The following is a 243,793-nucleotide window of genomic DNA, read 5'->3' as shown; positions in this document are numbered from 1 at the left end:
AAAAAACAAACAAACGAACAACAACAGCAAAAACTCCCTCTGAAGAAAACTTTTAGTTTTCCTGCTTTTTTTAGTTTATTACATTGTAATCAGAGAATGTTAGCTAAACTAGTTCTACTTTTTGGAATTTACGAATGTTAAACAAACAGTCTAGACACAACTATTTTTTTAGTTATACTATAAAGGTTATTTACATTCTCATTCATATTCTTGCCCTTTTACCCTGTCATGAAATGGTAGGTATGAATTAAAAACTCCTACTACTAGTCTATTCTTTCCTATATTTCCTACTACTTTCCTACTACTACTAGTCTATCCTTTCCTATATTTCCTTATAATGCTTGTAATTTTTGCTACGTGGAGGTGGTTGCTATGCTATGCACTTACATACATACTCATAACTGCCATATATTTATTAATTTTTCATTTCACTCTGTAACATTTGGATTGGTTCAGTACCCAACACTGATTTCAGTCTTAGCTGTCAGTTAAAATTTTTCAAAACTGTTTATCATTCCTTTTGCTCTAATTTACCCATTCTTTGGTTGGTTGCCTTTTGGCCTTCAGGAAAATATTCTTTGAATTCTTGCAGATTCAGAACTGTTTGTCTATAGTCTGTATTTGAAAGATAGTTTTGCTGGATAGAATCCTCAACTCATATTTCTTTCCTTGATACACATTAAAGGTTGTATCCTTGATACACAGTAAGAATCTTGTTTGGATGTTGAATGCCTTCTGATGTCTTCTGCTGTTAAATGTTGCTGTGAAGAAATATGAATATGACCTATGACTTTTTCCTCATAAATAATATTTATCTTGCCTGGCTAGGAAGAAAATTAATCTTTATTTTAAAGCCCAGTAGTTTTACTAGGAAATGTCTTTATGTTAACCATTCTTGGTCAATTTCTTTCTACCCAATGTGTTTGTCAAATATGAAAATTTAAGTCTTTCATTTTAACAAAAGCACTGTTGAATTATACCTTAAAATTTGTTCTGTTCACTTTTTTTGTTCTTCAGCGACTTCTCCCAACATGTATATGTGGATCTCCAATGTATATCTTTTATTTATATTTATCTCCCTATCTCCCTAGTCTGTCCCTCTCTCTCCCTCTCTTCTTCCCTCCCCTCCCCTCCTCTCCCCTCCCCTCCCCTCCTCTCCCCTCCCCTCCCCTCCCCTCCCCTCCCCTTCCTTTCCATTCCTTTCTTCCCTCCTCTGTTTATTTTCATTTCAATGTGGTCAGTTTCTCATTTTCTCCATATTCCTTATTGTGTTTTTCATATTGCCTATTTTCCCTTGTGCAAGTTTCAATTTATTTTGTTAGGATAATTTTCCCTCTCTACTTCTTTTCTGAGTTCTTCCAGATCATATTTTATTTCTTTCTATTGTCCTTCTATATCTTCCCAGAGTTCCTATGTTTCTATTTTGAGGTCTTACTTCAAAAGTAGTCCCTTCATTAATTTTTAAAAAAATCCATGACAAAATGTTTGGTGACGACTTTTGTTTGCTCCATGGCAACCTGTTTGCAGTGTTCTTTCATCTGTAGGTAAGTTTTGATGTTCCTTCCCATGTTTGTTTCTTATAACACATTTTTATTTATTAAATGCAATCCTTAAAAAATAAAACATCCTTCTTTCAGCCAGAACTGCCATCTTCCAGTAATTCACCAAAATGACAAACACAAAGGGAAAGAGGAGAGGCATCTGATACACGTTTTCTAGGCCTTTTAGAAAACATGGAGTTGTTCCTTTGGCCACATATATGCGGATCTATAAGAAAGGTGATATTGTCGACATCAAGGGAATAGATACTGTTCAAAAAAGAGTGCCCCACAAGGGTTACCATGGCAAACTGGAAGAGTCTACAATGTCACCCAACATGCTGTTGGCATTGTTGTAAACAAGTCAAGGGCAAGATTCTTGCCAAGAGAATGAATGTGCGTATTGAACACATTAAGCACTCTAAGAGTTGAGATAGCTTCCCGAAATGCGTGAAGGAAAATGATCAGAAAAAGAAGGAAGCCAAGGAGAAAGGTACCTGGGTTCAACTGAAGTGCCAGCCTGCTCCATTCAGAGAAGCACGCTTTGTGAGAACCAATGGAAAGGAACCTGAGCTGTTGGGACCTATTCCCTTGATTAATGGTTCCTTACGAATTATTCATATTTCCTATGAATTCATGGCATAATAGTTGTTAAAAAAAATACCTCCGGACTGTAAAAATGTTTCTCTCCATTGAGTAGAAGTGTGGTGTCCTCCTCCCGCAAAGAAACATTTAAAGTAAATTTTAATTGTGTCCTAATTCATTATGTAATGTCTTTACTATTCAAATTTAAAGTACTTCTTGCTGAAAGATGTGAGGTAGCTTATTGTGCAACACATTACTCAATTGGTTAGAAAACGGTCAGATATTATTTATGAAACATTTGTACCGGTTTGAAGATAGTCCCTCTAAATCATCATGGAACAAATAAAACAATTTATAAAATAAAATAGAACATCCTTGAATTAGCTGGTTTTTCTTGGACTAGCTATTTATTGAGGCTGAGAGGTGTAGACTAGCCTTCTAGCCTCTGTAGTTCTCTGCTGTTACAGAGACAGATTGTTTCTTCCAGCTCTGGCTCCTCTTTGTTATTATTTGCATAGCTCACTTCCTCTGCTTTTCTGGTCAAAATTTGCTCCAAGAGGACTTCTGCTGGCAGCATGCTCATGTGCTCAATCTCTGATATTCCACAGATGGAATATAGCTTTCACAAAACAAGGTTAACACTCACCTTCAGCAAACACATTTTTTTTTTCTGGTGTAACTTGACATCTGCCTCTGCTAAGCCTCCTTGCTTCTCTCTGGATAGTTTACTTCTCCATATGGCTTCTACCTCATTTGTTTATGGTAGCCGTTATGTGATCTGGGAGTTATCCCTCTTCTTTAAAAAAACAAAATTTCCAGGAAGTGAGAGTGAACTATTCTGGTATATATAGTAATATTCATCTTTTAAATTAATTTCTTTATATTTCATCTATATGAAGCATTACCGTCTTAAAAAATAGTGCACATGCACGTGAAGCAACTGTGGAACAATAGGGAAAGAATCACCCAGAAGCATTAGAGGTAACAGTGCCTCTGGCTATTACAAAGCCAGGAACAGTCTGTTTTTGCTAACTACATTGGGAAGCCTTTTGATTCATGGGCATTGGATAGAGTACACAGAGGGTCTTGCCTTAGTAGTAGAAGATAATTCGCCCTAGACTGAGCCCTGCTTTACTCTTGCTTAACAAATCTTAAAAGCAAGAAAAGAGACGACTTGTTCCCAAGCAACTTAACTTCATTCAGAATAAAGTTCAAGAATAATTATAAGAATTCAAAAATATCCAGTACCCCAAAATGTAAAATTAACAGTGTATGACATGCAATAAAAAAAATCATCAGGCATTCAAGAAGCAGGAAAATATGACAAATATTAAGGGAAAAATCATTTCACCTAAATTCACTGAGCACTGACCCTTATGTTAGAATCGACATCAAATGAATTATAACTGCATTTCATATGTTCAAAAAGTTAAGTAAGATACAAAATAAGATTCAAGTTAAAGTTCTAGAGATAGAAATGACAATATGTGAAATGAAAGGTACATTGAATAGGATTAATGGCAGAATAGACAAGGCAGAAGAAAAGATTAGTAAACTTGAAGACATGGCAATAAAATTATCAAAAATGAAACACAAAAAGAAAGATAATTTAAAAAAGGAAACAGAGCTTCAGAGAGTTGTGGGACTTCATGCAAGCTGATATATGTTTAACTGGAGTCCTTGAAAGAAAACAGAGAGAGGAAACAGAAAAAGTTTTGACCCTAAAGATTCTTCCAGAAAGCTCCTAGAATTGATAAAAGAATTCAGCGAAGTTTTTAGATACAAAATTAATGTACACGAATTAGTACCTCTTCTATACACCAACAGTGATCAAGCTGGGAACCAAATCAAGAACACAACCCCATTTACAATAGCTGCAAAAAAAATACTTAAATACAAAACTACAAAACACTGCTGGAAGAAATCATAGATGACACAAACAAATAGAAACACATCCCATACTCATGGATGGGTAGAAGCAATATTGTGAAAATGACCATACTGCTAAAAGTAATCTACAAATTCAACACAATTCCCATCAAAATACCACCATCATTCTTCACAGAATTAGAAAAAAAATTCTAAAATTCATATGGAACCAAAAACGAGCCTGCATAGCCAAAGTGAGACTAAGCAAAAAGAACAAATCTGGAGGCATCACATTACCTGATTTCAAACTAAATTATAAGGCCATAGTCACCAAAACAGCATGGTACTAGTATAAAAATAGGCACATAGACCAATGGAACAGAATAGATAATTCAGAAATAAACCCAAATACTTACAGCCAACTGATATTCAACAAAGCAAACAAAAATAAAGTTGGGGAAAGGACACCATTTTCAACAAATGGTGCTGGGATAATTGGCTAGCCACATGTTGGAGAATGAAACTGGATCTTCATCTCTCACCTTATACAAAAATCAACTCAAGCTGGATTAAGGACTTAAATCTAAGACCTGCAACTATAAAAATTCTAGAAAATAACATTGGAAAAACCCTTCTAGACATTGGCTTAGGCAAGGATATCATGACCAAGAACCCCAAAGCAAATGCAATAAAAACAAAAATAAATAGCTGGGACTGAATTAAACTAAAGAGCTTTTGCATGGCAAAAGGAACAGTCAGCAGAGTAAATAGACAACCCACAGAGTGGGAGAAAATCTTCACAGTCTATACATTTGACAAAGGACTAATATCCAGGATCTACAATGAACTTGAACAAATCAGCAATAAACAACAAACAATCCCACCAAAAAGTGAGTGAAGGACATGAATAGACAATTCTCAAAAGAAGATATACAAATGGCCAATAAACATATAAAAAATGCTCAATATCACTAACAATCAGGGAAATGCAAATGAAAACCACAATGTGATACCACCTTATTCCTGCAAGAATGGCCATAATCAAAAAATTAAAAAATGATAGATGTTGGCATGGATGTGGTAAACAGGGAACACTTCTACACTGCTGGTGGGAATGTGAACTAGTACAACCACTATGGAAAACAGTGTGGAGATTCCTTAAAGATCTAAAGGTAGAACTACCATTTGATCCAGCAATTCCACTATTGTGTATCTACCCAGAGGAAAAGAAGTCATTACACGAAAAAGATACTTGCACACATATGTGTATAGCAGCACAATTCATAATTGCAAAAATGTGAAACCAACCTAAAAGCCCATCAATCAATGAGTGGATAAAGAAACTGTAATATATATATATATATATATATATATATATATATATATATATATATATATATATATAAAATGAATACTACTCAGCCATAAAAGATGAATTAATGGCATTTACAGCAACCTGGATGAAATTGGAGACTGTTATACTAAGTGAAGTAACTCAGGAATGGAAAACCAAACATCGTATGTTCTCACTCATAAGTGGGAGCTAAGCTATGAAGATGCAAAGGCATAAGAATGAGAAAATGGACAATGGACTTTGGGGACTCAGGGGGAAAGAGGGGGAAATGGTTGAGAGATAAAAGACTACAATAGGGTGCAGTGTATACTGCTTGGGTGATGGATGCACCAAAATCTCACAAATCACCACTAAAGAACTTATTCATGTAGCAAAACACCACCTGTTCCACAATGAACTATGGAAATAAAAAAAATCAAAATAATAATAGTTGTACCATAGTTATATATGTAATATGTGAACATTAGAGAACACAGGATTAAAGGTATGCAGAAATTCTCTTAAAAAAGAAAAAGTTTTGAAAAAATAATAACTTCAAATTATGCAAATTTGATGAAAATAAATTTGGGAACCCACAGTTCCCAAAACACTCAATGAACTCCAAGCACAAGAAACATTAAGAAAATCACGTCAAGTCTTATTATAATCAATTTGCACAAAACTAGTGACAGAAAAATCTTAAAAGTGTTCACAATAAAAAGATACCCTATTGCAGAAGATGAGTATAATAGATTTTTCATTCGTGACATTTTTTTGTTAGAAAAAAATCTAGAAAGAAGCAAGAAGACAATTAATCAATGTCTTCAAACTACTAAAAGAAAATCTACAGCTTTCAGCATAGAATTCCATACTCAGAAAAAATAGGCTTAAAAAATAAAGATGAAATCAATACTTTTTAAGACATACAAAAGTTGAGAGAATTCATTATCAGCATACTTACACTGTAAGAAAGGCTAAAGGAAGCTTTTCAGGGAAAAGAAAATTGATGTTAGATGAAAGCAACTGTTTAAATAAAATTGCAACAATGCAATATGGGATTTATAACATATGAAAAAGTAAAAAGTAAAAAGATTGGAAGAAAGAAATTGCATTGGCATACTATTACTTGAAGATAGAGATAAGCTAAATATGTATACTATAAATCCTGAAATAACCACCTATATAACAAAACAAGGAATGGAGTAGTAAAGGAGATTAAATAGAATAAAAAACATATTAATTTAACCCAAAAGAAGACAGATGATGAAGAAAAAAGGAATGAATAATGATAGGATAGATAGAAAACAAATAGCAAGATGATAGACTTGAATGTAACTATATAAATTATTACATTAAATGTAAATGGTATAAATATCCCAACTAAAAGACAGAGATGGTAAGATTGGCTGATAGTATGCCCAATTATCCCTAGGTTATATACATTTTAGTATTTGTATTTATTCATTTAATGAATATTTAATGTATTTCTATTTCATAGGGGGAACAGAACTTGGTTCTGGTGATATAATTTAGTATTAAATGCAGGTAAGTAAATATACAATTAATACAGAGTGTAATAAGTGGCTGGGTAGGAGTTTGATTTTTCTCTGCATTCCTGGAAACAATGACAATGTTTTAAAATTATTAACAAAATGACCACAGGTTGCACTGCTTTAATTACACTGCTGGATAATTTTCATACCAATTAGAATATATGAAGAGTTTCTACTAAGCAGTCAGCTATTTATAATTACAAATGAAGCAGTATCTGTGGAGTCTTCTACAAAATCCACTTTGCACTTATTATTTATCTGTTTTCTTCCTGTACTAGAGCAGAGGTTTTCAACTGGGGCCAATTTTGCCCTCGAGGGAGATTTGGCAATATCTGGAAATATTTTTGGTTGTACAACAGGGGTGGGGTACTACTGGCATCGAGTGGGTGGAGGCCAGGGATACTGCTAAACATAGTACAAAGCACAGCATAGCCTCCAATAACAAATAATTATCCAACCCCAAAATCAATAGTGCCTTGGTTGAGAAACCTTGAATTTCAGTGGCAAACTAATCCTAGTTTTCAAAAGACTTCCCAGGTTTCAGCAATGAAAATCTTGCACCTTAGGAAATTCCCCAGTCTCAGGTAAATCATGAAGTTGACCTTCCTAATTCCTACCTATTAATATTAGAAAAGCAGTATATATTCAAAGAGTTGTTCCTTTTAGTATGAACATTCAGTATTCCATAATCAGCATAAATATGCATTGAGAACATAGTTTGTTCAGTATTATGTCAAGAATGTTACCTGTATTGTCTCTTTTAATCATCTTAACAATTGCACGAGATTACTATTATTAACTTTATTTTACAACTGAGAAAAAGTAGGCTTACATTAGGCAAATTGTTCAACGTTATACAGCTGCTTACAGTAGAACTAGGATTATAAAACAAGGTCTATTAACCCCTAAGTATAGTGAGAATATTTCTCCTTTGCAGGATTGAATATATTTTCTCCACACTGTGCCAAAAACTGATCACATGGCTTGTGTTTATAATGATTAATGTCTCAATTACAAATCAAACAATATTTTATTAATTATTATGTTATATTATTATTATTTTTTTTAGAGACGGGATCTCACTCTGTTGCCCAGACTGGAGTGGTAGTGTGATCATAGCTCACTGTAACCTTGAGCTCCTGGGCTCAGGAATGATCCTTCTGCCTCAGTCTCCCCAGTAGCTAGTTCAACAGGCAAGTGCCGCTATGCCTAATTTTTTTTTTTTTTTTTTTTTTTTTAGAAACGGAGGTCTCACTGTGTTGCCCAAGCTGGTCTCAAACTCCTGGCCTACATGATTTTCCTACCTCTGCCTCTCAGAGCACTAGGATCAGGTACCACTTATGAAATTCCTCTGACATACCATTTAACTTACCTATTACCTCCATGAAGCTCAGAGAGATTATATAATTCATTCTGGATTAGCATCAAGTTAGACCCAAATCTCTTTGGTTTCAAATTTCATACATTTCAAAGAATTCCATAAGTGATAGCTCTAATTATCCATGTGAGGAAATAGTTTGAATTAAATGGCATAGATTAGCTTATTCATGACATTTTCATTAGCAGAGTAGGAAGAAAGAAGAGAGATAATGTGAATATCAATAACATTTATAGCTCAGTATAATGAAAAAGCATTTGGAGTCAGAAAGGATTAGTAGAAATCCAGCTTAGATACTGTATGACAATGTAGCATCTATCTTCTATGAAATGAGGAAAACAATACATTTTACTGAACATTGTAAAGATAATAATGATATAGTATACACACCCCACATACCTTGTCATTTATTTGAAAAATGATGCCGGGCACTGTGGCTCTAGTCTGTAATCCCAGCACTTTTGGGAGGCTTAGGAGGGTGGATCATCTGCGGTCAGGAGTTCGAGACCACCCTGACCAACATGGTGAAACCTTGTCTCTACTAAAAATACAAAAATTAGCCAGGCGTGGTGGTGAGTGCCTGTAGTCCCAGCTACTCGGGAGGCTGAGACAGGAAAATTGCTTAAACCCAGGAGGTGGAGGTTGCAGTGAGCCGAAATCGTGCCACTGCCCTCCACCCTGGGTGACAGAGCGAGACTCCATCTCAAAAAAAAAAAAAAAAAAAAAAGAAAAGGTAAAAGGAAAAAGAAAAAAAAATCCCTCGCCCCATTCTTAGAGCAAGCTGAAAATCAAATGCTTGATTGTAAATACTGCCCTGAGTTACAAACATTCAGTGATGGAAATGAAATATCAAATTTTCCCTGTAGTCAGCAATGAGATCGCCAATTAAACAGGTGCAGTTCTATTTTCCGGTATTTGTAGGAGAGAAGGTATGGCTCCTAATGTGAAGACACATTCAGAGCTGCAATGTAATTAAAATGACTCAATTATAATGTACTGAAGGTAACCACTAAATAGACAGGTGTGAGTAAAGTCCATTTTTGTTTTGTTGAGAATAATACTATGTTTAGCTTAGGAAAAAAATCCTAATACTATGTTTAGCTTAGGAAAAAAATCCCACCAGAAGTCTATAATTCTTTGGTGAATGAAATGTCACCATTTCATTCATTGTGAGAAAAGAGTACAAAAGAATGGGAATGATTATGGAAGAATTACTATCACCAAGCTGGGTGATTTCCTGGGAGATGTAAGATTAAACCCTCTTTCATTGAACAAGATTGTTCCACATTTGTGGTGAACAACAGATGACCAAGTGTATGATATAAAAGTGAAGAGGCATGCCATCAGAGGTCAATTCAAAGAGTGCAGCATTTCCATTGTTGAGAGCTCAGAGGAGGTAGAGCAGTCAGGAACTAAATTAAAAGTGTTTTCCATTGTGTGTGTGAAGATTTACTCATATACTCCTTTCCTTTTTTTCTTATATTCTTTCTCTCCCCTGGTTGGATTTCAAGACAATCTGACTACTCCCACCCCCTTTGCTTTCATACTGGATATAGAGAAAAGTAATTATGTAACCTGCAAATCAAACAGGTGGATTTGAGAAATGAGAAATCGTACTAAAATAATTGCTTTCGGCTACCACTGTGGTGTATTCAATTTAACAGACACCTGGAGACAACTGGATTCAGAGCCACAGTAATTGTAGAGGAGGATAATTGTGAATATACGGGATTATTTGTATATTATAAACAAAGTGTATATGAATACTGTGGAACTAACGGCAAAAACTCTCGCAGGCAGGGCAGATCCAAGTTTTGTGGCTCTTGACGTTTATATAATTTTGGAGGGCTCTTGATACAAAATTAAGTACAAATATGAATATTAAAAGAAGAAAAATAAACCACAGTAAGTTACTAAAACTTTGGAGACTCAGATCCTTTTCTGAATTTATTTCGGCAATTGTCAGAAGTGCTCGTGTGCAAACTCGGCTTCCTCGCCCCACCTATGGCACTCAACTCCCGGCAACTCCCAGCACACACAGGGGCCCATGCAAGTGAGGCCCGGTCACTGAGCTTCATTGGTAGCATCCTCTGCCTACAAGAACTTCCGTTGTAGCTTATTTTATTTTGTTTGAGAAGCCTAAAAGTACCGTAAAACATAAAAAACAGAAACGTTCTATCTGATGCTTGTCATTTCATCTAAGAGCTCAAAACCCTAGGCACCTTTCACGTACGCGGGTGCTTGCATCTCGCTCGGTTTCATAGGTCCGGAATTGGTGCCCAGCCGGGCCTTGGGGCTACTCAGCAAGTCGCGCGCCCACTGGGGCAGCAGAAGGGTACCGCAGTCCCCTTGCGGCTGAGTGGAGAAGGGAGGGGGCTGCGCGGGGAAAAGCGAGCAGGGGCCGCGCCTCCCGCTGATTGGCCGGGAACAGCCCATAGGGGCGGGCTCTCCGCGGCGCTCGCCGGTCCGGGGTGGCTATATTGGCACCATTCCTGCTAGGTCGAGTTGCTTCCCCGCGCCGAGCTGAACCTGAGCAGAGAGTTTCTGAGGGCAGCGCGGGCGCAGGAAGGGGGGTGAGGCTGCAGTGCGATGAAGCAGCGGCTCAGCGAGCGGAGACAGGCGGTGTGGCTGGACCAGCCGGCCCAGGGCCCGCGCTGCTGTTCCCTAGGCTGCTGAGGCGCGGAGAGCGGCGGGCGAGAGGGAGGAGAGGGATCGGAGCGCGAGGGAAGCCGGCTTGGCTGCCGGCGGCTCTGGTGGGCCTCCCCGATCGGGGTCCCCAGGGTGGAACCATGTGGGTGGCCAAGTGGCTGACTGGGCTGCTCTACCATCTCTCGCTCTTCATCACCAGGTCTTGGGAAGTTGACTTCCACCCCAGGCAAGGTAAAGTCACCGCGAGACGCCTTCAGCGGCTAAGTGGGGGCGCGGGGCCCGAGTGGGACATGCAGGTCGCGGGGACGAGCGGCTCAGCCCGTTGGGGAACGCTGGCCCTGCTGGAGCTCCCGGGACTCCCGGACCAGTCAGCCGGAGAGGTCGCGACTGCGCCGGGTTTCGAGGAATCGCGCGCGCCTAAGACGCATCGCACTCCCAGGACCACACGGCGGGGGCGCAAGGGGCAGGGGGTCGCTTGCACCCGGAGGGAACGAGTTGGGGGCTGCGGGGAGGTTAGGAGGTACTGGGGAAGGAAGTGGGTTGCTTAGGGCCATTAGTGGTAGGGTCTTTGCTTGGGGAGGGTAGGGCAAGTTGGGGGTGTGGGAAAGCAGAGCACTAACCGTCCCAGTGCACGTGTGTGTGTGTGCGTGCGCATCAGCATGTGTGCATTTGTCTTGCCCCTGGCTGTACTGGGACCTGGGACCTTTAGCGGGGACGTTTGGTGGAAGAAGTTTAGAGTTGGACAATGAGGAACGCGTGGGAGCTCACTGGTCCTGTCGCTGTTGTTGCAGAAGCCCTGGTGAGGACACTGACCTCCTACGAAGTAGTGATCCCCGAGCGGGTCAATGAGTTTGGAGAAGTGTTCCCTCAGAGCCACCACTTCAGCCGGCAGAAACGCAGCTCCGAGGCGCTGGAACCCATGCCGTTCCGAACCCACTATCGCTTCACTGCCTACGGGCAGCTCTTCCAGCTGAACCTGACCGCCGATGCATCCTTTCTGGCCGCCGGCTACACCGAGGTGCACTTGGGAACCCCGGAGCGCGGGGCCTGGGAGAGCGACGCAGGGCCCTCGGACCTGCGCCACTGCTTCTACCGCGGCCAGGTCAACTCACAGGAGGATTACAAGGCCGTCGTCAGCTTATGCGGAGGCCTGGTGAGTGTCCTCGGGTCCCTTGGCATTTTCTTGGGATCCAGGCAAGGGCTACATTCAGCGAACGGGGCCTTGGGTTTTCGAGTTGGTGGCTGATGACCCTGGAGTTCAGGTTGGGCTACAAGAAGGATTAACACCAAGCCAGAGGCAACTCCTTCGGAAGGCTCTGGTGGCAGGATGAGCAGGTCTCTGCCTGCTGGGCAAAACCGACCCTCTGTGCAACGCTGATGAAAGATGCTCTTTCATCATCCCTGGAGTGGTGATCAGGGAGTGGCCTGTGGGACCACTGTTACAATGGAGTGTGTTTTCCGAATGGAGGGCAGGCTGTTTGACTCAGATGTACCCTTTCGTGGTCCTATTGAGGCAGAATCCCCCGGATTTACTTAGATAAGTTTGTTTCTGGAATTTGATAGAAGGAAAGGAGAATGAATATACATAAAATGAAATGGCTCCCACTGGCAAGGTCAGAATAGGAAAAGTTCATTTTGTTGATGGTATGGGGATGGCCTGTGAAGTAGAGTAGGGAAGAGGTTGAATCTGTTTAAAATGCATCATACTTGAAAACAGTCTACCTACAGAGATCTATTGGTTATGTCTGTTATATTTTTGTGGTGGTAATCAGTTGACACATAGCTACACCAACCATAATGTGATATAAAAGTATCATTTTATTGGTGATAAAGCCACAGTGTCTGTGGTTTCACCTACCTTCATACTTGAAGGAAATGCTCAGTATCAGAGGTTAGTGAAAATAAAGATGTACCTTTTTTCCATCCAAGTTCATGGAACCCCAGGGTAAGGACAGTTGTTTTAAAACATATATAGGCTCACTCCATCAGTAACTCCTCTGACAAATACATATTCAAGAAAAAACAAGAACTAGGAATTTGGTTACAGGATTCTACAGTTCCTAAGTATCTAGCTTTTGTTTAGCAGATACATACTTTTACAAAAGATACTTCTGGAAGGTGTTCAAAGATATTTTTAGAACATCAACACTGTTTATTCTTTGATTAAATAAAAAATTGATAACATTTCTCTGCAGTTCAAATGTAATACTCCTTTAGCTTAACTGATTTAAGATGTCTTCCTGGATGTGAGCTCTTTTTCAAGTGATTATCTTGAGTTGTTTTTTACATGAAATGGCTAGAACCATTTCCTTTCTTTCTTCCATGTAAAATATTTGCAACATCACAATGGCAGAATCACACTCTAATATTTACATAGCCACCTATACTTCAAAGGATAAAAAATTCTCCTTCTAAAACCTTTCTAAAATAATGTTTAGTTTGTCTGGAAAATCCTAGACTTGCTACCACAAATTTGTCATGGTCATTATGTTTTCTCATGGAAAAGCATTCCAGATGGGAAGGCATTATAGGGAATGCTGTTTCTGCTCATTTTGATTCATAATGTTGATGTAGTTAAATTATTATTCAGTATCCTTTTTTAAAATTTTTAATTTTTGTGGGTACATAGTAGGTATATATATTTATGATCAATATCCTCTTTTTGAATTCAGAAAGCAGTTAAAGATTTTTGAGTCATAACTCTCTAGTCACTGTGTCATTTTGGATACAGTTGCCCAAGTCATCATCATACTTTTTTTGTTTTATAACCTAGTTCATTTTATTAACATATCTAAAAATTAATATTAATATTTTTATAATGTTACGTGTGAAGATTTATTATTTCCTCATTTATGTGGATAATGTATTATACAATATATTATGTGTAAGTTAATCAGCAATGTTTATCTTCTTTAGCAATGTACTCATTAATAAAAAATGAAATCAATCATTTATGTTATATAAATTTTATAATAAAACATTCAGAACAAAATTATTTAATTTAATTGAGGGATTACTAGAAATTACAAACAAATAAAATGATTTGTTCTGAATGTTCTTTTACTAAATTTTTGAAGAGGAAAAATCACCTATAGGAGTCATACTTTGAATGGCAAGTAAATAATCCCATTTATGTACTTTGCTTTTGATAATTTATTGATATTATCAGAAGTAGTTGATAAAACATTTAAACGTTTCTTTTCATACCTCCATAACTTAGCTTTATTTTACATAATTTCTCTGTATTTGCATAAGGCTTAGTTGCATACTTCAATCATTGTAGAGACAGAAATTTTCCAGTAACATTGGAAATAACTAGAGGTATCAAGATCTACATTTTTTTCAGTAGTGTGATCATAATCAATTGTAAGTCTAAATTACTGATGAGATTAGTGACTTTTTAAAAATTTTGCTTTTTTTATATTAGCACTAAAACGGATATTAGCTACCTATTTATGATTATATATATTTATTTCTACACTGACTCTACGATTAAATTTCTTTGGATTAATAGTTTCATCAAATAATAGAACCTGGTAGATTTTAGAATCCATTTGTAATTATACCAGATTCCCCTTTTTAGTCTCAGATCAGCCTTTAGTCTTTGTATCTAGGTAAACTGTAGTATCCGAAACCTGGACCAGATGAATTGTTTGCAGATCAATGTTGATACAAAGCTTGGGAATTCAATAATGCTAACCTGATGGCCCTGCTCCTACTTGCTTCCTAGTTTATCTTTGTCACCTTGTGTACTTGATATCTGACTTTGGCCTCTCAGTCCATTAAACATTAAGGTTGCAGTTTGCTGAAGGATTCTCAGAGCTAGTCTTATTAATTTAGAGATGTTCTCTTCTTTTTCTAGTCGCTTTTTGCTTTACTTTAGTTTTGCTTTTAATCATGAATGGATGTTGTAGTTTATTAAATGTTTTTCCTGAGTATATTGAAATGAGCATCCAATTTCATTTCTTTTTCTGCTAATGAGTGTTGTTTCATATATTGGTGGATTCAAGAATTCATTGACCATTGATAGAAACTGACTATATACAGGGTTATAACGTGTTATGAGGTCTTTGTATTGTTTGGGAGAGGGGTGAGGAAATTGTACCGTCCTTCAGTTCCTCAAGTTTCTGGTGATGTTCTTTGTGCCATAGTTTCATTGTACTTTTCTGTTAACAGCAGCTGATTTCTGGGCCTGAGAACTTATGGCCTTTTTTCTCCTAGTTCAATGAGAGCTCACTGGTCTTGACTCATCCTCCTCTGGGCTCTCACTAGTGCTGTATATCCCTCTGAATTCTGGCTATAATATCCATTTGATTTCTTGTCTCAGTGATTCATTGTGCAGCCTTCAAATACAAAGTCCTGCTGCATCACCTTCTCCAGGTAAACTGGTTTGGTGATGCTATTGCTCTTCTTGCAGACCCCTCTAAAGGCCTCAAGCCCTCTATGGCATTTGAGAGTCAAGAGGGATTCAGTTCCTCTCTTTGTCGAACTCTTCTACACCTCTAAATTTGATGTGTGTAGGGAACCCTTTCAGAGGGTTCCTTCCTTGAGTCCCACATAGTCAGCACCCTGGAACACCTCTTTGGGCAGTCCCTTTGAACAATGCAATATGCCTTCTGTTTCTGGGATTTTAACCCCCCAGTGGAGAAGTTAATGTACATACATCTTAGCATCTGTTTTCTTTGCCTCCATTGCCTTTCCCCCTCCCCCTCCAGTATCTACTGAGTTCCATTTTCACATCTCATTTAATTGACCTTTTGCCTTTCCATCTTCCCAACTGAGGTAGACTCTCTCATTCCCTTCGCTGGTGGCAGCGAATGTGGCTTTTAGAGAAAAAGAATGAAAAACAAATCAAATTAATATTTTCAAAATATCTCTGTATAACCATTTGTTAAAGTTGACACCCCAATGTATTTATTGATTCCGTTTAGTTGTTAGTTTTGAATTAACCCCAAACATGTGAACTAATACTTTCTTTTAATTTCTATATGGTTAAATTTCCCCCACTTTTAGAAGTTTTGGTATTTATGTTTTTCTCTGAACCATAACTAGTATTGTTTAGTTTTTTTCCTAAGTATTTTGAGCCCAAGAACCAGAAGAGTCTAAGAGTCTGGCAGAAATTTTCTTTGTTTAACATGTATATAATTCTTGCTTTTCTAATCTTTTCTTCTCTATAATTTTTATTTTCCATAAGTGTAAGTATTTATTCATCCCATAATTCAAACATTTCTGAATAGAGATTTATTTATACATTTCCAAGATCTATAAAAAGTATAAAAATGGAACTGAATCATAAAATTATCTATAAGTAATGTAATGGCTAATCAAACTCTATGTTTTTAATCCATTGATAGGCTATCTCATAACATGTATAGTTACCAGGACTTAATATCCCTATATCCAACTCTAAACTTCTTTTTTATGGTCATATTATTTATCATCTCATAATGTTGTTAAATACTCTTGCCAACGTATTTAGAGATCAGTATTTAATAAGTTGGCATATACTTGTCAGGATGGAATTGACAAACTTTACACAGGCTGTTTCTGACAATTCCTCATGCTTCTGGTAGCCCTTTTCTCATATTACCTAGGGTGTTCAAGTCTTCCCAAGGTCCTCGGGGATTAACTCAACTGCCTAGACAGTTAACTTCTCTATTTCTTGGTGGGATTTGAGGCAATGCAGTCTTTCTGGTTGAAGGAAACAGTTTCCAGATGTCATGAAACCAGACATTGCATCTGACTTATACATGGAGTAGAGCTTGTCATGGCTGTGTGTACTTTTGAAGTTTCTCACATGAACCATTCTGCAACATGTCAAGCATTACCTCTCTGATGACTGATTATTGAGTTGCTCTAGTAACTTCTTGTTCAGACAGGAAATAAGAATATAGAAACTATCAATAGTGTTTTTACTGTTTTTTGTGTATTCTGGCAAAATTTTAGTTTTATTATTTTCCAAACTTTCTATTTTCCCAGGACTAATATAGCCTTGGATTATTACACATGCCATTCTGTATTCATATTTTTTCTTATTGAGAAAACTAATAAGAACCTCTTTTGGCTATTCATGTACTTGCTGCAATACTAGTCAAACAGCAGTATGGAAAATTTCTTATGCTGTTCTTTTAACATTCTAGTGTGTGTTAGTCCAGGTCTTTCAAGAGACAGATGCAAAGATAAGATTTTAGTTAGGGGAAGTGTCTGTGTTAGAGAAACTAAGGAGAGAGCTTGGAGAGCTGTGTAAGAGCTTATGTAAGAAAAAAAGGCTTACATAGGAAAAAAAAAGGATGAGAATGTTGGGTAGTAGCATCCTAGGCTGCTGGGCAGTCCAAGCAAGGTTGAGCAAAGCTGTCCTTGAGCCAGACTTGGCCAGAACAAGAGTCTATGGCTCTCGAGAACAGGTCTGCCATGATATCCCTACCATACTCAGTTACTGACAAGGAGAAGTCCTTGGGAGCTATGGCCAGGGTGCAAACACTGTGATGGATTTCAAAGTGCCCTTGCTAAAGTAGACAACATAAAAAGTGCTGTGTAAACTTTGAGGAATGACATAATTAAGGAAGGAGTGATTAAGAGAGTTGTGAGACCTCTGCTGGGCAAGACTTCTCAACTGGACTTTGAGGAATGAATAAAAATGGATATGAAAATTCAAGGACTTCTCGTGGACTGTGCAGCTGAAAAACAGGGTAGATTTGGTAGTGAGAGTTTAAGACCAAGGAATCAGATTGTTAAGGTCCTGAAATGCATTGTAAAGGAGTGAGAATTTGAACAGTATGTGGTAGGTTTGTTCAATGTATTAGGAGGCACATCTCCTCTTATGCACCATTGTGCAGGGTACAGGGGAGGCAGTGAGTCACTGAGAAGACCAGTGTTGTAGTCTATTACCCTACTGCGGGTAAGGAAGAGAGGCTATTTAAAGTAATGTTGCAGTGGGGAAGGAGAAGAGTGGGTACCTATGGACCGTATGCTACTGCAGATCAGTGCTTCCTTACTGGGAGCAGTTTTGTCCCCCAGAAGACATTTGGCAATGTCTGGAGACAATTTTTGTTGTTGCAACTGTAGGTGCATTGAGGCGAGCATGCTACTGGCAGAGCATGGGTACAGGCCAGCAATATCCCACAATGCACAGCACAGCCCCCTACACAAAGAATTATCAAGCTGTCCGTAGTGCTGAAGTGGAGCAGCCTTGCAGGAGACCCCTTAGAATTCTGGAGCATTGGTGAAGGAGACCAAAAAGTTTTAATGACTCTGGTTTAAATGACTGAATGATCTTGTGGCTGTTAACCAAAAAAGGCAATGACAGAAGTGGCAAGAAAGGTAATTATTCTGGAGACACTTGTTTGATTCTATCACAGATTTACTCTAATCTTCATAATTGCTTGAATTTATATTTGCTCTTCTCTCTGTATAGAATGTCCTTTCCCTCAACCTCCTAACTATCCTTCCTGATCCATTTTGAGCTGCCTTCCTTTTCCCCTGATCTTCTCTTGGCAAAATTGACCAGGGCGTCCTTGTTGTACCAGTTGACGTTTTATGCACGTGTACTCTCATTACATATTAAATTAAAGCTAGGTGTCTGCATTTCTATTTCATTTATAGAATTAGAAGGTAGAAATGATAGTCATATTTCTTTTAGCACCTAATATATAGAATTGCTCAACACATGTTGAGCAACACATTATGAGTAAGATAAGCAGCTAACTTTTATTTATATATGCCAAATATTTAGCTAGCTCATCTTTACCTCAGTCATTCGATGCAGGAAAATTACTTTACCAATTTTAGTTAAAGTGCTTGGGCACATTTAAGAAATTCTGTATTTACTAAATCTCTTCCGATGATACCTAAGTTAATTGTGTTCTATTTATTAGTTCATTCATTTGAGCTTACATCACATCCTTGTTTTTTGTGGCTTTATTTCTGTTGCAATTATTGTAATTACTGTTTTCTATGAAATATATTTAAGCTGTCCAACTCTTACTAATATGCAAAGGAAGAAACACATTGTTCATTTTTTTTCAGCAAATATTTATCAGTCATTTATTACCTAACAGCCACTATTAGGTTTTGGTGGTACAGTTATGTGTTTTCTATTGGAAAAATATTGTTTATTAATTACAAATATGTTTATGAGCTATATAATTTATAACTATAGTAAGAGCATGGAGAAGGTATACTGGATCTTGACTTTCTCAGCCCAAAGGTGACGCAAACCAATTTTATGTATATTCTATTGAGGAGAACTAGTTGCCTGGTTCTACCTAGATGTAAAAAAGACTGGAAAATGAGGGGCGTTGATTTTTCCTAGGAAAAAGAAAGAACACCCATATTGGTGATCACCAATAGTCTTTATTACAGGCTGCTCTTCTGTTCACCAAACAGATCACGCATCAAACATACTCATCTTGTCTATAAGGAGAAAACTCAAAGTTCCCACAGGGGCACTGACTCTGGCTCAATGTCCAGGATCTCTGGATAACGCAGTCTTCTCCATAAAGTCAAGATGTGGCTCTTTGTAGCTTGGAAAAATATGAATTAAAAAGATAAATTATCTTCAGCTACCAGCCAAGTATACAGCATGACCAGCATGACTGCAACCCTAACCCCAACTTGCTACAGAAAGAAGAATAGGAGACACCTAGTAGTCACTGATATTTAGCAGTTTTTGGCTCCTGAAGAGGAATTGTGGAGACTCACTACTGTGGAAGGAGGGGAGCTCCTTGATTACTTTTCTTTCTTTTTTTTCTTTGAGACAAGACCTTGCTCTGTTGCCCAGGATGGAGTGCAATGGCATGATAATAATTCACTGTAGCCTTGAACTCTTGGGCTCAAATACTTCTGATTCAGCCTTCCAAGTGGCTGGGAACTACAGGCACACCCCCCCACACCTGACCAGTTTTTTTTTCTTTTTTAAAATTTTCAGTAGAGATGGTGTTCCCCTATGTTGACCAGACTGGTCTTGAACTCCTGGCCTCAAGCAGCATTCCTGCCTCAGCCTCCCAAAGTGTTGGGATTACGGGCATGAGCCAAGTGCCCAGCCCTTGGTTTTGGCTGGGATCCTTGGACTTCAATTGCCCAGATCCTTGGTTCTACCTTCTGGAACTTTCTTGTCCATCTTCCTCCATGGCCACATCTAAAATGGGGTCTCAGGAGGATGTTGTCTTGGGGGAGCTTCAAGAATGCTGGGGTAATTCTGAAAGCCTGTAGGTTATTTTACAATGAACTCCATCAAAGGCTTTTTCAGTCCAGGCTAGTGTTTTCTTTGACAGTATAATCCCTCTAAAACTTAGTTGGCTTCTGACAACAGATCAAGTTTTGATAATTGCTTCAAGTTAGTTTTCTGTGACAGTTGCCAAAGCCTAAAAGGCATTTATTTTAAATCTTTTAATGCCAAGAACTTATTATAGGGAAAAACTAAATTTTGAATTCTCACTTTACTGGTAAACCAAATAAAATTCCAACTGTACTAAAGTAAAAGAAAATGACAGTATATTGTAATTTTTAGATAGGGAAAAATACAAGAAATAACACATGAAAAAAAAACAATAGATTGGCCCAAATGATAATTGAAGAGTTCCATGTCAAAATAATTGTAAAAAATTTTAAAAATAAACTAGGAAAATATATGCTACAAATATTACAGGTGGTCTGGCATATGTATGGCATATGTCCCTCTAGATATTATATGTATTTTTGTGTTTGTTTTAAAGTAATATTGCTTCAGAATATTTTGACAATATATCATGAGTATGTTTCCATTATAGACCTACAAAATAGTTTTTAATGATTTCTTATTATTTTAAATTTCTCATTGTTATGATTTTTGATTTCATATTTTCACGGATATTTTGGAGACAGTTTGGGAGAGGCCATCTGAGGACCACTACGCAGACCCCACAAGAACGTGGCCATTTCTTTGACAATTCTTTCCTCTTTTTAATTAGTTCATATGACTTTATAACACCTCAGTGCCCACAAGAATGAGAAATATTACAGAATTTGCTCCATGTTATGAAGGCTGCTGGGGCACACTATTTGAACTTGTGTCTTTTGGATACATAATCTTGGGTAGATGAGTCCAGTCTTTGTTTTATTTTCTTGATTTGAATAGGCCAGGACTTGGCAGGAGAGCAGTCCCTTTTAAAAAGGTAAGGTACCAGCAACGTATTTATTTCCCTTTTATTGTTTCATTTTTATACTAGAGATCTGGAATTGTCTCAGAATGGGGAAGGTAAATAATGCTGCTAGAGAAGAGAAGAGAAGAACAACTAACCTTAAAAAACAAAACAAAACAAAACCCTTACTATGAATTTTCTGTTTTATGCATCTGGAGTTAATTCTTGTGTTTTCTTTATATCATTGATTCATTCATTTATTCAATGTGTGTTTCTGTATAATACACTATTTCCTAGGCATGATTAATGGTGTTATAAGGAGAAACTGTCAGAGAGAGAAAACTTTTTACATTTTTACTTATCCCCAAATAAAAATTAATCTCAGAGTTCATATTTGTGGTCTTCGATTATATAACATTTATACTCTGCCAGTGGTAAAAAGAGTGGCTGTCACATTTGTGTTGTTAGTGGAGAATTTTTCATCTTGCTTCAAAATACATTCAATTTCAAAACAATTATTGAAGCTCCTATTATTAATATCACTTAAACACACATTAACCTTCCTAGGAAATTGGGTAGATACAATTATTTCAATTTTGTTTTACAGACAATGGAACTGAAGGTCAAAGATATAAAGTAATTTACATAAGAGTCTATGAGTACAAACCCAGAACTCATACCTAGGCTTTCTTCTTATATATCATCATACTGATTCTTATGATATGATTTATGATTGAAGATGGAAAAACTAAGTATTTTAGTCAACACTTCAGCAGTACCTTATTTCCGAATGTTCTCCAGTTGACAGTGTTTAATGTGATAACTATAAATGATTTGGGAAAAGAGTTCAAAGGGTTTGTATTTTGTACTTGTTATCACCCTTTAATGAAATCTGAGAGTACCTTATTGGTTGTAGCAAAAGTACATGTATTTGCTATGTATTTTGAAAAAAATATATGGATGAATGCCATGATACTGAAATAAGAACATTTTGGAAAAACAATTTTATAGAATCTTCTAAACATATAAAAATTTTGGCCTATGATAATAAATTGGAGCCAGTTTTATAGTCACTTAACTGCCTTTCAAAACAGCTTGGCAAATAGAAGATCATCAAGTAATCAAGAAACTCCTACCCAAGTGAAAACTAGTTTTGCTGTTTTTAATAGTCATTGAAAGAAAGTGTTAGGAATTTGATTGGCATTTATCATGAATCAAATTGCAGGGCCCATCTGCAGATAGTCATGTTGCTAAAAATATGGCATGATCTAAGTACAATTCTATGAACCACCTGTTTTTTTTTTAAGTCTGCTAATTCCTTGCTGGGTTCTTTCCAAGTTAAAAAAAAATTTAAAGTGCTTCCTTAGGAGCCTTTAGGCAAAGCTCTAATATTTTAATTATTTGAACAAAAAGTCCACTGCAATGGGATAGGTTATAGAAAAATCAGTGGGGGCAAAATACTTCTAAGTCTTCCATTAATAAATAAAAAGGACAAGTATTTATCCTCAGTTTGAGGACAAATATTTGCCATTATTTTTTAACTTAGTGTTTCCAAACATACAAGCTTTCATTTAAGTTATAAAGACAACATTTTTTAAAGGCTGGAGTGTTCTAGCACAACTTAAAAGGAGGTACCGATGGTTTCTGGATAGAACTGTATTTTCTTCTTACATGGGAACACAGATTGGACCCATGTGCAGTTTTATTGGCATATTAAAATAGTACCTCCTAGTCAGAGTTTGAGCCAAAAGGAGCTTAAAAGAATTCTGTGGTTGGCCGGGCATGGTGGCTAACGCCTGTAATCCCAGCACTTTGGGAGGCTGAGGCGGATCAGGAGATCGAGACTAGCCTGGCCAACATGGTGAAACCCCGTCTCTACTAAAAATACAAAAAATTAGCTGGGCATGGTGGCAAGCGCCTGTAGTCCCAGCTACTTGGGAGGCTAAGGCAGGAGAATCACTTGAACCCGGGAGGTGGAGGTTGCAGTGAGCTGAGATCGTGCCACTGCACTCCAGCCTGGCGATAGAGTGAGACTCTGTCTCAAAAAAAAAAAAAAATCTATGGTTAATATAAGTACTTTTAATTTTGCTTGAAGATAGTGTGATGCTATTTAAAGTAGCTTTGTAGGTACAGTTAGTTGAGTAAACAAGCTGCCTTATGTCTATTAGTATATTTTGTCAAGATAGTATCACATTTCCCCTCTTCAGCATGCTTTTTAAAAAAGGCAGAAAAGGATTTTCCATGGATCCATGTACTCAGGTTGCAAAACAATGTCTTTTTTACTTCTTATAAGTATGGGTAAAATTAGTTTTCTAGGAAGGCAGAGAATGCTAGAGTATTGGTGTTTGTTGAAAGTAAGTGATTTGTAGTTATCTTTAGAAAATAGACACTGGTAGAATTAGTGAAATATGGTAGGGTATCAGCCCTAGAAAAGTATCCAAGAAATAGATAAGAATTCTTATATTTATAGCTTTGCCTTTTATTTTATAGACTATAATTTCAGTGCTTTATAGTCAGTAGTCTGATGGAATTTCATTAATTTTTGAACTATTTAAAAACGTGTAATCCTAACACATTAGCACACTATATAAGGGTGTCTAAACATTTTACTTTTCAGCATTGAAAGAAAACCGTCATATAACTATATCCTAGACATGTCTCAAGAGTACCATAACTTAAGAATGTTCATTAAAGCCTGGGCGTGGTGGCTCACACCTGTAATCCCAGCACTTTGGGAGGCCAAGGCGGGTGGATCACGAGGTCAGGAGTTCAAGACCAGCCTGGCCAAGATGGTGAAACCCCATCTCTACTAAAAATACAAAAATTACCTGGGCGCGGTGGCAGGTGCCTGTAATCCCAGCTACTTGGGAGGCTGAGGCAGGAGAATTGCTTGAACCCGGGTGGTGGAGGTTGCAGTGAGCTAAGATCACGCCACTGCACTCCAGTCTGTGTGATAGAGTGAGACTCCATCTCAAAAAAAAAAAAAAAAAGAATGTTCATAAAAAAATTAAAGAATTATTTACCCAAGGATATAGGATGAGAAAAAACCAGGTACTTCACCAGGTTTGTTACAAAAATGTTCATTTCTGCAGCTGTCTACAGAGTGCCTGCTGTGTTTCAGGCAATGTTTTAGATGTTGGAACTCTGAAAATAGTAAATATGTTCTTACCTTTAAGGAGATTTCAATGTAATAATAAATATCAGTGGAAAGAGAACTTTATGGCTACAATTGCCATGATCATTTAAATGGCTTTAAATGTTCGGTTAAAATAGTGATTTAAAATATATGTTACTTCAAACTATTAAACTACTACAAGAAAACACTAGGGAAAATGTTCAGGACATTGGGCTGGGCAAAAATTTTTTGAGCAATACCCCACAAGCACAGGCAACCAAAGCAAAAATGGACAAATGAGATCACATCAAGTTAAAAAGCTTCTGCACAGCAAAGGATACAATCAACAAAGTGAAGAGACAACCCACAGAGTGGGAGAAAATATTTGCAACTACCCATTTGGGAAAGGATTAATAACCAGAATATATAAGGAGTTCAAACAACTTTATAGGAAAAACATTGAATAATTTGATCAAAAAATGGGCAAAAGATTTGAATAGACTTTCTTAAAAGAAGACACACAAATGGCAAACAGGCATGTGAAAAGATGCTCAACATCATTGATCATCAGAGAAATGCAAGTCAAAACTACAGTGAGATATCATCTCACCCCAGTGAAAATGGCTTATATCCAAAAAACAGGCAATAACAAATGCTGGTCAGAATGTGTCAAAAAGGGAACACTTGTACATTGTGGTGGGAATGTAAATTAGTGCAACCATTATGGAGAAGAGTTTGGAGGGTCCTCAGAAAACTAAAAGTAGAGCTACCATATGATCCAGCAATCCCACTGCTGGGTATACACCCAAATGAAAGGAAATCAGGATATTGAAGAGATATCTGTACTCCCACTGTTTGTTGCAGCAGTGTTCACAATAGCCAAGATTTGGAAGCAACCTAAGTGTCCATCAACAGATGAATAGATAAAGAGAATGTGGTACATATACTCAATGGAGTACTATTCAGCCATAAAAAAGAATGAGATCTAGTCATTTCTAACAATGGGGATGGAATTAGAGATCATTATGTTAAATGAAATAAGCCAGGCACATAAAGATGTACACTGCATGTTATTTGTAGGATCTAAAACCCAAAACAGTTGAACTCATGGACATAGAGAGTAGAAGGGATGGTTCAGAGGCTGGGAAGGATAGAGAGAGGGTGTGTGGGGTGGGGAGAGGTGGGGATGGTTAATGAGTATAAAAAATTAGAATGAGTAAGACCTATTTGCTAGTACAACAGGTGACTATAGTCAATAATAATTTAATTGTATATTTTAAAATAACTTAAAGAATGTAATTGGATTTTTTGTAACTCAAAAAGCATTTATCAAAAGATAAATGCTTCAGGAGGTGGATATCCCATTCCCCATGATGTGCTTATTTCACATTGTATGCCTGTATCACCATATCTCATGTACTCCATAAATATATACACCTACTATGTACCCACAAACATTAAAAATAAAAGTAAGGGCCGGGTGTGGTGGCTCATGCCTGTAATCCCAGCACTTTGGGAGGCTGAGGTGGGTGGACCACTTGAACTCAGGAGTTCGGGACCAGCCTGGGCAACATAGTGAAACCCCATCTCTACCAAAAATACAAAAAAAAAACCTTCAAAATTCCGCCAGTTATGGGAGGCTGAGGTGGGGGGATTGCTTGAGCCTGGGAGGTGGAGGTTGCAGTGAGCTGAGATCATGCCACTGCACTCCGGCCTTGGTAACAATAAATAAATACATACATAAATAATAAATAAATGAATGAAAAATAAAATAAAATATGCTTTTTATTTGCAGTGGAATTTAAAACAATGATTTCAAAGTATCTCTATATTAAGATATTTGTGATTAAGAAATGGAAATGAAGTCTCATTCACTAAAACTATGTTTATCATACTACCTGCAATTCAGTAATTTGTTTCTGAATTGGGTCTTCACAGAAACATGCCTTTCCATGTGGAAAAGTGCAAAGTTTTAAATGTAGGTAAATATATTTGTGTGATTCTGAGGTGTGAGGAGTGCTTTTTTCTGTGAAGCGTAATTAGTGCAACCAGGCTTCTGCCTGTCTGATGTCATCTGCTACTCTGTATCTCCTAGCTGGCACAGCTGCAGCCTCACTGTTCTCTCTGTCACTTTACCTGCCAAGACTTTTTCATCTCTAGGCCTTTCAGTCACCGTTTGGAATATTCCCTTCTATGTGGAATGTCCTCCCAGAATTTTCCACGGCTACCTCCTGATTACTCTAGCCTCAGCTTTGCTGTCCCCTCCAGAGTGCCTCCCCACTCTCACCCTCTTTTATTCTCTCTCTCCTTATTTTATTTTTTATTGCACTTATTGCATATTCTATTATATTTTTATTTATTGGTTGCCTTTTTCCATAGGAGTATAAATTCTTTGAAGGCAGGGATTTTGTCACATTTATCTCTGTATCGTTAGCCCCTAGAACGGTTCTTGGCACATAGTAGGTGCCCATTAAATATTTATTGACTAGTTCATAGAGTTTATCAAAATTGGTATGTGATAATGAACACAGTGTAATGAATTAAGGCATGAATTGTGAAGCCAAAGTATTTGGGTTCATATCTTGATACCGCCACTTACTAGGTATGAGCCTTGGACAAGTGACTTAACCTCTCTTTTCCTCATTTGTCTCACCTGTAAAGTGGGGATAATGATATAATTTACTTTAAATAATTATTATTAGGTGGAAAAGAATTATATATTTATATAAAATATGTATAGGAATGAATATATATAAATGAATAATGTCTGATCTCTATATTGGTATTAGCTATTAATATTATAAATGCCTCCCTTGGATGACTTAGCCTCACCTGACTCGAGAGAGGGATCTATCTACATAAATTGACCATTTAAGGGCTTCTTTCCAACAGAGTGCAAGTCCTTGTTGTTTCATACCTTGATGGCTAAACATTTCCCTTCACTAGTCTTTCTTTAGTTGTACAATTGTTCAGTCTTTCAAAGTTATTGCTTTGACTCTGCTCTCCACTCCCACTTTTATTTGAATTCTTTAATGATTAAATGAACCCTTCTTAGAATCTCAATGCACCTAAAATATTAATAAAAATACAAAATAAAGCATTTATATTGAAATATAGTTATCAAGATATTAAAAAAAGTTATGTATCTTTTATTAGCACCTTAAATAATATGATCTAATGGCAGACTAATAGCTACCTTAATTTTGAAGTGTTGATAAGCATAAACAATATTTTTAGATATTTCAAACATCATCATGTGATGAACATATCTGTGCTTTCTGTTGACAACCTTACTGGAATTTGTAGCCTACTTTCAAATTTAGCATTTCTTTCATGAAGGAGTTTATAGGTTAATTATAATTAGGTTAATGATAATAAGGATGTAATTTTTTTTCTCACCCAAGTTTATGGACTCCTCTGACAAAAATCCCTGCAAGCAAGAGTCTTTATATTCTAGGTCTAGCCTAAGTTTTCAAATTTATGCCCTACTTTTGCTTAACATAAACTGAGCTTGCAAAGGTAGGAAATAATAGCTTTCACGGTTTAACAAATACCTACTGCTTACCACATGTGCCTAGATCTCAGATAGTCTCTTCAGCAGTAGAAATTCAGGGATAGGTCACTGCTTATTTGAAGACTTCTGTCTAGTGGGGAAGAATAGTTTTAAATAGCAAACAAACATATAAATGCAACATATGATAAATGTGCTAAAGAAATCAAGCAGATGTAATGTGTTTTTAGGAGTAGGGATGGGTATGTAGTTACCTAGAAAACTGGTCAAGGAAAAACTTTCTGGGTGGTTGTTATTTGAGCTGAGACTTGAAGGATGAGATGAAGCCAGCCAGACTGAGTGTGATGATGCAGAGGTAGAGGTGAAGGGTGGGAAGCAGGGAAACATTTTAGGTAGAGGGACAGCATGTTGGAAGCACGATGCCATACCTAGTCCATCCTACATGCACCCAGTTTCACCCACTTCTATCGGCACTGTTCCTAATAATCCTTCTAGAGTTTTTTCAGTAGTAACCAGGCAAATAGAAATATTTAGTTTTAGGGTTTCTTCCTTTATTATGCAATAGTAGTGAAGTATACATTCTGTTTAGTAGTTTTTTTTGTTTTGGTGTAATGATATGCATTGGAGTTCTTTCTATATCACTACACAGAATGTTTTCTCTTTTTGTTTGTTTGTTTATAACCTCAAGGGATGCCATCACATAGTTGTGCTAAAGTTTATGTAAACAGACTCTATCAATGGACTTTTGAAGTAGTTCCAATATTTTGCTATTAAAAACAATGTTATGGTTAATAACCTTGTAAGTATATTATTTCACACATGCAAATGTATGGTATATATAGGATAAATTCTCAGAAGGGGAATTGCTGTGTTAAAGGGCAAATACATTGTTAATGTGTTAAATATTGCCAAATTGCTTTGCATACTGATTGTACTGACATATTTTCAACACTAATGTATTAAAGTATCTATTTTCTTTTGAGAAGTGTCTGCTCATGTCCTTCGCCCACTTTTTGATGGGGTTGTTTGTTTTTTTCTTGTAAATTTGTTTGAGTTCATTGTAGATTCTGGATATTAGCCCTTTGTCAGATGAGTAGGTTGCGAAAATTTTCTCCCATGTTGTAGGTTGCCTGTTCACTCTGATGGTAGTTTCTTTTGCTGTGCAGAAGCTCTTTAGTTTAATTAGATCCCATTTGTCAATTTTGGCTTTTGTTGCCATTGCTTTTGGTGTTTTGGACATGAAGTCCTTGCCCACGCCTATGTCCTGAATGGTAATGCCTAGGTTTTCTTCTAGGGTTTCTATGGTTTTAGGTCTAACGTTTAAACCTTTAACCCATCTTGAGTTGATTTTTGTATAAGGTGTAAGGAAGGGATCCAGTTTCAGCTTTCTACATATGGCTAGCCAGTTTTCCCAGCACCATTTATTAAATAGGGAATCCTTTCCCCATTGCTTGTTTTTCTCAGGTTTGTCAAAGATCAGATAGTTGTAGATATGCGGCATTATTTCTGAGGGCTCTGTTCTGTTCCATTGATCTATATCTCTGTTTTGGTACCAGTACCATGCTGTTTTGGTTACTGTAGCCTTGTAGTATAGTTTGAAGTCAGGTAGTGTGATGCCTCCAGCTTTGTTCTTTTGGCTTAGGATTGACTTGGCGATGCGGGCTCTTTTTTGGTTCCATATGAACTTTAAAGTAGTTTTTTCCAATTCTGTGAAGAAAGTCATTGGTAGCTTGATGGGGATGGCATTGAATCTGTAAATTACCTTGGGCAGTATGGCCATTTTCACGATATTGATTCTTCCTACCCATGAGCATGGAATGTTCTTCCATTTGTTTGTGTCCTCTTTTATTTCCTTGAGCAGTGGTTTGTAGTTCTCCTTGAAGAGGTCCTTCACATCCCTTGTAAGTTGGATTCCTAGGTATTTTATTCTCTTTGAAGCAATTGTGAATGGGAGTTCACTCATGATTTGGCTCTCTGTTTGTAAAAAACACATGAAGAAATGCTCATCATCACTGGCCATCAGAGAAATGCAAATCAAAACCACTATGAGATATCATCTCACACCAGTTAGAATGGCAATCATTAAAAAGTCAGGAAACAACAGGTGCTGGAGAGGATGTGGAGAAATAGGAACACTTTTACACTGTTGGTGGGACTGTAAACTAGTTCAACCATTGTGGAAGTCAGTGTGGCGATTCCTCAGGGATCTAGAACTAGAAATACCATTTGACCCAGCCATCCCATTACTGGGTATATACCCAAAGGACTATAAATCATGCTGCTATAAAGACACATGCACACGTATGTTTATTGCGGCACTATTCACAATAGCAAAGACTTGGAGCCAACCCAAATGTCCAACAATGATAGACTGGATTAAGAAAATGTGGCACATATACACCATGGAATACTATGCAGCCATAAAAAATGATGAGTTCATGTCCTTTGTAGGGACATGGATGAAATTGGAAACCATCATTCTCAGTAAACTATCGCAAGAACAAAAAACCAAACACCGCATATTCTCACTCATAGGTGGGAATTGAACAATGAGATCACATGGACACAGGAAGGGGAATATCACACTCTGGGGACTGTGGTGGGGTCGGGGGAGGGGGGAGGGATAGCATTGGGAGATATACCTAATGCTAGATGACACGTTAGTGGGTGCAGCGCACCAGCATGGCACATGTATACATATGTAACTAACCTGCACAATGTGCACATGTACCCTAAAACTTAGAGTATAATAAAAAAAAAAACATTAAAAAAAAAAAGTATCTATTTTCCCACAGATCAAAAGCACAGGCTTTATTATTTATAGACTATTCTAAACACTTTTTCCATTTTGATGCTTTTATCTATGCTGTTCTTTGCACCTGGAATGCCCGTCACTTAGCTTGGCCTGTTGGAACACTATCCAGTCTTCATGACTTTATGTATAGGAGTGGAGAGAGAAAAGTGACCCAGGGAAGGGAAACTTTTTATGCTCAGTTGATGGCTCTTAGTGAACAGACTCCTTGCTGTTTTGCTTCTGTCTGCTCATTTAACCTGTGGTACTATGTGTTTTTTCTTCTTGGCGACTGTTAGGAAAAATTCATTTTTGTTTCCTTTATTTTCAGACGGGAACATTTAAAGGACAGAACGGTGAATATTTCTTAGAACCTATAATGAAGGCAGATGGGAATGAATATGAAGATGGTCACAACAAGCCACATCTTATATACAGACAAGACTTAAATAACTCTTTTCTGCAGACTCTGAAGTATTGCAGTGTGTCAGGTAAACTGTGAAATAGAACTCTTTTCAGCTAAATAGTGATACTATTTAAATCTTTTTTTATAGGTTATAATTTATATATTTCCCTTCAATATTTTATTTATTTTTAATTAATTTTTTAAATTCAGAAATAAAAATTGTGTATGTTTAGCATGTATGACATGTTGCTTTGAAGTATGCATACATTGTGGAATGGCTTAATCAAACTAATTAACAAATGCATTAGCTCATGTACTTATTTTTCTTTTTTTTGTGGTGAGAACACTTAAAATCTACTCTTAGCAGTTTTCAAGAATACACTGCATTGTTATTAACTATAGTCACCATGTACAGTACAGTAGCCTATTCCTTGTATGTAACTGAAATTTTATGCCCTTTGAACAACATCTTTCCTTCCCGCCTGCAACTGTAGCCTCTGGTAACCACCATTCCACTCTTTACATCTATGAGTTCAACTCTTTTAGATTCCACATATAAATAAGGTCATATGATATTTCTTAAATATTGAAGGACATGATCTTTTAAACAATCTTTTCACCTGTATGGATGCATGAGAGATTTTTCTGTCTGTAGATAACTTTTTTTGTAATAAGCTAAATTTGAATCCCAAAAGTTTTTCAGTATATGAGATTGGTAGCAAATAATCATAGAAAAATTTTACTTTAATCTGTTAGTCACATTAGTATTATTTAATTTTTTTCAGCAGGATTTTAGATGAAAAAAAAATTCCTGAACCTAAGTAACAGTAAAAACACATTGCTCAATTTTGCATGGTTTTAACTTTATATAAATTGGAAACATATTTTATATAGTTTTCTGTGATTTATCTTTTTTGCTTAGTATTGTTTCTGGGGTTCATCTATTTTGGTGCATGTAGGAACAGTTCATTTATTTTCATTGTTGTACAACATTTCATTGTTTGAGGGTAACACAGTTCATATATCAATTTTCCTGTTGATCTTTTGGGCTGTTTGCAGTTTTTTGGTGTTAGAGGCAATGCTGCTGTAAATATTCTTGTCCCCATCTCCTGTTTTTGAGAGTTTCTCCAGGATATATACCTAGATACTAGATAATTCCACATTGTTTTACAAAGTGATTTTTAAATCAATATTATAGTTTCACCAATCTATGAGAGAGGTATATTTTCATCATTTTTTTCTATAAAATTTAGACTACTGAAGATTTATAATAGATTAGAATCTAAGAAGCATAGATTTCTACAAAGAGTATATCTGTGGCTGGTAAAATACTTACATATTGTATAAAAGTTGTATTTATTAAGAGTTGTGTCCATATAAGGTACATGTATCTTCATGATTCATAGAATGACATGCAACGATATGATGGAGAAAAGGCACCTGCAGTTACCATCAAAGTACAAAATCTAGACAAAAGGGTGGGATTAGCAAGGATTTATTTGAGATCGTAGGTGTCCGTAAACTATAGTTCCAAACACTGTGATGCCATCTGTTTTGAGATATAATGATATGTAGGCCTTTGATGGTTTTCCTTGGGAATGAACTTCTTAACCTTTAGAGTGGTTCTCACTGTGTCTAAGGCCGTGTTTTAAATCTATTGACATAATAGATGCCTTTCTTATGCTTTTAATATGAGCATAAGGGTTTCATTTTTATGGCTTCAAAGAAAACACAAATGGGTACAGTTCCACAATAGAATTCTACAGAAGGCAGCTTATGCTTGTTCTGATCTACTATTCAAGAGCAGCTTGTTTAATGAATTGTTTAGCTTCTTAAGAAGAAAACCACAAAGTAATATTCTGAATACATAAATGTTTCAAATAATTTGGAAGGTTTTGCATTCACAAGCAAGAATATAATTCAAGGAAAGCTAGGCTTTTTTTTTGTTAAACAGTTTTATACTAAAGATTTACTAGAAAGCTACAAATAAAAAGCAAATAGAAAGCTACGTAATTTCATTTTCTTTTAATCATAAAATACATTTTTTCTACAATATTTATCTAACAAAATGTAAAAGGTAGTATCCTTTTCAAGTCTTAAATTGCCTCCAATTTTAGGTACAATCAGCATACACATTTTTAATCACTAATAAAGGCAATTAATTAATGACCTAAAAATTAGCTAACAAATACTCATATTTTAGTAAAAGTGGAGCATTGCAAATGCAATTAAAATTATCTAAGGTATTTTTTTCCTCCCTCAGTTCACATGTTGTTTAGAAATACTTGAAGGTTTTATATATTCTTCTTAAAAGTTTTAATAGCTTTTGGAGTACTAGTGGTTTTTGGTTACATAGATGAATTATATAGTGGTGAATTCTGATATTTTAGTGCACTTGTCACCCAAGTAGTGTACCTTGCACCTCATATGTAGATTTTTATTCCGCACCCCCCTCCTACCCTCCCGCTTCTGAGTCTCCAAAGTCCATTATATCACTCGGTATGCCTTTGCATACTCATAGCGTAGCTCCCACTTATAAGTGAGAACGTATGGTATTTGGTTTTTCATTCCTGAAATTACTTCCCTTAGAATGATGGCCCCCAGCTCCATCCAACTTGCTGCAAAGGACATTATTTCATGCCTTTTTGTGGCTGAGTAGTATTCCATGGTGTATATGTACCACATTTTCTTTATCCACTTGTTGGTTAGCAGGCACGTAGGTTGGTTTCATATCTTTGCAACTGTGAATTTGACTGCAATAAACATATGTGTGCATGTGTCTCTTTCATATAATGATTTCTTTTCCATTGGGTAGATGCCCAGTCATCATATTAGCTGGATCAATCGGTGGATCTACTTTTAGTTCTTTAAGGAATCTCCATACAGGTTTCCATGGAGGTTGTACTAATTTATATTCCCATCAGAAGTGTATCAGCATTCCCCTTTCACTACATCCATGCCAATATCTATTGTTTTTTGACTTTTTAATAATGGCCATTCTTACAGGAGCAAGGTAGTATCCCAATGTGGTTTTAATTTGCATTTTCCTGATGATTAGTGATGTTGAGCACTTTTTCATATGTTTGGCCATTTGTATATCTTCTTTTGAGAACTGTCTATTCATGGACTTTGCCCACTTTTTAATGGAATTATTTGCTTTTTTTCTTGCTGATTTATTTTAGTTTCTTGTAGATTTTGGATACCAGTCTTTTGTCAGATGCATAGTTTGCAAATATATTCTCCAATTCTCTGGGCTGTCTGTTTACTCTGATGATTATTTCTTTTGCTGTGCAGAAGCTTTTGGATTATTCAAGTTCCATTTATTTTTGTTTTTGTCGTGTTTGCTTTTTGGGTCTTAGTCATAAATTCTTTGCCTAGGCCAATGTCCAGAAGAGTTTTCCCTAGGGTTTCTTCTAGGATTTTTATGGTTTCAGGTCTTAGATTTAAGACTTTAATCCATCTTGAGTTGATTTTTGTACAAGGGGAGAGATAGGGATCCATTTTCATTCTTCTACAGGTGACTATCTAACTCTCCCACTATTTATTAAACAGGGCACCCGTTTTCCAATTTATGTAGTATGCTTTGTCAAAGATCAGTTAGTTGTAAGTATTTGGCTTTATTTGTAGGTTCTCTATTCTGTTCCATTGGTCTATGTGCCTACTTTTATGCCAGTACCATACTGTTTTGGTTACTATAGCCTTGTAGTATAATTGGAAGTTGGGTATATATTGCTTCCGGATTTGTGTTTTTTTTTTTTTTTTTTTTTTTTTTGCTTAGGATTGCCTTGGCTGTTGGTCTCCTTTTTAGTTCCATATGAATTTTAGGATTTTTTTCCTAATTCTTTGAAAATGAATTTTTGGCAATGTGGTCATTTTTCAGGATATTTTCCAATCCATGAGCATGGGATGTATTTCTGTTTGTTTGTTATTCATTTATGCTTTCTTTCAGCAGTGTTTTGTAGTTCTTGTTGAGATCTTTCACCTCCTTGGTTAAGTGTATTTCTAAGTATTTTATTTTATTTTTTGCAGCTATTGTAAAAGGGATTGAGTTCTTGATTTGGCTCTCAGCTTGATTGTTTTTGGTGTATAGCAGTGCTACTGGTTTGTTTATGTTGATTTTATAACCTGAGACTTTACTGAATTTGTTTATTAAATCTAGGAGTCTTTTGGAGTACTGTTTAGTCTTTTCTAGGTATACAATCATATCATTGGTAAACAGAGATAGTTGGACTTCCTCTTTTCCAATTTGGATGCCCTTTATTTCTTTCTCTTGCCTGATTGTTCTGCCTAGGATTTCCAGTATTATATTGAGTAGAAGTGGTAAAAGTGGGCCTCCTTGCCTTGTTCCAGTTCTCAGGGGGAATGCTTTCAACTTTTCCCCATTCAGTGTGATGTTTGCTGTAAGTGTGTTAAATATGGCTTTTATTATTTTGAGGTATGTTCCTTCTATGCCTAGTTTGTTGAGGGATTTTAGCATAAAGAGATGCTGGATTTTTTTCAAGTGCTTTTTCTACATCTGTTGAGATCATATGGTTTTTGTTTCTAATTCTGTTTATGTGATATATTACCTTTATTGACTTGTGTATGTTAAACCATCCCTGGATCCTTGGATGAAACACTCTTGATTATGGTGTATTATCTTTTTGATGTCTTTTTGGATTTGGTTAGCCAGTACTTTGTTGAGGATTTTTGTTTCATTTTTATCAGGGATATTGGTCTGTGTTTTCTTTTTTTGTTATGTCATTTCCTGGTTTTGGTATCAGAGTGATGCTGACTTCATAGGATATTTATGGAGGATTCCCTGTTTCTCAATTTTTGAAATTGTTTTATTAGGATTGGTACCAATTCTTCTGTGAATAGACGTGTGGTAGAATTCAACTGTGAATCTATCTGGCCCTGGGCTTGTCGTTGTTTGCAATTGTTAAAATTACTGATTCAGTTTTACTGCATGTTATTGGTCTGTGTAGGGTTTCTATTTCTTCCTGATTTACTCTACGATGGTTGTATGGTTCCAGGAATTTATCTGTTTTCTCTGGGCTTTCTAGTTTGTGTGCATACAGGTATTCATAGTAATATTGAATGATCTTTGTATTTCTGTGGCATCAGTTGTAATGTCCTTAGTTTCATTTCTAATTGAGCTTATTTGATTCTTCTCTCTTCTTTTCTTGGATAATCTCACTAATGGTCTATTAATTTTGTTTATCTTTTCAAAGAACCAGGTTTTTGTTTCATTGATTTTTTTTTGTATTGTTTTTGTGGTTTCAATTTCATTCGGTTTTGCTCTGAACTTTGTTATTTATTTTCTTCTACTAGCTTTGGATTTAGTTTGTTCTTATTTCTCTAGTTCCTTGAGGTGTATATTAGATTGTTAACTTGTGATCTCTCAGACTTTTTGATGTACAAATTTAGTGCAATAAACATTCCTCTTAGCACTACTTTTGCCCTGTCCCAAAGATTTTGATAACTTGTGTCACTATTATCATTCATTTTAAATAGTTTATGAATTTCCATCTTGATTTCATTGTTAACCTAAAAATCATTCAGGAGCAGATTGTTTAATTTCCATGTATTTGTGTAGTTTAGGGGTTCCTTTTGGAGTTGATTTCTTGTTTTACTTCACTGTGGTCTGAGAAGATATTTGATATGATTCCTATTTTTTTTTTGAGACGGAGTATTGCTCTGTCACTCAGGCTGGAGTGCAGTGGCACGATCTCGGCTCACCACAAGCTCCGCCTTCCGGGTTCACACCATTCTCCTGCCTCAGCCTCCCGAGTAGCTGGGATTACAGGTGCCCGCCACCACGCCTGGCTAATTTCTTTTTGTATTTTTAGTACAGACGGGGTTTCACTGTGTTAGCCAGGATGGTCTCCATCTCCTGACCTCGTGATCCACCCACCTCGGCCTCCCGTAGTGCTGGATTACAGGCGTGAGCCACTGCGCGCCTGGCCGATATCATTCCTATTTTTAAAAATGTATTGAGATTTGTTTTGTGGCCTACCATATGGTCTATCTTAGAAAATGTTCCATGTGCTGATGAGAAGAATGTGTATTCTGCAGTTTTGGGGTAGAATATTCTGTACATATATCTTACGTTCCTTTGTTCTAGAGTGTACGTTAAGCCTAGTGTTTCTATGTTGCCTTGCTGTCTTGATGATTTGTCTAGTGCTGTCAGTGGAGTATTGAATTCCCCCATTATTATTACGTTGCTGTCTATCTCATTTCTCAGGTCTAGTAGTAATTGTTTTATGAGTCTGGGAGCTCCAGTGTTAGGTGCATTTAATTTACGGTTGTAATTTCTTCTTGTTAGATTGATCCTTTTATCATTATATAATTACCTTCTTTGACTTTTTTTCTTTTTATACTGTTGCTGCTTTAAAGTCTGTTTTATCTGATATAAGACTGACTACTGCTCACTTTTGGTTTCCATTTGCATTCAATGTATTTTTCCACCTCTTTACCTTGAGTTTATATGAATCCTTGTGTTAGGTGAGTCTCTTGAAGACAGTAGATATTTGGTTTGTGATTTTTAAAAATCCATTCTGCCCATCTGTATCTTTTAAGTGGAGAATGTAGGCCATTTACTTTCAGTCATAATATTGAGATGTGAGATACTGTTCCATTCATCATGTTAATTGTTACCTAGATACTTTTTTCGTTGTGTAATTGTTTCATAGGCCCTGTATTATGCTTTCAAGAGATTCTATTTTGGTGCATATTAAGCTTTTGTTTCAAGATTTAGAACTCCTTTCAGCATTTCTTATAGGGATGGTCTGGTAGTAACAAATTCCTTCAGCATTTGTTTGTCTGAAAATGATTTTATTTCCTCTTCATTTATGAAATTTATTGTTGGATACAAAATTGTTAACTGACAGTTGTCCTGTCTAAGGAGGCTAAAGCTAAAACCCAAAATCCCTTCTTGCTTGCAAGGTTTCTGCTGAGAAGTCTACTGTTAGTCTGATAGGATTTCCTTTATAGGTTCCCAGATGCTTTTGTCTCATAGCTCTTAGAATTCTTTCTTTTATGTTTACTTTAGACAGCCTGATGACTATATGCACTGATGATGACCTTTTTGCAATAAGTCTCCCAGGAGTGCTTTGAGCTTCTTGTATTTTGACATCTAAATCTCTAGTAAGGCCTGGGAAGTTTTCCTCAATTATTTTCTTAAACAAAATTTCAAAAGTTTTTGCTTTCTCTTCCCACTCATAAACACCATTTATTCTTAGGTTTGGCTATTTTACCTAATCCCAGACTTGGATTGTTTTACATAATCTTAGAAGCTGTGTTCATTTCTCTTAATTATTTTTTGCTTCATTTTTGTCTGATTAGATTAATTTGAAAGCCTTGTCTCTGAGCTCTGAAATGCTTCATTGTAATTGTTCTAGTCTGCTGTTGAAAGTTTCCACTGCATTTTGTATTTCCCTAAGTATATCTTTCATTTCTAGAAGTTCTGATTGATTTTTCTTTGATATCTATCTCTTTAAAATTTTTTCCATTCATGCTCTGAATTGTTTTTTAAATTTCTTTATGTTAGTTTTTACTTTTCACCTTTCTTCTTCTTGAGTAACTAAATAGTTAACATTTTGAATTCTTTATCTGGCATTTCAAAGATTTCATCTTGATCTGGATCCATTGCTGGACCGTTAGTGTGTTCTTTTGCATGTTTTATAGAGCCTTGTTTTGTCATATTACCAGAATTATTTTTCTGGTTCCTTCTCATTTGGGTAGAATATTTCTTCTAATTATTCTTGAATTTATTTTTGATTTGTGTTTTTTAATTTCTTTTTTTCCATCTTAAGGGTGTGACTTTAATGTTTACAGTTTACTGTAGTGTAATTAGGCTCTCGTTGCTTTCAGGGGTGAAGACTGTATGAGTTCCTTGATTATAGAGAGCGATAGCTTTCTCAGATGCTGGTTGTAGCAATGTGCTCAGTGTTTGAACAAGTTTGGACAGGCTCAGGACCTCCTGATTAGCCAAGGTAATGCAGAATATTGTGATTGCTGCAGTCATGTGTAAGTTAACTCCTTCCTGGGCACAATGTTTACTTGGAGATGCCGTAATGGACTGTGTCAATTGGCCTCTAGCCAGGAGGTGGTGCTTGAAGAAGAGCACCAGCTACAGTAGCAGTGGTGGGATTTGTGCTTGCCTTATGTTACCCAGGGGAGGTACTCTGGTTTCTTGGGTGATGTATGGGGCCATAAAGCTCCCCCAAAGTGTCTGTCCTTTGTGTTAAGCTACCAGGGTGGTTGGGGGAGGGGGGTGCTGGGGCATGGACAAAGCCAGCTGGGGGCTGGGTCAGGCAAGTCCTTGCTCTGACTCTCTGAGTGTGCGGCAAGGAACAACCCCTCTGGGGGTCAAGGGGTAGGTCTCTGGTCACTGGGGAGATGGTCTCATGTTCTAGAGGAGAGCATAGCTTCCTCTACTGCACAGAAGTATTCACCCAGGGAGTAGGGAGTAACAGGCAGCAGTAAGCCCCACCCAGCTCCTGTGCACTTGGCAAGGTAGATCTCAAAGTCACAATTTTTCTGCTAGCAGCAGCAAGCTAAATTTTAGGCCATCTAAGCTCAGAACCCAACAGCAGCTTTCAAGCCACATCCCTCCCAGGTTGCCTGCACAGCTGGGGTACCCAACTCCTGCACTCTTTCCACTTGCCCCCCACCCCCACCTGGTTCTGGCCAAGGGAGTTCTTCCCCACTTGAGGTTATATCACAAAATTCATTTGGGAGCTTTTTTCAACTTATGACCACTACCTGAGTTAATTGGCAGAACTTCCATGAGGTCCCCTGTGAGACAAAATAAGGAATGGCTTCCGCCGTTCTGCACGGAGACTGGGAATGCATGCAAGACTCTTACCACTCCCTCTCCTACTTTTATATTCCTTTCCTTAAATCAGTTCCAGCTCTGGATATGGTTAAGGCCTTGCCCTGTGACCTGGATTCCCAGGTTTCCTGGTGGGGGTGTATTTCCTGGAGGCAGTCTCTCCCCCTTGCACATTTTGGGGACCAAAGGTCTTATATATTCTAATGGATGAACCTTCAGGAGGTTCCCCAGAGAATCCTTTAAATAGGTGGGCCTACAGATTTAGCACATAAGATGAAGTGATTAAATGGAAAAGGAAAAGTGATATCTTTTTCTGATACAGTATTTCTGTTGATAGTTTTAATTCATTATGACCCTAAAATATTACAATTCATGGTGGTTTCAGCCTTGAATTAAATTGTTTCCAAGGTCAAAGTTCACTGTGTGCCTCAAGGTCATCCAACTTACGTTTGGTAAACCTAGCCACTGTGGATGTCAGGCTCTCAAATAGATATCAGATATATTCTAAATAAAATCCTGTGGAAATGGTAAAGCAAGCAATTAAAAACCCATGAGATGAACAAACACCAACAAAAACCCCCACAAACACCACCATCAAACAAAACTATACAAAATAAAGAAACCCAAGTGAGGAAGGACCCTAAAAAGATTCACAGGAATGAAACAAAGCCTCTGAATTCTGTGAAGTGTAGTTCTGCTATGGCTTGTCTCTAAGGGCAGATCACAACCAGTCTGTGTTCCTCAGGAGACCTCATTAGTTTCGCTCCACTTCCTCTGTCACCCACTCTGTCCCTCTCATCTCAGTGTCATGGGTTAGGATGCAAAGGATTTGTAGAGCAATAAACAGATGACTGGATGGAAGTGAAAATGAAATGTCTTTAGATGGTGACATGCTTTGGCTCTGTGTCCCCACCCAAATCTCACCTTGGACTGTAATCCCCATAATCCCTATGTGTCAAGGGTGGGACCAGGTGGGGGTAATTGGATCATGGAAGTGGCTTCCCTTATGCTGTTCTCATGATAATGAGTGGGTCTCATGAGAACTGATGGTTTTCTAAGTGTCTGGCATTTCCTGTTTGCACTTCTCCTTCCTGCCGCCTTGTGATTAACGTGCCTTGCTTCCTCACTTCACCTTCTGCCATGATTGTAAGTTTCCTGAGGCCTCCCCAGCCATGGTGCACTGAGTCAATTAAACCTCTTTCCTTTATAAATTACCCAGCCTCAGGTATTTCTTCATAGCAGCGTGAGAACGAACTAATACAGCTGGGTATTAAGATGATGTCAGCCAGCTTTAAATTTCTCTGTTTTTCCTAGAAATTTTCTAAATTTATTTATTCTTATAGTCTTTGAGTACCTAATGTTACAGAACGTATAAAGATTGGTTAGAACAGGGCTCTCCAGCCAAGAGGGAATGTGACATTTGTATCTTCTAAGTCCTGATGTGTGTGGAAAAGAGTAACCCATTTACTATATCAGGAGAGTAAGGTGCGGGTGTGTGTGTAGTCTGGGGAGGCAGGCAAGGCGCACAGAGACCAGTTATGAAAGAACTTTAAGGATTTTGTTGCTTACCCCATAGGCATTGGGGAAACAAAAAAAAATTTAAAGCAGAGATATTATCAAAAATGTTTTAAAACAGATATTATATAATTTGCTTTAAAAAATATTTGTATTAGTTGCTGTGGCAGCTTCTAAAAAAATATGTAATTTTGGCTTTGAATGATAAGAGGCCGAAGGTGGGGAGACTGAATTAAAGAAAAAAGCCATCTTATCAACAAAGGATTTAAGTGTCAAACAAGGAAAAGTGCACATAAAGAAGTAAATTGAAGAGAATTTCCTGAAAACATTTTTCTCAACTTTGAAGAGACGTTTATATTTTTTTTGTGAGTAATCTATTTGGAAAATATTTTTGCGAATACATGAGAACTGCCTTTTAAATAAAATTATGTACAGATTATTTCCCATTCCTTTAAATGTAATAATTTAATCAGCATTGGTCTGGAGGAAGTCCAGGGTTTTTAGTTTCAGCAGAGGCCAGAGTTTGCTCAGTAAGCGAGTTCTGGCTGCGCTGCTAACTGGCTTTGAGACCTAAACTTCTCTAGGTCTTACCAAAAGTAGATAATGAATAGCTAATGAATTTAATCAGTTTCCTATTCAACTAATTGGCAAGCTTACGAGTTTTTAACTTATTAACTTTTTAACCTTACAGCTAAAGGGATCAGGCATTTACCAGAAAGGAGTAAGGTGAGGTATCATGAAGGAACTGAGCTGTCCATTGGCCACTGGAATATACATGCTTCTTGCAAAAGATGCTTTGGGAATGTGAGACCAGTATTACCAGATCTTTTGTACTTTACGAAGAAGATGAAAATCTAGATTCTTTTTTTAAAGTGGAAAAAAACAAAAAGAAACATGAGAGCTGAATTTCATTTGCAATCTCTTACTTGATTTCTGAAGCCCCTACTATTTATAACATTTTATAAATGTGTGAGCAGAGAAGAAGGTGCCATTAATTAATGTAGGGACAGAGGATTATAAATATGGCCACGACCATGCCCATTATTGTGTACTATAACTTGTTAATGGTGTTTTAAAGAGTCAGCTTAAGCTTCTAAATCTATGTAGAGATGACTATAGAGATATTCTCCTTTCCAACATGTTTACTGGAACTACTCTTTCAAAGATCACTTATGACCTTCTACTTGCTAAAAGCATTAATCTTTCTTGGTCTTACTGTTACAGTTTTGAGGAACATGTCACACTATCCATCAGCTTATCCTAACTGAATTTTCTTATGTCTTTGGCTTAACTGGCACACTTTGCTTTTAACTTTGCTTCTTTTCTTTCTTTCTTTCCTCCCACTTCCCTTCTTGGTTGTTACTGGTTTCCCATCTCCTAAGTTAAGCATTTTTTAAAGTGCTCTTCCTGGACCACCATTTTAGACTATGTTTTAATTTAGATTATGTATTTTTTTCTACTTTCTTAATTTTAACTACAAATTTAAATGATACATGATGTTAAAACTTTAACTTAAGCGCTTGTTTTTAGATTAAAACTCAGGTCTATAAACTGCCTGATGTGCATGTTTTCTTGGATGTACCAGTGATATCTTAGATTCAGTACAGTTAAGCCTGAAGCCATTCTCTCTCTTTTACCTCTCTCTTCACCTACATCCTCCAAAAGAAGCCTTTTTTGTGCCTAATTTATTTTTTCACATTTAAAAAAATTTTAACTGAGGTATTAGCAAATATAATACAGGCTGTGGTAAAAGAACAAGAACTAGAAATAGTGCAAAACTGCCCAGTTTTTTGTTAAATCATTTCTTTTTTGCCATGGCATTTAATAATTTTGTGTATATTCTAGCAAATTGGGATTATTTGATGACCACTCTTCAGATTTTTTATTTGGGAGGTGGAGAGGCTGCAGGTAGAAAGACCAAGGTGATATTAAGGTTGTAACTTTCAAAATCTGATTGTACAACAGCAAATAAGATAAATTTCTGAATTCGTTATCTCTCTCTTTTGTATATTGAGTACTAACTCTGAAGGAATCAATGTGTAGCATTCAGCTGAAAAGAGAAAATATAGCATAGAGTGAATAAATGAAAAGTTTCTTACCATGGGGTAGGTGTGCCGGGAGAAGAAATGAGAAGGAAAGCCAGAAGAGTGCAGTGGTAAGATGCATACAAGTTTTTCATGCTCCACGTTAGAATATGAGAGTGGAGTTGGACATTGAATAAGTGAAGAAAAAAGTTGATTGCTAAGAGGAGACTCCTGTTCTTGTTCCACATAAGAACTCTGCAAGATGAGGTGTCAACCTTGCCCCAGCATGGGTTTTTTTTTATTTGTTCATTTATTCATAAAATATTTACTGAATACCTTCCTCACTGTTGCAGGACTATCCTGTACAAGTGCAGTGAGGGAGGAAAGAGGGTTGTAGGAAATCAGCAAGAAATTAGTAGAAATAATGGTAGTGGGAGGCCAGATCATGTAGTTATGGGTGGCTCCAGGTTGTGGAATCCTGAAGATTAAACAGTTGCAGTGCTCTTTAATAGAAAATTATGAATACATAATTTTTAGAGACCAAAAGTTTAAGCTTTTTTTAGGTTCATGGTGAATCCACCTCTACATTTAGGACATTTTAAGTCACAGTACTGAATCTGGCTAAACTCTAACAGTGGAAGCTACTGTCAGATATGGAGCATAGTAATGACATAATCAGTCCACATTTTAAAGAGATCACTCAGATTATGTGGGAAAAAAACTAGGGGAACAAGCAAAAGCAAGAAAATCAATTAGGAGGTACTGCAGTATACTGCAATAATTGTGTTAAGAAGTGGTGAGGTGCTGAATCAGGGTGGTAACTATGAAGAAAGCGAGAGGTGTCCAGGTATTGCGTTTATTTTGATGGTCAAGCTGACAGGTAAGTTGTAGGTGAGGGCTGAGAGTAAGAGAGTTGTCAGATTATTCTTTTTTTTTTTTTTTTTTTCCTGAGCCAGTGGAAGGATGGAGTTCTCGTTTACTAAGATGAGGAAGTCTGTGGGAAATACAAGTTCAGGAGGGAATATTAACAACTAGGTTTTAGGCATTTTGAGTTTGAGGTGCCTGTTAGAAATCCAAAGGGAGAGAAGTAGGCAATAGAGTAAGTGAACTGGAACATCAGTAGAGGGGTTTAGGCTTGAGATAAGAATTTAGGAATCAGAATACCAATGATTTTTAAAGATATAAGGCTGAATGAGATTGTCTGGGGAATAGACTAGATAGAGAGACAGAAAAAATAAAAATCCAAAGACTGAACTATGGGGCATGCCAATACTTGGCAGTTGGGGAGATGAGGAGAAATCAACTAGGAAGATTGAAAGGTAGAGGTCAAGGACATTCTAAGAAGACTGAGGAATGTTTGCCCAAAAACCACTTGAGGAAAGATTTACAAGAAGGTAGGACTGATTAGTTGGCTAAATGGTATCAAGAATTCAAAGCACTTGAAGATTTAGAATTGATTACTGGATTTTGCAAAGTAGGTGATTGGTGACCTTAACAAGCTAATTGGAATGTGCTTGAGAATATTTGCATAAGTAAAACTTATAAAACTTAGGTATCATAAAGGAGAGTTAAGAGTTAGATGAATTGTCTTTAGTTCTTCCTTGTTGGAGACTAATCCTATTGTGGTGAAAATCTTCATTAAGAAAAAAGGTGATATATTGAACTTTGGGATATAGCATTAAGTAAAACGAAATTAAATGCCTTTTTGAAAATAAGAACTTGATTTATCAATAATTTGAAACTTTGACTTATTCCTTTATGAAAACCCAAAAACAGTGAAAAATAAAATTATCAATAGCAATGTTAGTAAAACCTTATCTTGTAAAAGATAATTGAGATATTTCAAAGGAATTTTAAAAACTTAGCATATATAACATTTATTCAAGAAGTATCTATATTGTAGATCTGTTTTGGACATTGATTTCTCTTCCATTGGTCTATTTGTGCCAATGTCATACTGTTTTAGAGATATTATAGCTCTGTTATAAGTCTTGATATGTTGGAGGAAGCCTTTGACTTCATTCTTCTTCAAGATTTTCTTAGCCATTCTTGACCCTTTAAATTTTACATACAGAGTTTAGAATCATCTTGTTTCCCAAAAGAAAAAAAGAGATATCTATTGTACTTCATTGAGTCAACAGATCAGTGTGGTGGTGAAATCACATCTTTATAATATTGTGTTTTCTAACCCATGAATACGTTATATCGTCAATTTATTCTTTAATTTACCAAATAATATTTAATAGATTTCTTTGTGGAGGTCTTCACATCTTTCGTTAGTTTTCTTCTTGGGCATTTGGTGGGTTTTCTTTTGACAGTATTGTAAATGATATCATTTAAAAATTTTATTTTCTAACTGTTTTGTTTATTCTATATAAAAATGCAAGCATTTTAAAATATTGGCCCTATATTCAGCAACCTTGCTAAATTTATGTCCTCTAGTGGTTTATTTGTTGATTCTTTTGGATTCGGTACCTTGGTAATCATGTAGACAGTTTATTTCTTCCTTTCCAATCTTTCAATATTTTATTTATTTTTCTTGTTTTGTTACGTTGGCTAGTTTTTCTAGAACTGTCCTTAGAAATAGCAATAACAAAAATCCTTGCCTCATTTCAAGTTTTAGAATGAAAGCTTTCAACCTTTTCTAATACATATAATGTTTGTTGTCGGTTTTTCTTAGGTACCCTTTATCTGATTAAGGAAATTCTCCTAAATTTCTAGTTTACTAAGAATCTTTATTATGAATGGATGTTGAATTTTATCCAGCTTTTTCCCTGCATGTACCAAGATGATTATATAGATATATAAATATACATATTTCCTTTTATTAAGTTAATGTGATGAATGTGATTGATTCTCAAATGTCATGTCTACCTTATATTTTTGCCAGTCTTGGTTTGATAATGTTATCTTTAGAATTTTTGCATCTATGTTCAAGAGTAAAAAATTTAGTTTGTAATTTTCTTTTTTTTAATTATACTTTAAATTTTAGGGTACATGTGCACAACGTGCATAGTTTGTAATTTTCTTGTGTTGGATAGAAGAAGAGCAAGGATGATGAGGGCCTATTGAAGGGAATGATTAAAATAATGGACCATACGATATAAGCTCTGTAAGGACATCATTTTTGTTTTATACAGTTGATACTCATTTAGATTTACTCACCAGGTAAAGAAGATAAGTGAAAACAAATAGATTTGTAGAGAGCAAGATATACAACTTTTTCTATCTAAAATAGTAGATCACTAATCAGCCCTGTAGCTCCTTTTATAGTTTTCCTTTGGTCTACCAACCACTTAATTGTAAATGCTTAGTGAAGTCAATTTGAATCTTTGGCTCTAGTAGAGAGCTGCTTAGCCACATGATGCTTTGCTTATGAAAAGGAAGCAGTAATTCTAATTATTTGCAATTAGAATCTGATTCAGAATTGCACCATTCAGAAGCAGCCCTATTTTTAAAGACATTGACACGTCTGACTGGGCTGCATTCACAGAGTACAAATGCAAGGGAAAACTGCAAAAGGAGGATGGTTCATGGTTTTGGCTGGCCCTAGCATGTGTTCAGTAATTTGTAAAGGTCATATGTTGGAGTGAGTTGGAGCCATCACCAGGACAGGAAACAAATATAGTGTTTCATGTGGCGAGCATCTCAGACTACTGGACCTCAGGACTAATGTTTTCTCCCTTGAATGAGAGCCAGAAAACTGAAGGCGGTGGGGCGGTGGGGTGGGGGAGATGCTCCCTACCCACTCTGACCTGTCAGTCTGCAATTTCTTTTGCATGTATTCAGTTGTATCCAGATACTAGATTTTTCTTGGTGTTAAATAAGATCGACTAAACATTCATTTGAAAAATGGTGAATTATTAAATTCTGGGATGTAGCATAAAATAAAATACCTGTTTGAAAATAAGTGTTCTATCTATAAACAATTTTAAAGTTTGATTTTTTCCTACTTTTGTCAACATCTAAAAATAGTGAACTTAGTAACAGCTGACAAAAGCCATGTGAATAAAACTGATTCCATAATCAACATATTAAGTACTATTAATATATCACATAGAATTTTTGTTTCTAACATTTAATATTCATTTAGTGACAATCTTTTAATTACATCTCTAAGTTTTTTAACACTAGATTTACTTTGGAAAATATCTTAAATATTTCTTATTTTACAAAATCTTTTAAGGAAATATAAAAGGTTAGATGAACATTTCATATGAGAATGCTGTTGTTTTCAGTCAAAAGCTCTTTCAGAAATTACAGAGCCAGGAGGAGTAAATGTAGATTAATAAAAAAATTGGCAATAGTAGCATTAGAATTGAGTTAAAGTGTAAACTTAGCTTACATCTTAGATATCTGAATTATGACTTTTTAAACAAATATTCATCATAAATTACAGAGTTAATAACAAAAGGAAAAGCTCATACTAATATTTCATCAAATTATTTGAAAATGGTGTTGAAAATAGTATTATATCAATACTTGAATTGATGGAGTAAATAGAGAAGTTAAAAATTATAAATGGTTACTTTGAATTACCTTTGTATTTTGGAAAGTATTTTAGAATTCTTAGTACTTAAAATTATCTCAATGGTATTTCTAGAATGATTTTATGCACATGGAGCAGATAGTTAGAGATTGTGGTTGATCTAGCTCAGAAACAACCTGTATAAAAGTTTGAAAAACAAAAGGGAGTTATTTGTTGTCTGCTGTTAAATCATAGTCAGTGGACATGGCTTGGAAATGGAGTGCCATGAAGGCTCATCTGAAAATAGGAAGATAAGATTAATGTAGTAGAATCATGTATTACTGTGAATTTTAATAGCGTTATGCCATGTTCTAATTTCAGCAGCCTCACACATTTGCAAGAGTCACTCAGTAGATATCGATATTCAGCATGAATTCTGAACACATGGTTTTTCTTTAAAGAACAAAATGATACATTTCATTTACATGTTCAAATGCTAGAGTATATATTTAATTCACTGATATAAGATTTTCAAAAGCACATCTTTTCAAGAAATAATAGAGGAAGAGTTTGGAATATCACAATGCTATACATATAATAATCCATCTAAATCTGACATTAGGATCCATTGGTTCATCTTAGTCCGACTTCTTCACTTAGAATTTCTGGCAAATTGCATTTGAAGATGTGGAATGCTTTTTTTTTTTTTTTTTTTTTTTTTTTTTTTTTTTTTTTGAGATAGAGTCTCACTCTGTCACCGGCCTAGAGTGCAGTAGCGAGATCTTGGCTCACTGCAACCTCTGCCTCCCTGGTTCAAGCTGTTCTCCTGCCTCAGCCTCCCGAGTAACTGGGATTACAGGCACGCGCCACTACACCCAACTGATTTTTGAAATTTTAGTATAGATGGGGTTTCCCATGTTGGCCAGGATGGTCTCGATCTTCTGACCTCATGATCTGCCTGCCTCGGCCTCCCAAAGTGCTGGGATTACAGGCGTGAGCCATCCTGCCTGGCCGGAAAAGCATTTCTTAAAATGCAAAAGGTGAGGCCAGGCATGGGGGCTCATGCCTTTAATCCCAGAGCTTTGGGAGGCAGAGGTGGGAAGATTGCTTGAGCCCAGGATTTCAAGACCAGCCTGGTCAATATAGTGAAAGAAAATGCAGAGGGCTACACAAATGATCCCTCACTTTTTTTTTTTTTTTTTTTTTTTTAGAGTTTATTCTCTCTTTTTTTTAAAATTATACTTTAAGTTTTAGGGTACCTGTGCACAACCTGCAGGTTAGTTACATATGTATACATGTGCCATGTTGGTGTGCTGCACCCATTAACTCGTCATTTAACATTAGGTATATCTCCTAATGCTATCCCTCCCCCCTCCCCTCACCCGCAACAGGCCTGGGGGTGTGATGTTCCCCTTCCTGTGTCTATGTGTTCTCATTGTTCAATTCCTACCTATGAGTGAGAACATGCGGTGTTTGTTTTTTTGTCCTTGCAATAGTTTGCTGAGAATGATGGTTTCCAGCTTCATTCATGTTCCTACAAAGGACACGAACTCATCATTTTTTATGGCTGCATAGTATTCCATGGTGTATATGTGCCATATTTTCTTAATCCAGTCTATCATTGTTGGACATTTGGGTTGGTTCCAAGTCTTTGCTACTGTGAATAGTGCCGCAATAAACATACGTGTACATGTGTTTTTATAGCAGCATGTTTTATAATCCTTTGGGTATATACCCAGTAATAGAATGGCTGGGTCAAAATGGTATTTCTAGTTCTAGATCCCTTTGTTTTAATGCTCTTCAAGTGTAGACGTTAAGATGCCAAAAGCTGTAAAGAGACAGCAGGTGTGCATGTTCCTTTCCATTAAAAAAATCTTAAAAGGCTTTGAGTTCGTGAATGAACATGTGCCTGTTTTCAGTTCCCAATGTATGCAGGAATCTTCCATGCAGCTTTTAAGGGAAGTGTGTCTTATACTTTAGAACAAGTCCTATGGGTTGGTTTCTTGAGAATGTGGAAGAATAAAAAATATTTACTCTGTGACGCTTGACCAGTGTGCTCCATTGTCTTGTTAGTACACATAGTGGGAGGAGGTAGAATGTTTTGATATCTGTAGGATTAATGGGGGTAATTTGGGGGTTTCTAGTGCCTTCTTTTTTCCTTCAAGTTCACTAGATGAAAGGACAGTATCAGATTTGTCTCAGGTTTTTATTCTAAGTAGAGCCAAAAGCCTTTATATCCAAATCTTGTCTCAGTTCTATGCTTCTACAATGCAAGGAGGACCTCTGTAATGCATATTTTTGTGAACATGAGTAGCTAGTCTTTTAGTCTTCTAGGAATCAACATTTACCAACATGACCCTGGTTACTACATTCTCAACAGTCTTCATATATTACCACATTCAACCTTTAGAAGAGTCATGTGATGTGGAGTTCAGCTGTAATAATTGATACTGAGAAATCTGAATTCATATATTTGCTATGCCATTTATTCAGTTGGTGGCTGTTGAAATTTCACCTAATCTGTGTCACATGTCTCTATGTTTTAAAATGTACACAATAATAGTAAGTGATTCAGGGGATGCAAGGAAGACTGATGGTGTAATGATTTGTTTCAAGTTTCAGCTGGCCACTGGCAAGTTCATAACCTTCTGCAAATTTATTATTAGTAGTTGGGGCCCCAATTATTAACTCGTGAAACTCTTTGAAAAAAGTACTATAAAATATTTGATAAGCTGCAAGCCATAATTCTAAAGTACTGGTTGAAATTTCTAATAATATTGAGAAATCACAGAGGACTGTAGATTTTCATACACTTTTATGTTATGAAACACTACTAATTTTTAAAATAAATATATTTCAGGTTTATATTTTATTAGTTATATTACAATAGGCAGTTTAACCTTCCTGTTCCTCACTTTTCTTAGATATAATAATAATAATATCCTCATATATAAATATAAAATTATTATCCTCATATATAAAATGAGGGTATTTTATTTTATTAGTTATATTACAATAGGCAGTTTAACCTTCTTGTTCCTCACTTTCCTTATATATAATAAAATATTATCTTATATAAAATTATGATTATTATTATCATCATATAAAAATTATCCTCATATATAAAATGACGATAATAATAGTACTTACCTCATAGGGTTTTTGTTAATGCTAAATGAGATAACATATGTGAAGTGTACGAGTACCTGATATGTAATAAGCACTCAGTATTATATCTTTATTGTTATTGATAATAGTATTAATAAGAAAACTCAATAGTGTGGCAACATAGGGCATATAATAGATCCAGAAAACAATTTAAATCATAAGAAAATGTGAGATTTCACAATACATCTGATATGGTCACACTTTATCTCAAGGGTCACCCAGGTATTTGATCTGTTGCACATTCAGCAAGTTGTTTGAGATGTTAAGTCTAGAACAAGTATTATTTCACTTTTATGTCCTCATTTAAAAAATGGATTGTTGCATGTTAGTGAAGAAGTGTAAAATGTGTTTCCTTATCTGGTCAAATATAGAGCATTATATCAATTCTAGCCTGTGTACAGACATCAGAATTAACATTGTACTTAATTTTAGGCAAATCAAAGAGCACATATCTGTCTTTGAATTGTTCCTATTGTACATCACAATTATTGTTCCTACCCTGAAGATCTGGCCTGATAAACTCTTTTGTCTTGCTCTTCAATATATTCTTTTCTTTCATTTCCCTCTCTCACTACCTTTCTTCTTTCTATCTCTCTCCTCCATTATCCTGCCTTTCTTCAACCTAATCCTTTTTCTTTCTTTCCACGAACATTTACTGAGCACTTATAAAAGGCAGAACATATTGCCCAACAGTGTTCTCAGTCTTTAGGGAATTTATAGCTTGGTGGTGGTGACTGTGTTTAGGGGTGGGCTAGTAGGGAGAGGCTTAGATTTTATCTTATGGGCAGTGAGGATCCATTATATCTCATCCTAAATAGGGATGAGATAAAAGGAATGTTTCTAAAAATGAATCTTTTTGGACATAAATGAAGGATGAATGGGAGGGACAAGAGATTGAAGACAGCGGGAACATTTGGGAGACTCCGTGTCTAATTTTGTATTCATTATTCTAATAATGTTCTGAGGTGAGAAGGACCTGAATGAGTTTGGAGGCAAGGACTCTGCAGGAGAAGCAATACAAGGAGCATTTTGAAGGAGAAATGGCCAAACTTGGTGACTAGATACAAAGGGTGAAGGAGGGATAGGAGGAGCCCAATGGTAATGTTCAGTTTTGAATATCAGTTATAGGTATCGGGAGACTATTTCTCACATTAATAGAAAGATAAACTTTGTATGGGAGAAGAAAATGATGAATTCAGCTTTGCATGTTTAAATATGAGGTGCCAGTAGGACATCCAAGTAGAATTATGGGATTCTAATTATATTATTATTTAACAGTAATTTTCTAGTAGTTTATATTCTTATTATTATTTTAACATCCTCCTTGCATTCTAGAATACACCATGCTGTTATAAGAGATATTCAATGTTTGTAATTTTCAAGTGTTTTATGCTCTAGTGGGCAGATTATCATTGTTGCATGGTGTGCGTGATTTTGTATTTTGGTTTGGTCTAAATTAGTTTTGGGTCTTAATACGCTTGTTATTAATAAAAGACAACACAGTATTTTAACATTTGACTCAATGGGACCTAAATAGAAAGGGATGTATTACATAGAAATGATGTAATTGAACTGGCCAATGTGCTTTGAATAGTGGCCATTTATGTAGGGTATTTGGAAAGGTAAGGAATTGTATCAACATTTGTAACACCACTTAGGTATAAATACAAAAAAAAAAAGTAATGAGATTAGATATTTAGCCAAGAAAATAGTAATATATGCTGTTTTTAAAAATAATAATTTAAATTTAAAATTACAGTAATAAAATAAGCTCATTGTAATAATTTAAAGGGCACCGAGATGTTAAAGAAAGCATGTAATAGTTTTACTGTCTCTGTCTTCTGTCTCACTTACTGTTAAATGTTTGGGGTGTATACCTTTTAGGCTCATTATACAAATTTTATGAGTACTTGTATATTTGGAAGAGTTTGTTTTTACAAAACTGGGATTAAACTACACACACCATTTATATTTTTACTTAAAAATGCATTCTGGACATCCTTCCATATCAAAATTTATAGACCTAATTCATTCATTTAACAACTGCCTAACATTACATTATTCAACTACTTCTCTATTGAGGATTATTGTCTTAATTGGTTTCTTATTTAGTCTCCTGGGATTTTCAGTTATGCAAGGCTTTCATCTACAAAATAAAATCAGAACAATGAAAAAATTTTCTTCCTAATATTCATACTGTTTATTTCATTTTATTTTCTTATTGCTTTAGCTAGTATTACCAAAACAATTTTATATGATAGTGATGAGAGCCAGCATATTGCTTTTATAGCAGTCAGTTTGGTATATTACTATTTACTAAGAACTTATTAATAATATAACACATATTGATGAATATATGACCCAATACAATATATAAGACCTGGATAACAACCCAAATGCAACCACATAATTTCACTTCCGTCACCCATTTTGTTCACTTGCCTCCCCTTACCTGAAGCAACCAGCATTCTTAATTCCATGTTTGTCATCTCCTTGCTTTCTTCTTCTTACGTGATGTTATTATACCCATATATGACATATATTTTTATTTTAGTTTTTAACTATATTTTAAAAACTATGTTGGATTTAATTTTCTCACTTTCCTTACTTACAGTGACAACATTTATTAACACTGTTGTGTGTTCAAGTAAGAAATTATAGATCTCTTCTAAATTGTTCAATTACTTTGCCAAAGAGTTGTATAGAATGTTCTCTTATGGTTGATTCCATTGCTGATGAAATTAAACCCCTGAGATCTGTATTGATAACATTATCAATATTTATATTGATAACAATATCAATAACAACAACCAAAATTTGTTGTTAAATTTTGGTTCTCTTTCCTTTTGTTTTTAAACGTCATTGTCAAGCAGAGTCCCTGTGTCATTCTATTATAAAGATAAATGCACACATATATTCATCGCGGCACTATTTCCAATAGCAAAGACATGGAATCAACAAATGCCAATCAATGATAGACTGGAAAGAGAAAATATGGTACATATACACCATGGACTACTATGCAGCCATAAAAAGGAACGAGATCATGTCCTTTGCAGGAACATAGGTACAGTTGGAAGCCATTATCCTCAGCAAACTAACTCAGGAAGAGAAAACCAAACAACTTATGTTCTCAATATTTATAAGTGGGAGTTGAACAATGAGAACACATGGACACAGGGAGGGGAAAAACACACACTGGGGCCTGTCAGGGTTGGGGGAGGGAGAACTTCAGGAAAACTAGCTAATGCATGCTGGGCTTAATACCTAGTTAGATAGAATGAATAAAGTCTAGTACAACAAGGTGACTACAGTCAGCAATAATTTATTGTACATTTCAAAATAACTAAAAGAGTATAATTGGATTATTTGCAACACAAGGAAAGGAGAAATGCTTGAGATGATTTATACCCCATTTACCCTGATGTTATTATGTACTATATGCCTCTATCAAAATATCTCATGTACCCCATAAATATATATACCTGCTATGTACCTACAAAATATTTTTTAATAATAAAAAAATTTTAATTAAGAAAACACTCTGAACCAGGTCCCCAGGATTTGAATCCCAGCCATGCTACTGATTAGTTAACATATGGCTAGATTTTGTTCATTAACTCATTTCTATAAAGTTTCTGTTTTTTGGTGGACAAATTCAACCCATTCAGTTTTATCATGGTAAATGATCTGTTTAGTTTTGTTCCTTTTATTTGTTTTTATTTCTACCTCCATTACTTAGCAACTGTGTGAGTTTCTTAAGCTCTGTATGTTGTAGATTCCTCATCTGTAAAATGAGATTAACAATAGCACCTATCTTATTTGGTGTTATTAAATGTTTCAATGATAATGATAATAATATTCTTTAAAAATTTATGCTTTTTTATTGCAGACTTTTTTTCTGTGATCTAATTATCATCTCCTTCAGTGTTCTCATTTCAGACAGAAACTGTTTCTTTCATCATTTTATTTTATTTTTTAGCTTTTATTTTAGGTTTGGGGTACATGTGCCAGTTTGTTATGTAGGTAAACCTGTGTCACAGGGGTTTGTCGAACAGATTATTTCATCACCCAGGTACTAAGCCCAGTACCCAATAATTATTTTTTTTCTGCTCCTCTCCCTCCTCTCACCCTCCACTCTCAAGTAGGCCCTAGTGTCTGTTGTTCCACTCTTTGTGAACTTGAGTTCTCATCATTTAGCTTCCACTTGTAAGTGAGAACATGCAGTATTTGGTTTTCCATTCCTGCATTAGATTGTTAAGGATAATGGCCTCCAGCTTCATCCATGTCCTCCAAAAGATACCTCGTTCCTTTTTATGGCTGCATAGAATTCCATGGTGTATATATACCACGTTTTCTTTATCCATTCTGTCATCGATGGGCATTTAGGATTATGAATAATGTGGCAGTCTTTCATTATTTTAGTTTGCACAGAAACCATCTATTCTAGTTTAGTCTCTGTCAGCCTGATTTCTTCAAACCATAGTGCTTTCTTAATTGAATTGTGTTGTTTTTTACTTATTATTGTTAGCCATTGAGATATATAATTTCTTAGCACTTAGGCCAGACAGACTTTGGGAGATTCTGCAGGCAGTGCGATATTAACAGGCAGTAGAAGATAAGATGGGATTTGTTCTTCTGCTAGAGACAAGTGGTAAATTACTTGACAAGAGGGATGCTTTCTTTTGAGGAGTGTGGAGAAGGCTTTTCTCTTCTTAGATGAGGGCCGCTTGTAGTCCCACATTGCAAATCATATCCAGTGCTGCTACATCAGCTAGCATAGTCAGCCTTTCCCAGAATAGGATGCCACGTATGGACAAGGAAAGCATCTCTTGCTGAAGCTTTGTTCATTATCACTTCCCCCACCCCAGCTTTATTGATGTATAATTCATTGATAAAAACTGTATATATTCAAGGTATACATCATGATGATTGATATATGTATACATGCAAAATGATTACCACAATCAAATTAACACATCATCACCTCACAGAGTTACCAATTTGTATGTGTGTGGTGAAAACACATAAAAGCTATTCTCTTAGCAAATTTCCATTAAATAAGACAGTATTATTAATTATAGTCACTATGCTGTACATTCAATTCCCAGACATTATTCATCTTATAACTAGAAGTTTGTATGTCTGACCAGCCTCTCCTCGTTTCCCTCACTCCCCAGCTCCTGACAACCACTGTTCTACCCTTTGTGAAACTTAGTTCTTGTCCTTTCTAGTTTTCTCCTGTGGACAGACATTTGGGTTGTTTTTAGGTTTTACTATTATGAATAAAAGTGCTATAAACATTCTTTGAAACATTTTTTAATTGTGGTAAAAAAAAAAAAAAAAAGGTGGCCAGGCACGGTGGCTCACGCCTGTAATCCCAACACTTTGGGAGGCTGAGGCGGGCAGATCACAAGGTCACGATATCGAGACCAGCCTGACCAACATGGTGAAATCCTATCTCTACTAAAAATACAAAAATTAGCTGGGCATGGTGGCGCACGCCTGTTATCCCAGCTACTCAGGAGGCCGAGGCAGGAGAATTGCTTGAAGCCGAGAAGCGGAGGTTGCAGTGAGCCGAGATCGCGCCACTGCACTCCATCCAGCCTGAGGCGAGACTCTGCCTCAAAAAGAAAAAAAAAAAAAGGTAACATGAGGTTTGCCATCTTAACCCTTTTTACGTGTGCACTTCAGTAGTGTTAAGTATATTCACATTGTTATGCAACAGATCTCCAGGACTTTTTCATCTTGCAAACTGAGACTATATACATTCACAACTCCCCATTTTCCCTTTCTCTATCCCCTGGTAACCACCAGTATACTTTTTGTTTCAGTGAATTTTACTATTTTAAGTATCTCATTTAAGTAATATCATACAGGATTTAAAAAAAAAAACTGGCTTATTTGACTTAGCATGATAACTTCAAGGTTCATTCATGTTGTCATATGTCACAGCATGTCCTTCCTTTGTTGTTGTTGTTGTTGTTGTTTTTGTTTGTTTGTTTTAGAGGTGGAATCTCATTCTTACCCAAGCTGGAGTGCAGTGGTATATCATAGCTCACTGTAGCTTCAAACTTGGAGGCTCAAGTGATCCTCCCACCTCAGCCTCCAGAGTGGCTGGAACTACAGGTGCATGCCACCACACATGCCTTCTTTCCTTTTATATACTGAATAATATTTCATTGTATGTGTATACTACATTTTGTTTATTCATTCCTTTGTCAATGGACATTTGGGTTGCTTCTACTTCTTAGCTATTGTAAATAATACTGCAATGAACCTGGGTGTACAAATAGCTCTTCAAGACCCTGCTTTCATTGTTTTTGGATATTTACCCCAGTAGGATTGCTGGATCATATGGTAGTTCTATTTTTATTTCTTAAGGAACATCCATATTGTTTTCCGTAGTGGTTATACCATTTTACAACACTACCAACAGTGCATAAGGTTTCCAATTTCTCCACATACTTGTCAACATTTGTTATTCTCTCTTTCTCTCTGTTTTGTGTGTGTTTAATAGTAGCCATTCTTATGGGTGTGAAGTGATATTGTGGTTTTGATTTGCATTTCTTTAATGATTAATTGTGCTGAGCATCTTTTCATATGTGTGTTGATAATTTGTATAATGTATTTGGGAAAGTGTTTATGCAAGTCTTTACTCATTTTTAATCAGGTTGTTTGTTTTCCTGTTGTTGAGTTGCAGGAATTTTTTTATATTCTAGATATTAATTCCTTATCAGATATATAGTTTGTAAATATTTTCTCCTAATCCATAGGCTGCTTTTTTGCTTTGTTGATTGTGTCCTTTGAACAATAATTTTTTAAGTTTGATGTAGTCCCATTTGTCTATTTTTGCTTTTGTTGCCTGTGCTTTTGATGCCATATCCAATAAATCACTGCCAAATCCAATGTTATGAAACACTTTCTCTATGTTTTCTTCTAGGAGTTTTAATATCTTGGGTCTTTTAGATTTGTAACTCATTTTGAGTTAGTCTTTCTATATTGAGTGGTCTTGGCACTCTTGTCAAAAATCATTTGATCATATACACAAGGGTTTATATCTGGGGTCTCTATTGCAGTTCATCAGTCTATATATTTGTTTTGCTATGAACTTATACCAGTTTTCTTGTGAATGTATATTTTCCTTCTCTTAGATAAATACCTAGGGGTGGAACTGCAATGTCATAGGGTAGATGCATGTCTAATTTAAAATTTGCCAGATTGGTTTTCAAAGTGATTGTACCAGTAGGTATTATTGCTCTTTGTAATTTTAGTCATTCTGGTAGGTAGAATCATATTTTTTTTTGTCTCTTGGTTGAATTGGTATTGAAGCACCTAAAGATACCTGAAATTTTATCTTTACTATGTTGTTAATTTATTTTTTGCCTCTTTCAACTAGAGTGTAAGCTTTATGAGGTGCTATTTGCTCCTCAATACCTAAATGTTTCCTGATATGGATTAGACATGCAATATTTCCTTTAAATTAACAAATAAATCAAAGCATAAATATTTATCTTTTCCTTGATTGAGATTTCTATATATCAGGTATATCTGGGATCTCCTCTAGGGTCCAGTAATTGGTCATGGATATTTTAGTGACCAAGTCACTTCAGGAGAAAATGGCAAGAAAAAGTTTTAGGACTGCACAATTTGTCAAATTTCCAGAATTTTCCACTGAGATAAATTTTAAAACCTAGGAACATAACAATATTAAAAGCTAGATGTTTTTAGGAATTAGAAAAAGAAGTTCATAGACACTTTTCAAAAGAAGACATACAGGTAGCCAACAAACATATGAAGAAATGCCCAACATCACTAATCGTTAGAGAAATGCACATCAGAACCATGATGAGATACCATCTCACATCAGTCAGAATGGCTATTGCTAAAAAATAAAAAAAATAATAGATGCTGATGAGGTTGTGGAGAAAGGGGAATGTTTACACACTGCTGGTGGGAGTGTAAATTAGCTCAGCCACTGTGGAAAGCAGTGTGGCAATTCCTCAAAGAACTAAAAACAGAATTGGCATTCATCCCAGCAACCCCATTATTGGGCATATACCCAAAGGAATATAAATTGTTCTATAAAGACACATGCATGTGTATGTTCACTGCAGCACTATTTAAAGTAACAAAGACATGGAACCAACCTAAATGCCCATCGGTGACAGACTAGATAAAGAAAATGGTGGTACATATATACTATGGAATATTATGTAGTCATAAAAAGAATAAGATCATGTTCTTTCAACAACATGAATGGAGCTAGAGGCCATTATCCTTAGCAAACTAATGCAGGAACAGAAAACCAAATACTGCATGTTCTCACTTGTATGTGGGAGCTAGATAACAAGAATACATAGACACACCAAGTAAAAGACACCTGGGCCTACTTGAGGGTGGATGGTGGGAGGAGGGAGAGGATCAGAAAAAAACAAATATGGGGTAACATACTTAGTACCTGGGTAACGAAATAATCTGTGCACCAAACTCCCATGACACGAGTTTACCTGCAGAACAAACCTGCACATGTACGCCTGAACCTAAAATAAAAATTAAATAGAAAAAAAAGAATAAGACGAATAAAATTTTTTATATTAATTAAAAAAAATTCATCTGTGGAAACTTAATGTCTAAAGTGTTCTGTTTCTTTCTTACAGCCATAGGATTACATTCGTACTTAAAATGAATTATTTTAATAATAATGAAATATGTTTTTATATTTATATCTAATTCTTATAATACAGCCATGTCTTGGTTATTGATTATTTTGGTATTGATTACTTGGTTTCTAAACTATCCAGGACCTTTATTTCTTCTCACTTGACTCCTTTGGTCCGCTTTTCTATTGAAAATACCACCACCAAACAATTGTCAGAAAAATTAGCCAAGAAAAAAGGAAGAAGTAAAGAGGAAAGGAGAGGAACAAAATGAAGGGGAGAGAAATAGGACAAGCACCTGTGCAGCCTATGAATTTTTTTTTCCATTAGGGCAATTAATTAAGATTTAAACGCACAGGCATAAATGTGTAAGTTTCTGTAAGTGCGTAGGACTTAAATGCATATTACTTCACTGTAATAATCTTTAATGTTCAATTATTTTTCATGCAGTATTTATATATAAGCAAACATAATAAATCAGGTATTTTATATAATCAAGTACTAAAAAATTTATAGGAACATTTGCCTTTCTGGATTCAATAGATTCACCCACATATTGTTATTTTGCTTAATTTTCTGTTGTTCTTGGTGCTTTTCGCATGTAGTATAAAGAAAGTTTGTTTTTTTCTATATTTTATGAAGTTTCACCCTACAAAATGGTACTACTCTGTAATGAGATTAAATGTCATTGTTGACTTGAAAACCTAATTTACATGCTGAGAAAAACATAAGAAGTCCTGGATATTTTTATTTTCTACTTGGTAGTTAATAAATGCTTTTGAATCGTCATACCTTCCTTTTCAAATATGACTTAGATAAAATTTCTTGTTGGTAAAATCTAAGAAAATGTGAACTTTTGCAAACTTTTTATTACTATAAAAAGCAATCTTCATGATAATGCTGTACAATACTATTTTAAATAACAATTTCTCTTTGTTCTTTTATTTTCATGTTGGGAACAGATATGTAAGTATTAAATATTTTTGGCTGTTCTATTTTTTGCGATATTTTTCGTCACATCCAATTTAATGGCTCTGCATTATATTCTTTTTTTCTCCCTAGAAAGTCAAATAAAGGAAACCAGTTTACCCTTTCATACCTACAGCAACATGAATGAAGATCTTAATGTAATGAAAGAAAGAGTTTTAGGACACACATCAAAAAATGTACCATTGAAAGATGAAAGAAGACATTCCAGGAAAAAACGTCTTATATCATATCCAAGATACATTGAAATTATGGTTACAGCTGATGCTAAAGTGGTTTCTGCTCATGGATCGAATTTGCAAAACTATATACTGACTCTAATGTCAATTGTAAGTAAACTTAATATGACTTTTATATTTCCTAAAATGTTTAGCTTAATGAAATTTTTTCATGTCGAATTAAATTTTTTTTCCAAACTCTTTAGATGTAATTTTGTATCTAGGTTTAAGCCAAAAATAAGATTTCATTGAAGTTTAGTTTAGATAGAGTTATAGCAAGTATCCTATTCTGTTACTTGGACACCTTTCTAAAACATTTAAAAATCCCCAAAACCTCTTATAGAAAATGCTTGAATTATTCTTTACTTTCTCACATGAATGGCTTCTGCCCTCTAGTGACAGGACTATCCTAGTTGCATTGATCTTTTTGCTCTTTGAAACTGAATTTTAAAACCTTACCCTATTTCTGCACAGAGGGGAGAAGATACTATTTTTATTATGGCTATATTCTCCAAATCAGAAATTTGGACGCTTAATATTTTAAGTTATACATGTATTTATGGCGTTAAAGGGATAGATTATTACTAATGCAACAGTCCTAACAAATTTGGAATATAAGGTCACGATAACTCTAAGGGTCCTTGATCTGATGTTACTATCTTTGTCAAGCAGTGGTAGTGCTAGTACCCACAGAACTGAATTCTAGAGCTAGTGAAGGGTGTCAATCCTGTGTAAGTGGCATCACGCTTCATCCTTACATGTGTGTGTGTGTGTGTGTGTGCGCGCGCGCGCGCGCGCGCGTATCCCCCTCCACCACCCTGGGACATTCCTGAATTAGGCCTGTTATTTTAGAGTAATCACTAAGGGTAGCCCTTTTCATGCTAGTTTAGTTGATGAATTACTGGCCAGGTGTGGTAGCTCACACTTGTAATCCCAGCACTTTGGGAGGCTGAGGCGGGAGGATCACCTGAGGTCGGAAGTTCAAGACCAGCCTAGCCAACATAGTGAAACATCATCTCTACTAAAAATACAAAAAATTAGCCAGGCGTGGTGGTGAATGCCTATAATCCCAGCTACTCGGGAGGCTGTGGCAGGAGAATCGCTTGAACCCGGGAGGCAGAGGTTGCAGTGAGCCGAGATCGTGCCATTGCACTCCAGCCTGCGCAACAAGAGTGAAACTATGACTCAAAAAAAAAAAAAAAAAAAAGAATTACATAGCCACCTATTTATAGATTCAGTGTATTTGGAACATATCTCATTGCTGGAAGTACTTCTATTCACATATAGGGAATTCAGGCCCACTTGGTTGAAAAGACTTAGCAAGGGCATATCTATAGGATATTGTAAATTTCCCTTAGCTAGATCCCAGTTCATTGTGACATGAAGATCATAAGAGACAATCATTTTTCTAAAATATGACATTTTACCTTAAATTCTTATTGTTATACCATAGTCTACGTTGCCTAAACACAGTATATGATACAGTGTGGGTACTCAATAAATAGTTACTGAAAGAATGAATGGAGACATGGTTAAAGTATTAATAAAAGTAATATTTTTTCAGAATTCAGTGCATTGTGATAAATAAAAACAAATATATAAAATGATTTTTTGAAATTGTGTAAAATTTACCCTTATTTTGTTTACTTCAATTGAATTTTTTAAAATGACAACAGAAGTATAGATAGAAATTTATCCTAATTACTTTTTTTAAATTCTGAATTTGAAGTAAAATTACCTACATATATTACCTAGATGAATAATTATCTAAATGTTGGTATGGCAAACTCTAAATTATGAAGGGATTCTAATGAAAACTATGGTGTGGAGGATGTCAGTTGATATGTACAAGATTGTATCAATTATATGGAACAATGGGATATACTTTGCAATAGAAAATGGTTAAAGGAGATGACATTCATTAAGAAAGTTGGGGCTCGGCGTAGTGGCTCACGCCTGTAATCGCACCACTTTGAGAGGCCGAGGCATGCAGATTACCTGAGGTCAGGAGTTCGAGACCAGTCTGGCCAACATAGTGAAACCATGTCTCTACTAAAAATACAAAAATTAGCCAGGCGTGGTGGCACATGCCTGTAATCCCAGCTACTTGGGAGGCTGAGGCTGGAGAATCGCTTGAGCCCAGGAGATGGAGGTTGCAGTGAGCCGCGATCATGCCACTGCACTCCAGTCTGGCCGACAGACTGAGACTCTCTCTCAAAAAAAAAAAAGCAATAAGGAAAGAAAGTTGGGTGGGAGAGATACTGAAGGAAAATACTAGATTTGATAGATTTTAAAACATGGTAAATGACAGATAACTATTGTCAGTGCTTTGGGCATACTGACTAGAAGGAATAAAGGAATAAACACAGGACCAATTTTGGAATAGTTTCATGCATTCTTGGTGACATCACCACCCTCAGAAAGGTTTTGTTATCTATATTTTACATAAAAATCAGTATTGGCCAGGCGCCATGGCTCACGCCTGTAATCCCAGCACTTTGGGAGGCCAAGGTGGGTGGATCATGAGGTCAAGAGATAGAGACCATCCTGGCCAACATGGTGAAACCCTGTCTCTACTGAAAACACAAAAATTAGCTGGGCATGGTGGCGTGTGCCTATAATCCCAGCTACTCGGGAGGCTGAGGCAGGAGAATTGCTTGAACCTGGGAATCAGAGGTTGCCACTGGGAATCTCGGTTCCCAGCCGAGATCGTGCCACTGCACTGCAGCCTGGTGACAGAGCAAGACTCCATCTAAAAAAAAAAAAAAAAAAAAAATCAGTATCATCACTGTTAGAAGATATTGTGACATACTTTGAGATAACTAAAGTTCTCCATGGAAGGTTTAAAGCCAGAGTTAATTGAAGGGAATGGAGACAGACCTTTTGACTTCATGGAAAGCAAATCTGCATCTGAGATTGCTTGAAACAACAGACCAATGCATGTGCTTATCATTTTCTGGATTTTTAGGCCTAGTAGAAAGAGAGCAGGTTTCTGTTGAAGACAGAATTTTTATAGACGCAGTCATCTGGTTTGTGTTAAGCTTTTGTTCTTAGGGAGATAGATGCAGCAAAGTTGAGGAAAAGGTGTGCATTCCAAATATAAGTGGGGTAGGAGGAAAAATTAAGGAGGGTAAGTCTCCCTTTTGAGATACTTTGAGTTTTTGTATATGCTTTCTTTCTTCCTAAGAAGCCCAATTTCAGATGACTTCTAAGCTACCTGGGTTTAGTGCTTTTCTTCTCTCTCACTGAAAGAATGTTCAAGTGAGGACATAGGAAAATTAGTAGACCCTATGGTTCTGTACATAAATTGTTGTTTTATTGGTTAAAAAACAGTGATCACAACTATATTTATGGTTGCAAAAATATTAAAGGTGAAAGGGAACTTAAGAGAAAGGGTGACAAACTCTCCCTGTTTTACCTGGAACTTGATCAGTTTTGGTATTGAGTCTCATGTCCTTGGAAACCCTTCAGTCCTGAGCAAACTGGGACTGTTGATCACACTGTGTAGCGATCAAATCCAGTCCAACTTGTTTTATTGTTACTTGTTAAGACCATTTCAAAAACCGCTTTAAAGGGGTAAGAGAAATGCTATTTGCACATAAGTGTCCACAGATATTTCTAGTTTAGGAAGGAGCTGTTCAGGTTTTGCATACTTTTTCCAGTTTTTAGAAGGCACTAACTGCATTTATTCAAACATACACATGGATTATTGGTGATATTCTGTCACGGTAATTTAGGAAAAGGTCAAGACAATGTGACATAGGCTTGGTATATGATAAAGACAAGTTCAAAGTGATGAAAAAATAATTTTTGTCTGTTGAGCTCCAAATATAAAGGGGGAAATAGGGGAATGCTTTCAGGATTGAGCAAATGGATTATATACACAACTTGGATTATCTATCCTTACTCATCCTGCACGAAGTAAACAATTGTGCTGTCTTCTTAAACTTTTTCTTTGCTTTCAACAATTTAACGAAATACCTGAGTGCAGTGATATTGAAATAAAGAATGTGACTTGATTCACTTTTTAGTTGCACTTAATGTTGTTAGAATAGGCTAGAGACCCTTCTTACTTAAAGGTTTCTGGAATTAACATTAAAATTAGTGGAGAAGAACACACTAATATATCTAGTGAAATAGTGTTTGTGTTAAATGAGCAGAGATACTCAGCTGTTATTCTAAAACCTTTATTCATAGGGAATTTGGGTGACAACACCAGGTTAAAATGGCATATATATATGCATTATTAAGCTACTAAAAATGTATGTAAACTAGAGCAGTTTTTTCTTCAGTATATTTATTTTGATACTCAATTTGTTATTTAATAGACCTTAAATATTTACTAAGTATTAAAGACTTCCACACTTCATTGTGTTTGTAAGGGTTTGACTCTATAATATTCATCCTGTTGCAGATTTAATAATGTAAGTTTAAGGAGCATCATGTAATCCTCAAGAATTAACCCTTTCATTAAATTATGGTTACTATTATTAGAGGCATATATCAACTAAAAACCCTCATTTGCATTACATTGATTTTATACCATTACTTTCAATCTTGTTAGTTGCTTTTACTGACGTTATTAGGATGGGGAAGATTTTTAACTATATTAAAATAAAAACTAATGATATGCTTTCATACTTCAGGTATAACCATTTATATTACTTTTCCCTTCAATTTAGTGCTCTGCATATTCTTAATTATTTGCACATATTCGCTTTGTATGTATGTAGAATTTCATCATTTTCAATTTAAAAATGAAAAGATCTTTCCAAAGAAGTAAAGAGTAATGATCTTTGTAAACAAAATTTGTTTGTCAAAATCAGTTTTTTATAGATGACTTTGTACTTCTTAATGAAGGTGGCCTATGAACATACCATATGTGAATGTTTGCTAAAGCTCTATCTAGAAATTATTTTCAAAATGGTTGGTAAGTTAATGGTGATAGCAATTTGTTTCATGCTTTGTATGAAGTATATTTTGCCTAGAATTTTCTTAAAGATTTCAACAATACAATTCATACCATTTCTTCTTCACCTTTCATTAAATATCCATGAAAGAATAATATTTACTATTTTATGAAACCTATAAACAAGTCAGAACTACTTAAGTGAAGGAAACTAACATTTAAGGAATGAAAGATTAAATACATTTTAAGTAGATCAATAAAAATTCGAATACATAGCACTCTAAAATGTAGTGATTAAGGTAATATATTGAAAATATTACAAGGCTTTTAGAATAGGATGATACGTTAGAAATCTGGTCTGGTGTTTCCTAAAGTGTAGTCTATGGAATGGAATATTAGTCCTATGATACGCTCCATGGTCGGGGGGCTAAGGACTACGGTCATATAGTTGCATGAAATGCTGTATATAATATCTCTGTCTCATAGATTTAATATGTGTATGTGTGTGTGTGTATGTGTGTTAGCCTATTCAAGATTCCATGAAGATATCTAATTATTTTAGCTCATTTCTCAAACTGTGGAATGATTTTGTTCTTTAAAACAAATGTCTTTCACAACTCTTCCCAACAGCACCTGGTTAATATTAATCCAATATGCAAGGACATTGTGACCCAAGGGTACCCAGTGCCTCAACATGGATATTAAAGACATTAAGACAAAAAAAATCAACTCATTTTCCAGGGTTGAACAACTAGCTTGTAGCTACTTGTTTAGAGCTGGAACTAAAGACCAGGTCTGCTGACTGCCTAGGGCTTCTCTGAGGCCACGGGCAAGTGACTATAACAGGACAATACCAGTGGCCGGGGGATGTGTTGCAGCAGGGTTTTGAAATGTCTTCAAATGTTTTGTACCAAGAACTAATTGGTTCAGAATGCTGAATAAAGATCAGATAAAGTAGTCAGTGCTCTAAAGCCAGACTGTACAGAATGAAAATTGGGTTCTGTTTGCTACCAGCTGCCTAACTTTCAGTGTCTTAGTTAACTTCTCTGTATCTTACTGTTCTTATCTGTAAAATGGACACTATAATAGTTCCTATCTCATAAGATTTGTTGTGATAATTAAATGAATTAATACATTTAAACTTGAACACATCTGGCACACAATAAACATTGAATAAATATTTTATGTATCATTTAATATTTACTCATTTATTATTTATAGCAAACGTAGTATCCTATCATCAAGGCAATCTAATTTGGGGTGGTAGTTTTAGGAAGGAGAGAAGTGCATTGTACATACTGCTTCAAAAATTCTCTGAGTACCAAATGGGCCTTGTGGCTATTCATTGCTTGAATCACAATTTAGCTTTATTGAATAGAGTTGTTCAATAACATCACCTTTAAACATCTAAATATAGTTAAAGGTATACGTATATCCTATATGAGCACTTAAATTATAAAGGTCAGTAAAACAATAAGAGATACAATTAGAAAAAATGAGCATGATGACATCCTTAATTATTTAATGAAATATACTATTTTAGTGTAAAAGCAAAATATCACTTTCTTTGGGGGAAGTAAAAATTATTTAAATCAAACCATCTGTTTTTGTATCTTTTACCCCCAGAGGACTGTGAGTTAAGGGCAGAGATTATGCCTTGTTTGGCTCTGTATATTTAGTAAGCAACACAGGGTTTGATGGGCAATAGATATTCAGTAAGTACTAAAAGAGATAATAAAGCAATCATGCTTTTGGATACTTTGCTTCCAATTTAGACATACTGTGATAATTAACTTGAAACACATGTACTAGAACTAGCATTATGTATATCTATATCTGTATTATGCCTTTTCTTCTGAAAAAGCTTTATAAGTAGCAATAAGAACAATAGCCACTGTGATTGATCCCTATGATCCTGGCTCTAATCTAAATACTATTTGCAGACCATCTCATTTAATCCTTATAGTAGCCTAGAAGTAGGTTTTATCAAATGGCTCTTAGAATTGGAACCTGTGTCTGTTTCCCTTAAATAACTATGTTTTATAGCCACTATCCACCTTGCATAACAATTGTTTGCATTATCTTTTCCTTAGTGTTACATTCAAGGATATTTTGCTGTAGTAATATATTTTAATTATACTATCAGAATATTGGGAATTTTTTTCCAAATTCTAGCTTGCAGATTTGTCACTTTTAAATAAAGGTGCAGCATCTGTTTCCTTCCGAAACTGGAAATATTTTTGTGATTATATATTTTATAGCTGATATTATAACATCCAGATTTTCATTCATAGTCAAAATACTTGGGACAATGGATATAGTAGTTAGCCATGTAGACACCTCATAGTGCATATGCTCTTTTTTCTGTGGACCACTGGATATGCATATTATTCTGAGACACAGAAGTCTTCACAGCTGTTTTTCATTTATAGGGGAAAAAGAGCTTTTATAAATACCTTTGAGGTTTGTCTTTTACCTTGTAATTTGACTTAGAAAAGCATCCACTTTTAAACTCACAGGATCAAAGTAACTCCAAAATCATAATTACAGGTGTGCTTTTTTTTTCTCCATGGTAGATGTATTTTAAAACATTGCCTGTAAAATGAATATATAAATTCAACTGTAAATTCACAGCTCCTATTTTAAAGTGAGAAATACTGCATTGCTAACAGACCTGCTTGAAATCACCAATCAGCTGACCATCCCAGTCTTAACTTACTGTCAACCCCACTGGGGCTACCTCCACTCTTGCCAAAACATGCTACCACCAGAGCCAAAGTCATCACTATAGGTACAGATGACAAACCTGTAAATATTTGAGGCTGCACAGCTATAACAGTAGTAAAGATGCTGGATTATGTATTTATGCTCATGCTGACCCTACAGTGTCAGCAGCTCTAAAGATGCTTTTGGCTCTAGTTCTGGTAGTAGTCCTTTTGGCACAAGAGACATTGGTAGCAGTCATGTTATATGTTGTGGTGAAGCAGCTTTGATAGAGTGAGGGCTCCGGTAGTGATACTTCTAACAAACTGTAAGCTTCATAAGGTCAGGGCCTTTGTCCTCTTATCTATATCTGCTTCTCTAGCCAACAAAGCAATGAGTAGATACTGAACATTTCTTTATTAAACAACTGAGGGAAGTAGCACACCCTGGAGCAATTGCTGCCTTGACTTAGGCAGTGGCCAACAAGAAGGTGATCTAGGGTTTAGAAGCAGATTTCATTGCACAGGTAGCCCAGATCCAGAGTGGGATATGCCTCTAATTAAGTACCAGGCAGAGGCATTGGCCATGGAAGACACCCCTACTGCAGTGGCAACCTCTATAATGGCTACAAGAAGAGAATATGAATTAGCGAATGGGATGGCACTTTGATCATGAATCATAAATGAGCCCATGCAGAGCCCATTCAGAGTGCCTAACATTCTCCAATCCTGGAAAATTGAGGACCAGGTTGTGACTCATGACCTCTTCTAGGGCTGTTTATATGATTCTAGATGGATCTGCCTCTATGGATTCTGGTGATGCTAAACTTTAAAAATAATAACCATATTTGGAGTTGGAAATATGCAACTGTGGCCGAAAGATTAGGTGAACTATCAGAAAAGAATAGGTAAAACTTACATATTTTTATGGAATATTGTAGTCATGTAAATTGTGGATTATGCCACAGAATGAAGTGAATTTCTTGCTGAATCATCCATAACAGCAGTTCCAAACTCTAACATGTGTTCAGATCACTTGACATCTTGTTAAAGTGCAGACTCTGAATCATTAATCCAGGGTGGGGCCTGAGATTCTGTGTTTCATATCAGCTCTAGGTTATGTGGATGCTGCTGATCCATGGATCAGTCTCAGTAGCAAGGTTTAAGATACTCAAATTTTGAGAATCTTTAAGATGCCTGAGTCTCAATCCTGCAGATTCTGATTTATTTGGTAAGGGATGTGGTCTGAACATGAGGATTTGTTAAAGCACTCTAAGAGATTCCAAGATTCCTACGTGCAGTGCAATTAGAGAATTGATACTCTGTGACTATTTCAACTTACTTTTGAGAAGAAATATTCATTTTAAACAACTAATCCTACATTTTTTTTACATGCAGGTTGCAACAATCTACAAAGATCCAAGTATTGGAAATTTGATACACATAGTAGTGGTAAAATTAGTTATGATTCACCGTGAGGAGGTAAGAAACAGGTCTAAAATTAGTAACCTTAGTTGTAGTAAGTTTTTAGTGACAATACGTAGAGATTATGGAACTCTTATTAGAAATGAGATATTTTTAAAATTTTAAAAGACTTGATTTGAGAAGGAATGAGATTACCCTTATTTGTTGTGATGGAAATAAAATAGAATGACAACAGTGTTTAACTGAGTAAAGGAAGTAACAAAAGTGAATAAACAATTCAAAAATAAAATATTGAAAACCTTAGTATTCATTTTTATAATCCTAATGTCAGAGGATTTAGAATATAGTCGTTTTTAAAAGTTTTTTTCCTAAATATTGGATGGTTGTATTAAGAAGATCTAATTAGATTCAGTTTTGATCATAATGTTTTAGATATTGCTAAAATACGTTATAGTTAATATATGAAGAAGAGATGCTGTCACTCCTTCATTCACCTGTGAGAATGCTATTTGATAAATTGTGCAGATGCTGATAAACTTGGAAGGAAAAGAGGACGTTAATATTTTGACATAGTATTGCATTGCTTATTTTGCATAGGAAGGACCAGTCATTAATTTTGATGGTGCTACCACATTAAAGAACTTTTGTTCATGGCAACAAACTCAGAATGACCTTGATGATGTTCACCCTTCCCACCATGACACTGCTGTTCTTATCACTAGGTATGATTATAGAAATAACCCTTCCCATACAATCCTTTACTCTTCCCTCCTGCATGACTGATACTTCTTCTTAATTCTTTTTTTTGTTTTGTTTTTGTTTTTCTTTTTCTTTTTCTTTTTTTTTTGAGACAGAGTCTCGCTCTGTCGCCCAGGGTGGAGTGCAGTGGCGCGATCTCGGCTCACTGCAAGCTCCGCCTCCTGGGTTCACGCCATTCTCCTGCCTCAGCCTCCCAAGTAGCTGGGACTACAGGCGCCCGCCACCACGCCCGGCTAATTTTTTGTATTTTTAGTAGAGACGGGGTTTCACCGTGTTAGCCAGGATGGTCTCGATCTCCTGACCTCGTGATCCACCCACCTCGGCCTCCCAAAGTGTTGGGATTACAGGCGTGAGCCACCGCGCCCGGCCACTTCTTCTTAATTCTTTGTTAATAATACACAGAAGTGTTCTATAAGAATTTGTATTACAAAAGAAACTATCGAATAAAAGCATTCTTCTATTCTTTCAAACCAGAATACTAGTTAGTTCTCTAGGAAATTAGCAATGTCAGGTTGCTGAGTAATGGTTTGATCTAAACAAGACAATTTCCTTACGATATTAGTGACAGAATGAGAGAATTAAGAAATTAACATAGTTATGGAACTGAGAGCAGGTTTTGTTCATTCCCTTCTTGGTATTTCAGTTGCTTGGAAAGAAGAGCAACTTTGTTCTTCTTTCGTTTGTCCACTTTTTGGACTCCCTTTCCTTTTAAAAATCTGTTTATCTGTTCCTCGTTTTGATGCTTAATGCCTGCCTTAATTACCAGGCTACCTTTGCTAGGGTTGTTCTCAAACCTACTTATTTATATGAAAAACAGCTTCTGCTGTTATAAAATTATTATTCATTTTACAAGCAATGCTATACATTGTTAATTTACACCTTTCTTTCAGCAACAGTGATACTACCAGAATATATAAATCCTAGGTTTGATATTTGGTTGACTAACCAAAGAAATCCTTTATTTAGGCATCAAACTCAAAAGAAATCTCAGCTTTCTAGAATCCTGAAATGAAAAACTTCAGCCAATGTAATATAGCTAACATGTAGTTCATGTACAATTATGTGTTGCTTAATGACGGGGACACATTCCAAGAAATGCATCATTAGGCGATTTAGTCTTTATGCAAACATAATAGAGTGTACTTATGCAAACCTGGATGGTGTAGTCTACTACACACCAAGGCAATATGGTATAGCCTACTGGCCCTAGGCTACAAACCTGTACAGTATGTTACTGTACTGAATGCTACAGACATTTGTAACACAATGGTAAACATTTGTGTATCTAAACCTATCTAAACATAGAAAAGGTGTAGTATAAATATGGTATTATAATCTTATAGGACCGATGTCATATATGCAGTCCATTGTTGACTGAAACATGTTATGCAGTGCATGACTGTACTTTAATCTCTTTTCAAAACTAAAGTAGAATTGATTTAATTTTATACATAGTATTATGTTATATATAGTCCATGGTTCTTCCTTGGATTGTAGTTAAAAGCCAAGCAGGAGAGATTGGAGATAGCAGATTAAATATGGGAGGAAGAAAGGGCTATGAGAAAGAGGTGATAAGAAAGGAGACACGAGAACTGTCAAATTGAATGGCCATGGACTAAGTAATGCAGAAGCAAAAAAAATTTATCAACTTCGTAACATCTGAGAACACCATTATTTTGCATGAGAGAATGATAACTGAAGCTGATGATGACATTGAATCATCATGAGGGTAAACTATATTACATATACTGTGTAAGTAAAAGCAGAGACATTTAAAATAGAAAGTTTTTCATTGAACTTGGTTAATGATTCAACTATTTACAACACTGATTTTATAGTACGTATTGCTTATTGATGTGGACAAATGGTGCATTACTCTAGGTTTAGACTTTTTGAGAGGTTAATGTGAACTAGATTTTAGAAGTTAGTTTGTGGTAGTAGTCATGTCATAGTTAAAGCTTCTTTATTTTTATTTTGGCTTGTTGCAAAAATATTTTCCAAAAATGCTTCAAAATAAATCTTTTATTTTAAGGGAAGACATTTGTTCATCTAAAGAGAAATGTAACATGTTAGGTAAGTTATTTTGTCAATTAAGTTTAGCTTATGTAATTGTTTATTGAATTATTTACAATAATGTTTAGGCTATTTTCCATTTATTTTACATTTTAGTAATTTTGATTAATTATCTTGATAAATTATTACACTTGTCACTTATTTCATTCTGCTGCTGTAAATTTTACAAAATGATAAGAACTAACATTTATTTGCAAATTACTCAATATCAAATGCTGTGCATGAGAAATAATACGTAATCACCTATATGCCAATTTAAAGGGAAATAATAAAATGAATAGCCATGAATTCACCATTAGATTTAGGTTAGAACTTTGCCACTACTATTGCTTGGTCTATGCTCAGTCATTTTCCATCACTCTACTTTTCCCCATGAGGTAGCCAATAGCATGAATTTTGTATTTACCAATTCCTTCTGTCTCTTGAAAAATAGTTTTATTACATATGTATGTTCCTAAACAAAAACTATTTGCTTTTATTACATATATATGTGTTCCTAAACAAAAATCACTTTTGCTTATTTTTGAATTCTGTAGTCAAAGTTCATGCATTTTCACTGTTATATATTTCATCTACAGTTTATATATCTATATCATATTAGTGTGTATTTGGGCTGATTCTACTTTTTTGTGTCATGAACTTCACTGGAAGAGCTAGGGTATATCCCTAGGATTAAGATGCCTGTGCCATTAAGTGAGCTAATATTCACATTTATAAGATATAACAAATTATTTTCTAAAGGGGTTATACCAATTTTTACATTTATCAATAAACATTCCTTTTGATTATATCTTTATAAATACTGGGTATCTTCAGATTTCTTTTTTTTAGTCTAAATGTAATATATTTTATTACCATTAGAATTTTCTTTTCACTGATTGCTAATGAATTCAAGCATCTTTTCATATATTTGTATTTCTTTTTCTGTAAGGAATGAAATCAATGAAAGAAACATTGCCCATATTTGTGGTGTGGTATTTGTTGCTTTCTTACTGCTTTTCAGGTATTCTTGATAACTTCCTGACACCAAATCCTTTGTGGTTTATACATATTACAAACATCTTTTAGCAGTTTGTTGGTTTGTTTTCATTCTTTTATGTGTGAAAATATAAAATGTAGCTGAATTTATAAACCTATTCTTTTAGAGTTAGCTTTTTTGTTTCTTCTTTAAGAAACCATTGTGTAACTCAAGGTCTAAACATATTATCCTGTTTTCTTGTAAATATTTTAAAATTTGTCCTTTAACATTTAAATCTCTAATCCATTGGGGTAATTTTTTTTGACATCATATTAGGTAGACATTTAGTTTTATTCCTTTAAAAAATTCAAATAAATATCCTTTATTAAAGAAAAAAAGGAATATTATTAAGCACCAAAACTGTAAGCTGTTACATTGCACGTACAATAACTGAAAGGTAATTGCAGTACTTGGTGTACTGGTACTTAACTCTGAAGTTATGTATAACAAATAGGAAACACAAAGCAACACAATATAGTAATTACAATGTAGAAAAGTTGCACTAAAGAGCCAAAGGCAACAGTCAAAACAATTATTGGAGATTTCATAGTATTGCTATAAATGTCTGTTTAGTTTTTTCTTTATACTTTTAATACATTAGAATGTTAAGTATATTTAAGTATTGTAAATTTGCAAGAGTAGGCACTTACAATACACTATGCACATTGTTTATTTAACGTAATGGTGCTAAAGCAATCCTTATAAGCCAAGCACAATGTGCTGCTGTTTTGCTTCTACCTTTATAATATTGTACAAAGCTAGTAAATGGTGAATGCCAATAAAATTTTCATTTACCCGGAAATGCTACAAAACATGTCAGTCTCCTTAGCTCGAATGGGTATTATTCATGCAAAATGATGTGTAGTTTTGAAGTTTTCATAAACTCATTATTTCACACTTGGCAAGACATGCGATACAGTGAGAAATTCAACAAGGCAGTGGAAATTCTATCAAAGAAGTTCGAAGTCACTGTGTGGGTTGCATCATCTACTCCCACAGATGAAGGGAAAATGCCACCTGTGATTATGGAGACTTCTTAAAACCAATATAATTAATATTTGGAAAAGCTGGAATAACTTGTCATACCCCTCGATGGTTAACCATATAACACATAAGTTTAAAAAAAGCCAAAAATTTTCCCTGTTAAACCTGAACTCTATAACCACATCCATACCTTTTGTTTTCATCTAAACATTACTTTTTAACATCTTTTCTTCCCTCGCTCAACTCCCCAAATTGAACCACTCTAAAAAATCAGTTGTACCTGATTTAAAAACAACAACACAAAAACAAAAAAACTCTTCTTCTAACCCTCAAAATAAACAACTGCTTTGAAGTTCACTGTGAAATTACATTCATAATCCTTTTTTATTTGAATAATCAATTCCCCAAACTATACATTGAATAATTCCTCTCTTTTTCTTAGAATCTGAAATGTCATATATAAAATTTCGGTATGCACTTGAGTCTGCAACATCATGCCACCATTTTATGGGACCATATTTGCTATTTATCCATGCATCAGTTCCATAATATTTTCATTTTTATAGTTCTATAATAAATATTAATCAGTGGGGTATATACCACCAGCTTCTTTTCTTCAAGAATATTTTGGCTATTTTTGGACTTTTGTTCATCTGTGGAAGTTTTAGAATCAGCATGTCAAGTTCTCAAAACATTTATCTGTCTGTTTAGGTAAGACTTTTAAAATGTCATTCAATAATAAATTATTTTCTTTCAATGTGTCATGTACAACTGTTGCTAGACTTTAATTTTTTAATTTATTAATTTTTTTATTTCAATAGTTTCATGGATACAAGTGGTTTTTGGTTACATGGATTAATTATATAGTGGTGAAGTCTTAAGATTTTCGTGCACCCATCACTTGAGTAGTGTACATTGTACCTAATAGGTAGTTTTTCACTCCTCACCCCCCTCCCACCCTCCCACTCTTCCCTCTTCCGAGCTTCCAGTGTCCATTGTGCCACTCTGTATGCCTTTGCATACCCATAGCTTAGTTTTCACTTATAAGTGAGAACATGCAGTATTTGGTTTTTGATTCTTGAGTAACTTCACTTAGAGTAATGCCTCCAGTTCCATCCAAATTGCTACAAAGGACATTATTTCATTGTTTTTGTGTGTGTGTCTGAGTAGTAATCCATGGTGTATACATACCACATTTTCTTTGCCCACTCATCAGTTGATGGATAGTTAGGTATTTTTGCAGTTGTGAATTGTGCTGAGATAGCATATGTGTGCAGGTGTCTTTTTGATATAGTGACTTCTGTTCCTTTGGGTAAATACCCAGTAGTGGGATTACTGGATCAAATGGTAGATCTATTTTTAGTTCTTTGAGAAATCTTCATACTATTTTCCACAGAGGTTATACTAACTTACATTGTTATCAGCAGTGTACTTGCATTTCTTTTTTACCACATCTATGCCAATATCTGTTGTTGTTTGACTTTATAATAATGGCCTTTCTGGTTGTGGTAAGATGGTATCTCATTGTAGTTTTAATTTGCATTTTCCTGATGATTAGTAATGATGAGCATTTTTTCATATGTTTGTTGGCCAATTGTACATCTCCTTTGAGAAATGTCTGTTCATGTCCTTTGCTCACTTTTTAATGGGATTATTTGTTTTCTTGCCGATTTGTTTGAGTATCTTGTAGATTCTGGATATTAGTCCTTTGTCACATGCATCGTTTGCAAATATTTTCTCCCACTCTGCATTGTCTTTTTACTCTGATGATTATTTCTTTTGCTGTGCAGAAGCTTTTGAATTTAATCAGATTCCATTTATTTATTTTTGTTTTTGTTGCATTTGCTTTTGGGGTCTTAGTCATAAATTCTTTGCCTAGGCCAATGTCCAGAAGAGTTTTTCCTAGGTTTTCTTCTAGAATTTTTATGGTTTCAAGTCTTAGATTTAAGTATTTAATCCATCTTGAGTTGATTTTTGTATAAGGTGAAATATAGGGATACAGTTTCATTCTTCTACATGTGGCTATCCAACTTTCCCACCACCATTTATTAAATAGGGTATTCTTTCCCCAATTTATATTTTTGTATGCTTTGTCAAAAATCAGTTAGTTGTAAGTATTTGGCTTTATTTGTGGGTCTTCTATTCTGTTCCATTGATCTATGTGTCTGCTTTTATACCAGTACCATACCGTTTTGGTTACTATAGCCTTGTAGTATAGTTTGAAGTTGGGTATGTGTTGCTTCCAGGTTTATTCTTTTTGCTTAGGATTGCCTTAGCTACTGGGTTCCTGTTTGGTTCTATATGAATTTTATAATTGTTGTTTTATAATTCTTTGAAAAATGATATTGATATTTTGATAGAAATGCATTGAATGTGTAGATTTTTTGGCAATATGGTCATTTTCAATGATATTGATTTTTCCAGTCCACAAGCATGGGATGTATTTCTGTTTGTTTCATTTATTATTCATCTATGTTTTCTTTCAGCAGTGTTTTATAGTTCTCCTTGTTGCGATTTTCCACCTCCTTGGTTAAGTGTATTCCTAGGTATTTTATTTTATTTTTTGCAGCTGTTGTAAAAGGGATTGAGTTCTTGATTTGATTCTCTGCTTGATTGTTTTTGGTGTATAGCAGTGATACTGATTTGTGTATGTTGATTTGGGAACCTAAGACTTTACTGAATTCATTTATCAGATCTAGGAGTCTTTTGGAGGAGTCTGTAAGATGGTCTAGGTATACAATCATATAATCAGTGAACAGAGATAGTTTGACTTCCACTTTTCCAATTTGGATGCCCTTTATTTCTTTCTCTTGCCTGATTGCTCTGGCTAAGACTTCTAGTAATATGTTGAATAGAAGTAGTGAAAGTGGGCATCTTTGTCTTGTTCCACTTCTCAGGGAGAATGCTTTCAGCTTTTCCCTGTTCAATATGATAGTGGCTGTGGGTTTGTCATATATGGCTTTTATTATTTTGAGATATGTTCTTTCTATGCCTAGTTTGAGGATTTTTATCATAAAGGGATGTTGGATTTTATCAAGTTCTTTTTCTGAATCTATTGATATGATCATATAGTTCTTGTTTTTAATTGTTTATGTGATGAATCACATTTATTGACTTGTTTATGTTGAACCATCCCTGCATTCTTAGAATTAAACTTCTTTGATCATGGTGAATTATGTTTTCGATGCACTCTTCAGTTTGCTAGTATTTTGTTGAGGATTTTTCTACCTATATTCATCAGGGATATTGTTCAGTAGTGGTTTTGTTGTTGTTGTTGTTGCTTTTTTTTTTTTTTTTTGGCTACGTCCTTTCTTGACTGGTATCAGGGAAATACTGGCTTTATAAAATTAGTTAAGGAGGATTCCCTCCTCCATCTTTTGGAACAGTTTTAGTAGAATTGATACTAATTCTTGTTTGAATGTCTGATCGAATTCAGTAGTGAATCCGTCTGGCCCTGAGGTTCTTTCCTACATGTTGACTTTAGATAGCCTGATGACTGTAAGCCTTGGTGATATCCTTTTTGCAATGATTTTCTCAGGAGTTCTTTGAGCTTCTGAATGTCTGAATGTATCTGAATGTCTAAATCTCTAGCAAGGCCAGAGAAGTTTTCCTCAGTTATTCCCTCAAATAGATTTTACAAACTTTTTGATTTTTCTTCTCTCTTAGGAACACCTATAATTCCTAGGTTTGGCCATTTTACATAATCTCATATTTCTTGGAGACTTTGTTCATTTCTTTTCATTCTTTTTTAAAAAAATTGTCTGATTGGGTTAATTTGAAAGTCTTGTCTTTGAGCTCTGAAATTATCTCTTCTAGTCTGTTGTTAGACTCCTTCTAGTCTATTGTTAAAATTTGCACTGCATTTTCTAGTTTCGTAAATGTGTCTTTCATTTCCAGAAGTTCTGATTGTTTTTTTATTTAAAATATCTCTTTAGAACATTTTTAATTTATATCCTGAATTCTTTAAAAATCCTATTTGTTTTTCACCTCTCTATTGTATCTCCTTGAGTTACTTAATAATCAACCTTTTGGATTCTTTATCTGGTATTTCAAAGATTTCATTTTGGCTTACACCCACTTCTGGAGAGTTAGTATAATCTTTTGGGGATGTCACAGAACCCTGTTTTTAATATTGCCAGAATTATTTTTCTGGTTCCTTCTCATTTGGGTAGACTATGTCTTCTAATTATTTTTGTATTTATTTTTGATTCAACTGGGTTTTTTTAAGAATTTCATTTTTCCCCCTTGAGGATGTGCTTTTAATGTTTATAGTTTATTGTCACCTAGCTTTGGTTCTGGCTGCTTTCAGTGGTGGACTCAGTATGAGTTCCTTGATTATAGAAAATCTTCATGCAATGGGTTTCTCAGATGCTGGTAGTCGTAGTGATGTGGTGGGTCTATGGGTTCACTGTCTCCTGTGTGGCTGGAATGGAAGAGGTCTCATGACACTTATCTTGTTGCCCCATGGTGTGCACTTTAAAAAGTGTTTTATCCCAATTACTTTATTCACTGGATTGAATAGTTCATGCTTCAGGCCAGTAAGCGGTACCCATGGGTAAAAACTGGCTGCGGCTAAAGCAGGTGAGTAAATGCAATACCCCAGTGTTGGGCAGACATCTCAGCCTTGACAGAGCAGGCTGGGGAAGCTGCACTGAGGACTTTTCAAGGGGAAGAGAAGGAGCCACCGTGACTCTCCTTCCAAGCCAGCAGGAAAGCGATCCACCACCCAGTCACATTCCCAACCCAATGTTCTGGTTATTCAGATCAGACAAACACCTCATTTCATTTTTAGGAATGCTGATGTTCCATTTAGAGAGGGGTTGTGACTCTACCTCTTGTGCAAGCCTGGACCTGGAGGGTGTTCCTCCTGTGGGGATGTTGTCACCCTGAAGTACTCCAGTAAGGCTGTCCACAGATGGTGAGGGGGAGAAGTACCCTTCTCTAAGACCCTTCATGAGCACCAGGGCTGCCTGACTCTTGAGCTCAGTACTGTACCTATGCCTCTGCTGAAACTCCCCACAGGTGGAAAATTCAGGGGCTCATGGCCTCCAGTCTGGTTTCTTTTGTCCCACAGGGTGCTTCCTTAATATGGAACACTCCCCTTCCCCCTAGAATTAGCAGTCCCTGAGAGCCAGGCTACCGTGAATCTTGCTGCTTCTTTGGGTCTAGCTGCCCAGTGAGGCTGCCACACCCCAGGTTGGTGCTGGGGAATGTCTGCAAGGAATCCAGAGATGTGACCTGTCCTCTAGTTTCCCAGTAGCAGGTACCAGTACCAGCTCTGATGGAGGTGGAAGAGGAGTGACGTAGACTCTGAGATTTCTTTCATTATAAGTAGCCTTAGTGTGTTGGCTTTCTCAAATGTCAGCTGTAGTAGTGATATACTGGCTCATGGACAGACTCAAGATCTCCTGGTTAGCCAGGCTGATGCAGGCAGTGGTGACAGCTGAGGTTGTGCAAAGGTTTTCTCCTTCCTGAGCCAGGAAGAAGATACAATCTGTTATCTGACCTACAGATGTTGTAACTGGCTGTTCAGTTGCACACCAGCCAGGAGATGGTGCTTTCAAAAGTACAGCAGTTATGGTGGTAGCAGTGGAATTTGTGCTTGCCTTATGTTACCCAGGGGAGGTACTCTGATGTCTCAGGCAATGGGTGGAGCCATGGAACTCCCAAGTGTCCTTGTCTTTTGTGTTATGCTACCAGGGCAGGTGGAGGGGTAAAGCTAGGTTGGGGATGGGTCAGGCAAGTCTGTGCTCTGGCTCTCCACATGTAGGCACAAGCAGCAGCCCCAGTGGGAAGCAGAAGGCAGCTCCCTGGCTGCTGGAGTAATGTTCCGGGGAGGAGCACAGCTGCCTCTGCTACACAAAAGAATCTACACTGGGAGGTGGCAGTAAGCCCCACTCAGCTCCCACACTCTTGCAAGGCAAGTCTTACACCCACAGTGATCTGCTAACAGCAGCTAACTGGGTTTCAGGCAGCTTGTTTCAGAACTCGAAACTTCCCCAGACTATAAGCCTTCCCTATGGAGATGGAGTGACTTTCACGCCACACCCTTTCCTGTCTGCCCATGAAGCAAAGGTGTCCAGCTCCTGCCCCCGTGGTGACAACACACTTCAGGCTCGCTCCTCTGGTCTGGCCAACGAGGTTCGTTCCCACTTGAGATTATATTGCAAACCTCATTTGGGAGCTTCTCTCAACCTGTGACCACTGCCTGAATTAGCTGGCCAACTTTTGCGAGGTTCGTTGTGAGAATGGATCAGAAATGGCTTTCTTCCATCCCTGCTGGAGACTGGGAGTACACACTGATGCCGTTCCTTCTCATATATTCCCCGCTGCTCACTAAATCAGCTGCAGCACTGGGTAGGGTTAACGCCTTCTCCCCATGGCCTGGATTTCCTGGCTTCCCAGTGGGAGTGTGTGTCACGGTGGCAGGCTCTCCCCAATTCACCCTTGGGAGGCTCCATTTTCCGTCTGGTTCATGATGTAGGCTGTTGCCCATTGCTTCCTTCAAAGGGTCTGTGGTTTCTTTCCATTTTTCGGTTAAGTTCCTGTGTTGCTTCTTGGAAAAAAGTTCACAGTGTGAGTTCCACACGCTATTTTGTCTTTCCGGGTGGGAGAGGCATGCCAAAAATACCTCCAGTTAGCCATCTTGGAGAAAAAAAATAAAACAAAAAAATGACTTTTATTTTCTATTGTTAAAGTAAATGTTTTATGATGCCGGTCCATAGAAATGCAACAGATTATTTGGCTTGTTGATTTTTAAATGCAGCCACCTGATTCATCACTTTAATTAATTCTCATAGTTTCACTTGTAGATTCTTTTTGATTGTTATGTGAATAATTATATTTGTGAATTATGGCAATATATTTCCTCTTCTTTAATCCTTATAACTCTTTTCTTGTCTTACTGCAAGATAAAAATCTCTTATAGAATGATGAAGAGACGTTTCTGGATTTTAAAAGGAATACTTTAAGGTTGCACCATTAAGAAAAATATTTGCTGTAGGTTCTTAGCAGATAAATTTATTATCCTTGTTTTCTGAGTCTTTTAAAAAATGATACATGTTTTATTTTCTTAAGTGTTTTTTCTGCAGATAGTGAAATGATCATATGATTATTTCATCTTAACCCATTTAGGCCTAGTGTTCCATTATTGGAACGCTAAGCTTGTGGAAGTTATTTATATCCTACTGCTCAAGGTCATCACCAAGGTCTGATTTTTCACACACAAAAAATGTGCAACCTCCTGTATAAATGGGTTAATCTGGTGAATTCCATAGAATTTTAAAATTAATATTATTTTTAGTTGACAAATCATAATTATATACATTTTTGGGGGTAAAATGTAGTGTTTTGATATACGTAGGCAATGTGGAATGATTAAATCAAGCTAATTAACAAACCTATTATCTTATTCTTTTTTTTGGTGAGACATCTGAAACATACTTTCTTAGTTATTATAATACATTATTATAACTATAGTCACCCTCCTGTGCAATAGATCTCAAAAACGTATTTCTCCTGTCTAACTGAAACTATGTACCCTTTGACTAAGAACTTCCCCATTCCCTACCTCTAATATCTGCCCACACTCCCTCAGCATGTGGAAACCACCATTCTTCTCTCTACTTATCAGAGTTCGACTTTTTTAGATTCCATGTAAATGAGATCATGTGATATTTGTCTTTCTATGCCTGGCTTATTTCACTGAGCGTAATGTCCTACAGATTCATCCATGCTGTTGCAAATGACAGAATGTTCTTCTTCTTTAAAGGCTGAATTGTGTTCCATTATGTATATATACCACATTTTCTTTATCTACTTATGCATTGATGTATACTTATGTTGTATACTGTAAAGTAAATTACTACAGCCATTATGGAAAATAGTATGAAGATTTCTCAAAAAGCTGAAAATAGAACTACCATATGATATAGCAATCCCACTCCTGGGTATATATCGAAAGGAACTGAAATCAGTATGATGAAGAAACAGTTGCACTTCCATGTTTATTGCAGCATAGATTTTTCTAACAGTAAACCAGCCTTGAACAAGACTCTTCCTTCTTTACCCCCCACACACTGCTAGATTCTACTTGCTAATTTCATGCATATATTTTCAGGAGTGAAGATGGCCTGTAATTTTCCTCTCTTTTAGTGTAGTTTTCTAATTTTGATTATAAGGTTTCATTCACCTTATAAAATGAGTTAAGGTGTATTATTTTTTCCCCAAGTCTAGAAGATTTACTTTGCGGAAGGTTAACCATTTATGGAGTTTCTCCAGTGGAAATCAGATTTTATTTATGTCTTCTTAAATATATTTGAAAAGTTATTCTTTCTAGATATTTGACTATTTCTTTTACTAGTAACATTTATTAGCTTAAATGATTTTCATAGCATTTTCTTATTGTTTTAAGCTTTCTCACTCTAGTTGTGTCTCAATTTATTTCTGATATTGTTTGTGCCTCTCTTTTTTAATAGGTCAATTCACTGAAATATTGTTTATTTGTCTTTTTAATGAACCAACTATTTGCTTTTTGTGTCTTATTTTTATTTCATGAATGTCTGCTCTTTGTTGTCTTTCTTGTAGCTTTGTTTTTCAATTTACTCCTGCTGTTCTATTTGTAAGTTGATTGCTTAACTGATTAATGTCCAGGATTTCTTCTTTTCTAATTTTATTATTTGAGACTATCAATTTACTTTAAGGTATCACTTTTTTGTGTCCCATAAGTTTTTATTGGTATTTTCCATGTCATTAAAAATTCTAAATGTATGTAAATCATATTTAAATTCCATCATGATTTATTTGCTGCTTCATGAATTACATAAAAATGCATTTAAATATTTATGAATGTGTGGAGACTTGTTATTTTTATTTATTGACTTACAACTTAATTTTATTGCAGTTAGAGAATGTGATCTATTGATATTCTTTGCAATCTTGATATTTCCTTTATGATCTATTATGTAGCCAATTTAAGAAAATACTCCATGTATACTTTAAAAGAATGTATATTCTTTGAGTTCTGTATTTGTCTATTAAATCAAATTTGCTAATTGTGTAGTTCAAATCAACTATTTATTTACTAATTACATTACTAATTGAAACATGAAGTATATCTCTATCACTTTCTTCATATAATTTTACAATTAGTTACCTCGTCTAGCTTAAGGCTAACTTATTAGATACATAGTTTAGTGAATAGAACCTTTTACAACTGTGTAGTGACTCTCTTTATCTCTGATAATGCTTTTTAAAGAAAAAATAGAGTTGGTGTGTCTGAGCTGTTGTCACTCATAATAAATGTATGGGTTCTTTCCACATCAACAACCAGTTCTTCAACTCTCCAGACACTAAATACTCTACAATTCAGTTCATTTCTGATACTTAACTACCCTGAGTTTGTGCCAGACTCCGCAGGTTTAAGCGCTCAGTCCTATAAAACCGTCCTTACTTCAGGCACCAGTTGCAAGTATGAGGTGCCCAGGGTACCTACACATCTGTCTGAGTTAGCTGCAAAGTCAGGGATTCTCACAACCCACTCTTTCTAATTCAGTAATTTACTAAAATAACTCATAGGTTTCAGTTTTTTCCTGATTTAACAGGCAAATACTCTTATTTTCAAAATATATTTTTCTAGTTACCAATTCTAGGTTGACAGTTATTTTCTCTCAATATCTTGAATATATGATTGTGTTGTGCCTGCCTTTTGCTATTGAGAAATCTGTAGTGGGTTTAGTTGTAGATTTTTTGGTGATCTGTCTTTTATAAGATCCTCTCTTTGTCTTGAATATAAAGCAGTTTCATTAAAACTTCATCCTAATATAGGTATGTTTCTTTTTATTTATCCTGCTTGGGCTATGTCATGAGTCCTATATCTACTGTTTATCTTCCAGCAATTTTGGAAAATTTTCATTTTTTTCTTTCAAATTTTATCCTATTATTTTATCTGTTTTCACCGTGGGATTCTACTACATCTGTATTAGATCTTCTCATTCTGCTGTCTGTGCTTTCATTTTTTTTCTCTTCGTGCTTCATTCAAGCAGCTCTAATTTCCATTTTACTAATATAAATTAGTATATTTGGCTCTCTCTTTAGCTATGTCTAATCTGGTATTTCACCCATCCTTCACATTTTACATTTTAAAATATATATATTTTTCAATGTAAAAGATACTACTTAGTTCTTATTAAAAATCTACCTGTTCGTTTTGTTTACATTTAAAAAATATTTGTGCATGTTTTTAATTGAATTTCATTTTCTTAAACATCTTATGTGGAATAATTTTATATTACGTATCTGAAAATTCACATATCTGAAATACATGATAGCCATACATCTTATTTCTTCTTTTACGTATGTTCTCTTATTTATTTGTTTGTTTGATGGTCTTTGATTTTGAGCTTATATTTATTTAATATTAAGCCATGGGGTTGAAAAATTGCTAGCTCAAAAAGTGTGTGCTTTCTTCTAGAGATTTTTATTTCTTGTTGGAGTCCAAAGGGTGTTCATAACTTGAGTCCCTGGCTTAATGAAGAAAACTCAACATCCACATGCACCTTGAAGCTTCCTCTAGCAAGCTCTTACTCTTTGGACCATATTACTTTTATCAGTATTTGCCCTCAGAATAGCATCTATCCTTATTATTCATTGCTTACCGCCTAGAATTTGAAAAGTATGAATGTGTGTATATGTGTGTACATATGCCTGCATGCTTGTGTATTGAGAGAGAGAGAGAGAAAGAAAGAGACAAAGAAGAGAGAGAGAGTGCATATGTGTGCTAAATCACTGAGGTTTGGACTTGATAGTCCTCACTAGTCATGTGAGCTAGGCTTTCATTAAAACCTAGTTTTTATTAAATATCTAGTTTCTTTATGTTAAGGGGTTCTTTGGAAATGCCAGTCTTCCACACTTGTAGAAATAGGCACTTGTTGCTCTAATTTTTACAACAGACTGAATTTCTTCCTCCCTACAAACTATTCTCTGGGTTTGTTAAGAGTATTTTATGAGATCACTTAATAAGAATCTACTGAATATATTTCTTGCATTATCTATACCCTGTTGTCCCATCTTTAAACTTAAGTAGTATGAACTTTTACTGAGTATCTGTCATTTCTTACTATTTTTTTAGTGCTTGAATGCTAGACATTCTGGACTATTCCTATAGAAATTGTTGGTCTTCTAGTCCCCAATTATGGTTTTATAGCTTTCTGCCACTCCTGTGTACATAAATTATAATGACATTTAGAAACGTATAATGTGATGATGAAAGCATTATTATCCCTTAAGTCAAGAGTAATGATTATAATGATAGTTAAGGTAATTGTTTTTTTTTTTTTTTTATTTAGAGGTCTTTTATTTAAATCATCTTGTATCATGTCTGACACTTTTTTTTTTTTTTTTATACTTTAAGTTTTAGGGTACATGTGCACATTGTGCAGGTTAGTTACATATGTATACATGTGCCATGCTGGTGTGCTGCACCCACTAACTCGTCATCTAGCCTTAGGTATATCTCCCAATGCTATCCCTCCCCCCTCCACCCACCCCACCACAGTCCCCAGAGTGTGGTATTCCCCTTCATGTGTCCAGCTGATCTCATTGTTCAATTCCCACCTATGAGTGAGAATATACGGTGTTTGGTTTTTTGTTCTTGTGATAGTTTACTGAGAATGATGATTTCCAATTTCATCCATGTCCCTACAAAGGATATGAACTCATCATTTTTTATGGCTGCATAGTATTCCATGGTGTATATGTGCCACATTTTCTTAATCCAGTCTATCATTGTTGGACATTTGGGTTGGTTCCAAGTCTTTGCTATTGTGAATAATGCCGCAATAAACATACGTGTGCATGTGTCTTTATAGCAGCATGATTTATAGTCCTTTGGGTATGTACCCAGTAATGGGATGGCTGGGTCAAATGGTATTTCTAGTTCTAGATCCCTGAGGAATCGCCACACTGACTTCCACAATGGTTGAACTAGTTTACAGTCCCACCAACAGTGTAAAAGTGTTCCTATTTCTCCACATCCTCTCCAGCACCTGTTGTTTCCTGACTTTTTAATGATTGCCATTCTAACTGGTGTGAGATGATATCTCATAGTGGTTTTGATTTGCATTTCTCTGATGACCAGTGATGATGAGCATTTTTTCATGTGTTTTTTGGCTGCATAAATGTCTTCTTTTGAGAAGTGTCTGTTCATTTCCTTTGCCCACTTTTTGATGGGGTTGTTTGTTTTTTTCTTGTAAATTTGTTTGAGTTCATTGTAGATTCTGGATATTAGCCCTTTGTCAGATGAGTAGGTTGTGAAAATTTTCTCCCATGTTGTAGGTTGCCTGTTCACTCTGATGGTAGTTTCTTTTGCTGTGCAGAAGCTCTTTAGTTTATTTAGATCCCATTTGTCAATTTTGGCTTTTGTTGCCATTGCTTTTGGTGTTTTGGACATGAAGTCCTTGCCCATGCCTATGTCCTGAATGGTAATGCCTAGGTTTTCTTCTAGGGTTTTTATGGTTTTAGGTCTAACGTTTAAATCTTTAATCCATCTTAAATTGATTTTTGTATAAGGTGTAAGGAAGGGATCCAGTTTTAGCTTTCTACATATGGCTAGCAAGTTTTCCCAGCACCATTTATTAAATAGGGAATCCTTTCCCCATTGCTTGTTTTTCTCAGGTTTGTCAAAGATCAGATAGTTGTAGGTATGCGGCGTTATTTCTGAGGGCTCTGTTCTGTTCCATTGATCTATATCTCTGTTTTGGTACCAGTACCATGCGGTTTTGGTTACTGTAGCCTTGTAGTATGGTTTGAAGTCAGGTAGTGTGATGATGCCTCCAGCTTTGTTCTTTTGGCTTAGGATTGACTTGGCGATGCGGGCTCTTTTTTGGTTCCATATGAACTTTAAAGTAGTTTTTTCCAATTCTGTGAAGAAAGGCATTGGTAGCTTGATGGGGATGGCATTGAATCTGTAAATTACCTTGGGCAGTATGGCCATTTTCACGATATTGACTCTTCCTACCCATGAGCATGGAATGTTCTTCCATTTGTTTGTATCCTCTTTTATTTCCTTGAGCAGTGGTTTGTAGTTCTCCTTGAAGAGGTCCTTCACATCCCTTGTAAGTTGGATTCCTAGGTATTTTATTCTCTTTGAAGCAATTGTGAATGGGAGTTCACTCATGATTTGGCTCTCTGTTTGTCTGTTGTTGGTGTATAAGAATGCTTGTGATTTTTGTACATTGATTTTGTATCCTGAGACTTTGCTGAAGTTGCTTATCAGCTTAAGGAGATTTTGGGCTGAGACGATGGGGTTTTCTAGATAAACAATCATGTTGTCTGCACACAGGGACAATTTGACTTCCTCTTTTCCTAATTGAATACCCTTTATTTCCTTCTCCTGCCTGATTGCCCTGGCCAGAACTTCCAACACTATGTTGAATAGGAGTGGTGAGAGAGGGCATCCCTGTCTTGTGCCAGTTTCCAAAGGGAATGCTTCCAGTTTTTGCCCATTCAGTATGATATTGGCTGTGGGTTTGTCATAGATAGCTCTTATTATTTTGAAATACGTCCCATCAATACCTAATTTATTGAGAGTTTTTAGCATGAAGGGTTGTTGAATTTTGTCAAAGGCTTTTTCTGCATCTATTGAGATAATCATGTGGTTTTTGTCTTTGGCTCTGTTTATATGCTGGATTACATTTATTGATTTGCGTATATTGAACCAGCCTTGCATCCCAGGGATGAAGCCTACTTGATCATGGTGGATAAGCTTTTTGATGTGCTGCTGGATTCGGTTTGCCAGTATTTTATTGAGGATTTTTGCATCAATGTTCATCAAGGATATTGGTCTAAAATTCTCTTTTTTGGTTGTGTCTCTGCCCAGCTTTGGTATCAGAATGATGCTGGCCTCATAAAATGAGTTAGGGAGGATTCCCTCTTTTTCTATTGATTGGAATAGTTTCACAAGGAATGGTACCAGTTCCTCCTTGTACCTTTGGTAGAATTCGGCTGTGAATCCATCTGGTCCTGGACTCTTTTTGGTTGGTAAACTATTGATTATTGCCACAATTTCAGCTCCTGTTATTGGTCTATTCAGAGATTCAACTTCTTCCTGGTTTAGTCTTGGGAGAGTGTATGTGTCGAGGAATGTATCCATTTCTTCTAGATTTTCTAGTTTATTTGCGTAGAGGTGTTTGTAGTATTCTCTGATGGTAGTTTGTATTTCTGTGGGATCAGTGGTGATATCCCCTTTATCATTTTTTATTGTGTCTATTTGATTCTGCTCTCTTTTTTTCTTTATTAGTCTTGCTAGCGGTCTATCAATTTTGTTGATCCTTTCAAAAAACCAGCTTCCTGGATTCATTGATTTTTTGAAGGGTTTTTTGTGTCTCTATTTCCTTCAGTTCTGCTCTGATTTTAGTTATTTCTTGCCTTCTGCTAGCTTTTGAATGTGTTTGCTCTTGCTTTTCTAGTTCTTTTAATTGTGATGTTAGGGTGTCAATTTTGGATCTTTCCTGCTTTCTCTTGTGGGCATTTAGTGCTATAAATTTCCCTCTACACACTGCTTTGAATGCGTCCCAGAGATTCTGGTATGTTGTGTCTTTGTTCTCGTTGGTTTCAAAGAACATCTTTATTTCTGCCTTCATTTCGTTATGTACCCAGTAGTCATTCAGGAGCAGGTTGTTCAGTTTCCATGTAGTTGAGCGGCTTTGAGTGAGATTCTTAATCCTGAGTTCTAGTTTGATTGCACTGTGGTCTGAGAGATAGTTTGTTATAATTTCTGTTCTTTTACATTTGCTGAGGAGAGCTTTACTTCCAAGTATGTGGTCAATTTTGGAATAGGTGTGGTGTGGTGCTGAAAAAAATGTATATTCTGTTGATTTGGGGTGGAGAGTTCTGTAGATGTCTATTAGGTCTGCTTGGTGCAGAGCTGAGTTCAATTCCTGGGTATCCTTGTTGACTTTCTGTCTCGTTGATTTGTCTAATGTTGACAGTGGGGTGTTAAAGTCTCCCATTATTAATGTTTGGGAGTCTAAGTCTCTTTGTAGGTCACTCAGGACTTGCTTTATGAATCTGGGTGCTCCTGTATTGGGTGCATATATATTTAGGATAGTTAGCTCCTCTTGTTGAATTGATCCCTTTACCATTATGTAATGGCCTTCTTTGTCTCTTTTGATCTTTGTTGGTTGAAAGTCTGTTTTATCAGAGACTAGGATTGCAACCCCTGCCTTTTTTTGTTTTCCATTTGCTTGGTAGATCTTCCTCCATCCTTTTATTTTGAGCCTATGTGTGTCTCTGCACGTGAGATGGGTTTCCTGAATACAGCACACTGATGGGTCTTGACTCTTTATCCAACTTGCCAGTCTGTGTCTTTTAATTGGAGAATTTAGTCCATTTACATTTAAAGTTAATATTGTTATGTGTGAATTTGATCCTGTCATTATGATGTTAGCTGGTGATTTTGCTCATTAGTTGATGCAGTTTCTTCCTAGTCTCGATGGTCTTTACATTTTGGCATGATTTTGCAGTGGCTGGTACCGGTTGTTCCTTTCCATGTTTAGCGCTTCCTTCAGGAGCTCTTTTAGGGCAGGCTTGGTGGTGACAAAATCTCTCAGCATTTGCTTGTTTGTAAAGTATTTTATTTCTCCTTCACTTATGAAGCTTAGTTTGGCTGGATATGAAATTCTGGCTTGAAAATTCTTTTCTTTAAGAATGTTGAATATTGGCCCCCACTCTCTTCTGGCTTGTAGGGTTTCTGCCGAGAGATCCGCTGTTAGTCTGATGGGCTTCCCTTTGAGGGTAACCCGACTTTTCTCTCTGGCTGCCCTTCACATTTTTTCCTTCATTTCAACTTTGGTGAATCTGACAATTATGTGTCTTGGAGTTGCTCTTCTCGAGGAGTATCTTTGTGGCGTTCTCTGTATTTCCTGAATCTGAACGTTGGCCTGCCTTGCTAGATTGGGGAAGTTCTCCTGGATAATATCCTGCAGAGTGTTTTCCAACTTGGTTCCATTCTCCGCATCACTTTCAGGTACACCAATCAGACGTAGATTTGGTCTTTTCACATAGTCCCATATTTCTTGGAGGCTTTGCTCATTTCTTTTCATTCTTTTTTCTGTAAACTTCCCTTCTCACTTCATTTCATTCATTTCATCTTCCATCACTGATACCCTTTCTTCCAGTTGATCGCATCGGCTCCTGAGGCTTCTGCATTCTTCACGTAGTTCTCGAGCCTTGGTTTTCAGCTCCATCAGCTCCTTTAAGCACTTCTCTGTATTGGTTATTCTAGTTATACATTCTTCTAAATTTTTTTCAAAGTTTTCAACTTCTCTGCCTTTGGTTTGAATGTCCTCCCGTAGCTCAGAGTAATTTGATTTTCTGAAGCCTTCTTCTCTCAGCTCGTCAAAGTCATTCTCCATCCAGCTTTGTTCCGTTGCTGGTGAGGAACTGCGTTCCTTTGGAGGAGGAGAGGCGCTCTGCGTTTTAGAGTTTCCAGTTTTTCTGTTCTGTTTTTTCCCCATCTTTGTGGTTTTATCTACTTTTGGTCTTTGATGATGGTGATGTACAGATGGGTTTTCGGTGTGGATGTCCTTTCTGTTTGTTAGTTTTCCTTCTAACAGACAGGACCCTCAGCTGCAGGTCTGTTGGAATACCCTGCCATGTGAGGTGTCAGTGTGCCCCTGCTGGGGGGTGCCTCCCAGTTAGGCTGCTCGGGGGTCAGGGGTCAGGGACCCACTTGAGGAGGCAGTCTGCCTGTTCTCAGATCTCCAGCTGCGTGCTGGGAGAACCACTGCTCTCTTCAAAGCTGTCAGACAGGGACATTTAAGTCTGCAGAGGTTACTGCTGTCTTTTTGTTTGTCTGTGCCCTGCCCCCAGAGGTGGAGCCTACAGAGGCAGGCAGGCCTCCTTGAGCTGTGGTGGGCTCCACCCAGTTCGAGCTTCCTGGCTCCTTTGTTTACCTAAGCAAGCCTGGGCAATGGCGGGCGCCCCTCCCCCAGCCTCGCTGCCGCCTTGCAGTTTGATCTCAGACTGCTGTGCTAGCAAACAGCGAGACTCCGTGGGCGTAGGACCCTCCGAGCCAGGTGTGGGATATAGTCCCGTGGTGCGCCGTGTTTTAAGCCGGTCTGAAAAGCGCAATATTCGGGTGGGAGCGACCCGATTTTCCAGGTGCGTCCGTCACCCCTTTCTTTGACTCGGAAAGGGAACTCCCTGACCCCTTGCGCTTCCCAGGTGAGGCAATGCCTCGCCCTGCTTCGGCTCTCGCACGGTGCGTGCACCCACTGGCCTGCGCCCACTGTCTGGCACTCCCTAGTGAGATGAACCCGGTACCTCAGATGGAAATGCAGAAATCACCCGTCTTCTGCGTCGCTCACGCTGGGAGCTGTAGACCGGAGCTGTTCCTATTCGGCCATCTTGGCTCCTCCCCGATAGTTAAGGTATTTGAATGCTTCCTATGAGATACTATATCTGAACAACTCTTATTCTAATTTTATAGATGAGGATGAATAATTTGCAGAAGACCACACAGCTTATATTAATGCAAATGTTAGTATTTTATTTTCTCATCTGAAATATGTGAAAATAACAAACTAAGGAGAGTTCTTAATAATAAACACAAAATGTTGGTAGTAATTACTAGATTTTCTGTTATATCTCCATTTACGTTTATTGTTGCCTCAGTCCCTGACCATGTTTTGCAAAATATGTTGCAGAATGATTTTCATTCTTCAGGATGGCTAGATTGGGTGGCTGTATGCAGCTTCTTGTATTTCCAAACACAGGGAACCTGTATCAAGCTTGGGCCCATGCTGCCTTATTCTATCTTTAAACTTTTAGAGAACCCAGAATTAGCTTGAATGAGTCTAGACACAAACCATCAACCAGCGGCATGTTTCCATAATATTAACCATTTACTTTGAGTTTTGTAGGTGTTGCCTGCTTACGGGAATATTTGAGCTTGGTCTCTAATCATATTTGATACATATTTTTACAAATCTCTTATGTGACTAAAATGTTCAGTTTAAAATGTATATACCTTTAAGCATGAAACATAAAGTTTGGTTGGTAATGGACTCAATAATGTGTTCCAAATATCTGCATAGTGCTAAAAATGAAAATATTGGAATTGTGTAATTTGGCAAATTGAAAATACTAATAAATCCTACTGTAGGATGTCCATGAAAGAAATGCGTTTCCCTTAAACTTATCCTGACAAAAGAGAAACATATAATAAGATGATGATCCACTAAACAACTGAACATGCAAGCATGAATTGTAGAATCTTAAGGAAACCAGTAATTCCCTCACACTCTACAGAGGAAATAATTTCTCTACAGAGAAATAATTTTTTTGTTCTTTTTAATTTTTTTCCTTGCTTGATTTTAGTCTTCCTTGTAAGGAAAAAGCTCGTTTTCTGGAGGGACCTTGCCGAAGCAAGACCTTTTGATGGTGTGGTCAGAAAGAGAGCAAATCTTTCCTTTTTATTAAAAAGTATTGGCTAATGAACTTCTTCATCTTTTGGCTTTTCCCCAGCTTATTTGGATTCCTCAGTTTAACTTCCATTTCTCTTAAAGCACAACAAAAACATTCTAGTTGTTAGGACATCTACCTTAAATGCTAGGAAGATGTTCAAGTTTTTAACTCCTAAGAATAAAAGATGACATAGCAGGGAAGAGCTAAACTAGGAGCTAATGAAGTCTGTTTATTCTATATTAAGACATTTCTAAATGCAAAAGCTTTACAGTAAGAAACTGATTATCTATGAAAAAATCTTTTTTTTGTGAAAGGAAGAGTTCTAGGAAAGCAGATAAATTTACAACCAAATTGAAGGGTAATAATAGCAAAATCATGGGATTATGTTAAGCTAAAAAATAAGTAAATGAAAAACTAACATGATTGGTGGTGAAGTATGGATTGTTGTAATGAATATTTATTTTGAGTTTCTTATCCTATATTATTTTTAGAGGACTGCATATATGATAATTATTGCTGTCTTTGGTGTCCAGCCAGTTCATACCTTCATCTTTCAACAGCACATTTGAGTTGCATGTTATTCTTTACATAGAACTAAATATATCCTGATTTGCAATACATTTCCTATTGCGGAAATGTTACAAAATTATTCAGTGACGGCAGTAATTCTTATATTATAAACTCGTTTTATTTTATTTAACATATATTAAATGCCAGACATTATTCTGACCACTTATTTTTTACTCATGTCATGTGATAATTGAATATTTGTATACTGCTTTAAACCTTAAAAAAGTAAAGAAACTTCATAGATTTGTAGAGTTCTGTGCCATTTTTTTCTCTTATTAGCTTTTCTATTACCAATCAACACATTTAATCTCTTTCCTGCTACCCACGCTAATGTGTTAAAACACTTCATACTTCCTGCAAATATTCTTTTCTTTTTAAAAATTTTTTAAAAATATTTAAAAAGTTGTTTGCTCACTCTACATTTTGGATTATTTACTTCAGTAGATTCCCAAAATTTGCAAAGATGATTTCAACTGCAAATAAATCATTCCATTCTCTTTTTCACCTTTTAAAACGTTTATTCAATATTAACAGCCAATTCTGCATTCTTTTCTAAGTAATAACATCAATGGTTAAATGCTTCAAAATTAAGTTCTTTATGATTTTGGTAGTGTTTTCCATTTTGATGAAATACAAATGTGAAATTTTTCAGGTTTATCATATTTAGGTACCATATGTGATCCTTTACAAAGCTGCTTTATTAATGAAGAAAAAGGACTCATTTCTGCTTTTACTATAGCCCATGAGCTTGGGCACACGTAAGTACCTTCTGTCACCTCCTTAATGTGCATTCTATTTATCTTTGCACAGAATGCCTGAAATTCTATCTTCAGTTGAGTAATTAGTACCTTTGTTTCTTCATAAAATGTTATTAGTGTAATTTTCTTCCCTGAAATGCTAACTCTGGCTCTTTTGTGATCTATGTTAGGTCAGACAGGCTGCACAGATCAACAGACTAAGCAAAGAACTAGAACTTGGGAGTTCTTTTATTTCCTTTACTGTATTGGATACATGACAAGCACTTCTGGCCTCTGTCTCTTGTTATCCTATATATGACCAGGTACTGTCCTCTACCATTTTATGGGAGGGCCTGCATGGGCTCCTGGTTCTGGGGGACTCCCCCAAATATTTGTAATACCAACTCATTTCTTGCTCTCAGTAATGTGCCCCAACAGAGGATATTGCCCATGGGAATTTCTTAGTTACTAAAAGATTTTTTTTAAAGTATTCACTTTTTCCATAGTTGCTCATAAAAATTTGGGATTCTCTTACCTTTTCCTGTATTACTGAAAAATATGCTGGGGTTCTGTGTTGTAAGAATAGAGGCCGTGATTTCTCATGATACCCTTGGAGCTCCCATGGAAAATCAGAAACCCCTACAAATGTATCCTCTGAAAAAAGATTCTAAATGTACCCCTCAGAACTCCTGGTGTTTCTTTGTTATCTGCTAATAAGGACCTGAGTCTAGAGTTGCCTCTGTTAGTTTGACCACATTTAATTTCCTAGTCATGCCTTGAGAAATCATTAGAACATTCAAGGGGAATAATAATTTCAAATGGAGATAATTTTTAGTAAACGATCATCTCTTCAGTTCCCTTTTTGCATGGTTATATCTCATAATCATCAACAAGCTACACACTTTATTTTGTAAGTTGTTTATGAAGTCGGGGGATAGGATGAACAGAATATCTGAGGACAGTAGAAGTATTGCGGCAACATCTGGGTGGCACTATGTGCTGGTTTTCAAGGCTACTAACCAGTAGAAGACGATTTTTGCAGAGAGTACTATCTTAGATATTTGTTTTCTTCCTGAGAAACTCTTTAGGTGTCTCTAGTATATGGGTAAGTTGTTTAATTTAAAAGATTGTTTAAATACAAATTTTAGCAGGCAAGGATCTGAATTAAGTGGTTTCAGTGTTCCTTCTAAACTTGAGCTTATACTTGAGTTCCCCCCAAATTGTATAGGATCTGCTGCCAACCTGCTAATTACTTAATAATTAAGTCATGAAGATGTGACTGCCCTTTAGGAATGTTTTTATTATTCTAGTTCTGTTGGGCATCACTTAGGAAGTATGGACCTAAAATAGTATTTAGGGTCTTTCATATAAAATAGATGGATACTGTAGAATGGTGAGAATTGGGGATTCACGAAGTTCTTGTGATATTGTAGCCATAGTCAATGGTCTAGAATTTAGTGTGGTATTACCTTTACCTAATCTCTATCCACACACTTCTCTATCCACAACATGGGATATCCATGTTGAACCTGCAGGCACTTTTATGTCAATGCTGTGGTCCATATTGTGATGAGGTGCAACAGAGTCCAAATATTTTGATTGTGTAGATTCAGATGCCAGATCACCAGCCTATAATATTTCTCAGTCATCAGGTACTTCTAAACATGAACACTGTTAAGGCCTTATGGATAGATGGAGTTCAAATTATGATATAACCAGATTTATCTATATTTTATATTGTATTATAATGTGACTATAAAGGATCTATTACTAATATCGTAAGCATCTTTTGATATTCCTTTTAAGTGTTTATTTTTATTTTTAGACTTGGTGTTCAACATGATGATAATCCTAGATGTAAAGAAATGAAAGTTACAAAGTATCATGTAATGGCCCCTGCTTTAAGTTTTCACATGAGTCCTTGGAGCTGGTCAAACTGTAGTCGGAAATATGTTACTGAATTCCTAGAGTAAGTAAATTTATGTTAAATAATTGAACATGTATTCGATTATAAGATTTGAAATTGATATTTTTAAAGGTGGTTCAATTTCTGTTTAGCTTTTTCTTGTTTAAATTTATGTTTACTTTCACTGTACAAATGGATGTTTAAGAACAAGAAGAGTTGTGTTCATGTGTACATATATATATATATACATGTATATAATTTCACTCTTTAAAATAAATATTTTTATTGTAGTTTAGACCTAGCTATTATTTTTTTATTCTGGATTCTTTCTTGTGATGAAAACTATGTTTGATGGGAGACTTAATGGGAATTCCAGTTTCCTTATGTGTTTTTGAATTTTTTCGAAGTGACTAGGTAATATTTTGAGAGAAATTTGAGTGGCTCAAGTTTGAGGTGCCCCTGAAGGACAGAGAATAGCTAAAGTCAAACTACGAATTATTCTGTTAGTTCTCTAAAGCCACAGAGATGCCAAGTCTCTAACTTTACATATTCTTTCAGGAGCTCTTTCTAGCTCTGCAGAGAGGTAGTAGATCCAGGTTTTTCTTGCCTCATTTCTCCACCTTCCTTCAGGTTTCTCTGCTTCCCAATTTCTTTTATCCAAATGGTGTTTCTTTCTCAGTCACTGAAACTTTTCCAAAAGGCAAGCCTGAGCTCCTTCCCAATAATCTTTTTGTATAAATGTAACACTACTTCACTTCTTCTATGGATGTATTCTAAATCATCAATTATCATCAGTTATTTTCTAATTCCCTCTTTATGAAACCTATGGGGAAAAATAAAATCATGCTTTGGAACATATATTTATAAATATATCCTCAAATTATAACCAACAGTGATAGTACATACTTCTATAGGAGCTTGACTTAAAAGCACAACTTAATACTTGCTGATCTGTACAGAATTGTATATAGCTTTGTTCAATGGTTAAAAATACTGATGTGACATGTAAAAATACCAATGGTGCACTTTTCTTTTTAGAAGGGAGTAATATTTTGATTTTCTTCAAAGGAAATTTTTAAGCTTACATGTTCATTTAATTGGAAAATTTATATTTTTCCTTTTAGCCAGTAAAATTTTTCAAAAAAGATTTATTTTAATTATTGCAGTGGGACAAATTGTTGCTCTTAGCCCAATTGGAATAGCTGTATATTTCCACAGAGCTTTCTGCATACCGGACATTGCATGGTAAATTAGGAGTAATATGTATATTTCTCATGTTTTTCCTAAGTCATTCAAACATATCATGTATTCTGATAGCATGTTAAAAGATATTACCACTCTCAATTTACAGATGAGGAGACTGTGGTTCAGGGAGAGAGGGAGATTAAAAAATTTTTCCATGGCCATGCATCTTAGGAATTGATGGGAACCAAAATGTAAGCTCCCAAAGCCAGTGATCTTGACTCTGCTATACTCCCACCTTGAAAGACCTCTTGAGGTGGAGACAGCATAAAACTTTTTGAAGCTTCTTTGTTGTTGTTGTTGTTGTTTAGGACTAGAAATATACTTTCTCAAGTGATTTTAAAACTTATTTTTCCAACATTTTAACAGTTAGTCATTACACTTGAGGCATTACTATTGGATAGCAAAGTAGACCAAAAGTGTGATATGGATGTATGTTTCATAAATAATGTTCTGATGAATTTGTGTTTATTGCTTATCATTTTTTAAAATTGCCACCTTCAAGATGGTTGTGGGGATTAAGTGCAAACATGCATATTAAAGATCCTTTGTAAACTGTGAGGTCATCCTTATGTGTACGAACATTGCTATACTGATATTGATGTGAGTTGGTTTTTAAAGTTATGAATAAATACTGATATTCTCTTTGAAAGTAAAGAACTACAAAAAATGTGATAAAGAATCATACTGGAATGCATCCATGTGTATTCACAATATTTTATTTTCTGTCACTGTTACAGTACTGGTTACGGGGAATGTCTTCTTGACAAACCAGATGAAGAAATATATAATCTGCCTTCAGAACTTCCTGGATCACGATATGATGGAAACAAGCAGTGTGAGCTTGCGTTTGGTCCTGGGTCACAAATGTGTCCCCATATAGTAAGAAAAGAAAATTCCTTTATTTTGTTCGAAAACTGCCATAAAGTTATCTTAGAATATATTTCAAAATGTGTTTATTCTCTTGAACTAAATATAGCTTTTAAGTCTGATAATTTAGTATTTATCAAAAAGAGGTTAAGAAAAGGAAAATTAAAACTTATTGACTACTTATTATGTGTCAGGTACTGTTTTGGGTACTTAAAAATTATCTTTGTTAACTCTCAAATTCCTATGAAGTATTCTCATTTAGAAAATAGGGAAGTTATATAATTTGAAAATAAAATCATTGAAATATTTATTTTCAAATGATATTATTTTGAGGTTAAGGAGAAAATATAGGTGTGTTGAATCTGAATTGTTTTAAAGGCACCAGGAATCTAACTAATAGAGTACATTTTCCTTTACATATATTTGAATTCAAAAGAATTAAATTTGGGGCATATTGTTTAGTTTTTCATTGAGCTATTATTTTATAATATTTTGAGGATTTTTCATAGATGAGATACCTTTGTCATTGAAATAGTTGATCCTAACACTTTTATTAGATCTATAATTATGATTTTCTTTTATATGGGGGTAAATTTAGGATTTAGTTTAGAATAAATGTCACTGCTTTGGTGAATCCATGCTTTACTTTTCCATGTAGAGTACTCATTCAGTTTTCCTTATTCCCTATATATTTTTGCCTAATTGCTTCCCTCCCTACTAGGTTGTGAGGATCATTGGACCAATTCCGGAATGTAGACTTATTCAGTCATTAAAATAAATATCTATATCTATTCCTAGGGTCCAGTTTAGGATTTGTTGCACAGTATATGCCACAAAATAAATGCTTATTGAATGTTGAAAGAATTAATTAATTAGAGAATGTAGGACAGGCAAAACTTATTTCATATAGCGACTATTCTTCCTAAAACCTTAAATTTCAATAAGCCTTTAAACATTTACTGTGAAATGGGGAAGATTTACCTTAAAATATCATTGTAAAAGATACATTTCTTTCCAATCTGATTTAGACACTAAATAAACTTTGAATTTAAATTCAGAAAAAGAAAGGAATTATATTGGGTATAGCTCGTATGACTCTCTGTGGACTTTTGTTTCTTTCGAAACCTTCAGAGCCCTTTGTTCAAAAGTTGAAAGTATGCATTATATTCACAAAATAGGAAACTTCAGTATACATTATACATTATTTCAATGCAGATTATTCATACATTCCACTATTGTATCAAAAGCGGCTTTTGGCAAATTCTTATGAATAATATTTAACAATAAAAAGTTCTTTAGAAAGATATCTTGTAAAGAGAGAAAACTATCTCAAATAATTTTGAAAATTTCCACTCCAATTCATAACTCCTATTCAATGTATGAATAAAATTTTTTTAAAAAGTTTTAAAGAAAATGTCACAATTTTATGTATTTAGAAGAAAATTAATGACTAGAACTTAGTAAAAAAATTTGCTGATTAGTTTCAGCTTATACCATGGAACTAGGTAACAGATCAATTTATAAATCAATGTGTAATACTGAATTGAACCAGTGTTGTGGTGTTATCTTTACACTGGCTTGCCTGCCTTTTGTTACTCAGGAGAATATATGCATGCATCTGTGGTGCACAAGCACAGAAAAGCTTCACAAAGGCTGTTTCACTCAACACGTGCCACCAGCAGATGGAACAGACTGCGGTCCTGGAATGGTAGGTTTTCTTGAAGGGTGAGTCTTGTATGAAGATATTATCCAAGGATGTGATTGCTCTGCATTTTAGCACTCTGTTTGTTATTTGCTGTCAACTTTTCTTCAGCTAGTCGAATTAATGTTATTGCCATGTTTGTTTGATATAGTACATTGTCAATGAATTAAATCTTTAATTTTACCCTATTTCTAAGCTATGGCAGATGAATATTAAAGTTTTGTATAGTTAGCATATAAATAATTACATGGATATATAGTTATCTATGTATATTATAACATTATTATTAAAATTGAGGACAGATATAACAGTCCTAATATTTTGGCAAATTCTCCAAATTCAGGGATGTTTTCATTTCATACGTTTTCTCCCTTAAAATTCCGTTAATACAATTGAAAGTTTTAAGTGGCTTCTTTAGACCTTTATTGTTTCTAAGTGTATCAAGATACATTATACCGCTAAAATCAACCACCTACCATGCTAGGTCTTTATTATTCCAACAGTCATGAACTTATCTAAAGCTGTCAACATGATGTTGAATAACGCTCACCATGATAATGAAAAGTGTCTTGTGAGAGGATGAAGTCAGAGTGTACTTTGTGCTCCAGGATGGCCTCAGTGGCCAGTGTTGACTACATTAAGTGTTTAGTCTGTCAGCATCTCTGAGCTCCCTCAGTGTAAAAGGAACACTTCCTTGGCAATGGATTGGCTAATTGTGCCTCTTTGTTACCTTCACATTAGCCAAAAAAGATAAACTGCTTAAAAATAAGGTCAGTTCAGTAGCTGAACTTTGCCTTTACCACTTCTTGCTTCCTTGAAATATTTATAATAGCTATTGCTTTTCTCTTGAATCACTTGCATCAAAAGGTGTGTGTTTCCTGTGAATATTGCTCACATCACAAATTAATTGGTTACTAATATATTATTTGGAACTTCAAGTTTTGTAGCAGCTGAAGTACTCATTGAAATCATCTAACACACTAATAACCTTTTTGTAATTTTAGGACGAAAGTTCTAGTGGGCTTTTTCAGTTCAGCTGGCTTTGAATTTTAAAATTCAATCTTTATATAATGTTTCTGTTTGGTGGATAAGAGTTATTTAAAGGACTTTATTTTTTTCTCGGTTCCTGTGACTAGTATTAGTAAATAGCTTTTTGAGTAAGAGGTGGTATTTGTGAGAGTGACTACCTGAGGCTCAGCAGAGGAAAAAAAATCTTTTTGAAGTATGAATGCTGGGCTGCTGATATGGGCACATTTGAAGATGTGCTCCAAGATGTTCACCTGATTAAAATCCAGGACTGGCACCTTCCTCTGTTCCTTAGCAACTTTTCAAGTTACTGTATGCCATGAACCTTCAGGATTGATTGCTCGTGGCAAAAGTGTGATTGATATATTTACAAATATTAAGAGATATACTATTTATAGCTAATTTATTAATATTCTAAATCCAGTTAGGGCATAAACATGATTTTTTGAAATTAAGGTATATATGAGTATAATGCATAGATCTTAGGTATACAATTTGATGGATTTTAACAAATGTGGATGCACATACAGCCAACATCCCAATAAAAATGAGAACATTTCTATCACTTTAAAAAGTTCAGTTGTGGCTGGGCACGGTGACTCATGCCTGTAATCCCAGCACTTTGGGAGACCGAGGCAGGCGGATCACCTGAGATCAAGAGTTCAAGACCAGCCGGGCCAACAAGGCAAAACCCCATCTCTACTAAAAATACAAAAATTAGCCAGGCGTGGTGACAGGCGCCTGTAATCCCAGCTACTCAGGAGACTGATTCAGTATAATCGCTTGAACCTGGGAGGCGGAGGTTGCAGTGAGCCGAGATCACGCCTTTGCACTACTAGGGGACAAGAGTGAGACTTCGTCTCAAAAAAAAAAAAAAAAAAAAAAATATATATATATATATATATATATAATTTAGTTGTGCCTCTTATCTAGGCAACTCTCCTTCCTTCCAGAGAAAACTCCTATTCTGATTTTTATTTCCAGAGATTCGTTTTTTTCTTGTTCTTGTAAGTAGAACTATACAGCGTCATCTTTTTTGAAGGAGTGGAATGGGACAGGCGTCTTTTGTTCAACATAATATTTTTAAGCTTCATCCATATTATTGTGTGCATTAGCAGTTCATTCCTTTATACCACAGTATAATTCAGCTATACAGATGTACTATAATTTATCAATTCTCCTGTCAATAGATATTTGAATCATTTCTTGTGTTTGGTTATTATGAATAAAGCTGCCATGAACATCCCTGTACAAGTCTTCTTGTAGACATACGTTTGTGTTTCTCTTGGTGTAGAATTGCTGGATTATAGGGTGAGTGTATGTTTAACATCATAAGACAGTGCCAAACAGTTTTCTGAAGTATGTGCACCATTTTAGACTCCCCCCAGCAATGGAGTAAAGTTCCAATTACTCTGTATTTCTTGCCGACTTTTGATACTGTTAGTCTTTAAAAAAAATTTGGCCATTCTACTAGGTATAAAATGGAATCTCATTGTGGTTTTAACTTGTATTTCCATGATTATTATCAATCTTATGCATTTTTTCATATGCTTATTAGCCATTTGAATATTTTCCCAATGAGATGGTAGGATAGGCATGGATTTATTGAGATTCAAGGTAAATGTGATGAGATGCTAAGATTTACTTTAGAGCCAATGCAGATTGAAAGCAAAGGTGGTATTTGGGGTAGCATCATGTGGATTATAATAGGTATAAATTATCTTTTTTAAATTAATAAAACACAGTGAACCCCTATATATTTAGCTGTATTCAGTATTAAATAAACCTTTTATTGAAGGGACATTTGAAACAAATATTCTATAATTTTGCCTTAACATTCTTCTTTATTCTGTTTATCTTGTGACTATCTAATGAGTGTGTGTGCTGAACACTTTTGGTAGTAAATCAATTTGTGTGAAGCCATGGTGAACCCTTCTGATAATGAGTTAATTTTACTACATGGTGAATAGTATAACGTTATAACTTTTTCATGCTCTAGTCTATCAAATTATTTTTTAAAAAGAGTAAGGATTACTTAAATTTTTTGTGCAAGATGCTAACAAAATGCACACGCACATAGTACATTATGATTTTTTTTTCACTTCTAATATGGCTTTCTTATATTGAATGACTTTTTCTAATGGAGAGCACAAAGCATTTTTACTGCTATAAGCTTGGCTGTAGGTTTCATTCAATCAGCAAAGATTTAACAAGGGCCTATTATGTCAGGCACTATTTTAGGTACACTATTTCTCATTTTCTTCTGTTGCTGTAGGATACATGAGTTAACAAAACAGACAATATTACCAGGGGGTCCTTGCTCCCAGAGCTCCCAAGATGGTGGCAGGCCACTTCCAAAATGGTGGCAGGCCACTTCCAAGATGGCGGCAAGCCTCGTTTTCTCTGACCTGGGGTTCTTGGCCTCACAGATTCCGAGGAATGGAATCTTGGGCCATGCTGTGAGTGTTATAGCTCTGTTAGAAGCCATGGGTCATGGAAGAGAACCATGGAACCCGGTGACTAGTGTTCAGCCTGATTAGGATGAACCCAGGCACTTAGCCATGCAGGAACAATGGCAAGCCTTTAGCCCTGTGGGGAGCGGCAATGGGCATCTCGCTGGATCAGGAGCACAGCAGACACCCTGTTGGATCCGGAGGGATGGAAGTCAGCAGCAGGTCCGCGATGGCAGCAAACAGCAGTGGTAGGCGGCAAGTGAAAGCTCAGCTCCAGCTGTAACAAACATGGACCAGAAGAGTGCAGCTGCAAGATTTAATAGAGTGAAAACAGAGCTCCCATACAAAGGGAGGGGACCCAAAGAGGGTAGCCATTGCAGGCTCGAATGTCTGGGTTTATATCCGGATCATTGTCCCTCCTGCTGTGCTCTCAGGTGATAGATGATTGGCTATTTCTTTACCTCCTGTTTTTGCCTAATTAGCATTTTAGTGAGCTCTCTTTACTACCTGATTGGTTGGGTGTGAGCTAAGTTGCAAGCCCTGTATTTAAAGGTGGATGCAGTTACCTTCCCAGCTAGGCTTAGGGATTCTTAGTCAGCCTAGGTAATCCAGCTAGTCCTGTCTCTCAACAAGATCTCTGCCCTTATGTAGCTCAAGTTCTAGAGGGAGACTAGAATATTACAAATAATTAATATAATAGTACCATCAAACTGATTGGTGCCACACACCAGAAAAATAGAGCAGGAAGCTGATTAGAAGTTTTATAGTAGGAGAGGGCAGATTGCAATTTAAAATATGATGGTCAGGACAGACATTATATGAAGTTACCAAATTAGCTGTCTTAAAGGAGATGAGAGGGTTAGCTATGAGGATATCTGGGGTAAATGAGTTTCCAACAAAGGGAACAGCTGAGCTCCTAAGTCTGGAGTATGCCTGGAGTATTCAAAGAAGAGCAAGGAGGACATTTTAGCTGGAGTGAAGTGAAGAGAGAAAGAGACTTATAAGAAGTAACTGAAGGAAGATTTCGTAGGGCATTGCAGGTGTGAAAGAAAAATATCTTGGGACCCTTCAACTTGGGAACGTCTCAGGACAAACCTGCTTCCTAGTCTATTCAAGTCATCACTTTGCTCACAGAGATAGATGGATATTCTGATTGCCTCCTTTGGAAATACTTATCAGAAACTCAAAAGAATGCAACCATCTGTCTGTCACCTACCTGTGACCTAGAAGTCCCCATTGGGGGGTGGGGAGGGGCTTGCTTTGAGCTGTCTCCACCTTTCTGGAGAGAACTAATGTACTTCTTATGTATTGACTGATGTCTCATGTCTCCCTAAAATGTATAAAAACAAGCTGTGCCCCCACCACCTTTGGCACATGTCATCAGGACTTCCTGAGGCTATGTCATGGGCATGCCCTCAACCTTGGCAAAATAAACTTTCTAAATTAACTGAGACCTGTCATAAATTTTTGGGGTTCACACAGGCCATTGTGAGAACTGCATATTTACTCAAAGTAAAATAATGAAAGATTTGAATGGATTCATACCTGATTTGACTTAGTTTAAAAAGAGATCATCCTGGCAACTGTGTTAAGGCTAAACTGTCGGGGACAAGAGTGGAAACAGACATCTACTTAGCTATTTCAGTGATAGAAGTAAGGGATGCTAGTGCTCAAACCAGAGTAGTAGTAGTGAGATAATGAAAGGTCAATTTTTGATATATTTTAAAAGGAACTAGAACATTTATTCTAGCTAATGTATCAGATGTGGAGTGTTCAAAGAGGAAGAAGAGAAATGATGACTAGGCTTTTGGCTGAACAACTTAGATCAACTTGGTAAAAGTAGGTTTTGAGTTGGGAAGGCAGGAATTCAGTTTTGGATATGCTATGCTTGAAATGTTTATTAGACATTCTAGTAAATAGTCATAAGTAAGCAGGCATATATATGAGTCTGGAGTTTAGGAGAGAGATCTGGACTAGAAGTAACTCTTAATAGTAAAGAATTAAAAAACCAAGATATGAGCCTGGAGAGACATTCCAACATTAAGTTGTCACAGAGAAGAAGATAATTTAAGAGAGAGATCTGGACTAGAAGTGACTGTTAACAGAAAAGAATAAAAAAACTAGATGTGAGCCTGGAGAAACATTCCAACACTAAGTTGTCACAAAGAAAAAGAAAAAACAACAGAAGAAAATGAGAACAATTAGTTTTGAAGAAAGGAAGAAAACCAAGTGTGTAGAGCCCTGGAAATGAAGAGAAAAAAATTATGTCAAAGAAGAAGCATGATTAATTGTGCACACATTGCTGATAAGTCAAGGAAGACAGAGAATAAGAACTGGCTATTGGTGTCCTACACATTGTTAAATATAGTGAACCCCAGGTTTCTCTTCAAAGAATCAGTATGTCAGTATGTTCAGCTCTCTTATTCTTTGATTCTCCATTTTAAAGTTTAACTTCCTGGTTCTTTTTGCCTCCTTGTCTCTAGTTTCAGTAAACAACTTTCCTGCCATTCCTAATCAGTAATTCATATCTGTTCCCCTGGTTACCTGCTCTGACCTAAGTCATCTTTAGTTACCTGTTCCTACCCATCCTTCCCACCAAACTACTCACCCCGCCACTCTGGCTTGTACTCCTGCTCTTTTTAAAAGAGCCAATCGGAATTAGCTTAGACTATGCAGTCCAACCCTAGCCAGTAGGGAATGACACAGCAGTAGGGTCTATCTGTGTCAGGAGTAAGAACTCCTGCCCCTGCCCTGTCCAGGTGTGCTCTTGCCATTGTTCCATCTGTGAGGAGCACCCTTTTTGCAGAAAGGAAAAATTGCCTTGCTGAGAAACTTAAATTTATGTTCGAGTGCTATTTCTTTGCAGCACCGAGGAACAAGCATTTTGCATTTCTAACAATTTGAGCAGATTCATGGAGGAATAGGATATATTCCTCATGGGGCGGGGTTATGAGAGAATAGACAGGGAGTTAAAGAATGTACATGGCCGACTCTTTCAAGGAGAAGCAGAGCAGTAGCTGGTAAGGGCAGTGAGATCTAAGAAAGGTTTTGTTGTTGCTATTGTTTTCTTAAAGTGAGAGAAATAACAGCTGTGTTTGTATGTTAATGAGAATAATCTAGGCAACTACTTTGTGAATTATCTGTAGTGATAATCTAGGAAACCACTTTGCAAATTATCTGTAGTAAAATATTGTCTTTGTTCTTTTTTAAAATTTCTGATTATTTATAAACTGATACTTTTGTACAAAGTAATAAAAATTATTGACTAGGAAAATGAAATGCAAAAAAGACATCCAAAATATAAGCCATATTTTTCTATGGGAAACAGTGTGGCCATTCCTCACAAAATTATTAATCGAATTATCATATTCTCCAGCTATTCTACTTCTGGATATATACCCAAAGAATTGAAAGCAAGATTTCAAAGATATATTTGTACACTCATACTCATAGCAGCATTTTTCACAATATCTAAAGGTGAAAGCAGGAGTTTGAGACCATCCTGGCCAACATGGTGAAACCCTGTCTCTACTAAAAATACAAAAATTAGCGGGTTGTGGTGGCGTGCGCCTGTAGTCCCAGCTACTCAGGAGGCTGAGGTAGGATAATCACATGAATGTGGGAGGCGGAGGTTGCGGTAAGCTGTGATCACGCCACTGCACTCTAGCCTGGGTGACGGAGCGAGACTCCATCTCAAAAAAAAAAAAAAAGATGAAAGCAACCCAGTGTCCATTGATGGATGAAAGGATAAATAAAGTGTGGTAAATGCGTATGTTATGGTTTGAATGTTTGCCCCCTCCCAAACTCATATTGAAATTTAATTGCCAGTGTAACAGTATTGGGAGATGGGGCCTGTTTGATAAGACTAGGGCATAATGGCTCTTCCCTCACCGGTGGGTTTAATGCCTTATAAAAGGGCCTTCAGGATTGAGCTGTCTCGGTCCTTCTGCATTGTGCTCTGTGAGGATCCAGCATTCTCTCCCTACAGAGGATGCAGTGTGCAAGGTGCTATCTTGGAAGAAGAGAAAGGCCTCATCAGACACCAAACCTGCCGGTACCTTGACCTTAGATTTCCCAGATCTCAGACCTGTGGGAAATGAATTTCTGTTATTTATAAATTATCCAATCTTGGGTATTCTTATATAGCAGCACAAAATGGACTAAGACAACATACAATGGAATATTATTCATTTTTAATAAGAAAATTCTGACACATGGATGAAGCTTGGGCATATTATGCTAAGTGAAATAAGCCAGTCACATGAAGACTAGTACTATATGATTCCAATTGTATGAACTATCTGGAGTAGTCAAATTCATAGAAACAGAAAGTAGAATGGTGGTTACCAGGAGGTAGCAGGGAGGACAAAATGGGAGTTGTCATTTAATGGGTATAGGGCTTCAGTTTTGCAAGATGGAAAAGTTCTGGAGATTGGTTGCACAACAATGAGTATACCTAACACTATTGAACTATATGCTTAAATATGGCTAAGATGGTAAATTTTATGTTATGCATGTTTTGCCACAATTAAAAATAAACATAAGCCAATTTTTAAATTATTTACTTAGACATAAAATTTCTCTGTAAAAATCTTACAAAAATTTCTTAATGCTTACTCTCAAGTTGTGTTATTGTCTCTCAGTCTGGAAACTAATTCATAGACTGGCATGAGTGCATGGTCATACTTTGATTAGCTATCACTGAAATGATGATATAGAAGAGATGAGAGAATTGCTGGAGTGATGTTTGGTGTAGTGAGAAGGGATGGATTAAGTACACAAGCAGGGGGATTGACTTTGTCTGGGATAGTGAATTTTCCATGTGTGCTAACAGGTAGCAAGGCTGAATGTGAGTGCAGATGCTGTTGAATGGGTAGAACAGGTGGTGAGAGACTGTGGGTAGATTCTTCTGTAAGTTTCCATTTTCCTGATGAAAGTAAAGGAACAAGGTTGTCATTTGAGACTTCGGATAGAATAAAGTAGAAAGCTTTTTATAAGAGTGGAAGAGTGTATAGATACTTTGAGTAAAAAAATGGAAGGATGGAAATATACCATATTAACCTGGTATTTGGTTTCTTCTATTCAAAAAATACCCGCCATATTCCATTTTACTATTTAATTTTTCCTTCCTCCCCAATGACACTCTAAATCTTAAAGCCAGAAGAAATATTACACTCCTTTTCTATTCCACAGATCTTAGTAGGTAGGAAATATTCATAAAATCATTTCAAATGTAATCTGAATTAATAACAGCTAGCTTCAAATTGTTTAGTTTGTTCTTCTGTTGATCTTTATGCTGCTATTATAATTTTTGTGATGTTCTAATTAGAGACACACATCATTTCTTTTTGTGCTTATTATTTTTATAGCATTGCCGTCATGGGCTATGTGTAAACAAAGAAACGGAAACACGTCCTGTAAATGGTGAATGGGGACCATGGGAACCTTACAGTTCTTGTTCAAGAACATGTGGAGGCGGAATCGAAAGTGCAACCAGGCGCTGTAATCGTCCTGAGTATGTCTTTTTTATGTCACTATAAATTAAGATTATCTCAAGGCACCAGAAAGTAAACATCAGTTTCACTCACTTCTAAAACTGGAGGTCAGTCCGTAAGTTTCTGAGATTCAGAAAATTTCTGGAGCACTTTAAGTCACATTGATTTATATTTTGGTAGATTCAGACATTTAAAAAAAAAAACATAAATAGATTAAATTTTATAATCTGAACTGAGATCCATTTTCTTCATTTTTTTGTTTTTTAATTTAGTATAAATTTTGAGATATAAATATGAATCACAGTTATATAATGTCATTTTCACATTTACTGTATGCCTAATGAAACATCCTGGCTACTTTCACTTATGTTTCGGATCTTCTGGATAACATATATAGTTTGGTTACCAATTTTTTACCGTTTTGTGCATTGTGACATGTGATACTTTATTTTCTCTGCTTCTTGTGTTATAGACGCATCATTGTCTTTAGCTGAATAAGTACTAAAGCATATCTCCCCCTCATCAAACTATTTAAAAGGGCTTAGATATTGCATTAAGATTTTAAATTAATGTTTTTGTTGTATATATGATATATAAGTTGGTAAGCAATATGATACTCTTTACTTAAAGTATTATTAATAAGCATTTTTAATGCAGAAATGTGACTTACTCTGAATAAAATCTTGGCTCATTTAAATTTTAGGATAAATTATACTAGAAGTCTTTATATTCCAAAAATTCTGCAAAAAATTTTATTTTCCAGCATAAGTCAAAATAACATGGATATAGATTGATACCATAAAACTCCTTGAATTGAGTGATAAATAAGATATACATGACAGATGTGTATACATTTCCTTTTTATTTAACATGGCACCTGCCTTTGTTATTGTCTTTGGCTCACCACATGTCTTTTCTTCTTTCCAGAAAGTGAGCAAACCCTTTTTTGGAAGTTTAAGAAAAAACTTCCATTGTTGGTTTCTTGCTAGTTAACCTAGTCAAGAATAAGGTATCGTTTCTGCCCTCTAGGCTCACTGTCCACGTTAAGGTGGATATTTTTGTGGTTCATTATGCATAGAATTGCGTAAAACTCATGTTACATACTTCTGTTAAAAAGTGTTAGTGGGACTTCACTGGTTTTCTAGATCCTGGAAAAGAATGGAACTTTTAGAAGTAAGTGGCACAAATAATGTTGTACTGATGTGCTTTAAAATGTAATGAATTTGACTAGGCCAAGAAACGGAGGAAATTACTGTGTGGGCCGCAGGATGAAATTTCGATCATGTAATACTGATTCATGTCCAAAAGGCACACAAGACTTTCGAGAGAAGCAGTGCTCTGATTTTAATGGTAAACATTTGGACATCAGTGGCATTCCCTCTAATGTGAGGTGGCTTCCAAGATACAGTGGCAGTAAGTAAATTATGCTGGTTCTTTGATGTAAATTTTTCTGAGACGTAAGAACACATAGCTTTATTATTATACATTAAAAATTTGACCTTTTTCTTTTTTACAGTTGGCACAAAGGATCGTTGTAAACTCTATTGTCAGGTTGCTGGAACCAATTATTTCTACCTATTGAAGGATATGGTTGAAGATGGTACTCCTTGTGGAACTGAAACTCATGACATCTGTGTTCAAGGCCAGTGTATGGTAAGTAAACTATAAGTTTCTATTAGATTTAAAGTGACTTTAAGAATAATGTTTTTTTTCGATTTATATAACCAAATATTACTTTTACTATTTCAGCATATGTTCTTATGCATTCCAACAAAGCAACCTTTGTTATCATGCTATCTATAGAAGTATGGTTAGCCTGGTTACTGGGAATTCTCTGTCATCAAGAATGCCTCAACAAAGCATTAAGATAAATTTGATGACTTTCTGTGGTCTATTGTACTCATAATCAAAATAGGAATGAGGTCAGCTTCCTAAAAAGATAGAAAATAATAAGATAAAAGGATTGTAAGGAGATTTTGCTACTTTAAGTGTAAGCTTCTACAGTAATGTTTTCCTTGTCCGTTGAAACCATTGATATTCTCCCTTCCTCTTTCCAGCTCTCTGTCACTTATTTTTTATGTACATTCAACAAACATTGATTGAGTAGCTACTAGATGTCAGATACTGTTCAAGTCACCAGGATAAAAGACTGGAGCAGAGAACCCCACTTCCAAGATGGTCACAGATTTGTGGGGGAAATAGGCATGTAAACAATTAGAATGCACTGCTATGGGTCATCTGCAAGGTAGCATGGAGATATTGAAAGGAGTTTCTTATTTTATGGGGAGGTGGGTAAAGGATTCAGAGAACCTTTTATGGAGCGCATAAGACTTGTGCTAAGTATTGAAATGAGTAGGTTTTAGGAAGATGAGGAAGTATGGGAGCAGAGTTGGAGTTAGGGACTAGCAGATGGTTGTCAAATGCACTTTTTTTTTTTCTTAACTCCTTGGAAACACATAGAAGCATTTGAAGTCAAGGGAGAGATGTGATTCGATTTGCATATTGGAATCTTCAAAATACTGGGTTTAGAAGATTGGAGGCAGGTGGTCCATTTAACAGGGTTGTAGGTCAGAGCAGATGAGATGCTGAGTTAAAGCACAAACATTGCAATGGCAGTCTTGAGAATGGATGGCGAGTTTGAGAACTAAGATAGTGAATGTGGTCTAAAGAATATAGTAAGTGTACTTCTATGAGATCAACTTTTTTAGATTCCACATATGAATGGGATCATATAGTATTTGATTTTTGGTGTCTGGCTTATTTCATTTAACCCAGTGTCCTCCAGGTTCATCCATGTTGTCACAAATGGCAAGGTTTCCTCTTCTTTATGGCTGAATAATATACCATTTTGTATATAAACCAGATTGTTTAAATCCATGCATCCACTGATGGACACTTAGTTTGATTTCATATTTTGGCTATTGTGAATAGAGCTGTGATAAACATGGGAGTGTAGATATCTCTTTGATATACTAAATTCATTTCCTTTGGAAGTAGTGAGGTTGCTGGATCATATGGTAGTTCTATTTTTAGTGGATGTTATGTGCTGTCACCACAAAAATGATAACTATGTGAGGTTATGCATTTGTTAATTAGCTAGATTTAACCATTCCTTAATGTATTGATATTCTTCAAAACATTATGTTGTACATGATAAAAACATACAATGTTATCTGTCAGTTTGAAAATAAAAGATAAAAAATAATTAAAAATATAAGTATAAGTTATGAACTTATTCCTTCAGTTAAAGTGGAGCTCTATAGGGCCAACTTCATCTCCCCATGAACAAATACCTTTTACCTTATCTCAGTGATAAAGGCTGTTCACCCAAAGAGCTAATGAGATGTTCAAAGAGAATTAAAATAATTTAAGTCGGAAACAGTTTAAATACTGAAAAGGTTATTCAGTGGCCTGAAAAAAGTTGTGCTTTAAATTAGCAGCATAAAGTCATATGACAATGCAAAAGTTATGATGAAGATTATCTGAACATATAGAGGCATGCTACTTTCAGAAAATATATGCTTAACATTTTGATTTTGAAAATATCTGCCTTGTGTATAAAAAAATTCACTAGGCTTAAGAAATTTTCTTTGCTGATCACTAAATTTAGAAGGCCATTCCAAACAATGGAAAGAGTTATTGCAATGTATGCAGAGGACAGCTTCTTCATGGAGAGGAGCTGCATTTGTTTTTTTGAAATTTCTGGAACAAGCCATCTACTTGTATATTCATTCATTTATTCATTCATTTTTAAAAATAAGCACTGTTATGCTGGGTATTAGTTTTAGAGAAAACTTTACTTTTAAATACTTATTTGAAGCTAAGACTATTTGCAGAGTTCTAAGGTCATGAGTTAAAATAATAACCATGGAAGTCATCTTTTTGGAGTATTCTAATGTGTTACTTACATACTCATACTTTAGTCTCTTTGAATTACATTTCTTTTAAGAGTGGTTTTCAAATGACAGTGGGTATTGGAATCAATGTCAGTGTTACAATGCAGATTCCTAGGTTTTATTTCCAAGTATTATAATTCAGAAGATCTGGGATACTGTCTTTTTAAATACCACCCCATGTGATGTTGATGCAGGAGGTCTGTGGATGACCCTTTAATAAACTTGGCTTTTTAAATGAATATGTGAAAATGTTACATACAACTAGATGAGTATATATTTTGAAACAATTCTGTTGTACTGAATCTCCTGTTAATTGAAAGGATATTTGTGAAAAGAACTTTGTAAACTTTAAAGCACCATGCTTATAGTTGGTCATTCTTTTTTTTTAACTTTTATTTTAGGTTCAGGGGTATATATGCAAGTTTTTTATACAGGTAAACTCGTGTAACAGGGTTTTGTTGTACAGATTATTTCATCATCCAGATACTAAGCCTAGTATCCAATAGTTACTTTTTCTGATCCTCTCGCGCCTCCTACCCTCCACCCTCAGCAGGCCCCAGTGTGTGTTGTTCCCCTCTTTGTGCCCATATGTTCTCATCATTTAGCTCACACTTACAAGTGAGAACGTGTAATATTTGGCTTTCTGTTCCTGTGTTGGTTTGCTAAGGATGATGACCTCCAGCTCCATCCATGTTCCTGTAAAAGACGTCATTTTATTCTTTTCTATGGCTGCATAGTATTCCTTTGTGTATATGTATCACATTTTCTTTATCCAGTCTACCATTAATGGACACTTAGGTTCATTTCATGTCTTTGCTATTGTAAATAGTGCTGCAATGAACATACACCTGCATGTGTCTTTATGGTAGAACAACTTATATTCCTTTGGGTATATATCCAGTAATGGGATTGCTGAGTTGAATGGTAGTTCAGTTTTTAGCTCTTTAGGGAATCGCCACACTGCTTTCCACAGTGGTTGAACCAATTTACACTCCCACCAACGGTGTATAACCGTTCTCTTTTCTGCAATCTTTCCAGCATCTTTTATTTTTTGACTTTTTAATAATAGTCATTCTGACTGGTGTGAGATGCTATCTTATTTTGGTTTTGATTTGCATTTCTCTAATGATCAGTGATATTGCGCTTTTTTTGTAGGCTTGTTGGCTGCATGTATGTCTTCTCTTAAAAGGTGTTTGTTCATGTTCTTTGCTCACTTTTTAATGGGATTGTTTTTTTTTCTTGTAAATTTATTTAAGTTCCTTATAGATGCTGGATAATAGACCTTTGTCAGATGTATAGTTTGCAGATATTTTCCCCCATTCTGTAGATTGTCTATTTACTCTGTTGATAATTTCTTTTGCTGTTCAGAAGCTCTTAAATTTAGCTAGATCTCATTTTCCAGTTTTTGCTGTTGCAATTGCTTTCGGTGTCTTCATCATGAAATCTTTGCCAGTTCTTGTGTCCAGAATGGTATGGCCTAGGTTGTCTTCCAGGGTTTTTATAGTTTGGGGTTTTACATTGAAGTCTTTAATCCATCATGAGTTGATTTTTTTATAAGATGTAAGGAAGGGTTCCGGTTTCAGTCTTCTGCATATGGTTAGCCATTTATCCCAGCACCATTTATTGAATAGGGAGTCCTTTTTCCATTGCTTGTTTTGATCAGCTTTGTTTAAGATCAGATGGTTGTAGCTGTATGGACTTATTTCTGGTCTTTCTATTCTGTTCCATTGGTCTGTGTGTCTGTTTTTGTACCAGTTCCATGCTGTTTTGGTTACTGTAGCCCTGTAGTATAGTTTGAAGTTGGGTAGCATGACACCTTCAGCTTTGTTCTTTTTGGTTAGGATTTCTTTGGCTATTCAGGCTCTTTTTTTGGTTCCATGTGAATTTTAAAATAGTTTTCTCTAGTTCTATAAAGAATATTAATGGTAGTTTTATAGAAATGGCATTGGATGTGTACATTGCTTTGGGAAATATGGCCATTTTAATGATATTGATTCTTCCTATCCATAAGCATAGAGTATTTTTCATTTGTTTGTGTCATCTCTATTGCTTTGAGCAGTGTTTTATAATTCTCATTGTAGAGATCTTTCACCTCCCTGGTTGGCTGTATTCCTAGGTATCTTATTCGTTTGGTGGCCATTGTGAAGGGGATTGTGTTCCTTATTTGGGTCTCAAGTTTGTTAATATTGGTGTGTAGGAATGGTAGTAAGTTTTGTACATTGATTTTGTATCTTGCAAATTTGCTGAAGTTGTTTGTCAGGTTAAGGAGCTTTTGGGCCGAGACTATGGAGTTTTCTAGATATATAATCATGTCATCAGCCAGCAGGGATTGTTTGACTTCCTCTTTTTCTATTTGGATGCCCTTTCTTTTTTTCTTTTTCCTGATTGTTCTGGCCAGGACTTTCAGTACTATGTTAAATAGGAGTGGTGAGAGGGCATCCTTGTCTTCTGCCAGTTTTCAAGGGAAATTCTTCCTGCTTTTCCCCATTCAGTATAATAGCTGTTGTGGGTTTGTCATAGATCGCTCTGATTATTTTGAGGTATGTTCCTTCAATGCCTAGTTTATGAAGAGCTCTTAACATGAAGGAGTGTTGAATTTTATTGAAAGCATTTTCTGCATCTATTGAGATAATCATGTGATTTTTGTATTTTGTTCTGTTTATGTGATGAATTGCATTTGTTGATTTGCATATGTTGAACCAAATTTGCACCCCGGGGATGAAGTCTACTTGATTGCGGTGGATAAGCTTTTTGATTTGCTGCTGGATTTGGTTTGCAAGTATTTTGTTGAGGATTTTTGTATCAGTATTCATCAAGGATATTGGCCTAAAATTTTCTTTTTTTTTTGTCGTGTCTCTGCCAGGTTTTGGTATCAGGATGATGCTGACCTCATAGAAGGAGTTAGGGAGGAGTCCCTCCTCCTCAATTTTTTAAATAGTTTCAGTAGGAATGGTACCAGCTCTTATTTGTACATCTAGTAGAATTCAGCTGGGAATCGTGTGATCCTGGGCTTTTTTTGGATGGTAGCCTACTTATTACTGATTCCATTTCAGAGCTCATTATTGGTCTGTCCAGGGATTCTCTTTCTTCCACCTTCAGTCTTGGGAGGGTGTTTGTGTCCAGGAGTTTATCCATTTCTTCTAGGTTTTCTAGTTCATGTGCATAGAGGTGTTCATAGTAGCCTCTGAGAGTTATCTATATTTCTGTGGGGTCAGTGGTAAATCCCCTTTGTCATATCTGATTGTATGTATTTGGATCTTCTCTCTTTTCTTCATAATTAGTCATTCTTATAATATTGATTGTAATTGTGTCTTGAAGGCAGCTGGTTGTGATCACGTGTTAAACTCCAGTGCCAAGATAGACAAATGTGGAGTGTGTGGTGGGGACAACTCTTCATGCAAGACAATAACAGGTGTCTTCAACAGTTCTCATTATGGTAAGTTGTGTATTTGTTTCTAGATTTCGCTTTTATTTAGTATAATAATGGAGTCTGTAAAGAAGGTGTAACAGTAATTCTTTGTTACTGTTTTGTCTACTCTATACCCTTAGTCCAAAATGATTGTTAAGGAAAAATTTCCTAAATATAAAAAAATTAAATACTGTATTAGACCAGATGTATCCTTGATTAATGAATTCACCTGCCCCAGGCAAATCTGATTCTTAAAAATGTATTAGGTGCATTTCTTAGAGTAAATTCAGTGCTATTTGACTGTGATGTGTGATATGTGAATAATCCTCCCATTAATGAAATGGTTTTTTCCCTATAACCTAAAATGTATATATTTGTGATTTTTCCCAGGAAACTTGCTTTCAAATATTTTCATTACTTGAATCACTTTCTTTTTTTGGTATGACTTGACCTATCTGTTACATTTCTTATTAATAGTACATAGAAAATGTTGATTGAAGGTGAAGGGTGAAACCATTATCTTATATATTTTCTGAATTAAATGTTTCAGAATTATTGTCACATTTGATTTTCCAGGCAGTATCTGGATCACATATTGGCCATAATTTAATTTTTCTCCAAAATATCATGAGACTATGTAAAGTATTTTCCATTGTAATGTTTTCTGGGCAATTTTTTTTTGTTTTTATGATAATTAAAGCAGATCTTTAAAACTTTCTTTGCAAATTAAATTTATTTCTTACAACCTTATTTATTCATTTATTTATTTAGAGACAGGGTGCTACTCTGTTGCCCAGGCTGTAGTACAGTGGCACAATCATAGCTCATTGCAGCTGTGAACTCTTGAGCTCCAGCAATCTTTCCACCTCCTCATCCCCAGTACCTAGAACTACAGGTGTTCACCACCATGCCCATCTAATTTGTGTGTGTGTGTGTGTGTGTGTAGAGATGGGTCTCAATGTATTGCTAGGTTGGTCTCAAACTCCTAGCCTCAAGGGATCCTTCCATCTCGGCCTCCCAAAGTCCTGAAATTACAAGCATGAACCACCACACCTAGCCTATTTTTTACAGTCTGACTGTTCAGCTTTAAATTGTGTTCATGTGTGTTCAAATTGTTACTTACTTCCATTAAAACAGTATAATTTAAAACTTAATATTTATGTTTTTATGTATGTGAAAAACATAGTACATTTTATACTCTGATATTTACAAATCTCGGTTACTAGATGATTTGATATATGATTTTTCTAGTTATTTCTTGGGAGCTACACACATTTGATTCCCTTCTATAATGCATGGCACATACTTATTACAGTCTGTATTTACTGAAAAATATTTTTTCCAGGATAAAGCCACATGAACCAAATTAAGATCAAATATGTAATCTTGTGAAAATTGTACTGTGCATTAATCAGTTTGCAAATAGAACAATGCGTTAAACTCATTTGCAAGGTCTGATTAGCATTTGTCACATTTCTGCCCCCTGGTGGTAGCCTTCATCTTGTCACCTTTGCAATGCCTTAGGCTTGCTTTCTTGAAAAAAATATAATAAATAGTAAAGATATAAATAGTAAAAGTAGTGGGTAAGAATATTTTATAGTGAAAAGGAGGTTAATTAAAATTATTCTTGTAGGTCAATAACCTACAACCAGTAGGCATATAGTGTATACCGAATCATGAAACTATTTCTTATCGTCTTACACTAAAAATGTGATGCCTTAGATATAAATAAGTCTGCTCTAAAACACATGCAAGATAGTCTGACATTAGGGTTGTAAATTTAAGCTCTTTTTGAACTGTCTTCTTAAGTTAATTCCATATTTATCAAAGGTAGTGTATGAGAAAAATTACTTTTTACTCATGGTGCAGTTAACTAGGAGGAAATCCTAATAAATAAGGAAAAGGAAAAACTTAGAATAATATCCTTAGAGTATAACTAATTGTATATTTAAAAACCTGCGTATTTGGACAACTATGTAATGTGAGTGTTTTTAGTTTTCATGAAAATGTTTTTTCTTAATATATGTTAGATAAAATGTTTCCTCTTTTGAGCAGTGCCAATGTCGCTGAATTTGGCTTCATAAAATGGAAATATTACATTCATTTCACTTGAGTAAACTTTTTACTTTTCTCATAACAAGTTTATTAGTATTCTTGTAAAAATAATGTAAAATTTGGGGAATAGATGAAGAGATTCCTGCTTATACTACAAACTAAAACTTGAGCTTTAAACTTTTTCTTTTTTTATGATTTTTCAATAATGAAATTGAAAAATTTCATTATTTTGCTGTTTACTGAGTCTGTGTGAATATATCATAGCAATGACCAATTATTTTAATATCTCCTGGACTTGTGAATTGTATTTGAAATCTTCTATTTTTTTCCCAGTATAAAATATAAAAGCATTAACAAAGCTTAAAAATGGGTATGTGTACTAAGGGTCTCAGGAGCTAAAATACTAGCTTCATTCCATTCTATATTAAGAATATTAGAAGTAGGAAAAGATTAGGAAAAGTTAAGAATCTTAAACTCTGTTTCTTGACAACAACCACTTTTTCTCAATCCTCAGTAATTTGTGTAAGGTACTGACTCAAAAAGAATAACCACTGTGTAATTTTGTAAAGACACAACAAAATTAAGTCTGACTATGCTATTCGAATTTTTCATCCATTCAGCAGTAATAACCTCTGGGCCATCTGCTTTTTGTGAAATTTAACATATGTAAAATTATATTGCAGGTTATAATGTTGTTGTAAAGATTCCCGCAGGAGCAACAAACGTTGACATTCGTCAGTACAGCTATTCTGGACAACCAGATGACAGTTACCTTGGTAAACATTTCTCGTAAACAACAGCCAGTATGTGGCTTATGTGCAATTTCATGGAAGTCTGTAGTTGATGTGAATTCTTGGAAAACAGGAGTCCCTTTAGCAAGCATGCAATTTCATTTCATACTGAGCTTAGCGCTCCCTATACATATGTTCTTAAGCACTCAAAAATGTATTACTTAAAAAAAAAAAACTTAATGAAATTCTGAACAATAATTTGTTTTCAGTTTTTTTCTCGTGTATTTTAGATAACCAGAAATTATATTCAATTAGTTGCATGTGTATTTAGAATAAAATTCTCTTCTATCATTTTGTCTAATATTAATTGTAGAATTCTTTGGGGTTAAATGTTTTAAATAATTTTCTTAATTTTTTTTTACTATGTAGCTAAAGTATTTAAATACAGTTTTGTAAAAGCTCTTGTATTTAAAAAAGTCAGAAAAAGAACTGTGGTTTCACATTTTTATATGTTAATGAATGTAGTCACAGTATATTGTCTGTTAGCTATTTCTAAAGTATAAACTTAATTTATGTTATTTATTTTTAGAAATTAGCTTTCAGGCTTAAAGAATTTCACTTTAGACACAAACATGAAAATGATGCTTTAAAAACCTTTTCCTTCTGCCTGTGAAATATCTTAATAGCGAGTTATCTATAATTCACCAAGCTGGAGTAGGTAGGTAATGGTGCAGAGCTGATATTGAGAAAGCATCTGCTGTACATTAATAAGATGTGAAATATTGACTCAAATAATTAACTTATGTAACTGGCAATCTGAATCTATAATGAACAGCCTATCTCAGGAATTGCATTTGGAACTATAAAGCCAAATGTAAGGGGAACAACTGCTTAATGAGTACAAGGTTTCCTTCTGGGGTGAACAGGTTTTGGAACTAGATAGAGGTGATGGTTGTACGTCATCGTGAATATACTAAATGCCATTGAACTGTTCGTTTAATGATGGTTAATTTTATGTTATATCAGTTTCACCTCAATACAAGATGCAAAATATTTATTAAAATCAAACATAAATAGTTTGATTTATTAGCCTTTTACATTTAGTTGAAATTCTTTTCCTTGTGCTAAAAATATTGCTTCAGTACATTTACATAGATATATGCTACCATATTGGAGATAAATAATTTAATAGGTATCTCTTAGATTCCAAATGTAGACAAATATATCTTTCTGGGACTGGATCACAGGTTATTCTCAACTTTAAAAATTAGAAATGTTGGCTGTGCATGGTGGCTCATGCCTGTAATCCCAGCACTTTGGGAGGCCGAGGCAGGTGGATCATCTGAGGTCAGGAGTTCGAGACCAGCCTGACCAACATGGCAAAACCCCGTGTCTACTAAAAATACAAAAATTAGCCGGACATGGTGGCGCATGCCTGTAATCCCAGCTACTCGGGAGGCTGAGGCAGGAGAATCGCTGGAATCTGGGGGGCGGAGGTTGCAGTGAGCTGAAATTGTGTCACTGCACTCCAGCCTGGGCAACAAGAGCAAAACTCTGTCTCAAAAAAAAAAAAAAAGAAATGTTCACCAATAAAGTATCAATATACTTTGTGAGAAAATTATAAACGGAAATATCAAAGTCTAAATTGAAGTGAGTAAAATAGACATGTGATGTCAATAGAAGGAATTTTTAAAACATTTATGTTTATGACGTTTGGTAACTAAAAGTAGTGAAATTTGTAGACTTTTTTTCTAAGCCAGTAAAGTTTTGTTTATTTCCCTTAAATTTAACATAACCAATAATCCCTTAAATAGACCTAGCCACATTTGATAAAGCGCAGATTCTTAAATAGAGGAATGTCTATGTCATAGACTAAATATAGATCTTTGTTTGTTCCTCACTGAATTCAGCGTAATACATAAAGACAGTTATACTAGTCCACATATACACAGAAACACCAAATTTATTTTACAATAATCCCTTCAATATTGCTTTTTCAGAGGGGTATTGTATTTATATTAGGAAGTTAGCCATAGATAATTGTGCGCTTTCGGTGAGGTTTCCTGGAATGCCAAACAAATGTTTTCTGGAAAGGTTATTATTCCATTGAAAAGTATAACTTAAGCAAGCAAAAAAGTATTTGATTAATATGGGGGTTTTCTTAGTGTAAAATTTTAGGTATTACACATCCTCTTGAAAATTAAAAATAAATAGCACAGTACTTTACAATTCACACACTTACAAACATTTTTCAAACTTGATCCTGATTAAAAGACTGAAATAGAAATGTTTATTATTTCTATTATGCAGTTTAGGAAACTGAGCATGAGGTTTGTCCAAGATTACATAGACATTAATCACAACAACTTAAACTTAAATCCATTGTTTTTATCCCACATTGATTTCTTTTTACTACGCATGATTTTGGGTGACATGTAATTTTATATTTAAAAAGTAATGTTACTAATACATACTATATAATTGTCTTCTCTATTTGTATATATATAGTATATAAATAAATATACACACATATACATATTCTATAGGTATATATTAATGTCTGTCACTGGGAAAAAGAGAGAACAAGAAGGGGACATGAACAGAGAAGGAAATAGGAGTATTATTCTGAAAAGCAGATACCCACGTATGTGTTAACAGGGATAGAGGGCTTTTCTATAGAAGATCTAGACGTTTGTATAGAGAATGGCATAGTCATTGCATGGCCTTCTAGAATGTTGACCCTAGAGTTTTTTTTTTGTTTTTTTTTTTTGGAGACGGAGTCTCCCTCAATCTCCCATGCTGGAGTGCAGTGGCGCTATCTCAGCTCACTGCAAGCTCCGCCTCCCGGGTTCACGCCATTCTCCTGCCTCAGCCTCCGGAGTAGCTGGGACTACAGGCGCCCGCCAGTACGCCCGGCTAATTTTTTTGTATTTTTACTAGAGACGGGGTTTCACTGTGTTAGCCAGGATGATCTCGATCTCCTGACCTCGTGATCCGCCCGTCTCGGCCTCCCGACCCTAGAGTTTTAAAGCTTTGTACCTTTTTTCTAAGATAAGCATAAATGGAATGATGCAGCAGTCTGGCTGCTCCTTCTTTCCCTACCATTGATGACCAGGATGATTGAACTAATCTGTCTGCTGGGGTCATGACTTCTTTCTGCTTTCCCACTGCTTGTTCTGAAGCTACATACATCATGAAAGAAGATGACCATCTGAGATAGAAAAGTATAGAGTGAATTTATTTTAATATCTTTGGCTGATGTGCTGAAGTTACCTAACTTATTGTTAAAATCCCACATTACAGTAAAATAAAGTTTATTTCCTCAACATAAATTTACTTTTGCATTCTTTAATTTCAAAAAAGGATTTGAACTTTAAAAGTTAAACAAGGCCAGGTGCGGTTGCTCACGCCTGTAATCCTAGCACTTGAGAGGCCGAAGCGGGCAGATTGCCTGAGGTCAGGAGTTCGAGACCAGCCTGGCCAACATGGCAAAACCCCGTCTCTACTAAAAATACAAAAATTAGCCAGGCGTGGTGGCGCATGCCTGTAATCTCAGCTACTCGGGAGGCTGAGGCAGGAGAATTGTTTGAATCCAAGAGGCGAGGCGAAGGTTACAGTGAGCCAATATTGTGCCACTGTACTCCAGCCTGGGAGATACAGCAAGACTCCGTCTCAAAAAAAAAAAAAAAAAAAAAAGTTAAACAAGTGTTTTCTGTATTGTTGATTGGTGTTACTATTTCATGAGTTATGCTTTATTCTTTTACAGCATTATCTGACGCTGAAGGGAATTTTCTTTTCAATGGAAATTTTCTTCTAAGTACGTCAAAAAAAGAAATCAATGTGCAAGGAACAAGAACTGTTATTGAATACAGTGGATCAAATAACGCAGTTGAAAGAATTAATAGTACTAATCGACAAGAGAAAGAACTTATTTTGCAGGTAAATTCTCAGTCATCAGTAATAACACTTGGATTTAATTATATTAGTAAACTACTGGTTAAGTGCTTAACATTATCAAATATAAAATGATGTCAAGAATATATTTTTATGTATTAATTGTATGTTCTTTTATATTCTTATTGAGGTGTTGTGTGTGGGTAATTTATACAACCCTGATGTACATTATTCCTTCAATATCCCTTTGGAAGAGAGGAGTGACATGTTCACATGGGACCCCTATGGACCATGGGAAGGCTGTACCAAAATGTGTCAAGGTACGCTGGCATTCAATAAGGGAGAAAAGACTGACTGTGCATTCTGGCATCATTTTGGGTACTTTTGAGTCTTGGCTGCCTATGGAATCCTCCCCACTGTCCATACACATATCCCACAGACATACAAAAGTTTTCAATCTTTTTTTCCTTTCTACTTTTTTCACTAATTCTTTCTGTTTCTTATACTTAACAGCACTATTTAATGCTACTCTTTTCACCCTTCTCTATCTATTACTGTTCTTTTACTTTCCCGTTCTCATTCTCTTTTTCACAGCCACAGAAAGTTTCTCTAACTTATATATATCCTGCTTCCTGGTGAAATATCTGCCTTTTCTTCCACTCATCTCCACACAGTCTTTCTCAACAACCTGGCTTCCTCTTTTATTGTTGAGATATCAAACATTCTTTTGTCTTTTATTTTCCTTCCCTGACCATGAGAAAGTATAATTGTATAGATGGCATGAAAAATGGAAAGAAATAGAGTGGGAAAAGGAGCAGAGTGGGAACAGCAGGACAATTTATAGTAGGGAAAAAAGTGGAAAGACTAGAGTCTGCAGTCTGTAATTATGAATATTTAATTGTGTAATATTATGTTCAATGCAGTACATATTTATTGAGGGAATATGCTCAGATTATTAATAAGATCCCAATTCTGAATTCATGTTTTATTTTAGTGCTTGAAACAGATGCATGAATATATATGTTAATGTATTAATAAAATGGTAAATACAGTACTATAGATACGCACAGTGTGGACCTCAGAAAAGGTGGAGGGAGCAGTTTTTGAGGAGACTGAAGCTGAAGATAGAGAATTTTGTATAGAATGGAAGAAAAGTTTTCATGAAGAATAGAGAAATAGCTTGGGAATTAGGGCAGGAGTGGGTCAGGGCAAAGGAAGCTCCGAACCATGTGGAGATGAGCTTATCATAGAAAGTGGGCAGCAAGAGGCGGTGACCAAAGGTGGTGAGAATGTGAAGAACAGTCTACCATCTGACCTGACGAGGTGCCAAAGGAACTGTGGTGCCCTATTCAGGAAAAGGCACAGTCTTGGTCCTGTGGCATCTGGACAGTGCTTCCCAGAATGATTTCATGGGAACAAATGTTCCTATTTTAGCAGTGTCTCAGTGGAGGGATACAAGGAAATGATGCAAGATAGACGGGGATAATAGAGGTAGAAAACACAGAGCTTTGGTTAACATAGAAGAAGGAAAAATTTATTTTGACAGAAAGGTCCTGAATATCCTTTTAGAAGATAATTGGAATCTGGGGAGCTGGGATCAGCATTCCAACTTGAGTGGGTAAGCTCATCTGTGACCGTGGATATAAGGAGCTAGAAGGAGAAATTTCAGAAACAGGAGAATGAAGGAACATTTTAAAATGCAGTGAACACACAGAGAATAACAAGATTCAAAATGGAAGTTTGGAAAAACATGGTGGGAGACGATTTGGGAGTCCAAAGCAGGAGAGTTCTCTTAAACAATCGCGTGCAGGGGAAAAGCAACTATTATTTCTTTTACCATATAGTGAACTCTGATTATATTCCCTTTTTTTGTGTATTTTTTTTAGTTTCTCTAAAGTTAAAGTTAAATTCCCTCTTTTGTTTGTTTCTGTGTACTGAAAGTTATCAGTCCTCAAGCTTTTTATCAGAACTCTACATTTTGTCTTAATATTGTCAAGCATATTATAGAATTTATCAATTTGATTTTTCTTTCACTTTTTCTTTACCTTTGGCTACTGTGGCCCTCTTTTCTCTAATTTGTTCATGTTGTTTTTTAGGCTTGTTTAATGACTGTCATTTTGAGATTTTCCTTCATTATTGTCCTGGGAATTCTCTTCAGTATTCTGTGTTAGATTCCCTGTTTTCTAAATCCTCTCAGTCCCTCTTTTTGATTTACTTCTTTCATTGGGTGGAACATATCCCTCAGTATTTTCTTGAGAAGAGAATATTTTTGAGACCTTTCATATCTGAAAATGACATAACTATATTCTCATGCTCGATCAATAGTTTAGCTGGTATAAATAGAGAATGTTTTTCTTTAGAATTTTGAAGTTCTTGTTTTCTGGCTTGTTTTCCAATTTCATGCTTGTCATGCTTGTACATGACATGTTGTATTCTGGAAGTTTTGTGGATCCTCTCTTTAATTCTAGTGGTATGAAATTTCAGGACAATATGCCTTGATTTGGTTGTTTTTTCATCTATTTTTCTGGTAATTAAGATGCCATTCCAATTTGGAAACATAAATCTTTGTCTTGAGAAATTTATCATGTTCTTAGATGACTTCCTCACATTAACTTTTCTCTTTTATCTTTGGGAAACTAGTTCACATTCCTAAACTGATATTTCTTTTCTAATTTATTCTCTCAAATTCATTGTTTTCTTAATGTTTCTTCTCATAACATCTTGCTTTTGTTTTATGAATATAATACCTTCTATCATATCTCTGAGTGTATTAATCATAGTCTTTAAGTTTTCTTCTGCTCCCTCACTTATATGTGTTTCCTCCTAGGTCTATTTTGTTTTTGTTTATTTTACCTTTTTTGTGTGTGTTAGAGGCTTTCCTAGAATGTCTACTGACCTTGCGCTGTTTGTTCATATTTTAAAAGTACTAAAAGTCTGATTGAAAGCCCTCTGTGGGTCAGACAAGTTAACTAGAAGTTTCATTATAGAGTAATTTGGTCATTAAGTAGCCCTCTCATATGTCATTGGAGAGAAGTCTCAAATGTTATTGTCAGTTGATCTTTTTTCTTGAGTTAAACGGTCCTGCAAGAGAGGAATTCTCTCATCTTCTGATTGTCATGAGGGTGCTGCGGGATAACAGAAGTTGGCATGGTGCCAGCAGGAGATTGAGCGCTGAATGGGCTGGGATCACATCATTCAGTGTGGGGAATTTTATTTAGCCACCTTGTTTCAGTAGAGTGTGTTCCCAGCTTTTCTCAGCTGTGTCTTATGCTCTCAAGTTCACTTTTTCTAGAGCTATGCTGTGCAATATGGTAGCCGCTAGCCATGTGTGGCTAATCTATTGAAATGTGCTGTAAGTGTTAAATGCATGCTAAATCTGGAAGACTTAGAATGAAAAAAGAACGTAAAATATATTATTAATAATTTTATATTGATATGTTCAAATCATATTTTAAATATTTGGGGCTAAACATAAAGGTTATTAAAATTAATTTAACTTTTTTTTTTAACGTGACTACTAGAAAATATAAAGTTCCAGATGTGGTTCACATTCTGTTTTCATTGGATAGTGCTGTTCTCAACTAGGAAGCTAGTGGTCTAACCATTCTTTTAAAATACTTTTCAATTAATTCTTTATTATTTCAGGCCTACCCCTCACACATTCGCCCTGTCAGAGGAACCTGGTGTTTTCCATTCCTGGGCCTCTCTTGGGTTCTATGTCATGAATGATTTGTTGCTTATTTACTTTCCCACTTTGCAGGCTTAGGTTCCAATTCCTTGGCTCTGTTAAATAGTTATTTCCATCTACTTTTCATATTCAAAATTTCATTTCCTTGCTGTTTTTTTTCTTTTCCTTTTTTTCTTCTTTTACGTTTATGCGTTTTCAGAATTTCTCATAGTCATTTCAAAAGATATTGAGAAAGGAGCAGAGATAACGTATATAATCATGTTTAGTTAACTGGAAGCACAAAGTTGAACTTTGATAAAACAGAAATTTGTTCATGTCACTGACTGCTTAAACTCTTTACTGTCTCCTCATTGCAGAAAGCATAAAGTTCAAATGACTCTGGTCAGTTATGACCACTTCTCTTAGTTTGCTTTTGCTGTAGTTATCCTGCATGCAAACCACCAAATCTTAATGGCTTGGAACAATAAAGGTTTATTTATTGCTCATGTCATGTTTTGGCTGCTAATTGGCTATGGGTCTACTCCAACTTGGTATCTGTATCCATGTTTTTTTTTTTTATAGACTTTTTTTATTTTATTTTTATTTTTATTTTTTTGTTTTTTTTTTTTTTTTAGAAATGGAGTCTCACTCTGTTGCCCAGGCTGGAGTGCAGTGGTGCGATCTCGGCTCACTGCAAGCTCTGCCTCCTGGGTTCACCCACCATTCTCCTGTCTCAGCCTCCCGAGTAGCTGGGACTACAGGCACCCACCACCACGCCTGGCTGATTTCTGTATTTTTAATAGAGACGGGGTTTCACCTTGTTAGCCAGGATGGTCTTGATCTCCTGACCTCGTGATCCGCCCGCCTCAGCTTCCCAAAGTGCTGAGATTACAGGTGTGAGCCAACACGCCCGGCCTAGACTTTATTTTTTAGAGAAGTTTTAGGTTTACTGAAAAATTGAGTAGAAAGTACAGAAAGTTTGCATATTCATCTTTCTTCCCTCTGCCATTCTCCTCCACACTCCTCTATTATTAACATCTTGCATTAATGTGGCACATTTGTGCAATTGATGAGCCAATTTTGATGCATTATTATTAATTAAAGTCCATAGTTTACATTAGAGTTTACTATTTGTGTTGTAAATTCTATGGTTTGACAAACGTATAGTGACATGTATTCACCAATATAATATCATACATAGTAGTTTCACTGCCCTACAAATCTCTTTGCTTCATCTATTTATTCTTCCTTCCTTCCCCCACAACTGGTGACAGACACTGATCTTTTTATTGCCTGTCTATGCCTTTTTTTTCCATGATTCCAGGCTGAAAGATCAGCTGTATCTGGGAAATGATGTTCTGGAGGCAGAGGGAAAAAGGAAAGAGAGCTGGGTGGGACTGGAATAGGTCACGTTCCTTTTCAGTCGGTTGATAAAAAGCCTGATGCCAATCAACAGGAAAGAGTTCTTCCCCTACAGGAAGTTACTATAACATTGCAGCAATAGAGATGTGCAATCCTCTTATGGGAAAATGGGAGGTAGCTGAGGTAGCTGATGGATGACAGTAATATAGTGTACTGTATAGCAACAGTGCTGTCCTTAGCTACTCAATTATTCACCAACAACCACTCTATCCCACTATAGTGAATTTCATTTTACTCCAATGCCTGTCCCATCTTCTGTACATCTCTTCATTAAGCAAACTTTCAGTCATTCAGGATTCAGCTTACTTATTATAAAAGTCATTCCTCATTAGATTAATATACTAGTATATCCTGTATGTTGCATTGGAAATTTTTACTTGCTTAGCTGGCTCCTTTAAGCTATTAGCAGAATTACATAATTATGGAACATCTAACTGTGAATTTTTCTTTCATTTTTTATTTTCATTTGACTTTGGCCAAGGTCTTCAGCGAAGAAACATAACTTGCATACATAAGAGTGATCATAGTGTTGTGTCTGATAAAGAATGTGACCACTTGCCACTTCCATCATTTGTTACTCAAAGTTGCAATACAGACTGTGAACTAAGGTAAAAGAGAAATAATATGTAATATAACCAGATTAATAAGTGAGCTAAGATTAAAATGTCTAACACAGTGACTGACACAGCATGGACATGCAATTATTACTCATCATCTGCCATGCCATGAAAAAATTTCAGGCTCACTATTTTATGGTAAAACTCAGTACATAATTGATTTGAATTTTCATTCATAGTATTTTCTGAATACCAGTATATAGGCCTCAATATTTTATGTAGAAAAAGATTGTAATTTTGTCTGTAAAATAAATACAAGTAAACTGTTATCTGAAAATGGATGGTTTAAAGATCTGAAACAATAAATTTTTTAGCATGATTCTTTACTTTCCACGGAATTAATGAACCAGTAAACTTCTGAAGTTTGGAGAAATCAAATTGATTGATTTCCTTGACATTCTATCAGTATTTTGTCCATTAAACTTTAGGGAAATTGATCCTAGATCATGACAGCAAGTTTATACTTCTAATTTAAATTTCTTGTTATTTGGTTTGTGTGTGTGTGTGTGTGTGTGTGTGTGTGTGTGTGTGTTTGTGTGTGCATGTGTGTGTGTGCGTGATTGGTCTTGTAGTGACATGGTATACAATGAGTCCATCTATCATATTTATACATTTATTTTTAGCATTGTAGCAGGTGCCATTTAACATTCAGGTATGGCCAGAACCTCTTTCACTTGATGAGAATTTCTATATATTTATGATGTTGGTTGAAGGCATAGCAGAAGCACAGTAGTAGAACTGCCTATATAAGTTGCATCCACTACATAGTAGTAAAAGGAAGCACAGTGAAATTCTTGAGATGCTATTAGGGACGGAAATGAATTCTGTGAATTCTGTGTTTTGTTATACTGGTGCCCTCACATTGATGAATGCTAGACTACAATTGGGATAATTTGGCTATAACTAACATTTTTACTTGTGGAAGACATGTTTTACCTGGAAACATGTCTAAATATAGATTACAGGAATGAATGAGAAAGTGTAGTGTACTTTGCAAAAACTAGTTAACTTTTTAAATGCTTTATTTTTATTGATGTAGTCAAATTCCTAGACGTTCCCTGGTCATAAAATCGAAATACTTATAGAGGATTGCATAGGGATAAACTATCTGATTGGCAGTCAGATATGTTCAGTTATTATCTTAAATCTGCCACTAAGTAATTGGGTAATCATAATCTAAACCAGTTGTTTTCAGAGGTTTTTGAGGAAGCTTGGGGTTCCTTGGACGCACCTCCAAAGCTACCACCAAGTGCTGGCATGAGGTCAGTAGTATAATGCTGGCTTCCTGGCTGCAGACTGGTTTTGTTTTTTGGTGGTTTGTCTATCAACTTTTAGGATTTTAAAAACTGAATGCATGAGTGTCTCTGAATCTGTTTTTAAATTATGTAATATACCTCCTAAGTATAGTAACATCTTTTTTCAAGGTGGCATGTTATTGGCAAAAGTGAATGTTCATCCCAATGTGGTCAAGGATATAGAACCTTGGACATCCATTGCATGAAGTATTCCATTCATGAAGGACAGACTGTTCAAGTTGATGACCACTACTGTGGTGACCAGCTTAAACCTCCTACCCAAGAACTATGCCATGGTAACTGTGTCTTCACAAGATGGCATTATTCAGAATGGTCTCAGGTACAATAAAAATGATTGCTTAAAAAAAGTTGCCCCTTTCTTTCTAATTACGTATTTATGTTACTCTGAAGTATAATTTTGTTGAAAATCTGATTTTTTTCCATTAGTTACCACTTTTTTTTTTTTAATCAGTGTTCCAGGAGTTGTGGAGGAGGGGAAAGGTCTCGAGAATCTTATTGTATGAATAACTTTGGCCATCGTCTTGCTGACAATGAATGCCAAGAACTGTCCCGAGTGACGAGAGAGAATTGCAATGAATTTTCCTGTCCCAGTTGGGCTGCTAGTGAATGGAGCGAGGTACATTAAACACATGATGCTTGGAACTATTAAAATATTGTGTTAGTAAAGCTTTGTAATCTAAGACTTTACAAAATTTAAAAGTGCTTAAATTTATTTCATCATTTTGTAAATAACTATTATCAAAGCTGTCAGAAATTTATAAGACAGGCCAGGCACACAGTGTCTCATGCCTGTAATACCAGCACTCTGGGAAACTGAGGTGGGTGGATTGCTTGAGCTCAGATGTTCAAGACCAGCCTGAGCAACATAGTGAAATTTAGCTGGATGTGGTGACACACACCTGTGGTCCCAGCTACTCGGGAGGCTGAGGTGGGAGGATTGCTTGAGTCTGGGACGTGGAGTATCAATGAGCAGAGATTGCGGTAAGCTGAGATTGGCCACTGCACTCCAGCATGGGTGACAGAGTGAGAATCTGTCTCAAAAAAAAAAAAAGAAATATACAAGATAGTTTGTCTTTATACTATTTACAGTATCTGACTAGTAATAACACTAACTGATATTTAATCTATAACCCTTTGCATAAGAAAGTGCCAGGGTCCACAGCAGCCTGGGATGAATACTTATTCTAAGGTTAGTTTTGCACCTTTGTTTCTAGGATAAATGGATGTTTCAGTGGGACTTGGGCAGCAGAAGTTAGGGGCAGGCTGATTTTACCCAGTGAATATCTCTGGTGGAGTGAGGGAAAATGCATTTGGGAATGGTTTTTCAACTGTATTTCTATATGCAAATTGATCATTGCATCAGTTTAAGGCATTTGTGTTGACTAATGCTGCAAATAAATAATGATCAGTTTTATTCTTACAGTGCCTTGTTACATGTGGTAAAGGAACAAAGCAGCGGCAGGTATGGTGTCAGCTGAATGTAGATCACTTGAGTGATGGCTTCTGTAATTCAAGTACCAAACCTGAATCTCTGAGTCCATGTGAACTTCATACATGTGCTTCCTGGCAAGTAGGACCATGGGGTCCTGTGAGTATATGATATGGGTTTTTCTAATTTGATCTATCTTTACAGAATAGCACAAAAGTTGTGTTATATTTACTCCTCCCTTAGTGGATGCAATGGAATTTGGCTTGGTTTATTAAAAAACAACAGCAACCCTGAAATGTGAATCTTTATGTGTAACATGTTGATAGTACTGCTAATTTTTCTGTAATAAATATTTCAGCTTTGCTTTTAAATTCCCTTTTGTTAACCAAAATGCTACAGACTTTATGCTTTTATCAGCTTTATTTAGATTATAAATATTTTCATCTCTGTGTCTGCATTGATATCTTTATTGTTTTTAGGATAGGCATCGTTTAGACGTTTTGCTGAACAGGCAGCTAGGAGTCTGCAGGATGAGCAATGATCAGGCTGGATGAGGATGGAGTAGCTTATTATTCTGTAGAGGTTGCCACAGTTGACAGGAAGCCTTCTCTCATTTTCCCTTTAACTTTATATGCTGTTCCTTCTTTGTCTCTTTAAAATTTACTTAGTATATTAAATGACATGCATACACTAGGTGGTGTTTGAAAAATATTTAGTTTCCTTAAATCATATTGACTGCTTTCTAAAATATCAGGCCTCTATTTATATTTTTATATGACAACTTTTCAGAATACATTAATTGTTGTACAGTTTGGTTAACTTCAATATTTGGTATTTACTTAATTTGAATAAATATGCATATTTATTGAATTTGCTCTTTTTAAGTCTTAAATCTAGTATAAAGGATTGATAAAAAGATTATTAAAAGTATATTATTAACAGGGTATTCATTAAGAAAATAGAAGTTTGTGTAACTTTTGGGAAACAATGTTTTTTTAATATCTATATTCTTCTTTCAGTGCACAACCACATGTGGACATGGGTATCAGATGCGAGATGTTAAATGTGTCAATGAGCTAGCTAGTGCAGTGTTAGAGGACACAGAATGCCATGAAGCTAGTCGCCCCAGTGACAGACAGGTAAAAAGAATCATGGTTTACAAACAAAAAGATTTATGAGACAGAAAGATTATTGATGTGTTAAAATTATTTCTTTACTTATTTTTTTCCACTTAAACTTGTATGCCTTAAACACGTGTATGTGTGAGAGAGAGGCAAAAAAATAGAATTTGTTGTTCTTGGTTTTGCCAGCTTTGTAGCTTTATCAATGAATTTTTTTTTTTTTTTTACTCTTTATCTGCTAAGGGCTCACTCATTTAACTTGTGAATTTCCATTCTTTGAACTGAAGAAGAAGGTTATATCTATTATTATAAATATCATGAACTCCTAAAGTGTATTGTGTTTTTTAAGGTAGAGTTTTGTGTCCGTTCAGAATGTTTTAGCTGAGCAGTATTTTTAAAGGACTGAAGCTCTTTTCCTTTTCAGCAATCAAACAGAATGGTCCAAACTTTAGGATTCAGTCATTATCCACTATTGACACTTGACGATACTGTAGTTAGTGCTTTTGAAAATGAAAACATTCATATTACCAATTTCTAATTTAGTATGGAACGGTTCTTGAGACATACAGAAGAAGTGAAGTATTAGATTTTGTATAAATCAGTCATTAATTAATGTTTTACGAGAACCATTTTTCTTCTGAACAGAGCTGTGTACTTACACCTTGCTCATTTATTTCTAAACTTGAGACCGCTTTATTACCAACTGTTCTCATAAAAAAGATGGCACAATGGCGACATGGTTCTTGGACCCCAGTAAGTGAATTTCTTTAATAGATACAGTGTTTCTATTATGGTAGCTTTTAGACATCAACAAAATGGTTGCTAGAGATTTCACAATGTATACATTTATTCTCAGGTATTTTGATGGCATCAAAGAAGTATAGGGTTTAGAATTAGGAATTAATGGCTAAGTCCTTTGCCTTTCAAGAGCTCTGTGTCTCTGGACAAGAAATTGAAGTTTTCTGAGTATATTTTCTAATCTTCAAAATGGGAATACTAATAATACTTACGTCACAGGTTGTTATGAGAATCAGATTTAGTATTAGGCTGTATCGGCTTTTATTTGAACTACAAACATTTTCATGTTGTTTTTCTACACTGAAAGCTTTAACGTATGTGGAGTATACGTTGCTAAAATCTTGTAGAATATGTATTTTTAAGCTTCATATATTCTCTGAATATTTTAATTATGGAATTATATCTATCTGTTACTTAGTAGTAGATATTATATATCAAAATTATTTTTATTGATATCATAAGATTCTCTTACCTAAAATATTTTAAGTATCTTTAATTTTAGCAAATAACTAAGCATTATTTTAAATCATTATATTTATGTATTATTGAAATTACTATACATTATTTGTGAAATTTATGATCTAAACTGATTGGAATATTCACTACCCCATCTTTATTTGACTCAGAAGTGATGTCAGGTAATATTATCTATAATAATTTAAAATTTCTCAAGAAACTGGATGTTTTAGAAATGTGAGTAACAGCTATGTAAAAGGGACATGGGTGAGGTACTACTGTATAATGCCCGGATACAATTTGATTTCTTAAAAAGTGCTCCGTATCTTGTGGAAGAGGTACTCAAGCCCGCTATGTAAGCTGTCGTGATGCTCTTGATAGAATAGCAGATGAATCATATTGTGCCCACTTACCCCGACCTGCTGAAATATGGGACTGTTTTACCCCTTGTGGAGAGTGGCAAGCAGGGGATTGGTCACCCGTAAGTATTCTTATGAGAAAAAAAGAAAATGAAAAATTTAAATATATTTGATATTAAATATAAATTAATGTTGTATATTACCATTGGCTAAATTTTTGATCAGTGTTCAGCTTCCTGTGGCCATGGAAAAACAACTCGACAAGTTTTATGCATGAACTACCATCAGCCAATTGATGAGAATTACTGTGATCCTGAAGTTCGCCCTTTGATGGAACAGGAATGTAGCCTGGCAGCCTGCCCTCCTGCACACAGCCACTTTCCTAGTTCCCCTGTGCAGCCAAGCTATTATCTAAGCACGAATTTGCCATTAACTCAAAAACTTGAAGATAATGAAAATCAGGTGGTCCATCCATCAGTCAGAGGAAACCAGTGGAGAACCGGACCATGGGGATCAGTAAGCCATCTTTATTGAGTTATATTAATTCTGTAATTTTGTTATATTACATCCTTTTAACAGGTATGTATATGATGCCATCAGTACTTTAAATGCTAAATTTATTTCAAGATCAATAGTTTAAATATTAAAAAGATTAAGCGTCTTTGATGCTCATTACAAATGCTAGAGTTCTTATTGAATTATGCACTAATGTGTTATTATGATTACAGAGGAATGTACTGTAAAACAATCTGATTAGAATTCATTGTAATAAAAACAAAAGAAAATGCTTTAAGGGGTAAGACTATAAATGTTTATGAATAAACCTAAATCCCAAAATTATTATGATAGCAATACAATAAGCTGGTATAAAATCATGACAAACTACAAATGGTATAGTTTTAGTTCATATTTTACATAACATTCATAATACAAAATAAAGAAAAACACCAGTGTAAAGTTAAGTAATTTAATACTGTCTTTTATTCCTTTCTAGTGAGATCTCAAAAACTTTAATTTCTTTTTACTTAACACTTATGATAGAAATGAAAATTGTTTCCTAATGCAAACTTGAAAGTCCCACCTTTTCATCAACAAATTCTAATGAAGCTCCCAGTATAACTCAAGTGTTTTGATAGATTTTCTCAATTCAAATTGTGATTCCAATGAAGGAGATTCTAATGTAGGGTTTGATTTTGATTGAGTCAATGCTGATTTTTTTTTTTTACCATGTAAATTCATTATGTGGAATCCGCAGTTTGTGCATATTTTGTGTTTTATTCTTGTCAGTGCTCCAGCAGTTGTTCTGGAGGTCTTCAGCATAGGGCTGTGGTCTGCCAGGATGAAAATGGACAAAGTGCTAGTTACTGCGATGCAGCCTCCAAGCCTCCAGAGTTACAGCAATGTGGTCCAGGGCCTTGTCCACAGTGGAACTACGGAAATTGGGGAGAAGTAAGTCATAATATTTTCTAAACTTGTGAGATTATTACATCTCTGAAGACTGAAAGTAAAAAGCATCTTATACTGTTCAATAATCTGATTTCACTATACTATGTAGAAAAAGAATTTTTGTTTTTTTTGTTTTTGGAGACAGGGTCTCACTCTGTTGCCCAGGCTGGAATGCAGTGTCGTGATCTCGACTCACTGCAACCTCCACCTCCTGGGCTCAAGCGATCTTCCCACCTCAGCCTCCCGAGTAGCTGAGACTACAGGTGTGTGCCACCATGCCTGGCTATTTTTTTCATTTTTAATAAAGATGGGAATTTCACCATGTTGACCAGGCTGGTCTCAAACTCCTGGCCTCAAGTGATTCTCCCGACTAATTTATTTTAATTGAGTGATTAAACCAAGTTCTTTTAATAGATGTTCTGTCATGGTTTAGGTCACTCATTCATGATTTAAAAAATGCATATTCTAGATTTTTCAGCAGACTCTAATATGCTAGGCAATATGTCTTTGAATTACTAGTATCTTTCTAAAATTGGTTTATTCTCTTAATTTCTTAGAAAATTAGGTTGATATAAAAATAGAAAACTAGAATAAAATATAAAACATGTTTAATCCTATTACTAAGTTATGCATTTGGCAAATCTTTTTCTTTAAGCCAGATAGTTGTCAGTTATTGAGCACTTGCTTCATGCACTGGCACTCTCTAGGAACTGGAAATAAAAAGATAATTTTTTAAAGTCACTTTTAATACTAACCTCCTTCGTAATGTGGAATGGTAATAAATAAGAAGCAAAGATTTCTATTAGCTTTGGATAAATAAAATGAATGACTTAGTCAAATGTTTTTGCTTAATGATTTTTAGCACATAATTTCTGTTCATTGGGAGTTTGAAACCATGTTTTTAAAGTACACCCAGACCAGGTGTTAATACATATCAAGCACATTTTTAAGATACAGTTTTACTGTTTTCCAAAACGAAAGTACTTCTATTTCTGAGTTTACATGCACTTATTTTGAAAATTCAAATTATATGTCCAAATAGAGATACAAACTTTTAGCAAGATTTGGTATATTTCCTGCCAGGCTTTTGTTCTGCATGAGTTTTAGAAATTGGTTCACATTATACAGCTGTTTTGTTATTTGCTGTTTTTATATTATATATACTGAACATTTCATGTTTATAAAATTAGACGTACCTTATTATTAATAGCTTTCATGGTTACTTAGTAACCTGTTGATTGGATATTGTACATTATGTAATTAATGCTCATGACTTAGATAAATAAATTTTGATTCTGGCTTAACCTGCCAACATTATCTTATAGGTCCTGGATATCTTACTGAAATATATTATGATACTAATCCTCAAAATCTGGTCAATTTTTAAAGTCGTGGAATTGAAACTTTGATTTATTTTTTTGTCTAGGGGGAAATGTTGATAATTATGAAGTAATTATAAACTTAAACGCTACCATTACTAGAGTAACATTACTAGAGTAAACTAATTATGTTAAAATTACTAGAATAAACATAATTACTAATTATGTTTAAACATTGAATGAAGCAATACATTATTCTCTTTAAAACCACAGTTTTGAATTTTCCTATTCTTGTTTTTAGTGTTCACAAACATGTGGAGGAGGAATAAAATCAAGACTTGTAATATGTCAATTTCCCAATGGCCAAATATTAGAAGATCACAACTGTGAAATTGTAAACAAGCCACCTAGCGTAATACAGTGTCATATGCATGCTTGCCCTGCTGATGTGTCATGGCATCAGGAACCATGGACATCGGTATGATAGCACTCTTGTCTGTTAACATGTCATACTTTAAAGTTTGAGTCTGAGTGAGGGAGAGTTCATTGTTTTTCTTTTCTTCGACTTTTATTTTACATTCAGGGGTACATGTGCAAGATGTGCAGGTTTGCTGCATAGGTAAATGTGTGCCATGGTGGTTCGCTGCACAGATGATCCCATCACCTAGCTATTAAGCACGGCATCCATTAGCTAGCTATTCTTTCTGATGCTCTCCCTGCCCCCCACACTCCTCCCCCAACAGGCCCCAGTGTGTTGTTCCCCACCATGTGGCCATGTGTTCTCATCATTCAGCTTCCACTTATAAGTGAGAACATGGAGTGTTTGGCTTTCTGTTCCTGTATTAGTTTGCTGAGGATAATGGTATCCAATTCTATCCATGTCCCCGCAAAGGACGTGATATCATTCCTTATTACGGCTGCATAGTATTCTGTGCTATGTATGGTATGATAATATTCTTATTCTTTTTTGTTTTGTTTTGTTTTGTCTCTTTTGCTTTAATTTATTCTCTTTATAAATTGTGGGATGCATACACTTTGTCTTCTCCAGTTTCTTTTTAAAGTATATCATTGGCCCTCTTGGTTTGTGTTTTGAAATTTGATAGTTTGGAAGAGGAATCTATTTAATTTCAAGTAGTGTAACATATATAATAGTTTTTTTATATATTTATTTTTTAATATGTGAACTTTGAACCATACTACTGTTCTAATGGAAATATTTTTCTCCGTTTTATGTTTGGCTTGCTGTCAATTAATCAGGACTATTATATTATTTATGTTTATATATAATGTTGACGTTGTGCTTGTAAAAATGGCAAATTAAGGCTGTGTCTTGTTTAGGCATATAATTATGTGTGGCTTTCATCTGTTAATATCCATAACTGCTCCAAAAACCAAATAGTATTCTTTAAAACTTGTTTTTTGTCATTATCCAACTTATTATTTTGTTTGGAAATGTGAAAATATTATGTTTATAAAAGTAGAGAAATTTACTTCCATAACAGAACTTGTTTACAGTTTTTTACATATGTCATGCAAAAGTTTAATTTATGTAATAATCTATAGATTATGCATTTCTCCCACTTTGTGGAGTTAGTGGTTTGGGAATATTTTAATTTTCTGGGTTTTTATTGGAGCCATAGACAAAACTCATAAACTTTGTTCATGATTATTTAGTAGCCTTCAAATATCTTTTTTTTGAGGAGTAATTAATATATAACTATATTGAAATAGGCATTTTGATTACCATTGATATTTTAAATCAAGAATGACCAAGTACATTGCCATTAAGTGAACTGATTTGAGTTTATAATCTATTTGTAATTAAATTTATAAAGCTATGTGGTTCTTTATTTGAAAATTAGTTATAACTCCAGTTTTATAACCAACCCTTGATGCCTGCTCTTGTTTTGTTTTGCCCTACCCAAACATCTTTATAATAAGATATAAACCCAAGTTTCAAGTCATGTTATTTGAAGAGTAGGTCAAGCTCTGGTTCAGGCTGAAATTCATCTTTATAGTCAAAGTGTGACTGATGATATTAAACAACAGAACATTTTAACTTTATAGGAGGATCTTAAAGTGAAATTGCTGCCTCAAAGGACCATCATCTTGTGGGAACTAATGAAAAACATATTTTGCCATGGAAAGCACTCACATATGTATTTAATAAATGTCGTTACTGACCATCTACTATATCCTAGGCACTGTGATCCAGAGACAATTGAAACATATTTCTTATCCCTATGGAGTTTACAGTTTACTTGGGGAGATTTGAAATACTATAAGAACTCACTATAAAAAGATATTTTTATTAGCTATCTTAGATTGGAAATCCACTTTCTGCTTACTGTGTCTCTGTTCCATCTTCTTTCATTTTATTGGTTTTAGTTTGCAAGCCTAGTTCTTAAGAAGACTGTGGATTACTTTCTTGGAATTTTTTCCCAATTAGGAGAGCAGAATCCTAACTGCTAATGAGATTGAATTGTAATGGCATTTGTTTCTGAGCATAGACGTTTTATTTTCCCTACCCATTCATGACTTCAATTCACCAAGCATTAAACATTTACTTAGGTCTCATGCTTTATATTAGATATTGAAGCAATTAAAATTAAGTGTTTGTGAGTCAGATTCTCTGTTTTAGAGGTCAGCAAACTATGGTCCAGGTACCAAATCTGGCCTGTTGCCTATTTTTAAAATAAGTTCTATTGGAACACAGTCATGCTCATTTGTTTACGTGTTATCTATGGCTGGTTTTGCACTACAGCAGTAGCATTGATTAGTTGCAATAGAAACTCTGTAACTCACAAAGCCTGAAATATTTACTATCTAACTTTTTCTGGGAAAAGTTTGCTGACCCCTGTTCTATTTAATAAACATTATAATGCTTTTAAGTTTAACATAAAAAGGTACTTAGATTTATAGAATATTAAAATTACAAATAATTCATTCCAGGTCAGTTTTAGATGTTTTTGATCCTTTGATATTTTACATTTTAAGGTTTATCAACCTTCTCTACATATCCACTGTGATATTCATGCAATGTTTATGTAAATGTATCTATACTATATTCCAATATATTTTTGTTATGCTATTTTTTGTATGTAAATTATATCACAAGTGAAAAATCTGAATGCTCATTAAAGTCCTCTGTATAGATGACTTTTCAACCTCACAAAAACAAATGACCAAGAAAACAATAATCACAGATTGCCAAATAGTAAGACAGATGTGCAGAATTATTTAGTGTTATTACATGTATATCCCAAAAGGAATTCATTGAATAATTCACTCTTTGCACTATGAAGAAATGTAGTATTTTTATTTTTTTGATAAGTTGAATGTATTGAAGTTTTAAAAATCACAATAAAGGTTTGTATAGAATTTTTACAATCATATTTACTTTTTTATATGTATGAAGTACTTACATATTATTAGAGTGACTGGATTTCTTTTATTATATGAAGCATATTTATTTGTTAAATTAGACTTTTATATTAAATGGGTTTAGGGGATCTGAAGTTCTGTTGTCAATACCAAATATAACATTTTACCTCTTTCAGTGTTGGTGCATATTAGACAAACTTCAGAATAGCTTATTAGCATATTAGATTAATATTCTTTCATGGATAACTTTAACTTCAACAGATCCTGTTGACTAAGTAGAAAATTAAGAGTGTGTATGCATGCATGTGTGTGTGTATGAGTGAGTGACATGAAATCTCAGAAACATTTTTCATTTTAAAGCAAATGAAATGTGAAATGTAAAATTATTTAAAATATTATTAGAAAGCTTTAAGATACATTTAAATTTTCTTCATGTTGTAGAAAGTCTTGTGCTGTAATAAAAAAAGGAATAAATAAATCTTAGCCTATGTTAATTTAATGGCTACATTTTTGGTGATTAGTCAGCGTGAAATGATTGTATTTTAACCCGTTTATTAGTGGGTATTGTGGCTTTGTGCTTTATGTCATTCATATGTATGTTGTATTTTTACTCCTTGCACTTAAAATGTTCCGAGTCACTGAACAGATCTTATATTATTAATATAAGGAATGCCTCCTTTCTTTCGGTGGTGTTTTTCTTAAATAACAAACTGTTAATTTCTCTTATTAAACATTTAATTGTTGAATAGTATATGTTTTCATAATTGTATTTAGTTTATGTATAAGCTACTGTATTTTTTACATAATATTCTTGTTAGAAACTAACACTGGGATTTAAAAGTATAAGACTTATTTGTTAGCAGTCAATTTTTAAATACTGTGAAATTTTTATAATTTTCTCTTTATATATTATAAACAATGAATACAAATTAATGATGTAAGCAAATTTATTTAATAAGTTAAAAATAGATATGCTTATGACCAAGGTAGTCTTTAAAAGGTGAGTAAAAGTTTTACTTTTCTCATTCATATATAGTAAGGGACATTACGTGTAACACAATTCAACTAGCAAATGCTCTTTAAGTAAATTCATATTACTTAAATTTTCTCACTAAGTTTCATTTTAGAAGTAATTTATTTTCTTGGAATGTTTTTATTCCTCACATAGAATGAAATCATATTTGGTAAACAAATAGTGTGTATTCAGTGTGCTTTGGGAATGATGACTATCCAACAGTAGGGAAGAGAATATATATTTTTTTCCTTTTTGCCTTAAAGATTGTTTTTCCTCACACAAAAAAAGAGAAAGTTTTTTTTTTTTTTTTGTAAATGAAAGCTTGCTACTTGAACCCTAAATTCTGGCGCATTCACTTTGTGTTTCTTCTTAAAAAAAATGTCCTTCTGAAACATTGTGCAGAAAAAAATATATACTGTACTAAATCTATTATATGATATAATGGAATGCAACAAATAGAAGCACTGTCAGAAATGATCATGTAAGCCGGGCATAGTGGCTCATGCCTGTAATCCCAGCACTTTGGGAGGCTGAGGCGGCTGGATCACTTGAGGCCAGGAGTTCGAGACCAGCCTGGCCAACATGGTGAAACCCCCGTCTCTACTAAAAATACAAAAATTACCTGGGCGTGGTGGCATGCGCCTGTAATCCCAGCTACTCTGGAGGCTGAGGCAGAAGAATCGCTTGAACCTGGGAGGTGGAAGTTGCAATGAGCCGAGATGGTGCCACTGCATTCCAGCCTGCGTGACAGACCGAGACCCCATCTCAAAAAAAAAAAAAAAAAAAAAAAAAGAAGGAGGAGGAGGAGAAGAAGAAGAAGAGGAAGAAGAAGAAATGAGCATGTAGTAGCAGCAAACACCGGTAAATCTGACATTTGTCCATTTGAAAAGAGCACTAAGGGTCTGAGCAAAGGGTGTTGGGCTCTGCCTCCCCCTGTAGCTCCCATTTAAGAGAAATGCACTCAGGAAGAAACTGCCTCTGTTGCTCCTAAGGCCAGCAGGAGCCAGGCAATGTGTAGGCAAATAGTTTCAAGAAACTGCCACTTCTTTATGTTGACTTTGTAAAGTGGAGTGTTCAGTGAAAACATAGTAATTGTTTTCTTAAATTTGAAAAAGACACATAAGTATAGTAAACAGGTTAGAAATATATTTTAAAAATAAATTTTATAATACACTTCTCATAACAATTAAGTATTTAACTAGTATTTTTCCATTTATTATGTTTTCTACTGTATCTTTCTAAAGTACATTCATTGATTCTCCCCAAAAGTATGAGTATCTACTACATATTAGACATCGTAATGGTCACTAAAAATAAACCAGGCACTGTGGACAAGGTGTTTGCAGTTTAGCAATGAATGTAATTAATAAACAGGTGGCCAGAATGCCGGGTGAGATTCCTAACACATTTCAGTAACAACCATGTGATTTATCATACTGAAGACCCATAATATTTGGGGCTTACTAGGTTGAGATAATCCAAGAATTAGTAATGAAGATTGTATTTAACAGTAAAATAATTCGGCAATTGTTCCTTCTACAAAGCCTAAACTAGTAGGCTATTCTGTCATAACCTGGCAAGAGATAAGCAGTGTCCTAATTCCCTACCATAAAAGAATAATATTTTGCATAATTGCAGCATCTACCTTTTCTGCACATGTGGATTTCATATGTCACCAAAGAAGAGAATGTAGATGGATGTATAGTTTGTCCTAGATATGATGTTCAGAAAATAATTTTGAAGACAAAATTGGGCCCTGCAGATTTGAAATGTATGACCTGGGAAAAATTTAAGTGGATACTCTAATTATTGGTGAGATCATAAAAGAGGAGACTGTGTGTGTGTGTGTGTGTTTGTGTGTGTGTGTTATAATGTTGAGTGAAGTTGGAATGTACAGTATAAAATAACCCTAAAAACTCTCAATATGAAATGGTTATAGGCCATGTTTTTTTCTATATGTTTCCATGTTAAAGAAAGTGAAAGTGTCCATGTTTCCATGGCAGTTCTCCTATTTTTCAGGCATAATGCTTTAGGAATGTTTAAGCATCTCAAGAAATTGTTGTCAGTGTTCTACAATATCTATGTGCTGTATATTGAGGCTGTTTATAGAAGATATATAAGCATTCTTAATATTAGTACATTTAGATATCCCAAATTTTTGTTATAGAAACTTTGTGTGTTACCTTCCAATAGTTTGAGAAAATCATACTTTAATTTCTACATTATCACATCACTCAGACATTAACGTTTTTATGTTTATTCCTTGTTAGGAATAAACATTTTTAAGTCATTTGATTTTTAATTTTTTGATCATACGTATCATTCTCAGTAGAACATTTTGAGAATGTGCCCATATATATGTATTATATAGTCATACATTGCACACATAAACTAACATATGATTATGTGATTTATAGAAGATATACAAGTGTAAATTTAAAAGGGTAAGTTGAATAATTAATGTTAAATATAATTTTTATTTTGTGAATGGTAACTTTTCTCTCACAACTGTTCTAACCATTTAATTTTTTTAAAAGTAGTAGACTCGTTAGTTTTGAACATTTTGTTTCAACATTGTGCTATAGCAGTTTTAAAATATGGTTTATTTCAATATGTGGTTTCAATAACTTCTTTAGCTGAAAAATATACCTCACAAAATACCTCCAAATAACAAGGTTTGTCACTGAATGCTCCTGATATATACCAGTAATTGACTTCAAATCCAGTATAAATAATTATTGGAAAAAGATTGAAATTTGCTTCACAAATTTCTATTTTCCAGGTTATTCAGTTCTTGAAGTACTACTAAAAGAAGCTGTAGTTCAATATTTTAACAAGAAGCTTTAAAACTCAGTGAAACTTTGAAATATTCGGAAGCCATTTAAACAGATTAGAAATTTTTGTTTCAACATTTTAGAAATATACAATTGGCATATCGTTTCTGAAATGTTTGCTTCAAAGTTTTAAAAATATGCCCTTGGCGAGCCTGGGTGCAGTGGCTCATGCCTGTAATCCCAGCACTTTGGGAGGCCGGGGCAGGCAGATCACGAGGTCAGTAAGATTGAGACCATCCTGGCCAACATGGTGAAACCCTGCCTCTACTAAAAATACAAAAATTAGCTGGGCGTGGTGGCGCGTGCCTGTAATCCCAGCTACTCAGGAGGCTGAGGCAGGAGAATCGCTTGAACCTGGGAGGCGGAGGTTGCAGTGAGCCAAGATAGCGCCATTGCACTCCAGCCTGGCGACATAATGAGGCTCCGTCTCAAAAAAACAAATGCCCTGGGCAAAATCACCTAGCAGGAGAAACGTTTCCAAACATTTCAAAATGTTCTCTCCTGAGTAGGAGTTTCTAAAAGTAGTTGCTTTCTCAACTACTGCTAAATGTTTTCTTCACCTTAAAGACTAGATATTAGGTATCACATTTTTCTCATAGAAAAAAATTCAGCAAATTTGGAACAAGCCTCTTTTTGGTAATATAAAAATTGGTAATTCATCTTTATGAGCCCATTCATCATTATGATTTTAAACTTAACCAGCAAAAGTCTGTGTGCTTAAAACTAAAACATAAACCAACCACCAGCAGCAGCAGCAGCAGTTGTAGTTGCAGTTCCTCCTGGCACTCCTCATCTCACTACAGATGATTTTGAGTTATACGTATGATAGAGTTCATATATCTTCCTCAGTGTGCATGTATGAGCTGCAGTGAGTACACTGAAAGTGGATGACAGAGTGATGGTCTCCTTCTTCTGTCAGGAAATCTAATGAGTTATAAATGTTGTATGTCAGACTGACATATAGCCCCATGTAGTAAATCTTGCTTATTTTCCTGGAGTGTTAGATAAAACAAATATGAGTATATGTCCTAAAAAATAATGTTTTGGGCACTCCAGTGAATCACCCTTGCCACCTCTGAGCAATATATCCTTTTGAAAGACTGTGACTTAGAAACTCTGATACTTATGAGGAATATATGTTCAATAAGATCTCTCAAACCTTATAAATTGGAGTCAGTATTGGAATTACGTAATTTGTTTTTATAGCCACCATTGACCGCTTCCTGGTTGTAATCCTCACCCCCTAGATTGTACTTAAGCTCATACACTAATTTACCCAATTCCTAACCAGTGGTAGGACATATCCAGGAAGGTACTTTGTTATCACATTATGTTGTAACATGGCCTTTTATGTATTAAAACTCTTATACATTATTATATGTTATACATCTACTTGTAAGAATTAAATGAAATATTGCAAAGTTTTTGATAGTTCAGTTATTAGGTCACATAGTAAATCCTTCTGTGTCAGTTAACTGAACTGAAAAGTGATCCTATTAGACAGCTTTTGATATTTTGCAGCTGTGACTCAGGGAAACCCAGAGGTCTTAGAAGTAGTTATGAAGGGAATCATGGCCACTGCACTGCCAGAATTGCATGTTACCATTCCACTCAAGATTATTGAGATCCCATATCTACCAGGCACTGGGTTAAGAATTGTGGGAAACAAGATAAATAAGAATGGCATACTCTCCTCAAAGGACTCACAGTCTAGGAAAAATTAAATATACATGCAAATAACTATAACAAGCCAGAAAAGGATGTCATAGGAAGTCAGAAAATATGCATCTAATTGGAGAAACATGAAAGGATTTATGGGGGAGAAGGTATATGTCTAAGGATTGATGGGTAGATAGGATTTTGATTGGGAAAAGAGGTACCAGGTAGGAGACCACCTATAGCAAAACCATAGAGACCAGAAAAAAGTAGTTCAGTTTGGCCGGGCGCGGTGGCTCACGCCTGTAATCCCAGCACTTTGGGAGGCCGAGGCGGTCGGATCACGAGGTCAGGAGATCGAGACCATCCTGGCTAACACGGTGAAACCCCGTCTCTACTAAAAATACCAAAAAAATTAGCCGGGCGTGGTGGCGGGCGCCTGTAGTCCCAGCTACTCGGGAGGCTGAGGGAGAATGGTGTGAACCTGGGAGGCGGAGCTTGCAGTGAGCCGAGGTTGCTCCACTGCACTCCAGCCTGGGCGACAGAGTGAGACTCCGTCTCAAAAAAAAAAAAAAAAAGGTCAGTTTGACTTGTTTGTAATGACAAGCCAGTTTGTGAAACTAGTTTGTGAGAACAAGGGGTGGGCATAAAGTTAGAAATATGAATTAAGGCCATGTCAAGAAGACCAATGAGGATCATGCCTAAGAAATTTTAAAAATTCTATAGGTATAGAAAAACTTGATTTTTTTTTTTGGACTGGGTGTCAAAACTGTGTCTTGAGAAGATTAGTGGACAATTCTCATCATAAAATATCAGTAAACTGAAAAGTGACAGACTAGAGACGAAAAGTCAAGGAGGGAATGTTCCAAAAGCCGAGGATGATTTAGGGGCCATTCGTGCAGCTAGTCATCAGATGTTTGTGGATTACTCACCCAGAGCACTCAAGTGTCTGTAGGTAGAGTAGAATAAGCCAGTGGAGGAGTGATTGATGGGGCTGTTTTTGACCCAAGGGTGGGGTGGCATCTGAAGGTGGGAGTAAAAGAGGTATAAGACAACATCTGAACAGAATAAAGTTGAGAAAAGCTGTGATGGGTAATTTTGAGATCAGGGAAGTTTGGACTTGAGGAGAGTAAAAGTTTGGGCAGTGAGTGAAAAAGTCAATCTGAGAGCACTAGGATTACACATTGCAGTGTGAAGGGCCCATCTGATGATGCATAACAAGATTTTGTATTAGATAGTCTCATGTAAGAGAATATAATCTTGACTTTACCAAAAGAAATGTGAACTTTCATTTACCAAGAGTTTGAAGACATATTATTCCTAAGCCTTGAAATATTAAATATTAAGTCTATCCTAGATCTTGTAGGTAAGAATAAGAGCTGTGGTATTAGAATGCCTCAGTTTGACTCCTGTTTTATTCAGTGACCTTTGCCAAGTTACTTAGCATTTCTAACATTTCATTTTCTTAGAATGAAAATAGTAGCTCACTAAGGAGGGTATTTTTTAAGGATAAAATGGAATAGGAAAAGTGGTTGAAATAGGGCCTGTGACATAAAGGCTCAATATATTTTGCTTATTGTTATCACTTATCCAGTAAGTATATATTATTTTTCCTCGAGTTAGAAATCCAAATATAGTAGAAAAGGCTAATAATATTTCAAACAATCTGAAACAAGTCTACTTGAGAAAGTTGTACTCTAGTATAAGAGAGACATCAATTTGGACTGGAGTTGCTTTTTTTTTAAGCAAACTTTTATGGAAATAAGACATCCAGCAAAACTTCAAATCATAATGGTCCAGTTCAATGAATTTTCCAAAGTGAACACGCCTATGTAGACAATGCTCAAACCAATAACATCAGCACCACAGAAATTCCCCCACATCCCGCCTTGCAGTTACTATCTTCCCAAAAGGTAACCCTTTTCTGACATCAAACATAATAGATTCATTTGCCTGCCTTTGAACTTTTTTGAATGGAACTTAGAAAATTTGTGACAGTTAGGATACTGTACTTGAGACTCATTTACGTTGCGTGTAATTGTAGTTTCCCATTGCAATCCTAGTACTGTATTGTATAAACATATAACTTCTATGACTTGTATATAACTTGTATGACTTCTATGAATAGATGAATTAATATGATTTGTATTAATATTTATCCTTCAGTTGACAAACATTTGGGATTGTTTTTAATGTGGGACCTACAAACAATGCTGTGATGAGCATTTCTCAGACATGTCTTTCGGTGAACATGTATATCCATATCTGTTGGTTAGGTAGCCAGGAGTTGAATTGCAGGATCTTAGTGTATCTAGTATAAACTAGTGTAAACTAGTTTAGTTTTAGTACATACTATATGACAGTTTTCTAAAGTGGCTGTATGAGAATTCCAGTTGCCCCAAATCCTTGTCAACACTTGATATTATCAGACTCTTAAATTTTAGCAATTCTAGTGAGTGTGTCGTGGTATTTCTTTGTGGTTGTAGTTTGCATTTCTCTGATGGCTAAATTGTTTATTCCCAGGGGATATCATATTTTTCTGAAGCACCTATGGAAGTCTTTTGTCCACTTTTCTACTGGATTTTCTGCATTATCTTACTGATATATGGGAGCTATTTTTTTGTTCTGGATATAAGTACCCTGTTAAATATATGTATTGAAGGATGTATCACCTTTTCATTTCAGTCTTTTATGGTCATCCAATCCCAGGAATAGCTACTGAGAAGTAGCAACAGTAAACGAGTTTCTATTTCTTTGCATTAAGTAGATAGATGGGAGATTCTGAGAGGATTAAAGTGAACAAATATGGAGAGAACAGCAAACTGTTCTGTTTAGAGAATGGATGGCTTGTGTGTGTAGCAAAGATTTATTTTAAAATTATTTGAAAGGCAAACTTTTTAGGAGAGAAAACTTGCTACTTTACTCTGCTGGTTTACTTAAGAGAAGAAAGATTAGTCTCCCTGCACTATTTCTCCTTTTAAAAAATGTTAAATCCCTAATTTATAATCTTTATGAATTTCTATTAAGTTTATTTATTCAGTAGATATTTACCTAGAAGTTACTGTGTGTTAGACACCAATAGATATGGAGGATAAAAATACAATTAGATCAGGACATAAGAGAGTTTTTATTACAGGAGGTTAAAAAATGTTAAAACGAAAGAATATACATGTGGTTAGTTCTGCACACACAATCTTATGAGTGCAGAGGAAAGTGTTTAGGAGTGTGGTGGGATATGGGATGGGAAAGATTCCTGAAGGACTGAAAAGGGAAGAAATGAATTTTCTTCTCAATCAATCAAGTTTCATTATTGTTAGCTTATTCAGGTGTTTTAAATATCAGTTTGATGTTTGGTAAAGAATTCTACCTCTGGAAGTTAGAATCCATTCAAAATCAGTAGAAACTTGCAATGAAATTAAATTTGCAGGAAAAAATAGTTTTATAAAATCAATTTGATATGTTTAATCATTAAGTATAGATTATTGAAATACTTAAACATGATTGTCACATTATTTTGAGACAAATATTTCTTTTAAGGTGATACTTATTAATAGTAAGAATTACTCTAAATTAAAATATCTCTGAAATATGAGTAACAACATACCTAAAATACCAAAGCAAGATCTACTTTCTTATAATCATTAAAATTGTCAGAAAAAGACTTGCTCACAGTAGAACCATTTCTATTTCTTTCCTGTAACTTTTTTCAAGGTGTAAACATTGAAAAATTTAGGAAAGTTCATGTCTTCTATTATAGTAGATTTTGCCCATCATACACAAACCCTATAATAGTTGATAGAAAAAATCAGAAGACATTTTGTATCATTAATGATTAATCATTCTGTTTGGGATGTCATTAAATATAGTGTGATAATTAAAATGTGTGAATGATCATGTGTAAATGATAATGTGTAAATGATGTGACTGTTCTTTTTAGGAGAAGGTAAGAATAAAAGAAAATTTATACTGATACACTAATAAAAAAATTATTACCGGCCAGGCACGGTGGCTCATGCCTGTAATCCCGGCACTTTGGGAGGCCAAGGCGGGCAGATCACGAGGTCAGAAGATCGAGACCTTCTTGGCCAACATGGTGAAACCCCATCTCTACTAAAATACAAAAAGTTAGCTGGGGGTAGTGGTGCGTGCCTGTAGTCCCAGCTGTTTGGGAGGCTGCGGCAGGAGAATGGCTTGAACCTGGGAGGTGGAGCTTGCAGTGAGTGAGGTGGCACCACTGAACTCCAGCCTGGGCGACAGAGCCAGACTCTGTCTCAAAAAAAAAAAAAAAAAAAAAAAAAAATTATTTCCTATTCTGCTAACTAGAGAATCTATCTAAGGGCAACCTCTTTATTGTTTATTCGTGGGCCTTAGGAGAATTTTCACATCTAGAAATAGGGAAGATAATCAGACATGATGCCTCCCTCACTCATGGACATTTCTTCTGTGACAGGGAGCTGGCTCACGGATAGTGGCTCAAATGGGATCCTGTCTCCTTGTCAGCATTTCTCGTCTAAAATTGGCAAGGTGTCAATCTTAGGTGAAATCAGGAGAACTTTCTTGTCTCTGCTGATCTACAGGATACCCGTTAGAGTCAGAACAAAACAACAGAAATCTTGAAAAAGAGATCTATTACATGTAGCTTTCCTTTCAAGGTTATTTTTGTGGGACTAAAGATCATTCAACTCTGCGCCATTCAGATAAAGTAGATTGCATATTTAAAAGGTCTTTGTTGTGCATATACATTGCAACTTTGTAAAACTTCACCCTTTAAATAAAAATGCTCAAGCAACTGAATTTTCTCTCTACTGAAGAGTAAGTGTAGGATAGTATATCAGATCTTACATTTCTGGAGCAAAAATGTTAGACAATTTGAAGCTTTGTAATGTAAAAAAAGTATAAAAATAATTTGAGAAGAAATACAGAAAGCATATGTAAGCCTGATTAACTCTGTATATACAAGTTTGCTCCTGTGGTTTTTTCCTACATAGCATCGGTTCATTTCTTTATTCAGTAAACATTTATGGAACTGGTTTCTGCCGTTATTGAGTTTAGCATTCTCATTTATAATTTCATCATTTTATTCAAATTTCTAGTGTGTTAATAAGGTATTCCATTTTTTCATATATGGTAAAGTAGGTGATTTAATATTATGGTATACATTGAGGAGGTACCTTAAGAGATTTCTTTGTATTTTATTAAATGTTCTCTCTAAAGTTTTCTGTGTCACTCTGAGGCTCTGAAAATTTTACATAGTTATTTTTAAAGTCAAAATGTGGAGAAAACTATGATGGATAAAACTCAGTTTCTTACAGATTGAGGAAATGTTTCTTTATATTTTTATTTATTTTTGATGCTTAGAAAAATTCTAGAAAAGTTTTTAAAAGAGACATTACTTGGAAAGATGTTTAGCTTATGGTATTAAAAAGCAGATGCTGAGCCAGGCGTGGTGACTCATGCCTGTAATCCCAGCACTTTGGGAGGCTGAGGTGGGTGGATCACCTGAGGTCAGAAGTTCAAGACCAGCCTGGTCAACATAGTGAAACCCTATCTCTACTAAATATACAAAAATTATCTGGGCGTGGTGGTGGGCGCCTGTAATCCCAGCTACTTGGGAGGCTGAGGCAGGAGAATCGCTTGAACTCGGGAGGCACACGTTGCAGTGAGCCGAGATCGTGCCATTGAACTCCAGCCTGGGCAACAAGAGCGAAACTTTGTCTGAAAAAACAAACAAACAAACAAACAAACAAACAACAGATGCTTTTTGAAAACCAATTTTATCAAAAGGTAAAATTTAAAAGTCTGGGGAAAACTTAAAGGTTTCATTTAGACACCTGATGTCATAGTAAAAGAGGCAATATAAAACTTTGACACTTATTTGATAATTTTGAAGACTAAAGGATAGCAGAATCCCTTTCTGTCAAAGGATGCCCCATAATTCAGGTAGAATTTGCATTTTTCTCATCTGAGTAAACAACAATAATGCAATATGTTTTCATTAGTTCATAAATACTGTATATATCTAAAGAGTTAAATTATTGTGATTCTTGAAATATTTTTAAGATATGTTTTTCCCTCTCTTTTTATCATATCTTTAAAATTGCAGTTTTCTCTTTCTTATCCCTTCTTATCTACACAAAACATAAATTCTTTGAAGACAATTTTCAATTGAAGTGCATAAAGCTTCAATTGTGTCCTAGTGAAACTTCCTAAAGTTGGAGGCCATACATAATACAATATAGCCCATTTCTTTTTAGGAAAACTAAGTAAACATTTGCTTCCAATTCTCATTCTGCACTCTGAAGTAAGAATCAATCAAATTCCTCCTCTATAGGGCAAATATTTGAAGACAGTTGTTTCTCTCTGCCTTCTGCTTTCCAGAAATCCAAGTCTTTCCTCCCCTAGAAGTAATCTCTAATCCTTTCATCTATATCTTTTGATATTTACCCTCCATATTGCCAAATAATAGGCTTATTCAGCTGTTTCTGGATATATCCAAACAAATTTACCTATTGACTCCCTTTTATAGAGGTTGAGAATTCCAAATTAATTCCAAATCAATTTTGATTAAGTCAGCAGTGCTGTAATGTCAGTGTGGAACCAAGTAGTGTACTGTACTTTGAAATGTTGCTCCTTTCTTACACAACTCTTCATTTTTCCTAGGGAGGATTGCCTTGTTTTAAAATTTGCTTAGTTTCGTTATGTTTTAATCACTGTTTTTTTCCTTAAGGGCTTGAACAGCTATGTAAAATCTCCATGAATGGTTTTTCTAAATGCTCAGATATTTCCTCTGTTTTGGACTCCTTCCAGAGACCCCTCCAACCCCAGTCTGCCTCCTCTGATCTGGCACAGATGACCTTAACCCTGCTGTACCAGTCTCTCATCCTGTGTTTTGGTTTTGATAACTTTTTCTTACATCACATATGTTTCTCTTTTTTTGGTTTACCCTCTCATACTAAAACACTTCTTCCTGCCTGTACCTTCCTTAAAAATGAAAAAAAACGAGAGGTGCAATTTTCCTTCTGTGCAAACCTGGAACTGACTTTAGTCAATCCTTATATTGGAATAATTGACTAGCTATAAAATTCTAGCTTGAAGATAATTTCCCTCAAAATTTTTAAGGCATTGCCTATTTTACTTTAGCATTCTGAGCTATTATTGAGAAGTCCAAATGCATTCTGATTCCTTCCCTATTGAATGTGCCCTTGTTTCCATGCCTGTTCCACTGAAGCTTTTGGTATTTTCTTTCTGTTTATTCCTGTCATTCTTACAGTTTCTGGTGAAGTGACTTAGTGTTAACGAATGTGCTTAAAATTTACTTTGCTATACATTCTTTCTGTAGGCTCTTTCATTAAAAAGATTTGTGTTGGGAAAATTTGTTGTATTACACTTTGATAATTGCTATGCAACCATTTTTTAAAAAACTCTTTCTGGTTAAATATTGGGATTCTTGGATTGGTCTTCTAATTTTCTTGTTTTTTTTTTTTTTTTTTTTTTTTTTTTTGAGACGGAGTCTCGCTCTGTCGCCCAGGCTGGAGTGCAGTGGCGGGATCTCGGCTCACTGCAAGCTCCGCCTCCCGGGTTCACGCCATTCTCCTGCCTCAGCCTCCCAAGTAGCTGGGACTACAGGCGCCCGCCACTACGCCCGGCTAATTTTTTGTATTTTTAGTAGAGACGAGGTTTCACCGTTTTAGCCGGGATGGTCTCGATCTCCTGACCTCGTGATCCGCCCGTCTCGGCCTCCCAAAGTGCTGTGATTACAGGCGTGAGCCACCGCGCCTGGCCTAATTTTCTTGTTTTTATCTTCCTATTTCTACTTCTGTCTTTTGATTTTACTTGATGGGAAACTTTATCAATATTTAAACTATATATTGAATTCTTTATTTTAGTTATATTTTTTAATTATCAAAAGGTTTGTCTTGCATTCTTATTGTTTTAGTGTCATAGTATTCTATTTTTGTTTTGTCCATATAGGATCTACATTTCTCTCATAACTACAGTATTTTTATTTTCAGGGGATAGTTTCTCTTTATTTTCTCTTGATAAAAACACACTCAGGATTTGAGAAAGGAAGTAAAAAAAAGGAATACAGGTTAGTATGCTTTTAGGTTATTGTGTCAAGCACTATTTCAGGTTTCTTCATACATTATCTAATTTAATCTCACAACCACCTTGAGATGTAAGTGTTATTATTATCATAGCTTCTGACAGCTGAGATTCAATTGTAGGCCTCTGACACCAAATCCCATGTACTGCTAGATTAGTATTCCATCTACTACTCTCCACTAGTGAAAATGATGAAACCCCAACTTAAATATTGATACAAATAGTTAATTTTGTGTAATTAAAGGCAAAATCTTAGAAATTAACTTAAATTCATTGAAATATGAAATTAATCTCTAAAACATTCTCCCCTCAGCTTTTTTTACATATGGAAAACAGACATTAATATGTGCAGTGGGTATGGTCTTTTAATCTCAACTCTGACATTTCTCTTTTCAAAGCATCCTTAGAACTCATTTATTTCTCATCTCAGAGTACTCTGTGCATATTCCTTTTTAGGCCTTTATAACCCTACTTAAAAGCATAGTTCTTGGCTTTATGGCTGTTAACTCCCACAGCTAGCACATAAAACATTTGTGGGAACTTGAAATGGTAAATCCTGCTATTTTGTTGGCACTTGATTTTAAGAATTTTGTAAATGTTACCATAGTAATGCCTTAAAAGACAATATTTTTGTAAAAAGGTATGCTTTAGATATTTTTCTAATCTCTTTAGCTTTTTATGGTCTACTCACACTGAATAGTTTTCTGCATTTGTCAGTCCAGGAAGGCAGACGGTCATGCTTCTGGGTGTAGGCTCTCAGGGGTAAGATGGGAGTGGAGTTTTTATAATGGAATGTGGCACACATTCTTTCAAAAGCAGTGTTTCATTTGATTTGTGTAAAAACATTAAGAAAAAGTAAATTCACAATAATGGCCCCAAAGAAATTGTTAAAAATAGACAAGATTTGCATTGTTCTCATATTAACCATACCATTTTTCTCCATGTCACCCTATACTTGTAAAGGTTCATGTTACTGGATGAGTCAATAAAAACTCCAAACAGGAACTCTTTAGATGAGTTTCACTTGCTAAACAGATTTTATAGAGGAGTCTGAAATGTTCATTTCCCCTTTGTAGTACATACAAAGAATATTATTAGAAAGTTAAAAATATAAATTACAAGCTTTAAATGAATGGCAGTTTTTCTTGAGTATTTTTTGCTACAAATAGTGCTCACATCTTGAGTTAGACTTACATTTACTATTGCTTCTACCAAAATAAACTCAAGTTCAATAACTAATGTTTGCAGGTTTGAAATGATTCTTTATCAAAACTTATTATTGAAGAAAATTAATCCAATAATTGAGTCCTTTAATTCTCACTCACTAGGATGATTTCTTGTTCCGATTTTCTAATAGTTATTTGTGGAAAATAATATTATAAAATGAGATAAGTGAATATTTCTGTACAAGATACTTGCATAAGTTACTGCAGCTTTCCCTCAGGTTTTATATTTGAAAGTGAAAATAATCACAAAACTTTTCCAAAGTTATAATATAGAAAATATTAATAATTATAGTAAATTATCTTTAAATATTACTTCCAATTGAGTTAGATGAATTACATGTAAGTTCTCTCATATTGCATGAATTAGCCAAGAACTGTAAATCCATTATGAGTGTACATACATGTACATATATGCTCAAAATAATATAAAATTATATATTATTATTACAATGATATTAATTTAATCGAAGTCTGCTGGATATATTTGTTGTTAATCATTTGGTTTTTTCCTTTAAGTTGAGAGTCAAATATATTTGCAAATTAATCTGATTTTTAAATTTTTAAATGTCTGGAGCTACAAATTTTAAATATGATTAGATGCAATGCAATTGAATGAAATATTTCAGTGGTAAATATTTTTAAAACCAAATGCTTTCTTGGCTTATTAGAGCTGAATAGTCAAAGAATGCCTGTAACAAGTTAAAAAGGACATTTTCAAACTCCATTAAACTTTAAAACTGTAAGTATTATCTTTCAGGAAGCACTATGAATGGGGTCCCTGTTGATGGATTTAGTGTCTTACTCCTTAGAGCACATGTGTATTGAATTAAAGGAACAGTAGCAGTACTATTTTAGAGTTGACACTCTAGTCTTAATATGCATATTTTGTCATTTTTTTTGTTTTAAGCAGAAATATATCCTACTACTCTATTATAGCTACTTTAATGTTTTACTTTGCTAATAATTGAGACGCTCAGTTTAAAAAAGGTTTCTTCATTCTAGGTAATTCCCTCAATTACAAAGTAGTTGTATAAACTCATATCTAAGATTTTACTGTAGTGGGCTTTTCTCTTAGATCTCCAAGTATCATTGGCTTCTGGAAGATTTCAGAACTATTGGGGTTTAGATATAGCCTCTTTGTTTTATTTAGAGAATGTTATTATAGGCTTCTAAAAAAATGAAAGACATATACAGGGATGCATACACATGATAGTGTTTTGTTTCTCAGAATATCTAATTTCTGGTCTGTTTTGACTTGAAATTCTGTCATTTCCTGATTTAATATGTTGTTTCATACACTAATCTTTTATTTCATAATAGTGTTCTAAAGACATTTAATATAATCACTCAAACATCATTTAAAGAATTATTTAGCAAAATAGCTATAATATGTTTTTTATTAAAAATTTTTAATTTAACTTTGCTGCAGATGCATAAAATAGTTTAATTTTGAAAAGAGATAAAAACAGGATAAATAATACATACTCTAATGTTGAAAAGTTCACTGATACATTTGGAATTGCCAAAGACTAAAGAAAACACAACTAATCCTCTCAAATTGTTCCAAGAGAGACACTCCAACATCTGATTATCTTTAGCTATTATAATATGTGGATGTTTAAAGAAAAACCACTCTATTTTATGTATTGCATGATACATCTTATGAAGTTGCACTTATCTTGATGGAAATGATTTCTGGTTTGTAATGAGAAGCTGGATTTGAATTTGTAATGTATAATATGTGTGTTTCCTTAAGTTTACCTTTACTTAAACGAAAAGGTTGCATGAACCCTCAGCATGTTTTCTTTGGTTGTCTGCAGAAATTAGCTAATACCTGGCATACAATGAGCAATAGGATAGACATAATACCCAGCCATATGGTTATAAGTGCTTACATTTTCAACGATGACTTATGCACCTTGCTGTCAGAAAGCAGACAAAGAGAAGTGACATATCTAGTAATAAAGTAAAAATTTGTTTTTGTCTGATCATTTGATGACTTCTAAATTATTATGTTTTGAAAAACAATCAGAAAACTTCAAAAGCCAAAGTGAAATTGAATAATATCACCTCATTTATTTTTACTCAGTTTTGTATTTTCTTGTCGTCATTTTTTGTTTAATAACAACAATAGAGGACTAAAATAAAATGGTTGAGGGAGAAAAATGATAATTATGAAGTTTATGTCTAGTTAGGTTATTTATGGTAGCTGAAAAATTAAGTTTCATAATTTTTAACCATTCCCAAAATGGTTTTTGAAAAAGCATATGAAATGTTTACAATTATATTATCAAATTTTGAAATATTTAATTTATTATTATTATTATTATTATTATTATTATTATTATTATTATTAGAGAAGACGTCTTCTTCTGTTGCCCAGGCTGCAGTGCAGTGGGGTGATCATGGCTCACTGCAACCTCCGTCCCCTGGGCTCCAAGAGTCATCACACCTCAGTCTCCCAAGTAGCTGGGACCACAGATGTGCATCACCATCACCATGCCTGGCTAATTTTTTTTTTTTTTTTTTTTTTTTTTTTTTTTTGTAGAGATGAGGTCTCATTTTGTTACCAGGCTGATCTCAAACTCCTGGGTTCAAGCAATCCTCTGGCCTCAGCCTCCCAAAGTGCTGGGGCTACAGGCATGAGCCACCCCACCTGGCCTCTATTTAATTTTAAATATTTTCCTTATCTGCAAATGTGGAGGCATGTTTAAGGAGTAGTAGTTTAACTGTTGTAAGATACTTCTAGTTCTTACTGATTGACCTGGAATAACTAAACAATCTGTGCTTCAGCAAAAGAGTCATTGCCAAATTCACTCATTGAAAGTTTGTTCAGCTGGCAATAATTTAGGCTATGTATGGATTTAGAAAATTTTAAATTATAACACAATAATTTATATGAAGGAAACATGTATGAAGGTAAACTAGGTTTTCTTTAAACTCCCTCTCAATAATCAACTTTATCTTAGTAGTCACTAAAAATATTTAACATAAAACTTACAGTTGATATCAAAGCCTTTTTCTAATATTGTGTTTCAAAGACTAATTTTTAGTGTATTAAATATTAGTTTTGATACTCTTAGAGAAGTTTAACTAAAGTTTAGATGATTAACATAAAAACAAATATATATATCTTCATCCATAGATGAAATGATGTAGTAGCAAATGAAATGGATATTTACTACTTTTGTAGCCAAGCTTAATTAAAAGATCCAGTGGATAAATAATGCTTACTCTTAATTTTAATTTCATTTGATTTTTTATACACCAAACTTCAGATATTTTTTTCAAATAGCCAGCTGAGGGATTTTTATAGCTAAAATTGAGGATGATCATTACTATGTAAAATATCTATTACGTTGGAAATGTACCATCTAAATCAGTTCATGTGGTGCCAGCAGAATATCTACCACTTCAGACAAACATTGGTCAGTAAGTTGATGCAAGATCCTGTGGTTCATGGTGCGTTGGTATTATTTCCTCCTTGTAAAAGAAAGGTAGAATGAGTCATGACACACTAAATTAAAAATGAGTGATTCTGGGTGCTTTCTATTTGTGTGTGTGTGTGTGTGTGTGTGTGTGTGTGTGTGTGTGTCCCCACAATATGTCTGTTCTCAGCAGATTTTATAGTCTGGAAAAGAAAAGAGACATAGAACAGACACTTTCAGGTGTACTGAGTATAGCAAAGGATGCTAAAAAAATTCTGTAAGAACCCTACCTAATCTGGTCTAAATTGGACATCAGACATCCTCCATCAGAGAAGGGAGTTTCGAGAAGGAAATGAGATTTAAACTCAGCACTGAAAAATACGTGGGGATGAAATGGGTGAACGTGTTGGGGTGGGAGGAAATGATATGATGACATGTGCAATGATATGATGACTTGAGCTGGGAATGAACAGAATATTTTCCGGGAAACAACATTCATACGTCGACTCTCCATCTCTTCTCTATCTGTCTCATCTTCACTATTCCATTTGCTTTATGGGAGACATTTTCAGTCTTGTCCTGAATCTAATCAATGTGATATTCTGCAGTACTCTTTTTAGTTCTTTATTGATTTTATTTTACTTTGCATTTTGCTATAGCATTACAGATGTCTTTAGAGTTTTCTTAGTTTGGCTATTTCTCTCTTTAAAAAAAAATGCCTTTCATCTTACCTTTACCCAGAGATGTATATGAAATAGGTATTTTATAGTTACCCAGCTTGTAAAATCTATAAAGGGCACAGTTTATGCATGACTAGTGTAATAGTTACTTTTCAGGGATATACAATTACTAGTTTGGGTACATATTAATTCTAACCAGTACCTGTATGTTTCCCCCTACTGTCAGAAAGGATACAGTGCCAGATCAATATAATAGTTTAGGGAAGCCTAAAAAAAAACAAGGCTTCCATTTCCTACAACTGAAACTAAATGAATTTTATTTCCTTATTTTATTTTGTTTAATAATTTAAGTTTCCAGAATTAATCAAGAAGACTCCCACAAATTAAGTCAATACATTCATTCTTCTGCAGTATCCTTACATATAAACAAAAAAATCCGCACCTCAAATATGAGAAGTAATCTTATTCTATAATTATGTACAGCTTTTCTCTAAAAATAAAAATATACTTATTCCAAAGTTATCATGTTAGAGGGGACTAATTAACTTCAGCTCTCCATTCTGGAAGGCAAAGTACCAGCCAACTAGAACAACTCTAAAGATCTACTACATTTTCAGGCCTTGCAAATTTTGCATTTGTTTCAAATGCCCTGTTTTATCTTAGACATTTGTCTGCACATAATTTATAAGAATTATCAGTTCAGGGCACTTGTATGTTTATTTAGTATCACTACTTCTGAAATGGGTTGTGTGCTGTATCTACTGCTCCATAGTAGTCATGGAAAAAAAAAATCTCAGTAACAGTTTAAGACTATGTCAATTAAGGGAACTAGGGCTGATTTTTGAGAAAAAGTCTTTTGATGAGAATGCTAGAAATGAATTATACAGCACTAAATAAAACTTCAAGACTATGATGGTGTCAGAGTTATAAAATGGAGGGGAAAAAAACAGCAGATTGCTGGGATACCAGAAGAAAAAACTGCATGTTTGAATATTCCTACCAAATGGGCTATTTTGTGGAATCCTTACAACTTAGAATGTATTATGGTTTGAAAGGAAGGTATCATTTCACTAGTTGTTTACTCTATGGATGCCTCATTCCAACTAAAACATAACTGTTTGCATAACATGTCCTGTTTTACTTTAAAGAAATTCCCAGATGGAATTCCATCAGATATGATAAAATACTGGATGTATTCCTTTTTAAATCTTGAGGATAGAATCTGTACTTACCCTCTTCAGATCTTGGAGAAAAAGAACTTTACTTTAAAAGTATAAAGCATAATTTATTTTATAATTCTTTGATTTTGTATTTTTTTCTAACATTCCTAGAGGACTTTTGGTTTTTTAACCAATAAATATATTTCATGGAATTTAAAATTTTTAAGTAAATTATTTTAGAGTTTAATAAAAGCAAATTAAAAATTGCTTATACCATTAATAAACATCCATCAGCTGATAGTTATTACACATGCCACTTTGTAGGTGATATGGGTGATCTAAAAGGACTTGACCTTCAGGAAGCTGGGTAGATGAAGCATGTGACAAAAGTTGAAAATGCAGAAAATGATGAAGTGCTAAAAACAGGGTAGGACTCAGAAGAGTTCAGGGAAGTGAAAGATTGATGTGTATTTACCCTAGACATGGGATTGAATTAGGGCTTTAAGGATAATTATTAGAGGAAGTGATTAGTCTAGGTAAAGAAAATAATGAGTTAGGCCCTGTTTTTGAGCGAATGTGTCACATTAAGGAGAAAGCAATTATACTTAAAGAGAGCAAAGGTTTGCATGGTGAAAAGCAGCAAAATATGAAGTTGGAAAGGCATGTTGACTAAAATTTGGTGGATCAAGAAAGCAAGGAGTATAAGTTTGGTTTGCTATTAAGACAATAAGAGAGCCATTGTTAGCACTTGAGCAAAAAAAAAAGCATAAAAATATACTTATAAATTATAAAATATAAAGATTGATAAAAATAGATTTATGTTTAAATTATGTTCAATGACAATAACAGTCTGGATTAGACTAGTAATAAGTTATATTAGTTTAATAGATTAAAGTAACAAAGAAGAGAGAGAAGCAAAGATGACCTAAAGTTATAGAGTAGAAGACTATTCAGTTTCTTGAAAAATAATTATTAACTTTGGCAGTGTACTACATGTGTGAGTTTATATTCCACTCATAGATAATGCTTATAGAGGAAATGTATTGCTGAATTCTTAATTAGAATTTGGAATTTAACCTGTCTCCTCTTATGTTACATAGCTTTGTAAATGAATTGGCCATTCTTATCAGAAATGCCAACAACTTACTGTATATTTACTGGCTGATTCTTGGATTCTTGGCATTGTTAAACGAACTCTGGGAATTTTACAAAACAGACACAGCTGGACAATGTCTAGATAAGTCATATCAAACATACACATAAGACCATTCATCTTTGTCCATCAACAAACCTACCTCTCCTTCAAGAATGAATTTAAATATTATCTTCTCTTTGAACACTTACAAATATCCTAGAAAGAAATGGCTACATTTCATGAATTTTTAAATTCTATCATACTTTTTATTGTATCCTTTTAATGGTATTTGGTATCGTGTAGTGTTTTTGTTTTTCTGATCTTCATTGAGTGCAATATTAAGACCTACACTGGTATAATTCACTTCATAGATGATGTGTATCATTTAGATTATAAGCACTTGGAGGATACATCAAGGGCAAAAGCAAGAGATGCTGTTTAATGAATCTTTGCATGACTATTCACAGTAATTATTACCTTTTAATAAAGTGGCTAGCAGAGGGAGTAATAAATGCTTCCTTTGTTCAAAAAGTAACAATTTAAAAGTATTATTTAGGGGAAAATTATTCTTCCATGTGTGAACATGTACATACTCAAAGTAGTCAGCACACTCCATGGTATATACTTGATACTCAATAATATTTGAATTTTTTTTTTTAGTATAGAATAGGTTATACTCTGAAAAATAAACAATGAAGAAAAGAAAGAGGCAGGGTAAGTGCCCAAGATAACATGGTCAGGAACGGTAAAGCATATAGGTAGGTCTAGATCAATAGAAGGAAAGAATGTATCTTAATACAACATATGAAGATCCATTAGAGATTTTCACAGAACCAAGTGTGCTCTAAGCAGCATGGAATGGCTGTATTAATGAGGTGGAGGAGAGGTCGAGAACATCTAAGATATGATAATAGTTCTTAATAATCAATGCATTATTGCAACATATTGCTAGTAATATAAAAAGGTAAATTTTCTCCAGACTGTTCATTTTTTAAAAGTTTAAAGTATTTGAGTATCAAATAGGCCATATAGTCTAATATTCTATGAGTTCACAATATGCATAAAATGCATAATGTGTTTCTAAATGAAACCATATGCCAACAACTGTCTCAGAGGAATGAGAAAGGTTGTCTGAACTCCATGACTTCTTTGCTTAGCTTTCCCCTGGTACATATATCATGCTGAAATTGTCAATATCCTCTCTGAGACTATATGAAGGAAAATGGTAGAAGAGCAAGCTAATGTTTACTGAGGATCTACCAAGTGTAGTAGGACTGGGTTAGACATTTCATATTCTTTATCTTATGTTAATCTTCATAACAAGTTTGTAAGATTGATGCTACTACTCATGTTTTATAAATGAAAAAAAATCAAGACTTGGACAGGTTATGAAATGTGCCTAAAGTCACCCAGCTATAAGTGGCAGAAGTGATACTCAATGCCAGAGCCCAAGTGCTTTCTACCATATTGCACTGTCCTCACTCATAAAATGAAAACTGGCTGACAAATGAAGTCAAATCGTTATTTTACCTATATTTTTAAAAAGACTTCAGTTATTTTTTGTTTACTAAATAAATCAGAAGGCCGATGGTAGAGAAAGACATCTTCCAGACTGATGCCAAAAACAACCTGAACTGAAATGCTGTTAAAAAAATAAACTTTCTGCTTTCTCAATCAGTTTTCTGCACTGAGAGATTACTAAAATTTTTTAACATAGAAAACATACTTTACAGTATAGAAAAGCATGTGGAGATAAAAATAGAATGGGTATTGATGCTACAAGATTGAATACAAGTTTTATTGGATGATAAAAGGAGTTAGTTGAGGATAGTCTAACCTTAAAAGATTTGAAGCATTGTTGTGTCAGAAGAGTACCTGGTATATTGTAGACAATCAATACATTTTTGTAGAATAAATTATAAAAATGTAATCATATTACCTTATGATATTCACATTAATTGATGGTCCAGAGCAGATTGGTAACTTTTAACTTTTCACTAATTAGAAATACTAGAGCATATCTTCATAAAAATATCAAAGGAATTATGTGTGGATTGTTACATTTTGTACTTCTTTAAGATAAGCTTAAATTAATCAAGAAGAAAATGAATCAAGTGCATTCATATTTCTTTTCTAGTGCTCAGCTTCTTGTGGTAAAGGTAGAAAGTACCGTGAAGTGTTTTGCATTGACCAATTCCAAAGGAAATTAGAAGACACAAATTGCAGTCAAGTACAGAAACCTCCAACTCACAAAGCCTGTAGATCTGTCAGATGCCCTTCATGGAAAGCCAATAGCTGGAATGAGGTATATGATGTATATTTTATAATTATATATGTATTTTTTTGTATTTAAAAAGAAAATTCATTCTTATTTTTCATAACCTTGAATGTTTTGCTTCTCTAAAATTTATTGTTATATACTTTTTTGCACTATGCTGTAAGTTAGTATTAATACTAAACAGTGTTAACACATTTCCTAAGTTTATAGTTAAATAATAAATTAGTCATTTGATTTTTTAAAAAATTAAGACCAGTTCTTGCTATGTTGCCCAAGCTGTTCTTAAACTCCTGGGCTCAAGCAATCCTCCCATCTTATCCTCCCAAAGTGCTGGGATTACAGACGTGAGCCACTGTGCCCAGCCTAGTCATTTGATTTTTGTGACTATAAACTTAACAAGAAATTTTGTTACTGAATACTAGCAGAGGCTACTGATAATCATAATAGTATTCTATGCAGGCTAACAGAAAAATATATATGATGATACATTTAGTAACTGCCTTGTTTCTACCCCCAAATCTTGGATTTTAGCTAAGATTGAATCCTGGAGAAGGGACTGGTAAATTCCAGATGGGATTGTAATCCGAGATTGAGAGTTAGGAAGTTGTCAGAGATAGATAGCCTAGGCTGCGCTAGAATGAAAAGACTCACCAAAAATGAAAAGACTCAGCAAAAATGAAGCTGATAAATAAATGAGACCCTGGCTGACAATTTAGCCTGTAAAAGAAGGGTAATTGATACCACTTGGCATACTCAGAGGAAAGAGATCAAAATTTAAATTCGGGTAGGCATGCATTTGAAAATGACTGTCAAACACCACCAGCTTGGGAAATATTGACAGGACAAAAGCCATGAATGAAGTCAGAAAAGATAACTGGAATAATTTCCTGAGGACTAATTTCAATGGGTCTAGACTTTCAATGTAGCCATCTGGCTGCTCTCAGTAGTACCTCAGAGAGCTTATCTATTTCTTAAAGGGCCTAGTCCTGCAAAAGGAAAAAGACACCCATCTTCTGATGTTGGAACTTCCTTATCTCTGTCAGATGTTTGAGTTATGTCTATTGGGGAGCTAGAAGGAAATGGAGTTTCCCCTGGGGTCAAAAGTCATCATCATTCTCTCTTTGCGCTCAGCATGTCAATGCAGGGCACACAGCTTTGGAGTGGAATTATGTCAGTGCCTCACTGATACTGAATAAAAGCCTTCCAAATTGAGTAAAAATCTCAAATTTCTTTGTAGAAGAGGCAGCCTCTGTCAAGTGTTAATGTGCTGGGGCTTGTGGTCAATGTTTAATTGAAAACTAGATGCTAATGCATCTCTGTTTTTTATCCCACAAAAAAAGATGTATTATTGGGCATTTGCTTCTATATTGAATGTTCATCAAATAAATCAATTATTTTTCATGCTTTACCAGAGGTCATGATTTAAAAGATTTCTCTATTAACTTGTTTTATTTTGTAAATGTCACTACTCTCTACTAAGTTGTTCAAGAAAGAAATACTGGATCCATCCTTATCCTTTTTCCTTGCCTCCATAGTTAGTCACTCAACAGGTTCTCTCATCTCTTTCAAGTAGCTCTTGAATCTCCATTGCACACACCCCGGTCTAGTTTAATAGTTCATCATCATCTGTTCCTGAGTCTGTAATGGCCTCTCTACATATATTTTGGCCATTATTTACATTCACATAGTGTGAGCTCAGAAGAACTCAGATATGCTTGTGTCACTTAATATCATCTTGTGTCACTTAATATCATCTGTGACTAAGCATTATCCTTAGGGAGTAAGACTAAAACCTAACCCATGCTCACTTGTTCAGAATTATCTCAGACCAGTATCTCTTTTCCTCTTGGCGACAATGGACATTTTGTTTCCACACCTAGCTTTGTATCTAAGCTAAATACTTCTTACTTTGAATACTGTGATCTAATTGCAAAAATACTCACCATCTCTTAAATTATTATGTTTCCAATATTGTGGTTTTGCTTAAAGTGGAGGTTTGCCTTACTTGATCTGGATAGAGGTGTGTCAGGATAATGGCAAAGTAGCTTTCCCCTAAGCGTGTGAAACATTGTAAAGGCACTGAATATGAACGGCCACAGATCTGTCCAGCAGTTAACTCCCAGTTCCTACATCAGGCAGGAGCCACGGGGGCATGGGAGTGGAAGTGGGAGAGACTTTTTGTGTCTTGGCCACCAATATTCCTGTTGGTCCCAAAGATTCTTTTGCTGCGGTGCAGCTGCTGCAGCTGCTGTGGTTGGTATTCATGAGAGACACTTTCTGTCTCTGAACCTCCAGCTCCACAATAGTGAATCCATCATCCGTGGTAACAAATTGGCCTTGGCTTACCACCAAATATGAAATTATATAAAATCTGCTAAAGGAACATATTTCTGGGGCTTCAAAAATACAGATATGAATATTTAAGGACTATAAAAAATAGATGCTTTTTTATATAATTTGCTTGCTTCTCCTTGAATTAGTTTTCCTTGTCATAGAAATTAGTTGCATTCACCCACACAGTCCCCAAATCTCTGCCAGAAACAAATGACCACTTGTGAAGTCATTGCCTTTTGATTTATTCTATAAAAAGCACCCACACGAAGTTAACAATTGCAAGCTGTCATTGCACTACATATAATAATGTATTAAACAGAAGCGTAATTTCAGAGGTAGTTACAAGATAATCACTGGTTGTTGCTTTATTCCGATTGTATAAATTGTAACATTACCTTAATATAATCACTCACTCTTAAAATAATTTCATTTTATTACTATTTTACATGATGCCTCAAATGGAAAGACTCATTTGGTAAATTTTGACCACAGAGGTGCTTAAATGAGTTTTGAAGGAACACTCTTCATTTGATATTTGTATCTTTTTTTTTAACGAAAGGATTTAGTAACGCATTTTAATGACTGTTGCTAAACAGGAACAAACATTGCTATACAGGGCCGTTTGTCCTCTATGTTCAAATGTATATCCTTAGATGCAAATTAAATAATTGAATCATTTAAAAGAAAAAATAATCCCACCCCACCCCCACTTCCTGGAAGCGAGGGGATTTTTTTTTTCGTTTAATTTTATCTATTTGGGAATAGCAGCTTCACTTGTAAATTCAAGTTTTTAAAGCTAGTATGGTTCTAGATTCTTCATTGTCTCAGGTCCCATCTACTTACTTTAGTGCCATCCAAATGCACAATCTCTAGGAAAAAAATATTCTGAATTCTCACCTCCCCTTAATCATGGCAAACCTGCTGGACAGCCTGTGTCCCCTCACCAGTGCATTCTTAATTACCTTGGTGAATGAAGTGTTTTCTTTGGACCTTCCTAAGAAGTATGGTCAGATAGTGTGTTCTCCAGTCTCATATAGTAAATCCATTCTAAAACTCTCAAAAAAAAAAAAAAAAAAAAAAAGAATCTCACACAACAGTATTCAATGTAGAACCAGGTCAAATCAGCCTCTTGGCTGCTTACACCTTCTTTGAGACCCATCATTTTCTTACTTGCATTTTAAGACCAGAGCTGGGACCAAAGGTGATATAAATTCCAAAATCCCACAAATCTGCTGCCCAGTGCTCCCCACCCAAAGCCCCTAATTTGGAAAAAAAAGAAAAGAAAGAAACTGTATGCTAAATGCTAGATGTTTAAGATATTTTGTATTTCTGTAATTCCATATTGTCTATATTTCAAAAATACATAAGTATAAATCTTTATTTCTATATTTTCAGAATTTCTGACATATACATATATGTTTTATAATTTGAAAAATAGTAAATGTTAATTTTTTAAGTCCCTAAAGCTCCTAAGAATCTGTGATCCCTTCATTTGAAATGTCAGGGTATTCAGTGACATTTCTACTGGTGAAGGTAGACTAGGGTTCAGGGACAGGGAGGATGCCCTCCTGCTTCCAGCGCTGGTTAAACTTTGCTTCCTAATTTTTTCTAGATAGTGAAATTCTATTTTTCATTTCAGTGCTATCTGTTAATGCTCCTCCTTTATCATCTTTCTTGATATTTAAAATGGCCTTTCTTGGGGTAGGCTGAGGTGACTAGCACTCTAACTTAGGGCATTTATCAAACTTTTCAAGGCATAAATGGTTGAATCTCCATAAGAAAAGTAAAAAAATGAGAAGAAGGGAGCAGCAAGGGACAGTCACTTCCTGATACTATATTAAGAGTTTTTATTCCCCACAAATGCAGGTTTTATTACGTTCATTAGACAGATGAAGAAACAGCAGCTTATAGAAAGGTTAAGAAGCTTGTGTAGGTCATAGTGCAGGAAATGTTGGGGGCAGGGATTTGAACAGAGGTCTAGTTGAGCTTTCTCCATTATACTAGTTATCGTTATCCCATTAATATCATTATACATTAGCTCATCCTTATATTTCCTTAGCAAATTATTGCCCCTTTGGCCAAGAAGGACACATGAAGTTCACAATTTCAGGCCGTCACTGCACTGCATGTAATAGTGTAGTCAATAGAAATGTAATTTCTAAGTTGTGCTGAATTCATGGCAAGTTTTTAATGTAAAAATGTCTGTTGCATAAATGTGAAATATTATATATATAGATTTTACAGGTTAAAGGGTAAATAACTGAGGATATAGTTGATCACATATTAAATATGATGGAGTTGCTTAAATCACTAACATACTAGGTTACATTAACAGAAGGATGATGTTCAAAGTGTTGGGCACTAATATATCCTGATCAGATATTTGAAGTGGTGCCTATTCTGGAATACAGATTATAAGTAAAATCTTGACAATTTTCCATATCCCTAGAGAAAAACAATTAAATGGTAGCAACTATGCTGTCAGTTGTCTAGTGTTCTGCTGCCAGTAGCAAGAGCCCTGATTTTATTAGTGATTTAAACTACAAAGACTTTTATTTTTCGTATAACAAAATCAGAGTGTTTCTGATTTTAATTTTAATTCAGCAGCTCTACAACATTAGGGTGCTGGATTGGCATTTCTGTGATTCTGTTGTTCAACTTGTAATGGTCATAAAATGGCTGCCACAGTTCCAGTCCTCACATCTTCATACTTTCTCACATGAAATTAGGTATGTATTTGTTCTACATTTAAAAGACAGACAGATTCTGGACAATGCATTAAAGTTTAAAAAATATTCTAGTTCAATATAAGAGAATATTTGCTAATATTGCAGATTAAAAAATGCCATGGCTGCTTTCACAATACGGTGAACATAGCCACAATGAAGTTAAGTATGGGTAGGTTTTATGGTCACTCATTCATTATTGTTATAGAAAGATTTCATAATGAAAGAGAAATTAGGATTACTTATTCCTAGAGTCTCTTTAACCTCAAAATACTATACTACTGCTAATGGTACTACTATATTATTGATTCCCTTGAAATAAACCATAGTTGCAAATAAGTGACTATAATGAAATCAAAACCTTATCCATAATAAAAAAATTATAAACAAGGCTTCAAAAGAGAAGACTTCCCTATTTTCATTTTAAATAATTATTTATTAAATAGCAGAGTGAGTCAGCCTTGATGAACCCATTTTTGCAATGCAGAATCTAATATTTCCTTATCTCTGCTCCGCAATAGCTATAATGGTTACAGTACCTGTGGATTCGCTAAAATTTACCTAATCCATTTCCACTCTCAAGTCTTTAAAGCACTAATGTATGCAGTGTTATATTTTTTCATAAATAGGATATTTATGAACTGTCTGGATTGAGTTATGTAATATAGATGAAGAAGTAGTGCATCCCAGTCAATTAGGTGGTGTTATAATTGCACTTACAGCTTCACAATGCCTTTACATTCATTACCTGGATTTTTTAAAAAAACGAAATTTGACATGCTTATATTAGTTCTATAACACTGTTAAAATAATGGATACATATTAAGGAGTTATAATGTACCTTGAGAAGCCATTCTAGTAAGCCACTTAAGAGTGGATGATAGTGTTTTCCCTGTATCTACAACCTTAGAAGAAAATGGCTTTGGGAAAAGGGAAAGAGTTCTGCTATGGAAATGTTACATTTTAGGTGCCTTTGACATATCTAAGTAGAAAACACATAAAAATCTTGTAAATACATGAAACGGTTCTTATAAATACATGAAAATGTAAATGCAGAACTCAGAACTGTGACCAAAGCTGGAGATAACATTTAGAAATTACTCATGTATAGAAGAAATTGCTCAGAAAGAGCTTTTTAAGAGAAGCCAGTTATAAATGGAGCCCTGGGATATGCTGACATTTAAAGAATATGCAGAGAAAATAGTAAAAGACCCTGAGAAGGAGCAATTCAAGAGGTAAGAGGAGACCCCCTAGAACTAAAGGAGTTTCAATCACAGAACCAGAATGATTCAACAGAAAGTGATCAGTGGTGCCAAATGTGTTCGGGAGATTAACTAAGAAAAGATTTGAAAACTTTCTATTGGACTTGGCAGTTGGGGTTATTGATGACAGCAGGCTAAGGAATATTCAATTTAAGCAATGAATTCGTCTATGTTAAAATCTAAAACCATACTGATTTATGCTTTTGTACTTTTATTCCTAAAAACTGAAAAACAAGTTACTTTTTTTCTTCCAAGTAGTAGTCCCTTCTTTTTCTTTTTAGAGAAGAGGTTCATATCGAAAATATAGTAGCTAGCTGCTCTCTTAGTGGATTTTTAAAAACTCATGCTAGGATCAAAGGACCAATAATTAAGTGTGGTTTATTGAATTGTAGGAAATTATATTTATCTAATAGAACTTCTTGCTAAACTGTGTTTTATAAACTATTTTTTTCCAGGAATTCTTTTTCAGGCTTAGAGGCAGGATGTTTTCCAAATATAGTTTATATTTCTGAAATTAGCTGTGAAAAATGTTTTCAGGAGCTTTATTTTATAGGCTAGACATTTTCATAAGAGATTCATTTACGTTAAACTACATCCAGACATTTTAGTCTATTTAATATTGTGCCATACACAAAGTGCACATGAAATTATTATTCTCTACACAAAAAACTGTATATTTTTTTCTGAAAATATTTAATGAGTTGGCAAAATTCAACTGCTTAAGCATAACATGAAGGTCAGTGTAAGTTATGTAGATGTGCATAAGATTTTATACATTTAAATATGCCTTATATTTTACTTCATAAGTAAAACAACAAAAATTCTCTTTGAAGTTGGTGGTTGCTGCTTATACTCACAAGAGAGAAAACTAAATTTTAAAGTGCTTTTCCAGTAAAAATGTTGACACAGTTTATGAGAGGAATTTTAGTCTACTGGGTAAACGAAATTCTTAGCTTTTGTGGGCTTTAAATTTTTTTCTTTCAGGGTAAAACTGTATTTTGCAGATATATATTTACTGTTGTGAAAAGGAAATTAGTTACTCTGGAATCCTGCAGAAATAATGAACTTGGTGAATAACCTGATTTTTCCCCCTTATAATATTACAGTTGGGAATACTAATGGATCCCCAAACAATATTACTCATTATGACCTCCAATTCCTACTGGAATGACAAGGAATATAAACAATGAAACTCACAAATTAAATATCTTTAGACATACTCTACACTTTTTTAACGTTGGCATCACAGCTCTTGTAGTTAAGCTCTGTTATTATATGGCTTTACTACTTAATTTTGGAAGATGTGACATCCTAGAGTTGAAAGATTGCCAAGTCCTCCTTCATCCCCAGGAGGCAACACAGTAAGAGCTCAGTCTGGAGTAAAAAAGAACAGAACTTCAACTATTTTTCACTGCTGCTATGATCTGAATATTTGCCAACCCTACACCTGAAAAAAAATATGCATGTGTTGAAATCCTAATCCTTGAGGTGATGGTATTAGGAGGTAGGGACTTTAGGAGCTGACTAAATCATGAGGGTAGAGCACTCATTGTTGGAATTAGTTCTCTTATAAAAGACACTCCAGAGATCTAGCTTGTTCCTTCACCCATGTGACGACACAGTGAGAAGGCACCCTTCTACAGATCAGAAAGTAGGCCCTCACCAGACACTGACACCGCCAGCACCTTGATCTTGAAATTCCCAGCCTCCAGAACTGTGAGAAATAAATTTCTGTTGTTTATAAGCCATGAGTTTATGGTATTTTGTTATAGCAGCCCTAATAGACTAAGATAAAAAAAAATTGGTACTGATAATGAGGTGCTGCTATAACAAATATCTAAAATACAGAAGTGGTTTTGGAACTGGGTAATGACTAGCAGCTGGAAGAGCTTTGAAATGCATGCTAGAAAAAGCCTATAGTGCCACGAATGGATCATTAAGGGCTATTCTTGTAAAAGCCCATAAAGAGAAGAGGAGAGCTTTAGAGAGAGCCTCAATCTTTGAGAATACCTAAGTAGTTGCAAACAGAATGTTCTTAGAAATATGGACAGTAAAGGCCATGAAGTCTCAGATAGAAATTGTTATTGGACAGTGTAGGAAAGTCCATGCTTGCTCGAAAGTGGCAAAAAACAAACAAAAAAACAAAACCTGACAGAACTGTACTCATGTTCCAGTGTTTTGTGGAAGATAGAACTGATAAGTGATGAAATTGGCTGTTAGGCTGAGGATATTTCTAAGCAAAGTATTGAAGGTGCAACTTGGCTTCTCTTGACTGCTAATAGAAAAATTTAAAAAGAGAAATGATACAAAGATGGAGTTGTTAATAAAAAAGAAAGCAGAACTTAACATTTTGGAAAATTCTCAGCCTATTTATATTTGAAAAAATGAGAAAGTTCAGGAGAGAATACAAAAGGTGTGGCTGAATTTGATAAGGAGATTAGTTTGATTAGTTTGAATCAGCAATTTCAATCTAAGCTATGAGCTGTTTATCAGTACAACAGGGAGATTAGACAGCTATCTAAACAGATGCCATAATATATTGTCTAAGACAATGGAAGGATGGCCTCCCAACAGCATTCTGAAGCTCCTCAGGGATTGCATAGGCCCAGAGTGCAATGGCCTAAGGACAGAACAGGGCTGCAATGGTTTGGTGCCACCCCACATTATTGGCTCTGCTTCCCACATTCTGGCACAGCAGTCCTCAACTACCCCAGATGTGTCTCCAGTGGTCCCAAGTACAGCAATGGCTATGATGGCCATCCCTCCAGAGTTCACAGGTGATAAACTTTAGCAGTGTCCAAGTGGGACTATCTCCACTGACACACAGAGTAAATGAGTCATGCTTGTGTGGCAACTTCCGCCTAAATTTCAAAGGATAGAGCTGCCTACGGACTTGGGCACATGAGCAAGGAAGAGGGCCATTGCAAGGGCAGAGATATGTTCATGGAAATATGGACAGTAAAGGCCATGAGGTCTCAGATGGAAATCATAACATGTTATCATGTTATTGGACAGTGGAGGAAAGTCCATCCTTGTTCTAAAGTGGCAAAAAAACAAAAACAAAAACAAAAACAAAAAAAACCTGGCTGAATTGTCCCCACTAAGCTGATGCCATGGCATCAGAGCTGCCCCCATGACCCCAGACCACTATAGCCACTGGCATGCAACTTCAGTCTGGAAGGGCCATAGGCACCAAACTACAATCCATGAGAACTGTGGCATGGGCTGAATCCAACAAAGCCATGGGGCAATGCCACCTAGAGCCCTGAGGACCCAATCCCTGCCCCAGTGTGTCCAGAAGGTGGAACATTGCATCAAAGATTATTCTCAAGACTTAAGATTTACTGTTGTTGGCTCTGCTGGGTTTTTTACTTACTCAAGTCCTATTACCCTTTTCTTCTTTTCTACTTTTCTTTTTTGGAATGAGAATGTCTACCCTATGGCTTGCCTGTACCACCATTGTGTTGTGTAAGCACATAACTTTCTTGATTTCACAGGTTCACAGCTGAAGAGATATTTGCCTCAGGATGAATCAATTATACCTTGAATCTCACTCATATCTGATTGAGATGATACTGAGATGAGAGTCTGGACTTTATAGACTTTTGAATTGATGCTAGAATGAGCTAAGACTTTGGTATTATTGAGATGGAATGAATATATTTTTCATGTGAGAAGGACACGAATTTGAGGAGTGGGGCAGGGAAAGAATGGGATGATCTGAATGGTTGTGTTCTTTCAAAATTTATATGATGAAGTTCTATCCCCCAAGGTGATGGTATTAGGAGGTGGGGCCTTTTCTAGTCCCTTATAAAGGACACCCCAGAAAGCTAGCTCATCCCTTCCTCCATATGAGAACACAGTGAGAGGGTGCCCTGTAGGAACCAGAAAGTGGACTCTCACTGGATGTAGAATCTGCCAGCACCTTGATCTTGAAATTCCAGCCTCCAAAATTGTGGGAAGTAAATTTCTGGTGTGTGAGACATTCTGTTTATGGTATTTTGTTATAGCAGCCTGAACAGACTAAGACAATCACTAACTATAGGCAGCACCTCAGGCAAGGGACTTTAACCTCTCTGAGTCCCAGTGTCCTCAGCCATAGTACCGCTTTTATAGAGCTGTTGACAGGAATAAATGTATGGAAAGTGTTCTGTGACATTTCACAAGTAACACAAAATTGTACACATAAGAAAAACAAGACTTGGACAAAGTTGTCTAAGTTTACAGTTTACACAGCCAGTTTTCCAAAACTCCTATCCATTGAAATATAATCATGAATCAACAAATCAGCCAAGATGGCCAAATAGGAACAGTTCCTGTCTGCAGCTTCTAGTGAGACCAATGCAGAAGGCAGGTGATTTCTGCATTTCCAACTGAGGTACCCAGTTCATCTCACTGGTTAGACAGTGGGTACAGCCCACGGAGGGTGAACAGAAGCAGGCAGGACGGGATGTTGCCTCACCTGGGAAGCACAAGGGGTCAGGAAACTCCTTCCACTGGCCAAGGGAAGCCGTGAGGGACTGTGCCTTGAGGGACGGTCCTATCTGGCCCGGATACTATGCTTTTCCCCTGGTCTTTGCAACCCACCGACCAGGAGACTCCTTCAGGTGCCTACACCACCAGGGCCCTGGGTTTCAAGCGCAAAACTGGGTGGCTGTTTGGGTAGACACCAAGCTAGCTGCGGGAGGTTTTTTTTTTGTACGTGGCACCCGGAATGCCAGCAAGACAGAATTGTTCACTCCCATGGAAAGGGGGCTGAAGCCAGACAGCCACATGGTCTAGCTCAGCAGATCCCACCCCATGGAGTCCGGCAAGCTAAGATCCACTGGCTTGAAATTCTTGCTGCCAGCACGGCAGTCTGATGTCAACCTGGGATGCTGGAGCTTGGTGGGGGGAGGGGCATCAGCCATTACTGAGACTTGACAGACAGTTTTCCTCTCACAGTGTAAACAAAGCCACAGGGAAGTTCAAATAGGATGGAGCCCACCACAATTCATTTTTTCAAATTGGGTGGAGCCCTCCACAACTCTAGCTTGCAGCTTTGCCGCTCTAGCCAAGCTGCCTCTCTAGATTCCTCTGCTCTGGGTAGGGTATCTCTGAAAGAAAGATAGCAGCCCCATTCAGGAGCTTATAGATAAAACTCCCATCTCCCTGAGACAGAGCAATTGGGAAGGGGCAACTGTGGGCGCAGCTTCAGCAGACTTAAATGTTCCTGCCTGCTGGCTCTGAAGAGAGCAGTGGATCTCCCAGCACAGCATTTGAGCTCTGCTAAGGGACAGAATGCCTCCTCATGTGGATCCCTGAGCTCTGTGCCTCCTGACTGGGAGACACCTCCCAGCAGGGGTCAACAGACACCTCATACAGGGGAGCTCCAGCTGGCATCTGATGGGTGCCCCTCTGGGACAAAACTTCCAGAGGATGGAAAAGGCAGCAATCTTTGCTGTTCTGCAGCCTCTGCTGGTGATACCCAGGCAAGCAGGCTCTGGCATGGACCTCCAGCAAACTCCAGCAGACCTGCAACAGAGGGGCCTGACTGTTGGAAGGAAAATTAACAAACAGAAAGCAATGGCATGAACATCAACAAAAGGACGTCCATGCCAAAACCCCATCCAATGGTCACCAACATCAAAGGCCAAAGGTAGATAAATCCACAAAGATAAGGAAAAACTAGCACAAAAAGCCTGAAAATTCCAAAAACCAGAATGCCTCTTCTCCTGCAGAGGATCACAACTCCTCGCCAGCAAAGGAACAAAACTGGACAGAGAATGAGTTTGGCGATTTGACAGAAGTAGGCTTCAGAAGGTGGGTAATAACAAACTCCTCCGAGCTAAAGGAGCATGTTCTAACACAGTGCAAGGAAGCCAAGAACCTTGAGAAAAGGTTAGGGGAATTGCTAACAAGAATAACCAGTGTAGAGAAGAACATAAATGACCTGATGGAGCTGAAAAACACAGCACGAGAACTTCGTGAAGCATACACAAGTATCAATAGCTGAATCAATGAAGCAGAAGAAAGGATATCAGAAATTGAAGATCAACTTAATGAAATAAAGTGTGAAGACAAGATTAGAGATAAAAGAATGAAAAGGAGTGAACAAAGCCTCCAAGAATTGTGGGACAACGTGAAAAGACCAAACCTATGTTTGATTGGTGTACCTGAAAGTGACAGGGAGAATGGAACCAAGTTGGAAAGCACTCTTTAGTATATTATTCAGGAGAACGTCCCCAACCTAGTAAGACAGGCCAACATTCAAATTCAGGAAATATAGAGAACACTACAAAGGTAGTCCTGGAGAAAAGCAACCCCAAGACACATAATTGACAGATTCACCAAGGTTGAAATGAAGGAAAAAATGTTAAGGACAGCCAGAGAGAATGGTCTGGTTACCCACAAAGGGAAGCCCATTAGACTAACAGCGGATCTCTCTGCAGAAACCCTACAAGCCAGAAGAGAGTGGGGGCCGATATTCAACATTTTTAAAGAAAAGAATTTTCAACCCAGAATTTCATATCCAGCCAAACTAAGCTTCGTAAGCAAAGGAGAACTAGAGAAGCAAGAGCAAACAAATACAAAAGCTAGCAGAAGACAAGAAATAACTAAGATCAGAGCAGAACCAAAGGAGATAGAGACCTGAAAAACCCTTCAAAAAATCAATGAATCCAGGACCTGTTTTTTTGAAAAGATTAACAAAATAGGTAGACCGCTAGCCAGACTAATAGAGAAGAAAAGAGAGAAGAATCAAATAGACACAATAAAAATGATAAAGGAGATATCACCACTGATCCCACAGAAATACAAACTACCATCAAAGAATACTATAAACACCTCTATGCAAATAAATTAGAAAATCTCGAAGAAATGAATAAATTCCAGGACGCATAAACCCTCCCAAGACTAAACCAGGAAGAAGTCAAATCCCTGAATAGACCCATAACAAATTCCGAAATTGAGGTAGTAATTAATAGCCAATGAAACAGAACAGAGGCCTCAGAAATAACACCACAAAACTACAACCATCTGATCTTTGACCAAATCTTTAACAAAAACAAGCAATGGGGAAAGGATTCTATATTTAATAAATGGTGTTGGGAAAACTGGCTAGCCATATGCAGAAAACTGAAACTGGACCCCCTCCTTACACCTTATACAAAAATTAACTCAAGATGGATTAAAGACTTAAACATAAGATCTAAAACCATAACATCTCTAAAAGAAAACCTAGGAAATACCATTCAGGACATAGGCATGGGCAAAGACTTCATGACTAAAACACCAAAAGCAATGGCAACAAAAGCCAAAATTGACAAATTGGATCTAATTAAGCTAAAGAGCTTCTGGACAGCAAAATAAACTATCATCAGCGTGAATAGTCAATTTACAGAATGGGAGAAAATTTTTGCAATCTATCCATGTGACAAAGCGCTAATATCCAGAATCTACAAAGAACTTAAATTTACAAGAAAAAAGCAACCCCATTAAAAAGTGGTGAAGGATATGAACAGACCCTTTTCAAAAGAAGACATTTATGGGGCCAACAAACATATGAAAAAAAGCTCATCATCACTGGTCATTAGAGAAATGCAAATCAAAACCACAATGAGATACCATCTCATGCCAGTTAGAATGGTGATCATTAAAAAGTCAGGAAACAACAGATGCTGGAGAGGATGTGGAGAAATAGGAATGCTTTTACACTGTTGGTGGGAGAGTAAATTAGTTCAATCATTGTGGAAGACAGTATGGCGATTCCTCAAGGATGTAGAACCAGAAATAGCATTTGACCCAGCAATCCCATTTTTGGTATATGTGCATAGGATTATAAAACATTCTACTATAAAAAACGCATGCACACATATGTTTATAGCAGCACTGTTCACAATAACAAATAATTTGAACCAACCCAAATGCCCATCAAGAATAGACTGGATAAAGAAAATGCAGCACGTATATAACATGGAATACTATGCAGCTATAAAAAAAGGATGAGTTCATGTCCTTTGCAGGGACACGGATGAAGCTGGAAACCATCATTCTCAGCAAACTAACACAGGAACAGAAAACCAAACACCGCATGTTCTCACTCATAAGTGGGAGTTGAACAATGAGAACACATGGACACATGGAGGGGAATATCACACACTGGGGCCTGTCGAGGGGGTTTGGGGACAAGGTGAGGCATTGCATTAGGAGAAATACCTAATGCAGATGACGGGTTGATGGTTGCAGCAAACCACCATGGCACATGTATACCTACGTAACAAAGCGGCATGTTCTGCACATGTATCCCAGAACTTAAAGTATTAAAAAAAATTAGCAAGTATTTAGATTCCATAACAGGTACAAACTATAGTAGGTACTGTAGATAAAAAGATGAATATAACACAATCTTGGAAATTATTGTTTCTTTGAGGGAGATAATGAGTATAGTCTAAGAATTTAATTGACATTTAAAAGCAATGTTGTGGAATAATTCATGATTAATTGTGTGGTAATTTTTATAGACATTATACTCATTTAAGTAGAAGACAGAGTCATTGATTGAGATGCTGTCTACTATAACTTGATTCGCTTGTCAGAGTTTCTGTAAAGCTTGAAGTGCCTTATGCCAAACAGGGAAAATATACATTTACAGAGATAATGGTAAAAATACTTATTGTATGTATTTTTTATCTAATTCATGTTTTAATACCAGGCTGTATTTAAAATAAATAATATGTAATGGCTCCATTGGCTACTTTTATATAATTTGGTATTTATTAGCTAATTGTTCAAATCAACTGGACTCCTTTGTAGTGCTCTGTGACCTGTGGCTCTGGAGTTCAGCAGAGGGATGTATACTGCAGACTGAAAGGTGTTGGTCAGGTGGTTGAAGAAATGTGTGATCAGTCCACCCGACCTTGTTCTCAGAGGCGATGTTGGAGTCAGGACTGTGTGCAGCACAAGGGGATGGAAAGAGGGAGGCTGAATGTGAGTATCGACATGTAAATTTTCAAAGACACTGCATATAAGAATGTGTTATTCATTTGGTTATTGCATTTCTAGTGTTCAACATCATGTGAGAGAAAAGATTCACATCAACGAATGGAGTGCACAGATAACCAAATCAGACAAGTGAATGAAATAGTCTATAATTCTTCAACCATATCTCTTACATCCAAGAATTGCAGGAACCCTCCTTGCAATTACATTGTGGTAACAGCAGACTCATCACAGGTAAGGTAAAGAAAGGAAGTTGAGAATTTTTGCTCCTTGATAAAACAGCTGGATCTACAATTTGACACAGCTGAAACTGGGTATAAAATTTGAATATGAGGGCAGATGATGGTATGCATATCAATCTAAGGAATGAGACCACTGACAGTTGGATGGTGCAAATAGAGTAATAGTGACATATGTGTTAAACTCTAGTGCAAGTCTCAAGTGTCAGTAGGTGCCAACTGTGAAACCAACCACCAGGAACAATTTGGCAAACTGGCACCGTACAGTTGTCCACTTTTTAGAAATGGCTTTATCGAGGTGTAATTGATGAACCATAAACTAAATATATTCAAAATATATAGCTTAATAAGTTTTAACACATGTACACAGCCATAAAACCAGTACCATTTTGATTTCCATCACTCCCAAAAGTTTCCTTGTGCTGCTTTATAATCTCTTTCCCCCCTCTCTTTTCCCTCCTCACCCAATAAGTGACCTTACCTGTTTTCTATATTAGTGATCTATCACTATACTTGTTTGCATTTTCTAGAGTTTTATATAAGTGGATCATACAGTACATACTTTTTTTGTCTGCTGTAATGTAAGTATTTTGAGATTTGATCAGGTTGTAGTATGTATCAATAGTTTTTTCTTTTATTGTTGAATAATATTCCATTATATAGATGTCTTTACATTTGCTTTTCTTTTCTTTCTGATGTCTGATCCCCATCCAGTCTGTTTTTTTATCTAAGCCATTATCATCTTCATCTTTAGAGGTTTAATTTCAGCTTTTTTATATCTTCCATATCTCTACTTAACATTTTGAACATATGAAACATAGTTACTTTTATTTTTGTAGGTAAAATTTTCCAATTTTTATTTTATTTTTTTCTTGAATTTTTTTAAAAATTATCTTTTTAACATCTTCTTCTGGACATCTAATTCTAACATCTATGCACATGTTTATAATTTAGCGAATTTTAGTATAATCACCTGTATGTGCAAGCATCACCATGATCTAATCCCAGGCCTTTTTATCACTCCCAAAAAAATATCTGCACCCATAAGTAGTAATTCCTTATTCTCACATTTTCTCCTAGTCTCAGACAACCACTAATCTGCTTTCTGTATCTGTGGATTTGCCTGTTCTGCACATTTGGTATAAATGGAATCATACCATATGTGGTCTTTTGTGTCTAGCTTCTTTCACTTAGCATGATATTTTAAAACTTTATACAAGTTTTATCATACATCAATGCTTCATTCCTTTTTATGATAAATAATATTCCATTGTAGGAATATACTATATTTTGTCTATTTATTTGTCAGTTGATGGACATTTGGATTGATTCCAATTTTGACGTTTCAATAATGCTGTTAGGAACATTTGCATACAAGTTTTTGTGTGGATGTATGTTTTCAATTTTCTTGGGCATATACCTAGGGATAGAATAGCTGGGTATCATAACTCTATTTAATATTTTGAGGAACTGCCAAACTGTTTTCCACAGTGGCCACACCATTTTTCTTTCCTATCAGCAATGTATAAAGGTTCCTATTTCTCTCTCCATATCATCATCAGTCATCAACAGCACTTGTTATAATCCATCTTTTTTTTAACATAACCATCCTAGTATGTATGAAATGGTATCTATTTTATGTTTAAGTTGCATTTCTCTAATGACTAATGATGTTGAGTATCTTTTTGTGTGTGTTTTAGGTATTTGTATATCTTTAGATAAATGTCTATTCAAATCTTCTGCCCATCTTTTTTTTTTTTTTTTTTTTTTTTGAGATGCAGTCTTGTTCTGTTGCCCAAGCTGGAGTGCGGTGGTATAATTACAGCTCACTGAAGTCTTGACCTCCTAGGCTCAAGCAATCCTCCCACCTAAACTTGCTGAGTAGCTGCGACTACAGCCATGTGCCACCATCTCTAGCTTTTTTTTTTTTTTTTGTAGAGATGGGGTCTCCCTGTGTTGCCCAAGCTGGTTTCTTACTCCTGGGCTCAAGGGATCATCCCTCCTGGACCTCCAAAAGTGCTGGGACTATAGCATAAGCTACCATGCCTGGCTGCTCATTTTTTCACTGGGTGAGTTGTAAATTATTTATATATTCTGGGTACCAACTTTTATCAGTTAGATGATTTGCAAATATTTTCTCCAATTCTGTGGGTTATCTTTTCTCTTAATAGTATGCTTTGATGAAGTGAAATTTATTTTGTTTTTTGTTTTAGTTCTTTGGCTTTAAGTATCATATCTAAGAAACTATTGCCTACTTCATGCTCACAAAGATATATATCTATGTTTTCTTTGTAGGCTTTTATAATTGTAGCTCAGACAATTAGGAGTTTGATACATTTTGAGTTAATTTTTGTATGTGATGTGAGGTAGGGGTCTAATTTCATCCTTCTGCATGAAAAGATTATTCTTTCCCCCATTGAATTAGCTTGGCATCCTTGTCAAAAATCAATTGACAATTGACCATAAATGTATTGGTTTATTTCTGAACTCTCAATTCTATTTTCTTGATCTATATGCCTATCAATATATTATTACCATGTAGTCTTGATGACTGTAATTTTATAGTAAGTTTTGAAGTCAGGAAGTATGAGTGAACCAACTTTTTTCCTTCCTCTTTAAGATTACTGGGCTATTCTGAGTCTCTTACATTTCCATGTGAATTTTAGGACCAGTTTGTCAAGTTCTATGTAAGAGCCAGCTGAGATTTTGTTAGAGGTTGCAATGACTCTTGTTCAACTTGGTAGATATTATTATCTTAATAATACTGTCTTCTTATCTACGAATGTGGAATGAATTTCCATTAATTTAGGTTTTAACTTATTTCAAGTGTGTCTTATAGTGTGCAAATCTTGCACTTCTTTTAATTTATTCCTGAGTATTTTTTATATTCTGTAAATGGAATTGTTCTATTAGTTTCATTTTTCTTATTATTCGTTGCTTGTGTATAGAAATAGAATTGTTTTTTGTGTATTGAAAATTTTTTGGGGGATTTAATTATTTAGTGTGTGGATTAAATGGGATTTTCTACTTACAATATCATCTCATCTACAAATAGAGATAGTTTTACTTCTTTCTTTAAAGATGGATGCCTTTTGTACCTTTCCTTGTCCAATTTCCCTGTCTAGAAATTCCAGAATAATGTTAAATAGAAGTGGTAAAAACAGACATTTCAGTCTTGTTCCTGCTCTCTGTAGGAAAACTTTTAGTTTTCCTAATTCAGTATGCTAACTATGGATTTTCTGTAGATTCCCTTTATCAGATTGAAGAAGTACCCTTCTAGTCCTAGTTTGCTTCATGTTTATATTATGAAAGTGTGTTAGATTTTGTCAAATGTTTAGTCTACATCTACTGAAATTATCATATTTTTTGTCCATTCTTCTATTAGTATGGTGTATTACATAGATTGACTTTCATATGTTACAATAATCTTGCATTCCTGGGATAAATCTTACTTCGTCATGGTGTATAATCCTTTTTATGTGTTGCTGGAATTGTTTTGCTAGTGTTTTGTTGTAGAACTTTACATCTATATTCTTAAGAACTACTGGTCTATAGTTTTTTTTTTTGTGATGTCTGTCTGGATTTGGGAAAAACTGGCTTCATAGGATGAGTTAGGCAGTGCTCCTTTTTATTCTATCTGTGGAATACTTTTGGCAGACTTGGTGCTAATTCTTCTTTAAGCATTTGGTCCTGGGCTTTTCTTGTGTGAAGTGTTTTGGTTACAAATTTAATCTCTTTACTTGTGATAAGTCTATTCAGATTCTTCCTCCTCCCCAGGGTTTGTTGTTGCTACTGTTTGTTGTTGTTTGTTTTTTAGTGACTTTTCTGAACTAACTGTTAAGTCTATATTGTTTGTCATACATGGCCATTGAAGTCTCTGCTCACTTAGTTTAGTTGTCAGCTATGACTAGACAGTAATTTCCTTAATATCTGGAACCAATAATTTTGGTTCCCTAGCCTTTGCCAAGGTACTGTGTGTTGGGGGGTTGGGAGTAGGGTGTGGCCTTCAACACTCATCAGGTTGTTGACAACTGTTCCTTAATCTTAACTTTCTGCTTGTGTAGAGCCTTGAGGTCAGCTGGAAGAGAGGCTGCAGGCCCTCCTCAGATGCTTCCTGAGCTTGCAGACAGACCTGGACATGTGTACAATCTGATGCATGTTCACGGCCATCTAGATCCCATTAATACACTGGAGCTTTTCAAAGCTCTGATGGACATCTTATTCCCTAGCTTTTCCTTTTAAGCCTTTTTAGCTAGCCTGTTGTTGCTCCAACTGTTATTCAGCATCCTGGAAACTGCAAAGTTAAACAATGGTTTTTAATTGAGCGCAACAAATGTCCCTAGATTTTTAGCACTGAGCAGGTCAGGTCAAATAAAGACATTCTTGCAAGTGGGGTCTTCCAGAAAACCACTAAACAGTTCAAATAATGACAATTCTCTGGGAATGAGGCTTTGAATGATATCCAAGCCTGTTCTGCTCCCCTCCAGTGGCTGCCGGAATTCTGGTTTCACCATAATCACAGGGCTGTTGATTTTGAAGGTTACCATGGAGCTAGAAAGAAGAGAATGGAAATAGGAGAAGTTAAACCATCACAAAACTTGCTCTTCTTACCAAAAGTTAGCCATGTTTATTGAATAAATGCCTTCTGGATTGCTGCAAGTCTTTGGTCAGTTTCTAGAGTTCTGAAAAAACTGATCGGGCAAATTTTGCCCATTTTGTCACTGCTATTATAGAAGAGAGAATTTTTAGATGTCCTTACTCTTCCATTTTCACAGATGTCACCCCTCTAGGGATGTTTTGATGGACAGGTTTTTTCTTCATTATGAGTCTTATTTTCCAGGTTCTTTGCATTCCAATTAATTTTCTGTTGCATGTCAGCCATGAATTTTACCTTTTTGCTGACTAGATATTTTTTATTCCTATACATGTATTTTGAGTTTTGTTATGGGTTGCATTAATTTTGTTGGAGAACAGTTTGACTCTCTCTTGCCTTGCACTTAAGATTTTGTAGGCAGATCAGTATATTGTTTAATCTAGGGTTAACTGTTCCTCTCTACTGTGGCAAGACCCTTTTGAGTACTTTACCTATTTCCTCATGTATTTAAATTTTCCAGTCTAGCTGGAGGGAATAGGCACTATATTTGGTTCTGTGTGATCATTAGAGAAAGTAACTTCTAAGCCTTTTGTTTGGTTAATTGCCTTACTTTGGTTGGTGTCCTCACAGGTATGTACACACTGCTGGTCAGAGCTCTGCTGCCTTCCTTTCGTTGTGCCAAGACCTGGAAAGTTTTTCAAAGCAGTAGGCTGGAATGATTTTATAGTGTCACTTTGTTTCTCATCTGTCATGGATTACTATTCTTTACTGTCCAATGTTGAGTGTCTTAAAAGCCATTGCTTTATATATTTTGTTCAGATGTTTTAGTTGTTTAAAGTTAGAAGGTAAATCTATTCCTTGTTACTCCTCTTTTGCTAAAAGCAGAAATCTATTTGCCCATTTTTGGATTGGGGCTTTAATTTACACCTAAATCACTTACCTATTTTAGTCAAGTGTTATTAGACTTTACAGTATATCTATGAAGATACATGTGTGCTAACTTATACATAGTTACCAGTGATCTAAGGCTAATAGATGCCCTTTATTTCCAGTAAGGACCCTCAAAATGTTTTATTCCTCCAATGCTGTGCCTATTGGGAGATATAGTTTCATACAATTAAGATGGTAATGTAATGAAAACACACACACACACACACGCACACACAGGCACTACAGCTAGAAAATCTAGCCTGGATCTGAGTTTCTTTCCTTTATTGGTACAACTCTGGGAAACTTGTCTAATGTCTGAACCTATGTTTGCTCATCTGTAAATGAAGCTAATTAAATAGGATTGTTGTGGAAATGACACAGCATAATATATATTAAGCATCTGACAAATATTAGGCCCTGGCTAAAGTTAATGACATTTTCTTTCTTGTAATTATGTATTTTTCAGTGTGCAAACAACTGTGGATTTAGTTACAGACAAAGGATTACATATTGCACCGAGATCCCATCTACTAAGAAACATAAGCTCCATCGACTTCGGCCTATAGTTTATCAAGAATGCCCTGTGGTGCCTTCCTCTCAGGTTTACCAATGCATTAACAGCTGTTTGCATTTGGCCACTTGGAAAGTTGGAAAATGGAGCAAGGTCGGTGTACAATTATGAATTTTAAAACTTCTGAATAAGACTTTCTAGGTGTGGGAAATCTGGTAATCTGTTTGTATGTCTAACTAGATCCTCAGAGTTGCCTCAGACCACTATTTTCTAAAATCCACATTACCAGTTATTTATATAAATATTTTATCTCTTGTTCGATGCTTGCTATAACTCGCTTAAAGCAGAGACCATAACTCATACTTATTTCTGTTCCTTAGATAACTTAGCACAGTGGCTTGCACTTTGAGTAAGTGCTTAAGAAATATTTATTGGTTAAGTGAAGAAGTAAATAAATCTAATATATGAGTAATAAAAGTTATTTATATCATATTCTATTTCCAATTTAATTGATAGAAAGCAAGTAAATATCACTTTGCAAACTTAGCATATAACTTAATGAGATAGTTTTAATTACCATCACTGACTAATGTTTATTAAGTATTTACAATGTATTGTTGCTAACTGCACAAAATGAATTAAAAGAAGCCAGTAACTGAGAAATAATAGATTCAGGCTCATGCCTAAGGATTTTTCCCACCGGCGACTATCCAGCCCCCAGCATAGTTTTGTGTCTTCTGTGTATCTAGCCACTACTGACCCTCAGTGTGCTCCAGAAATACCTGGTCTAAGAAAAGGAGACTTGGATTTTATGGCCTTAAGATTCATAATATAGTTTGCCTTCAAATTTTACTCTTTTCACAGTGCTCAGTGACTTGTGGAATTGGGATAATGAAGAGACAAGTGAAATGCATTACCAAACATGGTTTGTCCAGTGACTTATGTTTAAACCATTTAAAACCAGGTGCTCAAAAGAAATGTTATGCCAATGACTGTAAGTAGTAGACTTCAAAAATCTAATACCTAAGGGTTTCTAATAAGTTTCAGTTAAAATAAATATCTGTAGTAGTTTCACACTCCACAAAACAAAGTGTCAGATATTCAGAGTGTAGCAATATTTCTATGATTAAGTTCTTGCTGTGTTTGTAATTTGCTCTGTGTTAAGTTGTGTTAATTTGTCTTTGAAGGTAAATCATTTACCACCTGCAAAGAAATTCAAGTGAAAAACCACATTAGAAAGGATGGTGACTATTACCTTAACATTAAGGGAAGAATAATAAAGGTATTATGAAAACAGTTCCTTTTTTATTTTAACATTGATCATTGACTTTGGAAAAAGTTTTTCTAGATGTTTACATTTTTTCTTTAGATTTATTGTGCAGACATGTACTTGGAGAACCCTAAGGAATATTTAACACTGGTCCAAGGTGAAGAAAACTTTTCTGAAGTGTATGGCTTTAGGTACGAGATGTGTTTTGGTCTATCTGAGCATTTTCATGGTCCTCCAAGAGAATTGGAACTTCTAGCCCTCAGAGTGATACTTGAATAGCTTACATGTGAGACAAATAATGTAGGAGCAGGTAGACATGTTAGGACCTAAACTAGATGTTGTTAATGCCTGTTCAGAAATAAAGCCTTGAATACTAACATGTATTGTTAATATTGACTATTAACAGAGAGATTGACTAAGAATACTGTGGGTGAGAAGTCGGACATAGAGAAGGGAAGAATTTAAGAACTATGTGCATTTTCATAAAGTCAAACTAATTCCAGTAATCAAAGCTAGAAGAATGCAGTTGAATTATTTTTCTACAAGCTCTTCTTAGATGTTTCATTGAAAATGTTGTATGTTCACCTTAAGTGATTTTTGCTTCTTTCTTGTTTAACTTGTTGACACTATAATATTAAAGAGCAGGAGTGTGTTTTATTTTTCTACTCCCAAAGTTTGTCTACATTATGGCCTCGTAACTGCATCTAATACTAAAATATCCCAATGTTGTTACAGACTAAAAAATCCATATCAATGTCCTTTTAATGGGAGTAGAAGGGAAGACTGTGAATGTGACAATGGACACTTAGCTGCTGGATACACTGTTTTCAGCAAAATAAGAATTGATCTCACTTCCATGCAAATTAAAAGTAAGTGCTCAATCTATATTTTAAAATCAAAAAGCCTCCATTTGCTTATGAACGTCAAACAATATGTTGGTATATGTTGTAGCCAGGGTACAGAGAAGGACCTGACATTGTGCAAAAATTACTTACTTTTTTTAAAAACAGTTAGCTACATACTTCCTCTGCAATGACATGCACCATGGGGCTTTTTTTTTTTTTTTTTTTTTTTTGAGACGCAGTTGCACTCTTACTGCCCAGGCTGGAGTGCAATGGCATGATCTTGGCTTACTGCAACCTCCACTTCCTGGGTTCAAGCGATTCTCCTGCCTCAGCCTCCCCAGTAGCTGGGATTACAGGCACACGCCACCATGCCCAGCTAACTTTTTGTATTTTTAGTAGAGATGGGGTTTCACCATATTGGTCAGGCTGGTCTTGAACTCCTGATCTCAGGTGATCCACCTGCCTTGGCCTCCCAAAGTGCTGGGATTACAGGCGTGAGCCACCACTCCCAGCTGGGGACTCTTAATAAAAATGTAATGACAGTAACAAGTAAGATACTGCCCTTCCAAGATAAAACCCTCTACCTTAAAATCCTCAGGTACATTAAGGATAAGAAAGTTAATATCCTCGGTCTACTTGTGGAAGCTTTTTGCAGAGTTTAAAGTAATCATTTACATTAGTTTCTAATGATAATTTATCAGGTATTTTCCCATACATTATCTCATTTGACCTTTTTAACACTCTTGTATTAGTTAAGGCAGATACTATATCACAATGTTGTAAGTAATATGGAAGTTAAGCAATTTGTTCCATTCATACAGTTAGTACTGGCATTAGGGAAAAAAAGTCCTACTCATAGACCTTAGATTATAGATCATACTGCTTATCTAGAAAGTAATTTATAATACAATCAAGTCAAAACGTATTTATAGAACTTCATATGCACCTGGCAAATGCAGGCTGCTGTCCAGAAAGTTACATATCTACATGAAGAGGCAAAAAAGTGCATTTCACTAGCAGAGACTCCATCTCAATTGCCATTGAATCATCAGTGCCTAGCATGGTGCATAAGTCATAGAAAGCAATAAAAAAAATTAAGACAGTATATGCATGAATATATAATATATAAATTATAGTCATAAAATTATGAACCATTATTATTAATAATGATGGCTATCATTTACTGAACATCCACCATCTACTACAGTGTGGAAGCATTATATTACTATGGTTACAATAATAAACTCTAGACTGTCTGGGTGTAATTCTTTATTTATCAGCTCTGTGACTTTGGGCATATGTCTTTAAGCCTCGGTTCCCTCATGTGTAAAATGAGAAACTATTACTAAGGTTTTTTTCTTCATTTCCTTTTTCTTTCCTTCTTTTTTTATTCTTGTTTGGTGAGGATTAAGAGATGATATTTCGGCCGGGCGCGGTGACTCACGCCTGTAATCCCAGCACTTTGGGAGGCCGAGGCGGGCGGATCACGAGGTCAGGAGATCGAGACCATCCCGGCTAAAACGGTGAAACCCCGTCTCTACTAAAAATACAAAAAATTAGCCGGGCGTAGTGGCGGGCGCCTGTAGTCCCAGCTACTTGGGAGGCTGAGGCAGGAGAATGGCGTGAACCCAGGAGGCGGAGCTTGCAGTGAGCCGAGATCGCGCCACTGCACTCCAGCCTGGGCGACAGAGCGAGACTCCGTCTCAAAAAAAAAAAAAAAAAAAAAAAAAAAGAGATGATATTTCTAACATATCTAGTCATTGTTTTACATATAATACAAGCTTGTCAAACCCACAGCCTGCAGCCCTCATGTGGCCCAGGGCAGCTTTGAATGTGGCCCAACACAAATTTGTAAACTTTCTTAAAACATTTTGAGATTTTTTTTGTGACTTTTTTAGCTCATAAGCTATTCTTAGTGTTAGTGTATTTTATGTGTGGCCCAAGACAATTCTTCTTCCAGTGTGGCCCAGGGAAGCCAAAAGATTAGACATCCCTGATAGAGTACATGCTCTATAAATATTGGTTATTATTTAATGATGTATATGGTTATAAGTATGTTATTAGCGCTCTAAGTTTCTAATAGACACTCAATAGCTTATTTGCTGTTAACTAGACTGCTTTTTAACAAAGCTGCCATTTTGCCAGGCATTGGTCTGGGCCCAGAGCATGCAAGCATGCAATGTCAAATATATACAGTTTCTCCTCTCTTTTTCTTCCTTAAACTTGCATGGTAAAAATCCAGCCTTGATTAAATTAAATCTCCACCCATTCTGTGCTTGCAGCATAAAACTGAATGTGGCAAATAATACACAGCCCTTCTGACTGATACCATTTTAAACACATGAGTACTAAGCTTACACGGATCCATGGCACTGCCAAATAATCCTACTGCACTTCCCTAGTCCATTCTCTCTCCTACTTTTCTAAATGTCTAACTTATACCTTCTCCTGTAGCTTCAAATTTCAAAATTTTTAATACCTCCACTCTACTAACTCACTGCTGGTGATCTTGCTCGCTATTTCACTGAGAAAATAAGAATCAGAAGGGAATTGCTCAAGTTCCCACTGCCACATCTACCAGCCTACCTGAATCTTTACCTATCTCCTTGCTTTCTCCTGTTTACTCTGGATGAACTCTTCATGCTCCCATCCAAGGCAAATCCTGCTCCTTGTCCTCTAGGCTCAGTGCCTTGTACCTACTCAAGAACGTTATTTCAGCATATTTCCTAATCTCTCTCACATCCTCAATTCTGCTGCTGAATCATTTAAATTCTTCATAGAGAAACATTTTATTTCTTTCGTCATAATCACAAGCAAATCATCTTGACCTCTACCTTTCCAGCCAGCCACTGACCAGTTTCTTTGTGTTCATTTATAGTAAAATTTCTTAAATGAGTTATAATCTGCACTCTCCAATTCTCTTTCCCCATGCTATACTCTAATCAATCTCTTATTCATGTCACTTCCAGGAAACAGTCCTTATCAAAGTCATCAATAACCTGTTTCCTTAAATTCAATGATAAAGTCTTGTTTTCCATCTTACATGATGCATCAGCAGCATTTGGATCCCAGGACACCATCCTCTAATGGTTTTGTGTCTTTCTTGACCACTCTTTCTCCTGTCTTTCTCACTGTTTCTCGACTTGGCAAGTTATTCTTCATCTTCTACAACTCTGAATGTTGAGGAGCTATAGGATTCAGTTGTTATTTGGGAATCTCATTAAATTTATAGATTTCAAGTACCATCTATTAAATGACAGTCCCAAATGCACATTTCCAGCTTGGATTGCTACCCTAACCTCCAAAATCCAACTGTCTACTCAGCATATTCATATGAATGTCTAATAGGCATGTCAAACTCAATGTATCCAAAACTGAACTTCTAACATTTCCTGCCAAACCTGCTGTCAAACCCAAATGTTTACCACTGCAGTAAATGCCACCAATAATATTCTACTTAGTCTAGCTAAAACCTAGCAACATCTTCAACTTCTACCTTTCTTCCACACCCACATGTAATTCATCATCAACTTCTGTCAGGTGAATTTTCAATGTGCATGCTGTTATGGACAAAATTGTGCATTTCACTGGTCAACAAGAGTCACCATGACCTTTCCACCTCTATTCCCTCTCAGTTTTCTGCTGCCCTGAGCCCCATGATCACTCCTACTACAGACACAGTGGCCTGTTTGCTGTTCCTTGAACACACCAGGCATGCCCCCATCTTAAGGCCTTCGCACTTACTGTTCCATCTGCCGGGAACATTCATCTGTAGCTGTCTGTGTGGTTTACCCCTTCATTTCTTTTGGGTCTCTGCTGAAATTTATCTTCTAAATAAGACCATCCAGAACCACTCTCCACCACTAAATTCTCTTCCTCCCCATTCTATTATCTGCTTTATTTTCTTTCCATAGCAAGTATCACCCCTAACATACTGTAATATTTGTTTTATAACTTGTCTCTTCCTGGTAAGACTCAGGTTCCATTGGCCTCTGTTTCACCCACTGTTGTGTTCGCAATATCTATAATACTGCCCAATGCAAAATATATTGTAAATAAGTATCTGTTGAATTAAAAGTCCTCGCTTTTCTCAAGAGGTTTATAGGAACAGATAGTTTGAACAATCTCAAGACAACTTTGAGTTAACAAAAGAGGCAAAAAAATGAGTTTTAGGAGGAGGGAGAAGCATGAACAAAAGCATGGAAGGGAGAAGCATTTTGGCGATATCAGAGAATAAAAAGCAGTCTAGTTTTGTCTAACATAAATCAAATGTAGGTTGGGGGATGGTAGCTTATTAGAAAAGTTCGCAGGGAGCAGATCATGAAGAACAGTGCATACTAAACTATACAATTGAATTTTATCTTGCAAGTTATAGGAACCATTGGAATAAAGGCATAAAGGCATAAGCAGGGGAAGGAATAGAGTTGGTTGGAGGCAGAACAGATTGTATCCATGAAAAATGATTAGGAAGCGAATGTAACAATTCAGATAAAAAGTGATGAGTACTGGGAACATGGGTTAGGATACCTATTTGAGAAATATTAAAGAGGTAGACACTACAGGATTTTCTGATAGAAGGGGTGTGAGAATTAGTGACATGGAATATTTAGAAAGGTTTCTAAAATAACAAGACAGATGGTAGTACAGTTTAGTGAAATGGGAAATAGAGCAGGGCAAATAAATTTGGAGAAAAAGATAATGCATTTAGCTTTGAACATGTTAAATTACAGATATCTGTAGGTCATCCAAGTAATGATGCCCAATAGGAATTTGATATATGTTCTGTAACTCATCAGAGTCAGGTGGACTGGAATATATACTTATGAGTCATCATTGTGTAATTGGCTGATGAAACTGGCTGTTGACTGACATGCTTTTGGAGTTAGTAACAATAGATGCTTTGAAAGTTGTGTCTCTGCTCTGCCCCAGCATAATCCACAAATGCCACAAATAAATAGTGGTGTGCAGATGAATGACGACCAGTTATCCAGGGAAGAAAAAGTCTGATTTGTGGTGTCAGGCACTAATATATACATGGTGTATGTATTCCCACCCTGACCAATCATGAGCTACCAACATGACCTCATTGTACCTGGGCTTGGGAAGAAATGCACAGAGTTGGCTCTCACTATTTGGTACAAGCTGGCTCTGGTAAACCATGGAGAGCTTCCTGGTTTTTGAAACTGCCCTTTGGAGATATGACAAATATTTCCAGAAATGCTACCTTTGGGAATTGCCTCTGAAGGACTGATGTCATCCTGGGACATGCAGTGATTTTGCAGTCTTGAAAGTGAAGAGATTTGGAATACATAGTGGAGGTGACAGCCACTGGCTAGATGATTTGGTTGGGATAATATTTGATTCAAACATGAATAGGTGATTGAAGCAGCTGACTTTTAGTGTTCCTTCCAGCCTGTTTTAATCCAATGGCTCTATTTTTGATACTTTATGTAGACTCTTCAGCATTATTACCAGTCAGGAAATTTTGCTAACACTGTTAGCAAAAGTAAGTTTGAAAAAAATAAAAAGAATAACATAATGCAATAAGACACGAAAAAAAGAAAATGGCATACTTTTTTGTGGAGAGATTTTGAATTACCTAAATGAATTTTTGTATGTGCTGTTTATAAGCATTCAATTTTATTGTTTTGTCATTTATGTTTACATAACCCTTTTTTCTCCAGTGATTTTGCTCCTGACCCCACTTTACCTATTTCAGATATTCTATGACTTCAAATGTAATAATGCATTTATTTCGTTTTAACTCTTCTGTTTAATTACAAATGTGCTTGCCCTTTGTTAGGGCAATTTATGATATGAACATTTTTATATTAAACAAAATTTGTTCAATGAGAGCTTATTCTATGATATATACCAGAATTGTGGCATTTGTGCTTAAAATTTTAAAATTAATATATAAATATGTATATTTACTAAGTAAGTAATAAGAAAACTCTGTGTTTGACAACAACGATTGCATTATTGTCTCCATGCTAAAGAGTTTTATTTATTATTTTCTAGCTACGGACCTTCTTTTTTCCAAAACAATATTTGGAAATGCAGTTCCATTTGCCACAGCTGGAGATTGCTACAGTGCTTTCAGATGCCCACAGGTATTTCATATTTGTTTGATTAATTTTCTTTCTTTGTGAAAAAAATTATAGCTTCTCTTCATTCATTTTTTTAACCAGAATATTGCAAGAAACATAAGTAAATAGAAATGCAAAACTTCACATATGCGCTTTGTTTCAAAGGTTATAGATAACCTTTGGAGGAAAAGCATCTTTGCCAATTTTGGGTTTGTTTAAAAGGCATAACAATAATTTTAAACAGATTCTATTTCTTCTTCCATAATGTGTTATCAGTTTCTTCATCTTTCCGTTTAGTCCATGGAAATGAATAGATATTTGTCAAAAGGCAAAGGAACGGATCACAAGCATGTGACTTTCATACACTTCTGCTGACATCAGTTCTATTAGCTTCCTGGGTCTGTAACGTCCTCCAAATGACAGTCTGTTATCAATAAAATGTATATTGAATACATTTTCATATTTTTATTCTCGCTTTTATCCTTTATTTCTAGAGTTCTCTTCACATGCTCTTATGTCATTTCCATGATTTCCAATACAGAGCATGTTTTCCTAGAAGAAAATATTCTCTCACATTATTAACTAGAGATTTTACATAGATAATGAAAAGAACATTTTTATGATAGATGAAGAATTGTAAGCTAGATGAATATAGCACTTTTAGGTGACTCATTGCTAATTGAATATATGAATCAAATCTACTACCTAAGACAAGTGGTAATTACTATATTGATATCATTTTGAAGAGAAGTAGTTAATAGTTTGTCATAGTCTCTTCTTAGACTATTCCATTTATAATTTTCATTATATGACATCTAAGTTACGCTTATATTAGGAAGAGAGGACATTTTCTGTTAGAGAACTTAAAGGAGATCAAGAGACACTAGAACTACAGGCTAAAATGAGTAAGAACCTGAATAAATCTATACATCTTAACTTAGGTCCAGAAACTCAAACGGAAAGTGGTGATGTTACATGAAAAAGACATAGGTGTTTCTTCGCCCAGCATGAGTTCAGTATGACTCCTTTAGGTCAGGGAGTGATTTATAAACAACCTAATATAATCGTAAGGTTCCAAAACAAAATAGCAAGACTGAAGGATTTATTTTTATTTGACACTGGAACATTACAGTTATTTTAAAATTTCTGTCTGTAAAACATCATTTTCAATCTATTTAGGAGTAGGAGGAGATCACAGGAAAGAAAGAAGGGTTTGAATCATGTCAACTAAGGAAAATGGAGAAGGTAGCCAGGAAAAGAGTGAGAGACAATGGTAACGATCTTTACATATTTAAAGAACTACCATGAAAGAGGAGTGAGGTTGCTTGTGTTCCTCCAGAGGCATTAATAGGGCAGTAGGTTCCAGCTCAACATTAAGAAGGCTTTGACAGGTAGAGTGGTTGGTAAGGAGAACCCAAATCTGGGGCCCAAATAAATAATCAATTTTTGCCTATATTTGTATGGATTGATCTTGAATTCTGCAACTTTGCTGAACTCATTTATTAGTTGTAACAGTAGATTACTTAGGATTTTCTTTATACACAGTGATGTCATCTGTGAATAAAGATAATTTTACTTCCTCCTCAATCTAGATATCTTTAATTTCTTTATCTTGTTTTATTGTGCGGACTACATCTTCTATTACAATACTGAATAAAAGTGGCAAGAGTGAACATCCTTGTTTTCCAATATTAGGCAAAAGGCATTCAGTCCTTCAGCAGTAAGTATGTTAGTTTCATGTGTATGTTAAGTATGTCAGCTAGGAGTATTTTCTAGATGTCCTTGATCAGGTTGAGGACACAGCCTTTTGTTTCTAGCTTAAGTGTTATTATGAAAGGATGCTGGATTTTCTGTGGAGAAGATCCTGTGGTTTTTGTCCATTACTGGATTGATAGAGTGTTACCACACTGATTTATTTTTATATGTTGAAACACAACCTTGCGTTCCTGTGATAAATCCCACTTAGTCATGGGATGTAATTATTTTCATATATTGCTAAATTTGGTTTGCTACTATTTTTTGAGAATATTTCATTCATATTTGTAGTAGAAATTGTTGTATCATTTTTTTTCTTGTGATATCTGTCTCATTTTGGTATCACAGAAATAGTGGCCTTATAGAATGTAGCGGGACGTGTTTTTTCCTCTTGTACTGTTTGGGAAGAGTTTGCAAAAAAATTATTCTTTATATGTTTGGTAGAATTTACCAGCAAAGCCATCTGAGCCTGGGCTTTTCTTCGTGAAAGTTGTTTTAATTACCAATTTACTCTCTTTATTTATTATAGATGTATTCAAATTTTTGTTGTTCTTGAATTTGTTTTGGTAGTTATGTCTCCCTAGGAATTTGTTTGTTTTATCTAAGTTGACTAATTGGTTGTCACACATTGTTCATAGTATTCCCTTACAATCCTCTGCTCTTCTTTTTCCAGTGTTTTAAGGTAGAAGGGTAGATTATTGATTTGAGATTATTTTTCCTTTTTAATATAGGCATTTGTAGTCATAAATTTTCCTTTAATCGATTCTTTTGTTGCATCCCAAAATATTTGGTATGTTGTGTTTCCTTTCATTTATTTTATTTTCTATTATCTATAGTTAGGTCTTTGGTATATTGGTTATTTAAGAGTGTGGAGTTTAATTTCCGCATATTTGTAAATTTCCCAAATTTTCTTTTTTTGGATTTCAACCTTTATTGTGACTGGAAAACACGCTCTGTGTTATTTTATCCACTAAATTTATTGAGGCTTATTTTATGTCATAACATATAGTTTGTCCTGGAAAACATTCAATACATTCTTGGGAAGAATGTGCATTCTGTTGTTGTTGGGTGAAGTGTTCTATAGACTACAGACCTTATTGGTTTATATTGTTGTTCAACTCTTTCTTTCTTGTTGATCTTCTGCTTAGTTCTATCTGCTGAAACTCTGCAACTATTATTTTTAAATTGTCTGTTTCTCAATTCAATCTTTTATGTATTTTGTTTTGTTTCATTTATTTTGAGATTTTGTTGTACACGAATATATAACTGTCATAACTTCCTAACATATTGACCTTTTTATTATTATAAAATATTCTTCTTTATCTACAGTAATGTTTTTGTTTTAAAGGCTAATTTATCTGATACTAGTGTGGCCACTCCAGCTCTGTTAGAATTGCTATATATATTTTCATCCCTTTACTTTCAACTTATTTATATCTTTGGCTCTTAAGAATGTCTCTTATAGAGTATTTTGTTGGATTACTGCCTTTGATTGGATTTTTTTAACATCACTATCGCTATGTCTGGATTTACATCTGCCATTTTACTTTTTGTTTTCTATATGTTTCATGTTGTCTTTGTTCAACTGTTCCTCCTTACTGCTTTCTTTTTATTCAGTGAATGTTTTCTGGTGTAACATTTTAATTTCCTCAGTTTTTTCATTATTTTTGAATTGCTTTGTTAGTGGTTATTCAAAGGCTTACAATATATATCTTATCAGAATGTACTTTACATTTTACTATTGAACATTCCTCTCTTTCCAGTGAAATATAAAGACAGTACTACTATAAATGACCTATTTCTTCTCTTTTTCTGCTATGTTTGTTATACATATACCATTTATAAAGGCAACAAACTTGCAACATATTGGTATTATATTAACTTAAATAATTTTATGTCTTTTAGATAATATGAGAGAAGATAGAGCAATTGTATATTCATAGAGTTTGTTACGTAAACCTTCTCATTTAGTATTTCTGGTTCTCTTTATTTCTTCCTGTGGATTTGACTTATCGTCTTGTGTCATTTCCTAACTCTAAAACAGCTTTGCTTCCATCTGTCTTATTTGTGCCATTATTGTCAAATATATTACATGTCTATATATTACAGGTCAATAATATACTTATATACACCTTGGTTTATACGATTGCTTTTAAATCAGTTAAAATAAGAAAAGTGAAGAGATATGCAATTATAGCGTATTTTATAATTATCTACATAATTAACTTTATCAGCACTCTTGATTTTTTAAGTTGATTTGTATTAATGTCTGATGTTACTTGATTTCAGCCTGAAGAACTTCCTTTAGTATGTCTTGTAAAGTAGATGTGCTAGCAAGAAGTCCTCTCAGTTTTGTTTATCTAGGAGTGTCTTTATTTTGCCTTCCTTTCTGAATGATAGGTTTGCTTATTAAAAATTATTGATGTACAGTTTTTTATTTTCAGCACTTTGAATATGTCATCACACTGCTGTCTGACTTCTAAGTAGGTAATAGATGTCAGCTGTTTATCTTATTGGGTTCCATGGATGTGGTCCTTTTTCTCTTGGTGTTTTTGGGGATTTTCTCTTTGCATTTGTCTTTCAATGTCTTTACTGTGTCATATTTGATGTGCATCTCTTTGTGTCTACTTGGCTTGGAGTCCACTAAGCTTCTTGGATGGGTAAATTAATAAGTTTCACTGATTTTGGAAAGTTTTCAGTCATTATTTTAATATATACCACTGATTTTGGAAAATTTTCAGTCATTATTTCTTCAAATATATTCTCTGCTCTTTTTAATTCTTCTGTCCTTTTGATGCTTCTTTTATGCATATGTTGGTGCACCTAATGGTGTGCGTTCATTCCTCTGAGGCCCTATTCATTTTTCTTCTTCTTTTTTCCTCTCTGTTCTTCAGATTGCATCATTAACATCCCTTTAAGTTTGCGAATTCTACTAGCTCCAGTAGACAATTTCAGCCCCTTTGTGAATTTTTTAATCTTGATTATTGTACTTTTCATCTTCAGAGTTTTCCTTTGACTCTTTGTAAAATATGATATCTTCATCTTTATTGTTATTCTCTATTTGATGAGACACAGTTATCATACCTCCTTTTACTTTTTTAAACATGGTTTCTTTAGTCCTTTGAACATATTTATATTAGCTGCTTTGAAGTTTTTGTCAGCTTAGTCTGACATCTGATATCTCTCAAAGGAAGTTTTTCTTGACTTTTTTCCTGTGTATGCATCATGCTTTGTATGCCTCATAAATTTTGTTGAAAACTGGACATTTCAGGTACTGTATTTTAGCAACTGTGATTACTGATTTCACCCTCCCTTTTGAGGCTTCTTGTTATGGTTATCGTTTACTTCTTTGTTTGTGTATTTTTTTTAATTACCTGGCTGAACTGTTTCAGTGAATTCTATTTCCCTTGTAGTGTGCAGCCTTTGATGTTACTCCTCAGTGGGCACAGTCTTGGGCATGCACAGTGACCGTGATGCTCCTCTCCTTCAGGGATAACAATAGTCTTAGGTGGGCTTTCTTCAGTTCTCTTTCCCTGAAATTGTGTTGAGTTTATGCGTGGTCTGTCTCTACTGATATCATGCTTAGCTCTTAGTCTCCACTAATTGCTAGATGATTTCCCTATTCTTTCAACAATATTTTGGGGGCATAAATAACTCCATAATCTGATCCAATTAAATAGAGGCCCCATGGCCTCAATTAGTCTTATAGTCTGTTTTTGAGATCAGGAAAGTCCCCAAGAAGAGCCTTTCTTAGCTGCCTCATTCCCTGATTCTCTCTGTTAAACTTCAATCTTATCTACCATTTGCCTTCATTGAGCTACTACCCTCCTCTTAACAACACACCACTAAAATCTTCTTTTCCAGAAAGTACCTAAACTTGAACTTCTCCAGGTTTTATTCCAAATAAGCTAGTCACAATAGGAAAAGCTAGTGAATTTCCTATTTTTACAACTTGATTCTCTCCCTGGGAAGAAGCTCTGCAATACTGTGGATCTGGGGACAGGGACAGTGGCCCATTCCTCAGAGTAACACCCCTGCTCAATAAATAGAGTGCTGAGTCATGGCAGTAATCCCTGGTCTTCTTGGCTTTTGACCTTGTCAGCATGGAGTGTCTGCCTTACCAGTGATTTTTTGTGGGGACATTTCAGGCCTAGTGTGCTTGATCTACCATGCCTGGGATAGATTGACTGCTCTGTGAGTAGGGACTGGGTGGAAGAAGGGAGCTTCAGACTCTCAGCTACTCTTGCCTATAATACAACTTCTGCAGTACAGACTTGGGTGGGATGAGAAATGCTGGTGGCCTGCCTGTCTCAAAGAGAAACCATAGCCTTAACAGGGAGCTAGGGGGAAATGGAGTCCTGTATCCTTAACTGCATTCACCATGATTAGAATGATCATCTTGCTGAGGTGGGAGGAAAAGAGGGCGAGTCATGGGAGGTGGGAGGAAAAGAGGGTGAGTCATGGTTCAGATGCCACAGGTTCTCACTGTTCTTACCTAGATTTAATAGATATTCTTTTTTTTTTCTTGGTAGCACAAATTTATTATTTAACAGTTATGGAAGTCAGAAATCCGAAATGGGTCATACTGGGCTAAAATCAAGCAGTCAGCAGGGCTGCATTCCTTTCTGGAGGCTTTAGGAGATAATCTGTTTTCTTGCCTTTTCCAGCTTCTAGAAGTTGCCTGCATTCCCTGGCTCTTGGCCCCTTTTCACCTTTTTTTTTTTTTTTCTAATTATACTTTAAGCTTTAAGGTACATGTGCACAATGTGCAGGTTTGTTACATATGTATGCATGTGCCATGTTGGTGTGGTGAAATCAAGAAGAAAATCTTCTTGATTTTCTTCTTGAATAAATGTCTTCTTGAAGAAGATTTTCTTGAATAAATGTTTCTCCCTTTTCCGTATAACCATAGAACAAATTTCAGAGACTTTAAGTGGTGGTTATAGTTATCATTTTCACCAGTCATGTTTGTTTCACTGGAGAGAGTGTCCATGGGCTCCTCACATCACCATTCTAGAAGTGTTTCCTCACATGATTGTATTTTTAAAGGCAGGCAACTTTGCAGAGGAATCCTATGTTCTCATTCAATCTTTGAGGCTGGTTAGCCCTATTTATTTCCATTCTTCTTCCCAATTCCCTATTTCACCCATATTGGTGATGAGTACCTACCTCCAACATGGTGACTCTGACCTACTACTTTCCATTCAGTTGCCTTCCCAGGACTGTCCTTTCTCTGCTGAGTCCCTCCTCTCCTGAAGTTCTGCACTGTCTCTTTTTATACGTGTTCTTAAGTCAAGGATGTGTAATCTAAAACTTTTAACATTCTGAACAGTTTTTTCCTTGATATGTGGATGTCTTTTGTTGGTGACACATCCATTTCAACTCTCTTAAATGGAGATTATACATTCTACAATGGTTAACCTATCTCAAGACTGGTCAACTTTGTCCAACAACCCATCCTCCTTTTAAGCTGTGCCTTCTGGTCATATATTTGATGTAATTAGAGATAAGTAAATTGACAATGCAACCTAGTCTGCTAATACAAGGCCTAACAAATGTTGTTACTTTGGAAAGGTCACCCAGTTCTGGAAATCTGGTCCTTGTCATTACATGTTGTATTGGGAAAGGTCTGGTCAATGAGACATCAAGAAAATCACAGGAGACGCATATACAAGTAAATCATATAACTGTCAAATGGAATTAAAATTTTATTTTATTTTATTAATGAATTTTCTTATAGGAAATACCTTAACATAAGTCCAATTATTACAAATAAAATATTTCTTCATGTACATGGAATTTGAATGAGATATTTGCACAATCAGGTTTTTAAATCATAAGATAGCTATTTCCATTTCTTTCTAACTCCCTTTCTCCAATGTCTCTGTAATCCTCTTTTTTCCCTATAAGATCTTGAAAAAGTTATATAGCTATAAACTGCGATTGCCCAGTTTATAGCTGAAGAAACAGACATTCTGTGTTAACAGTCTGTCCAAGATCCTGAAGAAAGTCATAGGCAGAACTGGCAATAAAATGCTCTTCCTGCCCACTGGGGCGAGATGTCTCTCTTGCATGGTTTTCTAGGCATTTCTGAAACGCAAAGCTCCATTTCCAAAATTGGTTGTTATTGGGCATAGACACATGCTGTCAAAAGGAGCTGTGCCCATCTATATTCAGCCTGTATTTGTCTCCTTGAGGCTACTGTTACCAAAAATACAAACTGCCCAATATTTTTGGAGATGTTCTGTAATATATAAACCAGATTCTGTGTTATGTTACACAGCATTTGCATGAATACTCTCCAGATGCTTGACGTCACAGAAAGAACTTATTCTGTTGTTTGGGATTCATCAAACCCAAATCCTCTGTGTTTGCATGTGACAGGATAGTCTGGGATAGGAATGCTAAAAAAGAGTATGGACACATATGGCACTCTTTAGGGAAAATAAACTTCGCCACATTGCAATATGAGATGAAGTTAAGGAGTGTGGTGTGACTTTAGAATGCATATGTCGAAAGTAAAGTAAAGTAAATGTTTTGCACTTTTTGCAAAGCCACAAAAACTTTTAAAAAACAAAAGTAATGTGGATCTATTTAACTGGTTGGTAATTACATAAAAGTAAGAGAAATAATCATATTCGGCTAATGTCAGTGGGTCTTGGCCAGCATCCAGTTTGAATGTTAAGAGTCAGTTGTTAGATATTTGGAATGTGTATTCATTATTATCAGGGTGTAGAGTTTAATATATATCCATAAGATCTACCCTTTCGATTACATTGTTTAGATCATGTCCTTACTTTTGTTCATGTGATCTCTCTTGTTACTGCAAGTGGTATGTTGATTTTTCCTATTATTAGGTTGTGTCTGTGTCTCCATGCATATCTCATAGTTTTTGCTTCATAAAAGTTGTTCTCTATGATTTGATACATAATATTTATTATGTGTTATGTCTTCTTTATGGATTATTACTTTTAGCACTTCCTTGTCATGGTTTAATGATTGGGGACTCAAATTCTCCTTTATCTTTTATCAACATTGCTACCCCTACTCTCTTTTTATGTCCTTTGTCTTTTTATGCTTATTTTAAAATTTATTTTTATTTATTTTTTTGAGACAGAGTCGTGCTCTGTCGCCCAGGCTGGTATGCAGTAGCACAATCTCAGCTCACTGCAACCTCTGCCTCCCAGGTTCAAGAAATTCTCCTGCCTCAGCCTCCTGAGTGGCTAGGATTACAGGCGACTGCCACCACGCCCGGCTAATTTTTGTATTTTTAGTGGAGACAGGGTTTCACCCTGTTGGCCAGGCTGGTCTTGAACTCCTGACCTCAGGTGATACATCCACCTCAGCCTCCCAAAGTGCAGGGATTACAGGCGTGAGCCACCGTGCCCGGCCGGTGATATGTGTTTTCAAGTCTTACTCATTTTAAAAATTGAGTTGTTTGTTTCCTTACGGTTGAGTTTTGAGTTTTTTTATATGTTCTGGTCTTCTGTTGGATACGGCATTTTAGTCCGAACCTTGTCTTTTCTTTCTTTTAAATATCTCTCACAAAGCAGTTTTCAATTTTAATAAAGTCAAATTTTTCTTTTATGGACTGTACATTTAGAGTCATTTCTGAGAAATCATTAAACTCAAATTACTGAGATTTTTCTCCTTTTGGAAATTTTCTTCAAAAACTTTTTATAGTTTTATGCTTTATACCTAGACCTACAATTTATTTTGAATTAAATTTTGTATTAAGTCTGAGGGATTTATAGACTTGATTTTTTGTCTGAGTCAAAAACATATAGACAGACAGCTGTTCTAACACCATGTGTTGAAAAGACAATGTTTTCTCCACTTATTTGCCTTTCTACCTTTGTCAAAAGTATTGGCCATATTTATGTGGGTCTTTTTTTTCCTTTGATCTACATGTCTCTGTCTTCACCAACACCATACGTCTTGATTAGGATAGCTTTACGATAAGTGTTAAAGTAGCATGGGTCCTCCAGCTTCATTCTTCTTTTGTAAGCTTATTACGACTATTTAAATCCATAGCCTTTCTATATAAATTTTAGAATCAACTCTCCGTATGTACAAAGATTCTGGGTGGAAAATTTGTATTGGTATTATATTAGATCTATAGATTACATACATAATAAAATGTGTACAGTACATTTAAAAACTGTAAAACATAATTATTTAATGAGCACACATGAACCAACCAGTCAATCCAAGAAGTGAAACGTTAAAACTTGCATCTATCTATATGCTTCTCCTCTATCTTATACCCATACTTACCTTTTTCTTTGATGCAGCCAGTTACTCAAGAATAAACATTCCAATTTATTGAATTCCTAGGTCTTTTGAATCATTTTACCTTCCATTTGTGATTTGGCTACTGGAATTTTACTTTGTTTAGTGGCTGCTTCTTCAAAATGTCAGGAGAGTAGAAGAAGAGGTAAGTTTCATACTACGTATCTACTCTCCTGACATTTCATACTACATATGCATGTATGGAGAGAGAGACAGTGAGAGAGAGAGAGGACCTCGTATGTTGAACTAATTTTTAAGTTAAAGATTAGGTTTGAGGTTTAAATTTTAATCTTAAATGAAGTATTGGAATTAACACACTTATTCACACTCACTTATTTATTACTTCTAAAATCCTATAGGAATGTATAAGTACCTTTTTATGGCACTTATAGTTCTCTTGTTGAATTACTTTTTTTTTTTTTTTTTTTTTGAGACGGAGTTTCGCTCTGTCGCCCAGGCTGGAGTGCAGTGGCGCGATCTCGACTCACTGCAAGCTCCGCCTCCCGGGTTCACGCCATTCTCCTGCCTCAGCCTCCCGTGTAGCTGGGACTACAGGCGCGCGCCACCATGCCTGGCTAATTTTTGTATTTTTAGTAGAGACGGGGTTTCACCGTGTTAGCCAGGATGGTCTCGATCTCCTGACCTCGTGATCCGCCCGTCTCGGCCTCCCAAAGTGCTGGGATTACAGGCGTGAGCCACCGCGCCCGTCCGAATTACTTTTTTTAGGTACATATGCTATTTCACTTAACAGATTTAGAGTGAGATCTGTCTGAACTTTCATGGTACTTGACACCATGTCTGCCAGTCAGTTAATTTTGAACAAATGAGTGAGATGTATTTTTACCTCCGTCAACATCATACCAAATTTTAGATAATTGTTTTACCATTTTTTTTGAGATCATATTTAGCTTTCTAAGTGAGGACTAAGAACAGAAGTAAAGCTCATGAAAATTAGTACAGAGAAATGGAACAATCGATAGTTCTAGACTCAACTAATTGTGTTAATGACCACCTAAGGCTCTCAGTAGTCAGTCAGATTTATTCCTTTTACTTCCAATGTGTATACATTTGAATATTTTTAAGGCACATTGATCAGGGAGGTAGAGAGCAAATGGAAGAATGGAACAACAGTATTAGGTTGCATGGCCCAATTGAGCACTCAAGGAGCATCTGGTTACAAGAAATTTACATGGTAGAATATATTTTCATTTTTTAATAACTTTATTTGGTGAAAAACCTATCTGAGAAGGAATGTGAGATTGGAGGTATACAGTGCAAAACCTGTATCAGGTTGATTAAGTATCAAATAGAATAATATATCCTAAGAATCAATTCTTTTTATTCAAATATTTGTGAACATAAAATACGACTTTGTCTGGTTTTAGTGTCATTCATTATCAGAGTCTGAAGAGTTTTATATATGTATTTGTGTATTTACTTTTATAATACTACTATTTAATGTTTTTAATGCTGCACTTAATTCATCCATTCAAAAACACTTATTGAGAACTTAGGCCCTGTTCTGGGCTCTGGGAATATAGCAATGAAACTGACATAGAGTTCATATTCTAAATTTCATAACCAAGTGATGTTGTATGTGATACATTTTCTTTGAAATTTATCTAAAACTAATTATTTCTGCAATGGAAAATTCTCCATTTATTGTCATTGTTTTATGCGAATATTTGATCTTCATTTGTTTTTAAATGAGAAATATACAATATAAGATTGCTAAGAAATCCAAGTTAATGACTAAATTGATATCTATTTGTTTTAGCAATATTAATAATTCACATTATATATACAGAGTTTATTTAGCTTTTGCTTTTATGACAAGATAATATTTTCATTCATATAATATAAAATCCAGTGTTTCATCACAATCTTGCTCAAGATTCATGAGTCTTAAGCCATTGAGATATTGTGAGGTAATTAAAGAATGTCGTAATATTGTTCTGAATCTATATGCCTACTGAACATTGTCAGTAGACTGAACTTGTTTGCAGTTCTACTTTTCAATGTTTAAATCTGTACTGTAAAATTATATAAATATGACACAAATGTTACCTATTTTAATAACACATTTTCTCAGTTAATATTTACAATTTAACTGTTAACAAAGATAGTCTGAAGTATTTTGACATAAAAATGGTCCTGCACTTGGAAAGAATTAGATCATGAAGCTCATAGGGGACCCACACACCATAATGTGTGTAAATCATGTGGCATCACACATCTGCACGCTGTTTCTGGTGTTTAAAATGGATGTAATTGCCAGGAAAATAATATTATATTAGATAGTTTTGTGTGGTGAGTTAAGAAGTAATATTCTTACCACAAAAGGAATGGGGCAATAACAGAGATTCTGGAAAATATGTCAAATAGGTGAAACAGCATAGAAGTTAGCAATGAAGGGTCAAAAATGGAACGTGTAGAAATGTTAAAGTGCAGCAAATGTTGGTCCCCGTGAACACTATTTCTGTCAGAACTTGCTAATTTCTACAGGACCATTAGTTCTAATTGTCGAATCATAGAGTCCTAGAGTTGGGCAGAGTTACTTCTCCACAAATAACATTATATAGTATTAATTCAGTTGCCCCTTGCAATTGAGAAGACTTATTTGTAATCAAATATTTTGTAAATTCCATCTATTTTTCTTTGTTTTATTTACAATCCAGGGACAGTTTAGCATTAATTTGTCAGGAACTGGGATGAAGATATCCAGCACAGCAAAGTGGCTCACTCAGGGGAGTTATACCTCTGTCAGCATACGAAGATCAGAGGTAAGTCCTGCGGGACCAAAAAGCCTGTTTGAAATACTTCTGAGCTATGAACTAGCATTAAAGGTTCTCTACCTAAAATGTAAACTTATATGAAATTGATGACTAAAGAGATATTGCATATAATGGGTATATTACATATAATGGAGCACAACATTAATTTATGAAATGAAACAGGATTCATTTGTATTAATGTGCATGTGGAGGTTTTGTATATTTATGAATCCATATATAGGCTATAGATATTTGAACATAAATTGCCAAATGCCAGGACATATAGATTTTGTCTATCTCAAGTTTGGAGCTAATGACTTGAAATACAGATGTTCAAGAAAGGTATGCTTTTTACTATACTTTAATTACTGAAGGTTTACAGGTTTTAATATTTCAAAATGAGGGTTAAATTTTTTGTTTTCTTCCCTCACTGTTTTAGTGATGGGGGTGGTGTTGGAGACACTTGTCATTTAACAAATATTCTTCACAGTTTTTTCAAGAATTAGGATTATGTATTTATGTTGTACTCATGTTTTCCTATCTTTATCTAGATAACATTGTTATTTTATCTATGAAAATGTAGACTGTTATGTAGTATTTATATATATAGTTATAACTATTTTTATAGTTTATTCTTATAATTATTGTAACTATAGCACATGTTGTATTATCCAAAGTAGAATCCACTTAATTTTCTGCAGGTATGGTGTTCTAACATGTACACTTCATGAAATGCTTTCTATTACTTATGGTTATTGTGTCTTAGATAACATAGCCCTGCTCATAGTAAATCTGGATCTAGGTTATAGGTGTTCTCACCTATATCACACATAAATTAGCACCAGCAACAGCCCCGGTATACTCTAATGTTTTATGACTTTTATTTATTATGATAAAAGTAAATTTAGTTATACTCCTATTTATATAAATATTTCTCATAAATGAAATTTAGTATTCTGATAGTCATAGCCTTTAAAACATTCTATTTCTGAAGATGATAAAATTGTGCTTAATGAAGGATTTGTGTTTTTATTAACTTCTCAAGATTAATTCATTATTCATTTCGTTGAGAAGTTCTATCTCAATCAAAAATGTTGCACATAACTAGTTCTTGAAATCTGATGCCTGGTGTGAAACTGACTGGTAAAATCCAGATATACTTACAGAAATGCAAACATATTTTCCTTTGCCAATAAGTTTAATGAAGATAGAGTTTTTACTTCAACAGAGGGAATAGGGAATTATACAACTCTGAGATTTTACTGCCATTCCCTTCTCTGTGTACTCAGATTCTCCAGAGTTAAATTGCTTTAGAAAGAGAAGGTAACTTCAAAAGCTTCCGGTCTCAAAACATTCTTCCATCTCAAAATGTCCCAAGAACCTACAGTTTTCTTCTCTATCTTTACTCCCTTAGATTTAAAAAAATTACCTTTTCCAGATATGATAGGAGTTCAACCTATTTTTGTCTCATGTTCTGGAAATGTCTTCAGTCTTGACTTTTAGACCTAAAGACGTGAGGCGTCTATCACGTCCTGACCAACCCACTTCAGCCTACCTCTGCCACCTGTTCCTCAGTGAACTGCTCTGCTTATGGAACAATCTCCCATTTTAGTTCTTTTCTAATTCTAATGATTGCTTTCAGCCCAGTTTTTATTTATTTATTTTCTCCATTTTACCACCTTCTATACTTTTCTCCAGAGTGTGTTTCTAACGCCTCCACGAGATGCTTGAAATAAATGGGATAGAAAATGAATTATATGCCTTTAAAATCATTTGTACAATATCTTTCTTTTATTTAAAGAGATTATTATATAAAATTATGTAAATACTGGATTGCAAATTGGGAGAGGTTTTAATAAACTCACTGAAGCAAATACATACCTAGATGAAAAATATGTGGATTGAGATTGAAATATGTGGATTGGATTTAAATCTTAATTGAGATTTAAATTGTATATAATATTCAACTAGCTAATATGAATCTCAGGTTATCTAATATCCTTTAACTTTCCCATGTCCACCAATTTGAACTAATATCAAAAGGCATATGATCTTTGACCTCAAATGCAATTGTTATAGGAAACCTCTGCTAATGATTTTAGCCATATGATTCAAAGCATTTGCTTTTTCTGCTATTTGCATACAGATACCAGCTTGTATAAGATTCTTCTGTATTTCTTCTTCCGATTTTCAGGATGGAACTAGATTTTTCGGCAAATGTGGAGGGTACTGTGGAAAGTGTCTTCCTCACATGACTACTGGTCTCCCAATTCAAGTCATATGAACATTTAGAAGGGGGAAGTATGCCCTAAAGAGGGGATATTCTCTGGAATATTCAAATAACTGGTGCTCATTTCTTTATATCTCCCTTCCCGAGATTTCCATGTCCAATATGTCTCTGCCTTTTTTTCAGGGTGCTCATCAGGGATTCAAATCACTGCTTAATAAGGTCTATAAAAGAAATTTAAGAGCTATCTTAATTTATTTTATATCTAATCAGGATATTTTTTAAAGAACATAATAATTTATAATAGAGAATACCAGGATTGAATGAATTATACCAAGACAGTGTTGCTCTTAACATCTTGGCCTGGACCACACTTATTTTATACCTATAAACACACATGTAAATCTCTGCTCAGTTTTGTACTGTACAATGAAATGTTTATTCTACTTGCTAAAATGAAGCAAGTAAATATTAGGATAATAAACATTCAAAATTACTATAAACATTATTGAATCTTTCCGACAAATAGCAAATCAATAGTTACATAAAAAAGCACAGAGCCATTGTACTTTGTACTCATACAGTTTAGATACCTTCTTTTATTTTTTCTTTAATTTTTGCTTGTGGATTATGGGGCTTCAATTAAAAAATAGTCCTCAAAATGAGGTACAAATTGTGTATTAAAAAGGTATGTTTGGGTTAAATAGTAAATAAAAAATTTTGTGGGTATAATAAAGATATGATATAATTTAATTTTTAAAATCTACCTCAAATTTGATTGTACTTATAAGAACAATACATTGTTTTTATAATGTTAATATTCTGTTTTGCCTTTATAATTCTTGTATGTGTATATATATTCTTTAAAAATCTATTTTCTCAAAGTTATGTACTGTATTCTATTAATTAAATATGTGAGAATTCTTTTAATTTTGAAGATCTTATTTTGGTAAACATAAAAATATATTGGCATATGTAAAAGTTTTATTAGAGATGTTTAAGTTATTTTATATCAGAGGTTTCTCAAAGCCAGAACATAAGGGAGTATAAAAATTAACTATTAATTGGCAAATTCTCAGGTATTGAGTTTTTTTCATGCAGATAATTTAACCATGTATTATATAATAATATACTTTTGAAAGACATGTAGACAAATATATTTTTCTATGGAAATCTACTCGGAAAACCAAAAAAAACCAAATGGAATCTACTAATAGATTTTTGCCAGTGAATACTAGTGTACTTTTTTTACCCACAAAGTGTTTTTCTCCCAAACATTTATTACAGATGTATTGTACCATATAAAGCTCTAATACAATTTTGTTTCAATGTGGTTAAACATTTGAAGATGTCTGTATCAAAAGAAATATTTTGTATTATGTGCCTTAAGCCAGTTACAAACATTAAGACAAAATGTGTGACATTTTCCAGGAATCTTTTCATGTATATTTAGAATCTTACAATTGATAAACATTTAAATAAACATATTTTTATGATTCATTAGCACTTTGTTTTTATTGTCTTTACATGTTAAAAAAAGAACTTTCACTGCAAAGAGCTATAACTCTAAAACTTCAGAAATTCTAATTTTTTTTTTTTTTTTTGTGACGGAGTTTCACTCTTGTTGCCTAGGCTGGAATGCAATGGCACGATCTCAGTTCACTGCAACCTCTGCCTCCCGAGTTCAAGCGATTCTCTTGCCTCAGCCTCCTTAGTAGAGGGGATTACAGGGGCCTGCCACCACACCTAGCTAATTTTTTGTATTTTTAGTAGAGACGTGGTTTCACTGTGTTGGCCAGGCTGATCTTGAACTCCTGATCTCAGGCAGTCCACCCACCTCGGCCTCCCAAAGTGCTGGGATTACAGGCGTAAGCCACCGTGCCTGGACAATTCTAAGAAATTTTTAATCAAATTTGTGCAGTTAGGATGAAGCACAGCTCCTATCTATGCCCTTCTCATGGCAGAGGAAACCTGGCAGGAAACCTGGCAACAGCTTGCAATGCCTCTGAAAGCTTGTATATACAAGGACTACTGGTGTCTACTCAGATTCAAGTGACCAAACCAGATCACATGACCAAGTCCTACGCAGTGGGGCAGGGAAATGTACTGCAGGGCAGGATGGCCAGATCTATGGAAATGGGTGGGGACTTAACAATCTCTCCCAAGGCAAGAAGCAGGTCCTTGTGATATATCATCTTCAACTCCCTAGAATTTGCCCAAGTACCTCCAAAGTGGTTAAATAAATTAAATTACCACTGGAAGAGAATAAAAATTTTAGTTGATCCACATTCTCAATGACACCTGAATTTCTGTTTTGTTTTGTTTTCTAATCTGGTGGGACATAGCATGGTATTTCATTGTCTGAATTTATATTTATCTGAATACCAGAGTAGATGGGGATCTCTCATACTTTTTTACATTTGGCTTCTTTTTCTGAGAATAACTTTTTTATTATCTTTGTCAGTTTTGGTTTAGGATTTTTTTTAAGTTAAAGGGCTTTTTAACAGTTACCATCAGAGTGGGAACAAAAAAATATAAGTTTACAGTTTGGGGCTGTTATTTTAAATTCACTTTCTTTGTCACTTTTCTGTGTCTATGTCAAAGTGTTGCTGTTTTGCTCAAATATTTTGTCTCCTTTCTAACCCCAAATTCTCAGTACATAGCATTACTTTCTATTTCACAAGAAAGAAAACCATTGAAAATAAATTCTTTCAACTTCCTGCCACTTATACGTCTCCTCTCCATGTCCCTTGCCCCAAAAAAGAGAAAGAAAAAAAAAGTCATATTTCTGAATAAAAGCCAAGCAGCTTTATGTGGATGCAATTTAAAACATTTGAGAATCTCTTGCCAAAAAGCATGCTTTTGTATTGTACCTTAAATTAGTTGCAAATATTAATACACAACTTACAACGATTTACTTGTTTAACATTTAAGATGACATGCTCCCTGCATCTATTTTATCTTTTTTTGTTCATGCCCTGATGGAGAAACAATTACCCTGCTCATGTCTAAGGACAATCACTCAACCTCTGCCTTTGATTTCTCCCACTCTGAATTCTCTAGGACTTCTTTCCATTGATTATTCTGTCTCCCTTTCCTTTCTCTCACCACTGGTTCCTTTTCTTCATTCAAAAACCATGTTTGCCTGTCTTCTATATTAAAACAAAAATATCTCATTTTCCCGTCCAATCAATAATTATGTCAAGTTAGTTTATCATATTGTTTAAATCTTTTTTATGTATTTATTGATTTTTCTAATTGTAGTATTGATTATTGAGAGATTGTAATCAATATAGTCAGTACTGCAATTTAAAAAAATTGTAAAACAGGTAATTCTCTCTATTTTTAGTGTTTCCTCCAGGAATTCCAATATAGATCCCTAACCTATCATAATCTACCTTCAATGTTATAAACTTCAAATACAATTTTATATAAATTCTTGCTTTAAACGTGTGTTTTAAAATAAATAAGATACTATAAATTATCCTTTATATATTAGCTGGGTATGGTGGTGTGCATCTGTAATCCCACCTACTCTGAAAACTGAGGTGGGAGGATTGCTTGAGCCCAGGAGGTCAAGGTTGCAGTGAGTTATGATAGTGCCACTGCACTGCAGCCAGGGCAACAGAACCAGATCATCTTTTAAACAAACAAACAAACAGACAAAGAAAACCCTAACATCATGTACAAACATTGATGGAAATAGAAGATAGTAATATAATAAATTTTGCAATAACAACTTGTTCACAACTGAGTACAGATTTGAAAAATATAAAACTGTTTTATGATGCTATAATAACAAGAAGGAACAGAATTAATTTATTTTATTCTCCCTCAATGTCACTCATCAGGATAAAATATATCTTGGCTACTAAATGTAGCTATCAGCCAACATTGACCATCGTATGGACTTCTAATTTTTAAAAATGAGTAGGATTTTCAAACATAGAGAACTCATTCTTTCCCCTGTTAATTTTTTTCTTATAATTTTAGAGTGTCTTTATTTGCTAAGTGTTTACTTAAATATTTTGCTAAAAGGTAAATAATAGGATTCAATTATACAGTACTTGCACCACTCAATCTGTAAAAGATAACAGGATTACTTTTGCTACTTTTCACTTACCCCTTTTTCTAGTAATTTTCCATATTTGAAACTTGAAAGAATATTTACAACTGACAACAGTGGCATCTGCTGGCCATAATGATTCCTCAGAAGAATCAAGAAAAATTGCCAACCTAATTTCTTCCGTAGTTTCTTGGAAATCTTGAGGCACAACTATTGCAATGCATTAGGTGAACTATCTTTGAGTCATCTTTAACCCAATTTAACATTAATATCGACATCTATATTAATATCCTACATTCATACATACATGCATTCTTTTTGCAACTTCAATCTGAGAACATTCTTAATACAAAATCTTCCTTGACCTCCAGGAGAAAATAAAGAAGTTTTTCATGTAATAATTTTGTTCAGGAATTTTTATTCTGTAAAGGGGGGAAATGTGGAATGTGAACAGAGGCTTTCTGGACCAGGGTGTAGCAGTAATGAATAAGGTAACATTGAATAAGTTCACCACTTGGGTTTTTTTTTTCCTCAGCTATAAAATCAGAAATTCAAAACAAATGCTTCTAAGGTACTTTTCAGCTGTGAAAGTTTATATGTATAAATTGTGTCTGGTGCACTAGTAAGCAGTTACTATTTGTTAAATGTGTAAAGCTACTTGGTATTTAATATGAGTAAAAAACTGTTCAGGGGTAGCTTATCAATCTACTCTTCACTTTTGTGATACAGAAAACTGTTCAATTTACATATGTCAAAGCAAAGATTTACTCCCTTCACAGTTTTATACCCAGTGTTTTATAATTAAGAAAACCCAAGTTTTTGATGTGCTCTGCCACTTTTTGTATGTGTGGTCTCATAGCAAAACACTGATACAATCTGAACTTCAGTATTCTCAATTGCAAAACAAATAGAAGAAAAAATGTCTTGCTTACCTTCCTAGCATAAAAATTGTGAAGTTAAATGAGCTATTCTTCTAAAAATGTTTTCAGTAGTACAAATGGCCCAATTAGCAAAATCCCTTTATTTTAAATATAGAAAGCAGCTTTGAAAGCATTATAGTTAGTAGAAGACTGGTTCTGAGGTCAAAACTCCAGCTCTACTGCTTATGTATGTCCTGTGATCTTGGGAAAATCACTTAATTTCTTTGAATTTCATGGGAATGTTAATAGTACCTGTCTCATTTTGTTGCAGATATTAATATGTAAAATATTGCACTAAGTCAGGTACATAATAAGTTTTCATAAATGGTAGCTATCATTACTATTGTCATGATGACCTGTGGGGTCAATACTTTTGTAAACTAATCCTAAGGCATACAAACATTTTGTGTATGTAGTGGGGAGTAGAGGAAGTGCTGCCTCTTGGAAACACAAGTCCCAAGGAAAGTGAGGAGGCTTTCTGCTTTTCCATACATTATTTGCAGTATAGATCATCTTGGACCATCTGACTTAAATCTGATGCTCTCACCATCCATCTCTACTGAACACCACTGCTGTGCTCCTGACCTGCTCTGAATTAGCAATCACCCCTCACCTTGGAAAGAATTAGCCACAGTCCAATGTGTGGATTAGATCTCGCAATATTGGTTTCATTTAGACCTTGCCATTTCTGCCCCTTCTGACTCCTTTTTCCTCTGATCTTCCTCCTAATTCTCTGCTCTTTTCCCTTGCCCAGTTTCTCTTCTGTTTCAACATATCACATAACGAATGCCTTGGCATGACCTATCATAAAACCATCTTGGAAGGTAACGTCGAGTGCTTTCTAAGCAGCTTCATCAAATGTGTAACCCAGATGGTTGAAAAAGATGATCTCAGTATGAGGTATCTGTGAAGGTGCCAACCAAGCCAGAGTGTAGCCAACTTCAGTTACATTAGCACAAGGACTCTCTTTACAGGGCAACACTTACCTATTCCATCAGTTAGTATTCTGACTTTTGGTTCTGTCTTTCCATCATTTCATAAAAGTAGTATTTTTTTTTAAAAAAAAACCTCTTTTGCTTTTTTTTTAAACCAAATTTTTAAAATGTAATAATGATGTATCTGTATTTACACCAGAGATGGTAGATACCAGGAAACGTGCCAGTACTCTCCTATGTGGCACCCAGAGTAGGCATTAATCATTCCAGACATTTCCTACTACTAATCAATCTGGATATATCCTCAAAACTCTTAGTATAGTTTCCTGGGTAACCGCCACCAATATATCAAATTTGACACATGAAGGGATATCTCTCTGCTTTCTCTGAACAAGGTCTGGATAGCCAAGAGGAATCAACTTTCCCAGAGCCTTGCCTAATGGCATAATTCGATAGAGATGAATTTCCCAAAGCCATTCAGCATGTGTTTATTGAAAACAACTCTAGCCAAGACACTAGGCTAAGAATAATTGAGCAAGTTAACACAGTCCCTGTCATCACAGAGTATATAATTAGTTTGGTATGTAGTTTTTAGTATCTTCTCAAGTAGCAAGTGTTGGAGTTTTGCTTTTGTTTTGTTTTTAATTAGGACTAGCCAGAAAAAAAAAAAAAGGTATTGTGTCATTGAGGTATAGGTGGGGCAAATCCCAGACTTGGGATTTAGGGAGGGGTGTGAGACAAAGTAACTGAAAAGGAAAGTTGCATGGAATCTCGGGCAAAGATAGTTTAAAATCTTGCTGGAGAAATTCCCTGGAGAAAAGTCATCATTTATTTTGTGTTTAGTATCTACATCATTTTTCTTATGTTTCATGCATGCCCCGCTTTATCAGGTGGATCATGTTTCCCAGTGTAGAGGCTGAAAATATCAGACAACTTGCTTTCCTGACCTCCCTTGCAACTAAGATCCAGCCATATGACCTCAGCTCCAACAGTCGGATGCACCATCACTGATTTTCATCAGAAGTTAGTGACTACGAGAAGTAGAAGCAGTGCAGTACACACCAGTGACAGATGGCACATTGGTGATGCCTAGATTCAGGGCCCAGAGGCAGCAGCGGGAGCTCTTGTGGCAGCATCATGCATCAGTAGAGCAAGCTGACGAGTCCAATGCACAGCTGCTATGTCAGCAAATCTTCAATGCACCAACCAGGGGAGTGATTTTGGCCTTTCTTCCTGCTATTTGCTTTATATTTATGCTATATATTATTTATAATGTAGATATATATATTATTTATAATTCAGATATATATAATATATAGCTTATATTTATGCTATATAAAGCAACTGGATATGCTTTAATAATTTATTTTGTGTTGAATTAACCAGAATCAGTTTCTGAAGCAAAGAACAGGGAAGAAAAGAAAAAAGATCACTATGCAAACTCTACTTAATATCAGTCTGTGTTTATTGTTGCCAGAGGCAGTTCTCTCAAAAATGTAGAGATAGAGGTCACTTTCTAATTCTAACCATATGCCAAATCATAACCCACATAAAATTATTAACTTTCTTTTCTAGGCTAACATGGCTTCTTTGAATCTTTTAGTCTATGTTTGTAAATAAAATTTGGGGATTAAGACATGAATTTTACAACCATGCAAAATAAAAGCCCTGCTTCTCTAAGGTCTAATAGGTTTTAGCAAATGTGAAAACATATGAAGTCTTGTTTGAAAGTAAAAACATATCTGATTGTACATTTCTGGTGAGACATACCTACCTCTAGTCTTGTCTGTTCCAAGGATAGCTGTTCTGCAAATGCCTTTCAGAATGCACATCAAATTCAAATATAAGTGCTCCTCATAAAGTGGTACAATGATTTTATTATTATTATGAAGAAGCTTATGAGTGACTTTACTGAAATAAAGATGTACTCGTTAATGGCAAAGCCCCAGCTTATTGAGATTCTACATGACTCACCTAGTTGAGATTATAGACAACTTGCCTTAGTAAGGAAGTCTGGGAAATATCTGAACCACCACTAATATGGTTTGGCTGTGTCCCCACCCAAATCTCATCTTGAATTGTAGTTCCCATAATCCCCATGTGTCATGAAAGGAACCTGTTGGGAGGTAATTGAATCATGAGTGAGGTTACACCCATGCTGCTGTACACATGATAGTGAGTGAGTCCTCATAAATCCAATGATTTTATAAGGGGCTTTTTCCCCTTTGCTTGGCACTTCTCCTTCCTGCCATCATGTGAAGAAGAATGTGTTTTATTCCCCTTGATTGTAAGTTTCTTGAGGCCTCCCCAGTCATGTGGTCAATTGAACCTCTTTCCTTTATAAATTAGCCAGTCTCAGGCAGTTCTTTATAGCAGCATGAGAATGGACTAAGACAGTAAATTGGTACTGAGTGGGGCACTGCTGTAAAGATACCCAAAACTGTGGGAGTGACTTTAGCACTGGGTAACAGGCAGAAGTTGGAACAGTTTGAAGGGCTCAGAAGAATATAGAAAGAAGTGGAAAAGTTTGGAACTTCCTAGAATCTTGTTGAATGCTTTGACCAAAATGCTGAAACTGATATGGACAGTGAAGTCCAGGCTGAGGTGGTCTCAGATGGAGATGATGAACTTGTTGGGAACTGGAATGAAGGTCACTCTTGCTATGTTTTAGCAAAGAGCCTGGTGGCATTTTGCCCCTGCCCTAGATATCTGTGGAGCTTTGAACTTGGAAGAGATGATTTAGGGTATCTGTCAGAAGGAATTTCTAAGCAGTAAAGTTTTTAAGATGTGATGTGGGTGCTGTTAAAAGAATTCAGTTACATGTATTTGCAAAGATATGCTTTGGAATTGAAACTTAAGTTTAAAAAGGAAGCAGAGCATAAAAGTTTGGAAAATTTGCAGGCTGAAAATGTGATAGAAAAGAAAAACCCGTTTTCTGAGGAGAAATTAAAACCTGCTGTAGAAATTTGCCTAAGTAACAAGGAATCAAATATTAATTGCCAAGACAATGGGGAAAATGTCTCCAGGGCATGTCAGAGGTCTCCATGGCAGCCCCTCCCATCACAAGCCCAGAGGCCTAGGAGGAAAAAATGGTTTCATTAGCTGGGAGCAGGGCCTTGCTGCTTTGTGTAGTCTTGGGACTTGGTGCCCTGCTTCCCAGCCATAGCTAAAAGGGGTCAACATACAGCTCAGGCCATGTCTTCAGAGGGTGCAAGCCCAAAGCCTTGGCAGCTTTCATGTGGTGTTGAGCCTGGGGGTACATAGAAGTCAAGAATTAAGGTTTGGGAACCTCAGCCTAGATTTCAAAGGATGTATAGAAACTCCTGGATGTCCAGGTAGAAGTTTGTTGCAGGGGTGAAGCCCTCATGGAGAACATTTGCTAGGGAAGTGTGGAAAGAAAATGGGGAGTTGAAGCCCCCACATAGAGTCCCCAGTGGGGCACTGCCCAGTGGAGCTGTGAGAAGAGGGCCACCATCCTCTGGACCACAGAATGGTAAATCCACTGACAGCTTGCACTATGTACCTGGAAAAGCCACAGACACTCAATGCCAGCCCATGAAGGCAGCTTTGAGGGGGGTTATACCCTGCAAAGCCATGGGGGTGGAGCTGCTCAAGGCCTTGGCAACCTACCTCTTGCATCAGTATGATCTAGATGTGAGACACGGAATCAAAAGAGGTCATTTTGGAGCTTTAAGATTTACTGATTGCTCTGTTGGATTTCAGACTTGCATGAGTTCCTGTAGTCCCTTTGTTCTGGTCAATTTCTCCCATTTGGAACAGGTGTATTTATCCAGTGCCTGTACCCTTATTGTATCTAGGAAGTAACTAACTTGCTTTTGATTTTACAGGTTTATAGGCAGAAGGGACTTGCCTTGTCTCAGATTAGACTTTGGATTTGGACTTTTGGGTTAATGCTAGAATGAATTAAGATGTTGGAGGACTGTTGGGAAGGCATGATTGTTTTTTAAAATGTGAGGACATGAGGTTTGGGAGGGGCTGGGATGAAATGATATGGTTTGGCTGTGTCCCTACCCAAATCTCATCTTGAATTGTAGTTCCCATAATCTCCACATGTTGTGGGAGGGATCCAGTTGGAAGTAATTGAATCATTGGGGCAGTTACCTCCATCCTGCTATTCCTGTGATAGTGAGTGAGTTCTCACAAGACCTGAAGGTTTTATAAGGAATTTTTCCCTCTTTGCTTGGTACTTCTCCTTCCTGCCATCATGTGAAGAAGGGTGTGTTTGCTTTTCTTTCCACCATGATTGTAAGTTTACTGAGGCCTCCCCAGCTATGCAGAACTGTGAGTCAATTAAATGTCTTTCCTTTGTAAATTACCCAGTCTCAGGCAACTCTTTATAGCAGCATGAGAGTGGACTAGTACAGCCACTGAAATTCAGAAGTAGGTCTAAGATTTCCCACTGTTGAAAACATCACTGGCTAGGCACGGTGGCTCACACCTATAATCCCAACACTTTGGGAGGCCAAAGCAGGAGGCTCACATGAGTTCAGGGGTTCAGGACCAGCCTAGGCAACGTAGTGAGACCCCATCTCTACTAAAATTTTTTAAAATTATCAGAGCATGATGGAGTATGCCTGTAGTCTCACCTACTTGGGAGGCTGAGGCAGGAGGATTGCTTGAGCCTGGGAGTTTGAGGCTGTAGTGAGCCATGATTGTGCCACTGCACTCCAGCATAGAAGACAGATTGAGACCCTAACTATGAAAAAAAAAGAAAAGAAAGAAAACATAACTTGTTTATCCATTGCCTCATTTAAGAAACACTGTTTATATACGTACCCTATGAAGAGCTAGGGATACAATTCTAAGTACGTAACTTTTCAACCCTCATCATGCTTACATTCTAGTGTGGGAGCTAGGCATATGCAAAGTAAGTGAATTTGGTTGTGACAGTGCTATAATTCAAGTTGGTGCAGGGTACAATGGGACAAAGAGGAAGAATTAATCTGGTTCATTTAGACTTGGGCTGTGTAGTGGGAAAATATTTTATAAACCCTGCTCATATCTTCAACACATGAGTAGACAAAGCCAGCTTTAAAAATTAGAATTTTTTTTGTTTGAAAGGAAAGGAAATCCGAACTTGAAGAGGCTCTAATCAAAGGCTTTTCTTAGAGAAACCTTCTGGTTACAGCCACTCTGTGAGCTGGGGTAACATAGGCCTCCCCCTCACTGCAGAGATGCTGGATAAGATAGAGCAGCAGCAACCACAATATGCATAGCCAAGCTCAAAGTGCAGAGGGAAATGAACAGTCATTCTAATGTTGTATACTCAGAAAAATAGCAATAAATGTGGAATAAAGTTATTTTCATACAAAGACTGTGTTTCCTACTCATGGACCCTTGCTCAATGACCTACTCATGGACCCTTTACTGACCATTAAAATTTTTACATCAGTAGTAAAGGCATGGATCTCAGAATGTAAATGCAAAGATTTAGTTAACATTTGTGTAAATCTGAATAAGCCCTGACTGCAAAAACTAACAATAAAAATGTCCTTTTTTAAAAAATTAAAATGCTGACCTACAACGAGTTTGAAAGAGGTAGGAGGGTGATTTGTAATTAAAGCTTTCTGAAGATCTCATTTTCTTTGGGAATAAAGTAGAGAGATAAAATTCAGACTTTAGTTAAATAAGCATGTTTAAAATTATAAGGGTGACTATTGAAAGTTCTAACTTCTAAACAAGGATAGGAGAAAGAGAATATAAACAAAACTTCATCAAGGGAGGAGATATGGAGGAAAATAAAATAAGCAAAGAGAAAGCATGGTAAAAAATAGCACAAAATAGGCAGTAAAACTGAATCAAGATATATCAGTAATTTTGGTTTTGTTTTCGTTTTTCAAGTCCAGCTTATGTGCTTTAAAGAAATGCATATAAAACGTAGTGATTGAAAAAGTTAAAAATAAGGGGTTGAGGAAGAGATATTTTAGGTAAGTATGAACCTTGTAGAATTACTAAAATTTGCAAAATGTTCTTTAAGCCTAAAGCATTGGAAAAGGTAAAGACAGTTATTACAAACAACTATTACTGAAAAAGTGTCCTGATCCAGACCCCAAGAGAGGGTTCTTGGACCTTGCCCAAGAAACAATTTGGGGTGAGTCCATAGAGTAAAGTGAAAACAAGTTTATTAGGAAAGTAAAGGAATAAAAAATGGCTACTCCATAGGCAGAGCAGCAGCATGGGCTGCTTGTGTAAGAATACTTTATTTTTTCATTATATGCTTAACAAAGGGTAGATTATTCATGAGTTTTCTAGGAAAGGGGTGCGCAATTCCTGGAACTGAGGGTTCCTCCCCTTTTTAGACCATGTAGGGTAACTTCCTGATGTTGCCATGGCATTTGTAAACTGTCATGTTGTTGATGGGAGTGTCTTTCAGTATGCTAATGCATTATAATTAGCATATAATGAGGAGTGAGGATGACCAGAGGTTACTTTCATTGCCCTCTTGGTTTTGGGGGGTTTTGGCCGGCTTCTTTACCACGACCTGTTTTATAAGCAAGATCTTTGTGACCTGTATCTTGTGCCAACTTCCTATCTCATCCTGTAATTAAGAATGCCTAGCCTCCTGGGAATGCAGCCCAATAGGTCTCAGTCTTATTTTACACAGCCCCTATTCAAGATGGAGTCACTCTGGTTCAAATGCCTCTGACACAACCAGAGAAAATATTTATCAGAAACTTAGGGCAATCCTGAACCCACGCACCCAAACTCATAGCTTCAAAATATAAAAAGTAAAAATGGACAGAACTACAAGAAAAAATGTGAAAATGTAATGGTGTCAGAAAATTTAATTTGGATATTAAAAACAAAACTTCCAAACAACTTGTAGGTTGGAGAAAGACTCAGTATATTTTGTAATTTTAAATAAAAGCAAAACACGATCACAGCTTGTAAGATCAATGTTAGCAACAAAAGGAAGCAAAAAGAAGACAAACTAAGGATAGGACCTGTTTGGGAAACCCTGGGACACATGAAGAGAATCATCTGGCCTGATATTCCTCCAGATGTTTTGAACTGAAAGACTTCTGAACTTTCTGAGCCTACAGGAATGGCCAGCCTCTCCCTAGTATGAACCAGTACACCCTGCATTCTGGAAGATGATGCAGAGGCCCCTCTTCCACAAAGTTTTAGGTACCTCTTTCTGGATCTGCCCTTCCCTCTCCTCCTGGGCACTAGGACACTGGACCTATAAGTAGGATTAAGTCACAGCATGACCCAGCTAGGGACTTACTGGGCTTTATAACAAAGGAAAAGAGATATTTCCCAAAGGAGCTGCAAGACCTAGCCAACATGTACTGGCAGAAGCTGGAGAAGTGGCATTTGAGGGGGCCTGCCCTGCTGAGAGTTATGGAGATAGTCAACAGAACACGTTATCTAAAGGGTCAAAATATGAGGGGAGTCAACAAGGGCATTACTCAGCGTCTACCAGTAGAAGACATCAAAAGAGGCCAAGCACAGTCATTCTTTGCCAAATTTTTGGACTTGAGGCAATTTTCAGACTCAACACCCATTGACTGAGGAGTGGCTTGGTCCCCAGGAGGAAAGACTGCCAAACCCCAGTGAATTTATATGCTAATAGTTTTCCCAATCCTTCCTCTGAAACATCTATGGACATTTACTCAGATATTGTGCACTAAGGAAATGGGAACGTCTATGCATTTCAGAGACCATTAGATACTGTGTCTGAGATAATACTTACATCTGGAGACATGAAATGTCATCATAACCATTAGGATGGGGTCCAGATAATAAATGGAATCCTGGCTATGTTCTGATTTATATGGGGTTCGCTAGGTCCATAGATCCATAGGTCCACCTGGTGATCATTCCTCTAATCTGAAGGTACAACTGGGATTGAAACACATGGCAGTTGGTACAATTTCACATTGGGTCCTTGGCCTGTGGGGTGAGATTTGTCATAGTAGGGAAGATGGAGGTCTCCAAATCTCACACCCAGTCTGGAAGTCTTATCACATTGTGGAGGTAGTGATATTGAGGGAGGATGGCAGAGATTAGTGCCCTTAAGGATCTAATGAATCCAGGTTCCGGGGATAGTGTTTCCCATCTTATTTCCATTTAATTCACCAGTTTGTATGCTGAAGAAACTGGATGAATCCTAGAAGATGACTATAGCCTACCACAAACTCAACCAAATAGTAATTGTCAACACAGTCTTGGTGGCAGAAGTGGTATCTTTGCTATAACAGATTAATATGACCTCAGACACATGGTCTGCAGCCACTGATTTACCAAATTTGTTCTTTTCTATCCCCAAAAGGAAAGAAGATTAGAAATAGTTAATAATCACATGGATTGGACCCAAAAAGTTACATTTACAATTATGCTTCACCTCAAGACTGTATTAATTTTCTCATCTTCTGTGACAGTCATACTCCAAAGAAATATGGATCATGTGGTCATCTTTGATCATCACATTGATCCATTACATTGATGGTTATATGTAGACTGGATTAGATGAGCAAGAAGTGGATGATGGAGGTCTTGTTAAATAAAACATACCCACTGCAGAGGAGGGGAGATAAACCCCATAAAAATGTCAGAAACCTGACAGAAACCTATGAGTTTAGGGATTTTAGTGATCAGAGCTCTGCTGGGACATCCTGTCCTGATAAAAATCAAACCTTCGTATCTTACAGCTCTTACCATGAAAAAGAGAGCAAAATAGCTGGAAGACTTCTTCGGGTTCTGAGGCAACATATTCTACAACTAAAAACACTGCGTTGGCTCTTATACTGAATTATGGGACAGTGTGTGAGTTCTATGAATTGGGTCTAGAATGGGAAAGGGCTTATAGCTCATTCAGGTTGGGGTCCAGGCAGCCCTGCCACTTGGACCATGTGATCTGACAGGCCCTATGGTGCTGGAAGTATCAATGGTGAGAAAAATGTCATGTGGAATTTGTGACAAGACTTAGGCAAAGAATCACAATGCAAGCCCTGGAGGTTCTGAAAAAAGGCCATGCCATGTGCAAAGAATTATGTTTTTCAAAACAACACCTGGTGTAATATTCTGCTGAAAGCCATTTTATTTTACTACTTAAAATTAGTTCACACACCAATGTTTCATTTTAATATGAAAATCAGCATAAAATAAGGACATAAAAAAATCCCTGATAAGGGTACTAAAGCAGAAGTAACACAAATCATGCTCAAATGCTGGAGTTGGTGCCCCTTTGACATTATGAGTCACAGTCAGTAGAGGATGCTGTTGCCTTTTATAAAGCTTTTCCAAAGAGCTTTCAAGGACTGTGACCTCTAATAAGGGCAGGAAGGAAAAATGAAAGTGAGTAGCAGGGATGGTGACTTCCTGCTGAGCAAAATAGCAAGGACTGAAATAGCTCTCAGAAGGCAAGGGAGATTATAAGCAGATGGAGGCTTTGGTGTCAAAACTGCCCTGAGAGCAATCTCTAAGGTGATTTTAAAGACAAGGAAACTAGATAATTGAGGTGCTTTTACACTGCTATCTCCTCCAGCATGTAATATAGTCATCATAAAAGTAGACTATTGCTGGATTTTTTTTGTAGCCTAATCTTCATTAAACAAAATTGTCCTAACATAGGATTTTGATCAGGATAACTTTAGATTTACTTCATTGCTTTTTGATGTTTTGGCAAGGTCAGGTGTGTGTACTGAGGTTTGCAACATTTTTCCTATTGGCCCAGACTGTAGGTTTCTTTCATTTGTGCATAGAGATGTGTCTCAGAATATGTTCACAAATCATGATAGAAGTCATCAACACAGACATTTGAACAGGGCTGGGGGGCCTTTAAGAGGGCAGGAGTAGATAATATGAGCCAAGAATGAATACCAGTTCTACCCTTCTCTGCCTGAATTCAAACAAGTTGTTCCACTACTCTTATTTCTTTGTCAGTTTCTTGATTTCTTTGTTTGTAAATTATTCACAGCAGTGGTTTAGCCATCAGTATGTGTTAGCTATTATTCAGCAATTGTTTCCGTTGTCTCGTTGCACTTTCACAACAAGGTTAAGATGTGGGTGGATAAAGTATTTTTGTCATCACTTTAAAGAGGAAAAAGAGGATGTTAGGAGAGTTTGAATTGTATGCTGCATTCTTACACCTAACAAATAAGAGTGGGATTCCAATGCAGCTTTGTCAGAAGTCAAAAACCATGCTCTTTTTTTGGTAGATTGCACCAATGTTTCCGGTGTAATCGTTCACTGGCATGAAGATTACCTGTGCTTCCTGGTGAAAGGCACCTGCCAAGTCAGTGGGCATGCCCTCAGGCCTGGGGTTCTGCATTTCAAACCTGCTCTCAGGTGGCCAGCAGCTCAGCAGCATTTCCTGGGAGCTCATTAGAAATAAGAATCTTGGCCCCAGATCCACTGAATCAGAAGTTACATTTTAACAAGATCCCTAGAAGATTTATTTGTTTGTTAACTTAGAAAGCATTGATCTAGACCAAGAGGTAGGCAAATTTTGTGTAAATCACCAGATAGTAAATATTTTAAGCTTTGCAGTCTCTAGTGATTCTTTTGCATGTTAGTCTTAGAAGTGCAGGTTTGACTCATACTTTCCTCCTTCATGAGGGTAGAGTGGTTCTCTGATGAATTAAGGTCTCAATAGGGACATGTAGGTACTTCTTATCTTTGGACAGACCCATCAACTTTAGGTTCTAAATGCCTGCCTGATAACAATATATCTTCTAGTGGAAAAGCACCTAAGTCTGTGAGCACTGAAATTACAAGTGAGCAAAAGTCTTTGACTCCATGTAAGTCTTAACCACCATTTTTTGGTGATTCTTTGTAAACTCTTAAGTACAGCACAAATATACAGCACAAATATACTGAAACAAGAATCTTAATGTCAGTGTTGATAGGAACACTGTGGGGTTCTTGATGGAATGCAGATGGGCTGCATCACAAGGAACTCTGATTGAAAGTTCTAGAAAAGGCCCAGGAATCTTCCTTGTAAGCCTATCTCACAGGTGATTCTGAAGCAGGTGATCCAGGGATACCTTGGAAAACCCTAGCTCTAGCCACTGTACCTGAAACTAGATTTGGTACCTATGGTAGAAGATTATGAACGAATTCTCAAGAAGAAATGACAGTGAGATTTCAAATGATTTTTTTCTTTTAATTTTGGTGACTGAATCTGATGTCCCCAAGTTTACAAAATGGCTGGATATATCCACTAGAGGTCATGATTGAGTCTATATCAAGACCAGATTACTGTTAGGATTCTCACATATTTTGGTCTCAGAATCACTTTAAACTCTTAAAAATAATGAAGACCTCAAAGAGCTTTTGTTTAGGTAGGTTATATATTTTTATTTAGTTGAGAAATAAAAACTGAGAACCTCTAAAAATATGTATTAATTTATTTTCAAATACCTATAATACACCATTACATGTTTATATAAATAATATATTTTTATGAAAAATAAACATTTTCCAAAAACAAAAACATGATTATTGAGAAAAATGGCAAGTGTTTATGCTTTTGTAAATCTCTTTAATGTCTTGCTTAAGAGAAGACACCTGGATTGTTACATTACTTCACACATCTTGGAAAACTACACTGAAAACTCTGGGGCAGTGAGAGTGACAACTGCTATTACTGTCATAGTATTAGGAAAATAGTTTTGACCTCATAAAACCCCTCATGAGACTCATTTGAGGACCCCAAGATTCCTAAGACCATACTTTGAAAAACACTGCTTAGAATAAAGATAAAGCCAGCATTTCACAACCTGGGGAATAAAAGTCTAAATTTTTTATTCTGGCATTTCAGACCTTTCCAATCTGCCACCAACCATCTTTTCTAATGTTTATCTCCTATTTCTCTACTAGCTAAAATTTGTAGTTATACCAGTTGGTATTAATCTTCTCATTATTTTCCTATTTTTGGGTCTCTGCTCTTGTGTTTTTGTGTCTCTGCTCATTTTAGTTTTTCTCATTGAATCACTCTCTGTTAAATCTTCTGTATTAGCACTGTATCAAATATAAGATTTTTAATTACAAACTTTCAGTTTGAACTTTCTATGTTCAGAGTAAGCTACCTTTCCAGAAATATTTTTCTTACTTTTAGCCTACTGCCCTTGTATTAAATGACATCCTTAAATATTAATGTCTATGATGGTCATTTCAGTATGAATTCTGTTTCCCTTTGCTAAGTTGAAAGTTCTCTGAGGATGCCTTTCTATACCAATCACACTTTGCACAGGTTTTTTTTTTCTTTCTGAACATGTAGCTAGTACTATTTTAATGAATAAATGACAGAAACATTGATTTTTTTACATAAAGATGCTGCTACTGATGTATTTTAAATGAGATTTTCCAAAAGAATAGTCAAACCCTTTACATAATTTCATTAAAATGTCAGAATTTCAAAAATCAAAGAGAATGACTCTTAAGACATGAATGAGTTTATGATATTAATATAGAATCAAAGCTGATAATACATTATTTAAAGTGCTACTTAATTCTCAGGATCACCTTCATTGTATGGCAAATGGAGATGAGCTAAAAAGTGGAACTAAATTCAACTGTGATTTAGAAGAAATTTGGGAACTTTTTTGTAAGTCTTTTATATACAAATGGTAATTTTAGGTGAACATTTCATAACCTACAAAGTGTCATTTGGAAATAGGTTCATACAGACAAGCTGTATATTTCATAATGATTTTCTTTTTATTCAAACCATATAACTAACATAGCTTGTACCTAATTTTATGTTTATGTATTTTTCATGTTGATGTATATTTCTCCAAAAAGTCATACACAAAGTTTATCTGTTTTCTACCACCATTTATTAGGCTGTCCATCTGAAAAGTACCAGTTCTAAACAGATTTGAAACAGCAAAATATTCCCTTAGTATTTAACAGACAACAAGAATGAATTTCTCATTTTCCATAATGTTTTCATCCCTCCCTTGCTGTATCCAGTTTAAGATTTTCAATTGTAAACTTTCAAATTTGAATTTTCTGTGTTCAGAATATTTTTACTAAAACATTTGAATCACTTGAGTGCTTTTCCCATGGTTAAACTACAAGAAAAGAACAGGATTTATACCAAACCGTTCATTCGATCCAGCCAAACTTCCTAAAGAGGGTCCACATTGTAATTTTCTATTACAGTGAAGAAAACTTTGACATTCAACAGATCAGAATTTAAAACTCAGCTTCAAATCTTTGGTAAGTTAGTACAATCGGCCCTTCACATCCATGGATTCAACCAATGGCAGATCAAACACTTTTTTTTTTTTGAAATTGCATCTGTACTAAGCACGTAGAGACTTTTCTTATCATTATTACCTAAGCAATACAGTATAACAACTATTCACATAGCATTTACATTGTATTATACATTATAAGGAATCTAGAGGTGATTTTAAGTATATGGGAGAATACAAATACTACACCATTTTATGTCAAGGACTTGAGTATCTGTTGATTTTAGTATTCATCAGATGTCCTGGAATGAATCTCCCATGGATACTGAGGGATGACTGTATAAATTTTTAAGACTATGCTTCCTCATTAATTAATTATTATTTATTTATTTATTTTTGAGATGGAGTCTCACTCTGTCACCCAGGATGTAGTGCAGTGGCACGATCTCAGCTCACTGCAACCTCCGTCTCCCGGGTTCAAGCAATTCTTTCTGCCTCAGCCTCCAGAATAGCTGGGATTACAGGCGTGCGCCACCACGCCTGGCTAATTTTTGTATTTTTAGTAGAGACGGGGTTTCACCATGTTGGCCAGGCTGGTCTCGAACTCCTGATCTCAAGTGATCCACCTGCCTCAGTCTCCCTAAGTTCTCAGATTACAGGCATGAACCACCCCACCCAGCCCTATTATTATTATTATTTTGAGACAGGGTCTTGCTTTGTCACCCAGGTTGGAGTGCAGTGGCGCCATACAACTCACTGTAGCCTAGACCTCCTGGGCTCAAGTGATCCATCCACTTCAGTCTCCAGAAGTGCTGGGATTACAGGCATGAGCCACCGCTCCAGGCCTCCTCATTAATTTAAAACAAATAAACAAAAAGGATAGTAATATTTACCTTGCAAAATTTTGGTCCCTTACTCAAATAATTATAATTTGTAGGGTACTTTATATGTGTTATCTTTTTTTCTTTTTTCTTTTTTTTGTAAATCATACTAAACTGGCAGCAATGCTAATGGGCTACATGTGTTATCTTATTTAATCCCTGTAACAAACATACGTGATAACTATTGTGATTTTTTTCTCTTCATATAGGAATGCTATTTTTAAACATTTTTTTCTGTTTTATTGCAAATGACTTATATAAAACAGAGTGCACAGATCTTAAGTGTTTAGTTAAATGGGTATTGACAAATGTATATACTCAGTAACTGATACTGCAATCAAGGTTAGTGGTATACAGGCTAATGGTATACCTTGAGCAATTATAATCAACCTGCTCAAGGCTGTATAGCTAATTGTTGAGCTGGGAATCCGACCCTAGGCGGTCTGGTTTTAGGGTTACACTCTTACTCCTCTGTTACACTCCTCCCCCTCTGGGGCTTTTAAATTTGTTCCTGCAGTTCACAGACAGGGAACATTTGGTTTAAAATTATGCAAATCACTATATTTATGATATTTATTTACACTATATTTACATGACTTACACTTATTAGTTTGCACATTTTTAAACCAGGTTTACTGAATTAAGTAGTTATTTTATTAAATGTAGATACAGCCCAAATAGCTTATAACAGATTATCCAATGACAAGAAAGAATTCTCCTTTTATAATCTCTTTCAACTATGTTATTAATCATTTCAGGCTTTAGACCCTTATGCTTGTTTTCTCCAAGCTCGGAGTCCACATAGGCTGATGATAAGAAGTGATAAGTGCTTGCTGGATCTGTATGACTCACAGCATTTTACAGAACATGACAGTTGATACTTTGCAGGCAACAGAGTTTAGCTGATGCACAAATAAATGTTTCTCTGCTTCACTTATAAAGTTTCTCATTGATGCTCTTTGGTTCCAAATGGGGCTTAACGGATCATTTTATGCAGTTTTATCATTTATTTATTTTTAACTTTAAAACTAAGAATCTTCACTTTGAACAATTTTATTTAGGGTGGGACTGTCTCTGGGAAGGATTTGTAGAAATGTAAAGCATTCAACCACATGAGTAATAAATATGGCCTCATAAACTGAGAGCTGAAGATAACAACATAATGGCACTTTGTATTTGAATTATGTTATTCTTCTGAGGTGCTAAAAGCACTTTGTGGACAAATACTGAATATTTAAACTTTAAGATCAATTATAAACTAAGACAATATGCTGCTTAGAGCAATATTTTGTACTTGCTCCAAATCATCTCTATATAAAGGCTTTGAAGGTGAAAAAGCTAAAACAGACAGCCAAGCAAGAGGTTTACTTTGCTCCAAGTATTTATTAGAGGCAATGTGAATATCTTCTACTCCTAGAATGGCAGAAATATGCTGAGAAACAAAGCAGAAAAGTGAGAGACTAGGTTCTCACATCAGAAAATATCTGTGTACAATTAGACAGATTATGTGGTTCATTGTTTTGTTGCTTTACAAATATTATTCTCCTTTGCTGCCCAAAATGGTTTAATAGGTGTATATTTTACCAGATCATACAAATAGGTCCCTGACTTCAAAATTTTACACTTTAGTAGTGGAGATAGACAAATCAATATAAGATAGGACAGAATTTTTAGTAAGTGCCAAAAGACAAGTAAAAACTACATACCAGAAAGATTTAGAATCAGACAAAATCATGAGATCCCGTTGAAGCATAAATGAAGATGTAGGCAGCATTTAAACAGTGACTTGAATCATGGGTAGGATTCTGTAAGCAGATATTTAGGAGTAAATGAATAAATACTTGTCAATTTGTCAAGTAGAGAGAATAACACAAACAAAGGACAAATAGGGGCAATGTATGGGATATGTTAAGGGAGCACTAAGTAGACTTGTTTGGATGAAGCGTAAGCAATGTGAATCATAAAACAAGAGATAACATGGGACAAAAATTTGACATTAAATTGGGAACAAAATTTGACATTACACCTTGTCAGAAAGCCATGGAAATATTTTAGCTGGAGACCAACATCATTGGAGCTGCACTTACCAATGATTAGTTTACAGAACTGTCTAGAGAATTGGTTGTACAGGACCGAAACTAGAAATGGGGAATTAGATGTCACTGTAGTCATCCTAGGAAGATAATCAAATGACTAACCAAAGCGGTGGTTGTGAATAAGAAAAGATAGAACCGAATTCAAGCAACTTGGCAGAAACAGTCAATGAGACTTGGCAACTGAATGGATGAAGAGGGAGACAAATAAAATGAGAAAGATTAATAGATAACTGGGATTTCCACTTCAAGGAGGATGTAGGAGGTCATAGCAAATGAGCGCTTCTACTTTGACCTAGAAAAGCTAAATTAAAAAAAAGTCAAGCCTATTTTTAAAGGCATCACAAAGCCTACCAGCTGAAAAAAGCCCAGGACCAAATGGATTCACAGCTGAATTCTACCAGATGCACAAAGAAGAGCTGGTACCATTCCTGGTGAAACTATTCAAAGAAATTGAAGATGAGTGACTCCTCCTCAACTCATTCATTTATATAAGCAAGGATTACCAGGATAACTAAAATCCCAAAGAGGAAGAACCTTTCTGAGGTGAGCTAATGATCTCCATCTGTTTTTCCTTATTCTTATTCTTTCCTTATTCTTTTTTCCTTATTCTCTGCCAGGAGAAGGAGAGATCAGCTGTGCTTGGATTGGTATGGGAGTCTGCTGTGACACCTTAGAAAACTGGTACTATTCAAATTCACTGGGGCTTTCCCCACAGCATATTTGCTGAACTCTGCTTTGTGCAGAACTTCCCTGATATTATTTTTGCCATTCCATTATTTTCATTTATTTATCATGAGAGTTCTAGCATGATTCACCTAAAATATATATGTGGATTTAAAAAAATGTAATCTTCCAGTCTGTGTCTTTTAAGAGGGGAGTTTATCTTGGCTACTTCTAGTTTTTCAAGTATATATTTATTTCTGCCCTTTTTTTATAACTACATATTTGACTTTTATATTTTAAAAAGTTTTCCCCTTGCTAATTTAGAAGTTAGTTCTGCTATCTCTTTCTACGAGTAGTTAAACTTCATCATGTTGGTTACAATGGTGTGATGGTGTTTTGGATGAAAATATCCCAGCAGAAGAGGGTCCAGAGTTTATTTAATGACAGAGGATGTAAAATGTGAAGGATGTCACCAACAAGGAGTGAGGATGCCACCGGAAGTGAGATGCTCCTTCAGCCATTTTCATGAAGGGCTTTATATCCACATCTCCCTCACCTTGGCTGTTTTGAAGACCAGCCCACTCACCAGCAGCAAATGATATAAATAATTCCCACACATTCCAGAGTGTTTACTGAGATATTCAACAAAACAAAGATAGATTTTCTAAAAGCCCACAGCACTCCTCAGCAGACTCAGGCTTCAGGTTGTCTGAAGTCTGCTCTTGCTACACACTCTAGAACCCAAAATTTAATCTGTCTCATCTCAGTAAGCCTTATCTTTTTCCATTTTTTCCTTTTCAATTTTCTTCTTTGGTTGGTTGTTTTCATAATATTTGTCACTTCTCGATTTGGTGGCAAGATGTCCAATTAGATGCAGTGGAACAGCTCTCACTGAGGGACTGAGATGACTAGCGTGCTCCTGACAGATCGTTAGAGGGAAGGCACTGAGAGTGGATGAAGGGAAGACATAGAAGCTGGGCTAAAGGGGGAGAAAGCTGGGAACGCTGCATGGGCTATAGTGTGCTGGGACTTGTTCCCGGCCCCCAGTGGCTCCAGGGGAACAGGTGAGTTGAACGGGCAAGAAGTAACCCGCTCTTACCATGGGCCTCTAGAACCCATGTGGGAGGAGACCCCTTGACCACCATGGACACTCAAATTGGCATGGAGAGCTGCTTAAAGAAGTAATAGGGTCAGCACGCCAGCTGATGTGGAGCCCAGAGGGTTTGATGTGGGAGCATCTATAGCAGAACATAGCCAGGGACAGCCATCTCCCTAGGCTTTACTTGCTCCCATAGGAGATGTTAGTTCTAACGGAACTGTCAGACCTGAACTCTGCAGGGCGATTCTGCCCATCAGATGAAGCTGGTCCGACTAGAGCACCCTTTGGTCTGATGGCTTCTCCCAGGTCTCAGAATGGCCACACCTGCTGGCAGGGCAGTCTTGGGTGCCCAGGGGGCCAGCACCACAGCTTCTGCACTGGCAGACTGTTCCTGATCAGCAGAGAGCTCCAGCATGGCAGCCCCTACAGCCAAACAACAGCCTCCATGCCCCCTCCCCATACTGCAGCTTCCCCAGGGCCCACGACAACTCCCACACATTGCTTTGCTGGTGCTTTTCTGCGTGGGAGGGTTTTGCTTTCCTTACCCCTCCAGTGCCTGGGAGTCAGTAATAAATAGCCTACCAATCAAAAAAAGCCAAGGACCAAATGGATTCACAGCTGAATTCTACCAGATGTACAAAGAAGATCTGGTACCATTCCTGCTGAAACTATTCAAAGAAATTGAATAGGAGGAACTCCTCCTCAACTCATTCTATGAGACCAGCATCATCCTGATACCAAAACTTGGCAGAGACTGAACAACAACAACATAAAGGAAACTTCAGGCCAATATCCTCGATGAACATCAATGTAAAAATCCTCAACAAAATACTGGCAAACCAAATCCAGAAGCACATCAGAAAGTTTATCCACTATGATCAAGTAGGCTTCATCCCTGGGGTACATGGTTGGTTCAACACATGCAAATCAATCAATGTGATTCATCACATAAACAGAACTAAAGCCAAAAACCACATTATTATCTCAAGAGATGGAGAAAATATTTTCAATAAAATTTAACACCACTTAATGTTAAAGACTCTCCATAAACTAGGTTTTCAAGAAACATACCTCAAAATAAAAAGAGCCATCTGTGACAAACCCACAGCCAACATTCTACTGAATGAACAAAAGCTAGAAGCAGTCTTCTTGAAAAGTGACACAAGACAAAGATGCCCTTTCTCACCCCTCCTATTCAACAAAGTATTGGAAGTCCTGGCCAGGGCAATCAGGCAAGAGAAAGAAATGAAGGACATCCAAATAGGAAGAGAGGAAGCTAAACCATCCCTGTTTGCAGATGACATGATTCTATATCTAGAAAACCCTGTAGTCTCAGCCAAAAAGCTCCTTAAGCTAATAAACAACTTCAGCAAAGTCTCAGGATTCAAAATCAATGTGGAAAAATCATTAATATTCCTATACACCAACAACAGTCAAGCTGAAAGTCAAATCAGGATCATAGCTAACTGGGGAGGTGAAAGCTCTTTACAGGGAGAACTAAAAACCACTGCTTAAAAGAAATCAGAGCTACTCAGAAGGCTGAGGCAAGAGAATGGCCTGAACCCGGGAGGCGGAGCTTGCAGTGAGCCGAGATCGTGCCACTGCACTCTAGCCTGGGCGACAGAGCAAGACTCCATCTCAAACAAACAAACAAACAAACAAACAAAAGAAATCAGAGATGACACAAACAAATGGAAAACCATCCCATGCTCATGGATAGGAAGACTCAATATTATTAAAGTTGTCATACTGCCCAAAGAAATTTACAGACTGAATGATATTCCTATCAACCTACCATTGACATTCTTTACAGAACTAGAAAAAAACATTTTAAAATTCATATGGAACCAAAAAAGAGCTCAAATAACCAAGACAATCTTAAGCAAAAAGAACACAGCTGGAGGCATCACACTACCTTACTTTAAACTATACTACAGGGCTACAGTAACCAAAACAGCATGTTAGTGGTACAAAAACAGACACATAGACCAATGTTACATAATAGAAAACCAAGAAACAAGCCCATACAACTACAGCTATCTCACCTTTAACAAACCTGACAAAAACAAGCAATGGGGAAATGATTCCCCTATTTAATAAATGTGCTGGGATAACTGGCTAGCCATATGCAGAAGCTTGAAACTGGACCTCTTCCTTATACCATATACAAAACTTAATTCAAGATGAATTAAAAACTTATGAAAGACCCAAAACTGTGAAAACCCTGTAAGACAAACTAGGCAATACCATTCTGAACATAGGAACAGGCAATGATTTCATGACAAAGATGCTAAAACCAATTGCAATGAAAGCAAAAAATTGACAAACGGGATACAATTAAAGAGCCCCGGCACACCAAAGGAAACTATCAACAGAGTAAACAGACAATCTAAAGAAGGTGAGCAAATTTTTGCAAACCATGCATCTGACAAAGGTCTAATATCCAGCATCTATAAGCAACTTAAACAAATTTATGAGAAGAAAATAAGTAACTCCATTAAAAAGTGGGCAAAAGACATGGACAGACACTTTTCAAAAGAAGACATTTGTGGCCAAAACTCATATGAAAAAAAGCTCAACATCACTGATCATTAGATAAATGCAAATCAAAACCACAATGAGATACCATTTCACACCAGTCAGAATGGTTATTACTAAAAAGTAAAAAAAAGTAACATATGCTGGCAAGGTTGCAAAGAAAAAGGAATGCTTATACATTGTTGGTGGGAGTGGAAATTAGTTCAACCATTGTGGAAGACAGTGTGGAAATTCCTCAGACCTAAAAACAGAAATACCATTTGACCCAGAAATCCCATTACTGGGTATATACCCCAAGAAATATAAAGTATTCTATTATAAAGACACATGCAGATGTATGTTCATTGCAGCACTATTCACAGTAACAAAGACATGGAATGAAATTAAATGCTCATCAGTGGTAGACTGGATAAAGAAAATGTGGTGCATATATACCATGGAATACTACGCAGCCATGAAAAGAATGAGATGTCCTTTGCAGAAATATGAATGGAGCTGGAGGACATCATCCTTAGCAAACTAACACAAGAACAGAAAACCAAATACTGCATGTTCCCACTTACAAGTGGGAGCTAAGTGAGGAGAACACATGAAGACTTAGAGGAAAACAATAGACACTGAGGCCTATTGGAGGGCAGAGGGTGAAAGGAAGGAGAGGATCAAGAAATATAACTAATGGGTACTAGGCTTAATACCTGGGTGATTAAGTGATGTGTACAACAAACCCCCATGACACAAGTTTACCTGTATAACAAACCTGCACATGTACCCCTGAACTTAAAAGTTTAAATAACCTGTCAATTCTCAGCCAGGCTATAGGGAGGAGAATGTAATCTCTCAATTAAACATATCAAAGTGTTTGATGCTTGTTATTACTGGAATGATTTGTCTTCTCCTAACCTCTTCCATTTTCAGTAGATATTGGGCACTGGTCACTGGACTGTCATCAATTGGTATGACTTCTCTCTAGCATACTTTGCATTTTTTTGTCTTTTTTGAGTATCCTCAACTTTGAGTCTGTCACAGATTCAACTGAAGCCTTCTCCAAGAGGGTCATAAGTTATACTATTATTTCCAGTTCAAGTAACTTTCTTATTAGTGTATTTCCTCCTTTCTGCTAAATTTAGTATACCATGCTAAAATGGACATATTAAACAATGTGTTCAAATTACAGTGTTTTCTACAATTTTCAAGTTTATATTTCCCTTTTCAATAACACTGGAGTTGTATCTAAGTTTACTGTGTCCCATTAAGTATGCTAACTATGTAGTAAAAAGGAAATTCCAACCTTTTCCAAAGATAATCTAAATACTACACAAGCATTGAACATATGCTAGCTCAGAGAGCATCCTGTTCAATAGAGAAGGGAAATGAAATGGAAGACAGAAACAAACATGGCTCTTAAGATTTTACCCAAAACTTGCTTCTAACTATTCATTTTCATGAACATTATAATCATTTTAAAGCTTTTTTCTCAAGTAGTCTTAGTTGTGTGTTCTGGTTTCTTAAAGACATTTGGACATAGATGTAATTATTAAGAATACTATAATTATGAGTATATGTCAGTCTAGTCAAAAGCAATGAAGCAAGAATGCTAGAAAGTACAATTAAGTTGACTTCAAGAAATGTCAGTAATGTTTACAACTTTGCCCAACAGTACAAATTCAGACAGTTTTTTTAGGTCACAATATTTTTGCATTGTTGTATTCTACCAGAGGCAGCTCATAAAGACACGTGCATATTTAGATTCTCTACCACTGTGGATGATACCTCCGACAGAGAAAGAAGCTTTGACCAGGTGTGAGAAATTTCATTTGCCATTCGCAAAAAGGGAAGTCCCCTTCCTGACCTGCCTGCTCTGCAGACCCTGGTTACATGCCTGCAGTGAAGAGCAGCTTCCCAGGAGCTACCTTCCTTTTTCTGATGCTGTAATCAAGCACATATTTCTTCACCATTCTACAAAAAGAAGATACTGACACACTGCCCACCACACCAAGGCGTTCTTGTTCCTAGCTCTGCCTTTCTTCACTAAGACTTTCAGTACATTTTTACTTCCCCATTCTCCCACATTGACAGAAAAGACCTTTAAGAATATGTAACTTCAACCGTCTCACCCAACCACATCTCACTAATTCCTAGAACTCGCTAAACCAGCTAATGCTTTTAATTCCAACCTACTAGTAGGTTTTCCCTTTGAGCATCTATTTTAAGTATCCTGGTTTAATATTAGACTGAGCCATCGAAATTGTTGATATTCAGTCGTTTTTGATATACAAAAATGGCAATTTCCTATGATTCAGTCGAATACATGATGTGTTCCCATTCACTTTATTACCATTTGTTTTTATCTGTAGATTCCAAGTGTCTTTGGAGCATTTTCGTTTATCCTGGCATCTCTATTCTCCATTTATTGTTGGATTTGAGTCCTTTCTTGGAGTCCTCTCCTCTATTAAGGATATAAGTGACATACACTAAGATAGCAGGTTTGTGGGTTGGGTGAGGGGACAAACTCTAGAACTAAATACCAGGGCACAAACCCCAGCTCTGCCACACTCTAGGTGTATGATCTTATATACGTTCTTGAACTTTAGCAGAAAGAGAATAGAACCCATTGCAGTTGGGTTAATATGCATGAACAGTGTTTGACACAGAGTAAGTACTGCAAAACTATGTCAGATCCATATAGATCAGCAGTTACTTTCTTTCAACATACAGGAAAAGAATATTTTTAAAAAATCATTACTGACAGTTTATTTGTATCTTGCCTGACCTCTCTGATTGGATGTCAATGTCCGTGGGCTTTTAGAGATCCCTGGATGATGGCCCTGCTCAGTGACCTGCTTCACTATGAAATTGTTGGGAAATCTAGAGTATGTCTATGAGGCAAATTCCATTTACTACTCATACATGTCAGTCCATTTTCCCAATGCTATAAAGAAATACCTGAAATGGACTAATTTATAAAGAAAAGACGTTTAATTGGCTCACAATTCTGTAGGCTGTGTAAGCATGGCTGCAGCATCTACTTCTGATGAGGGTCTCCAGATGCTTACAATCATGGTGGAAGGCAAAGAAAGAGCAGGTGATGTCACTCGGTGAGAGCGGGGGCAAGAGACAGAAGGGAAGTGACATACTCTTTTAAACAACCAGGTCTCATGTGAACTCACAGTGAGAATGGACTCATTACCATGAGAAGGTCACCAAGCCATTTATGAGGGATCTATCCCCATGAACTAAACACCTCCCACCAGGCCCCACTTCCACCATCAGGGATCACATTTCAACATGAGATTTGGAGGGGATAAATATCCAAACCATATCATCATATTCAAGGGAAAATGACTTTTCTGCTGATATCTAGCCAAGAATTCGAGATGTCCTTAACACAAAAGAAATGGAAACTTGCAAATAAGTGCCTTGAGAAATTCAGTGTTGTTTAAGACTGAAAATAAGACAGATAAAAAATTTAATTAAATAAAGATTCTTTTTAGTCATTAAGTTTTAGAATGGAGAAAATTCTGTGTGACATTTCCCTGCTGTTTCATTAGCACTAATGTCTCACTGGGTGGGGTATTAGGATAAAATCCTAAGCAAATATTTTCAGTATTGCAAGAAGAATGCTAAGTCTGCTGTTAGAAGAAAATGAAGAAAGTCAAAGAAGGAAAGACATTGAAGCTTTTGTGACCTGTCTCTGCCATGAATCTGCAGGGATTTGAGAATGAAAGAGGGATTCAAGAATGGCTCAATTAAAAAGTTACATTAAGAATATTTGGTAAACTAGAGTCTTGGTGGGTGGTACATTAAAAGGGAAAAAATCATGGGAAATGAAGATAAGTGCCAGAGAAAAAAACAGAATTGGGAAGGAGAAGTAAACATTTAGAAAATAAATATTTAATTAGTAAGTTGGTAAATCCACTAAATTTAAAAAAAGAGATTAATATCAGTTTCAAGAGGACAGTTTGAAGAGCAGGCTGTATCAGCAGTCACACCTAAAACAGGGACCGAAGTCAAAAAAGGCATGGGAAAACAAATCCTGTGGAACTTCCCAAATCTCATTTCAGTCGAAACTGTCCAGTTTCTCTTTTACTTTTTTTTAAAATCTTTTGAAAACAATGACCAGGGGTTTATCACTTTCAGCTTTACCATTTTACGTTACAGGCTAATGTCCATACTGATGAAGGAAAGACTGTGCTGTAATAGATAAAGAGTTCCTAGAATCTAGATGTTCAAGAGTGACCAACGCTGAATTGAAAGAGTCTAGCCATGTTGGACTCACCAGTAATTAAGGAAGTTGTCTCTAGTGGGGTAAAGAGAGTATTTCCAATAAGTCCGAGTTTAATTCATAGATTCAATATTATCTTTGCAATTTGGCGGACTAATTTCTTAGGTAGAGAGTACTATTTAATAGGTTATGGGATAATAGACTAAGACCCTATGGGACAAGTCACTCTACAGAAAATAATTAGAAAACCTGGAAGCAGCACACAAAGCAATTGCGCGAAAGTACTAAACGGTGAACAGAAGAAGGCAGATCTGGTGGGGAATCCATGTTTGCTTGGAGATGGGAACTTGGGGAGTTCCTTAAGTAGGTTTCCCTCTCTACAGCTTTTACCTGGACTAGGTGCAGACTAGGGGAATACACACCAAAAAGCCAGTCTTTTTGGCAAGGGGAACCAGAAGCATGTAGACACAAAACCCTAACCATTAAAGAGAGCAGGTGAATCTCACAAGGGTAAGGGCCAGACAAGAATCCTCAAATTCTGTCTGGCTGTATTTTTCACTGTCTCTTGAACCAGATAGGCATAAAACAGACTCAAAGCAGCCCAGCAAAAGGCAAAAGAGCTGAGCTGAGACACGGGATACCACTGAAAAAATCAAGAATGTTTTGAAGTTCAAATGCAGCCAGGAAAATTACTGACTAAAACAAAATAAACCACATCCATCAAAGAAAAATAACAGAATCCAGAACCTCCACAACTTAAAATTCATATTGTCAAGAATACAATCCGAGATTACCCAAAATATGAAACAAAAAAAGAAAACCGGCAAAAAGAAACACATTCTCAAGAGAAAATTCATTGAGACTGAGTCTAAGATGAATTGCGTGTGAGAACTGTCAGACAAGAATTTTGAAGTGATATTATCCATATCTTCAATAAAGTAAAAATAAGCAAAAACCATATTTTTAATGAATGAAAACTCAAGGGAATAATGGTAAATTCAGTGGAGATATTGAAACCGTAATAAAAGAGCTAAATGGGAATTCTAGAATTGAAAAACAAACTGTATGAAATAAAGAAAATTTAAACTAATGACAAGATAGCTTCATGAATTGGAAGACTCAATTTTGTTGACACAATAGTCTTCTCCTAAACTGATCTATATATTTGATGTAATCCTACTCTAAATACTAATAGACATTTTGAAAAAATTGATAAGCCAATGTAAAAGTTTATGTGAAAGGCGAAAGACCCAGAATTCTTTAGGTAAGTGAAATTGTACATGCTGTCTACTAGTGGGAATATATAATTCTTAGTAAGGAGAGATAGTGCCATTCCATTTACCCAACCACTCAGCCATCTAGCAAAAGTAGATATCATGTAAGAAAATGTTTTATGGATGAAGGAAACGGCTGCACAATGCTTCTGTTCTAAGTTCCATAGAGAGATGAGGAGCCACTCTCATACCTTTAGTCCAGAGCATGTTAATACAAATAACATAGTTCTAGTTTTGTGTGGTATGATTTGTGTGTGTGTGCGTGTGTGTGTGTGAGAGAGAGAGAGAGACAGAGAGAGAGATTGAGAGAGAGCAAGACACAAGTGGAATTCAGCACATGATAGGCTCCTCAGAAAAGGATTTTCAGGGTCTAACATGGATGACAATTCTTACTGATATGGTTTGGCTGTGTCCCCACCCAAATCTCATCTCGAATTGTAGCTTCCATTATCCCCATGTGTCTTGGGAGGGACCTAATGGGAGGTAATTAAGTCATGGGGGCAGGTTTTTTCCATGCTGTTCTCATGATAGTGAATAAGCCTCACGAGATCTGATGATTTTATAAAGGGCAGTTCCCCTGCACACATGCGAGACATGCCTGCTGCCATGCGAGACATGCCTTTGCTTCTCCTTTGCTTTCTGCCATGATTGTCACGCCTCTCTAGCCATATGAAACTGTAAATCCATTAAACCTCTTTTTCTTTATAAGTTACCCAGTCTTGGGTATGTCTTTATTAGCAGCATGAGAACAGACTAATACACTTACCTAATAATCCCTCTGAAGATTCACTATGCCTATTTACTTGAGGCATGGCTCTGATATTTACTGCAGATCCAAACCTATTTGATGTGGTATTTCAGCATACAAACAGAAACTTTGGGAAAATCATTTGTATAATATGTAAAATGAAGATGATTCAATAACTTTTAAAAGCTTGGTCAGTTATTATCTACTGATGGCCTTCTGTTCTTCCTAGGAGGCATAAAACAGCAAATTAGGAATGGTAGGATTGTTGCTGATGTGAATTTTTTTTTAAATAGTCATCTTGTTACTGAAATAACAGATTTTTAAATGCTGTGGACATATAAGGTAAGGAAATAGAGTGTAACAGTTAAGAATCCAGATACCAAAATGGTTATAGGTAACATTAGAAAGAATAAGGAGAGATAAAGAGTTGGGCGTAGTGGCATGAGCCTGTAGTCCCAGCTACTCATGAGTGGGAGAGTCCATTGAGCTCAGGAGTGTGATACCAGCCTGGGCAACATAGCAAGACCCTGTCTGTAAAAAAATGTGGTGAGGTAAAATTACAAAGTAACTGAGCTGTATCATTATAAGATTTCTTAGGATTTGAACTCTTATATAGCATTTAGGTGAAAAGCGTTTAGTTACACTAATTTACTCAAATTGATTCTGATTTTAATGTCTTAGTCTACACAAAGGTTCTAAAGATCAGTAGGCTAACATAATTTAGAAGAAGGGCATAATGATTGAATCATCTATACCCTAAATGACCAGCCTGATTAGTAGAGAGTAGGCTTTGCATTGAAAATGAGTAACCTACGAGGGAAAAAAGGAAATATTAAAATTTAATGTATCTAGCATTTTCAAGGAAATCAGCCTTTAATTCCCTTGGCCAATGTCCAGAAGAACAGTAGTAGACTGTCAAATATGCCTTGGATTTAATTGGGTACCCCACTTTAAAAAATATTTCTGATCTCTGGATCATGACAATATAATGTTCAACTGGATCTTTTCTCAGCCTATATTTTTCCAGACTGCATTTCTAATCATTTTGGTCAGACCTCATTTGGTAGCCCACATAAATCCCTAAAATGATTTTTAGTTTGTCTAGCACTTTTTCAAATGGGATTACATTTTTCTTCAGCAGGCCAGATGTTCCAGCGTTTCTCAGGGAATAGGCCAAGAACCATCTACATAGAAACGTCTGGGGTTCTTGTTAAAAATGTACACATCTAGGCCTAGCCAAAGGCCCTGGCAGGGAATCTGCATTTTCAAGAAGCACCCTTGGTGATATTTATACTCTCTTAAGATTGAGAACGTTTGAACTATTGGATGACGCTGAAAGGGCAGCTAGACAGTGATCACTGATCTTTACTTGTCCAGAAAGCAAACTATGTGGTGGCTGTTTTCTGCTTCGTCCTGGGTCAGACTTGCTGGTTTTTCAGAGTCAGAATAGCGGAGAGTTAAGAAACTTGATCAGCTTTAGAGTTGGATTGCCAGTCAAAACACAGGATACTCAGACAAATATGAATTTCAGGTAAACAACAAATAATTGTTTAGTATATGTGTGTTCCAAAGATTGCATGGGACGTACTTATGCCGAACAATTATTTGTTGTTCATCTGAAATTCGAACAACTGGATGTCCTGTATCTATATTTGTTAAATTTGACAACTGTCCATTTTAATCAAAAAGGTCTGGGTTTGGATCTGCCACTTATTAGTTGGTAACCTTGGAAATTTTTATTCACCTCTCTAAACTTCCATTTTCCAAACCATGAGATGAAGCAGTAGCAACAACAACAACAAAAACCAAACAAACAAAAACTCCACAAAAATCTGCCTTACTGGGTTATCAGGAAAATTCTACTATATTTATTTTATAATGTAATCTTTCTACATGTTGCATCTGGCATATATTAAAAGCTTAATGATATGTAGCTGTTCTTGTTATTGTCATGGCTAATATGACACATTCCAAAAAGAGCTTCTAAGCCTGGTTAACAAATATCGATATCATTTACAAATTGACAATGTATTATATTAATTTTTTTCACCGAGTGCATTAATGGAACATATAAAGTAGCTAATTCAATGTCCCACCTTCTGTCCACTCATTTCCTTCTCATGTTTTGTTCTTTACCTTTATTGTATCATGAATTTAGGAACAAAGCATGTGAATATATGGATTTTTTTTTTCACTTGCTTTCTCTGTGATTGTAAGTTTTAAAACTGACTTAGGACATTTTTTATGTTATTTATTTATTTATTATTTTTTGAGAAGGAATTTCGCTCTTGTTGCCCAGGCTGTAGCGCATTGGCACGATCTCGGCTCACCGCAACCTCCACCTCCCGGGTTCAAGCAATTCTCCTGCCTCAGCTTCCTGAGTAGCTGGGATTACAGGCTTGTGCCACTACGCCCTGCTAATTTTGTATTTTTAGTAGAGACGGTGTTTCTCCATGTTGGTCAGGCTGGTCTCGAACTCCT

At 35.7% G+C, this 243,793-nt stretch overlaps 1 protein-coding gene and 1 pseudogene across 3 annotated transcripts, besides 1 other annotated feature; both read left to right on the top strand.

Annotated features, from left to right (window-relative positions):
• RPL21P101 (ribosomal protein L21 pseudogene 101) lies at positions 1,631-2,201 on the top strand (annotated as a pseudogene).
• Positions 10,764-210,204, top strand: ADAMTS20 (ADAM metallopeptidase with thrombospondin type 1 motif 20). 3 transcript variants are annotated; one of them, XM_011538754.3, is made up of 39 exons: positions 10,764-11,136; positions 11,697-12,058; positions 30,772-30,931; positions 60,562-60,815; positions 69,714-69,797; positions 70,338-70,462; positions 72,532-72,572; positions 94,262-94,367; positions 96,172-96,315; positions 98,235-98,376; positions 99,965-100,072; positions 108,915-109,060; positions 110,272-110,453; positions 110,557-110,693; positions 116,255-116,372; positions 119,084-119,176; positions 122,898-123,070; positions 123,216-123,345; positions 128,596-128,722; positions 130,156-130,366; positions 130,499-130,663; positions 131,471-131,635; positions 132,496-132,615; positions 133,243-133,350; positions 134,168-134,332; positions 134,436-134,726; positions 135,498-135,659; positions 137,277-137,453; positions 163,734-163,901; positions 178,990-179,163; positions 179,239-179,409; positions 185,405-185,602; positions 186,314-186,443; positions 186,637-186,731; positions 186,819-186,910; positions 187,455-187,588; positions 193,586-193,677; positions 206,379-206,483; positions 208,669-210,204. In XM_011538754.3, exons 1-39 carry the CDS (start codon positions 11,046-11,048, stop codon positions 208,756-208,758), a joined length of 5,736 nt encoding a protein of 1,911 aa, XP_011537056.1. In that variant the 5' UTR covers positions 10,764-11,045; the 3' UTR covers positions 208,759-210,204. The 3 variants fall into 3 exon arrangements, with proteins under 3 accessions (XP_011537056.1, NP_079279.3, XP_016875468.1); NM_025003.5 differs by having other exon boundaries at positions 99,968-100,072; positions 208,669-209,101; XM_017019979.2 differs by lacking the exons at positions 10,764-11,136; positions 11,697-12,058; positions 30,772-30,931; ... (2 more) ...; positions 70,338-70,462; positions 72,532-72,572 and having other exon boundaries at positions 91,503-94,669.
• Positions 91,239-91,779: an enhancer, noted in NCBI's record as "H3K27ac-H3K4me1 hESC enhancer chr12:43864991-43865531 (GRCh37/hg19 assembly coordinates)". NCBI's record gives its function as "activates a minimal SCP1, AML or CMV promoter by ChIP-STARR-seq in primed H9 embryonic stem cells {active_cell/tissue: H9 hESC(primed)}" and the evidence as "EXISTENCE:reporter gene assay evidence [ECO:0000049][PMID:30033119]".

The sequence above is a fragment of the Homo sapiens genome, chromosome 12 (genome assembly GCF_000001405.40).
Source record: "Homo sapiens chromosome 12, GRCh38.p14 Primary Assembly".
Classification (NCBI taxonomy): domain Eukaryota; kingdom Metazoa; phylum Chordata; class Mammalia; order Primates; family Hominidae; genus Homo; species Homo sapiens.
Note: the sequence above shows the minus strand (reverse complement) of the source record. Positions and strands in the feature narration are given on the sequence as shown.

Coding starts and splice junctions, on each gene's coding strand:
- ADAMTS20 (XM_011538754.3), top strand. CDS start 11,046: ATGTGGGTGGCCAAGTGGCTGACTGGGCTGCTCTACCATCTCTCGCTC. Junction 98,377..99,964: donor CACAAATGTGTCCCCATATA/GTAAGAAAAGAA, acceptor TTTGTTACTCAG/GAGAATATATGCATGCATCT. Junction 110,694..116,254: donor GTGTTCAAGGCCAGTGTATG/GTAAGTAAACTA, acceptor TGTGTCTTGAAG/GCAGCTGGTTGTGATCACGT.